Here is a 252432-nt window from a genome sequence, read left to right on the forward strand (position 1 = left end):
GGGGTTGCTATGACTCAGACCCTCGTCTCTCGGCTTGAAGCAACGGCCCCGGTGGATGTAGGTGGTATTGCATTTACGATTAGGTTCCCGACTCTTCCGGTCGTTTTTATTCTATTAACTCCAGTCAACATTTACAAAACTAACTCCCCCAATAATTTTTGTTCGATTCTCGAACTTGGCTCATACTACTAGCTTTTTCATATAATTATTTTTCCTGATTTTTGCTAAGTTTGAAACCAATCCGAAATGGGTAAACTAGCACCCCATTTATTTGCCTAGTCAATAAAAGTTGCCTGCAAATGTGCTCGCGGATACTAACCATAGAGTTAATATAACTAGAGTAAACTACTTTTGTCTTCCAAGATGGTGATCACTTGTTTTGATGTGATGTTTGATAAGTTTGCATTTCCCAATCACTCCTGTGGACGTGCTGAATATCTCCCTATGCTCATCCAGTAATCCTCCAGCTGCGCTTTCTGCTGCTGACTGGCCGGGGACTCCTGCAGCGGCAGAAGAGGCCCTGTGGCCGAAATAGCAGAGAGTGTACCAGCTGGCGCCTGTGGGAGTGACCCAAGCTCAGAAAAAAACTCTCCCAGGTGCATGCCCTCTCTCAATATGATGTCCTGATTAGCAAGGTTCAACACTCGAGCTGTAGTAATCCCGTTCTTTACTGATGTCACCGTGCGGGCCACAACACATTTACTTTTATTCTGGGGATTAGGCTCCAGGTAGCCCACAAAGCCCGGGGTAGGCCTGGGCCAACTGAGGAGACATTTACCGGCACCAGCATCTTGCTGAGGGGGGGCAGTGTCATGGCAGCGGCAATGGAAACATTACAACATTCAGGGATCAAGTCTTTGCTGCTTAACAGTGGGATGGCAGTGTCCCATAACAGCAGCCTGCCAAGAGCAAAGTCCAGGAGTGCATGGTTGGCCACAAGAAAGTCCAGGCCCAGCAGTATGCCTGAGTAGACCCCCTAAGCACATGGAAAACATGCTGCCAGGATTCATTTCCTAGATGCAGAGTGGCTGTTATGGTGCCCAACGTGTCCAACACTTGACCTTTCACAGCACGCGCAGCAATAAAATCAGCATTGAGGGGACGCTTGCGAATAGCTTCATTACCTTCATTTCCGTCCCCTCGATGTTGCCCCTCACATATGAGGTACGTTGCAGTCCTGGTGTGCCTTCCACAGGTACCTTGCACGTGATATTTTTTTCTTCTACTAGATGACCCATGGGTTCTGTAGCTGATGTTTGGGCCGCAACATCAGCTACAAGTCTTTTCCCGACTGGCTGGCCGGGTGTCCCCTCTTAGACGAGAGGAAACTCACTCCACGCCTCCCCTGTGTTTCATCATTACCTGAGGGCCCGGCAGGTCTCCGGTCGTGGCCATTTGGAGAGGGGGTTCGGTCACTGTAGGACCTCTGATAATCCCCTCTTGCCCCGGGACTCCTCTCTGCTCCACGTTCACGCCAGCCACGGTAAGGGGAACGCCCTCTCTGTTCACCCTGTGAGCTACGTGACTGACAGCCTTGTCCCCCACAGTCACACTGACATCGATACACACGCCCCTGGGGAGGAGTTTTCCATTAATTCTTCTAGCCATTGGATCTCAGTAGGTTATCTTCCTCTGCCATTCGTCTCATTTCAAGTCTAATTTCTTTCATGTCCCCTGCAAGCCGGTCCATAACCCGATACAAGCCTCCATCAGATATGGAGTGCACCGTCGCCGCTGTGCTATCCCCAGCAGGGGCTAGACGTGCATAAGTGCTAAAACAGTCCATATTCAACGTCTCCCTGGCTATCTCACATCGTCCATTGGCGGTCAGGGCCTCAACCAAATCAGTAGCCCCCTGCTCATGATATTTTGCCCTCAGGACAAGGTCGAGTCCGGCCAGAAACCTGCAAAATTTCTCCTCCCTCTGGGCTGTCTCACCATAGCCAGGGAATGCTTCATGCACTAACTTGCTGATATCAGCTGCATAAACTTCCAAACTCTCACCTGGAGCACGGAGGCGCGCCGAGGGGTTCGCTCTGAAACAGTCCAGGAAACGTTTCTGTCCAAACGCCTCTTGTAATTTCTCCTTGACTGCAAAGTAGTCTGCTTGCACGGCTGTTGGAAGGCTATCCCACAGGAGAAGCGCAGCCTTCGTGAGCCGTGTCGGTAAAATCCTAGCCAGCTCATAGTCATGGTCACGTTCGGTGCCTCCCACCAGTGCCTTCACAGCCACCTCATACTGTCGGGCCCAGCAGGGTAAACTTTCATTCACCTCCCCAGCAAAATGTGGCGGCAGTTCAATCCTGACGTTGCTGGAGAAGGGCCCGTCCCCGCATGGCTGTCGGCAGTCCAACAGATCTTCCTCAAACTTCCACATTGTTTCGTCACCTTTGTTTTTTTTTGTTTCTACCACTCTCACTAATTCGAACGAGAAAAAAACTGCAAAAACACCCGAGGCACAACGAGCGTGTTACAAACTGTAACAAAAAGTTGCGGCTAACTCAACCGACCTTGCTAGTCAACTGTTCGATGTACCAACAACCAACGAAAGCCCTCAATGGAGAAAAAATATATATTCACCGCTGTCACCAATGTAGACGAAGGTTTTAGACAGTAGCTGTTATTTTTGGCTGTAAAATAAGGACACGGGATTCCGATGCCAAACCAAGATGGCACCGCACGTCTCACTTTATTTTCAGTACCACACTCTCTCGTTAGACCATCAGAACAACCACCCCCTTTTTACAATAAAAGCTCACAAGAAAATAGCTTACAGTACTGAAGGCTAGTAGAACCAGAGCGAGCTAGCATCAGTTTCAAACACAGCAGCATCGTCGTTGAGCAACAGTTGTACTGTACTGTATGACAGAGCTGTGCCAAGGTAAGAATGTGTAAGTTCTTGGCCCATTTTCTGGCATGTAAGCTGGTACATTTAACATTTCAGTATCTTAAAGTGCCGAGATTTTTTGATGCTAGCTAGAAATGTAGAAGCCAGAACATAGCAAAAACAATGTGCTATGAAGTAAGTGATAACCTGTTTATGTAATGTTAAGTGTAGCTAGCTAATTTAGTGCACTATTTATATTCATTGAGAACCGACAAACACGTTTGTGTGAGAGGAAAGCTGTATTTAATTATTAATCCATAACTGTGGTCGCTTATTTCAGAATCAGATACAGGAGGGATTTTATTCGCCATGAATGTTTGCACAAACAAGGAATATACTTTGGCAGGGAGGTACATACATTAAACATATAGGAATATTGAAACTTAAATATGTGGACTAACTATACAAAAGGAGCAAAGTCTAGCTAATACTAAGGGGAATAAAAAATAAAAAATAAAATATAATAGTACTATCAGTTTTTTTAGGTTAGATTGTAAATTCTGGGTACTTATATACAATAGTGCAAATTGCAATGTGCAGGGTGTCATTGTGCAGCTTGTGATTTATGTAGATTTAAAGTCAGTGTGAGTCCTTGGCCTTATTAAAGTGGCTAACAGCGGATGGGAAGAAACTGTTCTTGTGGCGTGAGGTTTTGGTCTTGATGGACCGCAGCCTTCTGCCGGAGGGGAGTTGCTGAAACAGGGAGTGTCCAGGGTGCAGGGTTCGTACGGTCATGGAAAACCTGGAAAAGTCATGGAATTTTTAAATGGTTATTTCCAGGCCTGGAAAAGTGCTTGAAAAAAATTAAATCCCAAAAGTTTTGGAAAAGTCATGGAAAGTTGTTATAATCATATTTTCATGTTGTTCATTTACGCTGAGTTTTAAATAATTCACATGCGTTTAAAAGAAATACGTTCAAAATATAAGCAGGCATACGCTCTAATACTAAGTGAAAAGTTAGATGGCCATAGCAACAGTAACTCAGAGAAGCGCGAGGGATAATTCAAAATGCCAGGAAAGTGTAGCTTTAACGATGCTTGGCTACAAATGGAAAGATACATAAAACAAAGACCCGGGACGAGCAAAATGTCGGTTGTCTGGTGGAAAATCATTCGACATTTCAAACATGGGAGAGGCGGCATTAACTAGCCATTCCAAAGGTAGCAAACATCAGAGCGCTGCTGCTAGCAAAGCTTCAGCAGCCTGGTGATGGGTGCTGCTAGCAAAGCTACAGCAGCACCCATCACCGGCTTTCTCACCACAGCGAGGTCCACTGATACGCCTACTAGCAGCAGGGGTCGATAACCGATGCTGTGACAAAAAATGAAGTCCTAACTGCGGAGGTAATGTGGGCTGAAGGGGCTTATTTTCCCGACTATGACCGGCGTTCTATACATTATGCCGCTTATTACACGGCTACTTGCCAAAAAAACAACTTAACACAGTGTGTCTTTTTACAATTAATTTGTTTGTTACCGTTCGTAGTGTTGATCAGCAGAAAAATAGTTTGACGTTGAACTTCATAGACGTTGAACATTCTTTAGGCTTCAAATCAGCTGACGTCGCTAAGCAACGGAGTACGCTGGGGTTGAAAAGTTACCGGACTGCTTGCGGAGTGCTACAAAAGATGTGAATCTGAGGCAAAAAGGCCACTTCCATTGACAGCGGTCAAATATGCATAGCAAAGTTCAAATGTAAAAAAAAATTTCACCGAAGAACGTTGGGAAGCCCCATTTAGGTGAATGGAGCATTCTACAGTATTACGCCCAGCCGTGTAATACAACTTTTTAACGTATACACCAAGATTTCACAAAAAGTTTGGTCATGGAAATTTGGTTTAAAGTCATGGAAAAGGCATGGAAAAGTCATGGAAATCCGTTGGTCAAAATGTGTATGAACCCTGAGGGTGGGAGGGGTCGGCCACAATCTTCCTCGCTCGCCTCAGGGACCTCGAGGTGTGCAGATCCTTGAGGGAAGGCAGATTGCAGCCGATCACCTTCTCAGCAGTGTGGATGATACGCTGCAGTCTGCTCTTGTCCTTGGCAGTGGCAGCAGCGTACCAGATGGTGATAGAAGAAGTGAGGATGGACTCAATGATGGCTGTGTAGAAGTGCACCATCATTGTCTTTGGCAGGTTGAATTGCTTCAGCTGCCGTAGGAAGTACATCCTCTGTTGTGCTTTTTTGGTGAGGGAGCTGATGTTCAGTTCCCACTTGAGGTCCTGGGAGAGGATGGTGCCCAGGAAGCGGAAGGACTCCACAGTGCTGACTGGGGAGTCACTCAGGGTGATGGGGGTGAGTGGGGCTGTGTTCTTCCTGAAGTTCACAACCATCTCCACTGTCTTAAGAGCATTGAGCTCTAAGTTGTTCTGGCTACACCAGGTCACCAGGTTGTCAGCTTCTCACTTGTAGTCAGACTTGTGTTCCCAGCTTAACGCGCTGCTTCCTGTCAGACAGAAAGTCTGTGATCCACCTGCAGGTGGAGTCGGGCACGTTCAGCTGGGAGAGCTTGTCCTGTAGCAGGGATGATGGTGTTGAAGGCAGAGCTGAAGTCCACAAACAGGATCCTGGCATAGGATGCTGGGGCGTCCAGATGCTGTAGGGTGAAGTGGAGGGCCATGTTAACGGAATCATCCACCGACCTGTTAGCTCTGTAGGCAAACTGCAGTGGGTCCAGGAAGGGGTCTGTGATGGATTTGAGGTGTGCCAGCACAAGGCGCTCAAAAGACTTAATTACCACAGAGGTCAGGGCGACGGGTCTGTAGTCATTAAGTACTGTTGGCCTTGGCTTTTTGGGCCAGGGATGATGGTGGAGGACTTGAGACAGGCTGGCACATGGCATGTCTCCAGGGATGTGTTAAAGATGTTTGTAAACACAGGAGACAGCTGGTCAGCACAGTGCTTGAGGGTGGCAGGAGAGACATAGTCCGGACCAGCTGCTTTGCGGGGGTTCTGCCTCTTGAAAAGTCTGTTAACTTCACCCTCCTGAATGGAGAGTCATCACTGTAGGGGGGGGAGGCCTCATGGATGGGAAGGGGTAGTTCAGGACTGTCCAATTGTATTTCAAATCTGCAGTAGAACTTGTTCAGGTCGTTGGCCAGGCGGGAGTCGTTGGTGGAGTGGGGGGCTCTGGGCTTGTAGTTGGTGATTTGCCTTAGCCCTCTCCAGACAGAAGCTGTAGTGGAAATTTTGGTCATATGCATAGATGTATGTGTATGAAATCTATAATCTTCTATGTTCATTGGTAAGAGACAGGAAGGGAAGATAATTAAGTTGAGTTCAAAGGAATGTGAGGTGCTGATGAGCCAGCTTGACCTGGGGGATGGGTGAGGCATCTTATATGGCCTTCTGTCCTCTGGTTACTGTAAGGGTCAATGAGACTGTTGCTCTGAACTTTGGCTAGAAGGACTGTGTCCTGTTTCATTGTTTGTGTTAATTAAAAGTATTGTTTGAAGATGGTCACACAAAGGACAGTTGACCATTTGACTGGTCAACTCCTGTGGCTTTATTATCTACTGCCCTGGAGAGAGATGTGACATCAAAGAACTTTGGGACACTATGTATTGTTTCAAACTGTCACTAAGTTGAGTTAGCCAATCACGGAGTCTGCTACATTGATTGATTGACCTTATAGAATGCCATTTGATCTTAAGTTTATATAAGGCAGTGCATGTGTGATGGTTGGCCATCACTCCTGCGAACGATCTGTGTGGATGGCACCTCCTTCGTTGAGACTGATCAGCAAAGCTTTGTTTAAACATATATGTAATTGTATAGTCTAATAAATTGTATTAAAACCATATCCCTTTACTATTCAGATCTACACAGTGCCACTCTAATTCTTCCTTAGCAAAGCAGAGTCGTTAGCAGAGAACTGACGCTTCAGTTTCTCAGAGTACAGTCGTTTAGCCACTCTCACCGGCTTGCTAAACCTGTTCTTCGACTCCTTGAATCTTTCTCTATTCCCACTCCTAAAAGCTTCCTCCTTCTCTGACCTCAACCTTCTCAGCTCTGCTGAGAACCAGGGCTTGTCGTTGTTGAAGCTCACCCTTGTGCGTGTTGGTATACAGCAGTCCTCACAGAAGCTGATGTATGATGTCACAGCCTCAGTGAGTTCATCCAGACTATTGGTAGCAGTCATGAACATATCCCAGTCAGTACAGTCCAAGCACGCCTGCAGATCCTCCATAGCCTCACTGGTCCACTGTTTTGATGTCCTCACAACAGGTTTACAGAGCTTTAATTTCTGTCTATATGCAGGAATCAGATGGACCATGGTATGGTCAGAGTGGCCCAGTGCTGCACGAGGGACGGCGTGGTAGGCTCTACTGACTGTAGTGTAGCAGTGATCCAGAGTGTTCTCTTCTCTGATTGGGCATTTGATTAAATATCTGGATTTAGGGAGTTCGCGGCTGAGATTACCTTTGTTAAAGTCGCCGAGTACAATAACAAGGGAATCCGGGGTTTGCTCGCTCCACACTCAGAATCTGGTCGGCGAGCGTGCGTTGGGCCTCTTTAACCTGTGGACCGGGCGCCATGTAAACTCTGACGCAAATTCTCGTGGCGAGTAAAAAGCTTTACAGATTATAAAAAATTATTCCAGATCCGGAGAATAATGTTGCAGAATCACTGTCACATCTACACACCAGCCACTGTTGATGTAGAAACAAATACCACCGCCTTTGGTTTTGCCAGAGAGTGCAGTGTCCCGGTCAGCTCTCATGAGTTGAAAGCCTGCCAGTTGTAAAACGACGTCGGGGATCAAATCGCACAGCCATGTCTCCGTGAAGCACAAAACCGAAGATGAAAGAAAGTCTCTGTTTTTCACCATCAGTAGCTGAAGTTTGTCCATTTTATTGCACAGTGAAAGTACGTTGGAGAGGAAAAAACTTGGAAACACTGTTCGGATTCCACGTCTGCGTAGCCGAACTAGCACTCCCGCTCGCTTTCCCCTTCTACGGCGTTTCACTGCATGAGCAAAGCCTAGCTTTGACACTGGCTAGAATTCCCACTAAATCTGCTGCTGGAAGCAGAAAAGTGGGAAATAAGTCCACAGGAGTTGTGGTCCTTATGTTCAGAAGTACTTCTCTTGTTAGAGAACCCCATAAATCTTGGCAGAACACTGAATTAACAGACAAAACGAGACAAAACGGAGCGCACCTAACAACCACGGCCGCCCTCACCGGCGCCATCTTACAAGCCATCTTACGCCATCTTACATTTGCAACAAAGTCTGGGAGTTGGTACAGTAAGAAATTGGATGAGATTATACACAGTGTCAAAGAACCACCAACGAACGAGTACAAAGAGTACAACATGGTTAATTTATTCATAAAGTTAATGTTTACTAAGCAAACAATGAGTTAGAGTCCATTGTAACATTCAGTCCATCATGTGATGATCATTACAGCTTACTGTCTGTTGTTTACGTGGTGTGTGTGCGAATGTGTGTCTATGACCCTTGCAGTCTGGCATTGCTACAGAGGTTGACGTGAGCTGAACAGAGGCCCAGTGCCTTTGAGGTGGATGTCAGACCACTGGATGAAGTAGCGCTGGATGAGGGAAAATGTGATGGAAAGGGCTGTCTTACATTTAAACCACAGTATTTTTGTCATTACTACATGCTTTTAATTGTGTTAGTTTGTTGTATTGAGGTTGCTCCTGTTGACTTCAAATCACCTCTGTCTCCTCTCACTATCAGCTGGGAAGCTGTAACCTACATCACGACTCCCTATTTGGAGCATGCAATACATCCCCATGCATCACATCCAACCATTATGAAATCCAAGATGCTAGGTGCAAGACCAACACAGCAGTGTAGACAAAAGCGTTACCTTTATTGTGTCACTCTTTTCATAGCAGAGACCAAAATAACGTGTACATATATCAATAGTCATATTGACTTTGTGCAGCACTGTAGCCTTTTCGCAAACCTAAGTCCTTGAGGGTTAATCATTGTGCAGTAAACATGCATAAAATCATGTGAGTCAGGTGGCTGAGCGGTTAGGGAATCGGGCTAGTAATCCAAAAGTTGCTGGTTTGATTCCCGGCCGTGCCAAATGACGTTGTGTCCTTTGGCAAGGCACTTCACCCTACTTGCCTCAGGGGCATAGCCGTGGGGACATATTTTATCAAGGGGGTGCTGGGGGGGCTTAATGTTGCGGGGCGGGAGTAAAAATAGGCCCTGGACTTTGATCCAGACCGGCCCACCAGAACTGGCCCCCATATACGCCACCACAGCTGCCCTGCTAATGCAAGCATATTCAGTGTTCGATGTAATGCAAGTTTGGGAGTTCTTCAATGCTCCTCAATGCGAGCGTGCAAAGAGCGCAAGCCACATTTTTGGGACTTTATTTGAGCGCAAAATAGTTGAGCTTTATGTAAAATAAACATAACCGTTTTTTAATTGGTAAAACCTTGTCTAGTGAAGGTTGTTTCTTTGTCTCCATTTTTCAGCCCCACTCTACGTTTCTTAGCCTGGTTTTCCATCGTTATTCTTCTCCCGGTGCTCCCGATGGCTAGTCCGCTACTGCGGAGCTGTGCCACGGTGGTGGATCAATTTAAATGCTCATGCTGTCAGGGGGTGCTGCAGCACCCTCAACACCCCTAGTTCCCGCGGCCATGCTCGGGGAATGTCCCTGTACTTACTGTAAGTCGCTCTGGATAAGAGCGTCTGCTAAATGACTAAATGTAAAATGTAAACGTAAAATGTTATTAAACTTTTCTATTTCTATCATTACATGGTCATAATCACTTTGTGTGCTGTCAGTTATTGATGATTCTATAAAAATCATACTAAATAGCAGGGCAAGATTAAATAAAGATGCAGAACAAACTACTTGTTTGCAAGTTACATTTAATGACAACACATATGAAGAGATTCTTAAAGAGATTCTTGAATTGGAGTACAGCTCCTTGATTTTGGTTTATTTTGATTAGTAAATTCTCAAGTTGAAAGTCATATTATACAGGTGCATTACACACAGTGAAATACTTCAAGCATTCATTTAAATATTGATGATTTTGACTTTCATCTAATGAAATCCCCAAATTCAGTATCTCAGAAAATTTGAATGTTACACAAGACCAATAAAACTAAGGATTTTTAATACAGAAATGTCAGCCGACTGGAAAGTATGTTCATATATGCACTCAATTCTTGGTCTGGGTTCCTTTTGCATTAATTATTGCATCCATATGGCATGGAGGCGATCAGCCTGTGGCACTGCTGATGTGTTATGGAAGCCCAGGTTGCTTTGATAGCGGCCTTCAGCACGTCTGCACTGTTGGGTCTGGTGTCTCTCATCTTTCTCTTGAGAATACTCATAGATTCTCTATGGGTTCAGGTCAGGCAAATTTGCTGACCAATCAAGTGATACCATGGTCATTAAACCAGGTTCTGTTACTTCTGGCAGTGTGGGCAGGTTCCAAGTCCTGCTGGAAAATGAAATCAGCATCTCCATAAAGCTTGTCAATGGAAGGAAGCATGAAGTGCTCTAAAATGTCCTGGTAGATGGCTGCATTGACTTTTGACTTGATAAAACAGTGGACCTACACCAGCAGATTACATGGCTCTGCAAATCATCACTTGGAAACTTCAAACTGGACTTCAACAACTTGTATTCTGTGCCTCTCCACTTTTCCTCCAGACTCAGTGAAATGCAACATTTACTTTAATCTGAAAAGAAGATCTTGGACCACGGAGCAAGTCCTTTCCCTTTTCTCCTTCGCCTGGGTAAGACACTTCTGACGTTGTCTGGTTCAGGAGTGGCTTGACACGAGGAATGCGACAGTTGTAGCCCATGTCCTGGATACATCTGTGCGTGGTGGCGTTTGATGCACTGACTCCAGCCTCAGTCCACTCCTTGTGAATTTACCCCAAATTCTTGAATGACCGTTGCTTCACAATCCTCTCAAGGCTGCTGTTATTACTGTTGCTTGTGCAACTTTTTCTACTACAATTTTCCCTTCCACTCAACTTTCTATTAATATGCTTGGATACAGCACTTTGGGAACAGCCAGCGTCTTTAGCAATGACCTTTAGTGGCTTACCCTCCTTGTGAAGGGTCAATGATTGTCTTCAGGACAGCAGTCTTCCTCATGACTGTGTAGCCTACTGAACCAGCCTTAGAGACAATTTAAAGGCTTAGGAAACCTTTACAGGAGATAATCAGCTGATTAGAGTGGGACATCATGAGTCTACAATATTTAACTTTTTCAGTCAAATGTTCTAGGATACTGAAATTTGGGTTTTCCTTGGCTGTAAGCCATAATCATCCAAATTAAAAGAAATAAACACTTCGAATGTTTCACTGTGTGTGTAATGCCTCTGTATAATATATGAGTTTCACCTTTTGAATTCACTTATCGAAATAAACCAACTTTTCCATGATATTACTGAGATTCACCTGTGTCAGTCTAACTGCAGAGTATTATAGTAGTATAACCATGCTTCTAAACTAGACTGCACCATTTCAATGATATTCAATTTACATAATGTATTTGTGACCTGCTAGGGAAGTTACCCGGCTACTTATGTAATGTTACAACACTGGAATGAAATCTAAATGATTAGAGCTACGTCTAAATTCATTTACACAAGTTCCTTAGTTTGACCCGTCTGAAACACTCGTCGACACACTGCTAGCTAGAACTTGCTAAATTGATCAGAATTTGTGGTTGCTGTAGGCCTAAAGATAAGTAGGCTACACTTCAAAATATAGGCTACACTTCAAAACATCATGTGACCAGATATCAATAGTCTGATCAACTGCCTTTAGTAGCTCCTTTTACCCGTCTAGACATTTACTTCTCTAATCTATCTGACATTTACTTCTCTAATCTATCTGGGCTGGATTGCTATGGCATAATGCTTGGCTGAACGTCCTGCCCCGATCCCGCCCAGATCCGGCCCCTTATTAGCTTAAGGATGAAGAAATACAGAAATTAATCTATCAATAAATATATTGCATACATAGAAATAATTTTACTATTAATTTACTATAGTCTTTTATTTTCTACGTAATTTATGTGTACATTTATCAACCAAGACACTCTCAGACCAACCAACTTCTCACTTACACCCACACTTTTTGCTGTCTTTGGCAGAAAGACACAGCTATCGTCCCAAGCAGAGGTGGCAAAGAGCACCTCCAGAGGGTGGGGTTGGTTGGGTGAGAGGCGCCTGAACTTTAGAGGTATATCACCTGGCAAATGTAGTGCAGATAAAGTTCCTGTCAGCTGTTTTTTACATTTAGTCATTTAGTAGACGCTTTTATCCAGAGCGTGTTTTACGATGACAAATCATTGTTGCTGGTGCTATTTTGTTTTTGTTTGTTTTATTATCTCACAGGTAACTAAGAAAACTCAGAAGAGTTCATGGAGTCTATTTTGACAAGCTATCCAAAATTGAGAGAAGCAGGCGGGTTCGAACTGATGAAAATTTCTGGAACCACACGAAGCAGTCATCTTGTTTCCATCCTTTGCCCTAATCAGGGTGACTGTCAAATACCTAAGAGACCCTTCAGTCATGATAAATCATGCCACTCTTTCAGTTGCCCACTGCAAAGAAATTTGAGTATGGAGAATGTAAGACAAAGTTCTACATTTTTGCTGTTATTTGTCTTTTGAATATTTGAGTGCAGTAACTGATCTGTCAAGTCAATATGTGGATTGTTACTCTAATCTACTGTCATCTAAAGATTCAAATGTTTCTGTCAAATCGCTCACTCTTCCACAGTGTCTTCTATCTATTGTTTGTTATTTATGTCGTCTCAACAATTAGGAAGTGGATAATTCAGTTGCTCAAACTGGACCCCTGAAATATTGCATTCACTGTGGAGAACAACTTCCTTTTGCACAAATCAGAACCCACAGTGATGCCTGTTCAAGGTAATGCCCTAAGTTTAAAATGTATTTTACCATTGTGTTCCTTTTTCCCTTTGGTTCAATGTTGGTGTATGTTTGTTATTAAATAGCCATTAATCATAACCATCCATTTCTCAAATCAGCCTGGTTACCGGTGTAGAGGTTTTTAATTAAATGTTTGTGTTTGAATAATTGATACTGCGTAAAGGCAAACTATCTCCTCAGCTTAACTCAACTCCGATCACAGGTCGAAAGGGAGGTAGAGAATGACAGGGAGAATGGTGCAGCTGCCCCTAGAGCCAGTGGGACAAGTGACACCACCTCACAGCATCAAGTTGTAGATTTACTCATGGCGGAGAGTCTGGAGACAGGTTCTGATGAGGGTTTGTACTAACCAAGATTACAGATCGGTTTTAAGGGAGATTTTGCGCAATTTAGGGCTTATGATTAATAAGGCTATTTTCAGGTATTGTATTACTTTAAGAGGGTACATTTACTTGTACTCAGTTTCCATTCATTACAAACACTTGCATGAAATGCACACACCCACCTGGTGATATAATTCTTTGAACATAATTATGAATACTGATTATTTTATATTGTCAATACCAGCAGCAAGTTCATCTGGCACGTCAGCAGCAAGTGGGCCAGTATACATCCTTGATGGTAAGTAAATGTACAAACAAAGTTCAGAAGAACCTATTATAAATTATGTTTATATAAATATAAATATTGGTATCAACTTACCTTTCTGTAAATAGCGTTTACACAGAATAGTTGGCCCTCATTTAGACAGCTAAGTATTTTCTTTTTGATGTGGCAGGTGACTTCATGATTTATTGATTTCCAGATTATTTAGAAATAAGTATATAGGATAATATCATATATTTACTGTAGCAGTGAAATGTATTTAACATTTATGTTTCTGTTAAGCTTGGGTCACAGAACCAAACCCAGGAAAGGCAGTGAAATTGTACACACACGACTTTTGACTCCAACAAGGACAAAGACCCCCTTGCCTTCACAGTAATCTTGAGGGGTTCCATAGTGGAAAGGAACAGGGCCATCAACCTTTTTTACAAAAGGCCAAGGGTGGAGTGGGCTAATCCACTGCAATGCAGATTGATTGGTAAAAATCTAAATGACGTGTCAAAATGGACAGAACCAGTACAGTACATTGTTATATTACATTTTAGTGGTGAGGGGGAGTGAATTTGAAATGGGAAGTTCCACCTCGTGTACAGTGGTTGTACAGTTGTTGAGATGTCAGTCCCAGATACTAGATAGAACTTTGACAGAGAATTCAAAACAAAAGGGGTCTCCTCTGAGACATCCATGTGTAACATAGCCAGATTTTCAATATTTTTTACTAGGTGACTGCCATTGGAGAGGGCGTCACCAGGTATGTGCTCTCTACTGTCATGGAACAACTGCAAAATTGATTCCTTCTTGATGAAGAGAAAGGTATTTCATAATATTGATTTATAGACTGATTATGATTAAGTATTTAAAAAATAAATCCACCTAGCCAGTAACAATTAAATTAGCTTTTTCTCAGAAATCAAGACCTTGCTCTTTGAAAGACAAAGAGACCATCTAAATCCATCGACATCTCAAACACTATTAGAAAGTTACTTTTTTGTTGTAGCTGGCCGTATGATTGGGCACTGTTTTTTAAATGGTGGCCCATATTTTACCGGTCCAAGCCCCGCTATCATGCACATACTGTTTGGCGGAGAACAAGAGACGGCAACAATAACTCTATCTGACTGCGTGGACCAGGATGTCCGTGATGTCATCATAAAACTAAAGTTATCTCTGCCTTGGGACCTGCCTGGCGTCACAATGGATAACAGACTGAAAGAAAATCCTCCTCCATGCCGTACGTTTTTCTTCTTAGTCATTATACAAATGCCTCATATGTTTAAAGACATGTTTTTGTGGATATCAGAGTACACTTTTGATTTTAGAGTTTAAATCAAGTGAAAGGCAGAATAAGATATAGGATAACAATATCGTAATGTAATAAGGTGCTTATTACTTAGTGGTCATGGTTAATTATTCCCACAGGTAGACAAAGCATTTTTCTCATTTCATGATGGTCATGTAATCTTGCATTGCACATACCTGCCCAATCTTGCCCAGTCTAACCTTGTGTTGTTCTGTGTACCTGACAAATAAAAGACTTGAACATTTACAGAATTTAGCTGATTTTAGTAACTCTTCCAATTAATTTCTGAAAACCTGTGTGTATTGGGAGTGTGGGGGGGGGCAGACGGGGCAGGGGTGAGAAAGGGATAAAGGGGGTCTGGTCAATGACTCATCTAGGTGGGAACTACATTGCCAGGTCACCCTTGCAAAAGTTATGTCTTAAATTATTAAATAATGATTTAATTAATAATAAAAACATAACTGATGGGGAACAATATGTTTCAAATGTGCTTGATTTTCTTTGCTTTTTTTTTTTTAAAGGTTCTTGGAAGGACGATCAAGCAGGTGAAACAAATGAGGAGAGGCCTAAAAGACACCGGTGTTTTGGAGTTCCAGGCCAGACACTGTGCCAGTTTTCTTTCCCAGGGCTATTGACACGGAGATAACACCACAAGTAAGTTCTAGGGAAGCTTGATTGTTAAGAAGGATGAAACTTTATCATGATTTTATCTTTTTTTTTTTATATATGATTCTGGACAAGATTGTCTGGCCGCGTGACAAAGACGTGGATGAGGATGTCCTCACCATTGTGGAGCAGTGCCGAGTTTAAAATTTCCCAAGGACATTTGTAGAAACAGGTATGACTATTTTCATTTTATTTTAGTATGCACTAATATTTTGGAGAGAGACTTTTGGATATTGCTCTGTATTAAAACTGAGGACAGGACTAATATGAATTATTTTGTAGGTTCATCAGAGGTCCTGAAGTGCTTGCTGACTTTTTGGACACGGTGGGATGTTATCTGTTCATCTCTACATGTTGAAATTGTTGACTGTGACCTTCCACTGTCATCAACATGTATTTTTACGCTGAAGCTGTCCAAACAAAAATTGTAAGAAGTATGAGGATTTACCTGAAGCATGTCTTCATCCTACTCTGGGTTTGGTCAGTTTTAATGCAAAGCCCTACAGACATACACCACATAATCTCTACAGACATACACCACAGAAGCTCTAGAGCAGGGGTCGGCAACAGGCGGCCCGCAGGCCAATTGTGGCCCGCCAGCGATTTTATTTGGCCCGTCAAAATATTTCCGATGATATATTTTTTATAACGTTTTTTTCCCCGTCGACTTTTATTTTGAAACCGGAAACTGGGTATGGTGTCATTAGATGTTGTCGACTTCATGCAGCGCCGGCGTCGCCTGCAGCCGCCTGCAGCCCGGTTGACTTGAAGTAACCAATGGCATTCTCAGCTTCAAGGCAGCCGGCTGTCGGCGCTGCCGTCACTGCATGAAGTCGAATACACTTATTGACTTTTCGGAAGTATTTTTTCGCTATGTCATCGCTACCATATGATCGCTACACCTCACGGCTGACAGATCGCCTGAGGAGAAAGCACAGTTATGGTTAGTAATCATGGGCAGCGCTCTCTATGGCAGCGCTAGGGAGGGGCTAGCAGGTGCTTCAGCACCCCCAAGAAAGACCAAAGCACCCCGATAGCACCCCCCACGACATTGTTTATTAATTCATAGTTTCAGGCCCGGAATGGCCATCGAGAGAATAGGGAGAATTCACGGTGGGCCGCTTTGCCCGCTTATAAATTGGGCCAGAAGATCGCCTGCTTTCTCTTTGTTTTTTTCACACACCGAATAACAGGATATGCCTTAAGTTTGTTAAGTTACTGTGTGACTGAAAAGTAAGCTAATAGGCTACATTATGTTTTAATCTAATTAAGCGCATGATCAGACCGTGCATTAAAAAGTGCAGTTCAGTTGTCGCGCATGTTTCTCAAACACAAACCATCATTTATTGTTGTGGAGGGAGTTAGCTAGATTAAGCTGAAGCGAAAAAAATAAAATGGAAGGGAAAAAGATCCCAGGAGGAACTGAAAAAGCCAGGTAAAAAAATAAATTTTTGCTCGCATTAATGTGAAGTTCCGATTTCACCTCACATCAAAACCTTGACTAGGTCCTAGTAATCCTATTCTCACTTGATGAGATAGTATTTATGTGCACCAACGATGACGACCCACCACGTTGGGATGACAGTGACGACCATGTTGATACAGTTCGTTAACAGACCACCAATGGGCTCATTCACATGGTTTATTATCGTTAGCTATTTGTAGTAGACCTACCCATTCTCCATGTAGGCCTAGTTGTTGCGAGTGCACGTATCGCAAGGGCACCTATCGCAGCGTCTAAATAGGCAGTAACCCAGACTCTGGCCCGCCGTCTAGTGGCGAGGAAAAATACTGGCCAGCGGCCCAAGTTACTTGCCGACCCCTGCTTTAGACGTTATGGATTGCCAGCCTATCGTACTTTGAGGAGATTAACGAAGATTTAATGTCCAGTGGAAAAAAGCCAATATCCAACCTTCTTCAGTCAAGAGGATATACACAACTGGTCAGAGAAGCCACCACTGAGAAGAACACACTGTTGGATCATGTTTACATCTCCAGAGCACAAGACTGTCTCCAAACAGGATTATTGCAAATTTACTACAGCTATCATAATCTTGTATATTGTATTCTAACGTCTAACATCTAGGGCAAAGAAAAAACATGACTCTCCAAACACAGTCAGCGGCCAAGATGTCACGCCACAAAAACCCACCTGCATCTCCAGCCTTCCAAACCACGCAGGATCCTATCGGCACAGCATAAGTAAGTATGTCACGCCACACACCAGCAAGTCCACACAGCCTTCCAAACCAACGCAGGATACCAACGGTTCAAGCAACGGATTCACAGGCTCTCACGTTCTACCTTGGCCGTTGAGCGGGATTTGAAAGCCAACGGTTGTAGCAGAGGATTCACAGGATCTCACAATCTACCTTACTTTTTACTGTACAGCACTTTGGTCAACATAAGGTGTTTTTAAATGTGCTTCATAAATAAATTTGACTTGACTTCTCTATGTTGGTAGTGTTATGGTTTTATCCCCCTCACTAACCCCCTCCCCCCCCCCTCACACACACAGAAAAAAACAAGTTGTGTTCTGTGCCAAGCCAAGGTGTCACGCCACAAAACCCACCAGCCACTCAACAGCCTTTCAAACCAACAGTCCCATGGCCACAGCAGCAATGTCACGCCATGGCAACTCACCACCAACGACAACCAACCAGCACTTGTTATCATATGGGGTACGCCTCTAACCCTCCACGTTGTCTGATCAAGTGGGCCTTTGCGGCACTGACAGACCAACCAGCACTTGTCATCATATGGATAGTACCAGCAAAAGCCAACAAGCATGTCATATTATGTTTTTCTCCCACCTTAAGATTTTTTTGTCTTTAGCATTTGAATCTGCAATTGTTTAGGATTATTATTTTAATGTTAATCATGTCCTATAAATATGTCTACTTTTCACTGTACAGCACTTTGCTCAACATAAGTTGTTTTCAAATGTGCTTTATAAAAAAAACTTGACTTCTACATGTTGGTAGGTTTATGGTTATATACAATCTGTTGACGTTAACTTTGTTATAGTTCATGTTGTTCTTAACCCCCCCTCCCCCCGCCAAAAAATAAATAAATACACTTTTTACAATCTGTTGATGTTAACTTTGTTATAGTTCATGTTCTTCTACCCTCCCCCCTTAAATAGATACTTCTTTAGCTATGCATTGATGTTTGTGTTAAGTTTCATGTTTCAATGTCTGCTGTTTCGTCACCCGTTCTATTCAGTAGGTGCGGTGGGCAGCTGTGGAGCAGTTATCAGGCACCACCTTCAGATTTATAGCTTATATTCATTTAGTTACAGTTTGCGTAAATGTTATAAATGAGTATACATTTTGTATCCATCTTGTACACTAGGAACAGTGAGCCGCTGCAGAGCATTGACCGGTGACCAACTCCAGATCCATTTCTAATCCTCACCACTGGTCATTCTGGAAAAGTGTGCACAAGTCTCAATTATCCAGATAAATTGCACCAGTTCTCAAAGTTCTTGAGATTCCATTCACATTGAATATGAGATACAGGTGCTACAAGGGCATCAAAAATAACCATTTAGGACAGTATTTATGATAAAATCATGTAAATGTACCTGTAGTACAAAATAAACCTAAACTTGTCCAGAAGGGATTTCAAGAGTGCTTTTAAATATTTGTTATTTGTTTGTTAAAATCTGATACCTTTTGCAGGAGACCGTCAGGAATGCAAACGTGGACCCAAAAGCAGACTCCAAAAGATGTGTTTCCTCCTTTTATTGGAAGCAGAAAATAACATACAAAAGTAGATCAAAAAGCATGACTCTCACTCTGTGGCAGGTCAGAGAAAAACTAAGCACAGAACTAAAAATCCAAGCCACCTAAAAAGCACAGAACATACAAGGCACAGGTGAAAACAATATGTCATAATGAGAACAGATTAACAGAACCAAAAACAAGAACACAGCGAGGGCCTCTGGTGGCCAACAAAGGGTGAATGTGTATTGACATGTTTAAGGGTAAAAAGTATTATTGGTTGTGTTGTTAAACCTCTAACGCATGTATGTAATCAATCTCTGAAAACTGGAGTCTTTCCAGATAAAATAAAAATGGCAAAAGTGATACCAATATACAAAGCTGGTGAAAAACAATACACTTTCAAACTACAGACCTGTTTTACTGCTCTCCCAATTCTCAAAAATACTAGAAAAAATATTCTCTACAAGGCTTGAAAACTTCACGGCTAAACACAATATACTGTGTGATCAGCAATATGGTTTCAGGGCTAATGGGACAAATTCACATGCACTTATTCAATTTTTGGAAGAAATAACAACAGCAATTGAACAAAAGAAATATGCAGTGGGGATATTGTTGGATCTTAAGAAGGCATTTGATACAGTAGACCACAATTTCTTGATTATGAAATTACACAAATATGGAATTAGGGGGACTGCACTTTCTTGGTTAAATAGCTACTTACATAATCGTCAACAATATGTTGAATTGCAAAACCATAATTCAAAGTTTAAAAAAATTACCTGTGGGCTCCCCCAGGGGTCAGTGTTGGGACCATTGTTGTTTAACTTGTATATAAATAATGTATCGGAGGTGTCTAAAACACTGAAAACATTTTATTTGCTGATGATACTAATTTAATCTGTTCTGGGGAAAATCTGGAACAACTCTTGGATACAGTGGAAAATGAATTTAAAAAGATGAAGAGCTGGTTTGATGCAAATAAACTAACACTGAACCAAAGTAAAACTAAATTTAGAATTTTTGGTAATCGTGCCACAACTTTAAATAAAAAACTTACGATAAATGATATCAAAATAGTAAGAGTAAAGTAACTAAAATTTCTGGGAGTGATAATCAATGAAAAATTATGTTGGAAGCCACATATACACTATATCAAGGCCAAAATATTCAAATCAATTTCTATATTGTATAAAACCAATTGCCTATTAAATCAACAATCATTGTACACGTTGTATTGTTCCTTTATACTGCCATATATTACTTACTGTTTGGAAGTATGGGGAAACACTTACAAAACCAACACTGAACCTATATTCATCCTTCAAAAGAGAGCTTTAAGAATTTTAAATACAACCACTTGTAGAGCACAAACTACTCCACTGCTTATTAAATTATAGCACTAAAATTCAGAGATATTGTTGATTTCAAACTTCACAAATGATGTACAAAATAACTAATCAACAGCTATCGAACAGCATTCAAGGGTTGTTTTAAATAAGAGAGAGCAAACATCATTTGAGAAGCATTTGTATTTAAAAAGATACTTTTGAGAACCAATCTAAATATCACTGCATCACAACAAAAGGAGTTAATGTATGGAACAGCTGCAGTGAAGAGATGAAATTATGTACAACAATGAGTCATTTTAAAAGACTATTTAAACTGAATATATTAAATGGATAAGAAAAGGACTGTAGGTGATAGTATTGTATACAGGTTCCTTGGTCTAAATATTACGTCTAGTATGGAGGTGTTATTATTTGTGTTATTATTTGATTTGCTATAGATTGACGGAAAGGAAGATGATAGATGGTAAAGAAAGAAGGAAAAAATGAGAATGTGTATGCATGTATGTATGCATCTGTATCTATGTGAATGCATGGGTTTATGGGAACAGTAGGTAGGTAGATTTACGGTGTATGTAAAGATGTATGTATAAAAGAAGCATCAAATTGTTTCGTATTTAACCAAAGGATAAAAATAGAAAAAGGGGGTAAGACTTGAAAAGTTTGTTATGAACTTCTTCCTACTCACTTTGAACATGGGAATTTCTCATTTGACTTACTTATAATAATTTTGGAAGATTATGCTGAGAAGTACATGACCTTGTTGAGCTGTAATTTTAATTTTGATTTTATGTATGTATGCATGCATGTCTGTATATAAATATATTTTTTTGTTTTTTACATGTTCAAATAAACTACTATTACTCCTCCTACTACTACTACTACTACTATACTGAGACAGTTGCCTTTTTAAACGGAACAATTGGTGATGTTTAAAAGACAGTTTCTGACAACATTAGAATAAAAAAATTCATACATCATGTGATGTACAAACTTCAAGGCATCTGTGTTTTATTCGGGAGTCATCTGTTTTTGTGGTCTCAAAACAGACACATTAAATCAATGTAACAATAATTTTATGAGTTTGGTTTTCTCAAACAACACTTATTTGACATATTTTTATCTCTTTACATTTTAATATTGATTCTAACAACAAACTGCACAGTCAATGTTTTTTTCATTCAAAAAACATAAAGCTTACATGAATATGGTGTATGTCTGTAGAGCTTCTGTGGTGTATGTCTCTAGAGCAGGGGTCGGCAAGCAACTTAGCCAGTATTTTTCCTTGCCACTAGATGGCGGGCCAGAGTCTGGGTTACTGCCTATTTAGACGCTGCGATAGGTGCCCTTGCGATACGTGCAGTCGCAACAACTAGGCCTACATGGAGAATGGGTAGGTCTACTACAAATAGCTAATGATAATAAACCATGTGAATGAGCCCATTGGTGGTCTGAAGCTGGGGAACAATCGCCTGTTTGAGGGGGGAAGAAGGGGGAGAAGGGAGGGGGAAGAAAAAAGGAGGAAAAAGGGAGAAAAAAGGAGGAAAAAGGGAGAAGAAGAGGAAAAAGAGAGAAAAGGGGAAAGTTGAAAGTCCCCATTCATAGTTTAAACATGTTTAACCCGTTACGTTTTAAGACAATTCGAAAAAACACCCGAAATTATGAATTTTACAGTGTTTGGGGAAGACGTAGAATGGAACCGAAGGTCCGCGGTTCGCGTCCCACCTACGGCACCTTTGACTATTTCTAATAAACACACACACTTGAGTCTCCAAGTGTGTATGTTATCAAAATGTAACAATATAAGATAGATGGAGATACGTTGCTAATTTAGTGTAATTTCAAAACCATTTGTATCCACTAGTGCATTATTTATATTTTACAGGGTTATCTATTGTACACTATTTGCCTTTATTTGTATTCACTCCACACAGGAGTACTGTTTTTGGTTAGTTTTAATTAGATCTATCTCTCTATCCATCCATCTATCTATCTCTCAAACTGTGTGGCTTCTGAGCTTTGTGTGCTCTTATCTGAAGCTCTGTCTTTTTGGTTTCTGCACTTACCATATCAACACTTGCATGATCCATATATTAAATATTTTAAAACAATGTGCGCAAGCAAGCGTAAAGTTAGTCACTTTTTGCTGCTCTTACTTCTTGCAGACTTGCCGTATTTGGTTAGAAAGAGTAGTGATTGGGAAATAACGACGGACTGACCAACAAATAGTTGATAAATAGAAACATTTATCCACAATTGTAAAAATATAAATATGAACAACAACAACTAATTTAAACTATATATATATATATATACAGGCAAATGATATGCTAAATTACAATATTTACACAATGAAAACTATATACACAATGGAAATCTAAGCATAAACTATATCTAAACAATGAAAACGATATACACACGGGAAATCTAAGCATTAACTATATCTAAACAATGAAAACTATATACAAAGGCCCAAAGAATTATTTCTTTTTTTGCTCCTCTAGCCACTGCTCTCTGGACAGAGTCTCTGCAGAGGGGCAGTAAACAGTCCCCTTATACTGGCTGTGGCCAGTCTCTGCCGTTCTGTTCTGGCCACACCTCCAGCATTTGTTGGCCTCCACTCTCCTCTGGTGGGCACGGGGAGCTGGACCAGGAGCAGGACGAAGCTGGGGAAGGTGGGTGGTGCAGGAAGAGGGTGGGACAAAACGCAGGGCTTGGGGGACCATCAATGGAGAGGGGGCAGAGGGTGCCCTCATACCAGGGGCTCGGGAGACAAACACCACAGTGGGGACGGCAGCAGGGCGAGGGGCAATGATGGTAGGGCGGGGCATGATAGGGATGGGAGTGGGGGCTCCAAGGGCGGCTGAAGGGCCAGGGAAGAGCTGCCTCTGGGCTGCCAGCCTGGGTCGGACCGCTGGAGGTGGTGCTGTGGCTGCATATGTTGCCCGCCTCTTGGTCTTTGCCTGCCCTGCTGTGCTCTGCGGCAGGTGGTAGGTGTGGGATGCTCCCTGGGGTTGAGGTGGAGCAACAGCAGGGCGGACGTTGGCAGGCGGGAGAGGCTCGGTAGCCACAGACAGAGGACCTGGCAAGTTTATGCCCTGCTGCAGCACAGCCAGATCCTGCCTCTTCACCCTCCGGTTGTACCACTGGGAGAGGGTCGACTGGTTCACCTCCACCAGCTGCAGGGTGGTGCCCTGCATGATGGCCCCATTGCCCAGGATGAGCTGCCGGACCTTGCGGTAGTCCTGCAGGATCAGAGTCCACCTGGACATGCTGCTCTTCCCCTGCTTCCTGGGACTCTTATGGATGTCCGAGAGCCGGACAAAGATGGCCTCCACAAGGCGGCAGCAGTCTGGCCACTGAGCAGGCGAACCAGTGGACCCCAGGACACACCTCTCCACACTCTCCACACCTGGCGTGAACTCCACCTTTTTTTTGTGGCGGAACCTTCCCTTTATCAGCCTGTCCAGATGCCGCGCAGCAAACACGACCCTCTGCTTGTCGTAATCCAGCAGGTCTTGCCACAGCCCCACAATGTTGCTGACCTAAGAAGGAAAGAAAACATATATTTTATATGTTTATATATTATAAATATATAAACAAATATCTGTTGTACAATGAATGTCTTGCTGACCTGCTGGTTATCGAGGGTCATGTTGGTCTGATGCCTCAGCTCCACTAAGCACTCTGCCAGTCTATCCACCCGATCCATGCCTGGCATGCCATGCTCGTCCACAGCCTGAAACATTGAACAATTTCACATTAGCGCTGAACACCTCATGGCAAAGGTATGTTATATTGACTGCTGCTGCTGTGTGTTTTATTTGTTTGCTGTCAATTACTGTGTGTTGTTCCTAATAATGAATTGCGCTTGTATTCAGACACTTTCCTAACTACTGAACTTGTTAGTTTCTATGAATGACAGTTAATTACTAGTAGAAAGTTAACATACCAGCTGTTCTTCAGGCACCTGTGAGGAGGCACCTGGGACACAAGGCTGGGTTATGGGGGGAGGCAGGGTGGTAGCTACAGGCATGGAGGTGACAGGCAGAGTGGTGGTGGTGACAGGTAGGATGGAGGTGGTTAGAGACAAGGTGGTGGAAGGCAGGGTGGAGGAGGTGAGTGGCAGGGTGTTAGAAGGCAGGGTGGAGGAGGTGAGGGGCACGGTGGGGACCACAGGCAGGGTGGTGGAAGGCAGGGCGGAAGACGGGAGGTCTTCCGAAACACTACCAATAGTGAGGTCCTGTTCGTCATCCTCAAACCCTTCATCCGCCTGTTCCTCCTCTGTGGCGTGGTCCTCCAGCAGTTGGTCTGTCTCCTCAGAGTCGGGGTCCATGTCCTGCAAGGGCTGCCCTGTCTGCCTAAGCAGGTAGTTCACCCCAAGCAACTCTCCTGAACATGAACAACAATGCAATGCTAATGAGTATTAAAAAACAGATATGGAACTTACCATGATGCATAAATACTGAGCTCTCAACAACATCATTATTTCTATTCATATTTGCCCTGAGACTTACCGGTGTACTTTCTCGGCGGGATGAAGGAGGGGACATACTTCCTTCCAAACACCTTCAGGCTGTTGCTGTTGACGGACTCCAGCACGTCCCCCGCGTACGTCAACAGCGCCATGCGCTTGGTGGTGATGGAGGCCGCTGCCCGGTTCTGGTTCCACCTGTTCAGGCCTTCCAGGAGGTACAGCTGGAAGTTGAGCAGGTTTGCACTCGTTCCTAAAAAAAAAGAGAGAACGTGAACAATGATTAATAAGGCTATTTGAATATAATTTCATTATTAAGAATAATGTTTAGATGAAGATCTACACCAACCTGGAATAAACCTGTTCAGGTGGCAGTGGAAGGACTCCAAGGAGGTGGAGCCTCTTGCACACCTGTATGTGGTCAGCTGGATCCCCTCCCTGGTGGAACTGCCTGTCTCAGTGTACAGGAGTACACCTGGCACATCCTGGATGCACTTCACGTGCCTCTTCTGGGTGCGCCAGATGTGCTCCATCTTAGGCTGGTCCAGCAGCGGAACCCCGAGCAGGTCTCTCCCCTTCTCCCCCATCAGCTCCTGCAGCAGCTGCTCACTGCGGAGGACCGTGGCGTCCACTCCACGTGTCCTCCGCCTGCAGAACTGGGACAGCTCAGCCTTGGTGATGGCCTTGTCCACCATGTCACTGGTGATGAGGGGCACACCCTCCCTTTTGAGCTGCTCCCTCTTCACCCTTCGCAGTAGGGCTACGTCTGCTGCGTCCCACTCGAACAGGCACACAGACAGGCGGCTCATGAAGAGGGGGTACAGGGCATGGGCATCGGTGGTGCATCCCACGGCCAGCCGTCGCATAAAATGCCAGATGTCCAGCCTTATTTTCAGGTCAGGCCACCCACCAAACCTGGCCTGAAGCTTGGTCTCCCCCTCCTCTGAGCAGCAGCCACAGTCCACATAGAGCAGGACCGGGGGAGCTGCACCTGCCTGGGTGTACCTCTCAATGAGGCCAGAGACCATCGGGTCCAGCCCCGGTCCCTCCTGGGCAGTCAGGACACTGATGAGGACCTGGCCGATCTCATTCCCCACCGAGGTCACCCAGAATGCAGTGCCCTTTGCTGCACCAGCCAGCTTCTTTGTCATCTGAAATGACAAAATTCACACAAAAAACTTCATGAGAGGTTTCAAAAGAAAGTCTGTTAAATAAACACAGAAGTGTATTTATTTATTCATGTATTACTGCAGTCTAATCAAAGGCATGGATGTGTGTGTGTATGTGTGCTTGTAAGAATACAAATCATTGAGGTTTCATGTTTTCATTGTGTTGTACATAATTTACACTATGGATTTTCTTCATCCTATTACCTTTTTGGTGGAGTCCATCTTCAAAATGTTACCAAAGGTTGACGTGATGGACGCCTTTATATGGTCCATCCGGCTGATGATGTCCCTGCCGTACACCGACAGCACCCACCGGCTGGTTGGGACATCGAGGGGCTGTGGAGGTTCCTGGCAGGTCACTGGGAAGAGGCTGGGCTGGTCAACGAAGGCCGCACACTCCCCCAAGTAGTCGGCCAGGCGGTCCAACCACTCCTCCCCATGGTTCTCCCGCAGCTGCTTCACCAGGCACGCCGGGCTATTGCCGAGGGTCCGTTCCCGCAACATGCGGATGACCCGTATGTCACAAGCATACCTTGAAGAAAAGACAGATAAGTTTCAAGAACTTGTTCAATTATGTAAGGACCTGCAGCAGGCATTATCAGAAAATGATTGTAGATTTTTAACTCACAAGCGTGTCAGGATCATCCTGAACTTCCTCCTGTGAGGCAGGTCCAGCTGGTCCAGGACAGCCTGACTGGTTGCCAGATGGGTCAGGCGACACACAGTGCACCTGAGTGTCTCCGTCACCATCAGGTAGTAGCGGTCCACGTCCAGGACCTTACGCACCCTCTTGTGCACACCATACCCCGTCAGCTGCTTCCCACAGGTTTGGCAGACTACCCTCACTTTCCACAAGTGATAGGGCATCCATACCAAGAGCCTGTGGGCAAAAAAGCGGTCCGGTGTTGGAGCCTGGTGGTATATCAGGGCAGAGGCTGGTGGCTCATACCAGAGCTTCAAGTTCAAACGCAGCTTGCCAGACTGAAAAAGGGTGGACGCAATCCACCGTTGGTCCTGAACTGGGATCGTCTCCTTCATTCTGACAGGAAGCCAGAAGTCAGGAGTTGGACCAGGAGCAGGGCCAGGAGCAGCAAGCTCATCCTCATCATGCACATCCTGTTACAAAACAAGAGAAATAAATATATTTATAAAAACAGAATAGCCCAATCATATGAGAACAACCTCATCTTATAAAACTAAAACAGTTCCAAGAACACAACACTTACAGCAGCCATTGCAGGGCTGGTGCTGGTCTCTGAGACAACAGTGCTGAGGCTGGAAGCTGTGCTGGGCCTCACAGAGGTCATCGCAGGGCTGGAGCGAGAAGTTGTCCTCATGGAGGCTTTGTAGGGGGTGGATGGGGGCTTTGAGAGCGGTGATTCCGTCCTCACAAAAGCCACGGCAGGGCTTGATGGTGTTCTGGGCCTCACAGAGGCCATAGGGGAACCGAAGCCAGGTGGGGGGGTCCTCACAGAGGCCGTAGGGGAACCAAAGCCAGGTGGGGTGGTCCTCACAGAGGCTGTAGGGGAACCAAAGCCAGGTGGGGTGGTCCTCACAGAGGCCATGGGTGAGCTGGCAGTGGCCTGGGTGTCTCCTGTCATGGTGGGTGGACTGGACAGAGGCTGGGAGAAGGATGGGGGGAAGCATTTGTAAAAAGTAGAAATCAATGGACTCAAATCAAGCTCTTAAGATGTAGGTTTGCTCATATTAACCTATAAATATGTATTATATTATATTTACATATAATCATATTTACCTTTGCTTTCCTAACCACATTCACATTTGGCTTTGCAGCAGCGCCATGTGAGCCTCCAAATCGTGGTTTAGAAAACTGTGGTGACAATTAGAGCATTTATCAAAGGAATACATTGTAAACCTGAAATGCTCTTCCATTTTGCCATCATCATATGTAATCAGTGGTTGTCCATATTTGAAAGCTTGTATGACAATAATATTGAAATACTCACCATGGACAAATTCAGTGTGGGCCGTGCTGGGACATGGGCTGAGGCAGAGGCTGAGGCCATTCCCAGTGGAGGAGGGGCAGAGGCAGAGGCTGAGGTAGAGGCTGTTCCCAGTGGGGGAGGGGCAGCACAGGTAGAGGTCTCTGCCACAGTTTGCCCAGTGGTTGGCTGTATTAAGGACAGAGAGATCCATGTCAGACATCACATTACTGAGCACATCACATAGTGATTCTTTTAGTGTTTTGGTGTCAAGAAGTCTCATTCACATTACCTTTGGGTTGTGAAAGCCACAAGCACACTGCTGTGTCCCACCAAACAGCATTCTTTGACCCCCTGACTGTAACGGGCACTTCTCAATCTGTTCCAAATAAAACAAACACTTTTTTAACGAAAACAACCCAATAGAAATGGAGCGTTTTGACATATCTTCTATTGGTGACTAAACATGACATTGACACTGAAGTTGCTGTTCATTATGTTTATCAAGGTCCCATACTGTGACTGGTATTTCTGGCAATTCAGTCATCTTTTATAGGCCATCAGAATTTTTTTTCTGTGATCTTTTGCTCATTTTATATACCTTTTGAAAGAGGTCATACCACCTCTTCTGTCTTGGGGCTGGCCTGTTGCCTGCATCAGCAGGCCAAACCCCAGAGCTGGCAAACCTCCTCAAACGGGACATCCATTCCCCATCCCCCATTCCTTTGTGGCTCTTTGAACTCGACATCTAATAGGTAAAAGGAGCGATTTTTACACTAGTACAATAACATGTATTTATTGTTATAATTAGCTTTTTAACATTTCAAATATTTAGCTGGCTACTATTTCCAGAAGAATATGTTTGTACTTGTTCTGGGTCACTTTATTACCACAAGTGAAAAAGTTATATTTATTTCGTTTTGTCCCCAGTGACATATATTATATATAACAGGTTAAATATTGCTTTTGCTAGTCGGAATAACATCTGTCGCTACAGTAACCTATTAGTAATCCCTTATAAAAGTAGCTAGCTAAATGACAGCAATACTACCTGAGGAAATCTACTAACTAGCCTACATGACAAACTCTGAAATGACAAACTCTAATATTCGTGATATTACTTGTCATTGACCCGATGAATGCTAACATGTATTGAAATGTCAAACGGAAAATTATTTTGATTAGCTATGTATGTATTTACCTTTGCGGTGCGCGGTACTACAGACAACTTGAAAGAGCGTATCCTTCAATGAATGAACTGACGCGACTACTGTCACTCATCTCACAACTTCGGCGGGGGTCAACCTCGGCGGGGGTCTCTGGGGTCGTGGACGCCGTTGCTACGGCTCAGCTCGGCGTGACGTAATTGGAGATGTACGTGTTCCGATTGGCGCAATCGGACTGACGCAATTGGACAGTGAGAATCCGATTGGCCCTCGAACCTTGAACCGAGGTAGCTAACTGGTCGCGATAGCCAGTCGAATGTGCTCCGGGTGCCGCTAAAGCTATTTGAATAATTTCATTATTTACATTTAGTCATTTAGCAGACGCTCTTATCCAGAGCGACTTACAGTAAGTACAGGGACATTCCCCCCGAGGCAAGGAGGGTGAAGTGCCTTGCCCAAAGACACAACGTCATTTGGCACAGCGGGGAATCGATCCAGCAACCTTCTCATTACTAGCCCGACTCCCTCACCGCTCAGCCATCTGACTCCTATTTTAACGAACTGTATCAACATGGTCGTCACTGTCATCCCAACGTGGTGGGTCGACATCGTTGGTGCACATAAATACTGTCACATCAAGTGAGAATAGGATTACTAGGACCTATTCAAGGTTTTGATGTGAGGTGAAATCGGAACTTCACATTAATGGCATAATTAAATTTGGCATTAATTTCTTTTTTTACCTGGCTTTTTCAGTTCCTCTTGGGATCTTTTTCCCTTCCATTTTATTTTTTTCGCTTCAGCTTAATATAGCTAACTCCCTCCACAACAATAAATGATGGTTTGTGTTTGAGAAAGAGAACATGCGCGACAACTGAAAACTGAGTTTTTTTATGCACGGTCTGATCATGTGCTTAATTAGATTAAAACATAATGTAGCCTATTAGCTTACTTTTCAGTCACACAGTAACTTAACAAACTTAAGGCATATCCTTTTATTCAGTGTGTGAAAAAAACAAAGAGAAAGCAGGCGATCTTCTGGCCCAATTTATAAGCAGGCAAAGCGGCCCACCGTGAATTCTCCCTATTCTCCCGATGGCCACTCCGGGCCTGAAAACTATAAATTAATAAGCAATGTAGTGGGGGGTGCTATCGGGGTGCTTTGGTCTTTCTTGGGGGTGCTGAAGCACCTGCTAGCCCCTGCCTAGCGCCGCCATAGAGATCGCTGCCCATGATTACTAGCCATAACTGTGCTTTCTCCTCAGGCGATCTGTCAGCCGTGAGGTGTAGCGATCATATGGTAGCGGTGACATAGCGAAAAAATACTTCAGAAAAGTCAATAAGTGTATTCGTCTTCATGCAGCGACGGCGGCGCCGACAGCCGGCTGCCTTGAAGCTGAGAATGCCATTGGTTACTTTAAGTCAGCCGGGCTGCAGGCGGCTGCAGGCGACGCCGGCGCTGCATGAAGTCGACAACATCTAATGACACCATACCCAGTTTCCGGTTTCAAAATTAAAGTCGACGGGGAAAAAAACGATACAAAAAAAATATTCTCTGAAATATTTTGAAGGGCCAAATAAAATCGCTGGCGGGCCACAATTGGCACACGGGCCGCCTGTTGCCGACCCCTGGTCTTAAGATTCCAAGAGGCTTTGCAGGTTTGAAAGGAATTGGCCAATATTGTAATCCGGTGGTCTGTACACAACAGCAATCAAAGCTTTGACAGGGGACTCCAGTTTGACAACCAAAAAGTCGGTCACATTTTGAAGATACTGCTTTTCACAGGCATGGTAATGTTTTCTGACATACATAGCGACACCACCTCCCCTTTTACTCGCAATGTGAGGATGGTTGGTGTAAGAGAAGTGTCTGTTGCGTTTGAACATGTTGTAGCCCTCCAGCTGTAGACTTTCAGCAACAAAAGATCCTGATAGACGAGTTTCGGTAAAACCTAAAACATCTCCAAGTGTTAACTGATGATGAGACTTGATATCTTCAATGTGAGCTGGTAATCCTTCCGTGTTGTGGTGGATTATCGTCGATGTTTGCGCTTCGTTGGTGGTCTGTTGATTACTTGATAAGTGGCATAGTGCTGTTCAACGATGCTCTCGTCATTGAGTCCAGGGATGCTGTTATGCAGGATCACAAAATATCTTCTTCTCATCAAAGTCCGTCATTTTAAGTCCTTGCAGTGAGGTTGTTCTACTCAGAGCCACGTAGGCCATTCCGGGTTGGAAGACACGTTTTAACAAAACCACTGCGGATTGTGTTGTCATTCCTTGGACTTTGTGAATTGTACATGCGAAAGCCAACCTGACGAGAAACTGCCTGCGAACCACTCCTTTTTGTTTTCCCTCTACCCTCTCTATGTACACCAAGTTTCCAGCTTCACCTGATGAATTGTACCGATACCTTTGTCCTGCATTTGGATTGTCCAGCACAAGTCCCAGCGAGTTAATAGCAGTAGCACCATTCTCTGTCTGGGTCACTATTTTCGCTAAAAGCCCGTCTTCCACATCTATGTTTCTGGTGATCATGATTCGGGCACCTTCAGCTGCTTTTAGCATGTCAAGCAGATGTCCTTTTGTCTTTTAAAAGGATGGTGTTGCTTCTTCATCACTCCAGTTTTAGGGTCTCTTCTATAGTCCTCTGCATCTATCTTGATGACTTTGGAATGGAGAACAGACACAGTTGCAGCATTATGTCTGTCAACTTCTTTGTTGGTGGAAAAGATGTGTAGCACGTCATTAGGGCAGCGGCCGGGGTCAGTCATCATTGCTCGAGGCATCCGTCTTCTGCTTCACTCTGATTCTATTCAAAAGCTCAGCGAATGCAACATCATCTCTCTGACGCATAATGTCTGTGAGTGTGATCATTTGAAAGTAGTCTTTCCAGAAGTCATCTGTATCTTCTTCAAATACGCAGAGCAGTTTACTTCTGCCCAGTGGGGGGAGCTGATAAAAGTCTCCTACTGCCAGTACCGACATGCCACCAAACGGTTTCTTACTGCCTTTGATTTGCTGTAATCTCCAGTTGACGTAGGCAAACAAGGGCTTTGAAATCATTGACAACTCGTCAATAATGATGATCTCGGCGTTTGACAGCTGGGCCCTCACTTCATCTAGGAGATTTCCAAGTCCTTGGTACGGTGGCTTTAAGCATCGGGGCAACTTCAGGACATAATGCAAAGTGTTGCCTGAGATGTTGAAAGCAGCGGTTCCTGTAAATGCAGTCAGTAAAACGGCTGGCATGGATATGTCGGTTTCCTCGCATAGTCTAGGCAGTTTACTGACTATTTTTGTTGCCTCAGCATGAACACACTTTATGAGGTGAGATTTTCCTGTGCCTGCGCCACCAGTGACAAAGTAAAAGAAAGGGTCTGGATTTAGGCCACGCACACGGTTAACGCTAGCCTGGTCCTAACCCGACCCTCGTACATTTCATTTGTACAGAGGGTCTGGGATCGCTGCATTAACTTCCTTGAAGGCGGGTCCTCTGTTGAAGTTTAAAACTATTGGATCTGCCCAGAGCCACTCTGATTTGCCATAACCAATCGCAAGCGTTCGCCTTAGCCAACTCCTTCACCACTACTGTAACGGAGCTAGCTGCCGTAGCTGGAAAATCAAACTTTTCCCGAACCCCGTGGGGAGGAGGGCCACAACATCATAGCCACCAACAAAACCTCCATAACCTATGGATATTCGGCAGCGTTGCCACAACCGCAGAATAGCTTCGCTCGCATCTTGCTCCGCCGCCATTACTGAACTGCTCAAACTAGTGCACGACATTAACGTCATCGTTCTCAGCCACTCCCTCTGTTCGCTGATTGGACCTACAAAAAATGTGTTTCTGAAAACCGACTTCAAAGTCAAGCTCCCAGACCTAGTAGAGAAGCAAAATCCAAATTGAGCGGAAGTACGTAGGAGGGCAGAGCCAGGCTAGGTTAACGCACCACTCACTAACCAAGTAGAATGTGCCAGCTTGTACATTACATTATACATTTTGCGAACAACATCTGGGCACATTTGTGGGGCCTTTACAGTAAATGGAATCCCCTCAGTTTGCTTCTCACGTGTAAACTCCGGAACGTCATCTTGTTCATTCTCGTGAAGTGGTTCTGCTTGTTTTTGTTCTTCTATACATTCCAACTTCTCCAACTCAGCTTCCGGGCGAAGGTGTTCCAAGCATCTTCCACAGGGACGTTCTGCATGTAGTCGTTTTGAATTAGAATTGTTCCACTATCTTACTGTGTTGTTCAAACTTCTGTTGGTTTATTTGAACATTTGCAGTCACTGCGCATATCTCGTGTGTTCCTGGTAATCTCACATGGGCATGTTTGTAAAACTCCTGGTGTGTGGGGAACATGTCCGTTTTCAGCGATGACTCTGACCAATGGGGGAGGTAGAGTTTGAGCAATCTTCCGTAGAAGTTCTCAGGGTCCTTTTTTTCTGAAAAGCGAGCATATCTGATTACTGCAGGCTTCCCTCTGGTGCGTTTCTGGATCATTCCCATGTTGTTTAATAGGCTGACACGCTTGCCGTCTTCTGTTTCCTTGCCGTAGACAATCCTGTAATGTGATGCAAAGTCTGCTAGACACGTTTTCAAACTCTGGTGTATCAGGTCTGGCTCTGTATTTGTCGGGCATACCCGTCATCTACACATTCTCACTTTCCTCTGGTTTCTTCTGCAATGCGCAAAGTGGGAGACTCATTTTCAGTGCGTTGTCACTCATTTGTAGAAATAAAACCTCACGTGAGCAAGACTTCATTTTCAGGCTGCACGTACGGGCCACAGACTCCTGGGCGCTGACCTCCCTGTGTTTGGAATAAGCCTGAAGAACACCTTTCATTTCATATCGCTCCGTCTGATTTTCTGGGCTCATGTCTTTGACTATCGTTTTGAGATAGTCACTCATCTCACGCTCTGGCTTGGATATGTAGGAGAGCATGTACATGATGCAACCATACTCATCAAGAATGTACTGGATGTCCATGTTTGCATTCCACGCCATTAGCAAATTTGGATTGTAGTTGTTCACCCATCAGTCCTTGATATCACGCTTCATTAAAATGACGCTTGCGGAGGTCAACGACTCAACATACGTGTCGTACTCATCACGTCATATTACACTGCGCCAATAGCTGTGACATGTCTTCAACCTGTGCTTTTGGGTCGTTTAGCAAGTCCCAGACCGGTTTCAGTTCGTTCTTGGCTGCTTGTGGTGCCATTGCATGTTCTTGGGGTGGTCCTTCCTCTTCTTGTGGCATAGGGTAAGTTACGCACTTTTTTTATAGATGGTTTTGGAAATCCAAATCTGCATACTTTGTTACCTTTCCTGCATGAGTTGGAATGACTTCTGCTGTGCATTTGAACGTCCATGACATATCTGTGAAGTAAGGGTTGTTTGTCTTCATCAGGCAGCTGGCATGAAATGTAGCGAATGTAGCGATCCCGGTCTTCTCCGACGATAGGAGCTCCTACTACCCAGACAATGTATGTGAGGGCTCCCTCTCACCTGAAATTCTACCCGGTAAAAGTAACCGATTGGCTGGGCAGGACCCAACAGCAACTGTCTCATCAGAGCATCAACCCTCTTGACAAACATGCGCATGGTGGTTACAGGGTTACTTCTGAGAATGTCACATTTCTCAGCCCAGTCTAGCTCAGAAAAGTCCACCCGTTGACCTTGTTGTGCTTTGATGGCTGTGATTACCTCTGGCCATCTGAATTCTGCAGCAGAGAAGGTCAGGAAGAAAGTTGGCTTTCCTAATTGCCTGACCATGGCTAACAAATCCTTCAGAGTTCTATTCCAGTAAGCTGGAGTCCCTCTCAGTGGTTGCATGAATCTTGTAGCGTCTCTGTTTCTCACCAACCTCTCAACCTCACGTTTGTCCTGTAGCAACTTGTTGGATATTTTCCGTCCGTCCTTGGTCTTGGATTTTCCTTTCCTTAACTGAATTGACATGCTGCTTTTTGCCAGGTGAGTCTCTGTGACAAACTGCGCGAAAAACAGGTAGCTTTGGTCTCTTGCAAAACGAGTGTCAACACAGAAAAGCCTTGCATTGAAATACATGCTCGGGGATAGTTTGACTTGTCTTGTCTCGTTTAATGTATTCCTTCCAGTAGGGAACTGAACAGGGAAAGCCATTGCCTCAAGCCTTGGGACTTGGGTAAAGCTAACAGGCGTGATTCCTTGTGCTGGGGCGATGCTGAAAATCCCATCCCCGTGGGTCAGTGTTTCTTCTCCAAGGTCAGGTGGCTGTAAACAACTGTCCAAGCCAACTCCAGGTCTTAGAGCAGCTTTCTCAGTCTCTGCATTGGGAGGTTGTTGGTCATGGTCTTCCTGTTGCTCATAAGCAGGCTGTCAAGCTGCAGACTTTACCTCTGATAGATCAGCACTTTCTATACAATTAAGTACCTCCATCATTTCAGTTTCATCATCGCAATCAAGGTCCATCCGATCATCATCATCATCCGTTTTCTCATCAGCTCTGATTGTAATGTTTTTGTAGTCAGGGTGTGTGTCAATGAGCTTTGAGAGTCCCGCTACTACATTTCTCATGTTTACAGTGTGAAACAGCTGGTGGCCTTTGTAAACCAGACGTCTTTTCAGCTTCACTCTGTATAACTGGGATGAGCTGCATGGTATTGGTAAAGTATTTACCGTTGTTTCCACCTCGGATGGCACACACACCACAGCGCCATGTATAGCTGCTTGTCGACCTTTAAGAAGTCTGACAATCTTAGCAAATGGCAGTATTTTGGCCAAAAGTTGTCTTTCCAGCACGTTCAAATCACAGAGCTCTGGGGGATTGGGCACCAACTCTAAGTTGTTAGCCACAGCGATGGATGATTTGTTTCCTGCCTTCAAATGGGAATGACAGCTGTGACAAATCCACTCTTTTTTCCTTTCTTCTGGTACAGTGCATTGTTCAGGACCTTGACATTGATCACCCTCACTCTTTGGCTCTCGACGAAGGCGGTCGCATTTTTCTCTCCTCCCCTCGCTGACCTTCCCTGCTTGGCTCTGTCTTGTCTGTCTCAAGATACTCTCTCACCATCACTCTCCAAAACTAGAAGCATGGAATTAATTAGCTGGTCTCAATGCAATTGACACCATCTTCTCGAAGAGAAGCTCGGGTTCGGGGGAACCCAACAGTCCTGACGGGTAGTTCGCAGCTGGCACACGATGGACGCGTGGGCGAATTGGTGTGTCATGTGTCTAGCGGCGCTTTCCGTGGAGGACGTTGAAGACATCTTTATTTTCGGAACCGTGATTACAGGCTTTCTGCTGTTTGGAATAGGCGGTCGGCTTGTATATCGGAAAGTCAAGGAAACGGCTGCGGCCATCAAAAGCCCCCTTAGGCTGCCTGACCTTATTGATTCGGTAGGTAGAGCTGTTGGAGCTCTGACTGTGAACTTACAGCGCAATATGGATTACAACAGGGATAAGTTTGCGGCTCTGCAAAGGAGGATCGAGGAGTTGGAGACCTTCCTGAAGGGTGAACGTGAAAATTGAGTCACGTCTACTCGTCAAAACAACTACACCAATGTTATCTACTTTCGGCCCCGTAACCAGTACAGGCCTTGGCCAAGGCCGTTGCTGGAAAACAACTCCCCTGGAGAGCGCTGAAGCGAGACTATCTTGCTCTTCCCTTCCCCTTCCCCCACCAACATCTGTGGCTTGGTTTCTACCCGGGTCATGACCAAGGATGTCTCCTTGCCAACACAATCTGCATAGGGAGACTCGGACTGATTGTGGCCTAGGTCGAGGGCGCCAACCCAGACCTACTCACACATTAACTTTCACCTACTACGGATACCACCACCCCCCCACCCCCATCCAACGCCTTCGACTGCTTGTTTCCCCTGGGTGGCTGGCGGGTCTGTGTCCAGCGCCTACTATGGCTGCAGGTCCAGATGCTGCTTGTCTACCCCCCCCCCACTCCCCGTTGCAAGTGTCTTTGTAAATGTTGTTGGGCTTATGTGCTGAGGTTTTTGCCTGTTCCCACACTGTACTCCTCTAGGAGCATTGTCTGGGGGTTGCCTTTTTCTCTCCTCCTCTCTCCTTATGTTAAGTTACGCTGTAACTTTTCTAGTTGGCGCAGAAAATGGCTGCCTAGGTGGGCTCTCCTGCCAAAGTAAATTCCTTGTCTGTGCAAACTTTCATGGCGAATAAACACCAATTCTGATTCTGATTCTTGATCGTCACACACAGGGACACATTGCCCTGTCAAACAGACAGCAACAACGTGTGGATTCTTCTTGTAATTGCTGCAATTGCAACTCTTTACTTGGTCGGGAAAAAGGGTGCGATGGCACATTGTGCACACAAAAGTTGGGCCAGCTTTAATGCATTCCTTGAAAGGGGATATAGCTGTCTTCATTAGTCTGTTGTCCACTGGTTGATTGTATTCACGTGTAGAATGAGTCCATTGTCTGTATTTCCTACTTACTTTCAAGGCACAGCGCATCTTATGGGCCATCTTAAAATATGCTTCTCTTTGACACTTGCTTTTCATGTAACTGATGCATTGTTGCAAATAACGTTTTCTGAAAGCAGGATCATTGTGGTACTTGTGGTGCAAAGCTTCTTTTTGTTTATTTAAGTGATGTATTCTGAAAGCAGGATCATTGTGATACCTGTGGCAAAACGTTTCTTTTTGCTTTCTCCTGAAGGCAGGGTCATTTTGATACCTGTGACACGTTTCTTTTTGCTTTCTCCGCAAGGCAGGGTCATTATGATACCTGTGGCACAACGTTTCTTTTTGCTTTCTCCTGAAGGCAGGATCATGATGATACTTGAGGCGCAAATGTACTTTTTGCTTTTCTCAGAAATCTGCATCTGTTTTGTATCTGCTGGTGTCGTGTGCACCATGCATTCTTTGGTTTCTCTGTCTTCTCTTTTCTCTTTGTCGCTGTTGTACATTTAACTTGGGTAATGCCTTACTGTCCTTTGACATGCCTTGTGTGGATGGTGCGTTGATTGACTGCAGAGAATGTTTGCTTGCTGGGAATCCTGTTTCTGTTACATTTTTGGTCTGTAAAAACATGGAAAAACATTGGATGTCTTGGATGTTGAAAGATGTCTTGCATGTTGAAATGCGACTGGCATGAAGTCATACTGTAGTCCATCAATAGGGCCTCTGCAATCTGTCAGGAGCAATTCATACAACGTATGAATCCTTGCAACCATCTCATTCAAATGTGTGAAAGTGAGCATAACCGTTTTTCCATTTCTGTCAGGTAGTCCATCTGAATTTCGACAATGAGAATCAAACAGTCCATATCTTCCAGACTTGTCTCTGAACACAGCAATGCAATATGGTGATATGATAAGGAGGGCATGAGTAACACCCGCAGAGAGACCCTGAAGTCTTGTGGAGAGATCAAGAAACCAAGCCTGGTTGTCAATGTCTGCCCTGGTTCTAACGCTTCCCATCTCCACTGGAGATTTAAGAACATTGTACTCATGTGAGTTAGTGTTGATTCTGAGTGGTAGTTCCTCCATTGTCAAGAGTTGGCATTTATATTTTTTTGCTCTTTTTAGCTGTTTTATAGTTTTGTCATACAAGCTGTTGCCCATGTCCAATATCTTGTCCAGATCAGCCTTCCTCAGGTCATCAACCTCATTGTGGTATACCAAAAACGTCAGAGCCATGCATGTACACTGCTTGTTCCTTGACTTTACATAGCCAATACGACCCTGATGAGTTGATGCCTGCACTGATTTCTGACTTTGTAGGATGCTTTGTTCTTGAATATTGTCATTTTCAGAAGTGGCAATCACACTTCCATTGTGCTGTTGAAGCTGAGCTGTGCATGAGGATGACACCACAGGTTGACTCCACACTTGACCACATTCACCGTCGCTTCTGTGTGGCTCTGCACTCTGTAAGCGTGGGTCGGAAAGGTCCAATTTAGACCAGCGCAGCTTTGCAGCCTGAGATTTATTTCCCTTACGTGGCATGACTGTATTGACACTGATGAAATTCTGATTCTGTGTAATAGTAATTACAAACCTTTAAGCTTCGTCTGTGATGAAAAAGTGGAGTAGAATCTGAAGATCTTTATACAGAGTAAATAAGCTGGTTTACATACCTCAAATGCTGGCTACTGTAGCCTGTACTTATTTTTACCAACCTTTAACCAGAAGCAGTCCAAACTGTAGAGAAAAGAACCTTGGAGATGTGGGCACAGATCTGGAACGACTAGAAAATAAAAACATAATTTCAAACACAAGTTTTATTGGACAGTAATTTATGACTGATTACATGGTACCTTGAAGAATATACTGCATTTTATGAGGGTCGTTTCAGTGGGATTATTTAAGTTAATTAATATAACAAGGTATAAGCTTATATCATTTTTTATACTCATATTTGAATCTACAATAATTGACATTTTGAACACAATTATAGTATGTTTATTAGTCAGAATTTTAAGAAAATAAAAAACGGATGCAGTTGTGTGTTGGTTGTGTGCACGACTTCACTTTCGCGAGGCGAATAATAAGCACAGAGACCAATTGGAAAGTCATGAGAACGTTTTATGACCAGGTATACTGAAAAAATATTAGAGGCTTACATTTAAGAAGGCCAAGCAAGCTAAAGACGTAAATAGCTTAGAATTCAGAAGCATACAGAAAAAAGTAGTATACACATTATGCACAATTTCACTAACCTAGCATCAAGAGGCATGCTTAACACACGGCCAGAATTCTTACTGTAGCATAGGCTATAGAGCTCCGGACGTCATGTGACTTTACTGTTTACGATGCCATTTTGGCAGGATAGCAGTGGCAAAAATGAACTGCAGAGCTGCCAACTCTCACGGTTTCGCCGTGTGACACACGCATTTCAACCATGTCTCGCGCTCTCACGCCACACCTTGTATATCTCACGCTGAAAAGGCAACGCCAAACAAGTAGCCAATCTAACGTTGTAAACAGTAACGGACAACGCGCAGGTTAACGGAGTGAAGCAAACTCGCATTGTCTCTCCCCCCACTCCATGGCGAGAGTTACATTGGGGGGGGGGGTTGTGGTGAAGCTCGCGAAAGCTCACGCCAAGGTTTTGGAAAAAGTTGGCAGCCCTGGAACTGTTCTGACAGCTCCAGCACGGATTCCAACCTGTAGGCAGCTATAAAGCAAAACTTGATTGATTAAACATCAGTGATCCATATAATGCTCCCGGAGTTATTTTTACGACCTTTACGAGTGAAACGGAAAGCTTCCCTGACTTTCTGTATCCAGACCAGATATTTCGGCTACAACTTTCTAATCAACTTTCCTTCGTCTTACTCTGGAGAGTTTTTGAAAGCCTACAAAACCCTGGAGGGATATAAATGGACGCAATCAGCTGGATTAGTGATGAATATTCAGCTTTGAATTCTACCAGCTACAAATTTCTATGTGTAACCTTAATGCAGTCAGTTTTATAACTTGTATAGCTAGCTAGTGTTAGCTAGTCTGTAATGTAACGTTCATCAACGGTTAGCTACTAACGTTGGCTAATGTACATTATATCAGTGTAATTTTCATCACAAAAATGCCATTACATAATTATTACAATTAAGTCATTCCAAGAGACTGAATGATCCTCAGTTGAAGCCATAGATGGTTGTCAGGAATTATGGGGTTCTTCTCTCTGGATCTTAGGAATCCTAAAATGCTCTCCCTTTATCTTTTCCCGATGGTTCAGAGGCATCCCGTCGCACAGCAGCTATCTACCATGTTGAATCAACGTTCATTGAAATAGGCAGCAAATTAAACTATGTATAATATGTATGTAAGTATACATGTATGTACACAAGCGCCCCACTTGACTCTGCACTTTACTGCCAAAATGGCAATGACCGGTGCATACTGGGATTGCATGACGTCAACTCCCAGAGCTCTATACTGACTAGAATTGCCTGAGACCGCACTAGCAACATTTCTTACAATGATACTCTAGTCCTTCAACCACTCAAAATATTTACAATAGAAAATACAATCAATATTAGTAACCTAGAATTTATGGCCGAAATTGTTCACTGTAATATTTTATTTTCCTCATATTAATTTATAGAAAATACACAAATGAGAAAACTCAGTTGGCAGTTTATTGCACATTTCAAAACGGCCGTTCTAGTGATGAACATATTTTTCAAGCCAAACTATAAATGCAAGCTGGCTATTGTTCTGGCTACTGTTCCTTTACTAGGTAGCTAAATATTTAACCTTCAGAAAAAAGGCTGGCTTAAGATATAAGCGAACAATGCAAACTGTCTTAGGAAAATTAGCTAAAGCTAGCTCTAGCTAACTAGAAAAATGGCTCTGGTCTGGTTTCATTCCGTTTTGCACTGTTACCGATCACAATGCTAGCTAGCATTACCCAGTTAGGTCTACATTTTCCTGTCAGAATTTTTTTCAACGCTAAAATACATATTTATATTTTTATGTCTAACCTCTGTGACTGACAATTGAAAAGCAAATAGTTGGCAAAATATGTCACTATATCAGTAGCAACAATGCTAGCTAGCGTTACCCAGTTAGCCTAGCTCTACATTTTTCTGTCCGATTATTTTTGGACGCTAGAATATATATATATTTTAATGTCTTACCTCTGTGACTGACGATTGAAAAACAAATAGTTGGCAAAATATGTCACTATCAGTAGCACTGACAATCAGGAACGTGAAGATAAAAGTGTCGGAGAAATCTCAATTGACAAGCCGTTTGAATTCGTCAAGGTTTGCAATGCATTCCAAGTGATTGGATTGTGCCTAATATCACAGTATATAACATGGCAAAGGTGAATACTCAATTCTTATTGATTGGAGTCAGTAATCAGGTGATAATGAAAAACAACTAAGTAGTTCCAGTAAAACTGTCTGTTCACCATCGTAAATTATTGCGCTGGCTACATAGTTTGAGCACACAGTCATTATACGGTATTGGGTATATGAGCCTACTTCTTTTAACGTATTTGGAAAATGTTAGACTACTTTTCTGAATTTACTGTGTCAGTGTCACATAACCGCTCATTCCACATCCCATTTGCTATTCACCTCACCAATCAATGTACTATGTATTTAATGAGAAACAATTGGGTTAAGGTTGAGTCAGAAGTTGGCCTGTCTGTGGATGATGAAGGTAGGATAAGAGAAATGTCTTCCCTAGCAGAAGCAATAAACCCCACAAGCATAGGATTGAGAAAACTCTTTAATGTGGCACATTATGCATTCAAGTCTTAAATTGGCTAAATGTTATGATGTAGCCTACTTTTCCCAGACAAGTTGTCAATAAAAATCCACCCATTAAGTTTGTGTTATACTGATGTTTTTGTTTCAAGTAGGCCAATCTAATCACAATATCTGATTGTCCATGTGCAACTCCTTAGGTGTACTTTTCCCTTTGCCCACCTCAGCAAACCAGACATAGCAGAGGTCTCACACACACAATGGGACATATTACAAAAGCATGTAAGGGTGCTTTCACACCTATTAGTCCGTTTGCTTGGTCCGAATCAGTGGATGATTTGCTACTTTGTTGCATTTTTCATTAGGTCCGGTTTGTGTTCACACGGTCCTGTTTTAAGCAAACCAACGTTTGTAAAAATACAATGACGTTGGTAAAACACAATGACACGCGGTCATACAGGTTGTTAATCTATTGGACAGAAAATGATTGAGGGAAAATCACTTCCTTGTCACGAACAACAATGGAGCAACAGCAGCGAATTGAGATTGCAATCTATCTTTAAATGTTATGACCACGTTTTTTGGCTAGCTCGTTGGTCTTTAACTCAGGATTATATCCAGGTCATCAAACCATGGGAATTATATTTTCTCGTCCGATGAGCTACCACCTTTCCATAGAAAATCACGCACTTTTCTGTATTGCTGCCTACGTTTTATAACTTTCAAATGACGTTGGTCCACTGTGCAATACTAACCCTTTATTTCAGTATATCACTAAATAATTTAAATACCTCACTATTCTTATGTGTCTCCACAAGTAGCTCTGCAATATGATCATATTTCCAGACAAGCTTTCACTTTATCAGTTCCCCACGTTTTCCCTCAACAAATTTTGCTGCTAATGAGTGGCACGGCTGTTTCTGTCAAGTGTCAACATCCTTTTTCAACCCACAATGCAATGGTTTGCTTCCTGGAATAGGTCGATAATATGTCCGATTACGTTCACACCTAATGCGAACCGAACCATGGTTCACTTGGAACCGGACCGAGTCCCGTCTTTTTAGGGGGACCATGGTTCGGTTGTTTGGTCCGTACTAGAGTTCGAATGTGTGTTCTCACCTATCCACACGAACCTGACTTTCAGAGAAAACGGACCATGGTCCGATTGAAACGGATCAAACATGACAGGTGTGAAAGCACCCTAGTGTATGACTGCAGTTCTAAGACCATTATGTTCCCTTGATATTTTTTTTTAAATTACATCTATTACTCAGATGGAGGAATGACTAAAAATGACTAAATGGAGGAGTGGTGTTACTGGTTGGTTGGAAAAGAAGGAGGCCAAATGAAGCTCATGAAGATGCAGCACTCAGGAGGAAACTTAGAAAGTACATTCTAATCATATATAGACAAGTTGTTGGTTGCCCAACAAGAGGAAGACATCTGCTTCTTCAATTACTTAATCCTGTAAAAGGCACCTGTTGCAACTGGTTAGAAATACATCAACATTTAATGTAATTTTACACAATACATTAAGGATGAAAAAATGAACACCCATCTTTGCTATATGGAAAGGGTCACTTGTGGGCAATGGGACGTCTAATATTGCATTTGTCTAGTGTAGGACCTCGTTTTTCAAGTGGTGGGTCCCGACCCAAAAGTGGATCGCAAGCTATAGGACATATTGATTCATAAAATCATCTGAATCAACGTCCATTACTGTTTTCTGCTATTTAAAAGAAAGCTCAGAGACGTATGAAATTACAACAGATCAGAGTGGTTTACAAAGATGCATTTTCACACATTGCTCATGTGTATGTAAACCAAACATTTCACTTGACTGTAAAGAATTACTTTGTATTGTAGCTGACCAACAGCGCAAAGACAACAAAGCTGACTAGACTAGCTAGAAATTTTAGCTAACCGGCTACCACTACGAGTCGACACTAACTGGTGACTGGGCGAATTGTACAGTACCTCCCTGGAACGGAAGACTAACAAGGTAGTCTAGTAAATTAGCTGTAGGTTTCGAGATAACAGCTAGGCTAACTAACTATACCTGACTCGTATATTGTACAGTACCTCCCCGAAGTGGTCTGAAACGGAAGACTACAAAGTTGCAAGTTAGCTGTAGCTAGCTTTAACACTTTTGCTGATTGTTGTAAATTGAAAGCTGTTGCTATAGCCACACTCACTGATCATTTGTAAGCGCCTGAAATGAGGACAGTACTACACACTGCCAGTGGGCGACCGAGTCTGACTTTGAGGCATAACATCAAAACAAGATGCAGTCTCACTCAAATTCCCAAATTCCAAGTTTAACACAAATCACAAAAATGCTGACACTCTGGCTGTATTCCCAATCGACATATCTTTAGCTAAAGAATAAAGCAATATAGTACGAGTGCGAGTGGGGTTGTTGAGGGATATACCACGGGTGGTTTTCGGCCGTAGCCACGAGGCCGGAGGCCGAGTGGCGTAGGCAACAACCCCACGAGCACGAGTACTATATTGCTTTTATAAAACAATTTTATAGTCAACCAATTAACATTTAAATACAGCTATTGATAAAAAAAAAAAAAATAATCCCATTGTTCCTCTGCAACGAAAACATTGTTCCTGTGTCAACGTCAGCTGAGCTATTAGAAAGCTAACGTTATGCTAGATTCAAAGGCAATAACATTGTGTACGGTTGCCAAACAGTTAAAATAATTTTACAGTATGTTTGAGAAGAAGATTTTCTAGCTAACCAGCCATGTCACTGTCCCAAAATCAATATCAAGATTTTCACGAACAAAGTATCGGCTATACTAGTACTAGGCTACAGTACAGCCGCAGGCTGTGGAGCGAGTTGAATACCAAATGGATGTGAGATGACTAGGGGTGGGCGATATGGCCAAAATCTTCTATCACGGTATGAGTAATTTTATATCACGGTTACGGTATATATCACGGTATAGTAATTGTTCTGCAAATTCAATTAAGAAATGGTACAAAATAACCATACCGTACATCATCACACTCAATTATTTATTACAAACAAAAACAACTGCCTCACATGAGACAACACTTGAGTTAAAAACAAAAGACTCAAACTGTACTGTACTATAGCTACAATATCCAACTTATCGATTAAAGATTTTCTGGACTGCGTGAGCTTTCTAGCTATCTGTCTACCTGGACACAATAATTTGCGTTCGGGGGTTAATAAAGTACCTATCTATATTATCGACTATGGAATCTTTATTAGATGGCTTCAAATTTTACAATGAGGAGGCTACTAGCAGGAAGTGGCATTGCTACGAGTGTTATGCTAGGTTGCTAGGTAACGGAAGCTAGCTAGCTTTTTTAATGAATGCTCATTAGGTATTTGTAGCCTACTTATCATTTTGATAATAGGCTAATATAGCTAATATAGACACTTAGAGCATGTGTTGCCTTCATTATAAGGCTTATATTAGGCTTTTAATCTGTTTGCGGCTCCAGACCGAATTGTTTTTTGTTTTTTTGGTCCAATATGGCTTTTTCAACATTTTGGGTTGCCGACCCCTGTCCTAGATCAAGAATGCTAGCAACGTAACCAGTGTAATTTTTACAACAATAATTTTACAGCGCGAGACATAAAACTTGAACAACAAATCGAATTGGTTACCTGCAGAATAGGACATCAAGCATCGGCATGAATGTGGTCCACTTAGACAAAATACACTCCACATTGAAATTTCCGTCAGACCAACGCAAATGTGCTTCAGGTCAAACGAAAATAGCAAATCAAATAGAAGTTAAACTACAATTCTGAATATCGCAAGAATGCGATTTATATGATGGCTTATATACAATACAACAACCAGACATTTAATTGACACGTGTAATACAAAAATATAGTATAAAGTATACCACGGTTGAAACGGTATAGCCAAATCTCTCCCGGTAGACACATTTCTACCGTCGCACGGTATATACCGTCATACCGCCCAGCCCTAGAGATGACCGCATCAAAGTGGACATTTCCTCCAAACTGTAATTATGAATTGACAGTATGTTTAACGACAAGACTAGCCAGCTATCGAGCCATGTCATTGTCCCCAAATAAAATCACGATTTTTATAAAGAATATAATTGGCCATGTGTAAAGTTGCTGCTACTGCTGTCGTGTCGGCCGCAGCCCGTCTGAAGTAGCGAGGTGAATAGCGAATGGGATATGAGGTGAGCGGTTACGTGACACTGACACAGTACATTCTGAAAATAAACATTTTTCAAATACGTTAAAATAAATATTGAAGTCACTCATTGTTGTAAATACAAGTTAGCTTGTTAGTCTTTCAAAATTGTAAATGGAGGCTTTGACTCGTCCCTGTTGTTATGGTTACTTATTTGTATCAACGCAAATGTTTCATCGCGGAGTGATTTATTATTGGAGTGAAAAGTCAGAGTGGGTTGTTGTGGGATAATTCAACTCATGGAACGTCTCTCATCCAATCAGAAACAGCTATTTAAGTCGAAAAAACCCAATTGTTTTCTAAATATATATAATCGTCAGTGTTGTGCATGAACGCATTCAAAAGAACGCGTTCATTGAACACGTTCATTTTTCTGAGAACGATGATCTGAACGAAACTTAGTGACAAATAATGAATTGAACGGTGAACACGTTCATATTATCTGAGGTGCGGCAACCGCATCCTTCCGGGAAAAGACGTGGAAACGCCACGGGCCACAAAGGGGCTTGGACCCCCGCCCGCTTGGTTTCTTGTCTTGCCACACACTTTTTCCATGCTAGCTCTCACTCACTCACAGCCCCCCCTTTGAAGTCACTCACCTCACTTTTTTTTAAAATTATATCTAAAAGGGCGGGAAAACGCCACTGGCCGACAGGGCTCCGCACACAAACCCTTTTTTTCACCCCCTTTTTTGTACCACCCTCACAACAAAAACCCAAGCCCTAACCTAAACCCCTCTCCCCCCCCCCCCCCCAAACATCATCATTCATTCACTCACTCATTCTAAAGAATGTATAATACATGACAATACAATTCTAGAACTGTTATCATTAGCTGCATCACAGGCACTGTGCCCTAGTGAATATAGCAACGGGAACAATGCTTGCACGACTTTATAAAAGATGCATGTATTAAAGTTATGTATTGTGCTTATTAAATTGATGTATTATGAACTTAGAAGTGTGCTCAGGCTTAAACATTGTGTCTCACACAGGGTGTGGGAAACAAGCTGTATTTTGTGTCGTTATCTCTCCATTTCAGAAGCAACCTTGAAACCGGGCTGAGACAGCACCCGAGCAGGTGGGACACGTAGGCAAGAACAACTCCCTACTGCACAGGAGAACAAGCTCAACCCTCTTCTTGTGTTTTTTTTGCACTGTATAATATATGCTGGGGCAGGGACAGATAGTCAGTTGGACTTCGTGAACCAGCCCAAACTCTGTTGCGGGTAGGGAAACGTAGACAACCCCAGAGCTCTGTACTTGTTGATTTCCAACTGCTGCATTAAAGCTGATATTATCGGACCTCTGCGACTCCAGACCACTCTTTCTAGAACACATATTTGTGTCATTGAAAACCATCATTACATATTGGAATAGACACAGAGATTTTGAATCCTTCAATTCCCTCACTCAATACCTTGTTTTTCCCTTTGACAAGCTTAGAAAGAGTGCACCCTTCCCAGAGGCGCTGCAATACCGGGGCGATGCGCGGAGCGGACGGAGCGAGCCCCTGTTCCGACTCCCTGTTCCGACCCCCTGTTGCAAAAATCAGTTTAATATGTTGTCCTTGCATGGAGGACATATCCATCTTCTGTAAACCGTCTGTAAGGCTCGTTCCCTTCATGTTCTTCCAATATAAACACATCTCAGGGCTCGACACATCTCATCCGCTTTTCCGGGACAAGAGGATTTTTTTTTGTAGGGCAAGTGGAAGCAAAATGTATTTGCCCCACTTTAAAATGCCATGTTACTTAACGTTATGTGCAGTGCCACTCATTACGTCTATTTAACCGATTTTTAAGTTGCTAGCTTTTTTCCTCTGTGTTTCAGTGAAGTTAATCTTAGTGAATTCTGCTCCAAAAAGGTAGAGGAGGAGAGACCAAGGTACAGATCAAGAGGTTGATCTGTCGCATCAGAATTTTGATTTGGGTCACAAAAGTCGTCGCCCGCATAGTAGTAGGCGGCAGCCATGCCTTGGTCCCCCAGTTACACTGTTTTGACGTTAGCCTCAGAGTCAGATTCGGGCCCTCACTGTCAGTGTTCACAATGTTGTATTTCACTCCATTCTAACCAAAAACGTCAGGGAGCCTGTTTCATTTGTCATTTGCCTGAGATAGCGACCTCCGTTAGCCAGGCTAGTTTTGCCCGTTTCACTAAGTCAGGCTATTTAAAGGTTTCGGACAAGTGACTTTTGTGCAAAGAACAATTTTAGAAGTGCCTCTAAAAGTTAATGTCAAGCCCTGCATCCCCATACAGTGGGGATAGCTTGGGGCTTGAAGTTGAAGGGGTTATGCACAAGATAAATGTTTATAGGTCTGTCATGGAAAGCCAAATGGGACAAGCCTGGGGCAGATAATAAGGAACCAAAGAAAACTGGGGGTACCAAATAGGCTAAGAATTGGAGCCTAAAATTGGCGGCGGTCTGTTTGGATGTGACGACGTAGGTGGCATCTAAGAATCAAATGTTGCGTTGATAATCCAAGTGTTACCGCTGCCTAAATTATATGGAAGCAAATTGTGACCAAAATTCTAATGAAAATGCATTTCCAGAAATGCATTTTCATTTTAAGAATGTGGCTGCATTATTTGACTCATAAATGAAATTAGTAATCAATCATCCTATTTGCATTTTAATTTTCTTCTTTAAGACTGCTCATTCTTTCACTTAATTAAAATGAAAACGAGAAAGACATTTGAAATGTAATTTTCTAAATATGCCCCAGCAAATAGATACCAAAATTCAATTTGAAATGTAAAATTTGAAAATGAAAATGCTTTTCTGGAAATACATTTTCAGTTGAAGAATGTGGCTGCATTATTTGACTCATAAATGAAATTAGTAATCAATCATCCTATTTGCATTTTCTTCTTCAAGACTGCACATTTTATGCCATAATCATAAAGAAAACAGAGCGGATATTGCATTTTCATTTTCGTGGTTTGCCCGCAAAGAACTAGCCTGGTCCTAACCTCGTACATTTCATTTGTACAGAGGGTCTGGGATCTCTCGAGCGATCGCCTTAGCCAACTCCTTCACCACTACTGTAACGGAGCTAGCTGCCGTAGCTGGAAAATCAAACTTTTCCCGAACCCCGTGGGGAGGAGGTCCACAACATCATGGCCACCAACAAAACTCAGCAAGGAATGTTCTTGCTCCGGCTTTAACCTATATTCGGCAGCGTTGCCACAACCGCAGAATAGTTTTGCTCGCATCTTTCTCCGCCGCCATTACTGAACTACTCAAACAAGTGCACGACATTAACGTCATCGTTCTCAGCCACTCCCTCTGTTCGCTGATTGGACCTACAAAAAATGTGTTTCTGGAAACCGACTTCAGAACCGACATCCCAGACCTAGTACAGAAGCAAAATCCAAATTGAGCGGAAGTACGTAGGAGGGCAGAGCCAGGCTAGCAAAGAACTGTCCACAATTTGAAAATGAAAATGCATTCTGAGCGGCGCAGCAGAGTGACGTCAGTAGCCGCTCTTCTTCAGCTCCCTGCTGACCGAGCTACCCATCTTGTTCGATAGGGGGCGGTGGCATACGCCGAACAGCTCCGCTATTACCTTTCTTTTTAAACCATTTAATAAATAGCTTTCAATGGACTCGAACAGGATGTTGATGGTTGGTCGTTTGAGGCTCCACAGCCTCAAACTATGGCAACCTCATTAATGTGTAAATCTGCAGACGGCAGAGTATGCAGCCAAGCTCTCTATGACTTGTTCTACGCGGTCACGGGTATCAGACTCAGATATATTATTAGATTCTACCTGCTCAGCTAATTCTAACACTGTTTGCACAATTTGAGGAAGCGCCATGATCTGTGATGCGTCCTCTCAAGACCCGGCAATTCAATCAATTGCCCGGCACATTTGCAATGTATTTTTAGGTTCGATTGTAGGCTAAATTATGGCTACTTTATATTTTATTTTTTTATTCTAAATCCCCTTAGTATTAGCTAGACTTTGCTCATTTTGTATAGTTAGTCCACATATTTAAGTTTTAAGATTCCTATATGTTTAATGTATGCACCTTCCACCAAAGTAAATTCCTTGTCTGAGCAAACTTTCAACCCTTTCTGATTCTGATGTAATGCAATGCAGATGTGCACACCGCCCCCCCCCTCATCCCTGTGCCCAAAAAGCCCAGGCCAACTGGACATAATGACTACAGACCCGTCGCCCTGACCTCTGTGGTAATGAAGTCTTTTGAGCGCCTGGTGCTGGCACACCTTAAATCCATCACTGACCCTCTACTGGACACCCTGCAGTTTGCCTACAGAGCCAACAGGTCTGTGGACGATGCAGTTAATATGGCCCTCCACTTCACCCTACAGCACCTGGACTCCCCAGCATCCTACGCCAGGATCCTGTTTGTGGACTTCAGCTCTGCCTTTAATACCATCATCCCCGCTCTGCTTCAGGACAAGCTCTCCCAGCTGAACGTGCCTGATTCCACCTGCAGGTGGATCACAGACTTCCTGTCTGACAGGAAGCAGTGCGTTAAGCTGGGAACACAAGTCTCTGATTCCCGGTCCATCAGCACTGGATCTCCCCAGGGCTGCGTCCTTTCTCCTCTGCTCTTCTCCCTGTACACCAACAGCTGCACCTCCAGTCATCCGTCCGTGAAACTCCTGAAGTTTGCAGACGACACCACCCTCATTGGGCTCATCTCTGGTGGAGACGAGTCTGATTATAGGTGGGAAGCAGACAACCTGGTGACCTGGTGCAGCCAGAACAACCTAGAGCTCAATGCTCTCAAGACAGTGGAGATGGTTGTGGACTTCAGGAAGAACACAGCCCCACTCACCCCCATCACCCTGTGTGACTCCCCAGTCAACACTGTGGAGTCCTTCCGCTTCCTGGGCACTATCCTCTCCCAGGACCTCAAGTGGGAACTGAACATTAGCTCCCTCACCAAGAAAGCACAACAGAGGATGTACTTCCTGCGGCAGCTGAAGAAATTCAACCTGCCAAAGACAATGATGGTGCACTTCTACACAGCCATCATTGAGTCCATCCTCACCTCCTCCATCACCACCTTGTACGCTGCTGCCACTGCCAAGGACAAGAGCAGGCTGCAGCGTATCATCCGCACTGCAGAGAAGGTGATTGGCTGCAATCTGCCTTCCCTCGAGGACCTGCACACCTCGAGGACCCTGAGACGGGCGAAGAAGATTGTGGCTGACTCCTCCCACCCTGGACATTCCCTGTTCCAGTCACTCCCCTCTGGCAGAAGGCTGCGGTCCATCAGGACCAAAACCTCACGCCATACAAACAGTTTCTTCCCTTCCGCTGTTGGCCTCCTCAACAAGGCCAAAGCTCACACTGACTGAATGTCTTTAAAACCAATTTACATTTTGCACTACACTCAATTCCTGTAATATTTGTATTTTATATTGTATTTTATATTGTAAATTGGCAACTTATATTTTACTTATTGTATATTTTATTTTAATTGTATTCCACTTAGTATTGCTAGTTTATGTATCCTTAGTATAGTTAGACCACATATTTAAATTTAAGATTCCTATATGTTTACTGTATGCACCTTCCTGCCAAAGCAAATTCCTTGTCTGTGCAAACTTTCATGGCAAATAAATCCCATTCTGATTCTACCGAACAAGATGGGTAGCTCGGTCAGCAGGGAGCTGAAGAAGAGCGGCTACTGATATCACTCTGCTGCGCCGCTCAGAATGCATTTTCATTTTCAAATTGTTCAAGTTCAAGTCTTTTATTGTCAGGTACACAGAACAACACAAGGTTAGACTGGGCACTGAAATTCTTAAGACAAGACAACGCAAGCACCTGGCATAACATAACATATAAGTACACGGAACACAATTTACATCAAATTGTGGGCACTTCTTTGCGGGCAGAACACGAAAATGAAAATGCAATATCTGCTCTGTTTTCTTTTTGATTATGGCATAAAATGTGCAGTCTTGAAGAAGAAAATGCAAATAGGATGATTGATTACTAATTTCATTTTTGAGTCAAATAATGCAGCCACATTCTTAAAATGAAAATGCATTTCTGGAAATGCATTTTCATTTTCAAATTTGAGTCCAATAATGCAGCCACATTCTTCAAATGAAAATGCATTTCCAGAAAAGCATTTTCATTTTCAAATTTTACATTTCAAACTGAATTTTGGTATCTATTTGCTGGGGCATATTTGGAAAATTATATTTCAAATGTCTTTTTCGTTTTAATTTCAATTAAGTGAAAGAATGAGCAGTTTAAAGAAGAAAATTTAAATGCAAATAGGATGATTGATTACTAATTTCATTTATGAGTCAAATAATGCAGCCACATTCTTAAAATGAAAATGCATTTCTGGGAATTTTGGTCACGATTTGCTTCCATAAAATTTGTCCAGGGTATTGCGCAATAGCCAATAGCCACACACGTATGGAGGATTATAGGGGCCAAAACTAAAGAAATAAATACTTGGATAAATGAATAATTATATAACACAAAGCTTAAATAAATTACACAAAATATATAAATGTTACATGTATTTGTGTGTATATATATATATGTTTACGTTTTCATGTGTTTATATTTATTTATTTATACTTAAATTTATTTATTTATACTTACATTTATTTATTTATACTTACATTTATCCACGGTGAAACTTGCTGCAGCAAATTAAATCTGTCGTCCCCCGTCACCAAGTCAGGGGGCGGGTCAAAGCCTCATAAATAAATAAATGTAAACACATAAAAACGTAAACATATATATATACACACAAATACATGTAACATTTATATATTTTGTGTCATTTATTTAAGCTTTGTGTTATATAATTATTTATTTATCCAAGTATTTATTTATTTAGTTTTGGCCCCTACAATCCTCCATACACACGCATCTCAATCTAGATAAGTGCGTTCTCCGTCCTCGCGGTGTTTGAAGACCATTCTTGGCAAGAACGTTCTTCTCAAGAACACAAGTAGGCCTACCTTCTAAGCCTTATTTCGGATTGATAAACAGCTATTGATTCAACGTTAATTCTTTGTTGAATAGTTGGTCTGCTGTCTGGGATATATTTCCGTAATCGTAGAAGAGGGAAGGAACGCGTGTCGTACCCAAGCAACTGCATGTTTGGGGACCACCAAAGGGCGGTCCATAAGTTTTTGGGTGGGCGGAGGCTAGAGCTGTCAAACCATGTCCCTTCCAAACCGCACCCTTTGTCAACTTCAACTACTTTGTCCTCCAATGTTGTGTCAGAAAGAAAAAATATACTTCTCGATTAACTAAAGTTACTTACACATGACTTGCTTGACGGATAAAATGACCGAAAGTGGAGAGAACGATCTTTTTGAAATGGACTCGATGTCCGTTACGGAATATTTGCAGGATGATACGGAGATACAGATTGGGATAGTAGAGGAAGTCGGTGAGTTCATGCGGATTTTATTTGTTTTTTTTTGCAACCAACTTTCATAAAAAATATGCCATCACAGCTGTGATTTCAGATTAAACTGGTTCTTCAAAGGGTCCGGCCCTCTTAACACCAGGGGCAGCCGATAACTATGCCAAATCACACAGTAACAAAGCAAAAACCCAATGATTCATTGTTGATTTTGTTTTTTAACTATGCCCTGTAAGGTGACCTTGGGTGCTTTGAAAGGCGCCCTCAAATAAAAATGAATTATTATTATTTGATTCATCTCAAATGTTGCCTAATTTTGTTGAATAGACCCATTTCCTTTGTTGACTTGTATGTGGCTATCAGTGACAAATTGCTAGCAGTTGACTAACTACTGCATCTAGGCCTATTCGGCATACACATTTTTATACAGGGAAGTGCCCTCTTTAGAAGTTAAGGCATGCCTTTACATGAAGGATGGAATTTAGGCCAACTGGAAGCTACTTATTGTCTTAGTGATGGGTGTGCTAAACTGAAATGTCTGTTTGGTATGATCATAGTATTGTTTACACAACTTTTGTAGTGCAGCAAAGCTTATAGGAACACCCAGAAGAGGAGTTTTCCTCATCACTCACTACTTCTCTCAACCTTACTTACAGTGTAAGCTGAACCTATTGTATTGTAGTGGACTTTTGTCTAGTGTAATACACACTTACAGTATTTCACTGTATTGTTTTTCTCAATATAATTTTTAGTTAGGCTATTGGGGTGCACAATAATTATATGGTATGCTTATATAAGGAATACTTGAGGTTACAGTTTTAGAGACAATGATGGTAACCTAATAACCATAATAAAGATAACCTACAATAAAAATGCAGAGATTGAACTTTATATATATTATTATGTTATGGTGTATGGTATTTGGACTGATACAGTTCACTAATGCTCATCCTAACCCTGTTCATTGTGTAATTGATCTATGGCAGACAGAACAGGCAGTTATTTAAACAAAGATTAAATCACCTTAATAATACATATTAGTTGTGTCCCAAAATACAGGATTGTAGAATTTGAAACCACAAGGACATTTATTACTACTGTGGAATATTTGGTTTGACCATTTGTCAGTTTGTCAATAAGTGTAGGCCAAATGTTTCCAAAACATCTGTCTTTATTCACATGTTCCACTGTACAACATTTTCTAAAAAGAATGTTATGCAATCTATTGTGATCCATCAAATATTATCTTAGTTGGCCTGTATTTGAAGCATTAAAATGTCAGAAACAAATGTACTCAAATGGATTCATTGAATGAAACATTTTAAAATACTTTTGTTGGTGAGCCTACATTTTCTTCTTTACTTCAGTCTATTTTCAGGAGTTTTTGCCAACATATGAGACCATACCTGAAGGAACATTAGTTCCCAAAGCAGAAAAGGTGGGTATGCAACCATAATTATGAGATAGCTCGGTGTTTCCTCTAGGATTCTTTTTAGTAGTGGGGGCAGGTCTATCCGACATCTATTAAAACTACTTCAGCATAAAATAGTCAGATGGCTGAGCGGTGAGGGAGTCAGGCTAGTAATCTGAAGGTTGCCAGATCGATTCGCCGCTGTGCCAAATGACGTTGTGTCCTTGGGCAAGGCACTTCACCCTACTTGTCTCGGGGGGAATGTCCCTGTACTTACTGTAAGTCGCTCTGGATAAGAGCTTCTGCTAAATGACTAAATGTAAATAATAATGCACCTAAAATACAAACGTTAGAAAGGGCAGCAACCGCTATCGAATCAACAGATGTGCAATTCAGCTAGCAGAGGAAGAATACAAACAACGAAAATCACCAGTTAACTTAATTAAAATTTGCAAGAATTATAGACTTATACAATAACAGTCTTAAATGAACTGACAACATAAATTATACGACTACGAATAAGAATACAAGTTCTCAAGAACGCACACACGCAATCTCAACTGGGTGTGAAGCGCGTGTCTTTGCTATTCTCCGACATGCGCTCTAACAGTCACTGCTGATAGACTGCCTATAATTTTGTACAGCCCTATTTCTGATACCGTGGCGGCAGAAATTGAGCCGTGGAACATAGAGAAAACACTGTAGCTTCTTGTCTTTGATTAAAAAAATGTTGGTTGGAGCTTGGCTTTGTGTTCTAAAAAGGGTGCTGTTTTGTCTATATGTACAATTTAATGGAGGATGAGGACTGCAAGTTTAGAGCATGGAGAGCTGCCTGATGACTTCTACAATTGCCCACAGGCTGAGTTCAATGACCAACCTGACTCATTGTTCTTCAACGATGGGGTGAGGCGGGTCGATTTTGTCTTGGTCTATGAGGATGAGGACAAGAAAGATATTGACAAAAGTCACATCTTTCATCAACGAAAAGTAAGTAATTTTTGGTTATCTGGTACTTACTTCTGAACAGTTTTAATTACTTAAGTCCTGTTGGGATATAAACACCTTTTTCCTTTTGTCTTCCTTTTAAAACTTTTTAGACAATTGTGGTTTTTAATAAACAATGTTCTAGAAGTATGTTTAAATAGAGCCTGTAGAATTAAACAAAGTGATATTTTTTATATAGGATTTTAGTTTATGGTATAACTGTACTAAACCGTAACCCTTAAAGGCCAATATTAAAATCACTACTGTAGTAAAATAGTTAGCTGAAAGCATTCACACACAATGCTTTTTGTCATTGTAGACACATGATATTTACTCTGTTTGTAAAGGGAGTTTGCCTCACAATGCAAGGTCTAAGGTATTCTGAAAATGTATGCACATGGTCCTAGAGTTTAAGATGTTTAAGTTCCTGTAAAGGGACAATAAAATATTTGTTCTGAGTTTGTCACACCACAGAAAAATGTGTTCCTAACCACCCAGCCAAATTTGAATGATAAAAAAAAATGGCCAAGTAACAAAAATAAGTGATCAAAATTGTGAAAGAATTGACAGGTTTCTCAGATCGCTTGGTGCATGTCCGCTGAGGTCGCTGAAACCACGCCCACTCGCGGGAAAGGTGCTCCTCTCTCAACTGTCAAAACCGCTACAACAAATAGGATAGACCGGTGGTAGTCAATAGGCGGACCACGGTCCGGATCTGGACCCAGACGCAATACAATTTGGTCCGAAGCCAAAATCAACATTCTAATTTAGTCATGATCTAAGCGAGTTTTCATTGGTGCGTGATTTCACGCCTCCATTGTTTTCCTATGGTATCTATTTTCTGTGTCCAATCCAAAGATCTGTGTCCATTCCAAAGATCCAATCAGGAGCTGTCCCTTACGGAAGGAAAATATATTGCAGTATATTGGAAAATATGATGTGATATATTAGGCAATATATGTCCATATATGGGATTTAATAATTATATTCTACGGAAATACATGGGATAATATATTGATGATAAATATATTACTAATATATTATAAACTATAATAAATATTCATGTAATATATTGCAATATATTGCAGAATACAGCAATGATTGCCGTTTTCTATATATTTCAACATATTCAACATGAATATATAATATATGTGTTTATATATCCCCAAATATATGCAATTTTATATCTATAAATACCACCATAATGTATTCCGATTTATATGGGAAAATGTATTGGTAATATATGTAAATATATAGTGTCCCATGTATGTTTAATATATGGTAGAATATATTTGAATTATATGTAAAAAAAATATAGCTGCAAGCAGCAATAGCGAATTCCTCCTTCAAAATTGCAAAATATTGTAAAATTGACATAATAGATAGTTACACCGGGATTACCCAGAAAACTAGAAACTGTTTTGTAAAAAAAGAAAAAGCCAACTTCTGGAGTTGAACCTGGAACCCTTTGTTTACCGGCACAACCTCTCATCCAATTGAGCCATTCCAAGATCTAGACTTTGCTGTGTTCAGTTACTGAATAATAAAATAAGACGTTTCTCCTATGGCAATCATAGTCACATTTGGTCCAAGCTCAAACAGTTCTAATTCAGGCATATTTTCACATATTAAGGTGAAACTTTGCAGGGTACTTCAGGGGGAAGTCACCTTAAAGCCTATTCCTGACGGGGGAATCCTAATTATATGGAAAGATATACATGAAATAAATATACAGATATGTGTTCAATATATTGTGGAATATATTTTAAATATAGGTAAAATTATATGGAAAAATGTTTGAAATATATGACAATGATCGCTTCCAGCAAACCTCTTTTGAATGAGCCATTTCCCCCTAAATAAATGTCAATCTTACGGTATTTACGTTTTTGGGGGCAAATTTTCACTTAGCAGGTGGTACTGTTTGAATCGGGATTCCATTTGAAATACTGCCGTTGACAACCTTATTAGAATAGCTTGTAGATGGCTGAGCAGTTAGGGAATCAGGCTATTAATCACAAAGGTTGCCGGTTCGATTCCTGGAAGCACAAAAAAGAAGCAAAAATCATGGCGTGATAAAACCCAGCAAAAAACTAAAAGTTGATTCAGAAAATCGCAAATTTCAGACAGAATGGACTGACACGTATGCATTTGTGGTGCCGGTGGGGAGCACAAAACCGATGTGTTTAATCTGCGATGAGACGGTTGCACTTGTCAAACGTGGTAGAGCTAACGTGAAATGTCACTATACAAAGCATTGACACTTTGAACAAAATTAACCCCCAGAACTCTGAGGTAAGGACCAGAAAAATAAACCATCACTGTTCCAGACCCTGGACTGAATGGAAATTTTAGTGGACCTTTTTGAGTTTCTAATTGGGTACCCCTGGGTTAGACTTTACAACAAAAATGGATGCTCCAGGTCATGCTAGCATTAACAATGACTAAGCCTGTTTGCATATCCATGTTGCACACCATCTGATGTGCGGTCTACGGAGCCGTTTCACGCGCACGTCCGACCCAGACCCATTGCTCAACGAGACGTCCTCCCGCAACTAAGTCCCATACACTGACCATCTCCGTGGTACCCTTCTCATCCGACGGTGGGCAGATCACCATGCCTACATGGAGATCCGAAGAGACATTCTAGCATTAGCAATGTATAAAGCCACCCAGCCACAGGATACTTACAGACCACATTGGTCGCCGTAGGTCAGCTCAGCACTTGCTCAGCTTGAGCACTATGCCTAGAGTAGAGATAGTTGCTGAGTGTTATCTAATGCAAGCCTCTTTATTGTGTACGAGCTGCGCAAACATTGCCCAACACACAGTCACACACAGGTCTCCGTTCTCAAGTGCTCATTACTTTCTGCGCCTCTATGATGTCTAGTGCGTGGCACGCAGCACAGAACAACTCTTGACTGTGGTATCCCCCGAACCCGACCGAGGGGGCAGCATCCGTGTAGAACTCGAGGGCGGTGGACGTTTCCACCTCATTGTTATAGACAAACGAAATGCCGTTCCAACCTGCCCCCATCGTTAAGCACCAGGGTGTCCTGCAGGTTCGCTACAGTTTTGCACAGGTCCAGCAGGCGAGAAAAGTATGGGAGATAATGCGCATTGCAAAGTTTAGATGGTCTAGCAGAGAAAGCAACTTGTTTGCTCATTGACACGGCATTACAGGTGGCCCTGTAGCCCTGAACGCGCTCAAGCTTCTCCGCGGGCAACAACGCCTGCATTAGTGTGCTGTCCAGCTAGATGCCTAGGAACTCAAGCATGGTCAGTGGGCCTACAGTTTCTGGTCAGACAATGGGACGCCTAGCTTGTCGCTACGTAAATGCAACAGGCGGGAGAAGAATACGGAAAATCCACATGAAAATAATCGTCCACCGGTTGCAGAACAAAAGGCAATTGACCTGTTCAACAAAATCCAACACAGTGCGTCTGACAGCGTGTTGGAAACGCACGGGCTGCTGCGGCTGCCGAATGTAAACTAAACTGTGAAATACCACGCCAGCGCATACTGAACAGATGCCATTGAGAGGGGTGGAGAGGCATGACCTTGAACGCGTCGGTCACGTCTGCTTTGCCCAACCACCCGGCTGTGATTTTTATCAAGGATGGCATTGTCCACACGGGTAATACAGGGAAAAAGGCCATCGCGGAATTAAGCTGTTAATGCTGGCCACTGCGCCGTCGTGTGGAGCCGAGGTCGATTATTAGGCGCTTCTTGCCCGAATAATTGTCCTTGGATACGCTTACAGTGTTTCCCACAGATTAGAAATCTAGTTGTGGCGGGGAGGGGGGTGGGGGTTAGTCGTAATAATTCCTTCGCTAATAATTCGTTACACAGTTAATTTGTTAATAATTTGTTACATTAAATATTAATCCTAAATGATTCACACCTTCACTAAATTAACAACAACTAATATATCATTTCTGCATTATGTATGTAGCCACACTAGTGCTAAACAACTATTTAACTGGTTGGCTCCAGGACGCCGGGTAAGTAGCTAGCTCCTGAGACTTCTCACCAATAAAACGAAGGGGAATGTTCGAGTAAGGTACCTAGCGAAAAGTAGCCTCAACTTTCCTCGACTTTTAGCTACGGCACTAATGCTGAAAGCTCGCTGATATAGCTGTCGGTCTTACTAGAACGGCGTATGTATGCTTTGTTGCTAACGTGTGCTGACGTTGTGACTGTGTGCATATGTGAGAAAGACGCATGAGTGACAGAGAGACGGAGGCAGGGGAAAGGAAATGCAGCTGAACGAATACGCGGCGTGTTTTAACCTCAATCGCGAAAAAAAAAATGTTTCACGAAACGCAATGTGTGGCGGGCGGTGTTGATTCTGTGGCGCACCGCCACAAATAAGTCTATGTGGCTGGCTTATGAGGCTAACCCTAAATAATGAATAAATAACCCTGAATGGGGAGAAAGGGGATTCCTCAAAAGGCCTGATCATAAACCCTTTGGCTACCTCTTTTTGGACGACCGCTTCCACGACACCCGGCTTTCGGGGCGTGCTCTGCAGGTTATTGCAACATGACTAACCATCGGCAGCTCAGACAGACCTTATCCAGCATTGAACCCATGAGTCAGACCATTCAGCAAGTAGGATACAAAACAACGATCGGGATGCTTCTCTAATGCAGCACAAAGTCTCCAAATGTTGACAAGGGTTAACACCAGTTTATTCACTTGCCCTTTGGGGCCGGGGTGGGCACACAGCTCGGGGATGAGCGTCCCTGCAGTACATTTACATTTATTAATTTAGCTGACGCTTTTTATCCAAAGCGACTTTCAAGAGAGAACTTTACAAAAGTGCATAGGTCAATGATCAGAATCAGAAATGGATTTATTCGCCATGAATGTTTACACAGACAAGGAATTTCATTTGGCAGGGAGGTGCATACAATAAACATATAGGAATCTTAAATTTAAATGTGGTATAACTATACTAAGGATACATAAATTAGCAATACTAAGTGGAATGATACATAAACTAGCGATACTAAGTGGAGTACTAGCAATACTCATTGGAATACAATTAAAATAAAATATACAATAAAATATAAGTCGCCAATTTACAATATAAAATACAATCTAAAATACAAATATTACAGGAATTGAATGTAGTGCAAAATGTAAATAGTTTTAAGACATTCAGTCAGTATGAGCTCTTGGCCTTGTTGAGGAGGCCAACAGCGGAAGGGAAGAAACTGTTTGTGTGGCGTGAGGTTTTGGTCCTGATGGACCGCAGCCTTCTGCCGGAGGGGAGTGACTGAAACAGGGAGTGTCCAGGGTGGGAGGAGTCGGCCACAATCTTCTTCGCTCGCCTCAGGATCCTCGAGGTGTGCAGGTCGAGGGAAGGCAGATTGCAGCCAATCACTTTCTCCGCAGAGAGGATGATACGCTGCAGCCTGCTCTTGTCCTTGGCAGTGGCAGCAGCGTGCGAGATGGTGATGGAGCAGGTGAGGATGGACTCAATGATGGCTGTGTAGAAGTGCACCATCATCGACTTTGGCAGGCTGAATTTCTTCAGCTGCCGCAGGAAGTACAGTATGATCATAAACAACGAGATAGCCCCAAAAACCATTGCGCGTAGCCAAAACATGAAGCATACATTGTGAAAAGCAAATAAGTGCCAAATGAAAGAAACATAAGAGCATGTAGTTAAACAAATTACAAATTAAACAACATGAACCTCAAAAGTGTAAGAGTGTACCTGTATGAAAGCAAGCAACAATAATGTAATTCACAGCGAGTACAAGTAGTTAAATCAGTTATAGTTACAGTTGTTGGTTACAGTAACTGCAAGCATGCAGATATTTGCAATTAGCATAGCGACATACATTTTCATTGGAATTAATACACAGCATCGGGCTAACAGCGGACAACTGGTTGGGCCCTACCTTCCTCCGATCACCATTTTATACGGCCTCCTGAGGCGCCTCATTTTTAACAGCCGACATGTATGCGGTTCTCGGACACCGAGTGAGCCAGGGATCTGCACACAGAGCAGGAGAGCATGTGCCCGGTAAACACTTAAATGTTAAATATTGGCCAAACAACCAAAACGAATTCCCCTATGGTTTAAAGGAAGATGGGAAACTGAACAGTGTATTAGCATGAACCAAATAATGCCAATACCAATAGAATTACAGTTATTTGACTCTATGGGTTAAATCAGAGCAAGAATGGTCAAAGTAAGGTTTAAATGAAATATACATTTCATAACATTGCAAATGAATGAAATCAATTACAAAGCAAACATGTTACAAAATTAAGGTTAACTCTCACCTACACTACCATGATTATTGTAAACCAGAGATAGAAAGCAAGATGTGAGGAAGGAGAAGGAGTACAAGCCAGAGCTGAGGAGGTCTCAGGGGATCAAGAATCCACAGAACAATGCTTCACAATTCCCTTTACACACAAGAACAATCAATCGAACCACTTCTTGACCCTTACTTATCAACATAGTACTAGCAATGCACAGTAATTTACACAATGGAGTGTGAGAGCCACCAAGTAGAGACCCTGTCGAGCAACTCCAGATTTTTGCATATGAGAGGTGGGAGCAAGTTGACACCCAGCCTTACACACTGGTCACCAAATTGAGGTCCCTCACCGACCAGTCCAGCTGCAGATTCCATTTCTGGAGGTATGGGGCGGTCTTCACAGACAGACAGACTTGACACACCAAAAGCTACATAAAATTCGTCCAGTCAAGTTCTTGGACATTCTAAAGTTGCTGCCTTTCAGGAATATGGACAAACTACTGTGCAGACTCTGGCTCCAAATTACATCACCAGCGCAAGATTAATGTACAGTGTGAGGAAGCGGAGACGCGTTGTCCATCTTTTTATAGTCTTGTGTACTTTAGCCGGGCCGCAGGCTTAAGAAGTGAGCTGAATAGCGTATGAGGTGTGAGATGATTTGAACGCTTTGAATTTGTCATATTATCTCAACAGTAAATGTAAAATGTACAGCATGTTTAACAACAAGTCTAGCTAGCTATCCAGCCATGTCATTGTCCCCAAATCAATTTAAAGATTCTCACAAACAAAATGATCAGCCATGTGTGGCCTAATTGAGATGATCGCTTACTAACCCAGTAAGTTCATAAAAGTAATATTCCCCAGATAGATACAAATAAATGTTGGAGGTCACTTGTTGAATTAGATATTAGCTTGTTAAAGGTGTTGTAAATTCTAGGCTTTGACTGACCCAGTTGCTATGGTAACGCAGCAACCAGTCTGATCTTCAACCTACCCAGATGCTCCCATGTTACCCCGCTCTTCATCTCCCTCAACTGGCTACCCATCACGCCTCTCATCAGATTCAAGACCCTCGTACTGACCTTCCGAGTACACAGGACAGCACCTGACTACATCCAGTCTCTCATCCAGCCTTACACTCCCACCTACTGTCTTCTTCTGACAACCGTCTGGTGGTCCCTACCTCTCAAGAGCTCCCGCTCCCAACCCAAGCTATTCTCCTGTCTGGCCCCCCAATGGTGGAATCTTCTCCCCACCTCCATCAGAGATGCTGACTGTCTCTCCACCTTCAAGAAAAAGAGTACAACGGTATTTGTAAAGATTTGTTGGATCAGATGTTAGTTTATTTCCTCCAGGAACACAATTACACTTATTGAGGGACTTGTTGCACTTGTTGGTTAGACGTAACTGATTTAACCACTTGTACTTACTGTGAATTTTATTATTGCTTGCTTGCTTTCCTCCAGGTACACTCTAGCACTTTCGAGGATCATGTTGATAATTGTAATTTGTGTAACTACATGCCTTTCTGGTTCTACCCATTGTCACTTATTTGCTTTTCACAATGTATGCTTCATGTTTTGGTTACCTGCAATGTTTTTGGGGCTATCTCGTTGTTTATGATCATTGACCTATGCACTTTTTGTAAAGTTCTCTCTTGTAAGTCGCTTTGGATAAAAGCATCTGCTAAATTAATACATGTAAATGTAAACTCATTTTAGACACAAGCTCATAACAACCATTGAAAAAGCCTTTTTCAATGGCTCTGGCTCATTATGTACCCAGCGCATTAATTTTGAACGGTGAACAGACAGTTTTTCTGGAACCAAAGCCTGTGTATTGACAGATTTTTCAACTAATTAGTAGTTCCAGTCAATCAGGCAATCACAATCGAGGATGCACCCGGACTATGGTATAAATGTGTTTTAGTGGGATGTTCTGTTGTGTTTTTATACTTTTTCCAGATATTTTTGAATCTCGCCCCTGACAAATACCCCACATATAATATATACCCTCCTCAAATTAGCAAAATATTGTAAAATTGGCGTTCAAGGGTTAGACTTAACTGCCAACAAAGGAATCATAAAAACATTTCAACCTGCAGAATTTTAAATACAGCAGGATTTGACCCACCAGCCTCCGGGTTGCAGATGCTAAACTAGCAAACTGAGCCACTGGTACTATAATGCTTGGAAAGGATGGTTGCTTAAGTACACTGAGTGACTAACATGAAGGGGACTATACAGTGTCCAATGCAGTCTCACAATATTGTTAAAAATTCACTTTTACACACATGATGTAAGAAATCATTGACGTATGCACTTTTGTAAAGCTCACTCTTGGAAGTCGCTTTGGATAAAAGCGTCTGCTAAATGAATAAATATAAATGGGATATGCTGGCTAGATATAGCATGATCTTATCATCAAAACACAAATAGTTCTTGCTCTTCTTGTTTAGTAATCCCCTAAGAGCGAAACATCGTTACTGTGATGTCCTGACTATGTTGTACCCGCACTACTAGTCGGCGCTGCGCCGCCAATGATACAATGACTTGGTATGTTGCTCACCAAGGGCGTAACTATGCATTCTTTGGAGGGTCGTGTGTCCCCCAATATTGAGAAAATACCAATCTGCCCCCCCCCCCCCGCAATATACAGCAGAAAATATGTAAAATATATGTTCTCCTTTGATGAACCTTGTCAATGGATCAATATTGCTTATGTCTTATTTATTTTCAATTTATTTCTGTTAAGAAAAACATAAGTGTGTGAATCCCCCCTCCTAATTGTACGTTTGTGTGATTTAGTTTGAATGCACCTGGCGTCAGTCAGTTGAGAGCAAAGAAAGTAATGTTAGTTAACTTGTTGGAGAGGAGGTAGAGTAATGGAGCATTTGAGGTTACCTAAAAAGCGAAGAAAACTGGACCAGCAGCCAAGCATGCACGTTTTTTTCAGACAGTAAGTAACTTGATACTGAGCTAAATGTATAAGCAAAGGGGCAGTCACTGTCTCAGAGAAATTACGCTATTCCTTTAGATGTGAATTAAAATAGTCAATGTAGTCCTCGAAACTATGTTCTAAATGTGCACATTTTCACATATAAATATAGAATGTAGGCAGGCCCGTAAAGAATACCCGCAGCCCCCGCACCGCGGGGGGGTCTCGCAGGGACGGGGGGCCTCGTGGGAGGTCTCCCTTTTTTTTTTTTTTTCAATTTGAATTACATGGGATGCACACTATGGTCTTATTGTCTTGTCTGTGTTTCCAGAGGTGATACGAAAATGAAGAAAAGTATATTTAATTGTGCTTTCTTTGTTAGCTAGGTAAGTGACGTGACGAAGCAGGTCAGGTGGTCACACAGACCGGCAAGCCCGCTGCAAAAACGTAGCGAACTATAAGAAAAATGAAACGCACATTTGAAAGTGGTGCCCAAAAGCGGCATTCCCCCCCAAAAAATCTGAATTAAATGCCAAACTTTCAAAACTTACTAGTCTTTTTCGACCAGCCGGTGAAGGAGGGGGCACAGAAGAGAGGTATTGTACTGTTTGCTATAGCTAACAATGCATTACTGTACCACGTAGTGTAAGGGGCCCCATTATTGTCCACTCTAAATCTCCAACGTTCGGGGCCCCATTATCGTCCACAACCGTTTTCTTCCGTTAATTTCTTAAAGAAGATATGCAGCAGCAACGAAAGAAAGTAACTTATCGATATGTACACATCTTATATTGCTGCAAACCAAATTACAGCTTCTTACTTTGAGATTTGAGTATCTAAATACGCCCTCAAACCATATGTAGCATCAGCCTTGCGCAGCGTCAAACTGACATTTCTCCATTGAAAGTAGTTGGGTGGATGATAATGGGACCCCCTGGCTAACTGCTAAAATCAGGAAAATAGCTAGCTAACGTTATACTTTGACAGCTGTACTGCTCTGTCTGTGTTGTGCTTCCTAGCGTTAACAGCGAGCCTCCTTTCCAAGAGCCAGGAAAATTAGCCTTCTTGCTCCTTTATTGACTTCCTATCAAGCTGACAACATTGAAATGGAGTGAAACTACAAAAAAGAGAAAGTAGAAAAAGTGCTTAATTAGCCTATAAAATATATTACATAACTGACATTATTAGCAAACATGCTAACGTATGCGACATAGTAGGATCGTGCAGTTACAGCGATTGCGTTTGACTATTTACAGTAAACATACAAAAAACATAATCAAAGTTACAATAACTCATTGTATTTCAGTTATATACATATTATGATCATGTAAAACGTCCAGTCATTGCTTTCTACAAGTTTCACACGACAGATCGAAAATACATTAAACTTCACAGCTATTTGACAGGTGCTATGTGAACTATGCCCGGTTTGTGTACGTTCCAAACTTCCTTTGCTTTCCCAATCTCTATGGGCGTCAAAGTGAAAGTCCCATTCACCGTTTACACTTAAATCATATTCTGTGAAAGAGGATAAGGGAGAGCCAGGCGTGCGCTCAACGTTTTTTTCTGATTGAATACATTTCCCTCACAAGACAAGCTTGAGTTTTGATATCGTGCATTTATTATAAGGCTCTCAGAATGTTCCAAAAAGTTCAGTTGATCGCGTCTGGGTCCTGTTCGGCCCGTCTGAATTTGTATTACATTATCCCTTACATATGTGGGGGGAGGGGGGGGGGGGCTCATGTGTTTTCGTTACAGGCCTGATTGTAGGCAATGCACTTAAGAAAAAAATACAAATATGGGGAAGGGTGTTCCTTTGGAATTTGCCAATGTCTAAACCATGGTTTTGGTCCAAGTTCAAACCGCTGTAATTCAGTGCCATTGTGATATATCAAGGTTAAATTGTGCATGGTAGGCATCTTGAAGCCTATTAAGTTTGAAAAATGTCCATCGTCTCACTACAACTCCTGTTGCCAGATGCATATCCACCACTATATCATACTCTCCCTGACCTCTCCTGGCTGGTCTCCGGCCCAAGATGTTGAGCAATGGCCTCTTCACAGGAGCCTGCCTCTGAATCTCATGCTCCTATCCAACTGGATCCTCTTGCTTATACAGCAGGTCCTCTGTGAAGAGAAATCTGGTTCAGAAAGAAAGACCTCAAAGCCAGGATTTTGACCCATGTGTTGGTTTTGCCCCTCAAAGAGAATGCTTTTCCGGACCCCATTAACCCCCTCCTTGCTAGTACCCACCAGCAGCAACTGATGACATTAACATTAACACGCCCACTCACCCCGCAGTCATTCTAGAGGGCCTCCCACCCCTGCCTCTCTGGTCCCCAGGCCCAAGTATCTCCCAGAACGAAGTACATAAAAGGTTTAGAATGGAATAAGAGAGCCAAACTGGCCACATTACACTTACCACATCCACAATCCTCATCTCTCCAGCATGGATGTTCTGATTCTCAACTGACTTTCCCTCTGTCATCCACTCTCATTACTCTACCCTCGCCAGCTAGTTGCGTTTCCGAGATGTTTGCTACACAGCACCCCTCCTGGATCCTTAGTCACAGCTTGTCCCACAGCTCCTCCCAGCTGTCTCAAAGATCACAATCCCTACCTTTGTGATCCTCAGCAGGGATCCCCCCAGGTATCCACACCCCTGCGGCTTCGCTCGAGCTGTCCCTTCCACTGCTTCCCCACAGTCCTCAAGTCCTGTTGCGGTCCAACAATGTCCTTCCAGCCTTGCTCATTCTCCACATGGAATTTCCATGTTCCGCACCATGCAACAAGGGTCTCCAGGCCCTCCTTGGTCTTGACCTCCTGGATCTGTCCTCCAAGGCAACTATGTTGAGATGCCCAACCTTTTTCTGCCTTCCGTGATCATCGGCCCCGGTACCATCCAGGGACCAGCAAGTTTTCGCTCCGCAAACAGGACTGCTCTAGTGTTTGCTTCTGCCTTTCTCTCTTCAAGGACGTTGTATGCTCCACCTTCAACAAGCGCCAGGCTGGGGACGATTATCTTTACCTTATTCTGCCAGGTAGCACTCAGCGGCACTGGGTTTTACACCTACCTTGTGCATTTTGCCTCTACAGCCGCAAGCTGGCCCCTGCAAATAAAGATCCTGCAATAAAGGCACATTCTGGGGCATTTTATTCATCCCAAAGTTCACTTCCTGCTGACAAACTGAAACTCGTCACTCTCTTCTCCAACTACCTGATTTGCACAAATTGATAACTCCCCTCTCTTTTGGGACATCTCAACTTCCTATCTGCATCATACCCCTGCAGCAGGCTTGACTTTTCTACCAGCCTCATCATCCTTCAACAGGCATAGCTTTGCTACCTGCCTTAACATCCTACAACAGGCTTGGATTTAATCTCCCCACAACAGGCTAGGCGGCAAATATATATATCAATTTTTTCAATATTTCGATTTATTTGTCTCAAAGTCAACACTACACGTCCTTGGGCATGATTAAGCCACCTGCTGCAATACATGACAAACTCTCAGTGCTATACCATCAGACGGCATTGTTGGTAACAGTAACCGGTTTGTAACGTCATATGCTAGCAAAGGCTGGCTAGTCAGCGGTAGTGGTGATTTCTTAAAAAACAAAACAATGATTACCTAAACCGTGCTACAGAGTCATAGCAATGCTAACGGAAATGATACATAATCAGTAACTACATTTCCACCAAACCCATTATTTACGCTAATATCAAATGTCAAATTTTGAGAAAAAAAGCGTTTTAATGGGTGTACTTACATTTTATAACTCTTATTTCTGTATATTTAGGTATGCTTAGTAGGTATGCTTATTATTTTTGAAGATTGCATGAATTAAAAAGAATACAACATACATTTTTTTTTACCTTCAAAATACTAAGATTGAAATTATAGAATGAAACAGGGTTCTGTTATCTTCCTTTTTGCAAGCGGTACCTAGGTGAAAGGTGATGTGGGGCTCACAGAGTTGAAACAATTGCATAAAAACTGAGAAATTGGGCAATCCTGGCCTTAAACTTCCCTTTTAAGTTTTCCCCTTCTACTGATGTTTGAGGCATTTATTGGGTGTTCTCACGCCTTCGACGAGCACAACCATTGTTCTTTCACATATATATTTATTATTTCTAGTTTCTTTTCACACCCCTAAGGATCTGTCAATATTTGGACTACATAGACAATGTAGGTGTCAAAAGTTTTGTCTTGGTAGCGATAGAGTTGCTTGTATATTTAATTAAGTTCCGTTGCACGGTTTAGGCTGAACTTAAGTTTTTATGGCAAAAAAGTCCCTTGTGTCAACAAAGGGTACTCAGTGGTGCCATTGTCACTACGTCAGCTCACGTTAGCAACGACGCATGGATACAACGTGCATAGATGTGCTATTGCACAGGAGTATCGTATCATGCCGTGGTGTACTAGCAGCATCATACATGTACATTTAAGCAAATCAAGACTTGCATGTACAGTAAGTAATGTCACATTAAATAATGTATTTAAACTTAAGCTTGTGCGTCGCTGTCTTCAATGCCATAGCCTAAACTTTAGGTCAAAAGAAACTTTTCATTTCAGGCGCATTCAAACAAGCCACTCAGTGAAGTTTGGCTAGCAACAGCAGTTAGCTTGCTCGTAGCAAATTTATTTTGAATTAGCCATTTCCACGGAAATAAATGTCAAGCTTTTATGTTTTTGGGGGCATATTTTCAGTTAGCCTATGGTACTGTTTGAATCGTGATTCCATCTGAAACAGTAGCTTTTTCAAAGGGGGTTCTTTATGAATTATGCAATATGAGTAGGTTAAATGTTTGAAAAATGTCACTAGAAGAGAAAAATTTAAGGGGACAGACCCACCTGCAACCGACGCTAGCAAGCACACCCTACAATTTCCCCAGAAATTGTACCCTCTCTAGTTCACATTGGATTAGAAATGCATTAATGAAGAAATCCCTTTCAAACAAGCTGATCAAACAAATTTGTCCCTCTCTGGCTATATCTTATAGAAGGTGAAATCATGATTCAAAGTAGGGGTGGGAATCTTTTGGTACCTCACGATTCGATTCAAATCGATTCTTGAAGTCACGAATCAATAAAAAATCAAATGTTTACATTTGTGAATCGATTTGCTAGAAAACTGAATCGCTATTCAAAGGTAAATCTATTTTTCCCCCTCCCCTAATTCAAAGAGTACCATCTGCTAACTCAAAGTGTGTCCAAAATGTTTTTAATAACCTTGAAATGTATGTGGCAAGCAGCTAAGAAGGAAGAGTTTGCCTTTCTTCTGAAAGTCCTTTGCTCATACACCACATAACTGCAGAAATGACTTATTGTGTAATAACCACTCTTGAACAAACTGATGGACAAGTAATTTGTGTACAGACAACTCATAATTAGGGTAACAACCACACACAGTCGTCAACATTCTCAATGGTCAAACCCTGTCCATTGTAATCACAACACTGACCAAAATGTGTATGGAAGCAAATCGTGACCAAAATTCAAATGAAAATGCATTTCCAGAAATGCATTTTCATTTTAAGAATGTGGCTGCATTATTTGACTCATAAATGAAATTAGTAATCAATCATCCTATTTGCATTTTAATTTTCTTCCTTAAGAAGCTCATTCTTTCACTTAATTAAAATGAAAACGAAAAAGACATTTGAAATTTAATTTTCTAAATATGCCCCAGCAAATAGATACCAAAATTCAATTTGAAATGTAAAATTTGAAAATGAAAATGCATTTCCAGGAATGCATTTTCATTTTAAGAACGTGGCTGCAAAATCATGACCACAATTCAAATGAAAATGCATTACAAGAAATGCATTTTCATTTTCAGAACGTGGCTGCAAAATCGTGACCACAATTCAAATTCAAATGCATTTCCAGAAATGCATTTTTATTTTAAGAATGTGGCTGCATTATTTGACTCATAAATAAAATTAGCAATCAATCATCCTATTTGCGTTTGCATTTTCTTCCTCAAGACTGCACATGTTATGCCATAATCAAAAAAAAAACAGAGCGGACATTGCATTTTCATTTTCATGTTCTGCCCGCAAAGAACTGCCCATAATTCGAAAACGAAAATGCATTCTGAGCGGCGCAGTAGAGTGACGTCAGTAGCCACTCTTCTTCAGCTCCCTGCTGACCGAGCTACCCATCTTGTTCGGTAGGGGGTGGTGTGCACATGCGCATTGCATTACATGGCAAATGTGCCGGGAAATTGATTGAATTGCCGGGTCTTTAGAGGACGCATCACAGATCATGGCGCTCCCTCAAATTGTGCAGACACTGATAGAATTAGCTGAGCTGGTAGAAACTAATAATATATCTGAGTCTGATGCCCGTGACCGAGTAGAACAAGTCACAGAGAGCTTGGCTGCATACTCTGCCGTCACAGACGTACACATTAATGAGGTTGCCATAGTAAACCTCTCTTCAGTCCTGGAACGGCTGGATGCTGTGGAGCCTCAAATGGGACGGGGACGACCAACCATCCATATCCCGTTCGAGTCCATCGAAAACTATTTATTTAGGTTGGTTGAGGGCCGGTTCTATGGACTCGTTCTATGGATTCCTGCAATCTGAATTTTAGAATTTTTTATTTTTGGATCAAAATAATGTGACAAATTTTACATTTCAAATTGAATTTTGGTATCTATTTGCTGGGGCATATTTTGAAAATTAAATTTCAAATGTCTTTTTCGTTTTCATTTTAATTAAGTGAAAGAATGAGCAGTCTTAAGGAAGAAAATTAAAATGCAAATAGGATGATTGATTACTAATTTCATTTATGAGTCAAATAATGCAGCCACATTCTTAAAATGAAAATGCATTTCTGGAAATGCATTTTCATTTAAATTTTGGTTACGATTTGCTTCCATAAATGTGAACATAACACAGATAAAAGATGAACATTACAACTAGTGCTGTCAGTTTAACACGTTATTAAGGGCGTAAACGCAAACCCATTTTAACAGGATTTTTTTTTAAATCACGCAATTAACGTTATTTTTGGCCAAGCAAACTTTGTAGTTTTTTTTCACATGCTGACTTTAGAAAAACTACAACACCACACCGGATCTAGCTAGAAACAACAGGCATGCCGCACACACTTGTTTGGGCTTGTGAGCAGGCTAAAGAGTAGTAGGCTAATGCTGTGGACACACTAAATGATTTTTTTGATCTCATAAGATCTTCTAACTGTGAGAGACCACACACATAAAGCCAAAAAATCCTAGATTTAGCCGTTTTGCTCCTACAGTGTGTGATGTGCCATGATTTGACAAAGACAGCACACCACACACAAACAGATTCCAACCTCCGACATCCTTCCGAGCAGATTCGGTCACTCTTTACACACCTCACACAAAGGAAACATCTGATAAAATAATCTGTAGAACCATCAAGATAATCGGGACGTTACCTAGGATTTTCGGAAGGGGCGAAATCGGCCCGATTATCCTGTAGTGTGTCCCCAGCACAGTGGATGGCGAGCGCGAGACGCCGAAATGGATGCCAACAAAATTCTTGAGTAGTCCTTTTGGCTAAACAGACCTCTTGACCTAAAAATGCGTTATAAATGTTGCTCTGATTATATAATTATCAGTGTTGGGGTAGTTACTCAGAAAAAGTAACTAGTTACAAGTTACTTCTGAAAATTGTAACTAGATTACTTTACTAGTTACTGTATTTGAAAAGTAACTTCACTACTACTTACTTTACTTTCAAATTTTTTAAGCAAATGTTCAAATTTACTGCAAAGATACATGGACAAACATCATGGCCCTTTCATCACTTTATTTTTCAATTTTCAATAAAGGGCATCTCTTAGCCTTTCCACATAGTTTATTGTAATTGTAAACATGTAAAACAAAATGGCATATAAAACTCAGCCATTCACTTGAACGAACATTAACCCTGTCCACACTGTCTGACCAAAGAAATATGCCTCACTTTAAAATCTCATTGAATTGACAGCAGTTGAAAGACACCTCTCGCCTGGACAGAGTGCATTTTACTGTAATATTTTTGTCCTTTCGAGCAACAAAGTTAAAATAATGAGAATATCGCCACTGGCTGAACCCTCTTGCCTCCGTCTCATCCATTTTACCGCTTCTCTCCTTCTACGCCAACCTAGTATCAATTATGTGATACTGGGTTGTCAATGTCTACGCACCAGTAGCTACGTTACTCAAATCACTAGTCTCTGTGGCAACGGTGCCCAGACAAGCAAGCACACAGGCAAGCATGCAAGCGCCACTTAAAGAGAACTTTTCGGACTGGCAAAAATTGCTTGGGTAACGCAGGAAAGCGCGTTCCTGAGGTCTAGTAAAGTAGTGTAGTTACCAATATTTTGAGTGTAATGCGTTACTTTACTTCGTTACCTATAATGGTAATATCGTTACTGTAATCCGTTATTTTTTAACCCCTTACCCCCAACACTGATAACTATAATGAAGCAATCAGAAAGGAGTTATATACACACACCGGAAAGTACTTGATTTTTGTTTTGTTTTGCACAGGTCACTTCGGGGGCTCTGTAATAAAGTCTATAAATAAACAAAATGTTTTACCTGGGGGGTATTCCAGGTAGCGGGTTTAACGAACTCTGAGATTAACCCTGAACTCTGAGTTGAGTTACTCTAACATGGGAAACTCCGAAAATTCGGTTCCAGAAAAGTTGATATGAATTTGTTAACTCAACTTGGGAGTACGTCAACTCAGAGTTAAGTGTGGGCATGAGAACTATTAAAAGCCAAAATCAATGGAACTTCGATACTAGGATCCACCATTGCACCCGGCGACAAACAACGTTGTCCTACTCCACTAAACTTCAGATACAAGTTTTATTTTGTGTTTATGGTTGAGCACATATTCCGGGAAAAAAGCAACACGGCTGTAGCATCGTATACAAGTGGCCTGGGAGACAATTGCTGCCGAGTCAATGCATACATTTGAAGGCAAAAGCCAGTCCATATATTGAACATTTAACCCCACTGTCTGTTAATATTACAGGAGAAAAAGTGTTCAATGTTTTATTAAATGTAAAAACATACTACGAACAGGTAACGCATATTTTGCTTAGGCTATACGCTTGTGATTGTAGCCTCGACGTCACCTTAGTTTTAATCATATTCGACATGATGCTAAGTAAATATCAATTGGTGCCTATTTCAATTTGTAGTACCAGTTTCCCCCAACAGAATGCTTTTCATCAAAAGATGATGATGATGATGATTAAGATGACGAAGAGACATTGACTGCTGCCGCAGAAAAGGATGCAGAGAATTGTGTATGGTAGCTACTGGTAGTTCTCTCCCCATCTACTTTTATTTACAGGCTTGTGCGGAATTGTCAGTTACACTCACATTGTGAGAATAATTAATATAAAAAAAAAACGATTTGCACATTCTGATCCTGTCGAACAGAGCATGGATGCTATATACAGTGAGATGTTCATTTAATGGCAGGTGAATTTTGCATGTGGAACTGTGAAATGTGGCTAATGTAATCTCATGTATACCCAGTTAAGTAAAGGAGTTGTACAAATTGCACCTCATGAAGAAAGTGCCAAAAACTGACCAAGATATGGTGTAGGCCTACTTAAGGTAGAAGAATAAAGGCTAATCTCGAAAAAGATTTACCGGAACACCAGTTATGGGAGGATGCATGGTCACAGGTGATGTTAATTGTAAGAACAATAACCTACATTAATATTAATTGTTGAATTTGCTGAATTTCTATTTTGACCAAGAGATGTTGTACTTAGGGCAGAAGAATAAAGGCTGATCTTGTAAGGCTATCAACCTGCCCCCACCTCTCTTATGGTAAAATATGGAGTTACTGGATGGAGTCTCAACTTGATGGCTCTCACATCTGTGTAACTTACTGTAGCATTGCTAGACATGTTGATAAGTAAGGGTCAAGATTCTGGTGTGATTGTAGTTGTTCTTGGGTATAAAAGGAATTGTGAAGCATGGTTCTGTGGATTCTTGATCTCCTGAGACCTTCTCCTCACCTCTGGCTTGTCCTAGTATTCCTTCTTCCTCACCTCATGCTTTCTATCTCTGGTTTACAATAATCATGGTAGAGTAGGCATAAGAGTTAACTTCATTGATTGCATTAATTTGCAATATGATAAAATGTATATATTATTTAACCTTAATTTGACCATTCTTGCTCTGATTTAACCCAAAGAGTCAAATAACTGTAATTCCATTGGCATTGGCATTATTTGGTTAATTTGAATACACTGTTCAGTTTCTCATCTTCCTTCAAATCATAAGGGAATTAGTTTTGGTTGTTTGGCCAATATATTGACCCACAACAACGTTGAAATAGATTTGCTGAAACAACAGTTACAGGACGGTACATCATAGCCGATAGAAATAGGCTACTCATTGTTAGATCTTATTTGTAGGCAATAAAGAAGACCAAATACAATTTCAAATACAGCTGCAAGCAGCGATGCGGGTCCCCCCAAAAATGGCAAAATATTATAAAAATGTACATTTTAGAAGGCCAAGAGTTGGACAACAAGAGACCAAAACTACTTCATGTTGGGCCAACTACAATAGGCTGAATGGGGATTTGAACTCATGAGCATAATATTTCAAGGCAGCCTCTCTGTCCTCTCTGCCACACACCAACTGTTGAGAATATATGAGTAGAAAGGGCAGACTATTAGCTTTGGTCAGCTTTGGGACAAAGGTTAAGAAACGGTTGACATTTCAAAGTGGAATTGCATGAAATTGCGCATGGTATTTCATAATGATGTCATCCTGTTTAACTAAACAGATATTCAAATTTAAGACAGGCTAAAAGACAGCAGCTGGATTCAAACATACAATCTTACACTTTGCAGGTCACTGTCCCAGTCCATTGAGCTATTCTAAGTGTTGAATATTGTCATGTTCAGTTACTGTATAAAAAAGTAAGCTGTTTCTTCTGTGGTAAGAGTTGTTAGATTCAGCCAAAGTTTAAACTACTCAAATTCAATCATATTTTAACGTACCAAGGTGAATTTGTTGATGGTACTTCAGAGTGATGTCATCTTGAACCCAATAAGATTTGAAAACCATCAGTCAAAATTATATTTGATTTATTAACACAAAGATATTGAGGCAATGTGTACATTTACATAAATACACTTCTTTCAGCCATTTTGTATTGCATTTCTTACTCAATTTGACCCTTTATAAAAACATGTCTTCTACACATCTAGAACAAATTTCAAGTCGATTGGATCAATGGTTCATGAGGAGAAGGGTTTTGAAGGTTGTACCAAATTTGGACAGTACCAGAAAAAGTCTGACAATATGGGTCCTTGAGGCTTTTTTGTTCCCCATGGGGAATAAGGCATGTATACCAATTGTCAGGCATTTTGGAGTAATGGGGCGCTGGGGAAATCACGTAGACTTTGGGCATGTTTTATAGCGCCACCTATGAGCGCACATGGGCCACTAGCCGTCTGGGAGTGATGAGTGACTGGTTGTATTATTGGGCCAAATTGGAAAAAATCGGGTCCAGGACTTTTTGAGCTATTGGGCCATTTAGCGGAGAAATATAATAATAAGAATAAGAATACTAACAAAAACAATAAGTTTCCTCCTACCGGAGGAACCCTAATAATAAGAATACTAACAATTTGTCTTTATTTCAGTGCCAAAAGGCATTTTGTCAAATCTGAGTGCAAGTCCACGTATCCACAAGTCCTAGTATCACTAGCGATGAAGACCCAAGGGCTGAGAATGTTGCTAAAATAAATTACAGATTGTGACAGGAAACGGTAACGTTAACTTAGGTATTCATCAGGGAATTAAAGTACATCAAACCGCATTCTTAAAATTGTCTCCCGGCGTATAACTAAGCTAATTAAATTTAGTTCGAGATCGCTCGGCTGAACCAGGAAATTATATGCCTTGTCTGCCAACGCTATCAGGCTAAGAAAGTGGGAGGGGATTGGTAGAAACGCAGAGTTTGGCATGGAAAATCTGCTAGCGAGAAGGTTAGTTTCAAGGAGTAAGTTACCATGGAAACTTACCAAAAGGTTTAGTTTCCTCTCTTTCTGGAACGGAAACCTTGGAGTAAGCCTCTTTTCAGGGTTAAACAACTCAACGTTTTCACTAAACCCGCTACCTGGAATACCCCCCTGACCTTTCTATCCTTTCCCAACACAAAGATTGGTTTTAAATAGAAATACTGAACAGCTGTCATTATGTAGCTGGGGATTGTTAACCCTTTGACGTGCGGAAATTGTATGGCAATTCGATTTTAATATGTCATAATCAATTTCTGGAACGTTGAGATTGAAACAAACTCACGCGCAAAAAGAACTCACGCTGGGGTGACAGTCAAGAAATTTGGAAACGTTTGAAAGGGTTAAAGACTGCACTTTGTTAGGCATGCACTTAATTTACGTGCTGATATCCTCGTAGCTTTTTCAACTGATACCCACTAATATATTCTGGTGTTTATAACTGTAAACTACAGTGGTAATACATTAAATAATGTATATAGACAAACAGCTGAACTATAGAGCTCAGAATGCTCTCAACACAGTCAGAAATATTTCACTGCAAACTATTAATCCAAAACCATAACCACAGATAAGAATGATTGCGAATTGTGGTTTTAAACACAGGATCAATTATTGTTGTTCTTCCCAGCGGAGGCGAGAGTACTTTGAAGCCAGCTTGATGAAGATGAAGATGGAATTGGAAGCTACCAGATCTGTAAGTGGGCCATGACAATCACATACATGAGTCATGTAAAATTAAAAAAAGTATAAACAAAAAACTATTTTGAAATTTGACAGTATTTCAGTCAGTTGAAACCAATATCTATTTAGTTCTGCTAATGCCATGTAGGTACGCTAGCCTGGCTCTGCCCGCCTACGTACTTCCGCTCAATTTTCATTTTACTTCTGTACTAAGTCTGGGATTTCGGTGTATTTTTTTTTGGTTTTTGGAAACAACATTTTTGTAGGTCCAATCAGCGAACAGAGGGAGTGGCTGAGAACGATGACGTTGATGTTGTGTGCTAGTTTGAGTTGTAGTTCAGTAATGGCGGCGGAGAAAAATGCGAGTGAAGCTATTTGTTCCGTTGTGGCAACGCTGCCGAATATCCACAGCAAGAACAATCCTTGCTGAGTTTTGTTGGTCGCCATGATGTTGTGGCCCTCCTCCCCACGGGGTTCGGGAAAAGTTTGATTTTCCAGCTACGGCAGCAAGCTCCGTTACAGTAGTTGTGAAGGAGTTGGCTAAGGTGAACGCTAACGATTGGTTATGGCAGATCAGAGTGGCTCTGGACAGATCCAATAGTTTTAAACTTCAAAAGAGTACCTGCCTTCAAGGAAGTTAACGCTTGTCAATGGAGCGATCCCATACTCTCTGTACAAAGGAAATGTACAACAGTCTGGTTAGGACCAGGCTATAGGCACGCCACACTCGCATGAAACTGGAAACTCTTAACTTTACAACGTGATCAAAAACAGCTCTGTGTGTCCAAAATATTATGTTATTTCACTGTCTCTTAGTTTGTGGGAATCAGAGGAGACGTGTTTTTAAAACAATCCAATAACAAAACTTCTGTGGAAGTTTTGTTTCTCCTATCGCAATCCACTGTGGAAATATACATTCTGATAGGTTAAATGTTGAACACTTGAATGAACGATTCACAGTATTTCTTGTACCTCAACTAGAAAGTTTTGCAATTCCATCAAGTGGTTTGTTTATCATCTTAGACTAAGTAATCAGAATCAGAAAGGGTTTTAATTGCCCTGAAAGTTTGCACAGACAAGGAATGTACTTTGGCAGAAAGTTGCATACATTAAACATATAGGCAGTGTTGGGGTAGTTACTCTGAAAAAGTAACTAGTTACAAGTTACTAGTTACTTCTGAAAATTGTAACTAGATTACTTTACTAGTTACTGCATTTGAAAAGTAACTTCACTACTATTTACTTTACTTTAAAAAAAATTAAGCAAATGTCCACATTTACCGCAAAGATACATGGACAAACATCATGGCCCTTTCATTACTTTATTTTTCAATTTTCAATAAGGGCATCTCTTAGCCTTTCCACACAGTGTATTGTAATTGTAAACGTGTAAAACAAAATGGCAAATAAAACTCAGCCATTCACTTGAACAAATATTAAGCCTGTCCACACTATCTGACCAAAGAAATATGCCTCACTTTAAAATGTCATTGAGTTGACAGCAGTTGAAAGACACCTCTCGCCTGGACATACAGTGCATTTTACTGTAATATTTTTGTCCTTTCGAGCAACAAAGTTAAAATAATGAGAATATCGCCACTGGCTGAACCCTGAATCCTGTCTCCGTCTCATCCATGTTCCCGCTTCCCTCTTTCTACGCCAACCTAGCATCATGTGATACTGAGTTGTCAATAGGTGCGTTCGACTTCATGCAGCGCCGGCGTCGTCTGCATGAAGTCAGCCCATGTCGAACGCGCCTAATGTCTACGCACCAGCAGCCACGTCACTCAAATCACTCAAATCGGTCTCTGTGGCAACGGTGCCCAGACAAGCATGTAAGCGCCACTAAAAGATAACTTTTCGGACCGGCAAAAATGGCTTGGGTAACGCAGGAAAGCGCGTTCCCGAGGTCTAGTAAAGTAGTGTAGTTACCAATATTTTGAGTGTAATGCGTTACTTTACTTCGTTACCTATAAAAGTAATATAGTTACTGTAATCCGTTACTTTGTACCTCGTTACCCCCAACACTGCATATAGGAATCGTAAAAACTTAAATATGTGGACTAACTATACTAAAGGTGCATACATTAAACATATAGGAATCTTAAAAACTTTTATATATGGACTAACTATACTAAAGGTACATAGTCAAGCAAAACTAAGGGGATTTAGAATAAAAATAAAATATACAATAACATGTAAAGGAGCCATCATTTACAAAATAAAAATAAAAATTACATTTACATGTATTCATTTAGCAGACGCTTTTATCCAAAGCGACTTCCAAGAGAGAGCTTTAAAAAGTGCATAGGTCACTGATAATAACAACAAGATAGCCCCAAAGCATTGCGGGCAGCCACAACAAGAAGCACACATTGTGAACAACCAAAAAATAAGTGCCAAAGGGAAGAACCATAAGAGCATGTAGTTAAGCAAGTTACAATTAAACAACCTGAATCAATAAGTGCAAGTGTACCTGTAGAAAAGCAAGCAACAGTCAAAAAATAAAATAATATTAGCTAAAATAGAATATTTCGCAGCGAATACAACAGTTTAAATCAGTTACCACTAACCAACAAGAGCAACAAGTCTCTAAGCAAGAGTCATTGTGATCCTTGAGGTAACTAGCACTGGGTTCAGCAAACCATTCCTTAGTACCGTTGTACTCCCGGAACTCTTGAATCTAATGCGGGCCGTGATGGGTAGCCGTGGAGGTCCTCGGGGGTAGGCAGATTGCAGCCGATCACCTTCTCAGCAGTGTGGATGATACATTGCAGTCTGCTCTTGTCCTTGGCAGTGGCAGCAGCGTACCAGATGGTGATGGAAGAGGTGAGGATGGACTCAATGATGGCTGTGTAGAATTGCACCCTCATTGTCTTTGGCAGGTTGGATTTCTTCAGCTGCCGTAGGAAGTACATCCTCTGTTGTACTTTCTTGGTGAGGGAGCTGATGTTCAGTTCCCACTTGAGGTCCTGGGAGAGGATGGTGCCCAGGAAGCGGAAAGACTCCACAGTGTTGACTGGGGAGTCGCACAGGGTGATGGGGGTGAATGGGGCTGTGTTCTTCCTGAAGTCCACAACCATCTCCACTGTCTTGAGAGCATTGAGCCTCTAAGTTGTTCTGGCTACACCAGGTCACCAGGTTGTCGGCTTCCCACCTGTAATCAGACTCGTCCCCGCAGAGATGAGCCCAATGAGAGTGGTGTCGTCTGCGACTTTCAGGAGTTTGACGGACGGATGACTGGAGGTGCAGCTGTTGGTGTATAGGGAGAAGAGCAGACGGGAAAGGATGCAGCCCTGAGGAGATCTGGTGCTGATGGATCCGGAGTCAGAGACTTGTTATCCCAGTTTAACACACTGCTTCCTGTCAAACAGGAAGTCTGTGATCCACCTGCAGGTGAAATCAGGCACACAGCTGGGAGAGCTTGTCCTGAAGCAGGGCAGGGATGATGGTATTGAAGGCAGAGCTGAAGTCCACAAACAGGATCCTGGCGTAGGATGCTGGGGAGTCCAGGTGCTGTAGGGTGGAGGGACGTGAACTGCATCGTCCACAGACCTGTTCGCTCTGTAGGCAAACTGCACGGGGTCCAGTAGAGGGTCTGTGATGGATTTAAGGTGTGCCAGCACCAGGCGCTCGAAATACTTCATTACCACAGATGTCAGGGCGACGGGTCTGTAGTTATTATGTCCTGTTGGCCTTGGCTTTTTGGGCAAAGGGATGATGGTGGAGGACTTGAGACAGGCTGGCACATGGCATGTCTCCAGGGAGGTGTTAAAGATGTAGATAAACACCGGAAGCAGCTGTTCAGCACAGTGCTTCAGGATGGCAGGAGAAACAGCGTCTGGCCCAGCTGCTTTGCGTGGGTTCTGCCTCTTGAAAAGTCTGTTAACTTCACCCTCCTGAATGGAGAGTGTCGTCGCTGTGTGGATAGGGGGGAGGGGGGGAGGAGGGGAGGGAAGGGATAGTTCAGGACAGTCCAATTGTCTTTCAAATCGACAGTAGAACTCATTCAGGTCGTTGGCCAGGCGAGAGTCGTTAGTGGAGTGGGGTGGGGGTGCACACTGATGTCTGAGTTTCATTGTACCAACTGCAACAACAGCGTAGGCATTTCCAGACAGTTGGCTTTGTTATTGTGGTGTCATGTAGAAACATTTCTTTGAGTTCTCTTTATTTAGTCATATAACCAAAGCAGTACAATACAGACATTCAGTGAAATAAAATGTTGTGCCTCCCAGACCCACGGGTGTACATAATAAAACAAATAAGTAAAACATTTTTTTTATAATAATGTATTTGGGTGGTTATAGTCCTCATAGTAAGAAGCAGTCTAGCAGAGCATGCCCTGATGCTATGGAACTTTTTTTATTTAAAGGAAGTTGTAGTTGTTTATAGAATGTCAGTTTCAGGTTTCTAAAGATGATTGTATTGCAGACATACGAGCTATTACTCTTTCTCTTACAACCTCCCCTTCTCTTCTGAAAACAGGTGGTTGATGAAAAACTAATATTTGTCAAGGTCCACATGCCATGGGACTTATTGTGCACCTACGCTGAGGTTCTCCACATCAAGATGCCCATCCAGCCTAACGATCTCTCGTCCCAGTCTTCACCTTTTAGCTTCCTCTCCTGCCTAACCAAATTCTTCTACCCCAGCGAGGAGGTGCTTTCCAAAGAGACAGAGTATTTTACTGCCCCCTTCGAGAAAGATCGTCTTGAGTACTTCTGTGTGAAGGACCAGGACCTCTTTTTCCCACCATCCATGAGGAGTAGGATGGCAAGTTAAGCTCTTACAAATTCCCACTGTTTACATACAGGTAACCAACTGGTTTGCTTGGTATAGCCCTATTGACATACTTGTAAAAGGCATGCAGTATACCAAGGTAATATACAATAATATCGCTAACTTAATGTTAAAGTTTGGTATAGCACAAATTCTTATTTTTTCCCTACATTTAGGCATATTATATCCTTAGCCGAGCCCCTTATGAGGTGCGAGGGAACCTGAAGAAGTTTGGCATCAGTAAGTTGCTGGATAGCGGAGTGTATAAGGCTGCCTATCCTCTCCATGATGTAAGTATGGATTAGAAGTTAATAGTTAATGTATATTTCCTATACAATGGCTTCAGATATTCAAGTATTCTGACCCCTCTTTTAGTAAATTTGATTGTGTCGTAGATATTTGGCCATCAGTCTAAATTCAATTCCATTCCATTCAATCCCATAACAAACTGCTCAAAGAACTTCACACACTGCATGTTCTTGGGTCCTGAGCAACAGCTTGGCTAATTTTCAACTACATACAATGCCCGGTTCTTGAGAGAATAGAGACACACACACAGAAAAAGATCCCTACGTTCGGACTGCAATTAGTCTAGGGCTGTTGTAATAGAATATTTTAGTAATCGAGTATTCTACCGAAAATTCCATCGATTAATCAAGTAATCGGATAACATTTTATTTTGCTTAATTAAGTAGCAATAGTAAATATACTAGATAAAATAACAGGTCTCTTAAAATGAACAACTAATAGGTTTCCTTTTAAAGGAAAATCTACGTTTCAATTTTTTTATGCAAATAATGAAATGCATATAAATGTTCTCATTTTCTGAGATGCAAAAACAAATACAAATATATTGCTTTCCAATTACTTTTTCAGTTCTTAAGTATTAAAACTAAGGCATATATTAAAATAAATAATAATACAAAAACGCTGCCTTTAAGTTGTGCAACTTAACTTTCAGAACAAAAAGTTTCAACATTTACAGCTCAGGCATAACATAAGCCTTTACCACATTCATGAGAATAGGCTAAACCTCCTTAAATGTCTCTCTCTCGACGTGTGTTGGTGCAAGTCTTTAAAGGAGCTCATGATTGCAATGAAGAAAGGTAAGCATGTCAACATGCTCAGAACTGAGGCTTGCCCTGCGCTTTGAAGCAATGTTTCCTGCTGCTGAAAACAGGTGCTCTGATGGCGTGGATGTGGCTGGAATACACAGCAAGGTATTTGCCAGCTTTGCCAGTGTTGGATTAGCCTAGCTCTGCCCTCCTACGTACTTCCGCTCAATTTGGATTTTGCTTCTGTACCAGGTCTGGGAGCTTGACTTTGAAGTCGGTTTCCAGAAACAAATGTTTTGAGGTCCAATCAGGAGTGGCTGAGAACGATGACGTTAATGTCGTGCACTCGTTTGAGCAGTTCATTAATGGCGGCGGAGAAAGATGCGAGCGAAGCTATTCTGCGGTTGAAAATTAACTATAAGTAGTCATAATTTACAATCTAACCTAAAAATATAGCTGCAAGCAGCAATGTGGTGGCCAAGCAGGTCAGATGACCCAGAAGAAACTTTCGACATCTAGTGACTGTGGTTTACCTGGCTTTCTTTGCAGTGGCTTATAGTCTCGCTAAATAGAGAATCAGAAACATGACAAGCCTGTCAGCTTTGGCTGGATTTGAACCTCTGACGTTGACCAATTTATCCTAGTGAGCTATTCTCAGTGCTGGAAATCATATTTCAGTGACTGCGTAAAAATATAAGGAATTTTTCCTGTGGCAAGCGGTTGTCAGACTTGTCCCAAGTTTAAACAGCTGTAATTCAGTCCTATTTTGATATGTCAATGTGATTGTGGTCTGAAGATAATCTGTGTTAGAGTTGGTGAATATTTGATACATTTTGTAGCAGGAGTAGGACAAAAACGTTTTATTAGTTAATTCAAAATGGCGGCATCAATTTGGCTGTTATCACGAGTTAACATGTGTCAGACATGGGATCGCCCCCCTAGAGGTTAGAGGACACATATCTGTAAAGCACAATAAATCTGACTCTTCTTGAGTATAGATCCCCTGAGATTGAAACATTATCATTACCATTATGATTATACTGTTAGACAGCTACTGTGGCATACCTGGCTTCACTAAACAGATAAACAAGTATCATGATATACGTGATGACTGTGGCTGGATTCGAACCTATGACCTTGCACTTTAGAGTCAACGTCTGAACCCGTCTTATCCCAGTGAGCTATTCTCAGTGCTAGGAATTACTGTTTTCAGTTACTGTCTAAAAAAAAGTGAGACGTTTTTCCTGTGGGAAGCGTTGTCAGATTTGACCCAAGTATAAAAAGCTGTAATTCAGTCATATTTTGACAAATCAAGGTGATTGTAATCTGAAAATGATTTCATTACATGTACATGAAAATAGGAGTAACGGCAAACGAGGAGTTCAAAAAAGTATGTTTTTATGAAAATTCCAAATGGCCGACGCCCAAAATGGTGGAAACGGGACAATGTGATATATTTTGACTTGGTATGCCACGTAGAATCAGGAGACCAATCTTGTGATTTATGACAAATCTGTTCAGAAGTAATGATGCAAGAAATCCGATACACTGGCTAGATGTAGATTCACTATATCTACAAAGCACAATAAATCGGACTCTTCATGAGTATAAATCCCCTGAGAATTAAACATTATCGTGGCCATTATGATTATACTGCTCGACAGCTACTGTCGCATACCTGGCTTCACTAAACACATAAACCAGTATCATGACATGCCTGAGACTTTGGCTGGATTCAAACCTACGACTTTGCACTTCAACGGAGCCTGTCTTATCCCAGTGAGCCATTGTCAGCGCTGGGAATTGCTGTGTACAGTTACTGAATACAAAAAGCAAGCCGTTTATCCGGTGGCACGCATGGTCAGATAATCTGTGCCAAATCTGGTGAATATTGGATACATTGTGTAGGAGTAAGGAAAAAAGTTTTATTCATTCATTCAAAATGGCGGCCTCATCAATTCGTCTGGTATCACGCGTTAACATGCCTCAGACGTGGGATCTCCTAAGATACATAGGAATGACTTAAATACGCCAAACAAATCAACAGTTATTGGTCAAAACACAATCCTACCTATTGTAATGCCCCCTAGAGGTCAAATGACACTACCTGTCTCAAACCTCTTAATAAGAGGGCCTTGAGTCCATACACCAAGTTTGGAGTCAATGCATCAAAGCTTGGCTAAGATATTACCTCACTTCCCTTTTTCCGGATCAGTTGCTCAATTTGATTGGCTGTAACTAACAAACGGTTGCAGAAATCAAAACGCCATGTGATGTCTTTTGTGAGGCTTGGTCTGAAGATAAATGGTGCCAAATTTTTGCCTATTGCAGCGCCACCTAGAGGTGAAATAGCATGACCTATTTTGGACTTCTTTAGAACAGGGTCCCTCGTCCCTATACCAAATTTGTTGTCAATGCAGTAAAGAGGTGCTGAGATATGACCTCACTTCTTTTATGGTGGCTTGGTTGACGACTTTGATTGGCTGATGACTTTGATTGGCTGTTCCAGTCAAAAAGTGTAGAAAATCAAAAAAACTTGTGATGTCTTTTGTGATGCTTGATCTGAAGATAAATGGTGCAATTTTTTTGCCTATTGCAGCGCCACCTAGAGGTGAAATGGCATGACCTATTTTGGACTTCTTTAGAACAGGGTCCCTAGTCCCTATACCATATTTGTTGTCAATGCAGTAAAGAGGTGCTAAGATATGACCTCACTTCTTTTATGGTGGCTTGGTTGATGACTTTGTTTGGCTGTTCCAGTCAAAAGGTTTAGATAATCAAAAAAACATGTGATTTCTTTTGTGTGGCTTGGCTGAAGATGATCTGTGCCAAATTTGGTGAAGATTGGACAAACCTTATAGGAGAGGTAGCAAAAAAACGTTATATTCAAAATGGAATGCGAGACATGAAACTTGGTGAAATTGATGAGGGGACTGGTCCCAAATAGTGTGCCAAAATTCACAACTTCTGACCATTTGGTTCTAGGGGCTGCCATAGACTCCCATGGCAGAAGAAGATGTATAATAATAATAATAAGAAGAATACGTAGAAACACTTAAGGTGGCTTTGCCGCTTCGCGGCTTGGCCACCAAAAACAGATAGTGCAAAAGAACGATACAATAGTGCAAATTGCGATGTGCAGGGTGTCATTGTGCAGGTTGTGATTTAAAGTCATTGAGAGTCCTTGGCCTTGTTAAAGTGGCCAACAGCGGATGGGAAGAAACTGTTCTTGTGGCGTGAGGTTTTGGTCTTGATGGACCGCAGCCGTCTGCCGGAGGGAAGTAGCTGGAACAGGGAGTGTCCAGGGTGGGAGGGGTCAGCCACAATCTTCCTCGCTCGCCTCAGGGACCTCGAGGTGTGCAGGTCCTCGAGGGAAGGCAGATTGCAGCCGATCACCTTCTCAGCAGTGCGGATGATACGCTGCAGTCTGTTCTTGTCCTTGGCAGTGGCAGCAGCGTACCAGTTGGTGATAAAAGAAGTGAGGATGGACTCAATGATGGCTGTGTAGAAGTGCACCATCATTGTCTTTGGCAGGTTGAATTTCTTCAGCTGCCGTAGGAAGTACATCCTCTGGTGAGGGAGCTGATGTTCAGTTCCCACTTGAGGTCCTGGGAGAGGATGGTGCCCAGGAAGCGGAAGGACTCCACAGTGCTGACTGGGGAGTCACTCAGGGTGATGGGGGTGAGTGGGGCTGTGTTCTTCCTGAAGTCCACAACCATCTCCACTGTCTTAAGAGCATTGAGCTCTAAGTTGTTCTGGCTACACCAAGTCACCAGGTTGTCAGCTTCCCACCTGTAGTCAGACTTGTCCCCGTCAGAGATGAGCCCAATCAGGGTGGTGTCGTCCACAAACTTCAAGCGTTTGACAGATGGATGACTCGAGGTGCAGCTGTTGGTGTACTGGGAGAAGAGCAGAGGAGAAAGGACGCAGCCCTGAGGAGATCCGGTGCTGATGGACCGGGAGTCAGAGACTTGTGTTCCCAGCTTAACGCACTGCTTCCTGTCAGACAGGAAGTCTGTGATCCACCTGCAGGTGGAATCGGGCACGTTCAGCTGGGAGAGCTTGTCCTGTGGTAGGGCGGGGATGATGGTGTTGAAGGCAGAGCTGAAGTCCACAAACAGGATCCTGGCGTAGGAAGCTGGGGAGTCCAGATACTGTAGGGTGAAGTGGAGGGCCATGTTAACAGTATCATCCACAGACCTGTTGGCTCTGTAGGCAAACTGCAGTGGGTCCAGGAAGGGGTCTGTGATGGATTTGAGGTGTGCCAGCACAAGGCGCTCAAAAGACTTAATTACCACAGAGGTCAGGGCGACGGGTCTGTAGTCATTAAGTCCTGTTGGCCTTGGCTTTTTGGGCACAGGGATGATGGTGGAGGACTTGAGACAGGCTGGAACATAGCATGTCTCCAGGGAGGTGTTAAAGATGTTTGTAAACACAGGAGACAGCTGGTCAGCGCAGTGCTTGAGGGTGGCAGGAGAGACATAGTCCGGCCCAGCTGCTTTGCGGGGTTCTGCCTCTTGAAAAGTCTGTTAACTTCACCCTCCTGAATGGAGAGAGTCGTCACTGTAGAGGGGGGAGGGGGGAGGCCACATGGATGGGAAGGGGTAGTTCAGGACTGTCCAATTGTCTTTTGAATCTGCAGTAGAACTTGTTCTGGTCGTTGGCCTGGCGGGAGTCGTTGGTGGAGTGGGGGGCTATTGGGATGCTGCAGCATGGACGACGTGCTGTTGTGGAATGCTAGCTGGAACTTGCAATGAACGCACACCACAGCGTTCTCTTTAGTTTTTAATTTAAAAGGATCCCAAACCTTTGAGATTTTCGGTAGTTTTCTCTTCGTTTCTTCTCTCCCTTCTTCCATTTTGAAGCTTGCACGCGCAGGCCCGTAACGGAAACACATGAGGCCCCCCCGCAGAATAAGTCTGAGAGCCCCCCCCCCCCTCCCCCACATATGTAAGGGATAATGTAATACAAATACCGACGGGCCGAACAGGACCCAGACGCAATCAACTGAACTTTTTGGAACATTCTGAGAGCCTTATAATAAATGCACAATATCAAAACTCAAGCTTGTCTTGTGAGGGAAATTTATTCAATCAGAAAAAAACGTTTGGCGCACGCCTGGCTCTCCCTTATCCTCTTTCACAGAATATGATTTAAGTGTAAACGTTGAATGGGACTTCTACTTTGACGCCCATAGAGATCGGGAAAGCAAAGGAAGTTTGGAACGTACACAAACCGGGCATCGTTCACATAGCAACTGTCAAATAGCTGTGAAGTTTAATGTATTTTCGATCTGTTGTGTGAAACTTGTAGAAAGCAATGACTGTACGTTTTACACGATCATAATATGTATATAACTGAAATACAATGAGTTATTGTAACTTTGATTATGTTTTTTGTATGTTTACTGTAAATAGTCAAACGAAATCGCTGCAACTGCACGATACTACTATGTCGCATACGTTAGCATGTTTGCTAATAATGTCAGTTATGTAATATATTTTATAGGCTAATTAAGCACTTTTTCTACTTTCTCTTTTTTGTAGTTTCACTCAATTTCAATGTTGTCAGCTTGATAGGAAGTCAATAAAGGAGCAAGAAGGCTAATTTTCCTGGCTCTTGGAAAGGAGGCTCGCTGTTAACGCTAGGAAGTACAACACAGACAGAGCAGTACAGCTGTCAAAGTATAACGTTAGCTAGCTATTTTCCTGATCTTAGCAGTTAGCCAGGGGGTCCCATTATCATCCACCCAACCACTTTCAATGGAGAAATGTCAGTTTGACGCTGCGCAAGGCAGATGCTACATACGGTTTGAGAGCGTATTTAGATACTCAAATATCAAAGTAAGAAGCTGTAATTTGGTGTGCAGCAATATAAGATGTGTACATATCGATAAGTTACTTTCTTTCGTTGCTGCTGCATATCTTCTTTAAGAAATTAACGGAAGAAACGGTTGTGGACGATAATGGGGACGATAATAATTCTTCATTTTCATTTCACCTCTGGAAACACAGACAAGACAATAAGACCATAGTGTGCATCCCATGTAATTCAAATTGGATAAAAAAAAAAAAAACGGGAGATCTCCCACGAGGCCCCCCGTCCCTGCGAGGCCCCCCCGCGGTGCGGGGGCTGCGGGGGTATTCTTTACGTGCCTGTGCATGCGCCTGCGCCCTCAAATCAAAACTACCGCTAACTCCTTGCGTCTCCTTACGGTTTGTGGATGATTAAGCGCGTTATGTCACACAAAAAATTTAAATTGCGAAAGAACGTGACGTGAGCTTTTAAATTCATTGAAAGACTTCGAGGCAGAGGGATTTGCCTTGATCATTGTTTGTAATCGAGTTATTTGAGTTACTCGAGTAATCGTTGCAGCCCTAATTTAGTCTTCCCTCAATTCTGACCATTCTCCCTGTCCATGCCACTGAGAATCTTTTTCCTAATGCTTGCAGTCATTTAAATACCTGCCATGACAAAAAAAAGTCCAAGTGGGCTGTCATATGCCTTTTACTCAACAGTGTCTTGATTGATGGAGTGCTGCTGAGATTGTCGTCTTTCAGACAGGTTCCTCCTTCTCTTCAGAGGACTTCAGAAGCTCTGAATAGAATTATCATTTTAGAAATGGTTAAATATTCTTGCCCTGATCTATGTCTTGCCCCTTTTTACTGTTTAGGTCTCCTAAGAGTTCCTTGGACTTCATGGCTTGGTTAATGTCCTGACATACTTTTGTAAACTATGTCTAATCAATTCAATTTGCCGCTGATGGACCCCAATAAAATTGTAGACACATGTCAAGGATAGTTACTCAAACAAAATGCACGTGACTATTATTTGGAGTGCCACAGCAAAGGATAAACATTCTAATTGAGATATTATTTTCATAATTTTGCACTTCATTGTTCTCTCACATATATATTAAACGTATTTATTTTTGCCCCCCTAAGGATCCGTCAATATTTGGACTACAAAGACAACGTCGCGGTCAAAAGTTCCGTCTTGGTAGCGATTGAGTCCCATCTATTTTTATTTACGTTCCGTTGCATGGTTTAAGTTGAATTTACGTTTTTGTGGCGAAAAGTGAAGCTAACCGTGGCTAACTTGCTAGCCACAGTCACTGATGCAACTAACGTCACAAAAACATGCGTGACTACCTATAGCAAAACAATAGGTGTGTTCAACTTCATACAGCGCCGGCGGCGCCAACAGTCGGCTGCAGCCGGCTGCCTTGAAGCTGAGAATGCCATTGGCTGCTTCAAGTCAGCCGGGCTGCAGGCGGCCATCTGAGATAGCTACTGCCGGTAATGTCGTTGTTAGAATAATCTTCAAAGGGGGTTCTTTATTAATGAATGAATGCACTATGAGTTGGCTAAATGCATGAAAATATCACGAGAAGGGAAAAACTTTAAAATACATTTAAGTCATAGAGATTAGGTACATTTTTACACCGGTCTGCCAAATTGATTCGGTCTGATTCAACTATGAAGCTGCTGATCACCATTCCCTCTTGCCGGGGAAATGAGAAGACAACTATTTCATTCTACACTTCACTCTTAGTATTTTGAGTTGTAAATGAGCAGCAAAAAAATAATGCTGTAATCTTTATAAATAATAAGTATGCATTTTTATATAAAATATACAGAGATGTCATTTGTAAAAATGTCATTAAAAAACGGACCCCTCTGCAACCGACCCAAGCAAGTGTGACGGATATGTAACAGACGAGGTCTTGCAAGTTCCGTTAAAGTTTTCCAGACCGTGTCCATCCTTCACTGAGGATTGAACACGCTATCTCTGACTTCCCAAGCGCCACCACTACCAACTACGCCAAAGAAAAACTATCTATTCAATGACGCGGGTGGCCTTATACATACTTGAGGAGTGAGTTTCACCGATTCACACCGGCTACACAAGCACACCCTACCATTTCCCCAGAAATGGTACCCTCTCTAGTTGAATGTAGATTAATGCACAAAAATGGCAATCATATCCATTTGCAATTAAAGCTTATGGGTTAGGCAAGTTTTACGAAGATTGCAATTTTAGCTTCTGTTTGACACGATTCAAACAAAAATTCCCCACCCCCTACCTTCAAAGCCACTCACACAAAACAACAGTAATGCGCATTGAGTGCGGGGGCAGAGTGCACACGGTAGGTAGTTGGACAGACAGGTAGCCCGTCATTAGTCTCGGAATGGTCTTAATGATTTGACGTGTTTATTACAATCCACCGATGTTGGATTTATTTCATATTACCGTTAAACCTGTAGATGTATTGGTTGCTATCAAGATGTGAAGTTTATTTAGGCAAAATGACAAAAAAGGCTTTTTAAACACATTAGATACCCTGCCTTTAAATCTGAAGCACAAAAAAACTTGCTAAAAGTGGAGGGGTCGAATACTTTTAGAAGCCATTGTATGTAATGCACATATTTCAGTATGATTTAACATATAACATTTTTATGTGTAGTGCAGATTCAATGTCCCGTCAAAGGAGGATGTCTGCCCTAATGAGAGATACTTGCTTTATGAGGAATGGGCTCACCCTAAAAGCTTCTACAAGATGCAGCCTCTTGATCTCATTAGGTAGAATAACCCCTTTTCAGTCTAGCCAATTTTAAACAAATGTTTTTTCCATATCTGTGATTTTGTTCATTATGTCTATCATTCACAGAAAATATTATGGTGAGAAGATTGGCATTTATTTTGCGTGGTTGGGTTTCTATACTGTGATGCTTGCCCTCGCAGCCATCGTGGGACTAGGCTGTTTCATTTATGGGTATAAAACTCAAGAAACAAGCACTTGGAGGTATGCAATCAATTGGGTACTGTCCATCTGAGTAATTTAGCAGAAACAACAGATGGAGGGACATCCAATTTTACCCATACCACAATTGCACAGGACAGTAAAATTGCACATCCATCTTTACTAGTTCAACATGCTGTTTGTTTGACCTGTTTCATCTATGAATCTTCTTTAACAGCATGGAGGTGTGTGATCCCATGATTGGAGGAAATATTGTAATGTGTCCCCAGTGTGACAAGGAGTGCACATACTGGAGATTAAACAGCACTTGTGATTCTTCTAAAGTGAGTAACCTTTTTATTGTAATTCAATTGAATACATCAAATACATTTTTAAAGATGTTAACAATTGTGGTCTGTGACAAATGTAATAATTGCAGAAATTCTTTCTATTGCAGAAACTTTGCATATTTGATAACTTTGGGACATTGGTGTTTGCGGTCTTTATGGCCATTTGGGGTGAGTCACTTATTAAGACCTGCATTGGGTTGCACCAGCTATGCGTAACTTCAAACGTAGCCTAGTTTGAACGTATTTACTAATTTTGGTCAGAGTTTACACGCTACTAACATGTAAGCATTGCATCAACTTAAAAAGTTCCAACCCAGACATAAGTTGCAACTTAAATCTTATATTTTGACCTTAGTAGGTGTAAAGTCCTCCGTAAAATAACGGTTGGAGTGGCGTATCGTTTTGAAAGGTGGGAGGAGGAGATGATTATAATGCCTGTTTTGCGTCAGCAACGTGTTCTTCGCGATAGGTTGCACCCCTTAGACATGTATGGCGATTTAGATTTATACTTGCGCTTTTGTTTTCCACGAGCGGAGATACAGAAATACTGATCTGCTAGCTGCAGACTTGCAGCACAACTTAAGGGGCCCTAAGTCCATCCCTACAAGTGTGCCTGGCATTACGCTATTTATGGGCTCATTTCAAAACTTGGTTGGGGATTCAATATAAGTGCATAAATCTACTGTATGTAGAGCTATTAGAACAGTCCCACTATCATTGTGTAAGCGCTTGAACGATCATGTTAAGTTACCAACTAAGCCTGAGCCACAAAACAAGATCCATCAGAAACTCCATCAGATAGCCGGTTTCCCTGACATGTGTAGATGGCATCAGAATTAAGGGACCCAACGAAAACGAACAGGAAGGGATATACCACTCAATCAACACTCAGATTGTATGTGATGCTGACCTTGTAATACAAATTCGGTGATCAAATGGCCAGGGGCAAAGCATGACAGCTTCATCCTCAAGCAATCTCGCCTTTGGAGAGACTTTGAGGCGGGAAGATACCCCGGGAGGTTGCTAGGAGACTCAGGGTATCCCCTGAGAACCCAGCAAGTGTCAGTGAGCAGCGCTACAATTCAGCACACACTAAGACCATAAATGTGGTAGAGCGGTGCATAGGTGTTCTGAAGAACTGATGGGCCTGTTTGCACAGAGGTATCCAGCTATATTTTATTTTAACTTAATTGCCAATTTATTTTAAGCACTGCAGGCTCTGGATCCTCACATAGCCTTCTATGCCCCCACATAAATACGTACATGCCTTCCTTTTGTCACAGGCATCTTGATGGAGCCTGACACACCTGCAGCTGTAGCTGGTGCCTGCGTTGTCCTACACAACATGGCAATGATGTGGAAAGTACCACTGGTACAGGAAAGAAATGTAGATGATAGGGGTGACATAGACATTCCCTTCGGCGAGGCTACCAACTGAGGCTGCCACTGTCCGGGCCTACCTTACTACATCCTACTTTGGATGAGCTGCAAATAAATACCCTCCCACAAGAATGGGAATGAACAAAAATGTATATTGCAATAAGTATATTAGGTAGACCTACTGCAAAACAACAACATGATAGCAAAAAAAAATTATCCAAATATTTGAAATAAGAAACTGTCAAATAAAAAATTATTATCAATACAAATATATAATGGAGATAGTAATAAATATTTATATAGCTGCAAGCAGCGATGCGGGTTCCTCCCTGCAACATATTATAAACATGTACACTGTAGAAGATTGAGACTTGGACAACAAGAGAGCAAAACTACATGTTTGGCCAACAACAATAGGCTGAATGGGGATTTGAACTCATGAGCATAAGGTTACAAGTCAGTCTCTCTAGCCTCTCTGCTACACACCAACTGCTGAGATTTTATGAATAATAAGGGCTGAATATTAGCTTTTTATAGGACGTTGAAACTCTTCTTGAGTTAATCTCTCCTTGTCATGGAAGGGAATTTCAAATCATGCCTAGCATCAGTGGGGATGTGTCCTGGCTTAGGTTTCTGAAATACATTTGTGCATCAGGCTAAGGGATCCACCTGAGCTGATTTCAGAATCTGCGGTGTGACATTGTGAGGGCCCCCGTTCTCGCCATGTGACGCTAGATCTGAGGCGTAAGTCAGTAAGTCATAGTAACATTTAATTTATTAAGTTTACTTCTTGAGGTACTAATTGAAAGTGCACTTGAAAGTATTGCAAAGTATACTTGGAGGCTCTTTAGGAAGTATACTTCATGAACTGAAAGTGCACTACACATGCTACTTTAGAGTATTCCAAAGTATACTTTGAAGTACTTGAGGAAGTATACTTGATGAACTGAAAGTGCACTACACAGGCTACTTTGCAGTATCCAAAAGTAAACCTTGAAATACACTATAAGTGTACTTTAAAGTGTACTAAATGACCTAAAAAGTGGGCCAATTCAGTTTACTTGGTACAAAAACTGGGGGGAATGTCACTGTACTTACTGTAAGTCGCTCTGGATAAGAGCGTCTGCTAAATGACTAAATGTAAATGTAAACTGCCGGTAGAGTCGTATTTCTGACCACATAGACATATAAATGACATGTCTGGTTTCGGGAGAGTCTTGGGTCTCGGAAAATATCCTCATTTTTTGGATTGGACGTATAGTTTTGCGTCTAGGTTAACTTGTTTCAGTTTGGATTCCAGCTAAATTTGTGATTCTCTCTGCCCAGCTCGTTAGCAATCACAGCTGCGCCATCACCGTGGCAACCAAACAGATACGCACCATGAAAGTGGAATTGGGTGACGTTTTGGAAACTGCAAAAAGAGTTGTATTTCTGACCGCACAGACACATAAAGGATATCAATGGTTTCGGCAGAGTCTTGGAAAATATCCTTATTTTTTGGATTGGACGTACAGTTTTGCGTCTAGGTTAACTTGTTTGAGGTGTGGATTCTAGCTACATTTCTCATAATCGATAGCGTGATGGCTCTCCATAACTAATAACGGTTCTACTTTTTTTCCACAATCGACCAAATTGGCCAAACAAGGTATGTACATTGAGCTTAAAGTGTACAAAATCTAGCTAGATCATTTTTATTTTAGCAAGTTTTAGAGAAATCTGCAAAAATCGAGGCTGGACTGTCTTAGCTGACCGTCACGAACAGCCAAACCAGGGCTGGGGAAAGTGTTTGCTGCAGCTGGCGTTAATCCTATGAACAAACGCTTCGTAACTGGAAAGCTTTTACTTTTAATTGACGATATTGAACACATATGTAAAGGAACTTGTCTTTACTCTAAATATCTTCTCCTTTTTCAATTTGAAGTTTTAGATCTAGCTTATGTAGGAAATCTTCCATTGCATCCTCTCAAGCTTCACGCCTTCGGTTATTATTCAAGCCTACGGTGTTAATACATACCACTTTGACACACTTGCAAGAAATGATCCGCTGGTTAGATGTAGTATGATCTTGTTATTTACGTATAAAAAACTCACCAGGGACAACCACAACATCAGCAACCCTGCTCTATGAATTATTATTTTGATGTTATCTTAAATTAAGTGTCTGAACAGGACTGGGTGTGCAGGCACGCATGATTAGTTTCTCCTCCGTTTTGAGATTCTAGGTTAGAAATGTTGCCAGTCTGTTGCCAATGACCAGCGGTTGCTACGTTTTTCCAGCAAGTTCAAGTCATTCCAGTGTTGTCCTCTTACGTTCAAATTCGTTCAACCCAGACTTCAGCAACTGGTTTTCTGCTCAATTTTCAAATTTTCCTGCAGCTCATCTTTCTGAAATGTTCCCCTTTTTGTTTAGCATTTTTCTTCTTATTTTCTTCTGTTTTCTGCCTTCATCTTGCTCCAGGTCCTTTTAAAAATACCTTTCACAGCAGTATCTTCCAACTGCCAGTACTTTTGAATTTGTTTCCCTCTTTTCTGCCTTCATCTTGCTGCAGGTCCTTTCTAACATACATTTCAGGCCTTTTGAAACTCCAGCAAATATTTTTTTGCTAAATGTTCACATTGTTATGCATTGTTTCTCTTCTTTCAGATTTTTTTCACTTTGTTTTGCATTTTTCTTCTCTTTCCTGTAGTTTTAGGCCTTCGTCCAGCTCCAGCCCCTATTTAAAATATCTTTCGGTCGCTTTGAAGCTTCAGCTTATAACTTTCATTTTTTTTTCAAAATGTTCAGCTTTTTTAGCATGGTCAGCTATCCCCATTCAGGTTTTCAGCATTCTCGCTGCTGTTTCGCAGGAACAGCCTTTTCTAGTTATTTTTGCCCCCCTAAGGCTCAGTCAATATTTGGACTACACTGACAGCTGTGTCAAAATGTTCGTTTTGGTCTCGATTGCGTTGCTTGTATTGGGATTTACGTTCCGTTGCACAGTTTAGGAGGTTACAACGTTTTTGTGGCGACAAAGTGCCTTTAGTCGGCGAAGGGTAATCTGTGCTAGCTACGTCACCATGTCAACACACGTTAGCAACGACGCATGGATACAACGTGATAGAGACGTTTTAGCACGCAAATTGGAGCTTGGATTACGATTGAAAAATACCACCCCCAAAAAATCCCAACCATTTGGCTTTGTTGAGAAAGCGATTTAGAGTGGAACTGCCATCTCGGATTTTTGATTTAGGTCGCTAAAGTCTTTGTAAATTGAGCGAGTGCGGGGGTCGCCCGTGAGACGGCCTAGTCTTTTAGGCGGCAGCCATGCTAGAAAGCGTCATAGTAGTATTTTCGTAGCTAATTTTGAAGTTAAATTTTACACGAAAAAACTGAAAGAGGGAAATGTTATGACGATATGACTATTGTGAAGACATCCAGGTGGTGAGATTTTAATGTAGGTTGCTGTAAAAACTTTGATTTGCTTGCTACGTGAGAGCCCCGTCAGCCTCCATTGAGTGTTGTCAATGAGTGTTGACACTCAGGTCAGCCACTCGGGTCAGCATATTTTCGTAATTTGTGTAAAACTTGGAATTTGAGTGAGACCGCGTCTTGTTTTGACGTTAGCCTCAGAGTCACAGACTCTGCTCGCCCACTGGCAGTGTGTAGTAGTAGGCTACAGTCATGGGCGTCGCCGCAATGTAACTTTGGGGGTCCCCCCCAAAAAGTCGTTTGGACCCCTCCACATATGCGATCCAAATATTAGTGCATGACTGGTCCACTAGTCCAGCGATCTTTCCATTGCTTCACAATCAAATCCGTTCCACTTTATCAGTAGGGAGAATACCCATAGCAATAGAATTCCACTCCACGTTTTCTAGAAAAACAGCATCACGCACGCAGATTCAACTCCCATACTCTTTGATCGACGCATCGCGCTTGTAGCTAGTAGCACTTCAGAAATGACTGTTCCACAGACGAGAAGATGGACATAAGGAGGGTTTTTTCGAGGAAGAGGAAAGTAAGTCAAAGTTGCCCAGTTTTCCCTTCAGTGGCCAAAGGACCCTTATAAGACATTCTCTGACCATAATAGCATTAGTAAAGTCACAAAGATCCTTCTGCAAACATTATGATTATTGCTAGCTAGAGAAGCAAGCTTTTTACCTACATCTAGCACTAGGCAATACCATACTTTATTTACCCATTACAAGTGGAACAGCATTTGTTGATTTCTTAATCTGGGTCTGAAATATGTTGTGCTTTTGGCCGTGTTCAGACCTAGGCGTCTGTTTCAGGCAGAAAGAGGATGTTTTTTCTAAGTAGCTACAAAAGAAATTGCTGGTGTTTTTTTTTATTGCCATAACAACCGTTAGCTAATCTGGAGTTAACCTTAGCTAACATGCTAGTTTTTCTAATGACTGAAAAAAAGAAGAAAAAAACCTTTATTTCAGAATTGTCTTCCAATTTAAATAAGGTTGCTCAACTTGTAATTTTGGCAATTCGCTGAATTTTATTGCTACATGTTAGTCTGTAACATGAAGGCAAAACTGATTCAACCATTAAAACCATATATCCTCTGAAAGCTTATACCCTCTGGATGTTATCTAATGAGACAAGAGACACGTCCATCTCTCCATATCAGTTTGCTGCCCATGCATAATAAATTCGGTATTGGTAAATGGAGTAGGCCATATGGCTGATACTTTTTTGGGCTGTGCCATTTAGGGAAACTGATTCAACCACCTAAACCATGTATTTTCTGAAAGCTTACATCCTAAGGATGTGATCTGTGGAAAAGACTACAGGTTTGAACACAAATTTGATCATTTCTGAACTGTCCAGTCATGCTATAGGGAGATGCTATTTTTTTTATGTAGCCTACATAATTATTAGGCTACTAAACCTATACCAATTGTGAATTTTATATGCTGATAACATGATTTACATCTCAGAAATCTTAATATGAAAAATCTACATTAAGCTTATTATTATCAATATGAAAGAATGCTCAATGCATCTCCATGTCTCCTGATATAGGTGGTAGAGATTGAGAGTGAGTCAGAGGCAGGGGCAGCATGCAGGGGCAGTGGAGACAGCTCTGTTGCTGAGGTGAGTGCTGAAAAGTGACAGGTAGTTGAAGATGTCCCATTGCTTAATATTGGGAAGTTTAGTTTTCAAAATATTTTAATGTCCAGCCCCTCAGTATGTATAACAACTATGGTAAATAGTTGTGGTAAATGCACCAGAATGCGGGAACTTGCATCTACATCTTTAAAAAAATTATAGGGGAGAAACCCCCAGACCCCCCGCATAATGTGTCCCTCCCACTCTCAAAATGCTGCTGACGCCCATGGCTACAGTACTGTCTTCAATGCCACAGCTATGGCTAAACTTTATTATGTCTTATTACACGGCTGTTCTTTAATGCTGTAGAATGCTCCATTCACTTGAATGGGGGTTCCCAACGTTCTTCGGTGAACAATTTTCTCATATTTGACCGTTGCTATGCACATTTGACCGCTGTCAAGGGAAGTGGCCTTTTTGCCTTGGATTCAAGTCTTTCGTAGCACTCCGCAAGTAGTCCGGTAACTTTTCAACCCCAGCGTACTCTGTTCCTTAGCGACGTCAGCTGATTTGAAGCCTAAAGAATGTTCAAAGTCTATGAAGTTCAACGTCTTTGGAGAACTATTTCTCTGCTGATCAACAATACGAATGGTAACAAATACATTGTAAAAAGACACACTGTGTTAAGTTATTTTTGTTGGCAAGTAGCCGTGTAATAAGCGGTAGCCTCCGCTTCGCGTCGGGGTGCTGTTCGCCCTGTCTGGGCTTATTTTCCCAATAATGACCGGCGTTCTATACATTATCCCTTATAAAAGAAACGTTCACATTTCCGGCGCTTTCAAACAATCAGTGAAGTGTGGCTAGCAACAGCAGCTAGCTTGCCTCTAGAAAACTGCTTTTGAATTAGCCATGTCCCTTTAAATTAATATTAAACTTACTTACGTTTTGGGGGGCATATTTTCAGTTAGCAGACGGTACTATTTGAATCCCAATTCCATCTGAAATACTACCAGTGACAACGTTGTTACAGTAGCTTGTTTCAAAGGGGGTTCGCTTGTTTCAAAGGAGGTTCGCTTGTTTCAAAGAGTGTTCTTAATGATTTATGCAATATGAGTAGTCTAAATGCTTGAAAATATCACTAGAAGGGAGTCAGGTGGCTGAGCGGTTAGGGATTCGGGCTAGTAATCTGAAGGTCGCCAGTTCGATTCCCGGCTGAGCCAAATGACGTTGTGTCCTTGGGCAAGGCACTTCACCCTACTTGCCTCGGGGGAATGTCCCTCTACTTACTCTAAGTCGCTCTGGATAAGAACGCCTGCTAAATAACTAAATGTAAATGTAAATCGGACCCGCCTTAAACCAGTGGCGATTTCTTAAAGAGGGGCATAAAAAAAAAATCATGGTCAAATATTTACCATTGTGTTCAAATTTAAATTCGTTAGAACACATTCATATCGAAGGCCAGTTCGTTCAGAATCAGCTACATATATTAGCAGGTCGACTGACTGATTTCCGCCTCATACTTTCCCGTAGCGCCACAGTGCATTTCCCTGTGGAAGCTCAGCTTCCATGGACTTCAATGGGCCTGCTATGAACAGTTGTTTTGAGTGCTTCAAAACTATATGGTAATTGGATAAATGCTGCGATTATGTCCCGCCCTGGACGCTCAGCGTCTCTGGGGGTGAATGGAGGAGTGGGCTGGCCTGGACGCTGGGTTTCCGCGTGATGATTGGAGGGTCTGTCGAAAGACTGCATCTCCTTTTGATTGACAGCGATTTTGTACTATAAAACTCGCCGAAGCTATTCAAGCTCAGTCTCATCACGGATTTTGCAACTGCAGTTGAAAGACAAACTGCGGCAAACTATTTCTTGGTATTTGCTTGGCGAAATTGCTAGCCAATTTTCATCATATATTTCATACAATTAAACATCACATTCCTTGTTTTAGTTTAACCTAATTCACACATTTCCTTCAGGCTTAATATTTTTCCTTTAGTTTATTCATTCATACAGTAGGCTAGGCTAGTGTCGTAGGGGTGAACTAGCCAGTGAACTGAAAATGTATATGATGTAAGCCGAAAATGAGCTTCCCTTATTTGAAAGACCAGCAGCCGCCACTGCCTTAAACCGAAGCAAGCAAGCACACCCTACAATTTCCCCAGAAATTGTACCCTCTCTAGTTATTAATATAATAATAATAACTAGAGGGTACAATTTCTAGAAAAATTGTAGGGTGTGCTTGCTAGCGTCGGTTGTAGAAGGGTCAGTTTATTAACTGTAATTTTACAACTGATATTTCTGTATATTTTATATAAAAATGCATATGCCATTACTATTTATGGAGATTGCATAGATTTAAAGCATACATTTGTTGCTGCTCATTTACAATTCAAAATACAAAAAGTGAAGCATAGAATAAAACGGTTGTCTTCTCATTTCCCCTGCAAGAGGGAATATTGATAAGCTACAGCAGCCGCAGTTGAAAAGTTGGATCAAACGAAAATATTGGGCAATCCGGTGTAAAACGGTGCTAACCTCTATGACACTTTAAGTTTTTCCCTTCTAGTGATATTTTCAAGCATTTAGCCTGCTCATATTGCATTAAGAACCCCCTTGAAACAAGCTATTGTACAATATTGTCACCGGCAGTATTTCAGATGGAATCGCGATTCAAACAATATCATCTGCTGACTGAAAATATACCCCCAAAAACGTAAATAAGCTTGATATTTATTGAGGGGGAAATGGCTAATTCAAAAACAGTTTGCTGGAAGCGATCATTGTCAGTAACAATGCAAAATTTGGTGTCAGTATAGAGACCTGCGTGGAGAAGCTGTCCCCGATAACTTGTGCAACGGGCAAGCTAGCCTACAGTAGCTGTTGCTAGCCAAACTTCACTGAGCTGCACTTGTGCTAGCTACCGCATCATTGGATACCAGTGGAGAGAAAAATGACATTTCCTTCAGTAGTTTCAGTTTGGAAACTACTTGTTTACTCTCCTCTTTTGTCTTTCTCTTTTGTGCTCCACTCGGGGAGTTGCGTTTCATTTAGCAAATTGTTTTTTGCATTCACTTCACTCTTCTACTATCTCGTATTTACCAACTGAAATGACGTGCTTTGCTGCGCAGTTGCTACAATCGTAGGAATAGTCCACAGTAGAATGGGGTGGGAGGGGAAGCCTGCGTTGACACTAATAGAATAAACGCTCTGTTGGTACTTTGTTCATACTTTTGGGGAAGGTTTTGACTTAATTGATTTGTATTTTTATTATAGTTATTATTGATCTGGTCAGGCCCATCATGCAGAGATCCATTCTTTAAAAGCTTTGATTACAACAATAACTTTATGAAAGTGAGGTAACACTTTACTAAAGGACGTGTGTAGGTTATGTACTACTGCTTGCTCTGCCCACACACTTTCCCCATCCATGCTGTTTCCCTCTTTCCCAGTGCAGGTCACGCCAAGGCATAAATGCGGCGGCCGCATGAGGATTAGAAGTAGCCCTAAAAACATACCCCACACAGTGACACTGTTTTCAAAAATCCTAAAAAAAAAAAAAAATCCTCTTCTGCAATTGGGCCTTAATACACTCTAATCTATAATCCAATATTTGTTGCCCATTCAGCACAGTTTTTGGGGACTTTCCACACCAGCAACATTTTCCCTGTTCCTCTATTCTGCACTAGTACACTATTTCTTTGAAACTTAATGTAGGCCCATTTTAGATTAGCAGTTACATACAACACAGATGAAACTCAGGAGAGTGAATTAGAGATAATGGTAGTGGAAGAGTGTTGTACCTTTGTGCTTCTCTTTTTTGCCACTCCTATAAAACATATCTGGGGCACCACTGATTTTGCCTGTTAATGTTTGCAATGCTGGGGTGAATCATATTAATGATTCATCGACGAATCGTATTTCTTTGATTAAACGCTGCCCTTAAATACACGCCGCCCTGGAATAATATATATGTGAGAGATCAATGGTTGTGCTCGCCGAAGGCGTGAGCACACCCATCAGCTTTGCTGCTTGGCCCCTAATAATACAACCAATTACAATAGGTGCCTCGCAGCTTCGCTGCTTGGCCCCTTATAATAACTGTAATGTTAAAGTGTAACAGTTCATGGCTTGGCCACCACACGTTAATAACGCGTAAAAGCAATCTTACTTTAACGCTACAAAACATTTTTTGTGCCATTAACGCGACAAAAAAAAAATTGTGCCGTTAACGCAGGTTTCTTTTTGACCCTGGGAATCACCTGTTGTCACATGACTTCGACTGCCGACGGTAGCTGAATGATGGAGAGAGAGCTTTTAGATGAGAAGTTCCATTTCAAAAAGTTGCGAGACGTCTCGGTTGACAAAACTAAGGCTTTGTGTACTGATTGCAGGGATGCAAACGGCACGCTTTTCGGCGCCTCCCGCTTTTTTCACGGCAGTTTGGGTGACTTGTTTGAATCGTGCAGAACCGAAGAGTTTTTTTTAAGGGGGGCGGTCTGATTATAATTGCACCAACAGTCATTCTGGATTGCCTCCACCAAACAAGTAAGTAGGAAATAAGCAAATCGGCAGTAGCCTTTGCGCGCAAGCGTAAACTAGCCTACTCGTGTGTCTTCTTGCTGCGTATCTTTTACTGTCTATGGCGAGGTGACTCAATGGCGAATCCGGACCTAGACGCAATACAAGCAAGTTTTCATTGGTGCGTGATTTTGTGCTATAGCCTATATTTTTTTCCTACTAGATGTGCTTTATATCTTCCGTGTCCAATCTAAAGCTCCATCAGGAGCTGTAATAACTGTAATCACCATGACAACTCACTCACTCAACGTTGGCCGCAACCTCTGTGGGTCACGCAGGTTGTGTGTGTCATTAGCAACAACGCAGGCTCATCGATTTGGCTAACAATGGCTGGCAATTTCGCCAACAAATACAAAGAAATAGGTTGCAGCAGTTTGTCTTTTGACTACACTTGAAAAATCCACTAGTGGGACTGAGCTCGAATAGCTTCGGCGACTTTTTATAGTAGCCTACAAAATCGCTATGATTAAAAAGGAGATGCAGTCTTTCGACAGACCCTCCAATCATCAAGCAGAAACCCGGCGTGCGTTACGCTGAGCGTCCTTGGGAGGGACATAATCGCAGCATTTATCCAATGACCGTAGAGTTTCGAAGCCCAAAAAAACCTGTTCAAAGCAGCTCCATTCAAGTCCCTGGACGCTGGGCTTCAACAGAGAAATGCACTGTGATGCTATGGGAAAGTATGAGAAGGAAATCGAGTCAGTCGACCTGCTACTATAATGTATCTGATTCTGAACGAACTCGTCTTCGAGATGAACGTGTTCTAACATTTATTCATTTAGCAGACGCTCTTACTTATCCAGAGCACATTCAAAATGTTCACACAAAAGTAATTATTTGACCTTAATTTTTTTGGACATTTTAGGGGAGGCCGAGCTTCCCTTGCAGTCTTAAAGAAATCACCTACTGTCATGGATTTTATTGGGAAGGTGACAATACACAACTTGTGGCAAGTAGAACAAACTAACTTTTAAAACGTAAGACCCTACAGGCCTTGTCCTTCATTGATCCTGTGGTGAGGGGCCATTCCCAGGCTGTTACTCAGCTGAAGGAGTTGGCTAGGATCATCAACATTTAGTGCCCTTAGAGGTGGCCAGGAAGAAGAGGAAGAAGGAGTAAAACCAGAAGAAGAGCAAGATAGTTTAATAAGAGTTTATGTATCGGAATAAAATGAAATAAATATTACAAATAAGTGTTGGTGTATTTTGATCTTCAGAATGTCATTTTACTCTATGTGCATATAGGGGTGGGCCAGGGATGTCAGGGGGTTGGTGGCAATGTAAGTATATGGATATTTGCTGCAGGGCGAGGGATGAAAATACTTCTCTCTTTTTTGACCATACATGTGTTTGCATCCCTGTGATTGTCAGGCATTTAATTATCACCGAAGTACTTCCAGCCTAAACTATCACATCATGAAAGCAAAGCACACAGCTACAGCAGCGTTAGCAGCGTTAGCTGTAGCAGCAACAGCGTTTGCTCCGGTTGTATGGCAGACAACACTCGCAAAAGAAGCGAGCAGATGACTGGTTTTAATAAAATAGAAACGGTAATGTTCAATATTAAGGTCAATCTGTGGTATCTGAAGTATGTTGTATGAGTGAAATTTGAATATTATGGAGCAGGATATCGTAGTAGGCTATGAGACAACATGTCTTAAATGTATTTTATATTCCAGAACAAGTCTAATTTTGTGGATGTTTATTATACAGCTGTATAGTTTGTGAGTGAATAAAACTCCCTCACAATTTAAATTTTGTTCCATCTGAACTTGTTATATGGACATTATCATCCAGTTAGGCCTATTTGAAGATAAGTATGTTATTTCAACAACATTGGGGTGTTATTGGGGTAAAACTTTAACAAATTAAATAGATTGAATAATTTCGATTAATTGCGATTAAATCATATGAAATAATGCGATTAATCGCGATTAAATGTTGTAATCGCTTGACAGCCCTAATAAATATATATGTGAGAGAACAATGGTTGTGCTCGCCGAAGGCATGAGCACACCCAATAATAGTAAGAATAGGTAGAAACACTTAAGGTGGCTTTGCCGCTTCACGGCTTGACCACCAACTACAGTTAAACATTAGTGCAAATACAAAATATTTAAATGTGATCCTTGGCATTCCTAGTATTGCCATGCTCTCACTATTCTCATGCATTGTGCAGCGTGTCGGTGCAATCCATATGTACAAGTAAATTTGACTGTGTAATACATACAAAGGTGAAAGCAGGATTTACGTCAGAGCGGTCAGATATACGGTCTATGGACTGGAGCGGACCAAAGTTGAACTTTTGTCAATTCATAATTGACATGAAAATGTAAGCTACTGTAAAATATACTAACTAGTGGTGGGCATAGATTAAATTTTTTTATCTAGATTAATCTCACTGGAATTAATCTAGATTAAAATGGCTCATTTGAATTCCGCCGAAGGCATTCAGAATATTTGTGCTACCCAAATAATGACTGAAAGTAAGTCTTTGAAAACGGGTTTCTCAAGCCAGGTGAGCGAGGAGATTAGTTTGCTTGGCTGATAGAGCTGTGCTGACGGGCTTGCCTCGGTTGCACTCAAACATGTTAGTTTGACGACGACTCTTCCCCTGCGCTACATCAGTGCATGGCCCGGCATCTTCCGAATTAGCTAAGGGATGCTTTGCGTTTAGGTGGTATTTGAGAATGGAAGAACTCCTACAGTAGACTAATTCCGTATCGCACAAGGTGCAAACAACCTTAGTCTCGTCGAGGTTTCCATTGGGAAGCTTCTTAAAAATACATTTTCGCTGAAGCAAAAGGTTTCCATTGGGAAGCTTCTCGTCGAGGTTTCCATTGGGAAGCTTCTTAAAAATACATTTTCGCTGAAGCAAACCCGGCGGCTGCATCCCTGTTAGCACGTCACGTTTGATGTGGTAATTTCATACACAAGGCATACACACAGGTTCGAAGACTTGTTCTCGCCCCCTACAGTGCAATTGGGCTAGGTATACATACATACGTAATACAATATCAAGGTAAAAGTCATCATAGCTTGCGTAGTATAGACCCAGCTCCCAACCCAACTTTGAGAATAGATTAACGGCAATATTTTTTTATCGCCCGATAAGAGTCTTACGTTAACACAGCACGTTAACGCCGATAACGGACCACCACTAATACTAACACGTCAGTTAATACAGCTTTGTTTTACAGATTGTGTTTGCAATAAAACTTGGGCTTGGTAGCTGCCAATTGAGCATTACACTAACAGCCTTCTGAACATTAACTATAATTTTACAATGCCCTTCCTGGTGAATACATTATAATAAGTAGGATAGCTATTGATTAAATACTTTGCTCTGTATTGCAGTGACATTGTTTCTTGAGCTCTGGAAACGTTATCAGGCGGAACTGGAGTATGAATGGGACACTGTGGAGTTCCTTGAGCAAGAGGAGCAACCTCGTCCAGAGTTTGAGGCCAAGTGTACCCATGAAAGAATAAATCCTGTCACACAGGTACAGAGAAATGGGCAACACTTTACATTAAAGTTACATTAACTTAATAGCAATACTTATAGTAACAACCTCGTTGTTACATAGGAACTGCTATGTTGTTACACTTCATTACAGTTAAGCGGTACAAGTTATTACACAAGTGCAACTTAGTTTGGGGGAGGTTTTAGCTTTCCATGGGTAATTGGATGTTAAAATTTGTCTTGTTTCGGGGACACAATCTTTAACTGCCCCTTTACAACATACACTTAACCCTTACACCCCATTCTGTGCATTCATACACTTTTGTCCTAACCTACAGTACCAGTCAAAAGTTTCCAAACTTTTGACTGATACTGTATATCCACTTAATACCAATGTAATTACATAACGGTCCCTATGTGTATGCTATGTTTTTTACCATAGGTATTTCTATTTAATTGCATGGTAGTGTGTATTCATGTTTCAAATAATTTCAGCATGACAAAAATCTAAAGCACAGATTTATTCTGAATTTCCCCTTCCCTGTGTAAATGATTAGCAACATAACCACCAGGTGGAACAACGGAGCACATTATTGAACAGGACTGGGGAATAGCGGTGCGTGTCCACTACAGCGGTATTTAATGCTCTGCACCGCTTGCCTTTCCACAGTGCACCATGCTCGGGGGCGTGGTGCACTGTGTTACAGTTTTTCTCAATTGCTAAAACACTAAAACCCATTGGCTGAACAAAGTTCTCAGTTGCCGGAACTCATGTAGCTAATTATGCCTGTCTGTTGTCAATACCTTAAACCATTTCACATGGTAAAACACATTTGCAGATCTCACTCAGCATTTTCTGCAAAAGTCTAAATACATACTTATTTTTAAAACACATTCTACACTCTAATGCACATATGTCATCCATACTGGTAAACACAAATGGCAACAATCAAATACAAATAGAGAAAACATGTCATTGACTAAACACAACCACTCAAAATTGATTTTTACTTGTTTCAAATGATATGACACAACCAATATAAGCCAGTTCAGAGAGCAAACCGGTTGTTGAAGGTGGGAAAATATTGCTTGTGATGTCGACAAAGTGCTCTGGCCTAACCCAGCCCAAAGACAAAACGAAGCACATTGATCACATGTTTACTCCTTTGATTGTTGTCCCTTTTACTGTAGTATTGTATACTGTAGTATTGTGCATTGTAAGCTGTATACTGTACAAGAACAAATTGTATGGCCCTGAACATTGTGCTTTCCATTTGTTACAGTAACAGTACTGACTGCTCAATAATTTGACTGGTTGCAGGTTCATATCAACAAAGAACAAGAGTGAGTTGTGAATAGTGAGATGCAGGGTACAGTACTGTATAGGGGTACAAGGAGGAGAAAGAGCAAAAAAAATTGCAAAGAGCGAAGCAGAGTAGTAATTTCTGATCAATTTTGAGCTACTATGATAGAACATGTCTTTGTTCATCAAAAGACAATGACGGATAAATATGAAATTTGTTTTGAGATTACGTAAAAACGTTCTCCCTGAGAACTATATGTTTTGAACAATTTGTTTTCTATTTTTTGGTGTATTGATTACTGACTGATTGATAGTGTAAATCATTTTGATCACTTTGTTTATGATTTGAGAGCAGTGTTTGATTTTGAGCACAGGTAAATCTGTTTTGAGGCGAAAGTTTCATTTTGCAAGAGGATTCAGAGGTTTTGTAAATAGTGCTTGAAGATGAGGTTTTGATTAAGTGGGTGACTGTTTCAAGAAATGTGTTTTAGCTATTGTGAAAAACTGTAATACAGAGTTGTAGTTCTCTAAGGTCACTAGTCATGGTCAGAGTGCAGACTTGGGTTTGTGTACTCACAATATCAATCAAAATACAACTTCACACACATGATGCAAGAAATACAATACGCTTGCTAGATGTAGCATAATCTTATCTAAAACTCACAATAGTTCTGGCTCTTTTTTTGCATCATTATAAACAGAGTTAGCGACTGGACATTAACATCACTAATGGTGTGCAATGCAGTCTCTTAATATCGATCAAAATACAACCTTCAAACACATGATGCAAGAAATCCGATATGCTGGCTAGATGTAGAATGACTTTATCTACTATTGAATGGTTCTGGGATTTTTTGCAGTAATTTACTAGTAAAGAATGTTACTCCACTGGACAATGAAGGTAACCAGTTGTGTGTCGGCTGGGCTTGCTAGCTAGTAGTGGCACAGAACAAAGTTACATAATGTGACAAGACTGAATTTAAAAGTAAAAACAACACACCAGGTACACCGACAACATTAGCAACCCTGCATCATGCATTATTATTTTTATTTAATCTTTAAATTCAGTTTCTTCACATTACGTAACTTTGTTTTGAACTGTTCTGGGTGTGCAGATACACATGGTTAGTTTATCCTCCATCTTGAAACTGTGAAACCTAGAAATGTTAACCATGACAAACAGTCACTACATTACAAGAATCCGATTGGCTGACGCTAGCATTTAACGCTCCTCATTTACTTAAAGTTGAGAATATTTCAGCTCGCAACGCTCCGCTCACCTTCCTACAATGCACTACACAAGCGTTAATGCCCGGCTTCATTGAAATTTAATTGGAAGCCAATTACTGGAATTGATGCACGTGGGGAGCGAAGGCTGGCCTGTGTGGTCCAATCCAACAAATGAGTTACTGTAGTACCCTGGTCCTAACCAGACTCTCGTACATTTCATTTGTACAGAGAGTCTGGCCTCGCTACATTGACAAGCGTTGACTTCCTTGTGGGCGGGTACTCTGTTGATGTTTAAAACTATTGGATCTGCCCAGAGCCACTCTGATCTGCCATAACCAATCGCTAGCGTTCACCTTAGCCAATTCCCTCACCACTACTGTAACAGAGCCAGCTGCCGTACCTGGAAAATCAAACTTTTCCAGAACCCCGTGGGGAGGAGGGCCACAACATCATTAGTCCAGGCAAAGTAGCGTTTTACGACAGACTAATTGTAAAATAATATTTTTCAGCATAGATCATTTCTATGAGGTGTCCAAAACAACATACTAAAAGTCCTAAGAAATCCTAGTTGTGGAAATATGTTTAATTCTCATCAATCCGAGATGTGTGCCAATAAAGCCAGGCAATATCACACCCCAATGGGGCTATTTTATTCCTTTACTCCTATCAAAATGAAACTTTACACAATAAAAATACCCATGAAAAGTAAAAATATTTGTATTACAGGTTTCTTTGAAAATGAATTGTAATATGCAAATGAGCTATACACTAATCGAATATGCCCAAAATACATCCAAATAGGCATTATATTTTCCTTTACTCCTATCACAATAAAAATTTACATCGTAAAAGTATACATGAAAAGTAACTTTTTTTGTATTACAAGTTTCTTTTGAAATTAGATTGAACATGCACATGAGCGCCACACTTATTGAATATGTCCTAATTTGCATAGGCAGAAACACCATTCATATGTATGAAAAATACATTGGCCCAATCTTCATCCAATCATCCTACTGCCAATGGGTGATGGCAATGCAGCTTTTAGACTGGCCTCTAACCTGAAAACTGCCTGGCTTGGTAGTACCTGCCAGGGGTATAACCAGAGATGGGCAGTATTTCAATTACTTGTATTTGAAATACACATTTCAAGACTTTTGAGTATTTTGTCATTTGTATTTGATAGGGCTGATAAAAAATCTAATGTAATTTGTAACAAAATACTTTAGAGTGGAGTAATTCTGTATTTAAAATACTCAAAATACTTTCTCAACAAATCAAAAAACGGTTCAAGAGTTCAGTCTTCAGATCAAAGCTGAGTTAGAGACCCTTCGTTTTCTGGAGGACACCAGAAAAGACCTGCTTTCTCTTCAGCAGTACCAGTACCCACTTATCAAGCTCCTTTTTGCTCCCTCCCCTTTTCAGCTCCGGTTGAGAGACTGTTCTCGTTTGCAGGAATAATATTCAATCCACACAGGTGGCGGATAACCCCAGAAATATTGGAAAAGTTAGTTGTTCTTAAAGGCAACTAAACTGGCTACTCAGTGGTTGGGTCTCAACTCACTTGTTAAGTTACCTGTTCACTGAGTGAGTGAGTGAATGTGTGAGTGAGTGTGTGAGAGTGAGTGCCTACTCATCCTCTGATGCCTCAGTGTGTGTACGTGTGTTTGTGTGTGTGTGTGTGTGTGTGAGGGAGAGTCTGTGTGACTTGTCAGGTGGAGGGTCCTCTCTCCAGGTGCAGTAGTGGACTTTATCAAGGACTTATGCAACACTGCTATTGTGTTAGCATCCCTGTGGAGGGGCAGGTAGTGTGGAATACATACACACAAACACACTCCCCTATGCCTATAGGAAATCACACATGGATCTGTCAAAGCGTCACGAAAGCTTGAGAGAGAGAATTTTGAATTTTCAACAACTATTTATTATAAGCTTAAAAGCCTAAAAAACACAAGAACATTATCAATTCATTTTTAGACAATATTGAATGAATAAATATATCAACGTTTGTAAGTTTATGGGCTGTTAAGTCCCATTAATAATAAAAAATATATATACTCATAGATTATGTGTATGTATTGATTATGTAACATAATCAATCAAGTTGTTGTCTCTTAAAAGTTTGGCTTAGTTACACTGACATTCTGTGACAGTTTTTTCATTTTTTGGGGTTCACCAGAGATTTGTGTACAAACCTGAATGCTCTGCTATACCAAATTGTTACCAAAGTATTTCCTATATTTTAAATAGAAAAATACATGTATTGTATTTTGTTACATTTTCTGACACCAGTATTTTGTATTTTATTTTAATACATTTATTTGAGGGGTATTTTGTATTTTGTATCAAAATACATTTTGATGTATTTTGCCCATCCCTGGGTATAACCCCCGCCGGTATAGTCTTCAGGGTCACAGAGGCACACAAGCCTCCCCACCACGACAAGGTAGCAACAATCTCCAGTGGAACCTCAAACTCCAGCACTGCACTACAGTGGATCTCATCCTATCTGTCGTGAAGATCCTACCAGGTCTCCTGGGGAGGCAAAGCGTCAGGACCCCGCCAGCTCTCCACTGGTGTCCCACAGGGCTCTGTCCTTGGACCCCTTCTCTTCTCCCTGTACACCACCTCACTTGGACCAATCATCACCTCCCATGGCTTCTCCTACCACTGCTACGCTGACGACATGCAGCTGTTCCTGTTGTTCCCCCCGACTGATCCGGGGATCTCAGCTGGGATTGAGGATTGATCACAGACATCTCCGCCTGGATGACCAAGCACCACCTCCAGCTGAACCCCGCCAAAACAACTTCTCATCATCCCGGCCAAACCCTCCATCTCCCACGATCTCTCAATCATCATGGGATCTGCGATGGTGACCCCTTCATACTCTGCCAGGAACCTTGGGGTTACCATGGATGACGAGCTCTCCCTCACAGCCCACATTGCTGCAGTCACCCGGTCATGTAGATTCACCCTCTACAACATCCAGAAGATCAGGTGATACCTCCTGAGAATTCCACCTAGCTGCTAGTCCAAGCACTTGTCCTCTCAAAATTGGACTACTGCATCTCGCTGCTCGCCGGTCTCCCAGCATGCGCAACCCGCCCTCTCCAGAGTATTCAGAACGCAGCAACCCGCTTGGTCTTCAATCTACCCAGACGCTCCCATGTTACCCCGCTCCTCATCTCCCTTCACTGGCTACCCATCACTGCCCATATCAGATTCAAGTCCCTGGTACTGACCTTCTGAGCGGTGAACGGGACTGCACCCGACTACATCAAGTCTCTCCTCCAGCCTTACACCCCCACCCGCCACCTACGGTCTTCTTCTGACAACCGTCTGGTGGTCCCACCTCTCAAGAGCACCCAGTCCCAACACAAGCTCTTCTCCTGTCTGGCACCCCAGTGGTGGAATCAACTCCCCACCTCCATCGGAGACACTGACTGTCTCCCCACAAGAAAAGGCACAAGACGCACTTGTTCCGGTACTTAGGAATGATTGGCTGGACCTGATAGTTTCCTCCAGGATCACAAGGACTCTTATTGAGAGACTTGTTGCCTTTGTTGGTTAGTTGTAACTGACTTAAAATGATTGTACTCGCTGTAAAAAATATTATTGTTGCTTGCTTTTTCCACAGGTACACTCTTGCATTTCTGAGGTTCATGTTGTTTAATTGTAACTTGTCTAACTACATGCTCTTATGGTTCTTACCTTTGGGACTTATTTGGTTTTATAAAATGTATGCTTCCTGTTTTGGCTACCCGCAATGTTTGGGGCTATCTCTTTGTTATGATCAGTGACCTATGCACTTTTGTAAAGATCTCTCTTGGAAGTCACTTTGGATAAAAGCATCTGCTAAATGCATTAATGTAAATGCAACTCTCCCTCCAACGTCAACAGCTGCAAAGTTCCATAGTCTTCGGGTCTTTACCAAATGATGGAGTGGAAAAGGGGAAGTGGACGTATGGACCCAAAAGACGGGGGTGGCATGTTTTTGATGGGAGATATATGCCAATAATGACCATCGGGTCATTGGCAGTAGGATGATTGGATGAAGATTGGGCGGATGTATTTGTCATACATATGAATGGTGTTTCTGCCTATGCAAATTAGGACATATTCAATAAGTGTGGCGCCTATTTGGGTGTATTTTGGGCATATTCGATTAGTGTATAGCTCATTTGCATATTAAAATTCATTTTCAAAGAAACCTGTAATACAAAAGAAAATACTTTTCATGGGTAGTTTTACTGTGTAAAGTTTCATTTTGATAGGAGTAAAGGAACAAAAATTGCCCCATTGGGGTGTGATATTGCCTGGCCTTATTGGCACACATCTCGGATTGATGAGAATTAAACATATTTACACAACTAGAATTTCTTAGGACTTTTAGTATGTTGTTCTGGACACCTCATAGAAATGATTTATGCTGAAAAAAATTCTTTCACAATTACTTCTATTTTTGGCTCCAAAATGAGTTACTTTGCCTGGACTACATGGCCACCAACAAAACTCAGCAAAACTTGTTCTTGCTCCGGCTTTAGCTATTGGATATTCGGCAGCGTTGCCACAACGGACTGAATGGCTTGGCTCGCATCTTTCTCCGCCGCCATTACGGAACTACAACACAAACTAGTGCACGGCATCAACGTCATCGTTCTCAGCCACTCCCTCTGTTCGCTGCTTGGCCAGTTAAAAAGTAACCTGCAAAATCTGACTTACCTACTGAATGGCCAGACCGAGTACAGAAGCAAAATCCAAATTGAGCGGAAGTAGGTCTGCAGACCCAGGCTACTACTGTAGCTCAAATGGCTGAACATGTTAATGCTGGTTTTGATAGAAAGGTGCCAGAACACACAGTGCATCACAGTTTGTTGCGTATGAGGCTGCGTAGCCACAGACCCGTCAGGGTACCAATGTTGACCCCAGTCCACTGCTGAAAGTGATTACAATGGGCACGTGAGCATCAGTACTGGACCACAGAGCAATGGAAGAGGTGGCCTGGTCTGATGAATCACGTGTTCTTTTACATCACGTGGATGGTCGGGTGCGCCGCTTACCTGGGCAACACATGGTAATGTTCTGTTTAGAAATCTTGGGTCAAACAAACAAGTACAACAAGGCGGGGGCCTTGGCGGTCCGATACTCGGCTGCAGAAGCTAGCTTTAGGGACGTGGAACGTCACCTCGCTGGTGGGAAAGGAGCCTGAGCTGGTACACGGTGCACGAGGTAGAGAGATTCCGGCTAGATATAGTCGGCCTCGCCTCGACGCACAGCAAAGGCTCCGGAACCAGTCTCCTTGAGAGTTCCACTCTGGAGTTGCCCTTGGTGAGAGGCGTCGAGCCGGGGTGGGAATACTTGTTTCCTCTCGTTTCGGCGCCTGCACATTGGGGTTCACCCCGGTGGACGAGAGGGTAGCCTCCCTCCACCTTCGGGTGGGGGGACGGGTCCTCACTGTTGTTTGTGCTTACGCACCAAACGGCAGCTCAGAGTACCTACCCTTTTTGGAGTCTCTGGGCGGGGTGCTGGAAAGCGCTTCTCCCGGAGATTCCCTCGTCCTCCTGGGGGACTTCAATGCTCATGTGGGCAATGACAGTGAGACCTGGAGGGGCATGATTTGGAGGAATGGCCCCCCGATCTGAACCCGAGGGGTGTTTTGTTGTTGGACTTCTGTGCTAGACACGGCTTGTCCATAAAAAAACCCATGTTCAAGCATAAGGGTGTGCATATGTGCACCTGGCACCAGGACACCCAAGGTCTCAGTTCGATGATCGACTTTGTAGTCGTGTTGTCGGACTTGGGGCCGCATGTCTTGGACACTCGGTTGAGGAGAGGGGCGGAGCTGTCAACTGATCACCACCTGTTGGTGAGTTGGCTTCGATGGTGGGGGAGGCCTCAGGCCTGGCAGGCCCAAACATAATGTGAGGGTCTGCTGGCAGAACCCTCTGTCAGAAGGAGCTTCAACTCCCACCTCCGGGAGAGCTTCGATCATGTCTCGGGGGGGCCGGGGACATTTAGTCCAAACGGGCCATGTTCCGGGCCTCCATTGTTGAAGCGGCCGGAGCTGCGGCCGCAAGGCAGTCGGTGCATGTCGCGGCGGTAACCCTAGAACCCGGTTGTGGACTCCGGAGGTGAGGGATGCCGTCAAGCTGAAGAAGGAGGCCTATCAGACTTTATTGGCTGGTAAGACTGCAGAGGCAGCTGATGTGTACCGGCAGGCCAAGCGGAACGTGGCTTTGGCGGTCGCGGAGGCAAAAACCCGGGCATGGGAAGAGTTCGGCGAGGCCATGGAGAATGACAGATGGCTGAGCGGTGAGGGAGTCGGACTAGTAATTCTAAGGTTGCCGGATCGATTTCCCGCGGTGCCAAATTACGTTGTGTCCTTGGGCAAGGAACTTCACCCTACTTGTCTCGGGGGGGAATGTCCCTGTGATTACTGTAAGTCGCTCTGGATAAGAGCGTCTGCTAAATGACTAAATGTAAATGACTTCCGAACGGCTTCAAAAAGGTTCTGGACCACCATCCGGCGACTCAGGAGGAGGAATCAGTGCTCTGTCAACACTGTATACGGTGGGGATGGTGCGCTGCTGACCTCGACGGGGGACGTCCTGGATCGGTGGAAGGAATACTTTGAAGACCTCCTTAATTCCACCAACACGCTTTCCGACGTGGAGTCTGGGGACATCGGGGGGGCCCTTCTATCTCTGGGGCTGAGGTCACCGAGGTGGTTGAAAAGCTCCGCGGTGGCAGGGCCCCTGGGGTGGATGAGGTCTGCCCGGAATTCCTTAAGGCTCTGGATGTTGTAGGGCTGTCTTGGTTGACACGACTCTGCAACATCGCGTGGACATCGGGGACAGTGCCTCTGGACTGGCAGACCGGGGTGGTGGTTCCCCTCTTTAAAAAGGGGGACCGGAGGGTGTGCTCCAACTTTAGGGTGATCACACTCCTCAGCCTCCCTGGGAAAGTCTATTCAGGGGTCCTGGAGAGGAGGGTCCGTCGGATTGTCGAACCTCGGATTCAGGAGGAGCAATGTGGTTTTCGTCCTGGCCGTGGGACAGTGGACCAGCTCTATACCCTCCGCAGAGTCCTGGAGGGTACATGGGAGTTCGCCCAACCAGTCTACACATGTCTTGTAGATTTGGAAAAGGCGTTCGACCGTGTCCCTCGGGGGCTCATGTGGGGGGTGCTCCGAGAGTAGGGGGTACCAGATTCCCTGATCGGGCTGTCCGGTCCCTGTACGACCTGTGCCAGAGTATGGTCCGCATTGCCGGTAGTAAGTCGAACTCATTTCCGGTGAGGGTTGGACTCCGCCAGGGCTGCCCTTTGTCACCGATTCTGCTCATTACTTAAATGGACGGAATTTCTAGGCGCAGCCAGGGCGTTGAAAGGGTCCGGTTTGGTGACCTCAGGATCGGGTCGCTGCTTTTTGCAGATGATGTGTTCCTGATGGCTTCATCGGGCCGCGACCTTCAGCTCTCACTGAAGCGGTTCGCAACCGAATGTGAAGCGGCTGGGATGCGAATCAGCACCTCCAAATCTGAGGCCATGGTTATCGACCGGAAAAGGGTAGAGTGCCATCTCTGGGTCGGGGAGGAGATCTTTGCCCAAGTGGAGGAGTTCAAGTATCTCGGGGTCTTGTTCACGAGTGAGGGAAGAATGGAGCGCGAGATCCACAGGCGGATCAGTGCGGGGTCCGCAGTGATGCGGGCTCTGCATCGGTCCGTCGTGGTGACGGAGCTGAGTCGAAAGGCGAAGCTCTCTATTTACCAGTCGATCTACGTTCCTACCTTCACCTATGGTCACGAACTATGGGTAGTGACCGAAAGAACAAGATCGCGAATACAAGCAGCCGAAATGAGCTTTCTCCGCAGGATGTCCGGGCTCTCCCTTAGAGATAGGGTGAGAAGCTCGGACATCGGGGGGGGGCTCAGAGTAGAACCGCTGCTCCTCCGCGTCGAGAGGAGCCAGCTGGTGTGGCTCGGGTATCTGATTAGGATGCCTCCTGGACGCCTCCCTGGTGAGGTGTTCTGGGTACGTCCCACTGGGAAGAGGCCCCGGGGAAGACACAGGACACGCTGGAGGGACTATGTCTCTCGGCTGGCCTGGGAATGCCTCGGGGTCCCCCAGGAAGAGTTGGTGGAAGTGGCCGGGGAAAGGGAAATCTGGGCCTCACTGCTTAGGTTTCTGCCCCCGCGACCTGATCCCCGGACAAGCGGTAGATGATGACATTACATGACTGTCTCGATCAAAATTCTGCTTTTAAACACATGATGCAAGGAATCAGATACGCTGTCTAGTAGCATGATCTTGTCAACTAGGCTATACAGCACTTCGTAAATCTTTCCAGTAACATTCGCTAGATTATGGCCACTACACATTTACTGTATGGCTAGCTAGTGACTGCCAACCAGCATTTTAACGTTGAATGTCAATCGTGTGCCGGGTGAACTAGACTAGGTAGACTACTGTAGTATGCAGCTAGCACAGAAGAAAGTTAGAGCTACGTAGCTAGCTAATGTGACGAGACTGAATCTAAAAGTACAAAAAACACACCAGGGACACCGACAAACTCGGCAATCCTGCGCCAGATAGAGCTATATATTTTTTTGTTAACGTCTCTTTAATCGTACAGAGACGTATAAAACAAGACTGGGTTTGTAGACACGTATACACAGAAACACAGTTTCTCCTCCATCTGGAAACTTAGAAAATGTTTACCATGAGCAACGGTTGCTACGTTACAAAAAACAAGAAACCAATCCAATTGGCCAAAGGCCAACGCCAGCGTTTAACGCTCCTCATTTACATAAAGTTGAGAAAAATCTAACTTTCAACGCTCTGCTCCGCTCGCCTTCCCACAATGCCCTACGGGAGCGTCAACGCCTGGTTTCACTGAAAATTAATTGGAAGCCGACGCCCCGCACCGCCCGCTCCGCTGCAGTGTGAACGCACCGTTAGTGCCAGATACCACAGCACACCTTTAGAGGTCTAGGGGTCCATCCATTGATGGGTTAGGGCTGTTATGGCAGCAAATGCGGGATCTCCACTATATTAGTCATAATGTTATGGCTGATGGGTGTATATATAAAATGTTTAATGTTTTATGTTTACTATGTATGCTTTCAGTATATATATATATATATATATATATACAGTATATATAGAGAGAGATTTTATACAGAGACATTTAGCATATAGATAATTTGCTATTTATTCCAGCTCCTGGAAGCATTTCCACTGATTTTGATGATGCTCAAGACCCATGGTCCCAAGACCTGAATAAATGAAGAAAAAACTTTGAATATCTTATATTTACACAAACTGTAACTTTTTTGTGTTACATTGTGTCCAATTGTAAACAGTGTCCCAATACTAATAGTACAAACATTTTGTCAAACAAAATGTATATATGTAATCTTTGAGATAGTAATTGTGCGAAACATTTTCTATGTTTCTCTTATTATTTAGGTGAAGGAGAAAGTTCCTTTTACAGCCTGTGGAAGATGTGTTCGAGTGTCAATAGGAATCGGGACTGTTATGTTCTGGGTAAAAACATCCACGCAACAATTGTTATTTTTTGCTACTGTGAATACATGACCTTTTGGGACCTGTAACTATAGCATGCCACCTGCTTATCCACACCAGCCAATGGCAGGGGCATTTGAAGTTTCTCATACAATACCACCTAATTCATTATGCTAAATAGTAACATTTACGAATCCACAAATGTTACTTAAAATAGACTTTCTCATGCAAACTTGAAGCATCAAAGGCTTTGTTACCTAGTCGGTATGGTCAGATTTATTCAGCCCTATAGTATAACCAACTTGTTCCTATTTTGCCACAAACGTTGGTTAAGTAAGAATAGTGTTTTGCCTGAGGCTTGCTGGATGTGTGGCATCATCAAATGCACAGAATTCTCATTGCTTTTACCATTACTTTATTGTATGTGAAGACACTTGCATATCTTTCTGACTAATGCACATTTTTTGAAACTTTTTTGTTGTTGCTATGTGACATCTACAATTTTTATTTTGCTTTTCAGATCCTGCTGATCCTGGCGTCAGTAGTGGCAATCATAGTCTATCGCCTGGCTGTGTTCTTCTCATTTTCTGCAAGACTCAGGGCAGACCTGAAGGAGCTTGAACCGTTCAAGGAGTATGTGACTCCACAAATGGCCACCTCTGTCACAGCCTCCATCATCAGCTTTGTTGTAATCATGATACTCAACATTGTCTATGAAAGAGTGGCCATCTGGATCACAGACTTTGGTGAGTAACCAAATTAAAAACATGTGAGTTGTTTTATTGTTGTTTTTTATTAACCTATTGTTACTGTTAGTATTTAGGATTCCTCCGACAGCAGGAAACCTATTATAATTGGTTGTATTATTATTATTATTCTCCATAATACAGCCCAATAGCTCACAAAGTCCTTTGTGGAAATGTTCTGTTGGCCCATTGAAACTACAGGCCACTCATTACTCCCCAACCACAAATGGCCCATAGGTGGCGCAATGGGCCACGCCCAAAGTCTGTGATTTTCCTTCCGCCCTTTTAGTCCATTGTGGCCCATAACAGCCAACATCTTCGATTTTTCTGTACAATGAAAATGTGTCCAAAGCTACGAAAATCTTTTCATCAACCGCAGGTTCGATTGACTTGAAATTTAGTTTTTAATTCAGAGTTGAGTAAATTGTTGGATTGTAAGACGAGGCCCCGATCTATCAATATCACTTAGGCCTACATGTAGATCTTCAAGTGTCGCTGCCATTGTTCCATCCACTGTCTTGTACAGAAGCCTATATGTTAGTTTTTTTACAGTTTTCATTGTTTTGCATATTACAAAAGTTAAAGTCTTAAAGAAACCACTCAATATAATAAACAACATGTTAAGGATCACTAAATACTAGTGCTGTCAAACAATTAAAATATTGAATCGCAATTAATCGCATTAATGTCATAGTTAACTCGCGATTAATCGCAATTAATCGCACAATTGTATCTATTCTCCCTTGATTTCTTTTTTTCCAATTATTTTTTCTAATTTGAATGCTCTTATCAACATGGAAAAGTGGATCGGATTGCTTCGTGCCAATGCAGTAGTTTTTTTTTTTTTTACCAACATTGCAATCGCCTGGCTTTATCCTTGTGCAGTTGCGTATCGCAGGCATGCTTAAAGCCCCTTTCCCCCTACTACTTACGTCAATGCGACAGAACTTACAGAAGGTATGATATTGATCTTTGCTGTTCCTATGGCAAAGTGGAGTTCAGAACTCCACGTAGGTTAGAAGGAGTTCTTTCTTTTTGGCATCGGAAAACTTACACAAGTGGTAAATTGCAACGGTGGGCAGGAAGGGTCAAAAAGGAGGACAAAAGGGTGAAAAGACGGACACGAAAAGGCTGGAAAACTGGACTGTCTGGCCAAAATCCGGACGTCTGGTCACCCTAAGTGCAATGTAATCAGTAAAACATAGGATAAGTCAAGAAAGCAGGATCCTGGAATTTGATCATGTGAATATTGTTTGCTTTTTCTTTGCTACACTGCAGTGAAATAACCGGCACTTGACGCTTCTTACCATCCACACCAAACAATCACACCTCTCCTAACGCGTGAAAACGTCTATAATCTTTTAAACTGAAAATCTGGGCGAGAGATTTTCAGGTTTACCAACATTCTGACATGCGTATCTTCTTAAACTATTTTCAGATTTTTATGTATGACATATCATTTGAAAGCTTACTCTGTACTTTCAAATCAGTAAAAAACAGTGGCCGACAACATCCCATTTTGACTGGACCGTGTCACGTATCAGAATCAGAATCAGAATTGTTTTTTATTCGCCATGAAAGTTTGCACAGACTCTAGAGGAGTACAGTGTGGGAACAGGAAAAATAACACCTCAGCACATACACATAAGCACATACATTGTAAAACATTACAGAAACAGAAACGCATGACTTGCAACGGGGGCAGGGTGTGGGGTGTAGAGGTAAGCCAGTGCAAACAAGCAGCATCTGGACCTGCAGCCATAATAGGCGCCGTCCACAGACCCGCCTGCCACACTGGGGGAACGAAGCAGGCGAAGGCGTTGGATGGGGGTTGGTGGGCGTGATTCAATTTTCACGTCTACTCATTTTCTTTTTCCAACAAGTCTCAGAGTCGGTCCAACTTCCTTTGCAGAGCCCCGAGCTTCTCCGTGTTGTTATGCATAGTGTGGTTAAAAGCCACAGTCTGAGCTGCAACAGCTCTGCCCAGCGCATAAATCATGTCGGGCAGCCTTAGGGGGCTTCATCAATTTTCCGATAAACCATGGCAGCGCCCCATCCAATCAGCAGAAAGCCTGTAATCATGGTTCCGAATAAGAAGATATCTTCAATGTCCTCTACGGAAAGGGTCGCTAGGCACACGACACGACACATCTCCCACGCGTCCATCGAGTAGCCAGCTGCAAACGTCCCGGCAGGACAGTCAGGTTCCCCTGAACCCAAGCTTTTCGTCGAGAAGATGGTGTCAATTGCGTTGAGAGAGGAGAGAGTCGGAGAGAGTCTCTCACTATATGACAAGACTAGACAATACGAAAGAAGCCAAGCAGGGAAGGTTAGGGGGAGGAGAGAGAGAAAATGCGACCCCCCTTCGTCAAGAGCAAATGTCTGTTAAATCAAATCCAATAATACCTTGTTTTAGTAAATTAGTCATGCGGTTCAAAAGTTACGTGCAAAAATACACCTCCAACTTTGACCCATTGGTGGCGCTAGAGTGCTCAAGTGGTAGACATGAAACTTGGTGACAAGGATCAGGAGAGTGTCCCCAATGAGTGTGCCAAATGTCATAACATGGGCTGTCATTGACTCCCATGGTTAAATAATACAAATGAAATTAACAAAAACAATAGGTGCTGCCGCAGCTTCGCTGCTTGGCCCCTAAAAATAATAATAAAACTAACAAAACATTGCTGCTTGGCCCCTAAATATATATGTGAGATAACAATAGAGTGTCTTGCTGAAAGCAAGCACACCTAATAACTTTAAATCAATTATGTAGATTATGGCTTTGATATGCCAGATGCTACTTGATATTTTGAAAGTAATCTAACTTTGTAACGATAAAGTTTGACAGAAAGTAGGCTCTTGTATTGAGACAACCAGTTGAGTAGTAAAAAAATCTATTTCATCCATAGAGAAAACCCCCCTGAAAGAATCTGATTCAAACTATTGTGCCAGCATTGTCAGTCAGCACTGTGTTGTGGATAATTTTGTATGTTCCCTTGTATAGTGAAATAAATCCAAGTCTCAAATTGAAGATAATCCTAAATCCGGATAAGTAAAAAATAAACTAAATCCAAAGGTTGAAAATTATTCTAAGTGTTGACCAGTCAAAAATCAGGCTAAGTCCAAACGCTGAAAATTATTCAAAGTCCCAACAAGTGAAAAATAAACTAAGTCCAAAACAGACGCACTGGAACTCAGAGGCTGATGCAAAGGTTTATTCCAACACAGGGTAAAAAAGGTATCCAACTGAGTAAGCTCCCAAGAGCAGACTGCCCGTTTCTCTCCGGACAGTCCCTTATATACTGTATTTTCTTCCTATTATTTGTGTCATTTTTTGCTATTGGTACAGTACAGTTGGTCACAGATACATTATGCACCCTTACATTATTGGTCCCTTGTCCTGGGGTTTCAGATTACAGGTGTTTTCCTAATACAATGACAATTCTCCCAATTTACGACTAGTGGCACTGGCCCTATGACAATTCTCCTAATTTACAGCTAATGGTACTGTCCCTGAACTCTGCAGTTACAGATATGAGTGTGTGGGCGCAGGGTCTCAAACGTGCCACATGATTTATAATTGAGTATTAATAATAATCAGTCAACAGCTTAACATATGGTTTCCAGTAATATAGAATATACAAAAATATGGATAGAAGTTTCATTTTAAATCAGATAAACCATTAATCATAACCTATCTTCATCATTACAACAATGTGAAATCAAATTCTACGTCAATTGCACATCTTCTGGATGAAATCAGAATAAATCTTATTTACAGGATACTTTATAGTATATCTTTAAGTAAATATCTGTGAATATTGTTATGTAAATGAATTCATGCATTTACTGATAATTAGGCATGGGCCGGTTACCGGTTTCAAGGTATACCGGTTTCAATACCTCTCAAATTTTCCGTTATACCGTTGCTGCGGTAGGAGCTGGTTTTTAAAATAGGAATCCCTCAGATTTTACGTAGTGGAGAAAGTAACAACAACAAGTTAAGGGAGTTAGCGTGTTTTGCACTGGTGAAATGAACTTTGAACAGTACTGCCTGCTATCGACTGAGGCAGATAACACAGCTAATTAACTAGCTAGCATCAGCTAGTTTCACGTTGGCCTTAAGTTACACCAGAGCCATAGAAATATATGTTACTGGGGAAGAGCAGATTAGCCTACAACAGGTCTCTCAAATCTCAGGCATTTGCTGTGAGACACACATTTCAACCATTTCTCATGCTGAGAAGCACAGATTTGATAGTTGTCTTGAGTTATAAAGAGTTAAAAACCAGACAATAAGAAACATGGTATGTTAATCTCATGCCAAACATTTGATGAAACTTGAGAGCCCTGCTACTACATTTTTGCGATTTAGTACAAACATTTGAGCCTACATTTAGCTGAGTTCATGTATATACTTTTATTTAAAGGTCCCATGACATGCTGTTTTTGGATGCTTTTAGGCCTTAGTGGCCCCTAATACTGTATCTGAAGTCTCTTTCCCGAAATTCAGCCTTGGTGCAGAATTACAACCAATACGAACAGTCCCACAATGAGCTTTCCTCAGGAAATGCCGTTTCTGTGTATGTAGCTTTAAATGCTGAGGAAGGGAGAGGCGGGGCAAGGTCGAGGGGGGAGGTGTGCTGGCCTGTGTAGAGACATCAAGGTAAAATTAGTACTAAATTAGTACAATGTATTACTTTGTATATATTCCAGGTGCAAGAAGATAGAAGCTAAGCATGTTTAGGCCGAATCCCAATACACTGTCTTACCCCTACCCCTAGCCCATAGTTTACCCCTAGCCCTTATGTCTCAAAACTGAGGGGTAAGGGCTACATAGCCCTATGAAATGAGACGCCACTTGGTTACGGTTAGGTATAGTGATGTCCCCAAAGCAAGTAGTGTTATGCACTGATATCAAACCAAATTTGCTTGAAATTCGCTGCTAATGGAGTTTAATTAGAACTGTAGACATGCATGGAGTCCATTCAAGGCTAAACAGAGAAATGCGGGACTGTTGTGCAAATCAGCAATGTAACGTTAGCGCAGCAAACTAGCGATTTTTTTAAACGTTTCAATTGAGAACATGGTTTCAAATACACATGTACAGAAATGTGTAGAGCCACAAAACAAGACTGTCGCCATTTTTTTTATCAATCATTTAACATGGACAATCCCAACACAACTTCCTATTGGGGTTGGTAAATTGCCAATTTACCTGGGACATAGACAATTACCAAATCGGTCTATCAGCGGGCACGGAGGGGTATAAGGAGAAGAAGCTACGAACTGACGACGGAACTCGGCGGGGACAACAGAGACGGTGGCTGACGATACAAAGACACTGCGGGAACAACGTGGCGATGGCAGATAAAACGAATAGACTACGACGGAGACTGTAGCCGACGGACGAACGCGCTGCCACGGATGGAAGCAGATGGAATTGGCCAGTGGTTGGACGATCGGGCCTGGGATAGGACAACGCGACGGTGCTGGGGGTCGAATGGACCAGGAAAGGACGGCCGCACACGAGAAAGAAAGAACAACCACATGGCAGAAAACGACCCGACAAGACGTTCACTGTGGACATTAATTCTGAGCCAAAGACTGCTGTTTTTTATATATAATTATCCTCAATGGTTTAAATGTAAAATTAAAACATAGTAGCTTTTTAAAATCTCTCCTTTTGTAGTACTTCTTTGTCCTGGGCATTCTGAAACTTAAGGAGGAGCCATACGGCTGACATAAACACACATTTTAAATGCTTGAACTTCTTTTACACACAAGCTCAACCAAGACCAAAACTATCGATTTTTACGGACCAATTTACCTATTATTTCACACTGTATGTCGGAACAGATAACATCATGTTCAAACCAAAAATATTGGCTAAAGTCAAAGTCAACAGCTGTTTATATTGTGAATTGAAACACAAATATATCACCTGTATTTTATTCCATTGCTACTGAGAAACAGCTGAAGTAACTGATGCAAATACTGTAAATTACAGCTGATTCCCAACTAGGAAGCACTCAGGTGTTGAAGTTCTTTCAATTGCATTACCATATGGTATAGACAGTAAAGAGGACCTCTTTGGGCTGATCTTGTGTGGAAAAAGAACAACATAGATATACAGTAATATACACGAAGAAAGTAAGGGTGAGGTAGACAAGTACCAGGACAAGGGAGAGGAGTGGAACAAGGGAGAGGAGTTAGAATGTGTGGTGGCGCTCAGAGAAGGGCCAGAGCTAGGGTAATACTGTAAATGGCAGCGATATTGCATATTTCTTGCAGTAATGTCCTGTTGCAAATCAAATCAAATTTATTTGTATAGCCCTTTTTACACGCAAGCATGTCACAGAGGGCTTCACATGCGCCCATAGAACTGCCCCTCAACCAACCTAAACCCTCAAGGAAGACAAGGAAAAACTCCCAATGGGAGAGAAAATTTAAGAAACCTTGGGAGGAGCAATTCAGAGAGGGATCCCCTCCTCCAGAGACGGTTGGTAGGAGAGAGGAGCAGAACACAAGCTAAACATAGTCATACAGTGTCAATGGGTTTTGAAACACCAAAACCCATTGTTCGCCTTTATAGACGTTGGATGGGACCGGGAAACTCGCAAATAAAGACTTAAGTGCAGCAATTATGTTTCTGTCCTTTTTTTCAATACAGTAACCATACATTCTATAACGCTTCTCTGAGATGGGTAATTCTTTTTTGTTCTGAATATCTGCAGCAAAAGAAACAAAATGCATGCATTTACTAAACCCAACAAAACAGTAGAGAGGCTTCAAAAAGAAACTGCATTGCAAACACAAACTATTATCTACATACTGTGAGAACTGACACATATACGTAAAATAATGCAGTTTCTGTAATTCCATCTGATGTTGGTGTTTTTTATGACATTGTGCAATGAATGATTAAATGTTACATTGTTCAACTGTTGTCAACTGTTGTCAACAAATGTTCCTATTGAAAGAGAACGTGTGTTAGTGTTTTGGTAGACATGGTGTAATTTTTTGTGTATTTTAGTGTGACAATTAATGTTTGAGGTTATTTTACATTGTGTGATTTTGAGCATGAAATTAACTGTTTTGCCAATTGTGTGTCGTAGGTGTGTTGGCGCGTTAAGAGTTTAGGAAACTTGATAGAAGTAGGCTATTGAAAAAAGTGTCATAGCGATTGTAAAAAAAAAAAAAACTGGTGACTTTCAGACAAATTTTATTGTAATACATTTGAAATATATACCCATTTGTGTTTAATATCTATATGCTAACTGTTTATGTAAGTTCAATTGTGTTCAGCAAGAAGCATGAGCAACCACGAACGCATACGGCTGAAAGTCACCAGTTAACACGGTCACTCCTTAAAGGGGAGATTGATTGCAAAACCGATTTTACCTTGTCATAGTTGAAAATTACAGTTTGGTGTGTAAAATAGACATACAGTGAACCTCAAAGTCCATTGAAACCTTTTTCCTATAAAAATTTAACAATTTTGAAACTGCAACATGCAAACGCTACCTTTTGAAACAGTGCAAGTTGTGACGTCACAACTGCAGCATTACCTTTGTCACGCCCCAACATTTACCTACAGACCAGCCCTCTGGTCAGACACTAGTTTAGCTGCGTGCTGCTCTGTGTACTTCCACGCGAACAACAAAGGAGAACATTTGAATGTTTTTAAAGCATATTGAAAATGGACCATCATAAATCCAGTGTTCCAGGCTGTACAGGGAATGCTGATACTTTTTATAATCTTCCCAAGGAACCAGACACTCCACAGGCATAGCTGATGTTTATCTATGGGAAAATCCCTATAAAGTACGACACTAAATTATTACTTTGCTCAGACCATTTCACCAAAGACAGTTTTGAATGAAAACCTTGGACAATTTAAAGAAGGATTTGCTGAAAAGAGGTGCTGTTCCGACCGTATGCTCATCACAAACGCAAGCTGTAAGTATAATTTTGTCGCTAACAGTAGCCTATTAGCAATGCTAACGTCTCCTGTATCTAGCATATAGAATGCTAAATACGTTTCAAAACACATCAACATAGAGTACCGTACTTAGCAAATGACTCTAGCAAGACTAGCTGTAGTTGGCATTAGAAGGGAAGCTTCCAAAAAAATAGCCAGAAAATGAATAGCCTGTTGCTAACACCTGTCTAGTTTATCTATTTGAAAGAACTGGAGAAAGGCAGGTGCAAGACACAGGATACGTTAGCATTGCTTATAACTGTTGTGATGAACATGAGGTCGGAACGTATAGGGTTCCATTTGTGCCAAAAAAGTTGATGCTTTTGTACAAGGGATCTTGGCGATTTTTTTAAAATCATTTTTCACGTGACCTGCATATACTCTGTACTGGTAGCTAGAGGAAACAAACTATTCGTTCATTTCCCGACTCGGGTCTTTCTACGAGTCTTTGGATCATTTTTCACGTGACCTGCATAGGTTCTGTGCTGGTAGCTAGAGTTCATTTCCCAACTCAGTCTTTCTACAAGTCTTTGGAAAAAATGTTTACGTGACCTGCATAGGCTCTGTACTGGTAGCTAGAGGAAACATTACATTACATTTACATTTAGTCATTTAGCAGACGCTCTTATCCAGAGCGACTTACAGTAAGTACAGGGACATTCCCCCCAAGGCAAGTAGGGTGAAGTGCCTTGCTCAAGGACACAACGTCATTTGGCACGGCGGGGAATCGATCCAGCAACCTTCTGATTACTAGCCCGACTCCCTCACCGCTCAGCCATCTGACTCCCTGAAACAAACGATTTGTTCATTTACCGACTCGGTCTTTACAAGGTGGGGCGTGAGAGCTTGAGAAATGGTTGAAATGCATGTGTCACACGGCGAAACCGTGAGGGTTGGCAGCTCTGAAATCTACAATTCACAATGCATGTTTGTCCAGATCTTTGTCTGGTTATTTTTCAGAAAGATATCTAGGTAACTGAAGCTGAGTTGAATCATTATATAGTTTGGTTGCTAAGCTGTAATGAATCAGTCGATGATGCAACAGCAGTCTTACAGAAACAGAGTCTCAGAATAGAACAAAAAAAGGCCTTCGTTGAGAAAGTGGTCGTGACAGAGATCAGAGAGAGTTCTGCCCACACCAAGTTCTGTCTCCCTGTCCTCGGGAGACAGGTCTTGTTCCCCAGAGAGGGAATGCTTTGATGGGTGATTGGTCAGGAGACCATTGGGTGGGAATGTGGTTGTCCAATTAAATGTCCAGGGTGTTGGGGTGGCACAAGGTGGGCAGTCCAAGGATCTCGTGATGTTCGGAGAGGGGGGGGGGGGGGAAGACCCACAGGTCTACTCAGGGAGGGGGGCAGACAAGACCCACGGGTCTGAAGTAATCCAAGGGAGGGGGGGCTCCAGGGAAGGGAGTAGATCGCCCCAAGGTCCTGATGGCGTGCAGGGAGATGGGAGCTGCGTCTCCAAGGAAGGGGGGGGGTCGTGTCTCCAGAGAAATGGGGTGAGGCAGATAAGGCCAGGGTCGATGATGTATGGGGGAAGGTGGAGCAGGGCCTCCAAGGGAATGCAGGTGGGGCAAGGTCTCCAAGGGGAGTGGTAGATAGAAAAAGGGGGGGGGCAGGGTCTTCAGAGAAACGAGGCCTTAGTATAGGCGTTGTATATAGCCAGACCAGCCGGTCTGACTCGTCCAGAGACAGAGAACGGTTAGAGTCCCAGCATCACCTTATCTCTCAAGTTGACACTTTAATCCCATGAGTTGAACAGTTCTTTTGTGCTCGCACCAGTCTCTGAGCTCCACCAGCTTGCCTCCTGTGTGACCTTGGCATGTTTGCCCACACACCAGAGTTACATTGACACACACACTTGCTGCACAGATACATCTCATCACAACCTCACTTGCACAGAAGGCATCCTGTTGCATGATCTCATAAGTTCTTTATTAATTCAATTGATCACAATTGGATACATGTTTTAGTATTAAGCATTACGTGACATGTGTATACATACATATACGAGGTAGTGATTGGTATAGCAGCATTGATTAGCAGTATGTTATCATTCCTTCACACTACTCACGTAAATCAATCCAGTTTGCTTTGACAAAAGAAGGGGAAACAACTACGGTTATAATTTCAAATGATATCTAGTCAATCTGTTGAAAACAGTGTTGTGTAGACACAAAACATTTATTGCACGTTTTTATTTAAAGTCTCTGTCTCCACCTTCGGTGTTTCAATGAGTGCTGTTGGCCGTGTTGCGTTTGTTTTGTCTGTTAAGTCAGTATTCTGCCAAGATTTCTGGGGTTCTCTAACAAGAGAAGCACTTCTTAACATCAGGACTACAACTCCTGTGGATTTATTTCCCACTTTTCTGCTTCCAGCGGCAGACTTAGTGGGAATTATAGTCTAAGCCACTCTCGGCTTTGTCCTAGCAGCGAAGAATCGCAGGAGAGGTAAACGGGCCGGTGCTTTGGTGCGACTTCGTCGGCGCGGAGTGCGCACAGCGTTACCGGGGATATTTCTCTCCAACGTTCGTTTGCTGAGCAACAAACTGGACGAACTTCAGCTACTGGTATGGAAAGACAGAGACTTTCGTTCATCTTCCGTTTTGTGCTTTACGGAAACATGGCTGAGTGAAATGATCCCAGACTCTGCACTACAGCTAGCAGGTTTCAAACTGCTGAGAGCGGATCGTGACTCCCTGCTTTCTGGCAAAACGAAAGGTGGTGGTATTTGTTTTTTTATTAACAGTGGCTGGTGTGAAGATGTGACAGTGATTCTGCAGCATTGTTCTCCTGATCTGGAAACATTTTTTATTAACTGTAAACCTTTTTACTCGCCATGTGAGTTTGCTTCATTCATACTGGTCGGCGTCTACATGCCCCCTCAGGCTAGCGCCAACGAGGCTCAACGTGTACTCGCAAACCAGATATTGTGCGTGGAGCATGAAAATCCAGATTCCTTGGTTATTGTGCTAGGCGACTTTAACAAAGGCAATCTCACTCAAGAACTCCCCAAATACAGACAATTCATCAAATGCCCTACCAGAGAAGAGAACACTTTGGATCACTGCTACTCTACTATCAGTAAAGCATACCATGCGGTTACCCGAGCAGCACTGGGTCACTCAGACCACGCCATGGTCCACCTGATTCCTGCATACAGGCAGAAACTTAAGCGCTGTAAGCCTGCTGTGAGGACATCAAAACAGTGGACCAGTGAGGCTATGGAGGAACTGCGGGCGTGCTTGGACTGTACTGACTGGGACATGTTCATGACTGCTACCAATAGTCTGGATGAGCTCACAGAGGCTGTGACATCATACATCAGCTTCTGTGAGGACTGCTGTATACCAACACGCACCAGGGTGAGCTACAACAACGACAAACCCTGGTTTACAGCTAAACTCGGAAGGCTGAGGCTGGACAAAGAGGCAGCGTTTAGGAGTGGGGACAAGGACAGATTCAAGGAGTCGAAGAACAGGTTTAGCAAGGCGGTGAGAGAGGCTAAACGACTGTACTCGCAGAGACTGGAACACCAATTCTCTGCTAACGACTCTGCTTCTGTCTGGAGAGGCCTCAGGCAGATCACCAACTTTAAGCCCAGAGCCCCCCACTCCACTACAACGACCTGAATGAGTTCTACTGTAGATTTGAAAGACAATTGGACAGTCCTGAACAACCCCTTTCCACCCGTGAGGCCCCCCCCCCCTTCCCCCATCTACAGTGACGACCCTCTCCATTCAGGAGAGAGAAGTGAACAAACTGTTCAAGAGACGGAACCCCCGCAAAGCAGCTGGGCCGGACTCTGTCTCTCCAGCCACCCTCAAGAACTGCGCTGACCAGCTGTCTCCGGTGTTTACCTACATCTTTAACACCTCCCTGGAGACATGCCATGTGCCAGCCTGTCTCAAATCCTCCACCATCATCCCTGTGCCCAAAAAGCCCAGGCCAACTGGATATAATGACTACAGACCCGTCGTCCTGACCTCTGTGGTAATGAAGTATTTTGAGCCCCTGGTGCCCGCCTGGTACACCTTAAATCCATCACTGACCCTCACCTGGACCCCCTGCAGTTTGCCTACAGAGCCAACAGGTCTGTGGACGATGCAGTTAATTTGGCCCTCCACTTCACCCTACAGCACCTGGACTCCCCAGCATCCTACGCCAGGATCCTGTTTGTGGACTTCAGCTCTGCCTTCAACACCATCATCCCCGCTCTGCTTCAGGACAAGCTCTTCCAGCTGAACGTGCCTGATTCCACCTGCATGTGGATCACAGACTTCCTGTCTGACTGGAAGCAGTGCGTTCAGCTGGGAACACAAGTCTCTGATTCCCGGTCCATCAGCACTGGATCTCCCCAGGGCCGCGTCCTTTCTCCTCTGCTCTTCTCCCTGTACACAAACAGCTGCACCTCCAGCCATCAGTCCGTCAAACTCCTGAAGTTTGCGGACGACACCACCGTCATTGGGCTCATCTCTGGTGGAGACGAGTCTGATTATAGGTGGGAAGTGGACAACCTGGTGACCTGGTGCAGCCAGAACAACCTAGAGCTCAATGCTCTCAAGACAGTGGAGATGGTTGTGGACTTCAGGAAGAACACAGCCCCACTCACCCCCATCACCCTGTGTGACTCCCCAGTCAACACTGTGGAGTCCTTCCGCTTCCTGGGCACTATCCTCTCCCAGGACCTCAAGTGGGAACTGAACATCAGCTCCCTCACCAAGAAAGCACAACAGAGGATGTACTTCCTGCGGCAGCTGAAGAAATTCAACCTGCCAAAGTCGATGATGGTGCACTTCTACACAGCCATCATTGAGTCCATCCTCACCTCCTCCATCACCATCTGGTACGCTGCTGCCACTGCCAAGGACAAGAGCAGGCTGCAGCGTATCATCCGCTCTGCGGAGAAAGTGATTGGCTGCAATCTGCCTTCCCTCGAGGACCCTGAGGCGAGCGAAGAAGATTGTGGCCGACTCCTCCCACCCTGGTCACTCCCTTTTTCAAACACTCCCCTCCGGCAGAAGGCTGCGGTCCATCAGGACCAAAACCTCACGCCACACAAACAGTTTCTTCCCTTCCGCTGTTGGCCTCCTCAACAAGGCCAAGAGCTCACACTGACTCTAATGACTTCATGTCTTAAAACTTTTTACTTTTGCACTACATTCAATTCCTGTAATATTTGTGTTTTATATTGTATTTTATAATGTAATTTGTCAACTTATATTTTATTTTATGCCCACTTTTATTATATTTGAGTGTATTCCACTTATTACTGGTAGTTTTTGTATAGTTAGACCACATTTTTAAATTTAAGATCCCTATATGTTTATTGTATGCACCTTCCTGCCAAAGCAAATTCCTTGTCAGTGCAAACTTGATAAGCACAGATCAATATATTTTTTGTTTGCAGAAACTGCATTTTGCCAAGTAAATATAATTTGGCACTTTTAGCAACCATTTGTAATTAAGGGTTTGCAATCATAAGTCATTGAACCGGCATTTGCCAGGCATGTTTGACAGTACTCAAAGTAATTTAGTGGTAAAAAAAGGCTAAATTCAAACACTTTTAAGGACTTCTTCATTGCTTGGTAAATCCAAGCACTTTCAAGATCTTTCCAAACCCTACACTACTGCAATGAATAAGCACCTCAACGTTGTGCATCAGCTATGGGTAAATTGCAGTACTTTTGTTTGTCTTCGAGAAGCAACGGTGCTAACTCCAGCTGCCGTTGCAGGACAATCCTCCTCCACCCAAGGTATGCATGGTGAGCGCAGTCAGCGCACCCCAACTTCGTAGCAAGTATCCATCGTTGACAATAATAAGCCTCAATAATAAGAGCCAAGGGAACTACAGTGCAACTATTTAACTCGCATATGCCCCAAAATTTGATGCGTGCGCAAAGCAGAATTTTTCATTCAAAACATAGTCACCGGGAGCATGGCTCTGTGGGCTACTTAAGCATCTTGTTAAAAAATAACAGAGATAGAACAAATACGGATGCGATAAGGAAGGGTTGGGTTTGGTTAGCTGGTCATTTAGCTATATCAAGTGCCTTTTGTTGAAACGTGTTAAACTTTTCATAACGTCTTGAACAATGACGGCTTGTCAATGTCACTTTTTGTCAACCAACCAATCACAGTCATTGGGTGTGCTTTGCCTTCGGCAAGGCCACAACCATTGTTATCTCACATATATATAATTTTTATTGTTTATTTTCGCCCCCCTAAGGATCAGTCAATATTTGGACTACATAGACAAAGCCTGTGTCAAAATGTTTGTCTTGGTCTCGATTGCGTTGCTTGTATTGGGATTTACGTTCCCTTGCACAGTTTAAGAGGTTTTTGTGGCGAAAAGTGCCTTGAGTCGACGAAGGGTAATCTGTGCTAGCCAAGTCAACACACGTTAGCAACGACACATGGATACAACGTGAAAGAGACGTTATAGCACGCAAGTTGGAGCATGGATTACTAATGTGAAAAATACCCCCCCTAAAACATGTCCAACCATTGGACTTTGTTGAGAAAGCGATTTCTAGTGTAACTGCCATCTCGGACTTTTGATTTAGGTCGTGAAAGTCTTTGTAATTTGAGCGAGTGTGGGTCGCCCGTGAGACTGCCTAGTCTTTTAGGCGGCAGCCTTGCTAGAAAGCGTCATAGTAGTATTTTCGTAATTTTATAGTTCAATTTTACATGAAAAAACTGAAAGAGGGAAACGTTTTGACGATATGACTATTGTGAAGACAGCCTGGTGGTGAGATTTTAATGTAGGTTGCTGTAAAAAAATGTATTTGTTTGCTACGTGAGAGCCCCGTCAGCCTCCATCAGTCTTTGTCAGACACGTGGGTTTTTTGTGTGTGACGTCACCGCGCCATTTTCCAGGTACAGCTAACGTGCAGTCGATGAGGACTGATGACAATTTACTGAAGGTTTTGTGGAAGGCTTCTGAAGTGGTTCTTATCGATCAAGAATAATAGGCTTTGAGTCGAGGAGGTCGGATTACAAAGGTCTGCTTTATTACAAAAGGTTCTCTGGGATTCACATTCGCTTAGAGCTTCTCAGCCTGAGAAGTTCTAACCTCCTTCATTTCCTCCAGTCATTTATACAGTTCATACACGTCACACAAATAACTTTTGGCATCATCTCATCAATACGTGTTGGTCAATCTTAACCAGACCTTTGTCTGTTTGTTTACCGGTTGCCATGAGTCCATGGTCATCTAGGGTAACAGGGAACAGACTCTATGTCACCTCGACCTTGCTTATCTGCGTGAAACACACAGCTCCCTAACTGCCCTATTGGGAAAACACATTCTTCTTGGGAAAACACAGTAGTTTGAGCTGGAACAGCCAAGTGCCTGTTTTCTTAACTGACTACGGGGCCTGAGCACAACAACATCGTGACTCATCTATATTATCTTGCGCCCAGCCTAGTGCTTTCCACCCTGCTCTATGCCCTACTCCGGCCTTGCCCTGATGTGACCCCAACATACATATATCTCACTATAGGATGATTTCTGGCCCACGACAATAACAAGCAAATAAATCGCTTAACTGGAGAAGCACAAGAAAACGTAGAAATGGCTGTACTGCAATAAACTTACCAAAAATGCTAGGGACCGTTATTTTTAGAAATTGTCAACCATTCAAGACATAGATCCATACAAGCTGACTGCAGTAAATTGGAGTGCGGATTTACATTCGGACCAAAGGACTTTAATATCAGTACATGCACAAATATATAAATTGCACTGACATTAACTTAAGCATACATTTTCTGTTCAGATAGATTACTGATTTGCAGTTTGCACTATTGTAATTGTCAAAATATGACTTTTAATACACCTGAAGTATTAAACCTTACCCATATGTTTGTTTCCATTTAGCTGTCAAAGTAAATCACAAGAAAACAATTAACAACACATTTCTGATGTTTTCGGATGTTTTTCTTATGTTTTATTGTAGCCTAAATGTAAGGCTGGCCAGGCTGGTCAACACTACCTTGCAGAGCGTGCAGTGTTGGTGCAAGTGATTTCTGTCTCCATCATGTCATATGCTGGTTGACCTGCAATAACATTAGAAAAGGTTTAAGCGTCATTACATGGGACCAGAAGGGTTACTATTAGTCAGAAATTATACTAAAGTAAGAGTACATATATGTTACAGCCCTGTAGCCTATAAGACGATTGCATGACATTTAACGGTGTAAACAGAAGATGTTTCGCCGATAATAACAGACTTGAACTTGAACATAATCAACCATGCATTGTTTTGATTAATCTCCCTTGCCACATAATTCGTCCAAAACTACACGTGGATGTAACGTTAGATATTTCACAATTGTCAACGTCACTTAAATATCTTACCTTTATGAAAATGTCGAGCGCAAACATACATAGAACGCGATATGTTAGCGAAAGTTATGTTTTTGCGCTGGACCGCTGCAACCCAGGAGATCCGCTACATGTTGCCCCATATTTTCTTCGAAGTGGGAAAGGAAAAAAAAATATCCCCGTTGCGAAGTGTATGACCTTTGCTGTCGTGAGATCTTATATTAAAGCCAATCACGCAACAAGAACGTCCCATTTTGACACTTAAATTAAATGAATGAATAGCAAACTCACTGAACACCGCTGTATGCGTACCTGGAAAATGGTGGCTACTCCCGTAATGCACTTTGGTTTTCGCAACTGTGACGTCACCTGACAAAGACCGATTGACGATTGCGGCAGCAACAACAGTGTTGTCAACGAGTGTTGATACTCGTCGATCTGCGTCTGAAGAGTATTCTCTTAATTTCGTACGGTACCAGGGTCAATTCTAAATCAAAATGGAGAGCAGTGTTTTAAAGATATGGAAATTGCGAAGACAGCCAGGGGGTCAGCATATTTTTGTGATTTGCGTAAAACTTGGAATTTGAGTGAGACCGCGTCTTGTTTTGACAGTAGGCTCGCTGGCAGTGTGTAGTAGTAGGCTACTGCCTTCAATGCCACAGCTATGGATATATTATGTCAAAAGAAACGGTTAAAAAGGTGTAAAAAGGGTGTTCTTAATGAATTATGCAATATGAGTAGGCTAAATGCTTGAAAATATCACTCGAAGGGAAAACTGAACCACCTGCAACTGACGCAAGTAAGCACACCCTGCTTCCCCAGAAATTGTACTCTCTCTCGTTTATACTAGTTACTCATCTAGGTTGTGGATAGTACATCTGTAGTGGACAATTGAAGATTTAGCCAGAGCCACGATCCATTGTGCCAATATGTGCTCCTTTTAGCACCTTGAGCTACAATTCTTCTATGAAATGTGCTATAAAAATAAAGTCTTACTCACTTTTATCCAGCCTCCTCCTGAGAACCTGCAACACGTTCCCCTTGTTCTATTTTACATCTGTTTTACTTAAGTTATTGTTATAAGTGTTGTTCAGTAATCTTGTTTACATAAAGTGTGGCAGCATGGGTTGTGTGGGTACTGCTATATGTTTAACATTTGCCAAGTTCATTCATTTAGATGGTGGTTAGCTCAAGATCACCCCAGAAAAGTATCGATAGTGTAATCGATAAAGTCTCGGATCGTTAAGCAGTCTTGAAAATTGTATCAATATTGATAAAAAATTAACGTTCCCCATCCCTAGTCTTAGGCTGTGTTAGAGGCAGGGGCAAAAAACGTTGGGGCACCCTAAAGGGACTAGATCACATTTGCTCCACTGGAAGGGCACCCTAGTGGGCACTTTATAAGGCTTTCTTGTCTATTGGGCATCCAAGAGGGCACTTCTGTGGAATTAGCCTAACCCTTTTATAACATGCTGTTGTTATGCTATTGTTAAACAGTAAGTCACAAAAACATTTTTTATGTCTCCTATAACAGAGCTACCAAGAACCAAGACAGAGTATGAGAACAGTCTTACTCTGAAGATGTTCCTTTTCCAATTTGTAAACTATTATTCATCTTGCTTCTACATTGCCTTTGCCAAGGGAAAAGTGGTTGGCTATCCTGGTCAGCCAGTCTATTTGTTGGGAAAATACAGGAATGAGGAGGTAAGTCCATGAAGAGCTGCACATGTTTACTTCATTTTTTATTGGTTATTTATACATTTCCAGTGTTATACATCTTTTTAGCCTGGAACTAGGGCTGTGCTAAAAATAATCGATATGGCAAAATATTGTGACCTACTCCTTGCTGATGCGTGCATAGATGCAGATGCTACTGTATCGATACGGCAGCAAATGCAGTAATGGCATTTTTGAAAAAGTAGATAGACTTGCCTCCTATTAATTTTAAATGGATGTCACGTGACAGGCCCCGCAAGGCAGTGTGAGATACCCCTGTACCCGTGCGATACCTGGCAGCGCGAACAGGTAGCGTAGCAAGAGAAGCGAACGCTATTTTACGCGTTTATTTGGACATTTGTGGACGAGCAACGTCAGTATGTTGTAGTGATGGGAAGTTCGGATCATTTTAGTAGTGAATGCTCACGTGGCATTCGGCCGACCAATGAGTTCATCACTCAGTCTGTCACAAACCACGATGCATTGTTGGAGTACGATAATGATGGACCTGGTGTTCAATAACTAATAAAGATAGCTGGCTTTGAATTAATTATTTGACATACAAATTATTCACACAAATTATTAAAAGTTGCTCAGGTGGGCCCCTACTGAGCGTGGGACCAGGGGAGGTTTACCTCTCTGCACCAGCGGTAACTCCGCTTCTGGCTGTCCCCCCATCATTTTAGATATTAGAGTTTCTATCAGAAAGATATACAAAATGCCCCCTTGTGGAAACCAAATTCCCATCAGCGGATTTGTTCCAATCCTGAGTTTGCCCGTTCACATGTATGTTGCAATAGTTCTTTCTACAGTGATTTAAAAATCTAGTTTCTACCAAGTTGAGAGTTGTTGTTTTTTCATGGGAATTTTCCAGGTTGCTAAATTATGGTATCCTACACTAGAATGTGGTCAAAGACTAAAGTACTTGCTGGAGAGACGTGTTTTATGTTTTACTTAATCTTTTAACTTCTCCCAACATGGTAACATACTTGTACTTAATACTACTGTATCTTTCGAGCAACCTCAGTCTCCAGTCATCCTCTTGCCTCTGTCCATTTACATCCAACCACCAGAGAATGCTGCCACTCCATGTACAAATAGCACTGCACAGACGTGGCTCAAAATGTTATCTACAACATCCTAACCACCACAGTTTGAGGTTGGTAATAAAATGTATCCTCATTCTTGTAGTGTGACCCAGGCGGATGCTTGATTGAGTTAACAACCCAGTTGACCGTCATCATGGGTGGCAAAGCTATCTGGAATAACATACAGGAGGTACTAATGCCGTAAGTTATAGTTTCAACTTCAAATCTGGTCCCCAAACAATTACTTTGTGCAACAAGAATTAAAAATATACTTTTACGTCTTCATGTAAGGCAATATTGTAAACCTATAGGTAAAATTTCAGACACAAATATTTACTATTTGTTGGTCACTTACAGCTGTAAATAAACTTCCTATACCTTTTTGTGAACAAATTCACAAATACAATACATTTGCATTATGTGCAATTATTTTATGTATGCATATTTACAGAAAATGTTAGCTACTCATCAAAGTTATTTTAATTGATAAATGTTTGCACATTGCACAAGTCATCTACCTGTCATTTTGCACTATCTACCAGTCATTGGCATCTTTCCATCTTATAGTATTGTTTAGACTTTTAGACTGTTGTACTTTTTCTACTTTTACATTTAAGATTCGTATATGTTTATCGTATGCACCGTCTTTGCCACAGAAAATGCATTTTTTACTTGAAATTACATGGTGAATAAAGCCCATTCTGATTCGAACAGGTGGGTCAAGAATTTGATTTTCCGTTACTGCACTCGTGTGGGCTCAGAAAAAATTATTCCTCGCTGGGAACAGGATTACCAGCTTCAGCCCCTTGGAAAGCTGGGACTCTTTTATGAATACTTGGAAATGGGTAAGATAGAAGGAACCTTCTGTGTACGTTTACATGTTTGTGTGTAAAGCATGTCCGTAAAAAAAAAAAGCACAAAAAAAAAAACGTGGGGAAGGTAGATTCCATATTTCCGACAATAGGTGATACAATTAATTGAGATTTTGTGTGTGTGTGTGTGTGTTTGTGCCTGCGTGTATTTGAGATTTGCTCCCCTACAGTAATCCAGTTTGGCTTTGTGACACTGTTTGTGGCATCCTTCCCACTGGCCCCAGTACTGGCACTGGTCAACAACCTGTTTGAGATCCGAGTTGACGCCTGGAAGATTACCACCCAGTTCCGCCGCATAGTGCCAGAGAAGGCCCAGGACATTGGGGCCTGGCAGCCTATTCTTCAGGGAATTGCAATTTTGGCTGTGGCAACAAACGTGAGTTTTTTGTGATTGTGAAGTTCTGGCAATTTGCTTCATTGTGAGCATTGTGGTGGTATTTGATCAAAGGCAAGATAATCAGGAATAAACTTTCTTTTCCAGGCAATGATTATTGCCTTTACATCTGACATGATTCCTCGGTTGGTGTACTATTGGTCTTTCTCTGTGTACCCATATGGTGACCAATCCAATCATACTATGGAGGGCTACATCAACAACACGCTTTCCGTGTTTGACATCAAGGACTTCTCCATTGACAGTAGACCACGTAACACACCATACTGGCTTAACAACATCACCACTTGCAGGTACACTGAAGCCATAACATCTAAATATGAACAAACTATGGTATTATTTGATGACAAATGTTTTTCTTCTGATCGTTAGACAATATCCGAACAAGCAGGAACATAACAATTTAAGTTACAATTGAAACATGTTTTCTATTTGTTTACTGTTTCATTTAATTCATGTTTACTGTTTACGGTTTCATTGTACTTATTACTTTAGGTACAGAGATTTCAGATATCCACCTGGACATCACAGAGAATATCAATACAGCATTTACTACTGGCATGTGGTAGCTGCAAAAATGGCTTTTATAATCGTTGTAGAGGTGAGTATGACAATCTTTCTGGTGCAGAGTAATTCTAGTGTGAGTAAATCCAAACTTGTTACAACTGGGACCAGAATAATATTTGTTACCATATTTCATAACAAGAGTAATATTATTTATAGATCTTGCTTTGTACAAAAGCTCTTAAGATCCAAACATTTGAATTGTTTCTACTGTGCATCTCAGGTCATCAACCAGCCTGTTAAAACTATTTTTCACATTTTCTTTTCTACCAGCACATTGTGTACCTCACCAAGTTCATACTGGCCTATGTAATCCCGGATGTACCTTACGCTGTAAAAGAACAGATCAAACGAGAGAAGTACTTGACCCAGGTCATCCTTCATGAGGCTAACCTCAAATTGGTAACCAAGCGCTTGAGGCCAGTTACTGACAAGGTCCTTGAATACACTGTGGACACAGAGGTGGATTTACACTGATGACTTGCCTTTCTCATTCAAGATGCAATGATATAGTGCTTACTTGATGCCAACAACTCTGATGTTAGAAACTTATCATGTAATTGATTGTTTCAGTTACACTGTTAAATCTCTTGTATGTAATTCTACATAGACTGTATAGTGGTAAGTGTTTAAGTAAAGTTTGTCACTACCCCAAGGCAAATCACAAAGTGATAAGAATTTTAATATAGTACTTATACAATATTTCTTGAAAGTGGTCTAAAACCTGGAACATTGAGATGGTGGCAGAAATGAAACTGTTGATGGGAAAGTATTTTTTCTTCTCTTAAGAATTTACATAATCTTTATATGAACAACATATACATTTTAATCTGTGTCTTGTAACTTTAATTTGTGCTGTATATTATAGAAAGAAAAAAAGTTTTACAAACGTGTAAGAACATCTGAATAAATTTGCATCCAGCTTTCCAGAAGAATTGGAGATAATGTTCATGTTTTTAGAAAATCACAGTAGGGGATTCAAGTTTGAGACTCAAGGAAGATGACATGAACAATTGTTTTAAATGAGGATTCATTTTGATTGTTTTTGTTGTGTTTTCAGTCAAACACTGAGAACATGGCTTTTGTATTAAAATTGTCCTTGTGTTTATTTTTTATTAGTGTTGCTGTATTAATCCATCTGTCTAGCTATTTGTATATCTGTCTATCTGGTTAAACGAGTCATTTAGCTTATTTTTGCATATAGCCTACCATTTGTAGTAAGTATTCATACTAGCTAAATACCTAAATAAATAAATACAACAATAGTTTGATTCAAGTATCAGACAGTCCCTAGAAATAATTAGTGAATTCCACTAGATAATGCCATACTACATTTTCTTGCCACTGAGTTTATAAAACAAACCCATTGCAGACTTAAATTAATGCCGGGATTGACATAAAATAAAAACTACTAGACTTGTGGCCAAAGACTGAATGATATTTTAGACATATCAACAGTGATAGCAAATAAATACGTTGGAAATTTTCTGTTTTCTGATCAGGCAAATGCTTTGTAAATTGTTCGATGACGTTATGACGATGCGACAATGCGTGGCTGCTACATCGAACTGGCTGTAGGTCCCGAACACGTGGATGCATGCGGATGTTTTCACATCTCCAAGAAGACCTCCTTGTTTGTACATGGTGTAATTGTACATTGTATCGATTTGATTTGTTTTACGTGGAAACGGATCAAGAATGAGCTCCCAGATTACATGTGTTGGGTGGGTAATGCAAGGAGTGTCCAAAAACACACCAGATAAAGTAAGTTACTACAGTATTTTGTTAGCTCAGCAATGCTAACATGTCAACAAGACACGCTGTTTGAAACAGTAGCTTGTTAACTGTAGGATGTCTACAATTGTTACATTACATATTCTTATACATTTTTACATGACATGAAAATAAATGGATTTCTAGATATTCAAAAATGAATTTTGTAGTAGGGTGTATATTTCGTTCTGTCAATAATCGATTATTCATTACCCAGCTAGAAATTGTACGTTCCCCAAACTTCCCCGCTGGTGTTAAGGACCTTGCTTTGTACGTTCCCAGAACTAGGGATGGGACGTATGGCACTGACGCATCGATGCTTGTGTCGCAAAACCAATACGCACAGTTTCGAAAAAGTGTTTTGGAGCTTGTACCAAATTACGAAACCACGTGACAGATGACGTTCAATGCTTCAAACGTCACGAAATGGTTCGAAGTTTTGCCGCTCTTCTGAACCAGAGCCATGGAAGGAACGAAGCCACCGCTTCTTGTTAAAGACAATTCTCACATTGTCAGAGAAGCAGCACCAGGCATTGCTAGAGTTTCTTCCATCAGTCATTATTATTTAGCCAAATCCGTATAGTAATAATTATAAATCCGTGCATTTGTGTTGTGTTATTTTATTGAAATGAAACGTAACATGATAGGACTAGGTAGGTCTATACAGTGCCCAGAAAACAAATGTTGATGATTCGTCAACATTGTCAACAGTAATAATAATTTGTAAAAATAAAGTTCCCCCAGTTCACAATAGACCTACATATCACAAATGTTAAGAAAAAATCGGTGTTATCTAGTTTAATTGATATAAAGACCATATCGTATAAAGTCCGTCCACCCGCAACAACATGTAATGATTCCTTCGGTGGTGTAGTTGGTTAAAGCAGTGTACGACAACATATTGTTAATGCGAATCTGGAATCCTGATTTCGCGCCCCAATGCAGGGACCCTCGTACGATGTTCTTTAACTTTTACTGTGAGAAAATGACATAATTCTAAAGGCCTACGGATGTATCACAACATTTTAATGTGTGAGAACTAATATCAGATCAAAATGAACACATGTAGCCTTAATTAAATATTGAATAACGTAGGGTAGTCTACCGTCGGAGACAACCACTACGCCTCATTCAGCCAGTTTAAGCGGCTGCTAGATGACGCTGTTCATTTTCAATGCGCCGATAGTTCGGCTCTTTGGGCCGGCACAATCCGGAAGAAACCACCAAAGCTTCACAAGGCATCGTTCGCCCATCCCTACCCAGAACGTTCCCGGGTTGTCCCAATGTGGAGTTCTTTAAAGCAGTGGTTCCCAACCCTGGTCCTCAGGGCACCCCTGTCCTGCATGTTTTAGATATTTCCCTGCTCTAACACACCTGATTCAAATGAATGGGTCGTTATCCAGCTCTGCAGAAGCCTGCTTATGACCATTCATTTGAATCAAGCAGGGAAACATCTAAAACATGCAGGACAGGTGTGCCCTGGGGACCAGGGTTGGGAACCACTGCATTAAAGGGTAGGGTGATTTGTGGGACTTTCAGGACGTTCTGGGATTTTTAAGGGATATACAAATTTAACTATTTGTATATATACAACTATTTACTAGTTTTATAACTGTTGGCACAGTTCCTATCAGAACAAACCTCTCTCTTCCTCTTTGTGGGGGCTCCTGTCAACTTCTGTTTCATCTGCCTGGCCCTCATTGTGTGCCAATTGTCACTTGCCTGACAAAAATCAGTATAATGGAGACTGGCTGCTAGATTTCCCTTTTCCAATTCAAGTAAGACACAGGTAAATTAAAGTAACAAATAGAGTTTAGCTACGGTATTCACCTTATTCTCAGGGGGTCTACTGTAGAAATGATTATGGGTGCAACTTCCGGTTGCGGAAGTTGTGGTTTGCTGTACGTTAGTCCCAGCCAGCCGTCAACAATTATTCTTTCTAAAGTAATTAGTGTGTTTGCTGCAAGAAAAAACACTATTGTTATTTTGCATACTTATTGTGAGGATGCTGTTAAGCATTTGGTATCAAAATGTTCAGCTCCTTCAGGCGATGTGTGCTATGACATTTCTCATTTTTCACTTTTATACTTTTTGAAATAATAAGGTTTTTGTGCAAATTATTCTCCCATTAAAAGTAATGGTAAATCCTTTCAAATCATTAAAAAATCTTTCTCCTCTTTCAAACTTAACTACTTCAGCATACTTTCAGCTGAGACACCATTCAACCTTTAAAATATTCACAAGACATTCAGCTATCCCCAAATGATTCAGCTTTTTCAAATATTCAGCAAATTTTTAATTATGACAGTTTGAAATACATGAAAATGTTTGCTTCTTCTTGATTTTGCGCTTTTTCTGATATTCAACTAAATTGTCAAACAAATTCCTCTACCGTTCATATAGTTTAACTTACAGAAACAAGTTATACCTTAAAATGTAGGATATTGTCCTCTTTCAGCCAATGTAACTACTAAAGAGCTCACATTTACAGATTTTCAGCTATGAGCTTTGAAGCGAGAGCAGCCTTTCAAATTCTCTCACTAACTTCAATGGAGAGGTGGGTAAAATTTGTCAGAAAAAGCCAAAAGGAACAAGATTTTGAAACTGCAGATAGTTAGATTTCTGACCACACACACATATAAAGGACATCGCTGGTGTCGGCAGAGTCTCGGGTCTCGGAAAATATCCTTATTTTTTGGATTGGACGTACAGTTTTGCGTCTAGATTAACTTGTTTGAGGTTCGGATTCTAGCTAGATTTCTCATAATCGAGCTTGCGCGATGGCTCTCCATAACTAAAAACGGTTCGACTTTTTTTTCCACAATCGACCAAATTGGCCAAACAAGGTATGTACATTGATCTTAACGTGTACATAATCTAGCTAGATTTTTACAGAAATCTGCAAAAATCGAGGCTCGACTGTCATAGCTGACCGTCACGAACAGCCAAACCGGGGCTGGGGTAAGTGTTTGCTGCAGCTGGCGTTAATCCTACGAACAAACGCTTCGTAACTGGAAAGATTTTACTTTTAATTTACGATATTGAACACAGATGTTAAGTAACTTGTCTTTACTCTAAATATCTTCTCCTTTTTCAATTTGAAGTAGTAGAACTAGTTTATGTAGGAAATCTTCCATTGCATCCTCTCTCTAGCTTCACGCCTTCGGTTATTATTCAAGCCTACGGTGTTAATACATACCACTTTGACACACTTGGAAGAAATGATCTGCTGGTTAGATGTAGCATGAATTTGTTATTTATGTATAAAAAACTCACCAAGGACAACGACAACATCGGCAACCATGCACTATGAATTATTATTTTGAATATTATCTTAAATTAAGTGTCTGAACAGGACTGGGTGTGCAGGCACGCATGATTAGTTTCTCCTCTGTCTTGAACCTGAAACCTAGATTCTAGGTTAGAAATGTTGCCAGTCTGTTGCCAATGACCAACGGTTGCTACCTTTTTCCAGCAAGTTCAAGTAATTCCAGTGTTCTCCTTTCACCTTCAAATTCGTTCAACCCAGACTTCAGCAACTGGTTTTCTGCTATATTTCCACATTTTCCTGCAGCATATCTTTCTGAAATTTTCCCCTTTTTGTTTTGCATTTTTCTTATTTTCTTCTGTTTTCTGCCTTCATCTTGCCCCAGGTCCTTTAAAAAATACCTTTCACAGCAGTACCTTCCAACTGCCAGTACTTTTGCATTTTTCTTCTCTTTTCTGTACTTTTCTGCCATCATCTTGCTGCAGGTCCTTTTATAAAATACATGTCAGAGCTTTTGAAACTCCAGCAAATAATTTTCAGCCAAATCTTCAAATTTCCATGCATTGTTTCTCTTCTTTCAGATTTCTTTTCACTTTTTGTTTCGCATTTTTCTTCTCTTCTGTAGTTTTATGCCTTCGTCCAGCTCCAGCCCCTATTTAAAATTCCTTTCGGGCGCTTTGAAGCTTCAGCTTATAACTTTCTACAACATTTTCAGCTTTTTTAGCATGGTCAGCTATCCCCATTCAGGTTTTCAGCATTCTAACTGCTGTTTCGCAGGAACAGCCTTTTCTAGTTGTGAGAATGCTGTTAAGCATTGTTTTCCTGTTTCTCTTTATTATTATTGTTGGAATGCTGCTTCAGACTCTGTTGAAGAGAGGAGGCAAGGAGGTCTTCTCCAACCTGTCAGCAGTTATGCTTGGGATATTTGTTGTCTTCCATAGCAATGCTGATTGCGAGAGGATTTTCAGTCTTGTCACTAAAAACAAGGCCCAATACAGAGCCAGTCTGAGAACTGAAATGATAAGCGCCTTGGTGACCAGAAAGGTGAGCATGGCTGCAAAGGGGTATGTCTGTCACATGGAAGGCCTCAGCAATGCTCTGCTCAAAAAGGCTAAGTCAGCCAGCTATGAGGCAAAGCAGTCAATAGCAAGTGCCACTGCAACTAAATAGGGAATATACTTTAATGGGAGCTTTTTTTTTTTCATCCCAAGTTGAAATTCTAAATGTGCAAAATGTAAAGATCTCTATTCATTAAAGGAATTGTTGTCAAGAATATATGATTGTATCGTTTTCTTCATAGCTGATTTATTATGTTGAATAACTGGATAATATGGCGGTGAGTGGAGAAATGACCGTGTGCCAACTGAAACTCTCCTGGTACTCAAAAACTTTCTTCAAAGTTGGCAGATCTGGTATTGCGACAACTTAACCGCATACTAAAACAAAGTGAAGCATTTTCTTTTAACCATTGGGCTGTCTCAGACCCCCCACATTGCGAAGGTTAAAAGAAAAGGGTTAAATAACAGTAGGCTATAGGGTACCCTAGGGGTGGGCAATATGGCCAAAATCTTCTATCACGGTATGAGTAATTTTTATCACGGTTACTGTATATATCACGGTATAGTAATTGTTCTGTAAATTCAATTAAGAAATGGAGTACGAGCGTTCCGATTGGCTGATGTGCAAAATTCCGTCAGACCAACGCAAGTGTGCTTCAAGGTCAAACGAAAATAGCAAATCAAGTAAAAGTTAAACTACAATTCTAAATATTGCAAGAATGCGATTTATATGATAGCTTTTATACAATACAAAAACCAGACATTTAATATACACGTGTAATACAAAAATATAGTATAAAAGTATACCGCGGTTAAACAGTATAGCCAAATCTCTCCCGGTAGGCACATTTCTACCATTGCACAGAATATACCGTCATACCGCCTAGCCCTAGGGTACCCAAAAACCTACTTATGAATTACCAATTGAAAGGTTGTTCAGCAAGTGATGATGCCTAAAGCAATGAAAATCTAATCCTTGTTGTCTTTTTAGGCGTTGTGACTTTGTGTAGTCTCTGGTGTCATCTACATGGCAACAATTGTAGTTATATTTTGACATACCAAAAATAATTTTTACCAGTGAACTGCATCGCTACTAGGCTTGCCATACATTCTGTAATGATGTATTTTTTATTCATATCGGTCAGTGTCAAACCACTGTTATAATGACGCACTATTGTAACAGGTGGAGTTGAGCAAAGAGGAATTGCAACGCATCATAGCTGAAGCAAAAGAACAGCTTGGGTATGTAGCTAGTTAAGTCTCTCTCGTATATAAACAGTATATACACTCTCAGCCATAACATTATGACCACTGACATGGCATGAAAGTTAATATTTTGTCCTATAGTTGTGATAAAAACAGAAACAATGGGCAAGCGTAAGGATTTGAGTGATTTTGACAAGGGCTCAATTGTGATGGCTAGACGACTGGGTCAGAGCATCTCCAAAACGGCAATCTGCAGTGGTCAGCACCTATCAAAAGTGGTCCAAGGAAGGAAAAGCGGTGAACCGGCGATAGGGTCATGGGCGGCCATGGCTCATTGATGCACATGAGGAGCGAAGGCTGTCCCGTGTAGTTCGATCCAACAGACGATCTACTGTAGCTCACATGGCTGACAACGTTCATGCTGGTTCTGATAAAGGTGTCAGAACACACAGTGCATCAGCGCTCCAGCGTTGCTCTGTGAAGAAGAAAACCTTCCAGAAGGACAACCATCTCTGCACCACTCCACCAATCAGGCCTGTATGGTAGAGTGGCCAGACGGAAGCCACTCCTCAGTAAAAGGCACATAACAGCCCACTTGGAGTTTGCCAAAAGTCATTGAAGCACTCTCAGGACTCACAGGTCAGGATTGAGGGAAATATGAATGCAAGGCAATTTACAAAGACATCCTTGATGAAAACCTGCTCCAGAGCGCTCTGGACCTCAAACTGGGGTAAAGGTTCATCTTCCAACAAGAGAACAACCCTAAGCACACAGCTAAGATAACAAAGGAGTGGCTTCGGGACAACTCTGTGAATGTCCTTGAGTGGCCCAGCCAGAGCCCAGACGTGAACCCGATTAAACATCTCTGGAGAGGTCTGAAAATGGCTGTGCACCGACACTCCCCATCCAACCTGATGGAGCTTGAGAGGTCCTGTAAAGAAGAATAGGAGAAACTGTCAAAAAATAGGTGTGCTAAGTAGAGAATTTTTGCAAATTATAAAAAATATTTTACAAACCTTTTTTACTTTGTCATTGTGGGGTATTGTGTGTAGAACTTTGAGGGGATCCAATTTGGAATAAAGCTGTAACATAAAATGTGGAGAAAGTAAAGAGCTGTGAATAATTTCTGGATCTACTGTATGGGGCTGCGTACCCACTGCTGAAAGCGCCTACAATGGACACGTGAGCATCAGAACTGGGCACGTGAGCATCACCTGGTCTGACAAATCATGTTTTATTTTACATCATGTGGATGGCTGGGTGCCGGTGCGTCACTTACCTGGCGAACACATGGTACAAGGATGGACTATGGGAAGAAGGTATACCAGCGGAGGCAGTGTGATGCTGTGGGCAATGCTCTGCTGGGAAATCTTGGGTCCTGCAATACATGTGGATGTTACTTTGACATGTACCTAAGCATTGTTGCAGACCATGTACACCCTTTCATGGAAACGGTATTCCCGAATGACTGGCATCTCTCAGCAGGATAATGCGCCCTGCCACTAAGCATAAAGAGTTCAATGTATTGACTTGGCCTCCAAATTTCCCAGATCTCAATCCAATCAAGCATCTGTAGGATGGGCTGGACAAACAAGTGTGATCTATGTACGCCCCACCTTCAAAACTTACAGGGCTTAAAGGATCGCTTCTAAAATCCTGGTGCCAGTACCACAGCACACCGAGGTCTAGTGGAGTCCATGCCTTGACGGGTTTGGGCTGTTTTGGCTGTGAAAGGGGGACCTACACAGTATTAGGCAGGTGGTCATGATGTTATGGCTGATAGGTGTATCTTCTCATGTAGTTCTTTTTGACTGAGTAAAACATCACTGTTAATTGTATTTACGCTTCACCTTATAACCTTAAATACATATGTACATTCTCTATTCCTAGTGAACGTAGGGATGAAGAAGAGGAGGAAGATGATGAGGGTATGGCCAGTGGGCAGGAGACGAGTGACGAGGCAGAGGCTGCCCGAAAACGGGAACCAGAACAGGATGAAAATGAAGCAGGAAGGGAAGAAGATGAGTTAGCGGAGTATGGCTTGGATAAATATGACGAGGAGGACACAGGTAAGAGTGGTTATAATATTATGGTCTGATTCTAGCAGGTATATTAATATTGAGTTTTTCTTTGCATTACAAGAAAGTGCACTTTCTGTCCCTCTGTCTTTTTTAATTTGAATTAAAATATATTTTTTAAATACACCCGATCCTTGTGTCTTTCACACAAAACACGCTATAATCTGTGTGCTATTGCTAATAGGTTGGTAATTTATCAATATGCTAAGAGAAATTTGTCACACAGAACCCTGCATTGTTTGTATCATCTTATTGTACTCTGTATTTGATTTTAATATGGCAGTTACTTCCAACCTGGGTGACAGTCTGGCTGGACTTACAGTGTTTAGCACAAATGAAGAGGACCCTTACATTACCATCAAAGACACGGTGACATTTTTTTTTGTCTTGTTTATAAGAATGCACCTACTAGTGTAAATCTTGTTCTGAAGCACTTGGAATTAGCGGTATTTGCTAATACAAGCGGTATTTGTAAGAAATGTGGTAATACGCCTATAGATTAGAGGCTTTGGGTTATAGTAGTTATAGAGGCCAATTAACAGCATTGATATTGTTCTATTCAACTGACGGTGTACCCCACCAGTGGTCGCTCTTTATTCTAAAAACAGAAAATTGATTTGAATGATATGTTAAGTACCTTAATGTATTTGTTTAACGTAATCTTTTGAACGTCGATAAAACCATGTCTAGGAAGCAGTTTCCCACATATTTACCTCAGAGCTAAGTCTTTGTTATGCAACTTTCTCTGCGCCATTCTTTAAGCCCAAAGTCACCGGGTGTAGCTTCACTACTCCAGTAATCTTGTTGAAACAAGCAGTCCGATGGTTATCAATTTGATTTAGCTGGAAAGGGAGAACATTTTCTCTTTGGGGACCATGACGACATCTCGATCGATCTCCACTTGAGTGCCAGATTTTTTATGCCAGGAGGTATATCTCAACCGCCCTGGGGACACAGTTCTTGAATTGCTCCAGTAGCATCAACTCTTTTAGTTGCTCAAAATCGTTTCTGTGGCCTTCAACCAGCCTTCACACGCTACCCCTAATTTCCTAGACAAATATAGGTAAGACTCACGTTCCTTACGTCACACTGAGCAAAACTGCTGCCAGTACGCCTCTGGAACGCCACCATAGGCAGTCAGAATAGCCTTTTTCAAGGTCTCATACTCCAACCGCAGGCGAGGATCCAAGGCTGCAAAAGCCACTTGTGCCTTTCCCTTCAACACACTGCACCAGCAGAGGCCATTTAGCTTCGGGCCAATCGCATTTCCGAGTCACGACTTCAAAAGCCGCAAAAAAAGTGTCCACATCTTCCTCTGAGAACATTGGTACATAGGTAGGGCGGAGCGCACAACAAAACGGTGCTCCAAAGAGGCACCCCCCTTGTGGGCTTCTATCGTCCCAACTCCAACTGGGCCAACAGCTCCCTAGATTCCTGCTCCTCCCTTTACGCACAAAGGTCCCAGGCAGCAAGAGTCCAAGATGTCAAGACTGACATAAAACCTGGATAAATTATAACCTCCACTTCTAAGGACAGAGTAACTGGCATCAAAAATACTCAAACTCAATCACCTTACCGGCTACTAACACTCATCTAGCATGACTAGCTCCTGATTTCACGACTTAGATCCGCTACCAGGGATGTAGTGGGGGCTAAACGCACATAAACGCCGCTTACGCACCTCCCGAAATTCGAAAATCGCGTTTATCCGCCTCTAAATAGCGTTTATGTGCATTTATGCACATGTAAGTTTCCTGCGCCTCGTATTCTGCCGTTGGAATAATCCGAAATAAATTTGGTGTAATTTGAAAACACCAAAGACAAAATGTTATATTGTTTAACATATAAACGCTGTAGTCTGAATCATTCATCTGCGCCGTATATGATTTGTGACCCTCCAACCAATGCGTTGCGGCTGCGGCGGCGACACCAGTCAGGATCCACGAAGTATGTACACATACACACGTTGTGGATAAGTCTACCTCAGGGGTTTTCAACTGGTTTTGTCCTAGGGACCACCATTCTTACTAGAAAGTAATCCTCGGCCCACTGATGTGCCTGCGCGCGCGCGCGCGCCTACGTGTGTGTGTGTGTGCGTGTGGATAGAAGGAAGGAGGAGGGGATCCCTCTTCTGAATTGCTCCTCCCAAGGTTTCTTCAATTTTTCCCCCTTTGGGAGTTTTTCTGGGAGTTTTTCCTTGTCTTCCTTGAGGATTTAGGTTGGTTGAGGGGCAGTTCTATGGGTGTATGTGAAGCCCTCTGTGACATGCTTGCGTGTAAAAAGGGCTATACAAATAGATTTGATTTGATTTTAACAATTGGTTTCCTCAAACAATATACATAGAATCTGAAACATTTAAATATGTGAATGTGAGATTCTGAACACCAATAAAATATAAATAAAAAAAACTCAAACAAATCTAGAAAAATCTGTGTAGTGAATTTAATAAGAAAAAAAAATGAAATATAGCTGCAAGCAGCGATGCAGGTTCCTCCACAAAATATTATAAACATGTACACTGTAGAAGATCGAGAGTTGGACAACAAGAGAGCAAAACTACTTCATGTTTGGCCAACAACAATAGGCTGAATGGGGATTTGAACTCATGAGCATAAGGTTACAAGTCAGTCTCTATCCTCTCTGCTACACACCAACTGTTGAGATTGTATGAATAGAAAGGGCAGAGTATTAGCTTTGGTCAGCTTTGCGACAAAGGTTAGGAATTTCAAGGTGAAATTGCATGAATTTGTGCAGGGTATTTCAGAATGATGTCGTCCTGTTTAACTAAACAGATAATAAAAATTATGACAGGCCAAAATATAATGGCTGGATTCCAACCTAATACTTTATACTTTACAGGTCACCATCCCAGCCCATTGAACTATTATCAGTGTTGAGTAGTGTCATGTTCAGTAACTGTATAAAAAAAGTAAGCTGTTTCTCCTGTGGTAAGCGTTGTTAGATTCAGCCAACGTTGAAACTGCTCTAATTCAATCATATTTTGACATACCGAGGTGAAATTGTTTGTGGTACTTCGAAATGATGTCATCCCATTGAACTAAACAGATAATCACAATTATGAAAGGCCATAAGATTATGGCTGGATTCCAACCTACGACCTTATACTTTACAGGTCACCATCCAAGCCCATTGAGCTATTCTCAGTCTTGAACCTTGTCATGTTCAGTTACTGTATTAAAAAGTATGTTGTTTCTCCTGTGGTGAGCGTTGTTAGATTTAGCCAACGTTGAAACTGATTATAAATTTCCTATAAAAATGGGACAACAGGATGACTGGGTTGCTGCTGTAAAGAATAACTTACTTATAGTTTTTATAAAAGGTTGTTTGGAGTGCTATAACTTGTCATTGAAGGGAATTTCAAATCATGCCTAGCATGGGCTCAAATAAACACGCATTGGCTATGTTTTACAACCGGAGGATTTATCGGAAGACTAGAAACCGTTTTGTCAGAATGAAAATTAAAAAACTATGCTTCTGACTGGTTTTGAACCTAAAACCCTTTGCTTTCCAGCACTACATCTCAGCCAATTGAGCAATTCCCAGGCATGGAATGCACAAAGTTCAATAACTGGATAATCAAAAAAGCTGTTTCTCCAATGGCGAGCATTGTCAGATTTGGTCCAAGTTCAAACAGCTTTAATTAAGTCATATTTTGACATATCAAGGTAAAACTTTGCATGATACTTCAGAGGCATGTCACCTTAAAGCCTATTAGGTTTGAACCATCCTTCAAAAATGCATTTGATTTAGTGACACAAACAATTTGACGCAATGTGGACATTTACATAAATACACCCCTTTCAGCCATTTTGTACTTGATTCAATTGCCTTAAGTAACATTATGAAATACGTCAATGATACATATCTGTACCAAATTTCAAGTCAATTAGACCTTTGGTTCAAGAGCAGAGGAATTTAGAATGTTTCCAAAATTATCACTGTACAGGAAAATCCATCATGGCGGACCTTATGGGTTCTTGAAGCTTTTTTGTTCCTCATGAAAAATGAGGCATGCACACCAAGTTTCAGAAGAATTGGAGCAATAAGGTGGAAATGCCATCACTTCAGAAAATCAGACTTTTGGGCGTGGCCTGTGGCGCCCCCTATAGTCCGATGTGGCCCATATTTGGTGTGGGGGTACCCACTTGGATGTAGTATCAATGTGCCAAATTAGAACATTTATGACAAGGGACTTTTTTAGATATTGGGGCGCAAGGAGAAGAAAAATAATAATAATAATAAGAATACCAACAATAACAATAGATTCCCTCCTACCGGAGGAACCTAATAAATGGTGGACTGATCAACATGGGCTCGTGTCGCGGACCCCCTGCAATGGCGCCGCGGACCCCCGGTTGAAAATCGCTGGTCTACCTGTTCGGAATGGATTAATAAGCCATGCATATCAGGAGATTTTGGAAGTGACCATCGAGTGCTCCCACTCCCACAGATGCCCGCAAAAGGCCTCAAGTACAGAGTAAGATCAATTCACGTTTGTAAACGTTGTTTTGGTTCGCACAACATCGCATTAAGACAGGGACAAACGGCTAGCCTGCTATTAATAATGTGCTTTCAAATACGATGATGCAGATACAAGCCAACCTTACTGGTTCCATCTAGATAGGCCTAATGAAACGTAATAATAAATAAATAAAGTGTTCTCAAGCCTCTGCGAAGGGGCTTAAATGCGTCTGTCTCAAGGTCAATGCGTGTAGTTTTTTGGCGACCGTACGTTCGCTAATAGGTAAGCAAAATAGACGCGGACACACGTGAAAGCTCGTCTCGAGGAGAGGGGGGGGTCTCTGGGAATCTCACTCCAAACTTGACGACCCTGTAAATAAATAAATAATACAATTCATAGTTTACCCACCTCAAATTTTACCACTGTCCGCTACCTAGCAACAAGCCTGAGAAAACAAACGGAGCTGTAGCAAAAAATGCTGTTCTAGTCTAACCAGTCATAATAAATAGCCTACCTGTTAGCTAATATAATTACCCAAACAGTTTGATCTTCAGATCCCGGATAAGCTCCCCAATTGTTACGGTCCTCGTTGTCTAGGGGGAATATTAGCAGACTGTCACCGATGCTATGGCTAACAGCGGCGGGCCCCGACAGGTGAAACTGGGAAGGAGAAGCAGGAAAACTCACCCCCAGCCAGGTAGACTCCCACCCCGGTCTCCGGGACAGCTCAAGCCGCTGTTCCGTTCGGCAAACAGCTCGCTTGCGGTTGGTAGATTCGATCAGTTTATATATATATGTACATTAAGCACGGCGTTACACAAGGACAGGTGGACAGGCAGTGGGGAAACAGAAACCCAGGAGACAACCGGTCAGCATTGATGGATTACATCTGTCCACAACAAACTGATGTTCCCCCATCTTTCAGTCATCTGGGAGTTCAAAAGGGCTAAACACCTCCCCATGATTACTTGGGCCCCAATCAGGACACAGGGCATAGTCCCACTCCCCTTTCCATCACCACCATGTACAAGGCTGCCGCGCTACTAAAGTGTTACATTTAAAAGTTACTTCCGAGAAAGGAATATGAACCATCCCTCATCCTGCCACTAGGTGTGCACGTAACAATATGTGTACACAGTTAGAAGCACACTGGATCTTCAGATGTGCAATGACCTATGGAGCGATATCAGTGGCAACTCAAATTTAATAGTTTTCAATTTGCAATGTTCTATCTGAATATTGTAACAGGGCTCAGACTGCATATACTGTACACAAATATTTTGAGTGTCCAATTAAAATATCAGGTCACATTTATGTCACTTGAAAGCATTGAGTCATTTAAATGATGAATCATAAGATGGCTAGTGTCTCCCTTTGTTTTCTTCCCCCCAAAAGCCATGTGGTCTCACATTAGCAGAACTCAAGTGCGCAGACAGTGAGTCAACACTGTCCAAGCAGAAACTATCTTGCGTGTTGTGGCTTCTTTGCCTCTGTTTTAATTCTCGCTTGCAGCTGACTTTGTACGCAAGGACTTTTTATAGAATTATAATTACATATTTATTATAGGAATTATACATTGTATAATCATGCACGAGTGGCAGTTATATCTGCAGGTGTGAAATATAATTACTGTCCTTGCTGTCAGTAAGGCATACTATTGTTATGTAATGTATATTTGTTATCGGGGTGTGCTTGCCTTCGGCTATATCTTTATCTGTATAATATCTTTCCTTAGCTCTGTAGATATTCCCAACATTATTAAAAGGAGGGTCTGACTCTATCTGAATCTCCAAGATCGCAGAGAAAAACTTAAATATTTTGCCCCAATAATCTTGAAGTTTGGGGCAAAAAGCATGACTGTGGTAGCCTCCACGGACTCAAATTCATCACACAGAGGTGAGAACAAATTTGGCAGTTTTGTCGTGGAGGAGTTTAGCTCGTGCAGAATTTTAAAATGTATTAAACAGTGACGGCTAGCCTGACGTTGTCATACTCATAATTCTAGTCAGAATATGAGTCTGATAACTCTCCGTTGGGCTGTGACTATGGGGCGTGTTTCAACCGAACTCGTAAAACAAATGCCTCTTCGCTCAATTGGATAGACCTACAACCAGAGCAACGTAATATGTTGTTTGTTGAAAACCAATTCAACCCAAGCGCTCTTTGGTGACGTTGTTGATTACGTTACTGTTGATCATCTGTCCATCATCGTATAAAGCCCGCCCTGGCAATTTCATTGGTCCGCCCAGCTCCTGGTTTTATATAGTTTGTCCCCAATACGAGACCCTCCAGACCCAACTTCCCGACCAAATTTTTTTGTGGGCGGGGCTAAGTTGGGCTGGAAGCCAGGCTAGATATTTCTTTATATTTTATATAAAAATGCATAGCCTACTTATTTATAAAGATTACATATATTTAAAAGCATATTTTTTTCTGCTCATATTTTTTTCTGCTCATTTACATCTGCTCATTTAAATACTAAGAGTGAAGAGTAGAATGAAATAGTTGTCTTCTCATTTCCCCTGCAAGAGGGAATCAGTAGCGGTTAGAACCAAAACTGTACTGTACTGTAGCGAGTGGGACGTGAAAGTGGAGCGAGTGGTAGGCGACAGTAGCTAGTGGTACATGACAGTGCCTTCGCTGGTACATGACAGTAGCTAGTGGTACGTGACAGTAGCTAGTGATATATGCCAGTGCCTCCACTGGTACATGACAGTAGCTAGTGGTACGTGACAGCGCCTCCACTAGTACATGACAGTTACCTTTCTGTTGATAGTGGTACGCAAGTGTCTCGTGGCAGTTGCATTGGGTGTCTTGCAGCTTTTGTTTACTGTCATGTAGACAAACGGCCATTTTAGAATAGGAGAACAGGCTATAAACTTTAATTTAAAAAAATAAGTTAAACTGTTCGTGCTAACAGACTCCAAACCATACTTTTGATGTTTCACTACAAGCTCACCATTCAAAGTAGTCGATTTAAACATTATATTGCATATAGTGTAATGGTGTGACTGTAATGTAAAGCAGACTTGTACACACAAAATTAATTAGTAACAAATTATTTTACTCAGAGTAACTGAATTTAAGCGTGCACATGAGCCACCGTTGTAGACTCTCCTACGGCTCTAATGCACATCGTTGTGTTGTTATCAGCGCCTCCTAGTGGCGTATATTATTAATAGTTATAACAGAAGTCAATATAGGTAGCCTACATTTGCATTTCGGTACTCTTGAGTAAATATAGTTGTTAATAATAGTTCATTATTTTCTTATGAAGAACCAGGTCAATAAATAACACCCTATGATTGCAAATACTTTCTGGGTTTTATACATATTGGAAACTACAAACTTGCCTGAATACAGTTTAAATCACTCACTCATTAAATCACTTAAGATATCTTTATCACAACTGAAGTTACATCATTTTAAAGATGACCTGTGTCGAAAAGTGATATGGGAGAAAATCCTTTTGTTCGTAATGGCGTTGGGAATGTAAATGCCAGTTTAAGTATAGGGTTAATAACTTCTCAGCAAGTTATTTCATTGATCAGTTGTTATGGACTGCTGCAGCACTCAAAAGAGCAGGCAAACTGTATTTGATTTGACATGGCTTGAAAATCTTGCTAGCTGACATGTCCAAAAACCGTTGAAATTAACAGTTTTTCATAAGTAATCATATACTTTTTGTACAATACAATGAAGTTTAGGGTGTTAAAATATACAAAACATCAAAAATCTCAATTTTGACAGAAAACGATGTTCGATCTTTTATGGCTTAAGCTATAGCCAACAATGAGCGGCCGCGACATCCACGGGTTTCCGCAGGCCGCCACACATATTTAAAAAATTAAAGTGTATAGCCTGTTCTCCTATTCTAAAATGGCTGCGGGGCAGTTATTCTACATGACAGTAAACAAAAGCTGCAAGACACCCAATGCAACTGCCACGTGACACCATTTGCGTACCACCAGTGTTAATTTTGTCGATGAAAACAATGACAATTTTTTCGTTAACAACCTTTTTCTCATGACTAAAACGAGACTAAGACGTGAGGAAAACGGATAAAAACTATGACGAAATATATTATAACTTTTGTTAACGAGACGAGACGAAAATGTTGGTGGTTGACGAAGTCACAATACTTTTTTTCTCCAATAATTTTATAGTTAGATAGATTCCTCCTCTCTGTTTCTTAAGCGCGCTCTCATCTCCTGCTGTCAGTGGCCGATTATCGTCTCTCGGCCAAGTTTCGCGCGAGTTAGAGGCGTGTTCGGGTGAGTGTTATCAACCCATGCAATTGGCAAGATATGTCGTGTTGCTATAAAGTACACAGGCAGCATGACTAATTTAGGTAGTCACCTGAAGAGGCTACATGGTATTTGTGTGGCGACGTCTGCCTCCCCCTCGGATTCAGCTATGGCTACAGTCAGTGGCTAGCTCCATCGGTACCCCTAGCAAGAATAGGAATTCTATGTTCTCTCAGAGAAACAAATCCCTGTTGTGTACTACAAAGTAATACGAGAGATAGCTGAGTCATTGAGAAAAACCTTAAAGTAGGACATGAGTTCAATTTAGTGTGTGGTGTTAAATGAGTGTTTACAGCAGCTTGACTGCCAGTAATAGTTGACCCTTTTTTACATTCAGAGAACACATACAACAGGAAAGAAGGACTGGTTTAAGGCAAGGTCCAGGCCTGATGTTATTTTATCTTTTGTCAGAGACTTTGTTTAATATGTGAAGTAAAACTTTCACTTGTTTAGTAATTGATGATTTGCTGTCTGACAAAGAAATACATCATTATGTACCATATTCAATTGCATAGCATCATATTCTTTTGCATCGCATCTCATTGAATCACATCTTGTCAAATCACACTGCATCGCAATAGGGGTAAATCGTATCGCATTAGTAGTTGCTTTCATGTATCTTTAATGTATCGGATCGTTGGCAGTGCATCGAGATGTGTATTGCATCGTCCTCAGTGATGGAAATGCACATCCCTACTAAGGGGAAAAAAGGAGTTTAATATGGCTATTAAATGTGACTAAAAAAAATTTGTCTAAAGACTAAGACTAATTAAAAAATAGCTGCCAAAATTTACACTGGGTGGGAGGTATTAGCTGGAAAACACAGTGGGACCACAGCATAAAGCCTTACCCAGTATAGGTCAAAAGTTGATAATAGTAATCTCCTTGGTCAAGCTACAAACCTTGGACAAGTAAGTTAACTAACGCTATGTCATTTTGTTGCTTTACCGTATATGGTTACCTAGCTTGCTACCCTTAGAATGTGGCTGTAACATTAGCTCTGCAGCTAACAGCTGAGTTACTGTTGCTAATGTAAAGATAAATGACATGAAGTGTGTGTGTGTGTGAATACAAACGCTGTAACGCCAGTGTTGTACACTTCTTTGTTATTTGGATAACCGTTATGCTGTTGGTGTTATGGCGCGCGCGATATCCGTCTTTCCCCTCATTGAAATTATTATGAGTGTGCACCTCTGCAAACCAGGGTGATCAGAGGAGAATGGGCAAATTCGAATTATCTTACAGCAACGGGGCTATACGAGCCAGCTGAGTTACTGTCGCTAATGTAAAGGTAGATGGCATCAAGTGTGTGTGTGAATACAAACGCTGTAACACGAGTGTTGTACACTTCTTTGTTATTTGGATAACCGTTCTGCTGTTGGTGTTATGGCTCGAGATATCCGCCTTTCTCCACATTGAAATGACTGAGTGTGCACCTCTACAAACCAGGGTGATCAGATGAGAATGGCAAAATTCGAGGCATCGTACAGCAACGGGGGCTACGAGCCATTGCGATACATCCGTTGTAAACAATAGCGCATGTTGCCGCCCCTATCCTCCTCATTAGCATTTAAAGCTACAGACACAGAAACAGCGCGTTTTGAGGAAAGCTCATTGAGGGACTGCTCGTAGTGGCTGTAACTATGCACCAAGGCTGAATTTCGGGAAAGATACTTCAGATACAGTATTAGCGGACCACTAAGGCCTATATAAAAGCATCCAAAAACAGCATTTCATGTCTCCTTTAATGTTAAATAACCTCATAAAATGACGTTTTCATGTCATGTCTCCTTTAAAAAGTATACAATATACATTTGTGGCTTGTTAAAATGTAGTCAGATTTGAATGACCTCTAAGCATTTTCTCACAAAATGCAGATTTCTGCCTGTTTTTTTTTGGGTACTATTGCGCCACGTTCAATTGCTTTAAAGTATTGAAACCGATGTCACCAACACACTTTTTGGCCTTCTGTTGGAAAGTTACTGTTCAATGGCATAATTGTTTAAGGCCCTGTCACACCATAACGTTCTGGTCAAAGTTCTCTGAACGTTCTAATCGTTCAATTTCGAGCGTTCTAGGGCGAGGTGGACACATCTGGCGTGTGACTAACGCATGACTAGGGTGGAACTGACGCATAACTAGCGGGGGACTTACGCATGAGGACCGTGTAACAGCGACCAAGTAAGACACCTCCGAAAACTATTAGCGTATGAAGACGTGTGTCTGGCGCGTGACGACGTGTGTCTGGCGCGCGACAAACGATTAGTCAACGTTAGACGAGCGTGTTGAGCGTGTGACTAACGTGTGAATAACGACAGAGTAGTGTTTTGCTGGCGTGTGGGTTTTATGGCCAAACGGGTATAAAACACTGGAAAATCCGTAGATTTAGTTGTTCTGAACAGTAAACATCATGCCGCTTAGACGAGGGGGGCTTCTGCTACTAGCGAGTGAGTTGTTCACTACAAAGCAAACGATGAATAACAACCAAGTAACGCTAGGATAACGACTGACTAACAATAGCCAAACGTGTGCAACGTTAGCGTTAACCAGCATTTAAAATTAAATGTTGAAGAACACAGGTCGCCATGAGAACTTTTGTGCATGTTCAAAACTTTTTTTTTTGGACCAGCATTCTCCGCCGATTACCGCCGATTACCAGCGGCACCAGCGTCCACACAACAGTTTTCTGGAGCTATACCAGCGACCATGGAAGTGGCAGTTACAAACCCCTCCCCTGCCCTGCTTTTGGTAAAGCTGATCACACCTACATTCATGCATTTACCAAACGCTTTTATCCAAAGCAACTTCCAAGAGAGAGTTTTACAAAAGTGCATAGGTCACTGATCATAACGAGATAGCCCCAAACATTGCGGGTAGCCAAACATGAAGCATACATTGTGAAACCAAATAAGTCCCAAAGGGAAGAACAATAAGAGCATGTAGTTTTACAAGTTACAATTAAACAGCAAGAACCTCAAAAGTGCAAGAGTGTACCTGTGACAAAAGCAAGCAACCATAATATATTTCACAGCGAGTACAATAATTTTAAGACAGTCAGAACAAACCAACAAGAGCAACAAGTCTCTCAATAGGAGTCATTGTGAAACTGGGGGAAACTAACATCCGGTCCAGCCAATCATTCCAATGTTGGCACCGGCGCTCTTGAGCGGTGGGATCACCAGACGGTTATCAGAAGAAGACCGTAGGTTGATGTAGTCGGGTGTAGTCCCGTTCACCGCTCAAGGTCAGTACCAGAGTCATGAATCTGATACGGGCCGTGATGGGAAGCCAGTGGAGGAGATGAGGACCGGAGTTACATGGGAGTCTGGGTAGATTGAAGACCAGACGGGCTGAATCCTCTGGAGCGGGCGGGTTGCGCATGCTGGGAGACCGGCGAGCAGCAAGTTGTAGTAGTCCAACTTTGAGAGGACAAGTGCTTGGACTAGCAGCTGGGTGGAATGCTCAGACAGGTATCTCCTGATCTTCCGGATGTTGTAGTGGGTGAATCACCGGGAGACCGCAGCAATGTGGGCTGTGAGGGAGAGTTTGTAATCCTTGGTCACCCCGAGGTTCCTGGCAGTGGATGAAGGGGTCACCGTCGCTGATCCCAGGGTGATTGAGAGATCGTGGGAGATGGAGGGCCGGTATGATGAGGAGTTCTGTTTTGCCTAGGTTCAGCTGGAGGTGGGGCTTGGTCATCCAGGTGGAGATGTCTGTGAGGCAGGCCTCGATCCTAGCTGAGATCCCCGGATCAGTCGGGGGAACAACAGGTACAGCTGCGTGTCGTCAGCATAGCAGTGGTTGGAGAAGCCTTGGGAGGTGATGATTGGTCCAAGCAAGGTGGTGTACAGGGAGAAGAGGAGGGGTCCAAGGACGGAGCCCTGTGGGACACCAGTGGAGAGCTGGCGGGGGACCCTTTGCCTCCCCAGGAGACTTGGTAGGATCTTCCCGACAGGTAGGATGAGATCCACTGAAGTGCAGTGCCAGTGATCCCCATCTCAGAGAGTCTGGCGAGCAGGATTTGATGGTTTACCATATCAAAATCAAAAGGTCCAGCCAAATGATGACGGATGACCTCAAAGCCGCTCTGGCAGACTGGAGGGCAGTGGTGACTGACAGGAGGGCAGTTTCTGTGGAGTGGCCAGTCTTGAAGCCCGATTGGTTGGGGTCAAGCAGGTTGTTCTGAGAGAGAAAGTTTGACAGTTAATTAGATACAGCGCGTTCAATAGTTTTTGAAAAGAAGGGTAGCAGTGATACTGGTCTGTAGATCTGGAGGACAGCTGGGTTAAGGAGGGTTTTTTGAGTAGAGGACTAACTCTGGCCTGTTTGAAGGCAGAGGGGAAAGTGCCGGAAGTAAGAGAAGAGTTAAGGACATGGAGAAGAAACGTTATGATGGAGGGAAAGATGGTTTAAAAGAGAGGCGAGGGGACTGGATCAAGGGAACAGGAGGTGGCGCAATGAGAGAAAATTAGGTCAGAGATCTCTGCCTCTGACAGGGAGAGAAAGAGTTTAGACATTTAGTTGGGTCAGTCATAGAGGGTGAGTGGGTAGGAAAGGTGGGTTCAGGGAACCGACTGCTAATGTCACCAACTTTTTTCTCAAAAGAGAGGAAGTCGTCTGCTGTCAGGGTGGAGGGTGGGGGAGGTGGGTTAAGAAGCGTGGAGAAGGTGGAGAAAAATTGTGAGGGTTTGAGGCAGAGTTAATTTTGTTAGTGTAAACCCCACTAAAGTAGTGGGTTTTGGCATCAGTTATGCGGGCAGAGAAGGATTTGAGGAGGGAGTGATACTTATTAAGGTCCAGACCGTCTTTGGACTTGCGCCATCTCCTCTCAGCTGCCCGAAAGATGGACCGTTTTCTACGAATAACATCCGTGAGCCACGGGCAGGAGGGAGAATATCGCGCAGGCCAGGTTGACAGGGGACAGAGAGTGTCAAGTGATGCAGTTAATGTGGATAACAGGGTGTTAGTGGCAGTGTCGGTGGGGTGGGACATTAACTCTTCAATGGGAGTGAGGGAGGATGTTACAATGGAGGAGAAATGGGAGGGGGATAGGGAGCGGAGGTTGCGGCGGAAAGTTACGAGGAGAAGGGAGGTAGTAGGGGTTGGAGGGAGAGAGACAGAATTGGATGAAGGAGTGATCAGAAATGTGTAGTCGGGATACAGAGGTTAAGTCAGTGATACAGTTATGTGTCAGGATGAGTTTGAGCTGCTTTCCTGCCTTGTAGGCTGCCAGACGAGGCTGCCACTGCACTGCTAGCCGCCTTAAATATGCTAAGGCGCAGCTGACGATGGCCCTAATTATTATGTCAACAGAGCCACAGTTACCATAAACCAATCTAGCTTTGTACCCTAGAGCCCTGCCCATGATGAGACTAAGTCTAGAAAACACAAATAATGAAACAAGGTCAGATTAACCCATTAGTAAGATGACGGTCACAATGTTCACTCTGCAGAAACACAGATGCACCTCCATTCTTCTGCTCCCCGCATACAAACAAAAGCTGAAACGGGTCAGACCGGTTGTGAGGTCAGTCCACTTATGGAGTGAAGACCCTCCAGGACTGTTTCGACACCACTGACTGGCTGATGTTTAGAGAGGCAGCAGACGGATATAAACGAATACACGGACACTGTTCCCTGCTACATTCATCACGGCATTGATGACGTCGTCCCCAAGAAGGTTACGCCCTTCTGAAGGCCATCAAAGCAGCGAAAAGGACTTACAGGACCAAGGTGGAGTCCAGCTACCTTGGCTCTGACCCCAGGCACATGTGGAGTGGACTTAAAGCCATTACTGACTACAAAGGGAGAGACTATGACATTTGACATTTAGTCATTTAGCAGACGCTCTTATCCAGAGCGACTTACAGTAAGTACAAGGACATTCCCCCCGAGGCAAGTAGGGTGAAGTGCCTTGCCCAAGGACACAATGTCATTTGGCACAGCCGGGAATCAAACTGGCGACCTTCTGATTACTAGCCCGATTCCCTCACCGCTCAGCCACCTGACTCCCTAGACTATAGTGAGACCCAGCCCTCTGTCCTACTGCCAGATGAGCTGAATCCATTATACGCTCGCATTGAGAGGAACAGTGACCCCCCCTGCTGTGGAGCTATCTGAAGGCCTAGCTGGTGGCATGCCTACATTAACTGTAGCTGAGGTGAAGGACTGCTTCAAAAAGATCAATCCTCGCAAGGCACCTGGCCCAGACGGCATATCAGGTAAGGCCCTCAGGGGCTGTGCTGACCAGCTAGCAGGGGTCTTCAGTGACATCTTCAACCTCTCCCTCAGCCTGTCTGTACTCCCCACCTGCTTCAGGAAGACCACCATCGTCCCTGTGTCCAAGAACACCAAGGTCACCTGCATGAATGTAGGGATGCACCGATCCAACCTTTTCAGTCCCGATACCGATGCCTGGGCTTTGTGTATCTGTCGATACCCGATACCGATCCGATACCGTTGTTGAATTAATAATACCTTATTCCTTCCACCATGTGGAAAAGACTAAAGGCACCAGACTTACCTAACTAAGACAAAATAACAGGTGTAATCTACTGCATTCTTATTTATTTGTTATTTAAAAAACAATTGTGCATTAAAAATGCGAAAATAGAATGTAATCAAATGTAGGGCCTATTAAAATAAATAAAATGTAGCTGTAGAAACAAAATAGTGTATTGGTCAAACATACAATAGTAATCGTCGTCGTCGTCGTCGTCGTCATCTGCCGCTTGTCCGGGGATCGGGTCGCGGGGGCAGCGACCTAAGCAGGGAGGCCCAGACTTCCCTCCCCCCGGCCACTTCCGCCAGCTCTTCCTGGGGGACCCCAAGGCGTTCCCAGGCCAGCTGAGAGACATAGTCCCTCCAGCGTGTCCTGGGTCTTCCCCGGGGCCTCTTCCCAGTGGGACGTGCCCGGAACACCTCACCAGGGAGGCGTCCAGGAGGCATCCTAATCAGATGCCCGAGCCACCTCAGCTGGCTCCTCTCGACGCGGAGGAGCAGCGGTTCTACTCTGAGCCCCTCCCGGATGACCGAGCTTCTCACCCTATCTCTAAGGGAGAGCCCGGACACCCTACGGAGAAAGCTCATTTCGGCCGCTTGTATTCGCGATCTCGTTCTTTCGGTCACTACCCATAGTTCGTGACCATAGGTGAGGGTAGGAACGTAGATCGACTGGTAAATAGAGAGCTTCGCCTTTCGACTCAGCTCCTTCTTCACCACGACGGACCGATGCAGAGCCCGCATCACTGCGGACGCCGCACCGATCCGCCTGTCGACCTCGCGCTCCATTCTTCCCTCACTCGTGAACAAGACCCCGAGATACTTGAACTCCTCCGCTTGGTTCAGGATCTCCTCCCCGACCCGGAGATGGCACTCCACCCTTTTCCGGTCGATTACCATGGCCTCAGATTTGGAGGTGCTGATTCGCATCCCAGCCGCTTCACATTCGGTTGCGAACCGCTCCAGTGAGAGCTGAAGGTCACGGCCCGATGAAGCCAACAGGACCACATCATCCGCAAAAAGCAGCGACCCGATCCTGAGGTCACCAAACCGGACCCCCTCAACACCCTGGCTGCGCCTAGAAATTCTGTCCATATAGGTAATGAACAGAATCGGTGACATAGGGCAGCCCTGGCGGAGTCCAACCCTCACCGGAAACAAGTTCGACTTACTACCGGCAATGCGGACCAAACTCTGGCACCGGTCGTACAGGGACCGGACAGCCCCGATCAGGAAATCCGGTACCCCGTACTCTCGGAGCACCCCCCACATGAGCCCCCGAGGGACACGGTCGAACGCCTTTTCCAAATCCACAAAACATGTGTAGACTGGTTGGGCGAACTCCCATGTACCCTCCAGGACTCCGCGGAGGGTATAAAGCTGGTCCACTGTTCCACGGCCAGGACGAAAACCACATTGCTCCTCCTGAATCCGAGGTTCGACAATCCGACGGACCCTCCTCTCCAGGACCCCTGAATAGACTTTCCCAGGGAGGCTGAGGAGTGTGATCCCCCTAAAGTTGGAGCACACCCTCCGGTCCCCCTTTTTAAAGAGGGGAACCACCACCCCGGTCTGCCAGTCCAGAGGCACTGTCCCCGATGTCCACGCGATGTTACAATAGTAATCAAACAGCAACCAAACATTGTAAACAATGTTTGTAAAAATATTTGAATTCTCATTTATTTGTTGTCGCTGGTGTGTAAACCATGGAAGTTTTTAGCTTAAAGTATTGCACCGTGCAGTGTACAGCTCGTGTCCAACCATTGAGCAGAAACTTGAAAGCAACATGGAGTGAGCCAAAGAGTCGGCTGTGTGGAGATATTTCACGCTTGCAACGCCACCTAGTTCGTCGGCTGTTTGCAATGTCTGCAAAGTAAATGTTTTGAGGGGTGGTGGTAGTACTGCAAAGTACAATAATACCAATTTAATCAAGCACATCCAAAAGCACAATGCTAGGAGCACGCCAAATTCCTACAGCTCAACGAGTCTACTATACTGTAGAATCTACAGTGTAGAACGAGTAGCGTCGCACATATGTGATCGTTCGAATGCGGGTCTCACAGCGTAACGTTGCATATGCGATTTCGAAAATTCCAACTGAATATTTTCCGATAGACAAAACCTATGCGACAAACGCTGTATGGCTTCAACATGTACTAATGAGAAGGCTAAGGGGTAACACTAGCATGCTAGTAGCATTGCTTCGAGTATTATGCTTGCTGTGGGCACCATCGGAAATATTTAGAACTCACACATCTAAAGGTTGCATGGATCGGCCACATTTTCCGATCCCCGATCCAGCCATTTTGTCAATATCGGGGCCGATATCCGATCTTAGTATCGGATCGGTGCACCCCTACATGAATGACTATCGCCCGATAGCACTGACCTCTGTCATCATGAAGTGCTTCGAGCGGCTAGTCAAATCGTTCATCTGCTCCTTGCTGCCTACCACCCTGGACCCTATGCAGTTTGCATAAGCTAGCTACTTTTCGAGTTCGGTTTTCCGTCACTTCAAACTCACTATCTAAAGTTCTCAAAGTGCTCAAACCTTTACCATAATTCAAGAGTATGGTACTTTCACAAACCCAATCATTGATTCTAGCTTAAAATGTGTAAACATAGGACCAAACGTGGCTGCCTCCAACACGGCTATCAGGCGTTTCCAGTTGAAAACAAAAATGGCCGCCGAAAAATAATTTATATTTGTAACGGCAAGCTGCAATTGGAAGTGAAATGAAAGGGGAGCTAAAGACCAAGGGTGGGGGCTTGGTCCAATAGTATGACCCTGCAGAGCCAGAGACCCAGAGAGCTGAGCAGTTTCAGGACCGCAGTTTCAGGACCGCAGTTTCAGGACCGCAGTTCTAGGACCCTCGTTATGACGTGTCACTAGAGTACGTGTCACTAGATCGCAACAAGATAGGCTATTTGAATGGTTTGGGAGAGGCAAGAAACAAGTAAAACTAGGGAATTTGATCATTCAGATATGGATATATTTAATATATATACACAATAATAAACAATAACAATCGCAGTATCACCTCCACCCACCCCTCCACCAAATACACCTGCATCTCTTCATCATTCCTTCCACCCCATCAACCACTCTTGGGAGCAACATTTTGAAGGATTTCTAGATTTTCACCACCACCAAAAGACCAAAAAGAGTGCGACCAAAGCAGTATTCCCCACAAACAGTACTTTCTGTCTTCAACTTTGTTGTTATGTTTGGCAATCAGTGTAGCTCATAGATAAAAGTAGCTAATGTGAATCACGAAAGGTTATATATAAAACCACTCCGGTGTCGTGAAATGATTTCGACAGAAAAGTTGAAGTTAGCTAGCTAACGTTAACTTTATTGTCCAATTCAAGACACCAGATTTGTTTTATTATACATAACCACACATGATTCAAATGAGCTACTTGCACTCTGATTTTCGGCCATCTTGTTATGAAACAAGCTAGCCTACATCACTTCCTCTTGTTCTTGTTATAATTTGCTGTTGAGCCGTAAATATCTGTTCCGGTCCATGGTTATGTGACGTCAGATAAAACGAGGGTCCTAGAACTGCGGTCCTGAAACTGCGGTTCTAAAACTGCAGCTCTCCGGGTTTCCGGCTCTGCAGGTTCACCCTTCTTGCTTGGCCAGCACACCATTTCCAGAAAGGATGAGTGTGCGTCTCGCCAAGCTTGCGCGTATGTCAAGTAGGGTAACCACCTGTCCCGCTTTGCACTGTATCGCACAGCCTTTTCAATATGCGACATGCGGGACAAGGGGTCAAAATGCAAAGCGGGACAGGTGGTCACCCTAGTGTCAAGGGGCAGGATGAGTCTGTGAGAATTTGGAGCGCGCGCTGTGGAGCAATTCAATTGAATTCAATCATATCAGTGTTTCCCACAGATTAGAAATCTATATGTGGCGGGAGGGGGGGGGGGTTGTTTCATGTCAGACGGGGGGGGGGGGGGGGGGGGGGGGGTCGAAATAATTCACAAAATCAACAACAACAAACAAATAATTTCTGCATATGCAGGTAGTGACGCTGCATACAGCGTGCTAAATAACTATTTAACTGGTCGGCTCCATGACGCCGGGTAAGTAGCTAGCTCTTGAAACTTCTCACCAAAAGAACGAAGGGGAACCTTCGATTAAGACATGTCCGTCGGTACCTAGCGAAAAGTAGCCTCAACTTTCCTAGACCTTTAGCTACGGCACTAATGCTGAAGGCTCGCTGATGTAGCTGTCGGTCTCACTAGAACGGCGTATGCATCGTTGCTAACGTGTGCTGACGTAGTGACTGTGTGTGTATGTGAGAAAGACGCGTGCGTGAAAGAGACGGAGGGAGAGCAGGGAAAGGAAATGCAGCTGAACGAATACGCTGCGTGTTTTCACCTAAATGGTGTTAAAAAAATTGTTTTTACAAAACCGCAATCCAGAACCACAGTCATATTACAATCAAGAATAACCTCATAGGCAATAATTCTATGACACAACCCATGATCATCTCTTTGCAAGTATTACCTTACTACGGCCGACTCTCACTTCCGATTAAACCACACAACATGCACTCTCAGGGTGACCAACAAGATTATTTTAACTAACAAACAATATTACAAACATCTAACTGAACGAACGCAACAACTGAAATGCCTCGCATTGCTGTTGTAACCAAACTATTACCACAAGTCTTGGCATTTTTTTACATGCCGCACTGCATGCTGGGTACCCAAGAGCGCTGACGCTGATGATCTAGCTGTGCTCCGACTGCGTGATATGACGAGATGCTAGTGACGCGTTAAGGTCTTGGAGTCTCCTGAAATGGAACGCGTCTTTCTGCCTTGAAGCTGCATGCGCATCATCATCAAAGGCCCCATGTAAATGTCAAGATAACATCCAAGCTAACAATTTCGCCAAATCTGACTGCAGCTTTGTACACCTTATGTACTGTGTTATGGTTATGGTACTTAGACTTTCATCAAAGTAAAAAATACTGGTTTGTCCTTTTTCATCAATGTCTTCAAAAAAGCAGTCTGCAGAGCTACTGTGTCTGTGGGGTGACTTGACATAAACTACAGTTTTGACTGTGAAATGCAGTGGCATTACTTGAACTTGAATCCAAATGTGGTGACCTGATGGAGACCCAGCCATGCAGTCACTTAAAACATTTGGTTCGATTCCAGGCTCTTGCAGGAGTATTTAGCTCTCATCTGGTCAATATATACAAATCTGACAAAAGACCAGCTCGACCTTTGCCTGTAAACAGTGATTCTGACTGTCAGAGACCTTTAAATAGGCTGACCGAGTGAAACTAGCCTGGCTAACGTAGGTCGCTTTCTCAGGCAAATGACGAATGAAATAGGCTTGTTTTGAAAGATCCTATATACTGGCTATCTTCAGCAGGCTCTTGTCTACAAAAAGCAGCCCTCCCTGACGTTTTAGGAGTAAAAAAGACAATATTGTTTACACACTGCCAGTGAGCGAGCCGAGTCTGTCTCTGTTTGAGGCCAAGTCAAAACAATGTACCCCCGGGACACAGTCTCACTTTCCACAAATCACAAAAATAATCGGAGCATCTGGCTAAAAGCACAATTCCCACATCTCCTGAAGGCTGCCCTCCTCGACATTTTTGGTTTCGACCGAACTGTAAAATGGTGAACTTATGAACATGACGCGACCAAAACATGGCTGCCGCCTTAGCCTATGCAGTCTCCCTGGCGCATAGGCTTATTACAAAGACTTTCACGAGCCAAATCAAAATTCTGAGCCGACAGGTCTGTGGGGAATCGCTTGTTCTCCTAAAAGCTGCCCTTCTCTACCTTTTTGATGAATTCGCCGAGATGCTAGAGCAATTCAATTGCATTCAATCATATATAGACATACCAAGGTGAAATTGTTTATGGTACTTCAGAGGGATGTTGTCTTGAACCCTATTAGGTTTGAAAAACCTTGAGTCAAAATTATATTAGATTTATTGACACAAAGACATTGAGGACATTTACATAAATACAACCCTTTCAGCCATTTTGTATTGCATTTCTTGTATTCTACACATCTGGAAAAAATTTCAAGTTGATTGGATCTATGGTTCATGAGGAGAAGGGTTCTGAAGGTTGTACCAAATTTGGACAGTACAAGAAAATTCATAAGTCCAACAATATGGGTTCTTGAGGCTTTTTTGTTTCCCATGAGTAATAAGGCATGTTTACCAATTTTCAGGCATTTTGGAGTAATGGGGCGCTGGGGAAATCACGTAGACTTTGGGCGTGTTTTATAGCGCCACCTATTGGCGCACATGGGCCATGAGCCGTCTGGGAGTAGTGAGGGACCTGTTGTATCATTGGGCCAAATTGGAAATAATCGGGTCCAGGACTTTTTGAGCTATTGGGCCATTTAGCGGAGAAAAATTATTATAATAATAATACTAACAAAAACAATAGGTTTCCTCCTACCGGAGGAACCCTAATAATAGGAATACTAACAAAAATAATAGGTTCCCTCCTACCGGAGGAACCCTAATAATAAGAAGAATACTAATAAAAACAATAGGTTTCCTCCTACCGGAGGAACCCTAAATAGTAAATAGTTATCAGCCTGGCTTCTTTGCTTGTGGTTTTTCTGCAGCTGTCTGCCGTTTCAGGTAAAGCTCCCAGAAGTTAACAAACTACTAAACTAATGTTCCGTTACAGGTAGTCACGCATGTTTAGGTAGTCACGTGTGTTTTCTTGACGTTAGTGACGTTAGTGACTGTGGCTAGCAAGTTAGCCACCGTTAGCTTCACTTTCGCCACAAAAACTTAACTCAAACTGTAATGGCAGAATTCAAGTGGCACTGTGTAGATCTGAATAGTCAAAAGATGCGGTTTCAATATAATTTATTTAGTTTGCACAAATTAAGAATTAACAGAGTACTCTGGACTTGTCATAGCAAAAGACATGCAGGACCCTATGTATAAACGTTGCGTACGCACAAAAAGCTTGCGTACGATGGTTTTCACGCACACTTTGTGATGTATAAAGATTTACTTGACATGAGAATGTGCGGGCCGTCACGGAAACTTTTGAGCAGACGTGAGACTGTGCGGACCGTCCACAAAGTCTTGTCTGGCTCTGTAACATGGCGAATTCTAACAGAAAAGTGCCGAGACTCACCAAACATTACAAAATAAAGTTTCCACTAGTACGTTTATGACGTTGACTATTCAAAAAACATAAAAATAAACGTTTGATCATTAATGTGGATGATCATATCAAAATGCCAAAACCCAAAACGGGAAATGCTATATAGCCTTCTGTTTATACCGCCACCACTTAATAACTTCTGTTAAACTTGAGGCTGTCAAACGAACGACAAAATCATGCTGTTACGATGCGCCACCACTCGCTTCTTCATTTAAAGTTTTATATCGAACCATTTCTTCTTAATTTCTGCCATGGTCCGGTTCTCTGAACCCACAGCATTGATGGTCCTATAATAATAAAGATAATTTTATTTGTAAAGCACTTAACATTTAGCTAAATCTCAAAGTGCTGTCTTTTGTCACTAATACCTGATGACAAGCCGCCAAACAGGACACATTTTCTTGCCTCCACCTCTGTTGTCAGAACCACGATCTCACAGTCACCGTATTTCTTCAAATAAACGCTGCAGCGTTTAACGTTCATTTTTGGTGCTGCGTTTCTTCGAAGGCGGCGTTTATTCGAATAAATACGGTAATTCAGACAACGAAATTATCTCAGGAGCGCATTTATAGTCCATCTGCATATTAATTTATGGGAGCAGGCAAGGCGGGGTCAGTGGCTCGTTCACGTGCGGTCAATCTCACGTTGACTGTGATTTATAAAGGAAAGGTGCGCAGGACCTGGCGTACGACCGGTTTTATACATGTGAATATTTTTGTGCGTAGGTACTTTTCGAGTTTTGGCCGTACGCCATCTTCTGGTATGAAAGCTGCGCAATCCTTTATACATGAGGCCCATGCAGATGTAACCTACAAGTCGTTCGAGAGAGTGGTGAAGAACAACCCTAAAACCCTGCCTTATATTAACTTAGAACAAATGGTTCTTCCGATGGTCAATCCATCAATATAGGGGTCTCTGTGATTGGTCAGCACTGCTCAGTGACAGTTTGACTCCATACCAAGTGTCCCACAGTTTGTTTGATGTCACAGCTCCCTCTCTAAATGAGGACATGGTTAATGATACACAAACAGGATGTCTGACGTGGCCATCTCCTTGGCCAAAAGGCTAGGTCACCTCGCTCAACTGAGATAACAATCTTCCCCAACCCCCAGACCCAACTAAGACCCTCTGGCTCTTAGTTAGGTATCATAAATACCTTAAGACAATCTGCTACATCCCTTCTACAGAGTAAACCACACCACAGAGCCTCAGTTTCTTACATTCGACTGTCTATAACAAAGGAACTTACTTTTTACCGCTTAAAGAAACAGATATTGTAACTGTCAAAGAATGCCATTACATAACCTAAACTGTGCAATGGATCGTAAATCCCAATAGAAGCAACGCAATCGTGACCAACACGAACATTTTGTCACCAAGGTTGTGTATGTATTCCAAATATTGAGGGATCCTTAGGGGTGGGAAAATAATAAGATGTATGTGAGAGAACAAAGGTTGTGCCCTTGCCGAAGGCAAAGCATACCCAATAATAATATATATGTGAGAGAGTTGTGCTCGCCAAAGGCGTGAGCACACCCAATAATGTAATTCCGACAATTACATGTAGCCTACAATAAAGCGAGGTAGCTGACTTCACCACTGGCGAATTCGCCTTTCATCAACCCTCAAGTTTGTGTGTGTCAGATCTGTTGCTGGTGGTGAGTGCTTTCTGCACAGCTGCATTTCGGCATGCTGCTCTAGATTTCTACACAATTTAGACACGCGCCGCTTCAATTTTTTACTAGGCTTTGTTTTTTACCTCCTTGTCTATTCTTTGTTTGTCTATGGCCGCACTACAGCTGAAATTCTCTGAATCTCTTTTACTAATTAAACGCCACCCTTGAATAAATGCTGCATAAAAAATGTGTAATAAACACTGCAGCATTTATTACAAAATGAAATATGGTATATTTTATTGTATATTGCATACTATTTTGTATATTTAGGAGGTTTATTATTATTTTATTTCTATTCTATTTTAGTTTATCATAGATGTAAACTATGTTCTTAGTACTTATATGTTATGTTATGCCAGGTTGCTTGCGTTGTCTTGTCCCAAGAATTTCAGTGCCCAGTCTGACCTTGTGTTGTTCTGTGCACCTGTAAATAAAAACTTGAAACTCAAACAGGCTACAGTTCCATGGACCTTGAACTTCTTAATAATATTAGCAAATTATGTCTCAGTAACATCAAGCTGCTTGGAGATGGTCTTGTAGTCTTCATCTTTACCATGGCTGTATATTATTTTCTTTCTGATTTCCTCAGACAAGTCTATTTTGCTTTCTCTGGTCCATGTTCAGTGTAGTGCACACAATGATACCAAACGGCACAGTGACTACATTCCTCTATTTAAATAGGCAGAATGACTCATTACAAGATTGGAGACTTGTGATTCTAATTAAATAAACTAATTTGGAAGTTTGTAAAACCACTATAATACAATTAATTATTATCTTTCTAAGGAGTACCACCACATGTCCAGGCCATTTTAGAAAATCTCGGTAAAATGATTTTCTTTCTTTTTTTCAGGATCAGTATGAGCGAGAGGACTTTCAAATCAAGCCCAATGACAACCTGATAATTACAGGAAGGGCTGAGAAGGACTGCTGCAATCTGGAGGTTCATGGTAACTCAGGAACTTACTTAATTAATCTGCAACCTCTGATGTGCTTTGAATTGTAGGTAATGATGGAGTTAGAGAGTGATAATTGTGGAGTTTTGTTTTACTGCAGTGTATAACTCTGAAGAGGAATCACTATATGTCCATCATGACGTTCTTCTGCCAGCTTATCCACTCTGTGTGGAGTGGTTGAACTTTGACCCTAGTGACGGACCAGGTAAGGCCTTTATTTTTTACAAGGCTGTGATAGTGTCTTCCTCCCCTTTAAGGATTATAACTTTTTGCAAGCTTGCCTCCTAGAATCAAAATGTATTCAATAGAAAAACCTGCATATTTGCATTTAGCTTGGAGCAGCGTTTTAAGATCTTAACACTAGGAGCACCAAGCCATTTTTCCCTTTTTAATAACGCCGTAAGGGGTCAAATTGGCCCATTAGTCTACAGACAGGGACGTTGTTACTGACACATAATGGTCACTAGACGGCGCTTCTTGCATGGAGCAAGGCAAGTTTGTTTTCCGACTTTGCCTTCGTCAATCTGTCGTCCGTGTTGTTAGTCGGTGATTATTTAATTAGAACATTTGTTGTCTAGCCCTTCAATTATTTAGCAAAATTAAATTTATCATAAAGGATGTGACACAAGTTGCAGGTTAGACTGCAGTTGGTCAATAAATGTGCAGCCTGACATTGTCAGCCGACAATGTAGTTGTTGTATGTGAAAACACTACATGAAACAGGAGAGCCGCATCAATTCAGTCGTTTACTGAAACTCATTCCAACTGACACACCGACCGGAAACACGTCATCGGTTACATCAAAATACAGGCATGTTATCAAAATAAGAGCATGCCGTGAAACCCTGTCATGGAGACATTACATTTTGTTCCCCTCTCCAGGGCAGATTCAACCCACATCCCTGAGTGAGAGATAACACAAATAACAAATCACATCGATATAAAACCCGTTGTAGGAAACATTAAGAATACATTGTTAATGACTTCAGTCCAGTCCGAACATATCATTACCAGGCTATTTAAAACTTAAAATGCCTTAGAACACCAGACTAAAGTGACTGGAACAGTCTTGATGAGGTTGAAACGATCAGACATAGTCCATGAGGTAGCCCGGTTTGGAGCGGGCACGGACTGGTCATGCTGCAGGACTAACTGGGCCTCCAGAGTCCGGATCAGGATCTCGGCTGGCCTCTAGGTCTGCCGCAGTAGGTGGGGCCACTTTGCGGAGGCGGCGTGCATGCCACCGCGTTCGGTCTGAGAGGCGAAAGGTGGCAGGTCCCAGTCACCTGGAAAGGCGCTGACCAGAATGACAAAAGCTTATGGCCCCGTGTGGGCCTCCGGACCCTGACCCAGTCCAGAATGGTGAAAACTGGGTGTTTGGCCCTGTGGGACCGGTCAAAGCGCTGTTTAGTTGCCTGCTGTCGTGCTGAGACTCGGTCGCGTAGCTGATCCGTTGTTTTCCCCTGGGCCCCCTGTGATGTCAGGTGAGCAGGAACACGCAGGCGGTCCAGGGGTAGTGATAGCTCCCGCCCCAACATCAGAAGTGCTGGTGAGCTGTCTGTTGTAGTGTGTTGAGCAGCTCGGTAGTGCAGCATGGTCCGCAGGAGTGCTGCTGAGAATTGAAACCCTCTGCTAAGTGAGATCTGATACCATTCTTCAGCGTCTGGTTCATGCGCTCCACACCCCCATTCGCCTGAGGGTTATAAAAGGCTGTGCGTATGTGTCTGATCCCCCGCTCACAAGTTCAAGTCGTGAACTCGGCAGAGATGAATTGCGGCCCATTGTCTGTGGTGATTGTCGTGGGCGTGCCCCAACGAGCAAAAAGCACCTCCAGAAAGTCAATGAACGCCTGTGTGGTGACCGACCCTGTAGATACTGCCTCAGGCCACTTAGAGTACAGGTCATAGGCCACGATGAGGAACCGTTGGTGATGTGGGACGCCACGGAGCTCACCACAAATTTCCATTTGGATGTGCTCCCAAGGCCCAGCTGGCCACTGCAGTGGCTGAAGGGGAGGAGCTGGTGGGGGGCCGGTCTTTCCACTCAGCAGGCAGGCTGTGCAGTCTCTCACCATAGCCTCCACATCGCCATCTATTCCTGGCCACCAGACCACTTCCCGGCAGCGCTGTTTAACCTTGACAATGCCGAGGTGGCCTTCATGGGCCATGGACAGGACACGTGACTGTAAGGCGGAGGGTATGACTCTGCGATGGCCCCTTGCAACGCAGTGGTCGCTATAGCAAAAAAGTTCATCTTTAAACCGGTGAAAAGGCGCCAGGCTGTCTGGTAGGCCAGAGGCTGAAGGCTACCCGGAGTGGATGAAAGTGCGGAGCTGTGAGAACACTGGGTCCTGTTCGGAGGCCTGTTGGAGCTCTTGAAGTGACACTATTGCCTCAAGAGGGGAGCGGAGGAGCTGAATGAGGTCCAGGTCGCTGTTGTCTGGAGTCGGCTCCACAGCTGGAGGTGGCGTGGAGCGTGACAGTAAGTCCACCACCACATTCTCTCGCCTGGTGTGAACTGCAGTGTGAAATTGTACTGGTGAAGTCTCTCATACCAGCGGTGGATGCGCAGAGGCCTGTGCCCAGAACCAGATGTGGCAAGCAGGGCTGTAAGCTCTTGGTGGTCCGTACGTAATGTGAATGAACGGCCATACACATACATATGCCACCACTCACATGCGCAGACACAGGCCAGGGCCTCTCTCTCCCCCACGGAGTACTTCTGCTCTGCTGAATTAAAAGCTCGGGAGGCAAAAGCAATAGGCCGCTCTGTGCCATTGTGAAGCTGAGACAGCACAGCCCCCACTGCGTAGTTGGAGGCATCACAAGCCAGTGACAAGTGACAAGCGTCGGGCTGGGTGGGTCGAAGTGGGCGAGTACTGGTGGTGCGATGAGCTGGGCCTTCAGCTGCATGACCGCATCTTTGGAGGCAGGGGTCCATGCCCATTGGGCGTTTTTTTTAAGGAGCAGCCGGAGAGGGGCAGTGGTGGAGGAATACTGGGGAAGAAAGCGCAAGTAATAAGCGGTCATGCCAAGGAAGGAGGCAATGTGGGCAGGGCTGGAGGGCATGGGCAGCCATTGAATGGCCTCCACGTTAGAGTGAAGTGGGCTGAGGCCTTCTGGGGTCAGGCGAAACCCCACAAACTCCACTTCGGACGCGGAGAAGATGCATTTCTCCCCGTTCAGTGTGAGGGCATGGGAGGCAAGCGTGTCAAGCACCTGTGTGAGACGTTGGTCGTGGATGGCAGGCGTTGATCCGTGTACCACTATGTCGTCCAGGAATATCACCACCCCTGGGATGCCAGCAAAGATGGTGGACATTATTTTCTGGAAGCAGCTAGGGGCGGAGCATAGACCAAAAGGTACCCTGGTGTAGCGGAAGACGCCTGTGTGTGTGACAAAAGCGGTGAGGTTACGGCTGTCAGGGTGCAGAGGTACCTGCAGATAGCCTTGGCGGAGGTCAAGCTTAGAAAAGATCTTCGAGCCGTAAAACTGAGAAGTCAGTTCCTCTGCAGTGGGTAGCGGGTATTTGTCACAACAGCCTTGTTCACCGCCCTCAGATCCACACACACATGCAAACCACCTGACTTCTTCTTTGCAATGACCAGATTAGAATTCCAGGGGGAGGCGTTGACTGTCTCAATGATGCCTATTTCCAACAGCTTTGTCAGCTCTGCTGTAACGTCATCGCGTAGTGCCAGGGGAATGCGGCGGAGAGGCTGTATGACCGGGTGTATGTCCTTACGGAGGAGAGGTTGATGGGTGAACAGTGTTTCCCACAGATTAGAAATCTAATTGTGGCGGGTAGGGGTGGGAGTTGTCGGGGGGGGGGATATTAACTATCGTAATAATTCCTTCGTTAATATCGTTAATAATTCGTTACACAGTTAATTTGTTAATAATTTGTTACATTACATATTAATCCAAAATGATTCACACCTTCACAAAATTAACAACAACTAACATATCATTTCTGCATTATGCATGTAGCAACGCTAGTGCTAAACAACTATTTAACTGGTCGGCTCCATGACGCCGGGTAAGTAGCTAGCTCTTGAGACTTCTCACCAAAAGAACGAAGGGGAAACTTCGAGTACTGTAAGTCCCTCTGGATAAGAGCGTCTGCTAAATGACTAAATGTAAATGTGAGTAAGGTACCTAGCGAAAAGTAGCCTAAACTTTCCTCGACTTTTAGCTACGGCACTAATGCTGAAGGCTCGCTGATATAGCTGTTGGTCTTACTAGAACGGCATATGTATGCATGCTGACGTTGTGACTGTGTGCATATGTGAGAAAGACGCATGAGTGACAGAGAGACGGAGGGAGAGCAGGGGAAAGGAAATGCAGCTGAACGAATACGCTGCGTGTTTTAACCTAAATAGCGATAAAAAAAAAATTACGAAACGCAATGTGTGGCGGCCGGTGTTGATTCTGTGGCGCACCGCCACAAATTAGTCTATGTGTGGGAAACACTGGTGAAAGCTGAGATGCAGCCTAGGCCAGAAAAGAGTGCTGGCCATCGCTGTTCTCATGGTGAGCTGACCTGGTGAATTGTTGCTCCACAGCTGTCCATGAACGTGAAGCCCAAGCTGGTGATGAGGTCCAGCCCCATGAGGTTAGCTCCATGCCGTGCCACTTGAAAAGTGAAGGTAGCCAAGGATGCGTTGCCATGGCGCACTGAACAGCTGAGGGAGGCCACTAAGTAGATCTTGGAATTGCCATATCCACGGAGAACAGCCAAAGGCGTCTGCAGCGCGATGTGGAGCAGGAAGCACTTGACTGTGGACCAGTTGAGGAGTGATAAAGCCGCTCCAGTATCCAGCAGTAAAGGAACACAGACCCCATCTAGTTCCCCTGTCTACGTCTTGAAGGACATGCGTGCAGAGCTGACCGAGTGTATGGGTGTTGGGGCTGATGAGCTAGCCCCAGCCTGTCGTGGGCCTGTCCATTGGCCTAGCACGGACGGCGCAGAGCGACAGACTTTGGCGAAGTGGTTCTCTCTCCCGCAGCACTGGCATACTTTTCCCCTGGCCGGGCATGTTGGGGCTCTGCTCATGTGTGAAGAGGAGCCACAGTTGCCACAGCTGCGACGTGGCTGGCTACGTGTGCGGGCTGCGTAGTTAATCCCTGGGTCGGTGTCTGATGATGCAGGGCTAGGTGAGCGCTCACAATCCTCCACAAGCTGTGTTAAGGCGGGCTGAGAGAAACCGCGGGAAGCTAGTTGTGATGTCAGCTCGGTAGCTTTTTCGATCTGCAAGGCTATTTCAAGCGCTTTTCTAAGAGTCAAATAATCCGGTGACATAATTAGCTTTTCACACATTTTGGGGTGGGTTGCGTGTTCTGCAAGCTGGTCCCTTATCATCTCCTACTCCATTTCACCGAATTTACAGAAAACCGCTAAGCTTCGGAGGTCGGCTACATAATGCCGAACTGACTCACCCGCTTTTTGCTTGCGCTGCCGGAAGACTATCCGGCGGAGAATTACAGTCTGTGGAGCTGCAAAGTGTGCTTCGAGTAGTTTTGTAGCTTCCTTGTACTTTTTTGACTGACCCAGGGTTCTGAATATGCGCTGTCCCTCGGTACCGAGGCAATGAAGGAGTAGTGCTCTCCGTCGCGGGTCGCTAGCTTCCTCCAGTCCGAGAGCTGCGAGGTATGTTTTGAACGACTCCAGCCAACGGATCCACAGTACCGGAGGCTCGCCTGGTAGTGAAAGGAAAGGTGTAGGTGGTGGGAGTGAAAACTCCATCCTCGTCTCCAATGTTGTATGTGAAAACACTACATGAAACAGGAGAGCCGCATCAATTCAGCCATTCCAACTGACACACCGAACGGAAACACGTCATCGGTTACATCAAAATACAGGCTGTTATCAAAATAAGAGCATGCCGTGAAACCCTATCATGGAGACATAACAGTATTAATACTTCATTCAGTCTCTAGTCAAAAATTGTAAAGCGACCCTGCCAAGGGAGTTCTGGGTTAGCTGGTTAGCCTGTCAGTAGCATATATTTACACACACAGGTACATCATAAACATTCAAGGGTCTGATAGATCCAGTTATCCTGGCAAAACAGTTATTGTTCTTTATTTATCGACAGGGCACGGTCGATAAATAAAGGAGGTGTAGAGGATCAACTATTTTTTTGTTTTCTCAAGCGCATAGTTTTTTTTTACAACCTGTTATTTCTTACATTTACATTTATTCATTTAGCAGCTGCTCTTATCCAGAGAGACTTACAGTAAGTACAGGGACATTTTCCCCAAGGCAAAACGTCATTTGGCACAGCTGGGAATCGAACCACGACCTTCTGATTACTAGCCCGATTCGCTAACCGCTCAGCCACCTGATTCTCTATTTCTTTTTCATTTCTTGATCATTCTCGTGTCTATTTTAAGATTAAATTGGGTACCAAGCTGAAATAAGGTAAAAAATGCTTTATTTTTAACCCTTTGCACCAAAGGGATGTAAACCTACGTTTATTCGTTTATTTACTAGCATTACCCTGTCCCTGAAAGGGCAGTGTCCTAACTTTCTAGCTAGTGAATAGCTAGCCAAATGTTATACGTAGCTAATAACGTTAACGTTAGCTAGTTTTAACCAGAGATAACTTGCCTAAGCCTAGCATAACATCAGTGGTGAAAGTAAGCCGGTACTGTCAATGGCAATAATGTGATGACATCCTTGTTTATCTTCGTTACGTTGAGTTGACTGTGTGGTCTGCCACACAGCTTTATCCACCGGAGACATTTGACCCTGTCTTGTTTTGGTGTGGGAAATGGGATGAAATATTCCCCATTGCCCATCCGCTCATGATGCCTCGTATCAGTGTTGTATCTACCCCATGCACATTGTTTGACCTTTGTTTTTACACTTAAATTACAAAAAACGATAAAACAAGAGAAGAATCCCTTTTCCTAATGCTACTCTATGGAGTTGTAAACTGAAGATGTCCGAGTGCAGCTGTTACTAAGCTGCCACTGGCCCGTTTGCGTTCGAGGGGCGGGGCTTAGCGATAGGTCAATTGTCCAAACAGGTTCCAACACCACTTCCTCTCCTGTCTTCTCCCAGCCCATGCCTGGATCATATGGTTTGGCTTTATTATTGCTTCGTCTGTTCCCTTATAGCAGGCAAGTCTGTAGTTTGCTCTCTGTACATGTGGGATGAGACAGACTTTGGGGGGTGGCAGGTCTACTTTTGACATTGTGTCCAGGACTTTGTCAGCACCAACCATTTTTCTCAGCATCTTGGCTCGTACTGCATCAACTAATGTCATCCGTGCTTGGCCACACATGATGCATGTGAAGCTCTCCATCTCCCGTTGAAGCTCATCTGTAACCAGCCAGTCTGCACCAAGCTGTCTGAAAGCATTGTGGAGTTTAGGATTCTGCTGTAGCTTCTTCAGGGGATTCACCTTTCCTTTTCAAAGCGCTGGTACAGTCCTCCCCAGTAAAGACATAGAATCCTAGCAGGGTGCTACAGTAGTCAGGGCCGAATGATTCAGACAGTTCCGTCACATTTATGAGTATGCAATGTTTGCCAGAGCCGTGGTCAAGGTAGATTGAGAAGTTGATCTTGCTGGCATTGTAGAGGAGGATCATCAGAAAGTCTGTGTCAGGTGTCCTCACCACAAAGGACTTTGACAGCTTGGTGGAGGTACAGGACAATGCGGCTGTCTGTCTCCTCCTTGTTGGACTGCAGCACATGGATCTTAGAAGTCTGGACTTCTACAACAAATAAATCAACTAAATATTACTACATAATGTAACAATGAATACATAAGACAACAACTGCATGACTTCAAATGTTTAAGAGCCAAAATAGGATCTGCAATTTTACCTGTGAAGTCGAGAATATTCTCAATTCCAGAGCCTTTTAATCTACCTATCATTGTAGAGCCAAACATTTTCAAAGCATTGTGTATAGGGGGACTGCTTAAGACCTCTGTCAACTTACCTTTCCATTTGTTGATGTTAGGTCATAGGATTTCCCGTTAACACTCACCACTGCTTTCATACTCTTCTCAATCTGGGATGCTGCCTCATTGCTCCCCCAGACCTTGAGAAGCAGGTCACATAGCTGCTTCTTGTTCATCTTATTACCAAGGAATGACTTAAAGTCATAGGGCTTCCATGTATTTGGACCATCAATTATATACTTCTCAGTAAAGCCTGAGCCTGCTGAGCCTCTCCTGGGCTCTGATGGAATCTGGCTGGTAGCAATCTGTGGAGAACACAAAATGGTGCTTGGCAACCATTAGGTCCAGGAGCTGCATGCAAATCTATACAGGTTTGTGGGAGGTTGGACATCATGTGGAAGAGGGCATTGCATTGCCATCTTGCATGTAGTGGGCATCCTTAGAGTAAGGTACTTCTTCATCCCTGTCCTTCAGCAGAGGGTGAAGGATGGTGGCCTTATTTGTTTGGGCAAAATAGCCATCAGGAGAGCCAAGGGCATGACAAATAGGCGAGAGGGGATACCGCATGAGTTCCTCAAGGTTGATGGGCATCTCCATAATCTTTGACTTTACAAGTAGCTGATAGGCGAGGTTACTCTGCTCCTGGTACAGAAAGAGCTGTAGTGGAAAGTAAAGAAATGAGGAAGGCACAAACCTTACCTTAACAGAAAGTATTCTGCCCGCAACACGTCAACCTCAACCTCTGGATCGATTGGAGCCCCAGATGCAAGGGAGTACAGTCGGCTTTTGTTAGGGATTCTCCTGGGGTTTGTGAAGCCCTTGATGGCAGCAATGACTCTCTGCACCGCCTCCTCAGACTTTTATCTGGGCAGGCTCCAGCTCATGGTGCTTGCCTGCCTTCAGCATATTGGGGTCGTCAATCATGCCACACATCTCCAGAGTAAGCTCATAGAGCTGAGCTCGGGCAGAGGTTGTGCGGCACCACTTCTGGTATGCGCCGCCGTTGTTGAAGAGACCGGTTAGAACACCTGCAATGTAGAGAGTAGGGATGGGCATAATTAATCGACGATCGATCATTAAGAATTTCGTCGATGACATTATTTGTTCATCGGTAAAACTAATGCGTGTTCTGTTGCGTAGTGTGAGTCTTGAAGGAATGCAATGGATTTCGCTATGTGGCAGCAATTAAACATTTTACCAAACAAAGCCGATGTTTGGAAAAAAACGCCACAGGCCTACTCAGTTACTGGCAAGTTTCCATGTATTTCAAAAGTAAACATGAAGAGGTCACACGAAGTGTTGCGTGAGACCATTTTGACATAAAAATGACTTTGTTCACTGCCAACACTGCAAAGCTGAGTATAATTACAACTCCTCCACGACTCAAATGATGTACCACTTGAAAAACGTACATCCGACCCTGGTTAGTGGCGGTGCATCCTGCTCTCGGTGTTAGCACGGAGGAGCTGCGATGCACAACGAGCAGAAAAAATTACCCAACGGATCTGCAAGTCGATATGCTACCCTTAAGTATTGTTGAGGGCGAAGGTTTTCATGAAGCTTTGTTAATTAGCCGGAAAAAAACGAGGGTCAGTTGTGTTTGAGCACCGGCTTCTAGCTGTTGGCTCCGCTTCTAGGAGTTACAGAAATAGTTGTTCTTCGTGTAATAGCTACAGATTTCAATGCGGAAACACGCTGTGTTTTTTCTATTTTCACTGCATTTTAATATTGCCTATAAATAGTGAATTTTTATATAAAAATTTTAATGATTAATCGAAAATCGATCGTTAATTCTCCCGACGATAGATTAAGACAATTTAATTGAATGCCCATCCCTAGTAGAGAGGGAGAAGTCTTCAATTTTATTTTTATTGATTTTTATTGATTTTATTTTTATTGATTTTAACAACCAACATGAGCTTGTCATTCAATATAGGTGATTATGTTTGTTTTCACACATTGACATACCTGACGACTTCGCAAACTTCATGAATGTCTCCTCCATGGTATTGTCCACTGCTGCAAGAGCCCCTGGGACAGGGCTCCAGACTAACTTTTTTTACTAGGATCACAGTAGCCCCTGACTGAAAATGTTAGGAGCGCAAGCAGAAAATGTAGGGGTACACCTTATATTGACCTGCAATGCATTTGTAACTAGAGAGGGTACAATTCAGTGGCAATTTTAGACCCTTTTTAGGAGTGCTCAAGCACCCCTAAATTTAATCTCAGCACCCCTAAAAATAATAATATTTGTTTAAATATATTGTTTATCATTTGATGCTGGTAGTTCATGAAGAAAGGGACATAATTATTTTTTTCATTCAATATTTTGCATAATAATACATAAATGTATTAATTGTTCTCCAGTGAAATTAGGGATTTATATTAGCAAGGGGGTTTACGTTTAGCACTTTTGCAAGTGACTGTTCATGTCACATTCTCACCCCTAAAGGTCTGATCCTAGAATCGCCCCTGGAACAATTTCTGGGGAAATTGTGGGGTGTGCCTGCGTCGGTTGCAGATTGGTCCATTTTTTGACTGTCATTTTTTTCAACTGATATACAGCCATGCACTATATAAGCTTGAGTTTAAATACATTATTCAATGGGACATTACGTACTGTACATGCAAGTCTTAGCTAAAGGGACATTCTACCAGAAACGTACATTTACGATTTTTTTTATTTTTTATCTGAACATTAAGCCATATGAATAACATGTCAAACTATGAGAAGCACATATCGTGCCATTTCAGCATGTTTTTATGCCTGAATACAAGAAATGTTCCATTCATTTTGTCAGGCCCTGTCACACAGGACTGTGACCAGCCGTGACAGGGCCTGACAGTCGGACATTTTAACTGCCTTTACTCAGCATGCTAGCTTCCTAGTATCAAAACTGATAACTTGTAAGCAAGGCATTTCAGTAACATTTTTAGATATGTTTTGGTTTTCCAAAACTTTCATTCTTTTCTAGGATGTTTTAGTGTGACAGCGACTGACGCTGTAGCTTGTCCTCCTCAAAAAAAAGCTTTAAATCATAAGTCATTGAGAAAAACTCATCTTTATCAGTGTCAGCATCAACACAGTCAAATGATGCCACATCATCTGAGTCATAACCTTCAAGGCATATTGCACTCTTTTTACGTCGTTTTTTGTGTAACGTGACAGGGCTGACCGAAAACATGGGGACAGTTGTAAAATACGATTTATTCGTAGAATTTATGTAGCATTTAATGTATTTAATCAATTAATGTGAAGGATAACAACTTAAACTTTTAATTAATAGTGGGGGGGGGTTTAATAAAAAAATTCAGAATAACAAAATTATGGACGAGGCAATTAAAATTTGGCTGAGGACAGACCATTTTTCAGTATTTGTAATTTAAAAAGTGTTTTTAATTAAGAATAAAACATCCAAGGACCTAATAAATTACATATTCGCAACTCACAGAAATCACCCATTTAGAATTTTTTGGTCAGTTTTGGATTATACAAATGTTATTCACTGTAACATATCCAGGACAGATGATATACGTTTCTGGTAGAATGTCCCTAAATGACTTAAATGTATGATGCACTTTTCGATCAGTCCTCCGACACCACAACACGATACTTGCTGAGTATAACAGCGCAACAGCTCAAACACAGGCAGGGATTCAGTAGCAATGCTAGTGCTAATTAAGTATTTAGCTGCTAGGCTCCATGACGCCGGGTAAGAAGGGCTACAGTAGTGAAACTGCTCACCAAAAGAACGAAGGGGAATCCAATAAAGACATGTTTGTAGGAACCTAACGAAAACTAGCCTAAACTTTCCAAGAATTTTAGCTAGGTTTATAGGTACCTAGCGAAAAATAGCCTCAACTTTCCTAGACTTTTAGCTACGGTACTAATGCAGACGGAACGCTGATATAGCTGTCTTACTAGAACTTCGTATCTATGCGTCGTTGCTAACGTGTGCTGACATTGTGCACACCCAATGAATTCAAAATTTGTAGGTCGCACATGCGCGAGTGCTTGTAAAAAATGCTTGCACTGTCTCAAAAACTGGTCGCAAAATGCAACCATTTAGTCGCAGTCTGGAGCCCTGCCCTGGGATCAGAGATCTTGCGACCGATATGGCTCCGTGCTTGATGTAATTAAGAGTACCAGGATGAGAGAGGTCAATGTTTGTTAGAAAGGCTTCAAACCAGGTCAGGTACATGTAGGAAATGAATAATAAATAAAGTTTATACTTCAAGTAAGCTCCCACTTATATTTATATTGCGTATTAAGGGAATGAGTGCATATATTATCTGGAGTAGTTGTGGCCCTCATATGCAAATAAGAGATCTGCCATGGCACCATTGCAGTGGTGGAAGAGCTCAAAGTTGTTGGTTTTCACAGAAAAATCCATCATCAAGACCAGCCTTGCATGATCCATCATGGAAAGCCAGAACATACCTGTTTTTCCCTGATGGCCCTCATCTTGGATGACCTGTCATAGAGAGGAAGGTTCCTCTTCTTGGTGCTCACATGGCTCTCCTTCACGTCTTGAATCATGATTCCCCCGGCGTTGTTTACAACTTACAACTTTACAAATTTGAGGGGTCAGGTGGGTGGAACTGTCATCAAAAGCCTTGGCCATTACTGTCTCAAGTTCCATACTGAAGACGTACGTTTCTGAGTGTCCTAGTCGTTTAAGAATGGTTGTGAGCTACAAAGACAGAAAATTGCTTTAGTAAATATCAAAATCAAATACCTGTATCAAAAAGAGTGCAGCATTGACAATGTAGGACCTTGTAAGCAGTAAATTAACTTATAACTCACCTGTTTGCTTCGATAGAGGTGTCGAAGTATTGCACAGGAGGATGTGCTTCTGGAGTTTCCACTTGCTGTTAGTTGCTGCTCGACACACATCTTGCGTAATCGAATAGACCAGCCTCTGTGTCTTCTCGCACTTTTCGCCATCAAGTGTCCCAGTCACCTCCCAGAGCTCAGAAATTGTACAAGATGCTCTGGAAGAAGCACGTCCATCTTCACAGCATCTAGCTCCTGTGCTCCTTTGACTCTTTGAATGCCTTTATAATGTGAGAATGGAGGGTGAGTGCTGCTTCTTGAAGTTGGTCAGCTGTTCCAAGTTTGTACGCACATCCAACTGCTTCATCCCAAGTAATGCTAGAGCTGTATTTGAGGTTCGACTGAATACACCCACAGTGTTGCACCATGGAGAATGTGAGTTAATGAGAGATGTCTTTGTCTCCTTGTAACCGTCGTGCCAATTTCTCACTTTGATATTCAGCGTGTACACATGTATTAACATACATGTGTTCATGCATGTTAGATGCTATTCTGTCGGAGGATGGGCCAAGGAACGCACCACAATGAAAAAGAGTTGACTTTTATTAGCTATCGAGCTCGGATCCTACCATCAGTCCACAACAGAGTGATAGGCATGAGTGAGAAACATGTCTCTCAGATGGACATTATATGCATGAGCTGGACCATACAAATATAGTAACCACCAAAACATGTCCTTAATCGGTACACATTCCACAACTTAATGCACAGGGAAAACAACACACAGGTGGTTCGGTCATCACTCATCGTTTGTACTATTTTCTGCATGTTGCTCTTTCCAAAGGTGAAAGTAACACATTCCCCTATCTATATGTGTATTGTCCGAGACCTGCTGCGTGACCTCTTGACCACAGCAAGAGACTCAAGCTTCTCTGTACACAGAAAATCTGCATATCAGTTCCCTCCTCTTTTCTATATCTGTAAATTGATTTTAATCGTTTTGCAACACATGAAATCTCTATACAAATGTCTGATAAGCCTGCGCCTTGTAAATCAGTCTGGAATCAACTTGAATTCCCATCACAATTGTCAATGATGCATGAATTTTCAAGAAAGAGGATGTCTTCATCCGAGGGTCAGCCGAACTTGAGTTCCTCTTTAGGTATGGCCTCTCCTTCTCCTCTCTTTCTCTCCTTCTCCTCTCTTTCTCTCCTTCTCCTCTCTTCCATCTGTTCAACTCAGTTCGCACTCATAATTAGACATTGCTTGGCATGCAACACTACCTTTCCTAATCACCATTGTCAATGGAATCTATTTATGGGAATGAACCTTCAGAAGAAGTATCAGAACGTCCTGTAATATATTTGATGTTAACCGCTATATTGCCCGTGGTTATGACTTAGCATGTTGGTAATGGACTGCAAAGATTTCACCCTTAGCGCACAAAATATTGGGAAAAAGCAACTCATTATCTATGTCAGTAGAACATTTTCGTTGAACACGTTAGCTACGACATCCAAGGTCTGATTCTTATAATATCCTCCTAACACTCTGGCATCTCGATTAGATCTAATAATATTCTCCTGTATGTCTCTAATGTTGTCAATAGCTTTCGACAAATTACCAAGACTTTCCAATTCGGACGGAAGACACGTACAACATGAATTGTCTCCCACAATAGCACTAACACCTCCCTGTTGTCATTAATGGGTAGCTTAAGCCAATGTCTGATTCATTCATAGGAATATGATTCTGTACTTTAACTTCAAGAATACTTGTAGGTGGTGGAACGTTATTTTGTACGTGTACAAACATGCTGATCAGAGTTAGAAGAGAGATGATGCTCCGCACGACCACAAACTTGATTTGAGTTCTCTGTGGAGTATCCCCCATCTTTTTTCTGGTCTCATGGTGCTCACCGCTCGGTATTATCACCAATGTCTCCACTTCTATATTGTGAAACAGAAAGAGCAAAACAACACCATATCCAAACTCATAATAATGAAAAATGTATGCTGGGGTGTGAAATATTACCCATCCTTTGATGTTCTGTCTGCTTCATTCCATAAGTCCTATACTACATCTGCTATAGGATGTGCTTGTCATAGTCGAAACGCATGGATCCATTGTGGTTGGCCTTTAACTTTAACAGCTGTTGTGGTCACCAAAATAACCTGAGTCGGACCTCGGCTGATCCTTCTGAGCCATTGTTTTCAAACTGCGTACCAAAACATAATCACCTGTCTTAAAATTATGAATACTCTGATCGACTGGAGTGGGAAGAGAATCTGTTACTTGTTGATAATTGTCAGACACAAAAGATCATAACTGCTTCACTTAATTTTGTTGAGTCTACTGCAACAAGGTTAATCATTTGCTGGTGTATTGTCCATAGAAGAAAAATATCATTCATTAAAACTTCATGGGGGGCCAATCCTGTACCTGAATTAGCCATAGCTCTGATAAATAGAATCACCTATAAAGGGCATCTATCCAGGTTGTCTGTTTGGTCTGATGTAATTTTACCAGTTTTTCTTAATGATCCAATTTGTTCTGAGCTTTGAGGGTTATAAGAAATATGACATGTCCAATTAATCCCTAATGCAGCTGTCAATAGTTTACTGTCAATTAGATTACTCTAGACATAAAGAAGTTCCATTGTCAGAGTGTATCGCATTTGGTATCTCAAAACGAGAAATAGCATGTTCCATTAAACACTTCCTATTGGACCTATATAATCTATGTTCGATTCTATCATCTGCAGCTTAAATAGAAGAAACGAGTGATCTATGAGCTTTGTTACAATTACCTACATTATCCACTATGGAATATCCTGAAAGAATAGTTTTATCATTTGGGCGCACTGCTGAACCATCTCAAAATAGGATAAAATCACTATGTTCCAAAACAGTTTCGTTACAACTCTGTCCTTACACTGGATGAGTTTTAATAACATCCATGCAATCATGAAAATAGTCAGTTCCGTGATATACATCTTTTAGATCCACAGCTGGATTTGTTTTGCCATGGAAATAGTCAACCTTTTGAATTCCTGTCAAAATGTGTTCGTAACTGCTATGTCTTTGGCTTGTCATGTGTTGCGTCGTAATATTTAATAAAATAATGTTCACGATATGTGAAGTGTGTAATACTATGAAATGTCCAAGAACTATAGTTTGTGCCTTCTTTACCATCACACAGCAGCTGATGCTACAGCTCTTATCCCCGGGAACCTTGCCCTTGACGATCAATGGCAATATTTTACCGTAGGCTACTGGCCTAATTCCATTTCCATGTTCCTGTGCCCGTACTTGTTGAAACGGTTTCACCATTATCTGCAACGTACAGGTGAAAAGTTATTCTGTAGTCAGGTAATCCCAGTGCAGGTGCAGTGCACAAGATACTTGATGTGACAAAAAGCATGTCTCGTTTCCTCATTCCACTGAATGATTTAAGGAGAGTCTTTGAATGTGGCTTTGCGCAATTCTGCATCGTGAACCGCATATTCAGAAATCCCTCGCATTTCTGCAATAGAACGATCCTCGAAAAAAAAACATCTCCGTTTTGTTCCTTGGTCTTACAATGTCCTTCATACTGTTCACTCTTTCCTGTGACAGAAATCGACATTCCCAGATAGTTCATTGATTTTTGACAAAATTGGAGTTTAGCAAGTGAGGCCCAGTGTCCACCTGTTGCCATGTTCGAGCAGGGCTCTCGAATCTGAGACACATTCTGTCTCTTTTCTGGCCGCAACCAGAATATATAGTCTACATCAACGTACAGGTCGAGTTGCATGGGAGTGAAATGTGCCAGGTGCTTATTTTAACTATTGCATTATAGACAGCTGCTGAATCAACTTAACTCTTTTGAAGGCGTGTCCAAATATACTATTGTTGATATGTAAATGCTAATAATAAATCCATGATGTATGTGGATCTCTATCCCATCCTGAAAACATAATGGTTGCATTCACTTTACTTAATAAGCTCAAGAATGCCATTAGAAAATTTGAATGCATTTCTGCTATACTCAAACTTAATTGCGGTATTTCATATGGTACATCTTAAAAATGAAATCGTGGAGCATTAATGATACATTTAACAACGTCCAAGTCCATGGCTGTATACAGCGTCACTTCTCCCACATCAAGTCGAATAGTGTGTCAGTCTGGTGTGTGGCCTGTGGTGCCATGTTTGGTCTTGGAGGGGTCGTGTTCCATGTGCTTTTGTGGGGAGGGGCAATTCTCTCCTCGAGCACATCTCCCTCAGTCATTTTGCCTTCTAAAGGGACTCCTTTGGAACGAATAACTTGCAAGCAAAATCTATAGTTGGAACTTGTTTTAAATGTATATCCGTTTTTAGTGACTCTGACATGGTATGTTTCTCCTTGCTCCTTGTCTGTCCTGAATTTAATTAGCATAGGCACATCAGGCGTACTTGATAGGCACCCCATGTTTTGCAAGCACGTTTAGTAAAAGAAAATGTTAGTAACTAATATCCTAAGTCAAACCTTTTATTTTTTTTACGTTCATTTGTGTATTTAGCTTTAATCTTTAACTATCTTTTAAGAAGATAGTCTTATACTCAGAAATTTTGCACTTGAATTACTGGAATTCATCATAATACGTTTTTAGTCCTTGGGGAACATTGCTCAAGTCTTACACATAAATAACGTGTCTTTCAACGCTTTACCAATCACGGGCGTATCTTCAACCATTAACCGAAGTTTTTATATAGTTCGAACCAGCAACGAGACTTGTTAAATGGACTTTACAGTACCGGGAATCCTGCCCTTAAATTACTGACCTTCTAACCAAGTATTGGAAAAAGGGTTTTACGGTCCATACGTCACCATGACAACAAACAACGGCCTTTCACCGCATCTACGCAGATACCAAACTTAACCGATTTTTAAAGCCAAGCAAATTAATTCTTGCTTACGGTATTTGTCCTGTATCTGTCCCGTAGTCCTTCGCTCCCCAAGCAACTATTTAGGCCTTCTCATATTACAAATAATAAGCAGTCATCGAGTGAGATAAGATACAGTTTGCCAATTTACTCTTAATTCACTAGACTACCTCAAAGTCGTGCTTCCCGCCTTTCTCCTGTACAGAAATCACCAAGTCCCCTTTAAAAATTGCCCAGATTCGTTATCAAAGCAGCCATCCACCCCAGGTAAGCAAAAGTCAACATAATAATTTGATCATTACAATCAAAATCTGCTCACCTGGTCTCTGGCAGAAGATTAACTGTTCGTGACGCCAATTGTTAGATGATATTCTGTCGGAGGATGGGCCAAGGAATGCACCACAATGAAAAAGAGTTGACTTTGTTTATTAGCTATCGAGCTTGGATCCTACCATCAGTCCACAACAGAGTGATAGGCATGAGTGAGAAACATGTCTCTCAGATGGACATTATATGCATGAGCTGGACCATACAAATATAGTAACCACCAAAACATGTCCTTAAACGGTACACAATCCACAACTTAATGCACAGGGAAAACAACACACAGGTGGTTCGGTCATCACTCATCGTTTGTACTATTTTCTGCATGTTGCTCTTTCCAAAGGTGAAAGTAACACATTCCCCTATCTATATGTGTATTGTCCGATAAAATGTAAGTTGCCATAAAATAAAATATAAGATTACAATAAGAAAATACAAAAAATACAAATATTTCAAAAGATTCAAATGTACAAGATAGAATTGTGTAAATGCAATGCGTTTTAAGCAGGAAGTCATTTAGAGTCAATGTGGACCATTGGCCTTGTTGAAGAGGCCAACAGCGGAAGGGAAAAAATGTTTTTGTGGCGTGAAGTATTGGTCCTGATGGACCGCAGCCTTCTGCCGGAGGGGAGTGACTGAAACAGGGTGTGTCCAGGGTGGGAGGAGTCGGCCACTTTCTTCCTCGCTTGCCTCAGGGTCCTCGTGGTGTGCAGGTCCTCGAGGGAATGCAGATTGCAGCCAATCACCTTCTCAGCAGTGCGAAGGGTTAAAACAGGGGTTGGCAACCCGCGGTTCCAGAGCTCTTTAGCGCCGCCCTATTGGCTCCCTGGAGCTTTTTCAAAAATATGAATTATTATGATTATTTTTATTTTTTATTATTATAACAGAAATGTTTGAATATTGTTCTGTCTGCTTCGTCTGTCTGCTTTTGCTTCGTTCTGGCAACAAAGATTTACGTCATAGCCTGCGACACACGTTTCTTTCAGTTTGGCGTAGTGCCAGACAGGTGACTGTTGCAAACAAACCGGCGGGTGTGTCATGGGCCATGGGTCCCAAAGGGAGAAAGAGAAAGATAGCTGAGGAGAACAGAGGATTCAACAGTTCTTGGACCGAATCATTTGCTTTCATTGCCAATGCGGAAGGATTGCCTGAATGTTTGCTTTGTAATGAGAAGTTGTCAAATAACAAAAAGAGCAACGTGGAAAGACATTTCCAGGGAATGCATGCTACATTTGCAGCCGAGCTTCACTTTTGGGCCAGTCGAGGATTCTTTGTTGTTTACATTTGTCACGTTTGTATTATCTTCTCTTAAAGTAGGCTACACACTTTTCGCATTCTGACACATCAGCCTCTGCATGGGTTGTACCATGTGAGGGAGTTCTCCCCTCCCAAATAGAGTTGGTTGGGTCCATAGCCCGTCTTTTCCAAAATGTTTTCTCAGATAGGCTACCGATAGCTGGGCCGGGGGGGCGCGCCCGAATAACGAGTGGGGCCAAATACCAAATCTCACTCCAAGGTTTTTGCAAAAGTTGGCAGCCCTGAATAAAGCATGGAAAATATAGACACTTACAGCATGTGTTGCCTTCATTATAGGCTTACATAAGGCTTTTAATTTTTTTGCGGCTCCAGACAGATTTGTTTTGTTTTTTTTTGGTCCAATTCGGCTCTTTCAACATTTTGGGTTGCTGACCCCTGGGTTAAAAATAAAGCATTTTGGACATTATTTCAGCTTGGTACCCAATTTAATCTTAAAATAGACACTTGAACGATAAAGAAAAACAGGTTGTGAAAAAAAAATCACCCAATGCGCTTGAGAACAAAAAAAATGTTGATCCTCTACACATCTTTGGCCATTTTTTGCTATTTTTGTCCAGAAATAGGGTCAATATGTTGTCAAATGTCAAAAATAACCATTCCATTAAATTCCTGGGATTAGAATTGTATGGGAGATTTGTTAATTTGTCTCTGTATGTTGTTAACTTCAAATGTTATGCCACTTTCTATATCATTTGTTTTTATTTTTCGGGATACGGTCGGGTGCAGCAAAGGGTTAAAAATGAAGCCTTTGAGACATTATTTCAGCTTGGTAGCTGGCAGATTCTGAAAATAAACACTTTAAGGATTTAAAAAAATCAGGTGGCGTAAAAAAAGCCGGGGGGTGCGACGGGACCCCTATTTCCATCTAGACTACAAAAACAGTTCCCTTCAAGAGGTTTCCCAATAGCTTTGTGAACATTGTTTGGTTGTTGAGGCGGGGATGGGAGTCAATATGTGATTAGTTGTCTGAGAAACAAAGCCCCTGTTGAGATAAGAGTTGCAGCTAAAACCCTCCATGTTGAAGGCCCTGAACAGCAGCTCTGGCTATCACAAATGCGACCGGCTTCTTGGAGCGACAAGGAGGTGCTTGACCACAAGGGTTTATTGGCACAGGTGTGTGTGTAGTGCTTCAACTGAAATGTAATCATCACTAAGGAGATAGATGCAAGGAGATGTAGTCGGTGAATCGAAAGGCCAGAGACGCTTGGTGTTTGTCCCTGGCTTGGGAACCACAATTCACCTTAGGTTAGATTCTCAGGGAGATAATTGACTCGTTAATATCTGACTCCAATTTTAAGACACGTGCACAAGTGCGTTACCTGTAACCTTGAGCGCTAAACAGTTAATGACATGAAACTCTGACGTAGGTAAAAATCGTCTGCTTGATCAGAGCACCGACCCTAAAGTATGCGTGTTCACTAAACAGTCGTTTATCTCTACTATAATATAGATTTAACCATAGTAGACCTAGTAGGATATGTAATCGATCACTCAGAGGCCCCGGTAAATTCCTTCGGAGCGTGGAGATCCACTGTAAGTGACTCAGAGGCCTTAAGTTAAAACCTACTCAAAAGTCTATGTTTATAATCAGTTAGCCGCATCAACCATACTAGATCTAAGTTTTCACTGCCGTAGCCTGATAGATACGTTTCAAAGAGAACAAGTAACGTCAAAATGCACAATAATAGTTTATTATCTAAATAGTAAGAAAATCAATACAATGATAATGAAATATCATCAAATACAAAACATACCTTCAGAGCATTGGTTAACAAAGGTATGTCACAATGAAGACTAGGCGCCTAACGCACCGGAGCTGTATCGTAAACAAAACTCGAAGTGATTGGTAACACTTCTTCCTATATACACCCAAACCTGACTAAAATGGGGACACCGGTCACATGACTGAAAAGTAGTCTAAACGCATACAAATTCAAATTGGATCATTAATCAAGGTTACAGTAGACCAAGTGGTTCCCTTGCAAGACAGGGGAATATGTTAAACACATGTTGGTCTGCTGCAGGCACAAATCTGTAAACCCTGTACATGTACATGTTACAGTATTACAATTATTACTAGCATGTAATACATAAAATAAGAAACAAAAGCATATCAAACATGACATTAAAAGCTGTTTAGAACCTTATTTTCAAGAACACAACTTTTAATGATAATTTCATAGTCTTCCTCTGTCCACCTTCCTCTTCAACTGTTGAGACCACCTCTCCAGAGGTGTGTCATTAAGGTGTGATTGTCATTTTAGCATTCATGTAAATCAACGACTGTCCCAGACGAGTGTCTGGGTGACCAGTGACAAAGGGGCTGCCAAAACAGCCCTACAGAGACATGATTGGCTTTTAAAAAAAAATACCCATAAATGACGTTATACAAAAGATTTATGAATTAATTAATACAATGAATAAATACATTTTACCATGAATGGTAGGCAATATGTGCATTCATAATATACATTACAAAACACACTAAGCATTTGAAATCAAGCTTCTGGAAAATATTGGACTAATGAGAGGCCTAAACTTACCTGCCTAAATGGCCTTACCTGAAATGCCATTGGACACAAACAGCATTACAGAACACAAGAACATTTAAAAGCAAGCTTGTAAAGTTAGTTACAGTATCTTACAAAAGTGAGTACACCCCTCACATTTTTGTAAATATGGTATTATATCTTTTCCCGTGACAACACTGAAAAAATGACACTTTGCTACAATGTAAAGTAGTGAATGAACAGCTTGTATAACAGTGTAAATTTGCTGTCCCTTCAAAATAACAGCACACAGCCATTAATGTCCCGCGGGCCTTGAGTTTGACGTGTAGTCGAGGGTCATGGTTAAACTGCTTCAGTGATTAAAGCAAATCAATTCGTAATTGGTTGTTACAGAGTCATGTTAAAGTTAATAATCTACGATTCTGAATTAAACCTTTTGCACCTTAACGACCAAAAGCTTGACGGAGCTTCTTCAAGAAGTGACCGTTAGCTAAGGTAGGATTGGTCAAAGCCGTTTTGGGGCGTGGCTTTTGCGATAGGTCAATTGAAAATGGCATGGACAAAAATGATGGGACCCACAACTGAATATTTAGTTGCATAACCTTAAGAGGCAACAACTGCAATCCAACGTTTTCTGTAGCTTTCAATGAGACTTCTTCACTTGTTAACAGGTAGTTTGGCAAACTCTTCCTGAGCAAACTGCTCTAGTTGTCTCAAATTTAATGGGTGCTTTCTCCAGACCGCAAGTTGTAGCTCTTTCCATAGATATTCGATAGGATTCAGAGAAGGACTCATAGAAGACCATTTCAGAACAGTCCAATGTTTTGTTCTTTGGGTTTTGGGTCATTTTCCTGTCGGAGGACCCATGCTCCAGAATGCCTTAATAGTTTTCATTGTGCCCTGCACAAATTCAAGGCACCCTGTGCCAGGCTCAGCAAAGCAGTCCCTAAACACAACCGAGTCTCCTCCAATGTTTCACTGTAGGTATGATGTTCTTTTCTTTGAAAGCTTCATTTTTTCTTTTGTGAACATATGACTTATGGCCGATATGACTTGCCAAAAAGCTCCAGTTTTGACTCATCTGTCCAAAGGACATTCTCTCAGAAGGATTGTGGCAATTTGTGTGTGTGCATTTTTGTAAATTCTAGTCTGTCTTTTTTATGTTTTACTTTCAAAATTGAGTCCTCCTGGGTCATCTTCCATGAAGGCCACTTTCGCTCAAATAGCGACAGATGGTGCAATCAGAACTGACATACCTTCATGTTGGAATTCAGCTTGCATATCTTTAGTAGGTATCATTGGTTCAACCCTAATCTATGCGGCATTTGTGGACTAGCAACGTCAGTATGTTGCCATTCAAAACAAAACTAGCTTTAATAACACAGTTAATAAGTATTTCTGGGAAGAAATAAGCCAGAAGCCTGTTCCATAAAGGCAGCTCAAAAAAGATGGACTTAAAGTCCCAAACCCAACTTGAATTAACCTAACAAGTCGGTCGGGGCTAAAACTGTTCCATGAAGGCCAATTCTAGTTTATGCAATCCGACTAATTCAGGTCAAATGCAATAATTGAAGGTGCACCCTCTTCTTAAGCAACCCGAGAGGTAGAACATGGATCATATCGATCCAACACGGCAAAACGCAAAGTTCACGCCATGTGACTTCTTCCCAAAAGAATGTTCTCTTTAAGCCGCATAATAGGACAGCTCCCTCATCCACCACTACATCAAAATGACACTCCTAACCTTTATGTAGCTATGATAATTATACTAGTATCATTTAGATTGAGATGTATGTATATCAGCCTAAACATTTGATATCAAAAACGACCATATAGCTATAAGTTTAGCGTTGGCTATGTAGGTTTGTGTCATTGTTCATCATGCTTCATCATTGTTTAATGCATTAAATGTTATATTTATTGAAGTTGATTACATATTGAACTGATGGTGGTATAAAAAAGGCATCATGCCAGAAAGTCTGTGGTGAGTCATTGTTTTCTCGTTGAGTCAGTATTACAGGAACGTCTGGGTAAGTACCAACTAAATTGAACGTTAGTTTGCTAGCTAGCGATAGCTATCTACAATTTACTCTACATAGAATCCTATGTACAATCATGCCATTTTGGGAAGATCACCCAAACAGCTCGTAAAAAAATTGCTTTGTGTGTGAGAGAACTAACGTAACTGTTAGCCACCGGAAATTGTTGCCTGGCTTATGCAATATGTGGAAGTAATGTGTGCATAAAGTGAATTCCCAGCACCATGCAGAGCCTCTCGCGAGGAGCGAGAGGTGAATTTAGCAGATGTAGATCAAGTGTACTCATCGACAGGCAGGTGTTGATAACAAGGGCAACATTGCGCAAACCTATGTCGCAAAATATTTGAACTTTTTTCGTTTTGGGGTGGGTGGGCACGTCTGAGGCCCCGCACCTGAGGTCACTGTCTGTTTTGTCATTGTGATTGGCTGTTATATCGAATAAGCATCCAGTCTGGTTAATATTCATCACCCAACATGTCGCCCATCAAGTAGGCCTTGCTCAGAATTTCCAAACAGGCTTCTCACATGTTTTGCCTGGATAAGTGGATCTATCAGAAAATGATAGAGATGCCCTTGTGGGTTTATACTTTTTGACTGGGGACAATGACGTGATCATTGTCAGATGACAATAGAATGCTGATAATGTCTGGTTACGCATTTATAGATTAACTGCAGTGTGACCCGCAATATGTGTAACATCCCTTATAATAAATACAATTTTACTGAAAGATTGAAGGCAAGATCATTTTCCGACCTTGACTTTGGGTCTGTGCAAGAAGCGCCATCTAGCGATAATTACGTATCAGTAACAGCATCTGTCTGAAGATCTGTGTTAAGTCTGTAAGTAAGGAAAATCGGCTCTGTGCTCATTGTGTTAAAAGGTGGATTTTTGTCAGATAAACACCCATATTTTACTTTTTAATTGTTTACTTTATATTTAAAATCAACTAACTAAGTCTGTAACTATTTGTCATCTACAGTAGGCACAAATAATCCATCTACATTTTTGGGAAGAAATGCATGGACAGACTGCCATGCAGTCTTTTTTAGTGATCCATTTGCATTTTTCAACACTGGGTGCATGGGAATGCATTGTGGATCTGAATGGTTGCTCATAGATCAGACTACTATCCTAAAGTATTAAATGCGACTGCCAAAAATGTATCAGATTACAGGATCATGGGATGTTAGATTCTGTAAAATACTATAAACACCAACCGTAGGATAACATTACTGTCATAGATTATTTTATTAATTTGAATAAATAGCCTTGTTCATTGTTCTTTTTGTGTCTGCTGGCCTCATGGTACCCTGTGGGTTTGTATAGGTAACTATGCTGCTGTTGGGAACATGACACCCCAAATAGATGTATGGGATCTAGATGTGGTGGACTGCCTAGAGCCTGCCTTTAGTCTTGGAAACAAAAAGGCTGCAAAGAAGAAAAAGAAAAACAAAAAGGTATTTTGTTACATATAACACTGAACACTCAGTTTGCCACTGTCATTTTCTATGGAAAAGAATCAGAAGAGGTCAATTTCCACGCTAACATCCTAGATTATTGACAACATTTGAGGATCATCGTGAGTAAAACATTGACACAATAATAGCACACACTTTTATGCTGTCTATTTTAGTCTGCAGCAGAGCCAGTTGAGGGCCATGCAGATGCAGTACTTGACATATCCTGGAACAAACTGGTCAGGTGAGTCACTGCCTTCATCTTTATTGTATCTTCTCTAGGCTTTTGAAACCCCAAGGACAATCAATGCACTTTCATCAGGTTTGTCTATTTCAAAGAATAAGGTTTATATATATTTTTTTAAATACTCCTGTTTGTCAGTAGTTTATTTACTTAGTTTTATTTATTAGCCAACTAAATTAATTTGGTAAACTGGAGCAATGTTAGATCTTGGTGGCTAGTTGATTTATAATTTTGTAATTATTTTTTTTTCTAAACATGTTTTTGAAATGTTCATATTTGGCTACCCTTTGTGAAGTCCTGTCCAAAGAATATGGACCGTAGCACCCAGTTTCCAGCCAGCTGGACTACTGTAACGCACTTTTCGCTGGTCTTCCCAAGAAAACCACTGAAAGACTACAGCTCATTCAAAATTCTGCAGCTAGATTATTAACCAAAACTAAAAGGAGAGAACACATTAGTCCTGTCCTAGCTACTTTACACTGGCTCCCTGTTACCTTCAGAATTGGTCCTATTCCTCACATACAAAGCTCTACACGGACAAGGACCTAGCTACATTGCTAACTCTCTTATAAACTACACACCAGCTAGAACACTGCGATCATCAAATGCAGGCCTATTAGAGCTCACCGGAAGCAGTCATAAGAAGATTGGTGATGCAGCCTTTGCCAATTACGCCCCAAAACTATGGAACAAATTACCCATAAATATCAGGGAAGCAAATACGCTAGACATTTTTAAAAGACAGCTTAAAACCTACCTTTTTACCAAAGCATTTAACTAATTTTAATCTCAGATGGGCTTTACAACTTGTAGTAGTTATATTAATGTTTTCATAGATTTGCTTTGTATTCCCACAAAGATTGCGGCTTGCGTTTGACTTGCACTATTGCTTATGTGTTACATTTGATCTATTTTGTTGAGTTATTGTATTTTGTTATTTTGTAGTTTTCAGTATTATTATTATAATTTTAATTCATTTATTTTAATTGGGAAACCACAAAAACTGTGCGAGAGTGCATGTGTTTTGTTATATATGTGGAAACTTCAAGTGCAGCTTGGATCTAAGACGGATTCGAGAGACCGCAGATAGAGTGCGGCTTGCAAACGCTTCGTACTGCCCATGGGTGACCATGTAGAGTACTCATGGGACACACCACTCACATAGGTCAATGATCATAAATAACGAGAAGGCCCCAAAAACATTGCAAGTAGCCAAAACATGAAGCATACATTGTGAAAAGCAAATACGTGCCAATAGGGGTTATGCGCAACATTCTTCCGGGTTCTACAAAACAGATGTAACTACTTCCGGCCGGCCGCTTTAGAGGTAAACAGCGTAGTAAAGGCCACCTACTATAGCCGGTGTTTAAAGGAGCTACCCTTAATTACAATTTCCCATGTACACAGGATTGCCAAACGGACTTCCAGAGCCCCGACGTTTTACGCCTCCTCCTTTATTCATAATTATGAAGGTATTATGTAGCTTTTGCTAATGGCACCGGATGTAGCGATTGTGTTAGCTAACATGACAGTAAGCTAGTTAGTTGAGACTTGTATGCTATCAGTAGTTTAGCCTTTTTTTGTTGTTGCTCGCAGACGATTAAAACAGTCAAACGAAGACTGTACCTGTACAAGTCCAAGTGGACTCAAAGAATGCAGTGTTTGGCAATCTGGCAACTGCAACAACTACCAGTGTGACAGTATTTATTTAGAGGTCAATTTTGTCGGTAGCGTAATCTTATACACCTGCTAACTTTAATGTTTTGGCCTAGTAGTAGGCTAGTAAACGTAATTCCTTCTAGGAACGGTAGGTCCTAGCTATAGAAACCAGAATAATGATATGGATATGACACAATATTAAAATGAGCTTCTTAAATTAATTTGCTGAATTCATATATTTCATTGATAACTTAGCACTAGTTGTGTAGCTATGTAGCCTACTGCAACGTTGTAGTTAATGTGTAGAGCTAGTGTTAGTGCTACCTCCTGGGAAACGGTCTAACGTTAGGCTATTATAACGTTATATGAACTCATCACTTTATTCCTGTCACACTTAGCCTAATGTAGAGAGTAATACAACTTATAAAATCCTTGAACTTCCCTGTCAATATAAGTTATTTGGATGTAGGTGATCCGCTGCAGATGTGTACAGAAGTGAGAAGCGGAAACGATTACATCTGTTTTCCGGTTAGAACGCTGAGCGCTCCGCATAACCCCTATTGGAAGAAACATAAGAGCATGTAGTTAATTTTCATGTACATTTTTTTTAAAAAATTAATTTTTGGGATTTAATATGACATTAAATTACAAGTAAAAGATTTGTTGGTAAAATTATCATTACCTGTGGTTTTAAACCAGTGTATCTCACTGCAACGCTGTATGCGAGACACTGGTAAGAAAATAAATTCCATCATGGTTCAACCTAGGAAGCCAAACGGCAACAGAACATCTTTGGCGCTCTCTTTACTTAAATCAAAAGTCCCAATTTGTTTTCATATAATAAGTAACTTAGCCTGCCTTTTCTCCCACCCTTAAAACTGGTGTTTGTGTTGGTGCCAAACATGCTAGGTATGTGTCAAGGCTGTGATATCAACACCCTGTATTTTTGTACGCCCTTTGACTGGTTAGCTCCTGCAATCCCCACACCGCAGTAGTCTAATAGTTAGCTAGCTCGTAGTACAATTTAAAGGGGTCAGCTTCTCCACGCAGGGCTCGAGACAGAGACCAAATGGTCGCATTTCTGCAAGGATGCAAGCACACCCCACAATTTCCCCAGAAATGGTACCCTCTAGTTTAATCATGCCGCTTCCTATCACCACCGAACAGACACACAGAGCAACAATTACTTTTTGAAAGTGAAGAAACACAATACTAAAGGAAGTGTGTGAAGGTTATGCACTCTTACTGCTCGCTTTCCCCACACATTATCCGTAATATTTCCCTCTCACCCTGAGGTTTTTCCCTCCTAGTGATATTTTTTATCATGTACTCATATTGCATTCATTCATTATGAACCCACTTTGAAACAAGCTGATTCTAACGTTTTCACCGGCAGTATCTCAACTGGAATCCCTATTCCATCAATACCATCTGCAAACTGAAAATATGCCTCCAAAAACAAATAAGCTTGACATTTTTGGAAAACTGGTTAATATAACAAGTTTACTGGAAGCGTTATTTGACAGTAACAACATCCTTGGTCTGAAGACTCGGCGCTCATGTCACCGTCTATCCACGTTGTAAGTAGGGAAAAGTGCATTCAACTTTTTCAGTTTCTCTTATATCAGCCTCTCTCAATCCTGGTCATTTATCCTGGTCCCTGGGTCTACTGTAGCCCTGCATGTTTTTAGATGTTTATCTGCTCCAAATGACTGTTTGTGAAAACAACATTTGGAAGCAAGATAGATAGACTACGACTATTAAGCCCTACAACCCCCCCCCCCCCCCCCCCCCCCCCCCCCCCCACACCCACCTGTAACTAAGGTCTGTCACTGCTGCTGTTGATAGCCAAACTTCACTGAGGGGCTTGTTTGAATGCGCCGGAAATAAAAAATGTTTCTTTATGTATATTTTAGTCCACACATTCGTAGATATAGGCCTACGTTTCAACTATTTGGAAACTGATTATGAGGTTGATCGGATTAAATGAGCGAAAACGGGGCACAATTTTCCCTCATCTGTCCATATCTTTTTAGTGCTGCAGATGGGAGAGAAATGCCCATGCGAGCTAACTTGCTAGATCAGTGTTTCTCAAACTTTTTCAGACAAAGGACCACTTGGCCAATAAATAAAAACTGGCGGACCATCTTACTAAATAGTAGGCTATATCCCCGGAACAACAGGCCTCCAGACCTGGCGCCATACAATTGTTAGCGGCACATGATTTTCATGAATTTCATGAATGTAGGCTATTCCGCTAATTATAATTTCCGCTAAGAATTTTTGAGACTGCTTGATGATCCGAGTGTTAATCAAGCACGGAGCCAGACCTTGTAAATATTCTAGCCCAAACCTAGGACATATGGGTTTGATGTGATGCAGATAGGGATTTCCACACAAAATGTTTGGCAATTATTTGAGCGCAAAATTGTTTTTGATTACGTCATCATCTGTCCATCATCATATAAAGCCCAAACAATTTGATTGGTATGAACAGCTCTTGTTCTCGCATAGTTTTTCCCCAACGGAGCAATGCCAGACCGAACTTCCCGACCCCAAAAAATTGTGGGCGGGGCTAAGTTCGGCTGGCACCCAGGCTAGAAATATGATATTCATATGCATATTCCTATTTTATGAAGTTTCATATTAAATCATACACCTTAACTGTTTATACCATATTGACGAGAAGAACTAGGGGATTTTTATGATGTGGATAAATATATGATTACTTAAGGCAAATCATCAATTATCAAGGAGATTTTAGGCAACAATTTTTTACAGAAATCTTCTCCGTCCGCCATACTCCATCAGACAACTTTATTTTCAAACACTTACAAGATAAAGGAAAACTTTGGGCAATGTAGAACAGAAGACAGATTGGAAATATAATTTTTTGATTAAAAGTTATGACCATTGTAGTGATTAGTTAGCTAGCGCTATGGCTGGATACTCCTCTGCATAACTAAAACATGTTTTACTTTTTTCCACAATCGACCGAATTGGCCAAACAAGGTATGTACATTTAGCTTAAAGTAATCTAGCTAGTTAATGTTGTTTTTGTAAGTTTCACATAAATCAGCTAAAATCACATAAATCAAACAAATTCTTCGTAAGTAAAAAGTTTAGACTTTTAATGGACAATATTGACAACACATAAGAAACTTGTCTTTACTCATATCTCCGATTTCAATTTAAAGCGGTAAATCTAACACTGTAGGCAATCTCCCATGGTATCCTCTGGCTCCGCCTCGGCAAACAATGGCTGCCGTTGCTGAGATACATTTATTTTTCTCCTGCCACTAACCCCTTAACAAATGATATGTGCTTTGAGCTTAAGTTGTCATGAGTATCTGGCAGTTTTCAGAAATAGAATCGGTGATTGGACGGCGGATATATTAAGGCGGAAACCATGGGAATTGTTTTCCCATATTTGAATGCTCCGGCAGGAAAGAGGTACAGCAAAGTCTATCATGGCAGACCTTATGGGTCCTTGAGGCTTTTTTGTTCCCCATGAGAAATAAGGCATGAATACCAATGTTCAGGCATTTTGGAGTAATGGGGCGCAGGGGAAAACACGTACACTTTGGGCGTGGCTTATAGCGCCACCTATGGGTGTATGTGGGCCATTATTGGTCTGGGAGTAGTGAGTGACCTGTTTTATCATTGGGCCGAATTTGAAAAAAATCGGGTTGAGGACTTTTTGAACTATTGAATTATATAATTTCATGGAGAAATATACTAAGAATAAGAATACTAATGTATGCTACATGTTTGGCTACCCGCAATGTTTGGGGCTATTTCATTGTTATGATCAGTGTCCTATGCACTTTTGTAAAACTCTCTCTTGGAAGTCGCTTTGGATAAAAGCGTCTGCTAAATGCGCAAATGTAAATGTACTTACAAAAACAATAGGTATCCTCCCGGAGGAACCCTAATAATAGGAATACTAACAAAAACAATAGGTTTCGTCCTACCGGAGGAAACCTAATAATACCACCAATAACAATAGGGTCCTCCTAATGGAGGAACCCTAATTCTAACCTTGTGAGAATTTGGCTGTGGTTTATAGGGAAACCGGTAACTTGTTCATTCCTATGAGCAGTGAAGGCAGAACAGTCAATTCAATCCTCATTGAAATGTTCTTTTTTATCTCACTGGTGATGGTAATTAAATGAAGTGTCTCCTTTGCCTTGCCTGATATTGTGGAATTTCTGTACTCAAAAATGGTTTGAAACTAAGAACAATGTTAACCTTCATATTTAAGTACATTTAAGAGTAGAAATGTTAACTTTTTTACTTTTACTTAATTGCACCCACATGACCTTTTATATTGGGATCCAATCACTGATTTTCACATTTTAAAGTTTTACCTTTCCAAACATTATGACATTATTGGTCAAGTTATGACACTATTCTGGAAGATGGGTACCTCATGGATTTCTAAATTGGGGCACAAAAATGTGTTTTTACTTATAGCAAAAGGGATGCTTTTTACGATAGTCCAGTAAAAATGTAAGTGTTTGTATTTAGCTTCGTGCATTCTCTCGCTCTCAGGAATATATTAGCCAGTGGATCGGCTGATGACACAGTCATTCTGTGGGACTTGGTACAATGCAAGCCAGCCACAACTCTACGAAGGCATACTGATAAGGTAGGTGATTCAAGTAAAGCTTTGATGAATAGGGAGAGAACATTGAAACCATGTCATTTTCTGTAGCCCCATTAAGGCTTTCAATATCCTCAATCTAGTGTTGTCACAAAAAACGGTACCCTGGTACCAAGTTGGTACTCCCAAAAAAACGGTACAATACCCAAATTCCTAAAGTACCGGGTTGCACAGTTGGACGCTGACAAGCACAGGGTTGCCAAAAGAATCTCACCAGAAGTTGCTAGTGGCTCTCTGAGAAGTTGCTAAAAGTCGCTAAATCTAGCAACGTTTTTAAGTTGGCAACACTAGACAAACGGCTAATGCTGCAGGGGCTCCACTAAAAGTTGTCGACAAGAACAGTGGAATAGCCATGTATGGAAATAGCTTCAGTGTGAGGCAGATGACAATGAGAACATCGTCAATCAAATATTAGCAAACATCACCGCTCAGGGCTCTCAAGTTTATCAAAAGTTTGGCGTGAGATTAAAATATATGTCTCACAGCAAATTTGTGAGACTTGAGAGCCACTAGCTACTAGAGCCAACCTTTATTTTGCCTTTAGGCCTACATGCATTGTGATGTTATTAATGCTCTGTTGTTGTCATGAGAAGGCTACAGCCTTAGATATTGTAGATGACTGTTACTATCAACAAATGAGAGTTGTTTAGTAGGCTATATATACATATATACATGTAAATATTGTGTTGCTTTGGTATGGTGTTGAGTACCGTGAAATGTCACTGGTATTGGTACACTACTGAAATATTGGTTCCGTGACAACTCTACCTCAACCAGTAAACCCAAATCTCTTTCAGGTTCAGACATTGGTGTTTCACCCTTTTGAGGCGCAGACCTTGATTTCAGGATCATATGATAAGTATGTCTCATTGCACCAACCATTTGAATAACGACATGTCACAATTGGTTCTCAAGTTGTTTTCTATAGTTGTGTAGAGTAATGTCTCCCAAACAGTTTTGTCTAGCGACAATATATGAATATAAATGAAAATAAAATGGCCCAAACTATATTTGAACCATTTTATTGTTTCCATTTTTGTTCCATTTTGAGAAAATAGCCAGGAAGCTTTTAAGTTATTTGGAAAATATTGAGTATGTAATTACATTAACATTTAGTCATTTAGCAGATGTTCACTGTATAAATTATATTTTAATATATTATATTTTGTTTATAAATATATGGTCCATACATCGGCGGACTAGTTTTCCTAATATTCTGATTAAAGTTTCTGCAGTGGTACAAATGGACTGAATTGAACCTTCTGGTTCTCGAACAAGTAGTTCTGGGTGGTACAAGTTCCTGTAACTTGTGGTGCAAAAGCAGCTCATGAAAGTTTTCTTCATCATTCTGTTACTTAGTGATTCAATCAGCAGTTTTCTCAGCGTTGTTTCAGATGCCATCCACTACAGATAAGAGAGTAATAAATAATTGTCAGTAATGTCCCTATAGCAGCATTCCTTGTTATTAAAACTATACAATATAGACACAGGTTTCTTATACATTGGATTCACTCATGGGCATTAAATTAACTGTCAGGAAGTGGGAGAAACAGAGATTTTGAATACTTAATACTGAACTAAGCAACTAACTAAGTCACTACGCACTTGAATTGTACTGTAAAACTTGTATTTTCTATATGGAAATATGACAATCAGCTAAAATGTCATGCTGCAATAAAACCCTATTTGGAATCCTGTTCAAACAACTGACACCAAAGGGTCATGCATATGCAAAATGAAATTTTATTAGAGTTTATACCATGGTCTGGGTGAATACTCGATTCTGATTGGTTGTAGGGGTGTCCGTTATCAGGTGATAATGTACACCTACTAAATAGTTCCAGTAAAACTGTCTGTTCCCCGTTTTAAATTATTGCGTTGGGTACATAGTATGAGCCTGTGTCTAAATAAGTAACCATAGCAACAGGGATGCAGTCAAAGCCTCCTTTTACAATTTATTGAACACTTTAACAAACTAAAACCTTTTTCCAATAAGTGACTTCAACATTTCTTTTAACTTATTTGGAGAATACAAATGTTCTAAATTTACTGTGTCAGTCACATAACTGCTCATCTCACATCCCATTCGATATTCACCCCGCTACTCAATCTACCTTCAGCCAGGCTGCAGCTCACGCGGCTCACACTCAGTGTACACATACTCCGAGTGGATTTAACTCATTAAAATCAGCTGTTCTGGAACCGAAAAGTCAGAGTTTCCCAGTTTAGGGTAAATCAACTCAGAGTTCAAGGTTAGGTTCACAGTTTGTTAAACCCGCTTTCTGGAATACCCTCCTTAACTTCAATGCCATAGCCTAAAGTTTATGTCAATCTGTTCACGAATGTCTCCTCTATGGGGCTGTGAAAACAGCTAACATTTTCCATTTAGAGATATGATTTTTGCTGTTTTAAAGCTAAATTTTCAGCGTTGACAAACTGCCCTTCGCTCTATCTAGCTAGTTAGCTTGCCACAAGCATTTCTGTCCTGGCTGCACTAATCTGATTCTGATTGTGTGGCAGCACGGCTAACCAGAAGAACGGAGGGGTGCCCACTTCTATTTTACAGAGTTGTAGAGCGGTTAGAACTGAAACTGTACTGTACTGTTGCTAGTAGTATGTGCCTCCGCTGCCAGTGGTACGTGACAGTGCATCCACTGGCACATGACAGTTACTGTTTGTTGATAGTGGTACGCAAGTGTCGTGGCCATTTTAGAATAGGAGAACAGGCTATAAACTTTTATTTTTTAAATATAAGTTAAACTGTTTGTGCTAACAGACTCCAAACCATACTTTTGACGTTTTACTACAAGCTCACCATACAAAGTAGTCGATTTACATTACATTACATTTTGTCATTTAGCAGACGCTCTTATCCAGAGCGACTTACAGTAAGTACAGGGACATTCCCCCCGAAGCAAGTAGGGTGAAGTGCCTTGCCCAAGGACACAACATCATGTGGCACAGCGGGGAATCGATCCGGCAACCTTCTGATTACTAGCCCGACTCCCTCACCGTTTAGCCACCTGACCCCCGATTTAGACATTATGTTGCATATAGTGTAATGGTGTGACTGTAATGTGAAGCAGACTTGTACACACGTAATGAATTAGTAACCAATTATTAACTGAATTTAAGCGTACACATGAGCCACTTTCGTAGACTCTCCTACGCCTCTAATGCACATGCATCCTTGTGTTGTTATCAGCGCCTCCTAGTGACGTGGTGTATATATATTAATTGTGATAACTGAAGTCAACAAAACCACAATATCATAACAAAAACATAATACTTCATTATTTTCATATGAAGAACCATGTAAACTAGAGAGAGTACAATTTCAGAGGAAATTGTAGGGTGTTCTCCCTTCTCGGTTGCAGATGGGTCCGTTCATTATGCAACAAACTGAACCCCCTTTGAAACAAGCTATTCTAACAACGTTGTCACCGGCAGTATTTTTCAGATGAAATCACGATTCAAACAGTATCATCTGCTAACTGAAAATATGCCCCCAAACAAATAAGCTTGATATTTATTTAGGGGGAACTGGCTAATTCAAAAGAAGTTTGCTGGAAGCGATCATTATATGTAAAAAGCCGAAAGCAACTTTTTGGTCTCAGTGTAGAGCCCTGCGTGGAGAAGTTGAATTGTGCTATGAGCAAGCTAGCCTAGCTGCTGTTGCTAGCCAAACTTCACTGAGGGGATTGTTTGAATGCGCTGGAAATGAAAAACATTTATTTTGACAAGTGTTGGCTGAGTCATTGAAGACAACAACGCACCACAAAAGCTTGAGTTTAAATACACTATTTAATTTGATATTTCTTACTGTACATGCAAGTCTTGAATTGCCTGGTACACTAGTACGTCGTATTTATGCATCGTTGCTCACGTGTGCTGACGTTGTGACGTAGGCTAGCACTGAGTTCCCTGTGCAAAAAAAGGCAAGAAACGCAATTGCAAAAAACACAAACCTTTTGACACCGGTGTTGTCTATGTAGCGCAAATATTGAGGGATCCTTAGCGGTGGGGAAAGGAAAAAAATGTGTGAGAGAACAATGGTTGTGCTCGCCGAAGGCCTGAGCACACCATAGACTTAAAGTACCAGTCAAAAGTTTGGACACATTTTCCCATGTTTCCAAAATTTGGACTGGTACTGTACACACACACAGAGATACACATACACATACAGATACAGATACATGCACACACACATACGCACACATACACACACACACATGCACACACACACAAGCAAAACACAGGTTGGCAAAGGATCACGTAGTTCACATCACGTACAGTACCAGTCAAAAGTTTGGACACATTTTCCCATTTAATGTGTCCAAACTTTTGACTGGTACTGTATATACAAGTATACACAGCCAGGCTTCTCTTTCAAGATGGCGTCCCCATTCATTTCTATGAAAAGTGCTCAATGGCGCAGTGAGGCAAGCGAGAGTGCAAAACGGACCGCGCCATCTTTCCAGTTCCGGCTTGTCCGGTATTGTGCAGAATAGTGGCTCGCATTGTTCCTAGCTCCGAGACTCGTGCATGCTTGCAACTAGCTGTACACGTCATACTTTGCGACAATGAGTCGCGAGCGTGTGAGCTAAGGCATTGCAGTGTTAAATGGATACAAGTCCGATCAAGATGCAGATAGCCTACATCAGGGCTCTTTAATTAGTTTGGAGCTGGGGCCGGTTCTTGAAACTGAGGCAAAGTCAGGGGCCGGAGGATATGAGTAATCACGGTAACAAATAAAGAAATTACAACAACATACTGAAGGAGTCAATATATTTTATTTTGTAAGTGCTTAACAACATATGCCCAAGAGGCCGCTTAGGCCCAAGGATTCAAAAATCAAACCAGGTGAACAATAACCAAGCCATATTAACAGACAATTGGAGAAAATGCAATTAACTAACAAAAACAATTCACTTAATTGTACATAGCTGTACCAACAATTGAATTATAACTAGTGGTGGGTATAGATTTTTTTATTTATTTAGATAATAACTGTAATCTTGGAATTAATCTAGATTAAAATGGCACATTTGAATTCCGCCGAAGGCATTCAGAATATGTGTGCTACCCAAATTATGACATATTCCGCATTAGCTAAGGGATGCTTTGCGTTTAGGTGGTATTTAAGACTGAAAGAACTCCTACAGTAAACTAATTCCGCATTGCACAAGGTGCAAACAACCTTAGTCTTGTCGAGGTTTCCATTGGGAAGTTAAGGAGTAGCGTCGCACATATGTGATTGTTCGAATGCGGGTCTCACAGAGTAACTTCGCACCTATGTGCGATTCTGAAAATTCCAACCGACTATTTTCCGATAGACAAAAACTATTTGACAAACGCTATAGTATGGCTTCAAAATTTACGATTAGGAGGCTAACAAGTAACACTAGCGGGTAGTAGCATTGCTGCAAGTATTATGCTAGGTTGCTAGGTAACGGAAGCCAACTAAAGCTAGCTAGCTTCCGTTTTGGAACTCACTCTGGTGGAAGCTTCGGAAATATTTAGAAGTAACGCATCTAAAGATTAAAAATAAATTTTCCCTGAAGCAAACCCGGCGGCTTAATAGCTGGATCCATGTTAGCACGTCACGTTTGATGTGGTAATTTCATACACAAGGCATACACACAGGTTCGAAGACTCGTTCTTGCCCCCTACAGTGCAATTTGGCTAGGTATTCATCCACTTAAATATCAAGGTGAAAGTCATCATAGCTTGCGTAGTATAGACCCGCTCCCAACCCAACTTTGAGGATAGATTAACAGTGATAGTGGCTGACATAATTTCTGTAATATGTAGGCCAGAACTCCTCAATGTGGGGAAGTGGAGCATCCTCCCAGGACAAAGATCAACAGAGAAAAGTGAGAGCCTCCGCTGGTACATGACAGTAGCTAATGGTACGTGGCAGCGCCTCCACTGGTACATGACATTTACTGTTCTGTTGATAGTGGTACGCAAGTGTCTCGTGGCAGTTGCATTGGGTGTCTTGCAGCTTTTGTTTACTGTCATGTAACTGTCCCGCGGCTATTTTAGAAAAGAACAGGCTATAAACTTTAATTTTTAAATGTGTGGCGGCCTGCGGAAACCAGTGGATGTCGCGGCCGCTCATTGTTGGCTATAAGCCATAAAAGATCGAAAATCGTTTTCTGTCAAAATTTAGATTTTTGATGTTTTGTATAGTGAATACCCGAAACGTCATTGTAATGTACAAAAAGTATATGATTACTTATGAAAAACAGTTAATTTCAACGGTTTTTGGACATGTCAGCTAGCAAGATTTTCAAGCCATGTCAAATCAAATGCTCAGTTTGCCTGCTCATTTGAGTGCTGCAGCAGCCCATAACAACTGACCAATTAAATAACTTGCTGAGAAGTTATTAATGTAGCCTATAGGCCTACTTAAACTGACATTTACATTCACAACGTCATTACGAACAAAAGGATTTTCTCCATATCACTTTTTGACACAGGTCGACTTTTAAATGATGTAACTTCAGTTGTGATAAAGATATCTGAGTGATTTAAACAGATTTGTATCCAGGAGAGTTTGTAGTTTCCAATATGTATAATACACCGAAAGTACATTTGCAATCATAGGGTGTCATTTATTGACATGGTTCTTCATATGAAAATAATGAACTATTATTAGCAACTATATTTACTCAGAGTATTGAAATGCAAATGTAGGCTACCTAAATTGACTTCAGTTATTACAATTAATGATATACGCCACTAAGAGGCGCTGATAACAACACAACGATGTGCGTTAGAGACGTAGAAGAGTCTACAACGGTGGCTCACACGCTTAAATTCAGTTACTCTGAGTAAAATAAAGTGTTACAAATTCATTACGTGTGTACAAGCTTGCTTTACATTACAGTCACACCAGTACATTATATGCAACATAATGTCTAAATCTACTACTTTGTATGGTGAGCTTGTAGTGAGACGTCAAAAGTATGGTTTGGAGTCTGTTAGCACAAACAGTTTAACTTATATTTAAAAAATAAAAGTTTATAGCCTGTTCTCCTCTTCTAAAATGGCCGCAGATGTAGCCAGCAAACAGGGCGACACTGCAGATGTAGCCAGCTATGTTTTCTGCAATAACACCAACTTGGGCTGTATTCTTTGTCAGCTGTACCTAGCATTTTAAGTATCAAAATAACTTAAAAGCATACACATTTAAATCGAAACAGGAGAGGCAATATGACACCTTTGGAAAACAAAGAAATATGCAAACACATTTGGTCTGCTACGTGCACAACTGTGGAAAACCGTTCAAAACAAATCATGCAATACAACAAATATTGTTCTTTGTAGAAGACACAAAATAAATGTTAAAAGCAATCATAAAAAGCTGTAAAAAAAATATTATTTTAATGATTCCAAAGTTCACCTTTCTCTGCAATGTTTGAGACCAATGCTTAGGTGGTGTGGGTTAGAAGATGTGAGGACAGTCTTTATGAAACAATTGCTTCCACAGGGGATGATCATCCCCCTCCCCCTAATGTCAGCATCTAGTCATGAAGGTGACATCAATGGCTGAGTGTCCAGTGAGAAAGAGGTTATGTTTGGTTAAGTTACTCATAACTATATTCAGCCCTATAGAACAAGCATAGCTAGTTTATTCTCTGTTAACATGTTTGATCAGACAACTTTGCACAGAATACGTACTGCATAATGAATATATGTACTACTTGACTGACCCAAAATCTGCTTGTCCAAGACAAGCGTTAACCCATCTTCCTTTGTCCAGGTCGTCTATCCTTTACGACTGCCGCAGCCCGGATGATTGCCATCGTACCTGGAGGTTCAGTGGTCAGGTTGAGAGGGTGGTTTGGAATCACTTCTCACCTTGCAACTTTCTGGTAAGTTGATCATGGCTACTATGATAAAAGACAACCTATTAGGTCTATTTGGGTAGCATACATGTGTTTCCAACCCATCCCCAAAACATATACATTACTGTCTCATTCAGGCAAGCACTGAAGATGGGTTTGTTTACTGTTTGGATGCACGCTCAGACAAGCCTGTGTTCACACTGAAGGCACATGATGGAGAAGTATCAGGTACAGGGAGTTTCAAATGATCTTTTCTGGCTTGTTTAGTTTTTAAAACAATGCCTTTGGTGGACATAACATGATTTGCTATTGAAACTTTTGGAAAACTCACCCCTAATCTTCTGATGATCATACAGGCTTGAATCTCAGTAGCCAGATTAAAGGATGTCTGGTAACTTCATCTGCAGACAAACATGTGAAAATCTGGGACATCTTGGGGAACAAACCTAATCTGGTTCACTCCAGGGACATGAAGATGGTAAGACTCAATGTTTACTTGATCAGGGTGGCCGCGGGTCCGTAAAAAGTCTTAAAAAGTCTTAAATCACTTCCTAAAAATAAGGCCTTAAAAAGTATTAAATTGTCTTAAATTCAGATTGGATGGGTCTTAATTTTTTGGGGGGTCATGTCACGGCGAAAATGCAGGCAATCTGTCGAATCAGGTTGAATATTTTTTTGGGCGGCTATATGCGCTGCGTTGTCCATGGTTAGGTCAGAGCGGAGCCTACTGCGCAGATTTTGATGACGTAAAGCATCGGCAATACAGGTATACAGCAATGGTTGATAGCCACTCAACTTACAAACATGGGGAAATGAAAGTTCAATTACAAATGGCTTGAAAAGAACGAGTACTCTTGGTTATAAATAGGTCATAACTCATGAGAATGGATCTATATAAAGACTCGACAAGCAAAAACACTCTTGGGGGTAAATTCGCTCTTTTAAATTTGAAGTTGAAAGATGGCATTCTTTGTGCCTGGAAATGCTTTCCCTGTCTGAAGACTCAGGGATCATTTGACCCCCTCCCCGCACTATAAGTAGGGAAAACCGGCTTGGCGCTTCTAGTGGGAACTGACAGATCCCAGCAGAGACCAAGGAGCCTAGCATCTCTTTATAGTTGTACAGTGAGGCACACTATCTGGCCAGCAGTATGTGGGCACTGTTCAGTATATATATTTTAGTTTTTAGTTAATCCTATTTTTATTGCTTTCCTACAGGTACACTTGCACTTAGAGATTCATGTTGTGTAACGTGTAACTTGCTTAACTACATGCTCTTATGGTTTCTTCCCTTTAGCACTTATTTTTTGGTTGTTCACAATGTGTACTTCTTGTTTTTGGCTACCCGCAATGCTTTGGGGCTATCTTGTTGTTATTATCAGTGACCTATGCACTTTGTAAAGCTCTCTCTTGGAAGTCGCTTTGGATAAAAGCGTCTGCTAAATGAATAAATGTAAATGTAATGTAAATGTAAATATAGACACCTGCTTGTTGAATCTCTCACTCCATGTGGTGTTGGTTCCCACTTTGTTTCTTTAACTTTCCAATAGACATTGGAACATTGATGTAGGATTTGCCTCCAACCATCAATAGCATTAGGGAGGTTTTGGGTGGTGTAGGGGGTTGCTGCAAACCTTGCTTGCAGATGAAATTTGTATTTAGTGTTTGATAGCTTTAATGTCAGGGATCCCCCATGCATAAAGTGAGGTCCATACAGAAGTAGTTTGTTGAGTTTGGTGTGGAAAGGCCTTGACATGCCTGCACAAATCCCTGACCTAAACACTAACAAATCAAATTATTCATCTGCATGTCAGGTTTTCTGCAAGCCTGCTATTTTTTATTACATTTGAGTTTTGTGATTACTTGTTTATTATGTGGATATTAAATCATGATGCAAATACTTTTTTAATAGGGTATACTGTTCTGCGCATCCTGCTGCCCTGATCTGCCTTTTGTGTATGCCTTTGGAGGACAGAAAGATGGCTTGCGAGTTTGGGATATAAGTGATGTGGCTGCAGGTAAATTGTGTATTTTCTTACTCAGAAATAACCAATAGGAATTTCGTTTTTTGGTTTAGTTGTTTTTTGTATTTTTACATGCACATAAAACAGTTACCTTTTTGTGTGTTTTATCCTACAGTGGCAGAGGTGTTTGGCAGTCGAGACCGTCTGGTAGTGAATACAGTTCCTGAAGCAGGAAGCAGCAGATCAATGGCAGATATGGAGCTTTCTTAGGCACAAGATGTATTAAAGTATTAAATTGTCTTAAATTCAGATTGGACCTGAAGGCACATGATGGAGAACAACATCCAATCAACAAGCAAAGAGTGAAACATTAGCAAATGATTTTGTCCTAAACTGTATCCCAACTTAGTGACAGTTTTTAATGCTGTAATTCTTAGACTTGGCCCTATATTGCTTGTACCTAAATACCAGAACTGTGAAACCACTCACGGAACAACCCCACCATAATTTGTTGCCCAGAAATTAGGCAGCACAGATATATAAAGTACTGCATGTCCAAAGATTTCTGAGAGCAAGTGTCGTGAGCATAAAGTATACATCAGTCAGCAGTTGTTAATAGCTTAACAAATTGCAATCAGTGATGAAGTTATCAGAATGTTATTCTAAGTTCTATTTCTAATGAAATCAAAATCTGTCTTTTTCAAAACAAATTCACTTTAATCATTGAGTAATGCTCCTACCTGGTCTAAATGTAGTCTACCACATAAAATGTGATCAATAAATGTTCTTTGAAATATTTTGTACTTTATTGAATAACAGGATATATCTAGGGTTTGTGGCATAATTAACATGCATGGCATTAGGAACTTCATAGAGGCTTGAAATATCTTCAATCGAAAAGTGTATTATACAGCTGGGAGTGATTGCAAAACAATAACCCCATGGGGTTTACTAAACTGCCTTAGCAACAGTCTCCCCCAATTCTATTCAGTGGAATCATGAGACACTTCGGAAAGTATTTGTCTAATCTGATATTGCCATATCTCTCCTAGAACTCGTGACTTTTTCTGCTTAGAGCTAACAGACTAGAGTTCTTGTGCCGTTCATGTAAGGCCACAGTGCTTCTCAGCTATTTTAACAGATCCTGTTCATCAACTTTGAGAAGAAAGTGTTGACATGTTTTATTTGGCCCGATGTTTGACAAATTAAAGTAAAGATTCCACCACAGGATCAGCAGTACTTTCCCCCAAAATATGAGTGTTTTACTTATTTTAGCAAGACGCACATTTTGACACCGTTCATGTTTACATAGGACAAAAAACAGAGGGACAAGTACGGGTGTCTATTATAATAATAAATATAGCTGCAAGCAGTGATGCGGGTTCCTCCGCAAGATGGGGAAAATATTATAAAAATGTACATTATAGAAGATCAAGAGTTGGACAACAAGAGAGCAAAACTACTTCATGTAGTTGGGCAACAACAGTAAGCTGAATGGGGATTTGAACACATGAGAATAGGGTTAAAAGTCTCTTCATCCTCTCTGCTACACACCAACTGTTGAGATTTTACCAACAGAAAGGGCAGAGTATTAGCTTTGGTCAGCTTTGGGACTAAGGTTATGAAACAGTTGACATTTCAAGGTAGAATTGCATGAACTTCCGCATGGTACATCAGAATGATGTCACCTTGAAGCCAATAAGGTCAAAATTATAATTGATTTATTGACTCAAAGATATTTAGGCAATGTGGACATTTAGATAAATACACCCCTTTCAGACATTTAGTATTGCATTTCTCTCATTCCATTTCACCCTATATAAAGACACATCTGCCCACACACTATTCCCATCTATGCTGTTTCCCTTTCTCCCAGCACAAGTCACGCCAAAGCAGAAATGCTGCAGCAACAGCATGAGATTTAGATGTAGCCTAAAATTTGCCTCCCACATTCAAAACATTACAAGCAACACTGTCTCCAACTTTATCAAAAACAGCCTGAACACCGCAGATGTTGACTCTACCGGAGTAGATCTTTTACTAGAATCTGAGTCAATCCACAATCAAGAATATCCACGCAAATAATTTGGCCAGGGCACGAACATATTTCCATCATGCCGACTCTCTATTCCGATTAAACTACACAACATGCACACTCAGGGTGACCAACAAGTTTATATTAACTAACAAAAAGTAATATTACAAACATTTAACCGAACGAACACAGCGACTGAAATCCCTCACAAGGCTGTTGTAACCAAACTATTTTCACAATTCGTTTTTCTACATGCCGCACTGCATGCTGGGTACCCAAGAGTGCTGACAGTGATTATCTAGCTGTGCTCCGACTGCGTGATATGACGAGATGCTAGTGACGTGCTAAGGTCTCAGAGTTTCCTGCATTAACAAGTTCTGCCCGATTAGCAAACAATTTTTTGTAATGTTTTGTTAGCGATTGAATGGTAATGCAAGCTAGCTAAAAACAATGTTAGTTAGCTTGGCTAAACTGGTTTTCATAGCAACAGAAATCAACAAAAGATTGCATCCAAGATAACAATCTCGCCAAATCTGACTGCAGCTTTGTATACCATATGTACTGTGTTGTGGTTGTTTGAGTTAAACAACTTGCTAAACCAATTAAACATATACGAATCCTAAATTAAGTAAAAGTACAAAAGTTTAACTATTTCTAAGAACTAAACAATCTAAGACTACAACAATTTAAATATAAAATAAAATATATATAAAAATAAGAATAACAATGAGCAGCGTGAGTGGTCAGCATAGTGCAATAGGATACTGAGAAGGTGGCTTATGCATACTGTAATTGCCATTAGGTGGACTTATGATAGTTCAAAATGAATGTCAATGAGATGCCTTGGCCTTGTTAAAGAGGCCAGTAACAGATGAAAAGAAACTATTATTATGGCGTGAGGTTTTGGTCCTGATGGACTGCAGCCTTCTGCCGGAGGGGAGTAGCTGGAACAGGGAGTGACCAGGGTGGGAGAGGTCGACCACAATCTTCCTCGCACGCCTCAGGGTCCTCGAGATGTGCAGGTCCTCGAGGGTAGGAAGATTGCAGCCGATCACCCTCTCAGCAGTGCGGATGATACGCTGCAGCCTGCTCTTGTCCTTGGCAATGGCAGCAGCGTACCAGATGGTGATGGAAGAGGTGAAGATGGACTCAATGATGGCTGTGTAGAAGTGCACTATCATTGTCTTTGGCAGGTTGAATTTCTTCAGCTGCCGTAGGAAGTACATCCTCTGTTGTGCTTTTTTGGTGAGGGAGCTGATGTTCTGTTCCCACTTGAGGTCCTGGGAGAGAATGGTGCCCAGGAAGCGGAAGGACTCCACAGTGTTGACTGGGGAGACGGACAGGGTGATGGGATTGAGTGGGGCTGTATTCTTCCTGAAGTCCACAACCATCTCTACTGTCTTAAGAGCATTGAGCTCTAAGTTGTTCTGGCTACACCAGGTCACCAGGTTGTCAGCTTCCCACCTGTAATCAGACTCGTCCCCACCAGAGATGAGCCCAATGAGGGTGATGTTGTCCGCAAACTTCAGGGCCCGGTCTTTTAAAAGGTTCAATCGGATAAAATTGATCCGGATTTAGTACTCCTTTTTTTGCAATCCGTGATCATGTAATCCATCTTACTTTTGAGCCAATTTTTCAAAGCACCATCGGATTGGAACCTTGGGGTTACCATGGATGAAGAGCTCTCCCTCACAGCCCACATTGCTGCGGTCTCCCGGTCGTGTAGATTCACCCTCTACAACATCCGGAAGATCAGGAGATACCTGTCTGAGCACTCCACCCAGCTGCTTGTCCAAGCAATGGTCCTCTCCAAGTTGGACTACTGCAACTCGCTGCTCGCCGGTCTCCCAGCATGCGCAACCCGCCCTCTTCAGAGGATTCAGAACGCAGCGGCCCACCTGGTCTACAATCTACCCAGACGCTCCCACGTTACCCCGCTCCTCATCTCCCTCCACTGGCTACCCATAACAGCCCGCATCAGATTCAAGACCCTGGTACTGACCTTCCGAGCAGTGAACGGGACTGCACCCGACTACATCAAGTCTCTCCTGCAGCCTTACACCCCCACCCGCCACCTACGGTCTTCTTCAGACAACTGCCTGGTGGTCCCACCGCTCAAGACCGCCCGGTCCCAACACAAGCTCTTCTCCTGCCTGGCCCCCCAGTGGTGGAATCACCTCCCCACCTCCATCAGAGACACAGACTGTCTCTCCACCTTCAAGAGAAGGCTCAAGACGCACTTGTTCCGGGAGTACAACGGTACTTAGGAATGGTTTGTTGAACCCAACGCTCGTTTCCTCAAGGATCACAATGACTCTTGCTTAGACTGTTGCTCTTGTTGGTTAGTGGTAGCTGAATTAAACTGTTGATCCTATTTTTATTGCTTTCCTACAGGTACACTTGCACTTAGAGATTCATGTTGTGTAGTTGTAATTTGCTTAACTACATGCTCTAGTGGTGTCTCCCCTTTAGCACTTATTTTTGGTTGTTCACAATGTGTACTTCTGTTTTTGGCTACCTCCAATGCTTTGGGGCTATCTTGTTGTTATTATCAGTGGCCTATGCACTTTGTAAAGCTCTCTCTTTGAAGTCGCTTTGGAAAAAAGCGTCTGCTAAATGAATAAATGTAAATGTAATAGTATTATTTGATAAATTGTTTAAGTTTTTATTACATTTGGGCATGAAATCCACGCTGAATCCACCCTTCTGATGGGATCAGTTTAATACAGATTTTTTTGGATCAAAGTGATCCAAATTCGACAAAAAAGTTCTGAAAAAGCCACACTAAAGGTTTGTCCCGGATCAAAACCAAGATTGGATTATGTGATCTAATCCGATTATGTCATCTATCTTTTCTTTTGAAAAACCCATTTTCAAGATGGGTCCAATCTGTATCCAAAATCCTAGTGGATTACTTTAGAAAAACCGGGCCCAGGAGTTTGACGGACAATTGGAGGTGCAGCTGTTGGTGTACAGGGAGAAAAAGCAGAGGAGAAAGGACGCAGCCCTGAGGAGATCCGGTGCTGATGGACCGGGAGTCAGAGACTTGTGTTCCCAATTTAACGCACTGCTTCCTGTCAGACAGGAAGTCTGTGATCCACCTGCAGGTGGAGTCGGGCACGTCCAGCTGGGAGAGCTTGTCCTGAAGCAGGGTGGGGATGATGGTGTTGAAGGCAGAGCTGAAGTCCACAAACAGGATCCTGGCGTAGGATGCTGCGGAGTCCAGTTGCTGTAGAGTGAAGTGGAGGGCCATGTTAACTGCGTCGTCCACAGACCTGTTGGCTCTGTAGGCAAACTGCAGTGGGTCCAGGAAAGGGTCTGTGATGGATTTGAAGTGTGCCAGCACAAGGCGCTCAAAAGACTTCATTACCACAGAGGTCAGGGAGACGGGTCTGTAGTCATTGAGTCCTGTTGGCCTTGGCTTTTTGGACACAGGGATGATGGTGGAGGACTTGAGACAGGCTGGCACACGGAATGTCTCCAGGGGTGTTAAAGATGTTGGTAAACCCCGGAGACAGCTGGTCAGCGCAGTGCTTGAGGGTGGCAGGAGAGACAGAGTCAGATCAAATCAAATGTATTTGTATAGCCCTTTTTACATGCAAGCATGTCACAGAGGGCTTCACATACGCCCATAGAACTGCCCCTCAACCAACCTAAACCCTCAAGGAAGACAAGGAAAAACTCCCAGAAAAACTCCCAACGGGAGAAAAAATGGAAGAAACCTTGGGAGGAGCAATTCAGAGAGGGATCCCCTCCTCCAGAGACGGTTGGTAAGAGAGAGGAGCAGAACACAAGCTAAACATAGTCATACAGTGTCAATGGGTTTTGAAACACCAAAATCCATTGTTTGGCTTTATTGCCGTTGGATGGGACCGGGAAACTTGCTGTTGGCCGTCATGGAGACTGTATTCCGGTTGACGACCTGGTCCAGCGTTGGTAGACCGACGACCAGGCAGGTCCTGACAGCTCAAACCCCCCACACCACAGGGAATGTGTGGGGGGGACAGAGAGAGGAGAGCAGGGATTAGAGAATGCCAGGAGCAGCTAACAGTTACAGTCATAATAGAATGAGATCCCCACCGGTCAAGTGTAGACTAGTGCAGCAATTTAACAGAGCTAAAAGGGTATTTGATGCAGCCCCACACACCAAGACAGCGACAGCCCCCCTCGGTTGGAACATGAAATCTGTTCCAGGGGAAATAACTCTAAAATAGGTTATACTTATACGAATAAGGATGAAAACAACCAGTCCCCCGTTGTCTCCAACGAGTAACAAAAACAATATACAGCAACGGAACTATAACAGTAAAAATATACAGTAACAGGTTTACTTTATTTGTAACATCTAGATGGGCAATGTGAACATAAGCTATAATTACAATTTAAAAGTTACATGTGATACGCACATAGGCAAATGCACACCCCAGGTTTACATAGAAAGTACACACATACTTACCTTAACAATCCTTACTTACAATCATAGAATTGACTAAACAAAAAAAATAATAATGTAGTTTTAAATGTCGAAACAGGATCAGCCTCCTTAATTGAGACAGGTAATTTGTTCCAGAGAAGAGGTGCTTTATATGAGAACGTCCTACCTCCAGCTGCTCTTTTCTTAATTTTGGGTATTACCAGATAGCCGGCATTTTGAGATCTTAGAGTCCTTGCGGGGCAATAGGGTGCAAGGAGACCGGGGAGGTACAGTGGTGCCAATCCATACAGAGATTTGTAAATTAGTAGTAAAACTTTGAAATCAGCTCTGGCTTGGATAGGGAGCCAGTGTAAAGAGATAAGAGTAGATGTTATATGATCAAACTTTCTTGTTTTAGTCAATAGTCTAGCAGCAGCATTTTGCACCCTCTGTAAAAAAAATTGGTAGGTAATTGGGAGGCCAGAGAACAACACATTGCAGTAGTCCAATCGCGATGTAACAAAAGCATGTATTAGTTTTTCAGCATCATCCTTTGAGAGGAATTTTCCTATTTTGGCAATATTACTTAGATGGAAAAATGCGGTTCTGGTGATTTGCTTAATATGGTACACAAACGAAAGGTCTGGGTCCAATGTGACTCCTAGATTTTTACCAGCTGGCTTTGAGATACTTTGACGCCGTCTAAGTCTAAGGTCAGATTGGATAAATTATGTCTGTATTTTTTAGGGCCGAAAATTTGAACCTCGGTTTTATTCGAATTAAGAAGAAGGAAATTTGCTGTCATCCAAGTTCTCAACCCGGACACACATTTTTCCATAGCATGTGGAAATTCTCCAGGCTTTAAAGACATGTGTAGCTGAATATCATCTGCATAACAGTGAACATTTACCCCAGAGCTTCTAATTATGTTTCCTAAAGGCAACATATAGAGTGAACATAACAGAGGGCCTAGACCTGAACCTTGTGGTACTCCGTATTTTACAGTGGAGCTCCTAGATGAGCAGCCATCATAGTGGACATATTGTGATCTATCAAATAGATACAATCTAACCCACTGAAGTGAAGTATCAGAAATCCCAACATAGTTCTACGTTCCAGGAGAATCTCATAATCCACAGTGTCAAAAGCTGCACTTAGGTCTAGAAGAACCAGGACAGAGATAGAGCGGGTCAGAGGCTAATAATAGATCATTGACTACCTTAGCTAATGCAGTTTCAGTGCTATGGTGAAGACGAAATCCAGACTGGAGAGGTTCATAAAGCTGATTTGAGGAGAGGTGCTCAGTGACCTGTTGTGCCACAGCTTTTTAAAAAATTTGGGAAAGTCGGGCCCAGCTGCTTTGCGGGGGTTCGCTGTTGGAGAAATTGAAGATGTAACACATTTATCCTGTATAACAATGATTCTGTGTTCAGCATTCCTTGTGTGTATAGAGAAGCCTACCCCCAAATCTGATCTTTGGGTAACATGAGGCATATGAAAACAAGGTGACCTGGGCTGACCACTCTCTCTTACTGGAGAGGCCATAAAAGATGTCTGGCCTTATCTGTGTTGGGTGAATCATGTGGTCAAGCTTACAGGGGTCAAAAGGCACACACACGCACACACTCAAACACGCACGCACGCGCCAGGTCTATGCAAGGAGCCAATGAAGAAGAGCAATGGAACTTTGCATGCCTTTGTCTTAATCAATGACTGTAAAGAGTGGGGCTGCTTAAATAGCTAGCTAGTACAACATGCTAGAAGACAAACTTGTAGCACAATGGCGTGTGATGTTTTTGTCTCCTTGTGGGCCGGCCGCGAGCAATAAACTTTCTTAAACTTGTTCACCGACTGACTGTGCAATGCTTGATAGATTAATATTTCTGACACAATGGTCCTTCGAGCCTGGAATCCAATATCCATTCCACCATCCAGAACCCATGAACCAAGAATTTAAATCGTGCAGACGTGCACGACGGTGGAGAACCTCGCAGCAAATATGGCTGTTTAAAAAGAGGCCAGTTTTTTTTTTGGGGGGGGGGAAATGGGATGGTGGAAGAGTGACGGAATTCTGGACTAGCTAAGAGGCACAGCTTTCGATGGACAAAGTAAGAATAAAATTAGTCGACTTTTGTGTTTTTTGGGGGAAGAATTAAAAAAAATTCCACAGTGAAGTCGTTAAAGACTAATCACTGGTTAATAGTCTAAATTGAGGAAAATTCCACAGTGTAATCGTTAAAGATGCACTCTGGTCCTATATCTGCTGAAATCTGATGATAAGCCAGTGCAGCTAGTATAGGGCGTCATATTGTACTGAGATCGGTATTGGTTGTGTATCAGTGAAGTGATTTTGCTAAAACCTAATAAGTGAAAGTGTGTGCTTAAAATTGGTAAAGCGAATGTTTTGAAAACTGATGCAGGAGAAATACTGGTGACGTAAATAGGCGAGGGTTACTAAGAATGGCGCCGGGAGATCCGGGTAGCAGAATTTGTTACGGCCTGACCGACCAGAACTTAGATATTTGAAGTATATCTGAGTTTGGTGGTAGTCAAATACCTAACCAAATGGAAAGGTTATTGCTAATTTCTGTGAGAATGCCGTTGAAGTAAATGTAAAAGTTCATAGCCAATATTGAGGGGGGCTACGGTAAAGAATATACTCCGTGCAGCACGTAAAATTATGAACCTGTCAGAGAGACTGAAGTGTATACAAGGACTGAAGTACAATTGTTGAACCAGTCTGACAGACTGAAGTGCAATTGTTGTAAAGGGCAAAGGTGCTGCATATATGTGTTTGATGCTGCTGAGGTTGTTTTGCTGAAATGTATGAGTTTGGTGGTATTAATATTTACCTAATCAAATGGACTAGTTGAAGACTTGCCCAACCAGAACTCTGGTATGTGTAAACATCTCTGACGAGTAATCTTAGGTGCATATGTAAACTTTGGACCAAGCTTTATGTCGAAATTGAAATAGTAGGCCTACTAAGAGTTGATAGAATTGTAAATATCGAGGTTCAATGTAAATTTAACCATGGTTTATTGTTTAAAAACTTGTACAGAGGAAGTGTGAAATGCTTAGAAATATGGAAACCAAAATTCAGGTTCAATGGTGAAATTAAAGTTTTATTTGAGTTCCGATTTTTAAGTTAAAAGAATATAGTGAGGAGAATGTGTTCAATTTTGTCTAAAATGTGTCTCAAAGAAGGCTGACATGATTCTAGTGAATTTGCCAGTCCGCTGTCTGTCGAACAAAGTATTTTACAAATTGCTATGATAGCTTTGGGATCTGAGAGGAAAAGATCCAAGCTGTGACTTTGTTAGCTAATAGCTAATGGATAATGGTGGAAACGTAGAGAAAGTGCATTTTGCCAGAGATTTTGCTCTGTTCTGAAACCGAGGAGAGTCCAGGAAGTTGAATTTGCAACTATGGTAACGACATTTGCAGCTAACAAACTTAGACAAACTCAACAGCGATGGTGGCGGGTACAGGCTAGTAAAGATATTGCAGCTTGACATTTGACATCCAAGATGAGTAACCCCATGACACATGTGCAGACTAATAGAGAAATTGAGAGATTGAAAAGACGCAAATTTAGAGCAATTGATTAATTTGGAGCGAATTTGACACTAATGTGGTTACTTTTGAAATATGTTAAGTGATGAGTATTTTAAAATATTTGCTAACAAGGTTTTTGGTTGTTTGAGTACATTTTACATGAGTTTCAGAAATTCAGAGGAAAGGTGGGGGCTAAAAGTCCCGTTACGTTGAAGTTTTCAAAGGTGATCCCAGAGGGTAATTCTGCATGATTATGTGAGTATTAATACTGAAAGATGTGTCCGTTTGTATGAATTTGAAGTTTGGTGGTTAACAAATGCGTGATCAACATTTGTTGTAATTCCTAGCCAAACAGGGAGTTTTTTTTTTAAGCCTTTCTGACCAGAACTTGTATTTATAAGCGGCATATCTGTGATGTGTGATGGTATTCAATAAGAATGCAGAAATAAAACCCCTGGTTCAGCAAAATTAAGTGAATAGAAGGTAAACGCCAACCATCTGTATTGTTCAAAGAGAAGAAAAACAAATAGTTTGAATTTAAAAGTTGGTCCCGGCGCGCTGTTGCTTGATTTGAGTTTGAACGCGCGCTGTTGAGTTGAGTTCTTCGAGTAAAAACTAAAAGTAATTGAGAAAGTAAGAAGACTGTTACATTAAACCATATAGGCTACAAACTACAAAATATTCCAATTAAATATTTTCATTTGGGGTTTTTGGTCCGCAAAATGTAGATTTGAAGAATTGTCCGTGCATTACGCATGCTGAGGGCGTATGCCCCAGCTAACACATTTATGTTGCCCTTACGTTGTCGCAACGTCACGCGATGACCAAACATACGTGGCCGCCATGTCTTTGGCGACGTTGCGGGACCGTGCATCTGTGGGGCGCCAGTAGGTTGCCGCAACGTAATCTTGTGACGCTGCCAGTCCGTAACCGCGACGTCGTGGCAACGTTATTTTCCGACGTTGCCAGTCCGTAACCGCGACGTTGTGGCAACGTTATTTTCCGACGTTGCCAGTCCGTAACCGCAACCTCCTAGCAACGTCATTTTCTGACGTTGCCAGTCCGTAACCGCGACGTCGTGGCAACGTTATTTTCCGACGTTGTCAGTCGGTAACCGCGACCTCCTAGCAACGTTGTTTTGGGACGTTGACAGTCCGTAACCGCGACGTCGTGGCAACGTTATTTTCCGACGTTGCCAGTCGGTAACCGCAACCTCCTAGCAACGTTGTTTTGTTACGTTGCCAGTCTGTAACCGCGACCTCCTAGCAACGTGATTTTGTGACGTTGCTAGTCCGTAACTGCGACGTTAATAATTGACTTAATTATGAAGTAACCTATATTTCATATGCAGACCTCATTTGCCCAGAAGGCTACTTGTTTTGGTATAATAGATAGCCAACGTTAGGAGGAATATGTTTGTGTGATGTGTAGCCTGACTCAAGCTAAATCATAAACGAGGCAGCATTTCAGAATCAGAAAATGTTTTATTCGCCATGAAAGTTTGCACAGACAAGGAATTTACTTTGCCAGGAAAGTATATACATTCAACATATAGGAATCCTAAATATGTGGTCTACCTATACTAAAGGGGAGTCAGATGGCTGAGCGGTTAGGGAATCAGGCTATTAAATCAGAAGATTGCCAAATGATGTGTCCTTGGGCAAGGCACTTCACCTTACTTTCCTCCAGGGAATGTCCCTCTACTTACTGTAAGTTGCTTTGGATAAGAGCGTCTGCTAAAATGACAATGTAACATTTAAAATAAAAACAAAAATGGCCAAAATATATACATACGTGATAAAAAGTGCCACTGCAAAACAAACACTGCAAAACAAACACTGCAAAACAAAAGTGCCAAACAAACAAAGTGCAAAAAATTAATTAAAATCTTCTTCCAGTCCCCGCTACGAGTCCTGTCTGTTGGCCCTGACAAGGAAGCACAAAATAAGTTAGTGTTCGATTAACATAATTGCACGTGTGAAAAGGGGCTATACATGTCATTAAAAAAATCACATCTAAAATAATATACATCATCAATAAAAATATTATATAATTCTAGATTTGTGTCATAGCCATGTGAAAGATTGGATATGGAAGCTGCAATCATGATTCATTCACCTGGCTTGTTTTGAATGGGCTGCCGGGGTGTGTCCTCTATGCGGAGCTCCACAGCTTTCTCTCCCAGTCCCGTCTTCCACTTCATCACAGCGTCTGGAATTAGAAGTCATGGACTTATTGTCAGCAACAATGTGAACGTTGAATGCGTGTAAGCCATAGTTTATGGGATCTCCAAACACTTACCACTCTCTTTCGCAACTCCAGCACCTTAAGGCGCTCCTCAAGGTCTTGGAGTTCAGCCTGTGTTTGGGCCACCTGTAGGTCCATCACTGGCACCTCTTCAGTGTGTCTGCCCTGTGGTCGCCTGAACAGGAGAGCCTCTCGCTGGTTCTCGTCCAATGTCTCCATCTTCCGGAGCATAACCTGAAATGTGTCTGTAATTCAAACAAGTAAAACAAGTTTACAAGAGTTTGCATGATTGGTATACACTGTGGTTCTTCTAGATTAGCTGTAACATTGATGTACATAACAAATGTTACCTTGATTGGTCTTTGCCCAAGATGGTACAGCTGAATGGGGTATACAAAGCATTAGTAAGACAACATTTGTTGTTTTGACAAATATGTTTCCCCCCACGATCAGAACAACTTAAGTATGCCTTACAAGGTTTGAGTATTTTTTTGAGTGTCTTATATTTGCACTTGCCTGGCTGCCAGCTGTTTTCCTGGGCCCCCTATGGGTTCTCCTCCACCAGACCAGAGTTGACACCTAGAGGTATGGCATCTGGTGATGCAAACGTTTTAAGTCATACTTTTGCTTCAAAGCATAGCCTTTAGGTTTGCCGTGGCTCATATAATTATTGTCACTGTTATAAACGGTCATTCATTACTTTACCATTATTTCCAAGGGACACAGTGCTTGTGATGGTGGTCGGATCACCTGTACGGAAATGAAAGTGGAATGTAGTTTACGTAGCTACATAGTATTATTATATTGATATTGGAGTAGCATCGCACATATGTGATCGTTCGAAAGCAGGGCCCCACAGCGTAGCGTCGCACATGTGTGATTCTGAACATTCAAACCAACTATTTTCCGATGGGCAAAAACTATATGATAAACACTACAGTATGGCTTCCAAATGTACAATTAGTAGGCTAACAAGTAACACTAGCAAGTAGTAGCATCGGTACGAGTATTATCTTAGGTTGCTAGGTAACGGAAGCTAATTAAGGCTACATAGCTTTCGTTTTGGAAAAATAACTCACGTACTCTGGTGAAAGTGTCTGAAATATTTAGAACTCACGCATCTAAAGGTTAAAACGAATAAACTTATCCAAAAACAGATGTCATGTACAAATTGGAAGAATTAGTGACATGATACTTTTACAGACGCCATTGCTGTGCATGCCATGACCGACTGTGAACGTGTTCAGCCACGCGCTAGCGTCTTTGAAAATTCAGGGCAAGCTAAATAAACTATTTTTGAACAAAGCTTTCTAACAGTTCTGAACGTATGTTTTCACTGATTCTTTTGAGGGTGATTTGTGAGACGCTAAACTTTGATAACATGTATGCATTTTCAGTATTTCAACATAACTTTCTGGAGGGTTTAACCTAGCTAGCGAAATCCTAACGTAAACAATGTGAATCTGATATAACGCTAGCACATAAACAACTCCATTTCAAACCTATATGCCCCATCCAATTTCTGAAAATATGTTGATATATTTAAAACTATTTCTGTAAAGAAACTCACCTTTGAAGTAACTTATTTCCAGGTAAAATCCATTGTGTGAAAGACGGTGGGGCCCCTGCAAAAGCATACTTAAGTTGTTCTGATCGTGGGGGGAAACATATTTGTCAAAACAACAAATGTTGTCTTACTAATGCTTTGTATACCCCATTCGGCTGTACCATCTTGGGCAAAGACCAATCAAGGTAACATTTGTTATGTACATCAATGTTACAGCTAATCTAGAAGAACCACAGTGTATTTTTTGGGACCAAAAAATAATGTTACCAGCCGACCAAGGTATGACGTTGCGACAACGTTGTCCATGGGACCAAAAAATAACGTTACCAGCCGACCAAGGTACGACGTCGACAATACATCTCCAGTGTGTCCCAAAGTTCTTTGATGTCACATTATAGATTTCATACACATACTTCTATGCATTTGACCAACATTTCCACAACAGTACCAACTGGCAACATTCCCTTTATAACGTTGCTACGACGTTGCCACGACGTTGCCAGAAGGTAACGTCGCGGGTTACCAACTGAGCACTTACTGGCAACGTTGCCGCAACATCATGTGTTAGCTGGGTGGCTGGTAAATATAGGAATATTCAAAGGGGTATTCTGTATGACATGCTTTGATAAGACTTTTGAGAAGTTAAAGAATACGGTTTTGTTTTACGGGCTTATGTTACTCTTGTTAAATCCTGAATTTAAAGGTTTAAAAAGAAAAAGGGAGAATTTATATTTTCTTTTGTCTTAAGGGCATTGTTTGGTTGACGTGATTACGGAGTGTAATACTGGCATGAGTGACTAATGTCTGGGAGCAGTTTTAACTGTCCGAACATGGATTTAATGGATTTATTTGGTGAAGGAATGTTTTGTTTAAGGATTTGATTTAATTTGAAATTGTAACTTTAGTAGCTTCATCTGATTATAATAACCACTTGCACATCAAATATCCATTGACATGGAATCAATTGGTGGCACTTTTCCAGTTGGGTTATTTTGAAGCTGTGTTTTCACAAATGTTTTATTTTGGTTTGAAGAAATATATGTAAAACATTATGAGGAAAGTTACATAAAAGATTGGTTTAAGAGGATCATGGAAGATTATGAAATGAAACAAGAGAACGTTTTGTGGTTGTGAAGAGATGATTGGTATAAACACTTTGATGTTCTGAAATGGGAACTATGCATATACTTTAGGTGTATGGGAAAACATTTAAAATCAAAATAGTAAAATTTAGGATTTTTAAGAGTTTTGATAAAGGTATTGGATGCAATTTGGTTACAAATGAGAAATAGAAAATATGCTTTTATTTGGAGTTTGATTGAAATATGATTTTAAGTTTTACTGGATGTTTTATCAGGAGCCTTTCACAATGTTTTGGATAAACAGTTAGGCTGTGATAAGGTTGTATTAATAAATGGCATTAGTGCATAAGGAGGGTTATTATAACCTTTGTTCTGAAATAATTTGGGAAGACTCAAGTCTGATAAATTGTGGTTATGATGGTTTGTGCTAATTAGCTTGTTTTGGACTGCAGCCAAAGCAAGTTATGAAATTCTACCTATCTGACCTTTATGGAAAATATAGTTGGAAAAATGTTTTGTTAAAAGCTACATTGGGAACATTATGTGGTCTATATTTTCATTTGAGAAACATACAGATTAAATTCTGGTTTGGAATAAGGACAATGTTTTTATAATGTCTTTGACAAAAAGAGGTGTGATTTGGTTAAACAGAGAATCTAAAACGATATAGGTCTTAAACTTAACTGTTTTGAGAGAAGGAAAAGGTTTTTGGAGTGAAAAAATTTGACTAACAGTTGATTTTGTTTAAAAGGGAACAAAGAAACAGATTTCTAGACATAAGTAATAGGAGTTGAATATCAAATGATGAGGTATTGTCTTGTTATATATGTTTGCTCAACAATGGATAAATAAGAGTTCTGAAGAACTTGTGTTGGTTCTACTAGAAGTAGTCCAAATTCCTGAAGAGGTGGATCAAAAAGTTAAACGATTTTAAACAAAATGCTAACTAGAAAAAGAGATATTTTCTGCTAAATTCTGTTCCAGGTGGAGCAGTAAACCAGAGAGTGGATGAGTCAAACCAGGAGATTGGGTATTGATTAAAGTTATTAAAAGAAATAACTGGTCCAGCCCAGGTGGGAGGGACCATATCAGGTACTACTCACCACACCCACTGCAGTCAAAATAGCAGAGAGGACGTTTTGGATGCATTTGTCACATTGTAAGTGAGGGACTTTGATACAGGGACAGATTAGTTACTCACCACAGTCTTGAGGCGCAAGTCTAACTACAAAGGGGAGTCATTCTCTTAAAGAACGGCGCGTCTCAAACTCAGTGACGAAATCAACGGCCAACAGAGACATAGGGTGTAGACTAAATAGGCTAAAAAGATAGGAGACAGTAAGCAGGGAAAGGTAGAAAGGATGGGTGACCTATTTCCTCATCCGTAGTATTGTGACCTCCGTGGTACCATATGTAGCTTACTGTTGCTAAAATTCGGTTTGAAAAGGTGATTGCTCCTGTATGATGCCCGTAGTGGAAACAATAGGACAGATAAAGACAACACCGCTGAGACGAGCAGAACACACTAGTATTAAGAACTGGATTTACTGACAGGAAATTTGTGGTTGGAACGGATAATGTTTACTGCTCGCAAAAAAATTATTAAAAAATAGGCCAGTCCAACTGTCTTGCATGCGCCAAGCTAGACCTCAACTAGGCACAGTGCTATTCCAGCTGAGTGATTAAACAGATTACACAGGTTTAAAATGTGTGATTCGACATTGTAACAATAGTTTTATGTTACTGAACAATACAAAAGCATCTCATTGCTGTTCCCTATGGTTAAAAGATGCAATGTTTTAACCTCAGTGACTATCTACAAGGACATTTTGATTATGAAGAATTTGTTTGCTCAACTAGTAGTTCATACTGATAACATCGATTTTATTTTTCTGAGAATGCTAAAGCAGATGCGGCAGCAAAAGAGGCAGCCATACAGGAGGTCTTAACATTAGGAAAGGTATAATGTGGATGAGACTGTCTTGAGAGAAATGCAAGAAGTGTCACTAAAATGATGGGTTGTGTAAATTCACAGGAGGAACTTATGTTACTAAAGAATCTATTTCGTTATGCTATAATATTGAGCCATGAGATTAATCATGTCTCAACAGGAGGAGTGATAACGAAAGAGTGTTCACAGTATATGGATTTGCAAACTATTCAAGAAAACTTTAAGAAAAAAACTTTTTTAGCATACTTTGAGAGAGAACAAGATATGCATGAACTTTATTGAGCTAACGAAATGTTGTAAAGACTTAGGTATGGACCAACGACGAGTCAGTTGCTTTCAATTGACTTCTGTGAGAATGTAATGTTAATTACTGTGTAGTCTAATTCTTCTGAAATTCGCAGACAGGAGAGAGATGCTGTCTCAATCCAGTGAGAGGTCCCTGACCTAAGGAGACTGGATTGTGGTGACGATTTGAAATGGTAAGTCCTGGAAAATGACCCAGGTGAACAGGGTCATTCCTGGCTAGTGTCAGAGGAAATGGCATGGTACACGTGAGTCAAGCGTGCACTTTGTTTGATGATGTCAAAATAAGGAAAACTCCACGCTGTGCCTGTAGTACAGTGCGTTGAGGTTGCCGTTTTGATCAACTAGACTACATTTTCTATGAGAAGATTACAAAATCACCATGCACACAATCATGGCATCAGTTTCAGCAAATTGGACTTTGATAATGATGGGAATTGTCTTGGGAATGACATTCCGTTTTGTATGTTGAGAAACGTATGAACAATTCAAAATGGTGCTATGAATACGGATATAATGATGTAACTGTTTCATTGGTAACAATGCAAATGGTAGAGATTCAGAAGTGAAGTTTTAATCTTGAGATAAGTGTGAAACTTTTCTGTGGAATAAAATTTAGGTACAAACACTCCTATCATGATACGTTCTACCAGTTATGTAAAGATGTTCCAGTTGATTTGTTATGTTCCAGGGCAGAAGTTTGAATGTTTTGAGAACAGTTATTGACTGTCGGAAGAGGAGATAACAATACTGTGACCGTGATACTACAATACTTCATTTATATGACTTGATTAAGTATTATTTGGGAGTTGGATTAAACATTTACATTTATTCATTTAGCAGACGCTTTTAACCAAAGCGACTTCCAAGAGAGAGAGCTTACAAAAGAGCATAGGTCACTGATCATAACAACGGGATAGTCCCAAACATTGCAAGTAGCCAAAACATGAAGCATACATTGTGAAAAGCTAAACAAGTGCCAAAGGGAAGACCCATAAGAGCATGCAGTTATACAAGTTACAAATTAAACAACATGAACCACAAAAGTGCAGGACTGTACCTGTAGAAGAACCATCAACAGTAAAATATTTCACAGCGAGTACAAGACTTAACTTAATTATATCTAACCTAAGAAGAGCAACAAGTCACTCAATAAGAGTTATTGTGATCCTGGAGGAAACTAACTAACAAGTCCAGCCAAGCATTCTTAAGTGCCGTTGTACTCCCGGAACAAGTGCGTCTTGAGCCTTTTCTTGAAGGTGGGGAGACAGTCAGTGTCCCTGATGGTGGTGGGGAGCTGGTTCCACCATTGGGGGGCCAGGCAGGAGAAGAGCTTGTGTTGGGACCGGGCAGTCTTGAGCGGTGGGACCACCAGGCGGTTGTCTGAAGAAGACCGTAGGTGACGGGTGGGGGTGTAAGGTTGCAGGAGAAACTTGATGTAGACGGGTGCAGTCCCATTCACTGCTCGGAAGGTCAGTACCAGGGTCTTGAATCTGATACGGGCGTTGATGGGTAGCCAGTGGAGAGAGATGAGGAGCGGGGTAACATGGGAGCGTCTGGGTAGATTGTAGACCAGGCGGGCCGCTGCGTTCTGAATCCTCTGAAGAGGGCGGGTTGCGCATGCTGGGAGACCAGCGAGCAGCGAGTTGCAGTAGTCCAACTTGGAGAGGACCAGTGCTTGGACTAGCAGCTAGGTGGAGTGCTCAGACAGGTATCTCCTGCTCTTCCGGATGTTGTAGAGGGTGAATCTACAAGACCGGGAGACTGCGGCGATGTGGGCCGTGAGGGAGAGCTCGTCATCCATGGTAACCCCAAGGTTCCTGGCAGAGGATGAGGGGGTCACCGTCGCAGATCCCAGGGTGATTGACAGATCGTGGGAGATGGAGGGTTTAGCCGGGATGATGAGAAGTTCTGTTTTGGCGAGGTTCAGCTGGAGGTGGTGCTCGGTCATCCAGGCGGAGATGTCTGCGAGCCAGGCCTCAATCCTAGCTGAGATCCCCGGATCGGTCGGGGGGAACGACAGGTACAGCTGGGTGTCGTCGGCGTAGCAGTGGTAGGAGAAGCCATGGGAGGTGATGATTGGTCCAAGTGAGGTGGTGTACAGGGAGAAGAGGAGGGGTCCAAGGACGGAGCCCTGTGGGACACCGGTGGAGAGCTGGTGGGGGTCTGACAGTTTGCCTCCCCAGGAGAACTGGTAGGATCTTCCCGAGAGGTAGGATGAGATCCACTGGAGTGCAGTGCCAGTGATGCCCATCTCAGAAAGTCTGTAGAGCAGGATCTGGTGGTTAACCGTGTCAAACGCTGCAGAAAGGTCCAGCAGAATGATGACGGATGACCTCGAAGCCGCTCTGGCAGACTGGAGGGCAGTGGTGACTGAAAGGAGGGCAGTCTCTGTGGAGTGGCCGGTCTTGAAGCCCGATTGGTTGGGGTCAAGCAGGTTGTTCTGAGAGAGAAAGTTAGACAGTTGGTTAGATACAGCACGTTCGGATTAAAGCTTGATGTTTCGTTTTTGAGAAACTTGGTTGCACCACAGAAAGTTGATATTAATTTGAAAACAGAAATTGAGAACATGTAAGGAGATTTCAGGAGATGTGCCAAAGTGATCTCTTATCATGAAGAGATTGTAAAAGAGTTAGCGGTAGGCAGGAAAGAAATGTCTGTTGAACTAAAGTCCTGACTGCTCTTTAGGAGATCACCTTCGGGGGAGGGGAAGCTTCTTTTGCCATCTATAAAATGGAGATAAGTTTGACTGGGGGAGTACATCTGGAGACTCTGGGGTGACTTAAGGGTTAAACAGGTTTATGTTTGGTTAACTGACCTGGAGAGAAATGCTTATCACCTAAACTGGAGAGGAAGAGCACAATCAGGGCCTGTCTTAGAAAAACCTGACTGACAGTCTACTGAATGTTTGATGGTTTTAGAGATGACCATGTTGACAACAAGTAGGCATGTTCTTATATCCTGATAATTTCTGTATTGATGTCTTTGTTGCAATCTTTGTTTCTATTTGATTTTGTGTGGTTAAGGAGATCTGAGATGAAGTCCAGGTCTGCCGGTGAATGCAACAGACGTCAAATGACCATTCTGCTGCGTGATGACGGGTTTTACCCAATACCATGGGCTTCCGTCATGTCCAAGCATTCACACTACTAGACTATAATGCTGTGTAGTCTTATTGAATATTACAAATCTTTTATTTTTATGAATAATTTTTATTTTATGTATTTTTGATTTTATTTGACTGTGTGTAGGCGTGGCTTTGGAATAACACATTTTATTCAGGATAAACAGGAGGGATATGTTGGAGAAATTAAAGATGTAACACATTTATCCTCAGGGTTCATACACATTTTGACCAATGGATTTCCATGAATTTTCCATGCCTTTTCAATGACTTTAAACCAAATTTCCATGACCAAACTTTTTGTGAAATCTTGGTGTATACGTAAAAAAGTTGTATTACACGGCTGTTCGTAATACTGTAGAATGCTCCATTCACTTAAATGGGGCTTCCCAACGTTCTGCGGTGAACAATTTTTTTACATTTGAACTTTGCTATGCATATTTGACCGCTGTCAAGGAAAGTGGCCTTTTTGCCTTGGATTCACATCTTTCTCCGCAAGCAGTCCGGTAACTTTTCAACCCCAGCGTACTCCGTTGCTTAGCGACGTCAGCTGATTTGAAGCCTAAAGAATGTTCAACGTCTATGAAGTTCAACGTCGAACTATTTTTCTGCTGATCAACACTACGAACGGTAACAAATAAATTGTAAAAAGAAACACTGTGTTAGATTATTTTTTTGGCAAGTAGCCGTGTAATAAGCGGCATAATGTATAGAACGCCGGTCATAGTCGGGAAAATAAGCCCCTTCAGCCCACATTACCTCCGCAGTTAGGACTTCATTTTTTGTCACAGCATCGGTTATCGACCCCTGCTGCTAGGCGTAGCACTGGACCTCGCTGTGGTGAGAAAGCCGGTGATGGGAGCTGCTGTAGCTTTGCTAGCAGCACCCATCACCGGGCTGCTGTAGCTTTGCTAGCAGCAGAGCTCTGATGTTTGCTACCTTTGGAATGGCTAGTTAATGCCGCCTCTCCCATGTTTGAAATGTCAAATGATTTTCCACCACACAACCGACATTTTGCTCGTCCCGGGTCTTTGTCTGTTTAATGTATCTTTCCATTTGTAGCCAATCATCGTTAAAGCTACACTTTCCTGGCATTTTGAATTATCCATCGCGCTTCTCTGAGTTACTGTTGCTATGGCCATCTAACTTTTCAGTTAGTATGAGAGTGTATGCCTGCTTATATTTTGAACGTATTTCTTTTAAACGCATGTGAATTATTTAAAACTCAGCGTAAATAAACAACATGAAAATATGATTATAACAACTTTCCATGACTTTTCCAAAACTTTTGGGATTTAATTTTTTTTTCAAGCACTTTTCCAGGCCTGGAAATAACCATCTTAAAATTCCATGACTTTTCCAGGTTTTCCATGACCGTACGAACCCTGTATCCTGTATAAGAATGATTCTGTGTTCAGCATTCCTTGTGTGTATAGAGAAGCCTACCCCCAAATCTGATCTTTGGGTAACATGAGGCATATGTAAACAAGGTGACCTGGGCTGACCACTCTCTCTTACTGGAGAGGCCATAAAAGATGTCTGGCCTTATCTGTGTTGGGTGAATCATGTGGTCAAGCTTACAGGGGTCAAAAGGCACACACACGCACACACTCAAACACGCACGCACACACGCGCGCGCCAGGTCTATGCAAGGAGCCAATGAAGAAGAGCAATGGAACATTTGCATGCCTTTGTCTTAACCAATGACTGTAAAGAGTGGGGCTGCTTAAATAGCTAGCTAGTACAACATGCTAGCAGACAAACTTGTAGCACAATGGCGTGTGGTGATGTTGTTGTCTCCTTGTGGGCCGGCCGCAAGCAATAAACTTTCTTAAACTTGTTCACCGACTGACGGTGCAATGCTTGATAGATTAATATTTCTGACATTCGCCCTCTTGAAAAGTCTGTTAACTTCACCCTCCTGAATGGAGAGAGCTGTCACTGTAGAGGGAGGGGGGAGGCCTCATGGATGGGAAGGGGTAGTTCAGGACTGTCCAATTGTCTTTCAAATCTGCAGTATAACTTGTTCAGGTCGTTGGCCAGGCGAGAGTCGTTAGTGGAGTGGGGGGCTCTGGGCTTGTAATCTGCATGAGCCCTCTTCAGACAGAAGCAGAGACGTTAGCAGAGAACTGACGTTTCAGGTCTCTCAGAGTACAGTCATTTAGCCTCTCTCACCGTCTTGCTAAACCTGTTCTTCCACTCCTTGAATCTGTCTCTATCCCCACTCCTAAATGTTTCCTCCTTCTCTGACCTCAACCTTCTGAGCTCTGCTGAGAACCAGGGCTTGTCGTTGTTGAAGTTCACCCTGGTGCGTGTTGGAATACAGCAGTCCTCACAGAAGTTGATGTATGATGTCACAGCCTCTGTGAGTTCATCCAGACTATTGGTAGCAGTCGTGAACATACCCCAGTCAGTACAGTCCAAGCACGCCCGCAGATCCTCCATAGCCTTACTGCTCCACTGTTTTTATGTCCTCACAACAGGTTTACAGAGCTTTAATTTCTGCCTGTATGCAGGAATCAGATGGACCATAGTATGGTCAGAGTGACTCAGTGCTGCACGAGGGACGGCGTGGTAGGCTCTACTGACTGTAGTGTAGCAGTGATCCAGAGTGTTCTCTTCGCTGGTAGGGCATTTGATGAATTGTATGTATTTAGGGATTTCGTGGTTGAGATTACCTTTGTTAAAGTCGTCAAGTACGATTACAAGGGAATCCGTATTTGCTTGCTCAACTATCTGGTCGGCGAGCATGCAGTGGGCCTCTTTAACCTGTGGACCGGCGCCATGTAAACTCCGACCAAAATGAGAGACGCAAATTTATCGTGGCGAGTAAAAAGGTTTACAGATTATAAAAAATGATTCCAGATCCGGAGAACAATGTTGCAGAATCACTGTCACATCTACACACCAGCCACTGTTGATGTAGAAACAAATACCACCTCCTTTTAGTTTTGCCGGAGAGTGTAGTGTCCCGATCAGCTCTCACGAGTTGAAAGCTTGCCAGATGTAAGGCGGTGTCCGGGATCAAATCGCACAGCCATGTCTCCGTGAACCGAAAAACCGAAGATGAAAGAAAGTCTCTTTTTCACCATCAGTAGCTGAAGTTCGTCCATTTTATTACACAGTGAACGTACGTTGGAGAGGAAAAAACTTGGAAGCACTGTTCGGATTCAACATCTGCGTAGCCGAACTAGCGCTCCCGCTCGCTTTCCCCTTCTAGGGCGTTTCACTGCATGAGCAAAGCGTACTGGTTAGAATTTCCACAAAATCTGCCGCTGGAAGCAGAAAAGTGGGAAATAAATCCACAGGAGTTGTAGTCCTGATGTTTAGAAAAAACTAAACAGAGCGCACCTAACAACCGCGGCCGCCCTCACCGGCGCCATCATCTTTCAATACATATATTGACTCTACCCGAGTAGATCTCTTTCCAGGACCTCAGTCAATCTACAATCAACAAGTCTCATTGGCAACTGGACTAGGGCAAAGCTTTGTATACCATATGTACTGTGTTATGGTTGTTTGAGTTAGACAACTTCCTAAATGAATTAAATGTCTGTTAAATGTCAAATCCAACCATAAATGTATAAAAGAGAGTTCCAATGAAATCTGAATTAAACTGACATGCACCAATTTAGAGAACTGAGTTTCAACATCCATTTACGCATTTAATCTCTATATTTTACTCTACTCTTAAAGATCCTGTAAAGTAAATTCCATGCTTTGCTTCTAAGTACATTATATACGTGTGAAATGAGTTCGACCGAAGAATAGTTTCTCTTCCGTTTTTTCAGATCAGGTTTTAATGGGCGGAGCAAAAAATCTACGTCATTTCACCCCATCTATGTCAGATCACTGAATGGCTCCTCATGCTGTACTTTTATTGTAGCTTACATCAGCTAGCTAGCTAGCTTCAGGATGTCTCCCACCACACGCAACTGCATCTTCCCCTGGATGCAAGAACTCCAGCTGTGCTGCAACGCCATTTAAGTTCCCTATTGATGAGGGGTTCACCAACACACGGCTTCTCTTGCAGCGCGGAGCCGTACCGAGCATCGCCCCCCCGGCCGTTCATCCTCCGGTCGCACCTGGACCATCCACCGCCGCCAGCAGTTCATCACTCAGTTCTGTGTGCTTGTTATAATTACACTAGATAACTTTCCCAGAGGTATCTCTGCTATGAGTTAGTGCAAACCGCTAACTTGATATTAGGCTACTCGGTGTAGAATGATGGTTGGTGAAATGGTAGCTTATGTGCTAGAAGTAGGTGGAGAGCTCACTGTCTACTGTCTCTGCTGTAAATGTTTACTCCTGTGTTACAGCTAGTGTTGCTTTCTTCAACGAAAATTATGACTAAATATCTTCGTCAACAAACCTTTATCAAGTGACGAAAACGAGACGAGACGCAACGTAAATGCTGGTGATGTGACGATGACTATAATTGGGGTGTGCTTGCCTTCGGCGAGCACAAACCATTGTTATCTCACATATATATTTATTTATTTATTATTATTATGATACAACATGATAGAGACGTTCTAGCATGCAAATTGGAGCTTGGATTACGAGTGAAAAATACCACCCCAAAAATTCCCAACCATTTGGTTTTGTTGAGAAAGCGATTTCGAGTGTAACTGCCATCTCAGATTTTTGATTTAGGTCATTAAAGTTTTTGTAAATTCAGCGAGTGCGGGTCGCCCGTGAGACCGCCTAGTCTTTTAGGCGGCAGCCATGCTAGAGAGCGTCATATCATAGTAGTATTTTCGTAGCTAATTTTTTAGTTAAATTTACACAAAAAAACAGACAGAGGGAAATTTGATGACGATATGACTATTGTGAAGACATCCAGGTGGTGAGATTTTAATGTAGGTTGCTGTAAAAACGTTGATTTGTTTGCTACGTGAGAGCCCTGTCAGCCTCCATTGACGATTGCGACAGAAACAACAGTGTTGTCAATCTGCGTCTGATGAGTCTTTGTTTAATTTCATACCAGGGTCAATTCTACATCCAAATGGAGAGCAGTGTTTTAAAGATATTGCTATTGTGAAGACAGCCAGCGGGTCAGCATATTTTTGTTAGTTGTGTAAAACTTGGAATTTAAGTGAGACCGCGTCTTGTTTTGATGTTAGCCTTAGAGTCACAGACTCGGCTCGCCCACTGGCACTGTGTAGTACTCTACAGTCATGGGCGGCGTCGCCGCAATGTAACTTGAGGGGTCCCCCCAAAAAAGTCCTTTGGACCCCCCCACATTTGTGATCAAAATATTAGTGCATGACTGGTCTACTAGTCCAGCGATCTTTCCATTGCTTCACAATCAAATCCGTTCCACTTTATCAGTAGGGAGAATACCCATAGCAATAGAAGTCCACTCCACGTTTTCTAGAAAAACCGCATCAAGCACGCTGATTCAACTCCCATACACTTTGATCGACGCATCGCGCTTGGAGCTAGCACTTCAGACATGACTGTTCCACAGACGAGATGGACATAAGGCATAGAGTTAATATAACTAGAGTAAGCTACTTTTGTCTTCCAAGATGGCGTCCCCATTCATTTCTATGAAAAGTGCTCAGTGAGGCAAGCGAGATCGCGAGACTGGACGCGGCCATCTTTCCACTTCTGTGTCTTCCTGTCTAACTTTAAACAGTGGCTCTTTTTTTCCCTAGCTCCGAGAGCTTATGTAAATCGGCTATCGGCCAATGTGAACTTTTGTGCTTGTGCCCTGTTAGTAGCCGCCAGCACATTTGCAGGCAACTTTCATTGACTAAGCAAATAAATGGGTTGCTAGTTTACCCATTTCGGATTGGAAAAATTATTTTATGAAAAAGCTAGTAGTATGAGCCAGGTTCGAGAATCAAACAAAAATTATTGGGGGAGATAGTTTTGTAAATGTTGAATGGAGTTAATAGAATAAAAACGACCGGAGGAGTTTTTATTCTATTTAAACCTAACCGTACGTGCAATACCACCTACATCCACCGGGGCCGTTGCTTCAAGCCGAGGGGCGAGGGGTGGGGGCTTGACATTAGTGATGTGTCGTTCGTGAACGATTCGTTCATTTTGAACGAATCCTTATAAGGACTCGGGAGTAACGAGTCCTCTCAATGAGTGATTCGTTCATTTCCCGACTCGGTCTTTCTACGAGTCTTTGGATCATTTTTCACGTGACCTGCATAGGCTCTGTAGCTAGAGGAAACGAACGATTCGTTCCTTTCCCGACTCGGTCTTTCTACGAGTCTTTGGATCATTTTTCACGTGACCTGTACAGGCTGTAGCAAGAGGAAACGAACGATTCGTTCCTTTCCCGACTCGGTCTTTCTACGAGTCTTTGGATCATTTTTCACATGACCTGCATAGGCTCTGTAGCTAGAGGAAACGAATGATTAGTTCCTTCCCCGACTCGGTCTTTCTACGAGTCTTTGGATCCTTTTTTCACGTGACCCGCATTGTATTTTTCAGTAGAGGAAACAGTTTCCTTATTCCCTTTCGCGTGGCCGCTGTTTTAGTAAGACGTGAATGAATGATATTCGCTCAAGTCATCATACTGACTGGTTTTGTTATTTTCACTTTACATTTACACTTACAGTTTAGTGCAGTGTAATTGTTTGACGTGATAATTAAATGCTAGTGTGATAATACATGACCAAATCATACAAACTCATGATACATTATTTTAATGCAGGAATTTATTTTGAAATAGTATTTGCTGGTGCACATGTCATGCACTAACCTACAGTGGACGTATAGGGGCTATACGTCCTTTGCAGTGGACGTTTAGCCCCCAACCCCCCCCCCCCCGAAATGAACAAATGACTCGAAAAAAGATTTGTTCATTTTACTGAACGAGATTCAAAGAACCGAATCAGTAAAAAGAACCGAACTTCCCATCACTACTTGACATAAGGAGGGTTTTTTCGAGGAAGAGGAAAGTAAGTCAAAGTTGCCCAGTTTTCCCTTCAGTGGCCAAAGCACCCTTATGAGACATTCTCTGACTATAATAGCGTTAGTTAAGTAACAAAGATTCTTCTGCAAACATTATGATTATTGCTAGCTAGATAAGCAAGCTTTTTACCTACATCTAGCACTAGGCTATACCATACTTTATTTACCCATTACAAGTGGAACAGCATTTGTTGATTTCTTAACCTGGGTCTGAAATATGTTGTGCTTTTGGTTCAGATTTAGGCGTCTGTTTCAGGCAGAAAGAGATGACAAGGATGTTTTTTCCAAGTAGCTACAAATGAAATTGCTGGTGTTTTTTTTATTGCCATAACAACCGTGAGCCAATCTGGAGTTAACCTTAGCTAACATGCTAGTTTGTCTAACATTGTCTTCCAATTATTTAAAATAAGGTTGCTCAACTTGTAATTTTGGCAATTTGCAGAATTGTATTGCTACATGTTAGTCTGTAACATGAGGGCAAAACTGATTCAACCATTAAAACCATATATCCTCTGAAAGCTTATACCCTCAGGATGTTATCTAATGACACAAGAGACACGTCCATCTCTCCATATTAGTATGCTGCCCATGCATAATACATTCGGTATTGGTAAATGGAGTAGGCTATATGGCTGATTTTTGGGCTGTGTAATTTAGGGAAACTGATTCAACCACCTAAACCATGTATTTTCTGAAAGCTTACATACTAAGGATGTGATCTGTGGAAAAGACTACAGGTTTGAACACAAATTTTACCATTTCTGAACTGTCCAGTCATGCTTTAGGGAGATGCAATTTTTATGTAGCCTACATAATTATTAGGCTACTAAACCTTTAACAATTGTGAATTGTATATGCTGATAACATGATTTACATCTCAGAAATCTTCAAATGAAAAATCTACATTAAGCTTATTATTATCAATATGAAAGAATGCTCAATGCATCTCCATGTCTCCTGATATAGGTGGTAGAGATTGAGAGTGAGTCAGAGGCAGGGGCAGCATGCATATGGAGTTAGATTAGTTTCATAATTCAAACAAACAAACGCAACACGATTCAAACAAACTTAACACGATCCAAACAAACGTAACACGATTCATACAAACATAACACGATTCAAACAAACAAACGTAACACGATTCAACTAACCCCCTCCTTGAGTCACCACCTTACCGCGGTGGAGGGGTTTGCGTGTCCTAGTGATCCTGGAAGCTATGTTGTCGGGGGCCCCTGGTAGGGTCACCCAAGGCAAACAGGTTCCAGGTGAAAGACCAGACAAAGCGTGGCTCAAAAAACCAACCATGAAGAAACACAACAATGGTTCTCAGTTGCCCCTGCCCGGAAGCGGGTCACCGGGGCCCCCCCCTGGAGCCAGGCCCGGGGGTGGGGCTCGATGGCGAGCGCCTGGTGGCCGGGCCTTTTCCCATGGGGCCCGGTCGGGGCACAGCCCGAAGAGACAACCTGGGACCCTCTTCCAGTGGGCTCACCATCCGCAGGAGGGGTCATGGGGGTCGGGTGCAGTGTGAGACGGGCGGCGGCCGAAGGCGGGGTTCTTGGCGGTCCGATCCTCGGCGGCAAAAGCTAGCTTTAGGGACGTGGAACGTCACCTCGCTGGCGGGAAAGGAGCCTGAGCTGGTGCGCGAGGTAGAGAGTTTCCGGCTAGATATAGTCGGCCTCGCCTCGACGCACAGCATAGGCTCCGGAACCAGTCTCCTTGAGAGGGGCTGGACTCTCTTCCACTCTGGAGTTGCCCTTGGTGAGAGGCGTCGAGCTGGGGTGGGAATACAGATTTCCCCTCGGTTCGGCGCCTGTACATTGGGGTTCACCCCGGTGGACGAGAGGGTAGCCTCCCTCCGCCTTCGGGTGGGGGGACGGGTCCTCACTGTCGTTTGTGCTTATGCACCAAACGGCAGCTCAGAGTACCCACCCTTTTTGGAGTCTCTGGGGGGGGTGCTGGAAAGCGCTCCTCCCGGGGATTCCCTCGTCCTCCTGGGGGACTTCAATGCTCATGTGGGCAATGACAGTGAGACCTGGAGGGGCGTGATTGGGAGGAACGGCCCCCCCGATCTGAACCTGAGTGGTGTTTTGTTGTTGGACTTCTGTGCTAGACACGGTTTGTCCATAACGAACACCATGTTCAAGCATAAGGGTGTCCATATGTGCACCTGGCACCAGGACACCCGAGGTCTCAGTTCGATGATCGACTTTGTAGTCGTGTCATCGGACTTGGGGCCGCATGTCTTGGACACTCGGGTGAGGAGAGGGGCGGAGCTGTCAACTGATCACCACCTGGTGGTGAGTTGGCTTCGATGGTGGGGGAGGACGCCGGTCAGGCCTGGCAGGCCCAAACGTAATGTGAGGGTCTGCTGGGAACGTCTGGCGGAACCCTCTGTCAGAAGGAGCTTCAACTCCCACCTCCGGGAGAGCTTCGATCATGTCTCGGGGGGGGCCGGGGACATTGAGTCCGAATGGGCCATGTTCCGGGCCTCCATTGTTGAAGCGGCTGACCGGAGCTGCGGCCGCAGGGCGGTCGGTGCATGTCGCGGCGGTAACCCTCGGACCCGGTGGTGGACTCCGGAGGTGAGGGATGCCGTCAAGCTGAAGAAGGAGGCCTATCGGACTTTATTGGCTGGTAGGACTCCAGAGGCAGCTGATGTGTACCGGCAGGCCAAGCGGAACGCGGCTTTGGCGGTCGCGGAGGCAAAAACCCGGGCATGGGAGGAGTTCGGCGAGGCCATGGAGAATGACTTCCGAACGGCTTCAAAAAGGTTCTGGACCACCATCCAGCGGCTCAGGAGGGGGAAGCAGTGCTCTGTCAACACTGTATACGGTGGGGATGGTGCGCTGCTGACCTCGACGGGGGACGTCCTGGATCGGTGGAAGGAATACTTCGAAGACCTCCTTAATTCCACCAACACGCTTTCCGACGTGGAGGCAGAGTCTGGGGACATCGGGGGGGGCCCTTCTATCTCTGGGGCTGAGGTCGCCGAGGTGGTTGAAAAGCTCCGCGGTGGCAGGGCCCCTGGGGTGGATGAGGTCCGCCCGGAGTTCCTTAAGGCTCTGGATGTTGTAGGGCTGTCTTGGTTGACACGACTCTGCAACATCGCGTGGACATCGGGGACAGTGCCTCTGGACTGGCAGACCGGGGTGGTGGTTCCCCTCTTTAAAAAGGGGGACCGGAGGGTGTGCTCCAACTTTAGGGGGATCACACTCCTCAGCCTCCCTGGGAAAGTCTATTCAGGGGTCCTGGAGAGGAGGGTCCGTCGGATTGTCGAACCTCGGATTCAGGAGGAGCAATGTGGTTTTCGTCCTGGCCGTGGAACAGTAGACCAGCTTTATACCCTCCGCGGAGTCCTGGAGCGTACATGGGAGTTCGCCCAACCAGTCTACACATGTTTTGTGGATTTGGAAAAGGCGTTCGACCGTGTCCCTCGGGGGCTCATGTGGGGGGTGTTCCGAGAGTACGGGGTACCGGATTTCCTGATCGGGGCTGTCCGGTCCCTGTACGACCGGTGCCAGAGTTTGGTCCGCATTGCCGGTAGTAAGTCGAACTTGTTTCCGGTGAGGGTTGGACTCCGCCAGGGCTGCCCTATGTCACCGATTCTGTTCATTACCTATATGGACAGAATTTCTAGGCGCAGCCAGGGTGTTGAGGGGGTCCGGTTTGGTGACCTCAGGATCGGGTCGCTGCTTTTTGCGGATGATGTGGTCCTGTTGGCTTCATCGGGCCGTGACCTTCAGCTCTCACTGGAGCGGTTCGCAACCGAATGTGAAGCGGCTGGGATGCGAATCAGCACCTCCAAATCTGAGGCCATGGTAATCGACCGGAAAAGGGTGGAGTGCCATTTCCGGGTCGGGGAGGAGATCCTGAACCAAGCGGAGGAGTTCAAGTATCTCGGGGTCTTGTTTACGAGTGAGGGAAGAATGGAGCGCGAGGTCGACAGGCGGATCGGTGCGGCGTCCGCAGTGATGCGGGCTCTGCATCGGTCCGTCGTGGTGAAGAAGGAGCTGAGTCGAAAGGCGAAGCTCTCTATTTACCAGTCGATCTACGTTCCTACCCTCACCTATGGTCACGAACTATGGGTAGTGACCGAAAGAACGAGATCGCGAATACAAGCGGCCGAAATGAGCTTTCTCCGCAGGGTGTCCGGGCTCTCCCTTAGAGATAGGGTGAGAAGCTCGGTCATCCGGGAGGGGCTCAGAGTAGAACCGCTGCTCCTCCGCGTCGAGAGGAGCCAGCTGAGGTGGCTCGGGCATCTGATTAGGATGCCTCCTGGACGCCTCCCTGGTGAGGTGTTCCGGGCACGTCCCACTGGGAAGAGGCCCCGGGGAAGACCCAGGACACGCTGGAGGGACTATGTCTCTCGGCTGGCCTGGGAACGCCTCGGGGTCCCCCAGGAAGAGCTGGCGGAAGTGGCCGGGGGGAGGGAAGTCTGGGCCTCCCTGCTTAGGTCGCTGCCCCCGCGACCCGATCCCCGGACAAGCGGCAGATGACGGACGGACGATTCAACTATTGAATCGTGTTACGATTCTGCTAACTGAAAATAAGCCCCCCAAAACGTAAATAAGTTTGATGTTAATTTAGGGGGACATGGCTAATTCAAAAGCAGTTTGCTAGAGGCAAGCTAGCTGCTGTTGCTATCCACACTTCACTGATTGTTTGAAAGCGCCGGAAATGAGAACGTTGATTTTGTAAGGGATAATTACAGTGGCCGACATGTGCAAACACGCTACAAATAGACAAAGTACAAGCAAATTGACAATACACAAGCAAATTAAGAAAACATGTATTTGACCACACATAGACAGCATTCAGCAAACGCGCTGCAAATATAGAAACGCGCTGCAAATACACACAACACAACCAAATACATAAACACGCTGCAAATATAGAAACGCACTGCAAAAAGGAAAACACGCAAACCCCGAAAACAAATGCAAACAGAAAAACGCTGCATCTAGATAACACAACGGAAGTGCTCCAGGCCAGTGGGAGCAAGTAGAAGAGCGTGATTTTAGAACCAGAGAGGGCAGATGAGAAGTTTGTTTTGAATAGGACCAAAATCGAAGTAAAGAGGCGACATAAAAAGATTAGTATTCATTTTTACATGTGCCCCTCCTCTTTCACAGTTTTTCAAAAGACTTCGATGTTGGTCCAAACTTTTCATATGCTCTCTCTTTCTCTTTCGCTCCATGGGGCCGAAAATCAAGATGTTCCACTTGGCTCTCCCCCTAGAGGCCTGGAAAACTTCCGTTGTGATAACTGGATGCGTTTTCGGTTTGCGTGCTTTCGTTTTAGCAACGCGTATTTGCAGTGTGTTAATGTATTTGGTTGTGTTGTGTGTATTTGCTGCGTGTTTGCTGAATGCTGCACATGTGTTGTCAAATTAATGAAGATGTTTTCTTAATGTGCTTGTGTTTTGCCTATGCATGTGTTTTCTTAGTTTGCAGCGCGTTTGCACATGTCGGCCACCGTAGCTAATGTATAGAACGCCGGTCATTATTGGGAAAATAAGCCCCTTCAGGGCAAAACAAAACCCCTTCGCTTTGCGTCGGGGTGCTGTTCGCCCTGTCGGGGCTTATTTTCCCGATAATGACCGGTGTTCTATACATTATCCCGCTTATTACAAGGCTACTTGCGAACAAAAATAACTTAACACAGTGTGTCTTTTTACAATGTATTTGTTACCATTGTATTGTTGATCAGCAGAGAAATAGTTCGCCAAAGACATTGAACTTCATAGACTTTGAACATTCTTTAGGCTTCAAATCAGCTGACGTCGCTAAGCAACAGAGTACGCTGGGGTTGAAAAGTTACCGGACTACTTGCGGAGTGCTACGAAAGACGTGAATCCGAGGCAAAAAGGCCACTTCCCTTGACAGCGGTCAAATGTGCATAGCAACGGTCAAATATGAGAAAATTGTTCACCGCAGAACGTTGGGAAGCCCCATTCAACTGAATGGAGCATTCTACAGCATTAAAGAACAGCCGTGTAATAAGACATAATAAAGTTTAGCCATAGCTGTGGCATTGAAGACAGTACTGTAGCCATGGGCGTCAGCAGCATTTTGAGAGTGGGGGGGGACACATTATGAGGGGGGGTCTGGGGGTTTCTCCCCTAGAATTTGTAGATGCAATTTCCCGCATTCTGGTGCATTTACCACAACTATTTACCATAGTTGTTATGAGGGGCTGGACATTAAAATATTTTGAAAACTAAACTTCCCAATAAGCAATGGGACATCTTCAACTACCTGTCACCTTTCAGCACTCACATCAGCAACAGAGCTGTCTCCACTGCCCCTGCATGTATGGAGTTAGATTAGTTTCATAATTCAAACAAACAAACGCAACACGATTCAAACAAACTTAACACGATCCAAACAAACGTAACACGATTCATACAAACATAACACGATTCAAACAAACAAACGTAACACGATTCAAACAAACGTAACACGATTCACAAATGTAACGCGATTCACAAATAAATGACCCTATTACATTCGTTTGCAACCTGACAAACACAAGTTACAAATCCCTGCATTCGTTGGTGTGAATCCTTGCATTCGTTCGTGTGGTAATTTGCTTGTGTATTGTCAATTTGCTTGTACTTTGTCTATTTGTAGCGTGTTTGCACATGTCGGCCACTGTAATTATCCCTTACAAAATCAACGTTCTCATTTCCGGCGCTTTCAAACAATCAGTGAAGTGTGGATAGTAACAGCAGCTAGCTTGCCTCTAGCAAACTGCTTTTGAATTAGCCATGTCCCCCTAAATTAACATCAAACTTATTTACGTTACGTTTTGGGGGGCTTATTTTCAGTTAGCAGACGGTAATATTTGAATCGCAATTCCATCTGAAATACTGCCAGTGACAACGTTGTTACAGTAGCTTGTTTCAAAATTGTATGTTGAAAATATCACTAGATGGGAAAACGGACCCACCTGCAACCGACGCAAGCAAGCACACCCTACAATTTCCCCAGAAATTGTACCCTCTCTAGTTTTAATTCAGATGCTGATTTACATGTACCGTTTAGCTGAAATATGAATTATAAAAACTTTACAAGCAATGGCGGTCAAAAGATTCTGTTCGTCCTGCGATTACGGCAACCCCGCACCTGACGCAAGCGGTACTTAATACTGACCAATCACAGCCAAGGGGCTCTCCGTAGCTACGACGGAGAGTTAGAAAATTCAGGCGGTGCACGTCAAGCTCTCCGAGGGCTGACGGAGACCTTGTAGAGGGCGTTCCACGGAGACGAGGGCATTCCCATGTGTCCGTTTTTTCGAAAAAACGCAGAAGCATATATCGGCCTTAAGACACAGTATATTTACATGCCATATACTTCAAGGTATCACATAGTCAGTCATAAATTACTTTCCAATGACACAAAACACAAAAGTTTGAAATAGTTTTTATTTTCTAGGCTTTCCAGATCTGTGCCAACACCTCCAAGGTTCTTTTCTGTACAGTTTGGACTGAATCTGGTTAAAGGTTGGTAATAAGTACAGGCTACAGTAGCCAGCGTTTGAGGTATGTAAACTAGCTTATTTACTCTGTACTCTGTAAGATCTTCAGATTCTACTTCACTTTTTCATCCCAGCAAGC

The 252432-nt window shown here is 42.4% G+C and overlaps 2 protein-coding genes across 5 annotated transcripts; both read left to right on the forward strand.

Annotated features, from left to right (window-relative positions):
* The first annotated feature begins 53740 nt into the window (after window positions 1-53740).
* On the forward strand, window positions 53741-142590 carry ano6 (anoctamin 6). Of its 4 annotated transcripts, none has more exons than XM_047022621.1 (20): window positions 53741-54014; window positions 55358-55428; window positions 56260-56388; window positions 78285-78350; window positions 82823-83110; window positions 83293-83406; window positions 92639-92754; window positions 92843-92977; window positions 93153-93258; window positions 93372-93432; window positions 107617-107762; window positions 119727-119804; window positions 120304-120529; window positions 138378-138547; window positions 139751-139848; window positions 140362-140492; window positions 140690-140895; window positions 141001-141206; window positions 141409-141514; window positions 141751-142590. In XM_047022621.1, the coding sequence occupies exons 1-20, from the start codon at window positions 53888-53890 to the stop codon at window positions 141952-141954; spliced, it is 2784 nt and encodes a 927-aa protein (XP_046878577.1). In that variant the 5' UTR covers window positions 53741-53887; the 3' UTR covers window positions 141955-142590. The 4 variants fall into 4 exon arrangements, with proteins under 4 accessions (XP_046878577.1, XP_046878578.1, XP_046878580.1 ...); XM_047022622.1 differs by having other exon boundaries at window positions 92843-92947; XM_047022623.1 differs by lacking the exons at window positions 53741-54014; window positions 55358-55428 and having other exon boundaries at window positions 56318-56388; window positions 78260-78350.
* Window positions 142591-142895: 305 nt separating this feature from the next.
* Window positions 142896-218388, forward strand: pwp1 (PWP1 homolog, endonuclein). Its single transcript, XM_047022625.1, has 15 exons — window positions 142896-143241; window positions 148760-148818; window positions 150673-150851; window positions 151144-151229; window positions 175857-175953; window positions 176060-176164; window positions 201076-201206; window positions 201383-201450; window positions 207664-207760; window positions 208573-208634; window positions 215547-215658; window positions 215769-215859; window positions 215988-216109; window positions 217543-217648; window positions 217770-218388. The coding sequence occupies exons 1-15, from the start codon at window positions 143176-143178 to the stop codon at window positions 217862-217864; spliced, it is 1476 nt and encodes a 491-aa protein (XP_046878581.1). The 5' UTR covers window positions 142896-143175; the 3' UTR covers window positions 217865-218388.
* The last annotated feature ends 34044 nt before the right edge of the window (window positions 218389-252432 follow it).

This window comes from Hypomesus transpacificus, chromosome 7 (genome assembly GCF_021917145.1).
Source record: "Hypomesus transpacificus isolate Combined female chromosome 7, fHypTra1, whole genome shotgun sequence".
In the NCBI taxonomy this organism is placed as follows: domain Eukaryota; kingdom Metazoa; phylum Chordata; class Actinopteri; order Osmeriformes; family Osmeridae; genus Hypomesus; species Hypomesus transpacificus.

Coding starts and splice junctions, on each gene's coding strand:
- ano6 (XM_047022621.1), top strand. CDS start 53,888: ATGACTTGCTTGACGGATAAAATGACCGAAAGTGGAGAGAACGATCTT. Junction 92,978..93,152: donor CAAGAAACAAGCACTTGGAG/GTATGCAATCAA, acceptor CTTCTTTAACAG/CATGGAGGTGTGTGATCCCA. Junction 138,548..139,750: donor GAAAATACAGGAATGAGGAG/GTAAGTCCATGA, acceptor TCATTCTTGTAG/TGTGACCCAGGCGGATGCTT.
- pwp1 (XM_047022625.1), top strand. CDS start 143,176: ATGAGCTCCCAGATTACATGTGTTGGGTGGGTAATGCAAGGAGTGTCC. Junction 175,954..176,059: donor CTGCAATCTGGAGGTTCATG/GTAACTCAGGAA, acceptor GTTTTACTGCAG/TGTATAACTCTGAAGAGGAA. Junction 215,659..215,768: donor TCTCACCTTGCAACTTTCTG/GTAAGTTGATCA, acceptor TGTCTCATTCAG/GCAAGCACTGAAGATGGGTT.